This window comes from Bactrocera dorsalis, chromosome 3, assembly GCF_023373825.1.
Source record: "Bactrocera dorsalis isolate Fly_Bdor chromosome 3, ASM2337382v1, whole genome shotgun sequence".
NCBI lineage: Eukaryota > Metazoa > Arthropoda > Insecta > Diptera > Tephritidae > Bactrocera > Bactrocera dorsalis.
This window is the reverse complement of record NC_064305.1, coordinates 85,286,684-85,562,437: the sequence shown is the minus strand read 5'-3', so window position 1 is coordinate 85,562,437 and position 275,754 is coordinate 85,286,684. Positions and strand designations below refer to the sequence as shown.

The following is a 275,754-nucleotide window of genomic DNA, read 5'->3' as shown; positions in this document are numbered from 1 at the left end:
GAGTTTACCTGTATTTCGGACATTTTGAAAAGTTTGAGCCTTACTATGTCAAATTTTTCTATCTAAAAGGTGAATGTGTTGAGAAATATGTCACCATTTTTCCAAAAAAAAATTCAAAATCCCTCGTAACTGTAGATGTCTTCATGCATCATTATGCCATTTATCAAGCGCACTTGGCTTTCCCCTTCCACTCGATGGCACTGTTCTCTTAATTAATATTCCGATGTTTGCTCGATTGCACTCATCGAATCCACTCGACAAAGCACACACACACGTGCATGTCCTTATTAAATCCAATCGATAATCGCCTTAGATGACCACAATCTCCATATTACATGCAAGCACATAAACACACACACGAGTGCAAATACAGGTAATTATTGCTTATGAGATTGAGCTGTGCTTACACAACTACTTAAGTGTGCTTATATGCGCGCAATATGGCTAATTAATGTTGTTGCAGTGGTTTGCATGTTGTGCAGGTCACGTAATACCTATTTCCACACCGCGATAGAAGAATTTATTTATATATGTACATACATATGTACCTGCATGTTTACTAATTGCATATATGACTAGAGATGTACAATACAAGGGTTATCTTCATATTCAAGCGTTGGAGCTAAAGTGTTGGGCAAATTGTCAAAGCTTCATAGGGGAAGGAAAGAAGTAGAAACATCCAGAGACTTGCTTATTGACCTTCAGCTAAGCTCAAGACGAAAGGAGCAGCACTAGAACACAAGAAGACAACTCAGACCCAACTCGTTCCTAAGCCGGTATAATCGGATGAAGTTTGTCCTCTCTTTCGGCCTCATCAGCTTTGCAGTTCCAGCGATTTCATATTTCTATGACCAGTCACCTGGACGAGTCTGATAATAAAGTGGCTTGATGCCATCGATAGTGAGGACAGATACTCCTTAAGTAACTTTAAAAACACTCAAATTAATTTAAGATCAGAATTTTTTTCAAATATTTAAAATAAGTTATGACTAATGCTATTGAAATCTGAAAGCTATTCTTCATTCAATTCAACCATTCTTCATTTACTAGCATTTCAATTTTAATTTAAAAGTTTTCAAGTTTCTTCCTCAAATTCCAGGAGTAACAGCAGTTTAAGGCAAACATGTACACCTAATTAAATGTTGTCGAACGCTGCAAGTCCACAGTCTATTTATTATCCCGATCACATGATTGCGCCATCAATAGAGCTTAAGACTTGTAATAACTCAAAGGGTGAACTAAATGGTTGGATTAATACCAAACAGCTTACTATAAAGCTGCAGAAACAATAGCACAAGTAGAAACTAAAACAACAACAACAAAAAAAAGTAGTGGCAATGCAATGAACAGCAAGCAGCAGCTGTTAAAATATAGTATACAGCCAAAGGAGAGCAATGCAATACAATGCTGATAAAATAAACAAGCAACACATTTGTTTTGCAACAACCAAGACACATAAGCAGCACAACATATTGTACATATACAGCAGGGTGGATTTTTGATTGCAGACAATACTTGTAGTTTAAGTTTCTGATTGTGGACTAAAAAGGATTATTCAACGAAAGTAAAGTTCAATTTTCAATTTACACCCTGTGAAAATCATTTTTCTTTTACCACTAGAAGAAAATATTGTAAGACTTTACTCAAAATTTCTTAATATATAATCATACATTCTAAATTTATTATTCAAAATTTATGTCGCCCCCTCAAAGTAATCCTCTTTAGCCCCAAAACACTTGTGCCAACGTTTTTTTCCATCCTCGAAACCGTTGTTAAAGTCAATTTCTGGAATGGTCCTCAATCGGCGTAGCCACTCATGTTTAATGTCTTCAATTGACTCAAACCGGTTTCCCCGGAGAAGACGTTTGAGTTTTCTGAATAGTCAAAAGTCACACGAAGCTAAAGCAGGCGAATACGGTGATTGCGACATGATATTTGTTGCAAATTTGGTGAAAAAACTCACGAAAAATAAATGCAGTATGCGACGGTGCTTTATCGTGGTGCAGAAACTAAGAGTTGTCGGCTCATAATTCCGATCTCTTTTACGAATAGCTTCGCGCAAACGACGCACAATACTCGAGTAGTATTCGTTGTTGAGAGTTTGGCTTATCAGAAGGAAATCGGAGTGCACGACACCTTGACAATCAAAGAAAACTGTCAACATAAACTTGCTGTCTGGCCCATTTTCCCTCACCTTTGTCACGATATTTGACCGACTGATCGTCTATTTCCGGGTCGTAAGCATACAGGGCACTAGAAGTGTAACCAATTAAAAAAACCATAAGTCCACTTTGGAAAATTATTTTTATTTATTTTAAAGTATAAAATGTGTGAAAATAATCATAAATTCTGGACCTATTCACTTTTACTCGATATGACCACCTTTTGCCTTAACTATGGCCTTGAGACAGTCAAAAAACGAATCGCAAGTTGCCTGAATGTAACTTGCCGGTATTTTGGCCCACTCACGGCCAATGGCTTTCTTCAGCATCTCGAGACTGGTATATTTTTTACTCGGACCTTGCTCTCCGTAATGGCCCAGAGAGCATAATCCATTAGATTCGGTTCTGGTGAATTCGAGAGCCATTGTGTGGTCGTAATGAAGTTCGAAACGCTGTTTACAGCCATTCTTGGTTCACCCGCGCTTTGTGAGACGGTGCTGAATCTTGTTGAAACGTCCATGGCTTGCGACCGAAATTTTTATTTGCCCAAGGCTTCAAAGCAGCCTCCAGAACACTTTCCCGATAATATGTCGCATTTTCTTTGACCCCAGGCTCGATGAAAACAATTGGAGAGCGCCCATCTGCGGTGACAGCGGCCCAAACCATTATTTGTGGCGGGTGCTGCCTCCTGGTGGCCAACTGATGACTTAGATTCTCGTATGAACGGTCGGTCAAGTAAACCCTATCGTTTCGAGAGTTTACGAATTGCTCAATTGGAAAAAAATTTTCGTCAGAAAACACAATGTTCGGAATTTGATCGCTTTCGACCAAGCGAAGCAACTGCTTCCAAAAAAAAATTTCACTTAAAAGCTATATGCAACTAAAACTATACATCAAAAGACCTTAATATTCATGCAAGTGAATTTTATATTTAGTGTTGCTCATACGACATGGTGTCCTGTATGAGTATCATGCAGTACAGTACATTTGATGCATAATCTTAACTGCACATAACTTTTAAGGGAATGGTTTTATGAAAAAAATTATTAAGATCGTTTTTTAGACTAGCATCTTTCGAACTAGAATATCACTTTGTGAAGGTTATAGACCGATTTGTTTAATGCAAAATATGAAAAACTATGAAAAATCCCAGTGCATTTATATGACATATAGGCACGATTTAATATAAAAATAACAAGCTTTATATTAAATAAGGTTTTTGGAGAAAAACCTGAATCTGCGAAGGTGTTTGCCAAAAACAATTTTAATTTTGGGAAACAACACGCAGCCTAATGTACATGTAAACACACACAAACGAATAAAGAAGTGCAGTCGATGCAACATGCCAACTGTGGCGGGTCAGAACGATGCAGGATAACGGAATGTTTATTTTCTAGACACCTATGCATGCATACATGAACTTATGTGTGTGTGTGCGTGTGTGTGTGCGTGTTTATGTGTAGTTATGTATGTATGTATGTAAGTAAGAACAAGTTTGTCGACTGTAACTTTATTTTTACAGTTTCGAAAATTTTCAACACCATAGTGTCAATGTATACATGCACCTTTCAGTGTAAAAATATGTATATATATATGATTTGCTGTGAGTGTGTTGGTGACTTGTTGTTAGCGGCAGACGATGGGAGTTTATGGCAGTTGGCAGCTGCCAGCATGCTCATAAATAACAAGCAACAAACACAACATAACAACAATGTACACTTTATGATACAACAAAAGCAACAGCATAACAACAACAACAATTCGAGTATTTCAACTTTCGATGACATTACACTTAGGTTAACTAGCGTTATAAACAACATTACCTGAACAACTTCTGGCGGATTGTCAATACAGCGTATTTGTAGTTGCACACACGCACACACACACTTATACAAATATGTTATATACACACTCCGTAACTCCTGTGTAGGTATGACCTTTGTTATGCTTGCATCAACGTTGAATTAATTAAAACTGTTTATCCTTAGCACGCACGAACACCTACACAGAAGCACACACATACTCTCATATAGTACTACGTATGTATATAAACGCAAACTGAAGTGTTCCCCTCTGCGCTCTTCGCCGTAAAGTAGCGTTATTGATGTTTATCCTTACAGTTATGCAATTGCAATACGTTGTTGTTGTTTGGTGTAGGTTGTTCTTCAAGCACCATACACACACTTTCACTTGCATACACATATACAAAATTACATGCATATAACCACAAAACCTTATTAACATATGTAAATTCCGGTTTGGGCTCATAAATATTCAACTGTTATTTACATGATAATGAAAACACTGAAATTTTAATTAGAAAATTCGCTCAAATTTTTAACAGCAGTTATGTGAAGGTATATCAAATTTAATTGTCGAAGCTTTGCAGATCCTTATCAGCATCTTTTAGGAGTAAATTGCAGTTATAGTGCAACTTCACTCCCTAATGCTTCAGAGTAACTTAAGGCTCTTTTTACAAAAGTCGCACTGCCGACCATACTAAAAACCTGCTTTTATAAAAAAAAAAAACTTTAGTTTTATGGCTATAGTAGTTACAGGGATTATCAGGAAAGTAATGGGGCTGAGCCGGTTAAAAAATCGTTACAATTCTTTAAAAACTTTCAAAATATGCTCCTTCTGCGTCGATGCAGCGCTGCCAGCCCGATTTCCAAGCATTGAAGGCGTCACGGAAGGTATTCTCCGCTTGCTGAATGGCAGTGAAAGTGTAACGAAAGGAGAATGCGAACCCAATTCCCATTCGATGACGGTGAAAGAAATTCGAATAGCGATTACTCATCTGAAGAACAACAAAGCGGCGAGGCCGAGGTATACAAATACGGCGGCGAAGTACTGATAAGGAGCATGCATCAGCTTCTTTGTAGAATATGGTCGAGCGAAAACATGGCCGACGATTGGAATTTAAGTGGAATGGAATTTAAGTGTGCTCTGCTCAATCCACAAAAAGGGAGACCCCACAATCTGCGTCAACTACCTTGCGATAAGCCTCCTCAACATCTCATATAAGGTTCTATCAACCGTACTGTGTAAAATACTGAAGTCCACGGTCAACAAACCGATTGGACAACATAAGTGTGACTTTGGACATGGAGAATCATTATCGACCAGGTTTTCACCATGCATCAAGTCTTGGTAAAGACACATGAAAGAAAAATCGACATACACCGCGTTTTCGTTGATTATAAATCCGCCTTCGACTGCACGAAAAAACTGCCTCTATTCCGCTATGTCAAAGCGACTGTGTAAGCTGACGTTGAGCAATACGAAAAGCTACGACAGAATCAGGAAGGACCTCAGTCAGTCTTGAAATCCAACGCAGAATCACTCTTGTCAATAGATGCAGCTTTTCGATTTAGGACCCGCCAATGGAATCAGAGGAAGATGAAGATCTCCACTCCTTTGGAGAGATTAGTTGAAGAAGAAACTTGCACTAGGTATCTCGAATTGGCAAAATTCTTTCTTTAAATTCATCGATATATATAATTTCACGAATTCCTCACTCGATTGCTGCATTATTCATAACTGTATATTAAACTTCACTCAGATTTTAAATCATTCATTCATTGAATATTCAATAATGCATAACTTAAAACTGTACTTACCTATTTACATTTATATTTAATGACATATGAAAACAAACTTATATAATGTAAATTGCAAATGCAAATTAATTGAATGATGCACACGAATTATGCCACATTCAGCTGCCTGTAATGCTATTATGTTAACACCTGCACCGAGCGTGGCAATATGGCAACCTTCGCCACTGCAACTGATGCGCTTGACATGCACGGTGTAAAGGTGATTAAGTAACGCGCCGCCAGAGGTCACGTGAGCAACTGCTGCGGCGGCTGTCATCTCGGCTGCCTCCCAGGCACATGCCACAAAATGAACATTGCCGCAAAGGGTAGTGGCAACAATACGCCTGTGGCGTGTATGCCTACCCGCAACATACATGCCCTTTATGACTCCTGGCGACGCACACAAAGCGACGTGCAACATCACATAATATGCATATCCAGTGGGCGACACGGTGCATTAAGCTTTCGTGTATATGTGTGTGTGTTTTAGGGTAATTACTGAGGTTACGCATTGGTTAGTTCAATAGAAATGCTGCAAAGGCAGAGAGCTGTTCAATTTGCATCTTATTAGATCAGCTTTTGAAATATAGAATGCAAATAGATTAATGATATAAGCAGAATACTTGTAGATTAGCTTCATAAATTAGGGGTATATCCATCTAATCTATTATTAGGTATAAATGTCATTAAAAAATTAAAATAGCTGCACCGAAACTATACCACGCTCCGCATCTGCCTTTCTATTAATAAATATATGTAAGATATGATCAAATATGACCCGGACTGTTCTATTTACACTGTGCACTCAAACTGATTCGATAAAGAAAAGGTCGTATATTAATTCCACATTTTTTATGTTTCTGTGCAGTTTGATCTCCATAATCTCTATGTAAGACATGATCAAATTTTACCCAGTCTATTCTATTTAACCTGTGCAGCCAAACTGAATCAATAAAAAACCTTCGTTGCAACATTTTTTATGCTCCCGTGCAGTTTGATATCTCTAAGCTCTATAAGACATGATCAAATTTGACCCGGACTATTCCATTTACACTGCACACTCAAACTGAATGGATACAACATTTTGTTGCAACCGTTTTTATGTTCCCCTGCAGTTTGAGCTCCGTAAGCTCTATGTTTACAAGAAGATTTTTACCATGGGAAAGCAAATTAAGCATCGAATTTGTTTGAAATTTTGCGTCTTCAGGACTACAGAATTTTTGAATCATCAAAATGTTCCAAAAGTATTTTAAGAAGTAATTTTTATCACGAGCACAACGGTGAAGTGGGTTTATAAACATGGCGTCGAAGCCATCCAACAATCCAGTGAATGGCGCACCACACATGAGCTGAGACCGAATAAAACAAAAATCGCTGAATGCACTGAAGGCCATCCCAGCTTACGTTTATGACAAGTGTAGGGGAAAATGGATTAAGCCTAAGCACACTAGCTCAAGCTAAGTTTGAAGGCCCTAATAAAGATATGTATTATATACGTGAAAATGGATAAGTCGACATGACAGTCCGGGTCAAATTTGATCAGCTGGTAAATATAAGCAAAATACAAATAAATGGAACATTTTTAAGGCAATATTTTTTGAAAACTCAATTACACAACCGTTTACAAAGCTATTGATTCCATGAGAGCTGAACAAATTAAATAAAGACACAAACACCAGCACAATTTTAGTAGCCTCTTCCCTACGAGCTCCATCGTGACATGCCTCCTGCGTCTAACAACTTGATATGCATATGTAAAAGCAGTTTCGTGGTTTATTATTTTACCGGTAAAATGGAACACCTGTCATTTGCATATATGTAACCATATGCTTGCCATAAAACCAGAAAATATGTTGAAAATATTCCCGAAATTCTAGCAGAGCGCTAAAAGCTTTTTGAGTGCCCATAAATGCAGTTACCAAGCCTTGAAATAACTAAATTCGTCGCTGTTTCGGCAGTTACATCATAAGCTAATGGCGCGCTATTGTACTTGTTGCCATGTATGTGTACGCGTGTGTGTGAATGTGTAGGCACCCACATTTATATTGTAGGTACACACGTTCTCTAATAGATATTATCCAACGCTAATGACCACAAACCAACTTTGCATGCCACAAAATTCGATTCAAATTAGCGCGCACACACGTACATATGTATGTTCACTAGGGTGGGCCAAAAAGAGTAGGTTTTTACCGCTTCGTGTTCTCCAAAATCGGTTGACAAACGCTTCTAAGAAAGGCTCTCCAAGAGAACAAGTTAAGAGATCATAATAGTAATGGGAAGAGCAGAAGCAATGGTTGTCTATTTTTTCCCTTTTATCAGATAGAAAAAATTGTATCTCGCTTCCAACTAGTTCAAACAGCTGTGCTTTAGCGTTGTCCGAAAACCAATGGTTTCGTTTGCAGCTGTACGTGAGGAGCTTGAAATGTCGTCCTCCAGTTTCCTTATATCGAGTTGTTGATGAGTGCTCTCCGAGAGCAGGAGTTTAAGTCGAATAGCAAATCAGTCGACTGTCTCTTGTGATTGCAACTTTTTAAGGTCAAATCTTACTTGTGTTTGTTAATGGGCGTATCTTCACTGCAACAAGATAGTGGTCCGAGTCAATACTAGGACCTCGGAGCGCACGCACGTCTAAAACACTGGAGATGTCTTACGTCAATCACAACATGATCAAACTGGTTGGTGGCTTTGCGATCCAGAGACAGCCAGGCAGCTTAATGAATTCTCTTATGGTGGAATCTAATACTACCGACAACATTTACCCACCCTGGCGTTAAAGTCGGCAAAAACAATTTGGGCATTGTGGCGGGGACAGCTCCCATAGATGAACTCCATGCGCTTACAGAAGACATCTTAGGTCATATTGACATTCTCTTCCATCGGGACATGGGCGCAAATCAGCGATATGTTGAAGAACTTCGCTTTGATGTGGATTGTGGTTAGACGTTCATCTACCGGGGTGAATGCCAGGACTCGGAGACGGAGTCTTTCTCCCACCACGAATCCCACACCGAATTTTTTTCCTTTATATAGTCACTGTAGTAAATGCCACAATGACCTACTGATCTCAGTTCTTGCCCCGTCATTAACCAGCTGTGTAGCGGCATCTTCCATTTAAGGGACCTGAAATCAAGTATTGCATTTGCAGTGTTCGTCATCAAAAATGAACGGTATTCTGATGGCAAGTTGGGACCTCCTTTTCACTTACTGATTAGCACCAGCTCTTGCTTTTTCTAGGGTTTAGGGAATATATTGGCTTCGAGATAGACAGTATATATCTTCAATAGTTCTGCCGGGCGCAATGCAGTGATTATATTCAGGAATTTTGCTGGGATCATGTCCCGGCCGTGTGATTTGTTCGTCTTGAACTTGCCCGTGGCTAGCTCCAGTTCTTCGAGCGTGAACTGAGGGATTTTTGAAGGTCTTGGAGTCTATTCTGTAACAATGTTCCTTTTTTGTGGGTGGTAAAGGCTGCGTTTACGATGTGATTCATTTTGGCAGTGGTTAAGTCAGGTGGCTTTGCTCGAACACCGAGCACCTACATTACTACCCAATGGCTTTTGTTAACATCCTCGCGCAGTTCCTCTCATTTTTTCCTTTTTCTACAATCAATGGCATTCTTCTGGTCCTTTATTTCTGCTTGGTATTGCTCAACATCTCGGAATGCGGCTTCTCTGCGTCTGGATCTTGTGTAAGATCTACGAAGGCGCAGGCATGTGGGTCTAAGTTGGGTATGTAGGTGTACAACTGATGATTCTTGATAGATTTTACAGCCGAAAAAATATCATAATTTTGTGGCAGCCAGCAAGTGATTGAAGCAAACCACGCCAAATTAACATAATCCCAAATTTATCACACCTTACTACTTTTCAGAAGAAATTCAAAAAAATTCAAAGGAATCAATTATCAATTGCAAAGTTTTTGCTGACTACAAAAATGTCAACTCAATTATGCTGATACAAATAGATACAAATTTTCATGAATACAACTAATTTGTAACATGTAGCAGTCCCACATTTATATTTCCGGCATAACCACATTACTATGAAATCCTTACACATATATACACTCCCTCATACTTATAAATAAATGTATGCATGCATGTGCATATTTGAAATTTCCCAGTACCCTTGTCATCGAAATTAACTTGTGCTTTTAATCTGTCATTAAATGTGAAGCCCACAGTAACTACAATTTGTTATTCGTTTGCTTTGAAAGCAATTGTAGCATATCCTCAGGCGCTTCGCAACTACGCGTCATGTTCAGCAACAATTCGTATTAACAATAATGTTGCCATTTGTTGGATATGTAAATGTACTTTGAGGAGTTTTTGTGATGTCAATAAATATTTAGTGTTGCGCCTGCATGTGTGTGGATGTGTGTGAGTATGTGATAGAAGCCTAGATAGGCATATATGGTACTTAGAATGCGCAGAAATGAATTTCGACACAATATTACCGCATTAGCAGGCTTTGTTATGCAAATGTACTAACATATTGGAATAATAAGCAATAAAATAGTGTGGTGTAAGGCTGCGATGGATTAGGGTCACTTTCAGAAATTAGAAAGCAGACAATTTTGACAGTATACCATATATAACTATGTATATTATATGATTTTTCATTATAATCTACTTTTCTACAAAAATTTACACTATCTTTTATTTAAATAAAAATCGATGGAATTCTTACTTTAAAACTCTGTTCAACTCGACTTTTATAGAATACTGAATGAGTTTTATAGCACTTTTTCCTCAACCGCTCATATAAAATAAAATACTAGACATGCTTACCTTCCATGTATATTAAAAAGCTTCAACTACAAGCACAAATATACTCAAAAGAATAGATAAAGAGCATACATACCATCATACAGCGCTGCCTCGTTTGGAATGTTCACCCCAAAATGCCCTCGAGGGATCGGCTTGTACATGCCATGTAACACCTGTAATTGACATGAGAATGCATTCAAGGTGACAAAGGAGCAGATGAAGTGAATTAGAATACAAACAAGTACGAGTAGTTGCAAGTGGGTATAGCCATTGAATCGATGGCGGTATGTAGCCAGCCAACCAGCCGTTACGAAGGTAGACACTTGTGCTCTTGTAGTGGTGGGTCATAGCGAGACTACCTTGATATGTGCTTGCTGCAAGCATGGTGATTTCAGCACGAACTCGACAAGATGATAAAGTACATTACAGTGACACAGAAGAACCTCAAAGCATCAATGAACAGCAGACGGTGCTTGGGGCATAAAAGGGCCAGACACACGACTTTACATCGAGATAAATATGTGTTCACATTGGTGTATGCGAACTCAGATTGATACATCATAGTATAACCGCTTATAGGTGGCACTAAGTACATAAGATAGTGTATAAAATAACAGTAAATTATTTAAAATTTTACTATTGCAAATTTAACTTAAAAGTACAATCGGAAACTCACAAAATTTAAGGCTCAACTTTTCTATGCTTGTGTATACATATTTGAATGAGGAATACATATATGTATTTTTTATGGCATAAATTCTGTCACACATGAGTACTTTAGCAGATATCTAAGTTACAATTACTGTTGGGAATTAAAAGCTCCTTTTGTTAGCCTCTTCGTTGATAATCCCAAGAGAAATACATATTGTTCGAAAAAGATCAAAAAAGCCACAAACACATGAGAGAAAAGATTGTACAAATGGCATGCAAATATCAAAATGGCAGACAAGCGAAAGGAACTAAATTGACTTGTCCAATGACAGACAGGAAGATGTTCTCTTTTGTGTCACATTTAATTTTCAATGAAGGTTGTGTAACCATTATTCTTGAATTTTATCTTGTGTGTATGTATAAAAAATCCATTGCCACCTGGTTTACACTTTGAATGTAACTATCTTTACTCGGCTATTATGGTATTAGTCTTTCAAGCAAATAAAAATGCAATGTACTCGACTTCCACGCAAATTCAGAAAAAAATATAAAAAATTTTGTAGAAAATTAAAAGACGAGACATAGACTTGTAGAAAAAATAAATTTTATTTTCATGGGAATTTTCTCTATGGAATGTTTCGGCATCATCGGAGTAAGATCAATCTATTTCATTTCCAGTAATATTTTCTGCATGGAATGACTCAACATCAACGGAATTAAAGAAATTATTATCAGAGATAATATTATATCATCTGATCAAATTTGACCCGGACTAAAAAACAATACATTTGATTTTCAATATTATTTACTGTTTGGAATGGCTCAACATCATCGAAGTAAGAGAAGTTACTAACAGAGATAATTTTTAAAATCTGAGCCAATTTGACCCGAACTGACAAACAGTCAATACATTTCATATTTTTGTTTGGAATATCTTAAAAACATCGGAGTATGAGAAGTTATTATCAGTAATAATATTGTACCTACTGATCAAATTTGAACCGGACTGTCAATACATTTCGCTTTCTTTGATATTTTCTGTATTGAATGTCTCCATATCATCGGAGTAAGAGAATTCATTATTAGTGGTATTATCGTAACATCTGATCAAATTTGACCCGGACTGCCAAAAAAATCAAAAGGCTTCATTTTCATTGATATATTCTGTATTATAATCTGAATAAGAAAAGTTATTATCAGTGATTATATTGTACCATCTGATCAAATTTAACCCGGACTTTAACCAATACATTTCGTTTTCTTTGATATTTTCTGTCTCAGCATCATCAGAATAAGAGAAGTTATTATCAGTGATAACTTGACCCGGATTGAAAAATAACAATACATTTCATTTTCATTGATATTTTCTGCATGGAATATCTCAACATCATCGGAATATGGGAAGTTATTATCAATGATAATTTTGTACCATCTGATCAAATTTGATCCGGACTAAAAAAAATCAACAGTTTTACGAGCCTCGAATTTCTTGTAATGGCTTCAGCGGACTCATTTAGTTTTTTCAATTTCGAAAGCCAAATAAAGTGACAGGAAGCCATATCTGGCGAATACAGCGGCTGAAAGATGACTCTCGTTTCATGTTCGACCAAAGAGCCAGTTAGCTAAAAATCGTAGCAGCATGAACAAACAACTGCAAATCCCACACCAATTGCTGCCTGAAGATCAAACTTCACATGCGCATACAAAATATTGTACCAAAATATCAAAACAATTGTTAATCGATTCAGTTATTGCTTGCAGCTTATATGAACTAGTCCGACTCAATTTTGATCACATGCCATAACTAATAAAAAAATAAAGATCAAGTCAATTTGAATATTTAATCCTAATTCATTACTTTATTTATTCAATTTGCTTAAACGCATATTTAATTATTTTCAAACATTTATCCATAACTCCAGCTAAATTTGTTTGTCAGTAGGCAATGTGAAAAATATAACACACCACTCCTACAGCCTAACCAAAATTGCGCACATATGCACAAATGTAACGGAAAATACAACAACAGCCATAATCAGTTATTCATTGCCAAACTTATTTTGCTATAAAATACGAAAAATTTCGCTATCAGCAGCGCCGGAAGTTACATTAAAGTTATGCAGCAACTTTTTTCCTCCCATTCGTTATAGTCATTGTTAGTATGCGTGCATAAACCATATTTAATTGCATTGAAAATACGCCGAATTTAATTTGCATAAATAATGCATAAAATTGAAAAATAGATAAAACTAGCATTTAGAATGAATTCCAAGTTAATTCAATTGTTAATATTTTATTGCGACTCTGAAAGTCACACATGGGTGTAAATACATACATTCAGTGAAGGCTGACATGGCGTATGAGTGATATTTTGGTATGTATGAAAAACGTTTTTATTGGACAAGATATCTGCACGATATTCGTTAGGGATTATACTCGAAGGCAATTATATAATCTGTGAGAAAATTGTTCAGATCGAATAACTGTAGCATATAGCTGTCATATAAACTGCCAGAGTCCTTATATGATAAATTTATTTATTTGCAGAAATATATTCACGAAGTTCGAATTGAATTATTGTCGAAATAAAGGCTACAATCTTTGAAAATATTATTCCGATCGGATCACTAAAGCATATAGCTGTCAAACAAACTGATCGGAATCAATTCTTTATAAGGATAATTTTATTTTAACAAAATATGTTCATGAAATTCGGAAATGATTTTCGTTTTCGGTCTGAGCTGCAGTAATTATGCCTGCATATAATTACTCTTTAACGACTTTATTTCATAATTCAAAGATTTTTAAGTCTTCATAGAAAATTTCAATCTGTGTTCGCCTTTGTTTCGCCGTTAATCAGCCATACAAACCCTAACAAGAACAAGTCACTAATGATAATGGCTAATCAAATGAAGCCTTTCATTCACAGACAAACGTAATGGCCCTCATTTACTCGTATTTTTTCCTTTTATTGAGAAATTTATTTATTTTTTTCAATTTAATTTTTTTTTTTCAATTTAATTTATTTTTTCAATTCAATTTATTTTAAATTTTCAAACGTCTGTGGGAAGCCAAGAAAAAGCGTGCAAACCTAATTGAGTAAATTATAAAGCGCTGAAAAAAATGTGAAGCAACAGCTGATAACTAAATGATGCTCATACTCAAAAAAAAGTCTGCTTTTGTATATTTTATATTAAATTATACTTTAAACGCTAAAAAGCCCTTTTTATGCCCTTTCATTTGAACTTCATTTTGTTTCAAACACATAATGAGATCTTCAGATTTTCACTCGCAAGCGTCGAGGTTAACTTGAAGCACATAAATATGAGTGATTTTTCCTCTTTTTATATTGTACGGGGTATACACCGCTTTAATTAATTTTAATTGCATTTAAAAGCGAAGATGAAAAAATGCAAATCCTTATTTGGGCACGAACTTCAAACATGCTTATGTACATACATACATACATACTTGCACACATACACACATACACACAAACGAACACACATACATGCGAACTAATAAAGAAAACAAGCAAACAAAAAATTCAGCTTTGAATTTAAGTCGACCGTTAACTAGTAGAATGATTGTATAGGCGCTCTTCAACTCCCACTCTCTTCATCGCTTCGTCTCACCACTGAAAGCAGGCTGCTAGTTCTTAATCTCGGTCAGAGCATTAAAAGTTTGCTCGTTTCTTACAAACAAAATGGATGTAAATGCCGTTATTAAAGCTTGCCTGCATTTCCTCGCCAACACACAGGCAGTCCATCAGTCTCACGGTCCGTTAGCGCCAGGCAACTCGTTTTATATAAAGCACACACTACACGACGACTCGCTCATGCCACAGGGCAGTGGATGTGTAGATATGTTTGCGGTGCTTGTTTACCCGCCGTCGGCTATTATTTCGTCGGTTAAAGTAGCGGCGAACAGGCGGAAAAGGTCATAAACATAACAAATTTTGAATATTATGTCTTGTAAAGTTTACATTTTAATGTGTATGCCCATTATCCGAACCGCTGTATGTTTGTGTGGACATCGTTAAAAGGATATTTGTTGGGTAAGTTGCAATTGGTGAGTTGGAGAGCGGTGGGTTACCGGCAAGCAGTAAAGGTTGGGACTCATTTGCTGAAAGTCACTTTGGTAAGTAAATATTTTCAAATATTTTATTCTTTGTTTGTGGAAAGCTACGGGCCGTACTTTGTCTGTTGGTCTTGGCAGCTTTAAAAGTTGTGTTTGCGGCCTTAAAGTAAAGTTGGTCAAGAGATTTATACAATTTGGCGAGGCATTAAAGTTTTTGGCTTCACGGCCTCCATAAAGACTTGCATATAAATCGCCAAGCTCATTAAAATAATTTTGTACTATCCACTTACCTGCATGAATTTTAATTCACATTTTGGGTAGACAAATGCTGCACATTAAAAAGTTTAAAGTAAAACACAGAAAACTTTATCGATGGTAGAGTCAGTGGAACTGAAAGCTGGACATTATCATAAATCTGTTGAGACGGCTAGTTCTGAGTCCAAACCATGTTGCACGCTTGATCGAAGTTATGACACACAAAAGGTTCCATTCTCAATCTGGCAAAAGTTGGATAGTCAAGCAGTGGCGAGACGTTACATTCTCCCTCAGATTTTGATTCCACGCTAGTGAAGGACGATATTCCTTCGATTTATTCATATTCGTTTAGTCTTGTTTGCTGTATGTCATTACTAATGCGCCTAGAGCCAAAGAATGTGTACAAAACTTTTCTCTTCAACTCTTCCAGAAAACCATTACGATTTGATTAGGCCATTCTTTCAGTAGTACTAGTAGTGGCCGAAGATTCAAGAATTGCTTTGGAAATTGGTATTGAATACCAGGGACTTGGACATTGATATAACGTTATGTAACTATGAAAAGTTGGACCACCTAACATAAATCTGTCAATTAAAAGCAAGTCGATTTTCCGTTATCCAATTGCGCTCTAGCGCTGGACCTATTGGTCTCCAGTGGCTGCTCGCTGGTCATCAACCAGAACTTGTGGGACTGAGGGTCCTTCTCCTCGTCTGGTACACACGTAGTACGACTGAAATTTTTGTGGGATGATCTATGTCAAAGTTGTGTGGAGAAAGGCGAGGCGAGAAGGTTTCAAGACCGGATCATACTTTTGTGGAAACCTCAGAGCGAACTAGTGACTGATGCCTAGAGATACTAAAATTATGGAAGAAAAACTTCTCTAGCCTGCTGAATAGCAGTGAAAGTATTACACCAGGAGATGGTGAACTCGATTCCCCAATCGATGATGATGGTGCGGACGTTCCATTGCCCGACCATGAAAAAGTTCGAGTAGCAATTACCCGTCTGAAGAACAACAAAGCGCCGCGGCCTATGGATTGTCGGCCGAGCTATTCAAACACGGCGGCAAAGAACTGATAAGATGGATGCATCAGCTCCTTTGTAGAATGTGATTGGACGAAAGCATGCCCACGATTGGACTTTAAGTGGAATGGAATTTAATGCTCTGCTCAATTCACAAAACTGGAGACTTCACAATCTGCGCCAATTTCAGTGGAATAAGCTTCCTCAACATCATATACAAAGTTCTATTGAGCGAACTGTGACTAAGACTAAAGCCCACCGTCAACACACTGTTTGGACTTTGTCAGTGTGGCTTTAGACCTGAAAAACGAACAAGTGACCAGATATCGCCCATACACTTGTTCGTCGATTTCAAAGCTGCTATTGACAGCACGAAAAAGAGCTTCTGCTGATATGTCTGCATTTGGTATCCCCAAACTAAGCACGGCTCTGTAAACTGACGTTGAGCATTACCAAAAGCACCATTATAATCGTGAGAGACCTTTCCGAACCGTTCGATTCCACATGATGTTTCAGACCAAGCGAATCCCTATCGTTTAGCTTCTTCAACCTACTTTTATATACATAAGTGTACAGTTGCTGGCTCAACAACCGCGCGGTTATTTCTGTTTTCTCCAGACTGGATAAGGATGCAGAGGATTACTGGTTCTGGTAGTAACAAGGACAATATGAAATATCTCCTGTCATTAAACAAACAGTCGTCGCATGCGCGACTTGGCTCGCACGTCAATGTTGACAGTCCTAACGTCAAAGTCGTAGATAATTTCGTCTATCTTGAAACCAGTATCAACACCAACAACAATGTCAGCATTGAAATCCAACACAAACTGAGTGCAATTTAGAAGTATAGGACTCTCTCGACGAACAAAGACCAAATTCTACAAGTCATTCATCATCCCCGTCCTGCAGTATGATGCAGAGGCATGGGCGATGACAACTTCTGATGAGTCGACTTCATGAGGAGAAATACCGCAGTCGATGGGAAGATGAGCTAGAGAGAGAACATGTCGTTCGTATGGATGAAAACACTCCAGCTCTGAGAGTAATGACACAGTACCCGCCTCGAGAAGCAGAGGAAGAGGACGACCTATTCGCCGTTGGATAGACCAGGTGAAGAAGGACCTGACTACACTTGGAATCTCCAACTGGCGCCAAACAGCGAAAAACAGCGAAGAACGACTGATGGAAAATCGGCGATAACCTCGTAGCCGTGTCTACGCCAATAAAAGATAAGAAGAAGTTATATAAAATTGATTCAAGTAGTTAAAAAAACACCAACTGGATTGTTAACATTGATACTTTCGTATATTCTTTATTATATAATATTTTATTTTTGTATTGTTTTTATTTTTCATTTGTATGTATGCAAATATGTGTTGTATAAGTACAGTACTCGTATGTGGCATGGGACATCGAACTAAATACTTATGCTATTGAATATGTGTGGCGCATGTCAATATATATATGTATTTATATATAAATGAAGTATTTCTATTTCAATATTTAGTTTAATTGAGCGCAAATCTCTCATTCAATGGTTTTGCACTACTTGGCGACATTAAATCAATTTGTGAATAAGAAACGCGAGCGACGCAAAGAAATATTTATGATTTGCTTGCTGCGCTTAAATAATTTATTTTTGTTTTAATGTTTTTTATTTCACTTTTACTTCAATTTTCAAGTAAATTTTTGTGTCTTTGCATTTCAAAATATATTTCCTCGTAATTTTAGTTTAGTATGTGTATGTAAACGACATGAAAATATTGCGAAGAAGTCTTTTGTGTTCAATTTTAGATATTTTTTAGTATTAATAAATAGACATTCATACAATTTTTTTAGTTAATTTTTATTTTTATTTTTTTTTTTTGTCTTTGAAAATCTATATATAAATATTTAACTCGAAGTTTTCGTAACGCTGAACCGATTTGATAGACAAACTCATTTTTTACATAGATACATATTTGATAATTTTTTTTTGTTAAATAAAATCAGTGCAGCATAGTTGTAAATATGTATTCGTAGCTATATGTTTTTTGCTAAATGTCACTATAATCGCCTTAACTACTTTTTCGAATTTCGATTTTCGCATTGATTCCGCAACTCCCAGCTAGCTTTTCTCTACGTATTTTCTTGATCGATTTTTATAGTCCATAAGTGTTTTTTTATTTGATATTTAATTAATTCACAATAAATCGTTATAATATTTTCTTTAGTTTTTTGCCTCATTTACCTTTCGCTAATATTGAATAGAAGTAATAATTTTTATATACGTAAATATAAATTTTCAATCTACAAGTACAACATTTATAAAGAGCCTCTCATCGCTAACGCTACGTACATACGCGTACTAAATAGTATCAATAAGTATAATATGACAATATAATAATGCTTTTCATATGCAACTATTTAACTACTTTTGCTTCTCTAATGGGTTAACTTTCAATTTTTATTTAAACTTTAGATTTTATAAGTGAAAAAAATATATATGTATATATATATTACATTAAAAAAGAATAAAAAACTTAAAAAAATAAAAAATAAAATAAAAATATTTAAAAAAAATTTAAAAAAATTAAAAAAATCATAAAAAGTGTATTTTAAAAAAATTATTTGCTTAATATATTGGGTAGTCGAAAAAGTCTTTTCGTATTTTGTCAATAGTTGTCGTTGCAGTCGTATACCTCCAGTGCTATCGATCACATTGTGTCTACCATATAGTGTTGGAAAGGTGAGATTTTAAGCTTCATTTAACCAAGTAGGAAAAAAAGTTACAGCTGTTCAAAAATGAATGAAAGTAATGAAAAATTCGCTATATTTTGAAATTTTTTTTATAAAAAAGGGAAGTTTACGGAAGACGATGCTCTATCAGATCTTATAACACAACAATGGTCCGTTCGCTTCCATTCTGGAAATTTCGAAATTTCGATTTGCACGGATGGAATAATGTCTCTAGCGGAAAAAGGCAAAAAGAAATCGACCAAAATGGTTGAAGCATGGACCATTTTGCTTTATGAACTTCCCAACATTTCATTATCTCCTCAGTGTTATGAGCTTTGCTTAAATTTCATAAACAACTGGATAAAAAAGTATGCTTGTGAGCAGACGCGGCGCCACGGCCAGTTTAAGTTAGACTCTTTACTATACCTTTCGGCGGGAAATTCTAGGATGGTGAACCAGAACGAACTCTGCAGTAATAAAAATTGCAAGACAATTTTCTGGAAGCTTTTTTTTTATTACACGCTTACAAAACAGCGCTTAACCCTTTCAGCCCCGAAGTTGCTTATAAGCAACTTCTACATATGTTTGACATCGTTTAAAAAGTCAAATACACAAAAACTTCTTTAAAATACACATCTTATAGATCAACTTCATGATCATGATTAACCCTTTTAGCCCCAAAGTTGCTTATAAGCATCTTCTATGTATGTTTGACATCGTTTAAAAAGTCCTTTGGGGCTGAAAGGGTTAACTGAAGACTTTTGAGCAATGTCGTGAATATATATTCCTTCTTGTTTTTTGTTTTTGTTAATAACAGCACGTGGCAGGATAAAATCCAGGTCAATTCTGGACTAAAGTCTGAATTTAATTTGTCAAACAATTTCGCTAATCTTGGATAAACAGCCGAGTTTTGTGGGCATTTTAGTAGTTTAACAAGAATGTCTGGTGACTATTTTTTCTTATTTTTTATTAATCAATCTCAGTGGTCTCGGATTTAAAACTAAGTTTTCGCTGCTGTTTTGCAGGAATTTTAGCAGTTTAGCGAGATTTCTTTAGTCGCTCGCTTAAATATATGTTGAATATGATTCTTACTTTTCAAACAATCGCGCCGAAATCGTCTGCAATAGTTTTTCCAGCTTAAAAAGGAACGAAGCTAGTGTAAAAATTTGAATTTAAACAGATACCAATTGCTTACCAAGAGAGGCAAGTACAACATTTATAATGATCTGCGAATGGATCTAGCTCAATAACTGTAGAATGCTTTTTAATTCAATATTTTGTTTTTAATGAGGTGATACTTCTGTATTAAGAACTTTTAGTGTGTTCACAGATCTATTCTGCATAAGTATAACTTGTATAATGATTCAGTTATAAATATTTTCCAAACATTTTCGAAGTAAAATCAATGTTTTTTCAGTAGCGATCTTGAGAACTTTTTGAAAAATCAACAGTTTGTTAAATAATCTTAATACTTTCCGAAAAATTCTGGAGATCTACCAGTGTTGGATTGCCTTCTCATAGATAGTCTCATTCTATGAACATTATTCGTAAAAATTGTTAACCACTGATTATGCGGATTAGCTTTTCGCGGAATTGGAGTTATGATATACATATACATGGCTCTATAAGGGCTTACATAATTTCTACTTTGCTCTTGTCTTACATATACTTATAGCTTCATGTGTTTGGTCTAAATCTTACACCTTTTAATATTTTGCTCATACTAAACATTTCGGGAAGCATTCTAAGAAGTAGCCCACCTTTTTCTTTATGCCTACTTCTTCAAACTAGTAGGAATATAAAAATATCTACAATCAGCTTCTTAGAGATAATAGCGTGATATATGTATTTCATATTTTTAAGGAAAGTAAAACGAAAAAAAAACAAGCTTTTACTAAAAAGGTAGGTCAAAAAAAAAACAAAAAAAAACAGACACACAATTAAAAAATATAAAAAAGAATGAAACACTATTCTAATTATATCATGTAATAAAAATAATAGCATGATAGATTAATAATTTTTTAAGTAAACTAAAAAGTATCAAATTTAAAAAATAGATGGGTAAAAACAATAAATTAAAATAAAAATACAAAAAAAAACAACAAAAATCTTATAAACAGTCGTTTCTATGCATTTACTTACAAAAGTTTCGTCGAAAATGCAGTGAGCGAAAAAATCAATCCAACCAAGTGATGAAAATCAACGCAAATACAGTTATACACATATATGTGTATATAAATAAAACAAAGACAATAATTAGTTTCTTTTAAAAAGAATGAATTTGATTATTTGTTTTAATCATAAGTACTCATAGGCAAATGTCAATTGCTTTTAACAGCATTTTTTCAGCAACTCAGTGCTTACAATAAATTGTTTGCAATTATTGCAATTTATTATTTAAATTGTTTGCATTTTCATTTTTGTATATATAACAAGTATAGTTTCTTTTTTCATATATCAATAAGAATATACAATATATAATGAATCATGAATAATAAACATGAATTAATTAAGGTATGTAGGTGTGTGAGCTTGTGTATTTTGGTGAGCGCATGTATATATGTATGTGCATATACTACATACATATACATACATATATGCACATATCATAAGCTTACGTATTGGTGACATAAATGTGTACATGTGTGTGTATTAAATTGTTTGACAATGCAAACCGAAAAAGAACTACCCGTATATTAGACTAAATGTATGTATGTATGTATGTTTGTATGCATTTGTAATTATGTATATTTGTTTTTATACTCGTATTAATATTTATATATGTTTTTATATGTCTATAACGCTTTTTCAAAGCATTTCGAAAAATTTCTTTACAAATATTTACGCCTACTTACACTGCAACATTTGTGTTTGTGTAACAATATAAGGTGTTGCAACAACAAAATGGCGTGTAAATTATACAAAACTGTTTGGCAATTAATGCGCATAAATATTATGTTTGTTTGTATGCTTGTAGTTATGTCATTCATTTGCATTTTTCATTAGTAAATTGTTGCAAATCCTTTCAATATATGACAAGCGACAGCGCTACATACTACAGTTAGTTATGCAGACATATTCATATATGTTTGTGTTTAATGCTTATTTGCATTTATTGTTTGCCGTAAATAAATTTTTAATGCTTAGATTATTATCATATCATTAGCACAGTTGTTTATATCCTTTATTGTTGTAAAGCAAATATTTTTTTTATAAAAAAAATGCAAGTGAAATGAAAAATTGTCAACTAAAACTATCACAACGATTGAATGGGCGCAACGCAATGTTAATAATAGCCAATAATGCTTATAAAATACATATAATAATTGGTGAAAAAAGTAGTGACTTTAAAAAATTAAAATTTAATTATTTTTTGTGAATAAGTGGAAGTGAAAAATTTTGCATAAAATAGAAGAATAATTACTATATAGAAAAATAATTTTCAGTAAAAAATATTTTTTAAGCTATGAAATATAATTTGTGTATTAAAAATATATGTTTTTAAAGCTATAAGATATATTTTTCAATTAAAAAAAATATTGTTATAAAAGAAATATAATTTTTGAATTAAAAACTGTATCGTTAAAGTTATAAGATATATTTTTTGAGTAAAATATTTTTTGTTAAAGAAAAAATATACAATTCTGCATAAAAAAATTAAAAAAAAAGTATTTTTAAAGCTATTAAATATTATTATTATTAAAGTATATTTTTGAAGTATAAAAAATTATTGTTAAAGCAAAGAGATATAATTTTTGCAGTAAAAAGTTGTATTATCGTAAAAAAAAATATTCAAAACTTACTAAACATTAAAAAAATGCTTTCCTACTACTTTTAGATAAAAAATCGGTAAATAAGTGTCGCAATTTATTTATATATGTATTTAAAACAGCTAAGTGCAATATTTTTGAAAAATTAAATATATAAATAATTAAAAAAAAATTAAAAAAATAATAAATCAATAAAAATAAAAAAAAACAAATAAAAAGATTATAAAATCTAAAAAATGAATCAAAAACTATAATTAAAATTAAAAATATTATTAAATCAAATATAATTTAAAAAAGTAATAAATAAATAAATAAGACAAAATAATAAATAAATAAATAAAATTAAAAAGAAATATAAAAAATATAAAAAGAAAAATAATAATAAAAAAGATATAACAAACTATAAAAAATAAATGTAAAAAAAATTATAAAAAATAAAAAAATAAAAATAAAAAAAATAAAAAAAAAAATAAAAAAATATAACAAAAAATAAATAAATAAATAAATAGAAAACATAAAAGGCTTACAAAAATTATTTGAAAATTGTATATATAAAAAAATAAAGTATAAATGTCATACTTTGTAACTTTTACTAAAAATTTATACAAATACAAGAGTGTAAAGTACTAAAAAATATTAAAAAAATATATGTATATATTCAAAACATTTCAAGAAAAATATTCAAATTATTAAAAAAATATATGTATATGCATATTGAAGTTATTAAAAATAAAAATTCCAATCAGTAAAAAAAAATTATCAAAATTGGTTAAAAACAATATATATTCTAATTATTACAATGACATAAATGATTTTAAAAAATATGGCCGTTTATAAAAAAAAATTGTAAGGCCAAGTAAACAAAAAATATACAAAATAGTAGCCATTTCATAATAAAATTGTTAATTTTAAAACTAGCAATATTTCAAATAGATTTAAAGTCAAAAATATTCGAAAATTATATTTTATTGCTCGAAATAGGACAAATCTTTTTTTATAATAAGATTGATTGGCCTCCATAGTTGGTTTTGTTTTAGATAAAAAAAAATAATTTATTTTTATTATTTTTTTTTTTCAAATTATAACGGTACTTTCAACACACAATTTTTTATAATTTTTATTTTTTTTTTTAATTGCAACGGTACTTCTACCATACAAATTGTGCATAAAAAAATTTAATTAACATTTAATACCAAATTACTTATTCGAAAAAATATTCAAATAAGTAATTAAAACGTAATTTATGTCACAAATATTAAAAAAATATGTTTAATTGATTTTAATAAATCCAACAAGTAAATATGCTTTATTTTCATTCCTTGCATTTTTCCAATGTTGAAAAAATTTAAAATTAAAAATTTAACATTTTATTGCATTTTAATATTTTTAGCGCCTTTTCAATGCTGAAAATTTTTAAACTTTTCTCTGGACACAATAAGGAAACCCACAACTTGGAACGCATCGTAAATTTGTTCTGGAATTACATACAAAAATGAGTGCATAAACTCAATTATTAAAATTCTCAACGCTATCGGTTCGTTATAACTTTATGTGGATTATGTGAAACCCCTAAATAATGTTCAGTAAATGTTGTCAGTGTTTTTTTTGAAAATAAAAGCTGTTATGCTTTCTCTTTTCAAGAAAAAATATGCTTATACATTCTTTTCTTAAACTCACACGTCTTCATAAGTGCAAAATTAGCATTTTATAATTGTCATAGCATGCATGATAATTTTTAAATTACAATTAAATCGAAATATTTTTTCAATAAAATCAATTTCAAGTTTTTTTCTAGTAAATTTTGTTTTTTTATTATATATATGTATATAAATATTGGTTGTACATCAAATAGCGTTTTTTGTTTTCGCAAAAACTTTGCTTTTGCTCAAAACTCAATATTATGCGCTCTTTATCGCCACTTTAACTTTCTCGCTATATAATAATTTTGCATATTTTTAGTGCGCTTACGCTACTAAGCATTTTTATTATAATTTTTTCTTTTGCATTGCTGTATTTTCTTTCTTTTCATTTCTTTCATTCGTATATTCTTTGCTTTTATTATCATTATTTCTTTTTCATTGCGGTATTTTCTTTGCTTTTATTCGTATTTTCTTGCCTTTCCTTTGTGTTTTTTTATCTTCGTTTAGCTTCAAATTGCGCTTCACCACTTAAGAACTAAAAAAGTTTTTTGTGAATTTTATAAAAATTAACACAGTTGGTCACAAGAGCTTAAACAACTAAATAACTGTTTGATGGCTCTGCGTTACATAAGTAAATCGCAATATTTTAATCGCATTTGGTACACAATATATGTAATTAAGTATATATAGAGCTTCTTATAAATGATATGAAAAATAATAAATATATATAATTTGTTTTATTGCTAAAATTAATATAACAATGTGTTTATATAGTAAAATATTTGTTTTTGTGTGTTTGCTTTGTCATGACAATAAATCAATTGAACAATATAAAAATACAATAAAAATAGTAATGAAAAATAACAGTAAATAATGTGTTATATATTTTGTTTTTTCAAATCACTAATTTCTAAAGAAACATCGATAAATTGTAAATCGTCGCGTTAACCAACACTGCACTGCTGCTGTTGTTGCCGAGTGCCTCCGGACTCGCATGTAAGATTAGCAGTGCGTTCGTTGGTGCGCTGTAACGCAAAGCTTTCGTGCTGTAAAACAAAGCTCTCGTGCATTCGTGCTTTAGTTACCGCAAATGCCGAAGCTTTGCGGCTGGTGCGTGCTGCTGCTAGGCCAACCGACTGCAGCTTTAAACAAGTTACTACTCACGGCAAGCGTTGTTGTAAAAAACAAAACAAAATTGCCGCCACAAACAAATTGAGCTTTTTCCGCAAACATCAACAATTGTTGTTGGAAAAAGAGTCATGTGTATCCGCGTAGCTTTCGCCAAAGCGCTTTTCGCCGCTATTACGCCACACACACTTTAAGCAAATGAACGCTTCTGCTTCTTGATAAGCTCCTGCAGCAGACGTGTCTTTGCCTTTTTCTCCTTGTACTGCGCATATGTCTCCTCGATAGTTTTGCGATCGTTCTTCAACATCTTGCGCCCGTTCTGCTCCTCAAAGATCGTCTCATACTCGCGTATGGTACGTTTGAGTATCTTCTTCTCTTCGCGTGTCTTCTCCAAGCATTCCCACAATTGTTCCAGATTTAAGGCGCTAATATTCTCGCTCGCGCTATTCGCCGCTGTCTGCGACGCAGTAGCCGCTGTTGTTGTTGTTGTTGCTGTTGCTGCTGCCTCACCGGTTGTGGCACCCGTTGTTGTGGTGGTCGAGTCATCGGATGAAGCATTCGGTGCGGTCGCCGAGTCGCTGGGCGAATTCGATTCCGTGCTGTTGGCAGATGAGAGTTGGTGGGGTGTAAATTCGAAGACCATTGCTTCGTTTTCGAGTATGGTTGGCAACTCCGGGGCGCCGGCCACAGCGCTGCCCGATTGCATAACACTACGCAACACCATACGCTTGAGCTGACGGTAGCGATCGTAGAGTGGTCGCGCCGCATCGCGTTCATCCTTGGTGCTGGGGCGTCCGTAGAGCGACTCGAAATAGAGTAGCCCGTGTTGTACGGCGCTCTTCTCTTGCACCAGCTGATCGGCGTTGAGTTCATCGAGCGATTCAGAGCGATTGGCGTCCTCACGCTTGTCCGAGAGGTTCTGCAAGGAAAAGAGCGAAAAAGTTTGATAAATAAAAGCTTTGTCTAATAAGAAAAGTTGATTTTAATAATTAAATATTTTTTCTAAAACTATTTTTTTTACGTTCTTTTATGTGTAAATTTGCTACACGTGTGTTGACGGAGCGTTAGGTAAGCTAAAGCGTAAGTTAAAACCTGGAAAGCGCTAATCATTCCGCAATTAACAAATTCTCGCCTGTCTAGTTCGGGCCAACCACCCGCATACGGTTGCAAGTTAAATACAACTTGAAGTAAATATTCAAGCCATTTTATTGTCATTTAGGGATTCTACACAGAAACTCTTACATCATAGTTGGTTTTTAAAGGGATCTGGTAGTCAAAATTTCTCTTTCGAATTTAATTGAAGTTTAAAATTAGTGTTTCACAAGTTCAGTAAAATACTAAATTTAGTATTTCACAAGTTCAGTACGTCCAAAAGTGTTCCATAAGTTCATAGTTCATGTTCAAAGATAAAATTTTTCATATTAGTTATATTATTATAATTTTTTCAATTTTGTTTTTTACTTAACAAACGGACTTTAATTAAGAAGTAAAATAAGATATTTTTAAAAGTTGTGTTCCACAAGTTCAATATAAGTTTTCCAAGCAAGTTTTGACCAGGAAGGCCTTAATATTTATGAAAGATTTAAGCTATAAATATTGTAGCATATTATTTATACAAAAGAGACCACGAATTCGCCTGGCATCTCTCTTTATCGCGAACTTCATTTCGCAAATAATTTCAAATTCTTTCTTCATTTCAATTTTCAAGGCCGAACTAATGGGCAGGCACTTAGCGGCTCACAAATTCCAAAAATTCGAAATTACCTCTAATTTAATAGCAGTAAGATTTCAAGCCAACCGGATAATTTAATCATGACAGAATTTAAAAAATTCAATTTACGCTGATTACCGAACAATTTTAGTGTTAATGCATATTTTTTCCACTAACCGACATTCATTTCTATTTTCATATTCACCTAATTGCCCTTCATCGCTACGTTAACCGTTGATTCCATTGAATATGCAACAACACTAAGCAGATAAATTTGCGACAAATTTTTTGACAATTTTCACAATTTGTTGACATTTGCATTTAGCATTAATCAGGCGAGCAAGCAAAACCACAAGCAGGCTAAGTACGTAAATGAATCTAAATGAATGCAAAAGCGAATCACGAGTAAAAGAAGTGCAAAAAATACAAAAATTGTACATGAAAAAAGGCACAAAAGTTGTCAATCCCCCAAAACGATAAGTGTAACTGTAAAACACAAACTAACAAGCTCGGAGCGCGCCAAAGAAAATTGCGACGCAAATATGAAATGAAATATGATGGCATGAATCGCATGCATTGTTAAATGTCAAAAAACAATATTAATAAATAAGGGCAAAAAGCCGAAACACCGTCCACTATACACCAGCTATCGGCGTGTTATGCTTGAGCTCTGCGCTATTATCAAAAATTTTACTGATGAGAACAACAACAGCAAGCAGGGGAGGTTTTGGTTCATTTAAATGTTATAAGCGCTTGCGTTATTAGCTAGTACTACTACTAGTTGATTATACCAATTTAAGCGATTTATACCAGTTTGTTCGATTCGCTACTTCTTGAGGTATACCGCATACAAAAGAGCTCAAATTATGCAGAACAAAGTCTCCGTAAAATATAGTTAAAGTCATTGTACCAAAGATCAATTGTATCAAAAGATAATAGCATGCAAACAAAACATTTTAGAACAAATACTTTTCAGTAGAAAATTTCTAATATATTGTCTACACCTGCATAATGTGGCAATAACAATAAACTGGCTGGCCTCAAAAGCCCTTTTTGCATGACATTAACTAATGCAATATTAAATGTCACGCCTACACTTCTTTTATAGACTATGAGCGCATCTATATTAAGAATACTTATTTCTTGGTATAATAGCTTCAGACGTCTGGAGATTTAGTGTGCGCTTAAAGTCGACGATTTTTATAGCCACTGCAATAACAATTTTAAAAGGTTGAGCGAACAATAGCTTACTTTATGGACGTAAAGAGCGAATTTGCATTTTCTATAGTTAATTTTTTCGAATTTGGGCATAATTTAGGGTTTTTAGTTTTAGTTAAAAAATAATTATTTTTAATAATAAAAAATATGAATGAAACTCTAAAACTTGTTGTTTATTATACGTTAAAGCGAGTTGGCAGTTTCAAATACTTTTCTTATACATACAAAATATATTTAAAAACAAGAATTATAAAAAATATAGAAAATATAACTATTTCCTTGAACAAACTGCCTCGGACAAGAGCGAGTTAGCGCAAGAGATGACCATTAAATCGTGAAAGTTCAATCATATAAATTTTAACTCGAAATGCAATTATATTGATCAATATGAATTATAATTAATCAATAATATTGTACAATAAATAATCAAACATTGGTACGTTTAATGTTCCTTGAAGATAGTGCCTTGGGCAAAAGCGAGCAAGCGCAAGAGATAAGTATTGAATCATGAGAGTTCGATCACGTAAAATTTTAACTCGAAATGCAATTTTATTGATTAATGTGATATATAATTCTTCAATAATATTGTGCAGTAAATAAAAAATATTGAATACGAATAAAAGAAAAGAAATCGAATAAAATTAAAACAAATATAATTAAATTACAAATTATATGAAATACAATTCTTCAATAATATTGTGCAATAAAGACTCGCAAGCACAAAAAATTAACATTAAGTCATGAGTACGAGCGCATAAATTTTAACTTGAAATGCAGCTTTATTGATCAATATGATATATAGGTTTTCAACAATATTGTGCAATACATAAAAAAAAGTCTTGACTATGAATCAAAAAAAGGAAACGAAAAAATATAATTAAATTATAAATTGTATGAAATATAATTCTTCAATAATATTGCGCAATAAAATATAATGAAATATTGGTATGACAAGCAATGCATTCCATTTGTTTGCTTTATCGTAAGATTAAGCGAAATTTTTCAATATTAAAAAATATTTTTTTTTTGTTTGAAACCAACTGAGGCCACTTTTCAAGATGAATAACAGTCTAACAGATCTTAGAGAACTTAAGGCATCCATAGGCGCTATTTTGCTATGCTTACGAATTTTGCAAAACTGACTAATATACCATAAGTTCCCAAAGAAAATATGAAATGAAAAATGAAAAATAAATAAAAATAAAAATGGCTTACTACCAACTTACTTGGGGAAAATGGCAAGTGAATCAGTCACAAAAATTTACAGGCAGACTACATTTGATTGGTTTCGCAAAATTTTTCCCACTTTTTGCTATTAATAATAATTGTAGGCAAGTGAAACACAAATATCATAAAAGCACAAAGCTCATACGTGCTGTAAAGCCATTGCCAAAATATAACGTCATATGTGCAAAAGTGTTCTGACAAGATCGGACAGCAAAAAGAAATTCTTGTGTTTTTACAATTTTTATTTTTTTGTGTCAAATGTACTCAATAGACGGCCATATAAGTCTAAGTGCTGTCAGAATTTGAATTTGTAGATACATTTATAGAATATATTGAGAATGTATTTTTATATTTTGTGTATACATACAAATATATTTATACAATATACATATTTATACTCTTAAGTACGTATACATTTAACCATTAGCACTGTTACACAACCTAATGTGCTTCTTTACTTTTTAGCAACCCTCTAATGACAAATGCTTTCGCAATTTCGCAGTCTCAGCGTCGCACATTAATTATTATATTGTTGTTGTTGCTTTTTATAAATGTATGACATTTAAATTTAGCAATGTTTAATCGCTTAAAAGTGCGGCGTTTACACGTGACGTAGCGCGCTTGCGTTTTGCTGCAGTTTTTTAATGTTTTTAAATATAGTCGTTAGCGAGTGGGCGTGTAGGTATATGTTGATATATATGTAGGTGTGTGTGTTTTCGGCGGCGTTTCGCTTTCGTTTTGAATTTTACAGTTCGCAGTTTTTAGCTTTTTTCTTTGTTTAACTAAAACATTTGCATGAAATTCTTTATATAAATAAACGTAAAGTATTTCTTCACGCGGAAGAGGTTAGTCAGCGTGTCTGGGTCTGCACTTGTACATGCAAACACAAGCAAGAAAAGAAAACAAGAGAATAATGCAGACGTCATCTGTAATTGTTGTAGAGGTAAACAAGAACTATTTTTGGTGAATAAGGTGTGTATAAATAGACAAGGGTATACTATTTTAACAGCGTAAAGCCGCCCAGGGCACAAAGATGACAGCTAAGAGCGAAATTGGTAGAAAAAACCATTTATAATCTTTTTTTTAAAGAGCGCTTAATAACTAATGAGTGCGTCAAAATCTAAATCATAACTTTTTTTCTATGCCCTCAACTTCATGAGAGACGCTCAAACAAAAAAAAAAACAAAAAAAAAATTTAAAAAAAAAATTAAAAAACTAAAATAAAATAAAAATATTTTTTTTTTTTTAATTTTTAAAATCACAAAAACCAATCTCATCTTACCTGCTCAATCTCCTGCAAGGTGGTCTTCATTTTCTCCAATTTCTTGGCCGAATCCATGCCACCGCTCACCTTCAAGCCCAGCGCGCCCATCGGATCGACCTTCAACTCCTGTCGCTCCTTGCGCAGCTTATTTATCTCAGCCAATATGTTCTTCATGTATTTATCGTTCATGCGTTCCGCCTGCGATGGCCTATAGCCCATACGCATTTCATAAGCCTCTTCTAGCTGCACGAGCTTCTTCTTTAAAGCGGTCAGGCGTTTATTCACTTGCTTAAGACGCTCCTCGGGCGATTGGAAAGACATCATTGCGGGTATGACTTGTTCCATAACATCACGCGAGGTAAAGGCACGGAAAGTGCTGAGCGACTCCATGCAATCCATGTCGTCATCGAAACGCTGCGCTGCGGATTGCTTGTGAAACTGTTGTGGATAGGGCATGACTTTGGAGAGTTTCGCAGCGGTATCGAGATTATCGACGGGATGATGACGCACGGGCGCATAGCGACGGCTTAGCATCGGTGTGGCATCTTCGGGTACGCTGCGCCCCCAAGGCAGCGCCTCTTGTGCCGCTGTCAGCGGTACGCTATTGTAGGCGCTGCTAATGGCGCTCGTGCGTTTTACTGACTGCGCTGTCGGCGTCGCTTTGTTCTCCTTGGGCGCGCTAGTTGCAATGCCATTGACGCTTTTGAGCTGCAATTGTGTGGTGGGCGCCGCAACGGTCTGCGCTTGCGGCTGCGCCGTTGGCGCTGGCTTTTGTGGCTGTTGATGGAAGTCAATTAGATTATTGTCATTGTGGTCGTTGGTGGCGCGCTCATTGCCGCTGCCGTTGCCGCTATTGTTGCTTGTGCTACCGTTAGCGGTGGTGGTGGTGGTGCCTTTCTTGCTAATGAAACCGCGTCGTTCATACTTCAACGTGGACAGATCGTATTTGTAGGCGGAATTCTCATCAAAACGCTTCGATGTGGCCAGATATTTGGCAGCGCTGCTAGCCGCGCTGCTGCTACCACCGCTGGCGCTGCTCTTCTTCACCACACCCACCTTGCGGCCGGGCGGCTGACGTGACTTGCACGAACGCTCGCTGCTGCGGCGACGCTCATGTTCGCATTCACTGTCATCGCTGTCGCGATGCTTGTTGCTGTTGCCGTTAACGCCATTGGTGCGTATGGGCGAGAAGCGCTGCGAACGCGCCGGGCTAGTTTCGTAGCGCGAGCGACGCGTCATATCTTTGGTGGGACCGGTGACCCACGAGTCGCGGTAGACAGGTGCGTGCGCGGTATCTTCTTGTTGCTGTTGTTGCAATTTTTGCCGATTTGCTAGCGCACCGTCATTCTCATCCGCGGCGCTGCGCTGTTGCTGTTGCTGCGACTGGCGCTGCTTTAGATCGGCAGCGCGACACTCGGCCGCTTCGCGCAACTCTTGCTCGTAGATGGCGTATGAGGCGGTCTTCTTGAAATCCTCCGATGAAACGCGTCTTATAACATCCGCGCTCTTGTTCGCCTTCAACGCGTTGCTGCCGGCATTGAGCGCATCGGCGCTGCCTACCGTTGCCGCTTGCTGCTCTTGTGTGAGTAGCTCTTCGCTATTGGAGCGCTGTAGCTTACGATCCTGCGTGACTGATGAAGTGCTGTCAAGGCGCTCTTTACGCTTACGTGATTTTTGCCAATCCAGCGGATTTATCAGTTCGGGTAGATATGTTGAACTAAAACGTGTTGATGTATTTGTTTGTGTACCGTTATTATTAATATTGTTGTTATTATTGTTATGTTGGCTATTAATGCTGCTAATGTTTATGATATTGTTGTTATTCTGTTTGAGTGTGCTGGCGACCAGGGCTAATGTGTTGTTGGTCGTTTTGTCGGGACTGGCGAGCGCGGTGAGTGTGTGGTGTACGCACTCGACGCTGTCGACGCCCTCCTTATGTGCGGGCGTGTTCGCCGCCGACGACGAAGAAGAAGACGATGATGATGAAGAGGAGGATGATGAATTACTGTCACAAGATGCTGTCGATGAGGATGAACCAGTGAGACGACTGAGGTCGTCTTCGCTTAGTCCTGTGGTAGGATGGCGCATGCCGCACTGCAAAGTAGAAGAAAAGAGAAAAATATTAGTACTCTCTATTAAAAATATTACTCATTTATTGTTAATTCTTGCATATGCTTTAATTCTAAAAAATTACTTAGATAAAATCTTAACTAAACTAAGTTTCAAATCATTTTATAGCTTAATAATCATAAGTAGGCTTATCTTATTGTCATTTTCATGACAGTTATCAGCTGTAACGGATATCTTTATTGTAGCAATAATTCTTTACTATTAATTTATTTTATATAATTATTATTACAGCATGAATCGCGCGCAACTGAGCTTTAGTGCGCTTAATATTTCGTGTTAGCGCAATAACTGTAAATTCGCGTGTAACTAAAAAGTTCGCTAATAGCCACTTAATAGCATTTATTTAATCATAATTTCAACGCAAATCACACAAAACCTTTTAATTGTTCTACAATTGCGCTTTATATGAATCTAACGACAGAGCACCGGGGCGTATGAGTAACATTTTAATATTGCGTTGTCATACAAGTCTTTTGGTCTCAGTAGTAAAAAAATATTAATAATGCTGTTGAGGTGCTAAATTAACTAAATTGCACAAAAAAATATTTAATTTATTTGTTTATAATTTTAATTTATTTTTTTTTTAATTTTAATTTTTTTTTAATTTTATTTTGTTTTTTAAATTTTAATTATTTTTTTTTTACTTTTAATATACTCAAATAATTGTTGTTGCTGTATATATTAATCAAGATTTCAACTTGTCATCTAATAGCATTTGCTTAATTGTGTTTATGACGTAATTTTATAGCATTTCAGTTACTTGTAGATGTAGAAAATAAGATAAGTTAAGTCAAGCACCAAAAAAAATAACAAAATTTCTTGTTTTAAATTTCGTCTAAATGAAGCGGCACTTTTCTTAATACATGTATGTATGTTTGTATGTATATACTGTGGTAAATAAGTGCATACATGGTTGAAAAATATCAATCGATCATAAATGCTTTGAGCGTGTCATGACTCATTGCGTATCAGCAATTGCTCGTTCTGTTTTTTAGGAAGTAAAGCCAAAACATGCTTACTGCACTTTAGAACCGTAGAATGTGTGATAAAAAAAATAAAAACTTAAAAATTTTATAAAAAGATAATTTGTGGTCACTTGCTTTTTCTTAATTTCAGAAAAACCACTATTGTAAATGTTTCTAACTAGTTGCAAACTAGGACCTACATACATAAATAAATTCCAATTTTTTTAAGATAAATATTTATTAGAAAATAATTCGGGTTTCCCCCAAAAATTTAAATAAGTGCAATAGTCTGATGATATTGCAATTATTTCTAACTAGTCACAAACTAGTACCTAAATCACCACTTTAGGATGCGTTTGAAAAAAAGCAACTTAAAAAGATAATGATGAAAGTATTATAAAATAATTCGTTTTCTTTCCGAAAAAGTGAAATAAGTGCGATAGCCTGATGATATTAAGACTATTTCATTTATTAAAAAAAATAATTATATAAAAAAAAATTTAATCAATGCGGAAATACTACCGAGCATATATTTTTAAATTATAATCATATTTTTAAACTTGCGCCTATTAATACCCTAAAAGATATTACGACTGTCAGTTGTTAAAGAAACTTTAAAATAACTAAAAACAAAAAATTAAAATATGCATAATTTGGAGAAATTTCATAACCATAACTTGAAATAGTTCACAGCAAAATTGCAAGCATATTTTTAAACCTGCATCAACATAAAACATTTTCGTTAAAATCTCACTTTTGCTTTCTACATACATAAATTTTTTGTATTAGAACCAATATTAAACTGAATAACATGCAAATACTACAAAAAATTGTCACAAACTAGTTCAGAAGTCATGACTTTGGTAGTAGTTACCAACTAGTTTCGAATTCATGACTTTAGGAGCAGTTTAGTAAAGTAAGCGAAATCAGTTATATAAACTTCAAAATTCAAAATGTTTGTAAATTTTAAATATTTAGCCTAATTAATGCTTAATCTAGTCTAATTTTTGGTTATGAACACTCAAAAGATTACATAATCTGAATTATTTATAGCAAAAAAAAAATTGTATAAAAATGTTAAATAAATTATTACCAGTATGTACGTGATGAGTCGCGGTGTCATTTTGTTAAATTTCAAATACTTGTTTTCAAAATACTGTAAAACGTTTCAAGCTTTTTTTGCTTAGATTTTTGTTTGTATTTTCGTTACAATTCTTTTGTAAAGCAATGAATTGCAAATCACTTTATCGCTAATCACCACAAGGTGTTCAATGCGTTATCTTGCAGGGTTGCTTAAGCACCACACACCCGTAAAGTTACGTATTTTGTTTTTATCAAAAACGCTAATCACTGATTGCCTTCAATTGAATTCAATTATTTCGTCGCGCACAATTTGAATGGCAAATGATTCTTTACAACTTTGTTTTATATTCTGTTTTTATTTTTTATTCAAATTGATTTGTTGAAGCAACCTTTCGGCTATGCAAGCTTCTTTCAGCGTTTGTCAAAGTGCCGTTGAGCGCGTTCCCAAGTGGCACTCCAGTTGTAGTTTTGGCGTAGGAAATTATTAACGATTTTTTCCCTGACCATTCGATTAACGTGCATGAGACGTTGCAGTAAATTATTTTCACAATTCTAATATATTTCACAATTTGGTAATATATATTTTTTTAATTTTCCTTCACTGATAGGCTGTTTGTTGAATCACTACAGAAGTTGTTGTTCTCTTTGCGAAATCTGTTTCACTAATAATTTCATTGTCGCGGCGACAGGCCATATTATATATGCGAAAAATTGCCGCCTCCGAAGACACTCCACGCTCTCAGGCCGAAAAAACGTTATATCCACTGCATACACTCTGTAAATATGAGCGCAACGTACAATTACAGCAGTACTCTTGCTCACATTTATCTTTGATATCTTTTGAGCATTGCGCTCAGCGCGCTCCAATTCAAGTGACGTTGGAAGCGAGCGCCAATTGCAATCGCTGGCGATCATTGAGCTGACCGCTCACAAAAATTGAATAAATGTGCTATGCCGGCGTGAGAGCGGTTAAGTTCATTGACAAACATTGCCGATAAGATAAAACTGCATTAGACGAATACAGTAAAGCAAAGCTGCCGACGCAGCTCACCCACACTACATGGGTGTAGTTGTGGCTCGCACAGAGTTTGACTAAATAAATCAGAACGTTGAGTAGACCGGCGTTTGAAGTGCAGGCTAGACGGTTCTACGTCATTCGGTAGCAACGTCGTCATGCTTTGAGAGTGAGAGTGTTACGTAGAAGTGATAAAACTGTATAAGGTTTATCCAACAAGTCGTCAAATATTTTGAGAGCGCAATGAGTGGCATTGTTTTGAGAACTGTGCCGTAATGCAGGCATGCCAGATTAGTTGTATAGAAGCTGAAGTTCCATGCATTATTAACTGTCTGAGCTGACTTTCCTTCTATGGAAAAAATCTGATTTGAATGAAATAATCTGCTCTTTCCGAATCTGATTTGAATGAAATAATATTATCTCTTTGTTCGAAAGCTCATATTTTTTTTTCAAGACATTGAAATCAGCTGATGCTAATTTTTGCCAATGGCATTATTTTTTAAAGGCTTATGATGATGATTTGAATGCAATGAAAATAAATATTTTTAAGAACAAAAGAAAATGGAAGCTGCATGCATTTTTTTCTCTTGGAAACTCAAAATTACTGTCTTCATATTACTAGGAACCCATTGAAAGAGGAAAGCGGACTATTTTGATCTAATATATTTTTAGGTATTAAGAAATAAAAAAATTATTCAAGAAACTGGTTCATTTCATTTTTAACATTTTATTTAATGTTAATACGCAGAACGATCATTAAGTTCCAAAAAAAAAAACACTCTCATAAAGTTTTAATTTGTCAAGTCTGGCAACTCACTTCATACTATATATCTTTCGAGAGATCCTCCGAGCGTTTTTTAGGTAATTCTCACTTTTTGATACTCAAACAGGTGCATAAAAGGCCTCTAGTACGCACTCAATGCGCTCACTGCTCATTTTGCACCCATCTCTCTGCGCAAGCTCATTTGCTCTTTCCAAGTCTGTGCGCCAACGATTGATAAAATAAACACGGCTGTGATTTTGATTTCAACTGCTTGTAATAGTAATATATTGACAAATAAAATTTATGCAAATGCTTGTTAATTTTTCCGAACAAATATTTGTGCCGTATTTTTAACCAAAGTGTTAAAAATGTATTAAAAATAGTTTGTAAATTTCATATGCTCATTTATATAACGTGAAATTTATTGACCCGCACCATAGGTACAAATTTGATTAGCATTAAAAATTATGGTGGTCAATAAAAGCGAAGTTCGCACGACGGCCATTAGAGCAATAAAAATGAAATCAGTAAATATGAATTTCTGCATTAAACTCTAATTGAAAAGGAATTAAAAATTATGGCAGAAAATATGTATGTATCAAGAAATGAAAAAAGTCATGCGATTGTCAGTGAGTCTAATTGCTAAAAATAAAAAATTTAACGCAACATTTTTATAATCAGTAGAAGGCACGTTTCTTCTAAGTACTGAGAACCGTAGACATTTCGGGAACAGTTATAACGGTGTGCAAATAACAGCGCAATTAAATCATAAACCGAGAGTTTGACAATAGACTATTACAGTCATAAAGTGGTATGTTTACTTTTAGTTGCGAGTGTTGGAAAAGGGGCCAATATAAGTAAGTTTTTTTGTAGGAATTAGAAGATTTCTTTAACAATTTTTTTTTGTAAGGAAATGTGAACATATGATAATATTTTTAAATATTTATTTTTTTTATAGAGCTTATTAAGCCACGTCAGGATCAAAGCCTATCGAATAAATAAAGAATATTTAAAGATTCTGCTACTCTTCTTTCTTTAAGGAGAACATCTAGTGCGAGTCTGAAAAGCGGGTTTTTTAGGGAATTTAAAAACAAAACTGTATCAATTGCATTTTAAAAAATTTTGAAGGAATATGAATTTATACATATTTAAGAACATATGTACATTAACATTTTTGAAGACAAAAATAAATATTTTATGAGTTGCAACGGATCTCCGACGTCTAAAAGAAGGTTTATTCAGTGCTTCGGCTTATTCCGTGAAGGTCTCACTTAAACAAAAAACTCTCAATTAGAAGATTTCGTCCGTACAACGGAAAATAGTGTCAAATTATTGATATTGAAAGAAAAAAATGTGTGTTTGTCTCGCTACAAAGCTTAAGGAGTACTTAACCAAAACTTAACGAATACTTAGCCGAAACTTAACGAGTGCTTAACTGAAACGTAACGAGTACTTAACCGAAACTTTGCGAGAACTTAAGCAAAACTTAACGAGTACTTAACCGAGACGTAACCAGTACTTAACCGAAACTTCACGATGACTTAACTATTTTGCTAACTGAAATTTAACCGAAATTTAATTTAAAACTTAAGGAGTACTTAAACGAAACTTAACGAATACTTAGCCGAAACTTAACGAGTGCTTAACTGAAACGTAACGCGTACTTAACCGAAACTTTGCGAGAACTTAACCAAAATTTAACGAGTACTTAACCGAGACTCAACCAGTACTTAACCGAAACTTCACGAGTACTTAACCATTTTGCTAACAGAAATTTAACCGAAATTTAATTTATAACTTACGGAGTACTTAACCGAAACTTAACAAATACTTAACCGAAACTTAACGAGACCTTAAGCAAAGCTTAACGAGTACTTAACCGAAACTTTGCGAGAACTTAACCAAAACTTAACGAGTACTTAACCGAGACTCAACCAGTACTTAACCGAAACTTCACGAGTACTTAACCATTTTGCTAACAGAAATTTAACCGAAATTTAATTTATAACTTAAGGAGTACTTAACCGAAACTTAACGAGTACTTAACCATATTGCTAACTGAAATTTAACCAAACCTTAACGAGTACTTAAACATTTATTGAGTTTTGCTAACTGAATTTTTTGCGTTTTTTCACATTTAACTAAACCAGCGTGAAGTTCTACAATAGAAATTTTCTTTCAACACTTTCGACTGAGTCATAGACGGCATTAACATAATACACACTACATAAGAAAAATTCTTAAATGAGATCTATTTATATAAACACCGACGCAACGAATATAGTACGTCATAACATAAGACGGCAAACAGCACGAGTTTTCGTACAATAAATATTTAAGTGACGCTAATTGAAAATCTAGGCAAATGGCAAAGAACTTCGTACGCGTATATCTCTCGGAACAAATGAGAGCAACCGTCAATCAAATGTGACAAATTTTAGATATGGAAAATTATTATTTCTATTTGAAATGATTTTGTGAATTATTATTAAGAAAAACAAAGCTTATGTATATCAGGTTATGCTAAATATATGAGAAAATAGGGTGCAATAAAAAACGTTGCCTACATTTAAGCGCAAAACATATAGCTGTGGTAAAGTTTAGCGAAGTCACAAACCATCTGAAATTGTAGATCAAAAGAAATGCTAGATGAATCGCATAATATACGTAAAGTGTGTTGGCAGAATCATATGAGAAAGTAGTAGAATAGGTTACAAATATTTTAATGAGGCACCTACTTAATGTCTCATATACAATACAACTGTAAAACCTTATGCTTGCTTTCGTATGTAAATTTATTGACAAAAGGACAGCGCTCAAAGATAACGAACAAAAAAGTGGTGAAATGAAAACGCCTAAGCAAATGAAATTTACTGTTTTTGACCTTCAAGTGATTTACGTAAAATTTCCAACCAATTTCTATCACTAAATTGGGCTATACAATTCAGCGATGATCCTCAATGATTTCTTTAAAGATCTTTAAGCAGATCTGCTATACAAAACTACAAATTTTAATTTGAAAAATCGCCGGCTCAGCAGAAAAATAATAAAGCGTAAATAAATACGCAGAGAATTGCGCACAAACGGCAATTTAACTAATCGCATTATAAAGTGATCATTCGCCGGCTGTGAAGCCTACAAAATGAAACTGGTTACGGCAAGTTGCAAAGCAAACCAGCGTCAAGTTCAAGAGGTGTGCGCCAGTTCACGACTTTGACATTGACATTAAATGCTTAAAGGCGTGCGTACTTTGGCCTATAGAGGGGTGTAAACGATCATACAGTTATAAAGCAAATATTGTAGTAGAGGTAAATTACTGGCTTATTGTGTTGCACGTGGCATATATCCATATGTATGTATATATGTATGTACGCAGCTCAGCAATATCAACTTTAGCCCCTCTTTAAATGTGGCATGTTGGCAATTGATCGTGTGATCGCAAGTGATCGCGTGTGTCAACAAAAATTATACAGTTACTTGTAACATGTGACTACCAGTTGCTCATTTTATGGGCGTAAATTTTGCTGTTCAAATGTTGTTGTAAACTAATTGACACTTTAAAGTATGTGATTGAAAAAAAAATGAAATCAAAAATGTGTATTCTTTTGTTTCAAGCAATCTATGAGATGATATGAGATCAAAGCCGCACTGTTTCCCCCAAAACTGGCATTGTTTTATGTTCGAAAGCGCCATAAATTTGGCTTAAATGCATTTCGGACAAAACAAGCTAATTATAAAAACAAAAAACTTAAATTTTTTTTTCGAAATTCAGTTCACCAAATATATGAATGAGCAGCCAAGCCACTTTTTGTCCAGCGCAAGCTGAACGTTTCCATTCATAAAGCTGTTGAATATTAAAATATGCAAAAACAAATATATAATTCTTAAAATAATTTATACACAAATCATACACATACACACCTACATTGCATGTATGTTTATGCAAATCACATGATCTCCGCCGCTTCAAATTAATTGTCACATAACTAACCGGCGATGGGGTGACCAGCGTTCCCAGTCAACCGACTGGCTGCATAATTAACGAGATCATCACGAAACCCAGTTCTCGCCTCCAACTGAGACATTTCAAATACACCCGTTTTGTTGTTGTTTTTGGATTTGTATATGTGTGTGTGTGTGTGCTTTTAACGAGCAATTCAAACACGAATTTGTGGACTCACGGATGTGGCTTACGAGAGTCACGGGAATCCAATTCAATTTTGCAAATGAAAAAAAGCAGAAGAAACAATTTGCACCAAAATAGATGGGTCGTGTGTCTGCACTAACAGGTTGGCTGCCTGATTGTTCTTTTTAATAAGCATATACGAGACTCCATACATATCTAAATGAGTGATTTGTGCTAAGCCTTGGCTGGTACGCGTGGTACAGAATGGCGCACTTTTGGCTTGACAACCCATTATTGTGCCTGAATGTCGAGAATAATATTTCTATTATGCAGTTTATGATAAATTAGCTTGCATGCTTCTATTTACTACCGAATTTCGTTGATATTAAGAGAATCTTTTGATTTATGGTGTGGTGAGCTCGAACTTAGCATTGCTGCATTTGCAAGTTTTGAAGCTAAAAACAAATCAATTTGTGTGGTCATAAAACTCATTTTCGACTTGATGACGTAAATTTTATTATTTATTTCGAAATGGTTAGTACAACTTGAGCAGACGTTTTTTTTTATATACAACATTAAGCAAGTAAGGAAGAGGTATTTTAAGGAATAAAGCCAGGAAAGTACCTTCAGGTGCATCAGGCCTGTTAGTTTTATGGGGTATAGGGCGAGTTTTTATCCGAATTTATTCATTCTAAGCACAAATATGCACAATTATAAAAAAAACACGCTCTCGCAATTTTATTAGGAGCACTAACATATTGGCCGATATGTGCGGTATAAAGTCACCCGGAAGTTCGAAAATCTTTATATTAGGTGTATCTTTATTTAACCCTTTTGTAGCACTCAGACATACTACTATCAGGAACGGATTCTCTCTGAATTTCAATTATAAATACGGCACATTGACAAATGTTTTCGGTAAAAATTCAAATGGAGTCCAGTCCAAGTATTTGGTGCTTAGGGACTTGAACAGTTTTTGTTGAATTTTGTAAATTTTTGGCCATAAGGTGACATACTCTAATGAAATTATTCATGCAAAGTTGTATCCCGTTATATTAATTGCTTCTTGATTGACATTCGACAGGGTTAATTTTAAAATTGCGTTAAATGGGAAGTAGGCGTGGTCCAATATCGCCCATTTTCACACTGTAACATAAAACTGTGAGAGGAATACCACATACCAAATTTGATTGAAATCGGTCGAGCAGGTCTTGAAATATGTGATTCTACACAAAAGTGGGTGGTGCCACGCCCAAAGTTTAATTTTTACTCCGGCTCCTTTAAGGCCTTACGTAGTTTTTAACAGTATCTTTAATATGCTTATAAAACATTTTTTTTTTAAATCATAAAATTACACTTAATTTTTAACAGAGTTGCAACCTATCAAAAAACGTAATTTTAGTTTAAATCTCTGCCCAAATTAGGCCTAAAGAATGGTATTCTGGAAATTATTGAAAATCATAAAATTACACTTAATTTTTAACAGAGTTGCCATCTACCGTAAAACGTATTTTTTTTTTAATCTCCCCGAAATTTACGCATAAAGAATGGCTATCTGGAAATTATTCAAAATCATTAAATTAGACTTAATTTTTAACAGAGTTGCCACCTATCGTCAAATTTAGGTATAAATTCCCCGAAATTTACGCATAAAGAATAGTTTTCTGGAAATAATTGCAAATCAAAAAAATACACTTAATTTTTAACAGAGATGCCACCTATCAAAAAACGTAAAATTTTTTACTTTCTACCAAATTTAAGCATAAAGAATGGCTTTTTAGAAATTATTGAAAATCATAAAAATTCACTTTACTCTGTTAAAGGAGTTGCCACCTATCGAAAAACGAAAATTTCTTAACTTTCTGTCAAATGTAGTCATAAAGAATGGTTGAGAGGAAATTCTAATTAGGGAAATCTTGAATGTAAGCATATTCCAGAATAGGGTTACCATAAGTCAAAAATAACACAATTGCAAAAATATTGAATCATTGCACCATCAGAGGATCAAAAAAACTTCAGAGAAGACTTCATTGGAAAGCTTCATTGAAAACTTCAAAGTAGAATTCAGGAAAAAATATAAAAAAAAAATTAAGAATACCTTAAAGATAGCTATGAATAGCAGTAGCATTGAATCAGTCATTAGTTTTAGAGATGAATATAACCATATTTGGGGTATTATTACAAAAAAAAGAAAACAATTTTCTTCATAATGTCTAATGTCAATTAGACATGTTATTAGATGAGTGAAAGTTCACCTTATGTGTAAGGAAGAAAAGAAAGAATGGAATTATGTTATTTGCCTCGCCTCAAAAAGCTTTATTTTCTCCTTTTGTCAGAAGAAATCTGTTACTCTAAGTGGACTCACCACTTATTTAGTTCGAATTATGTTTAGAAGCGGTATATACTAAAATAAAAAAAAAATAAAAAATATAAATAACAAAAAAAAATAAAAATAAAAAAAATAAAAAAAAAAAAAAAAAAAACAAAAATAAAAACAAGGAACAAAATTAATATAAAAATAATAAACAAAAATCACGCCACAGCGAAATATTTTGAAACCGTATATCCGCTATTTTATTCGTGAGCAAATATTATTTCTATAATAATTGATTGCGAATTAATAGCCACGAAAATCAAAATTAAATAAACAGACGCAGATACATATATGTATGCAAGTGAAAGGAAAACAAAGCATTCCTGACTTGCTTCCAAAACACGCGAAAGCGCACGCATCAATTTCCAATCGTTCTTTCGAAAATCCGCGCGATTTTGCGAAGCTGCATTGTGACTTGCCTTATAAATTTACGATCCATTTATTTGTGTTTATTTATATTTATAATTCGCTAACTGAAATCATTTGCAAATATTATTGAACGCGAACTTTTTTGTTACATAAAATGTTTACGAAAAAACGGAAATCGCGTCCACGTCACAAACTTCGGCTTAGCAAGGACTTTCCCTGTCAGAACTTTTACTTCAATTGTTATATATTATTTATTAGTTCAGCGTTATGTCTGAAGTAAATAAAAAATATTTACCAGCCAATATTTTTTGGTATTTTTAAGGTGTGGCGTACGTGCTTTGTTATTTAAACACCATAATCAGTTGAATTTACCTCTCCGGTTTTTTTTTTTGGAAAAACATTTACATTTATTTACCAACAAACCTACGACATTGTCACGAGTTTGTGCAAATTATGCAATCGGTGATAGAATTTAGCGAAAAATTAAACAAAAAAGCAAAAAAACTTTGAGATTATTAATGAGGGATTGTTTATACTGGGATTGCTTTAAAAAAAAAAGCACTAATTGTTAAGGGAATTAATTTTTTTTAATATGAAGTATAATCGATACAATTATGTTCTGAATATATTCTAATGGTCTTCAAGAAGTCTTTGCGAGCACTTTTCCACACAATCGAATACTATACCATGAATATACGTACGTAGCACGTTCAAGGTTAACTTCTAAAGCTGGAGGAGAGTCTGGTTTATTGCTAAACTCAAACGCCTTCTTAAATCTGACAAGAAGTAGTCTAATGATGTTAAATAACAACTTCTTGGAGATCATTCGATGTTACATTTTCTTGAAATAAACGAATCTCCACACTATTCGCGCCATAATTCGATTGTTGTAAGTGCTGTGTGGCATGTAGACTAGACTTGTTGGAACCAGATATTGTCAAGATCAACTTCTTTCAATTGCGGCCATAAAAAGTTTATCATCGATCTACATACATATATCGTTCTGCATTGACACTAACGGGGTCTAAATCTTTATTTCGAAAGAAGTACGGACCGATGATTCCACCAAACCAAAAATCACACTAAACTGTCGATTTAGTTGAATGTAATGGTTGTTCATATATAATTTGTAGATTTTCTTGAGTGAGATTTTAAACAGATAGAAATCATATCACCGTTATTGGTTGCTGCTTTTTTCCTGCCCATCAGCGTCAGCACGAGGCGTTTAATTAATGCTCCATAAAACTCAGTATATTTTAAATTCAAGTAAACATTTTCATTTGACATTTACTTTTACTTAAAAGTAATTAATGTTAAGTATGTTAAATACTGCATAAGGTTCTCTTGTTGGGTTCAAAATATGAGGTTAAAATCTAATAAATATTACGGACACACGTGATAGCTAATTAATTTATTGACATAACAAAATCTGACAAAACTTCATAATAAATTCGTGCAAACTTTTATTGCCTTCACGTGGGTGTTGTTGAATAATTTGAAATAAAAAACTTTGAAGCACTTTGACGTAAAGCGAATTTTGAGCATTCCAAAAAAAAGATATTAATACATCTAAGAGCTGAAAGGATTTTGACCATCAAATATCACCAGATCCTAAACATTCTTTAGAATTTGTATGTCATTGGAAATAGATCGAGATCAAGATAATTTAGATCATCTAGAATTAGATATAAAAATCTTTTCTAAATGTATTTAGTTGATTCTGAATAACTAATGGGTTCTTGAGAATAGTTTCAGTGACAGAAAAAAGGTTGGAGGTTGAGAAATTTTCAGCCGGGGGACACATTGCAGAACACATTTCGATTTGAACGGGAAGGAAACAGCTGTAATCATAAACATACAATATATTTTTCTTTGCAGAGTGACAGTGTATGAAAAATGATTTTCAAATTATAGTTTTTTGTGATTTTTATTTACTTCCATTATTACATGATGCCTCTATGCACTATGCTTTCAGTCTTATAACCAATTCTCACAGGAGTTATTTGATCAATTAGCCGACCTTTGCTCGATTAAAGTAGAAATTTACATCGATTTATCATACAAAATAAAATTCTTAATTTACTATATTGAATCATAACCGAATAGAAATCGAGTTCGAACTGATACTCCGCGGGTTGTTGTCCACACTCTAAGTTTGGCTGTGATTAACTCTGCCGGTTGTTGTCCAGACTGTGGGTGTGTTCATTAATAAAATAGAAATCAGCTGAAGAATTTTCATCGTCAGTAAAAATAAGAAATGAAGAACACAAGCAAGTAAAAAGCTGATCGCTAATCGCGCCAGGTAGCGAGCTGTGCAAAAGATCAATACTACATTAATTTGGCTGTGCAAAAAAGCTTTAGTGTTCTTTTGTCAATTTTCAGCTTATTTCACGTTACAAATAAGATTTCCTAGATGAAAATATCATTCACTATATATTTTGAGACTAACTTTACGCTCAACTTTTTTCGGAAGAGACTTGCCACTTTAAAAAAAGTTAATTTGAAATTATTAAAAAATATAAGGTCTCCTAAAAAGCGTTTCAAAAAAACTTTCCCTCTTTAAACCTAAGAATTTTGTAATGATTTACTTCAAGTAAAGTTTTTCTAAAAGAGTTGCCATATTTTATAAATTGAAGCCTGCAATTATTAAAAAAGGTAACTCGTTTTAAAAAGCGTTCACCAAAATTCTGCAGCTATTCTTTATAAATTGCACGAGATGGTGTTGCCAACTGTCTATAAATATATAATCGTGAAACTCCAACAAAAAAGATTTGGCTATAAAAAATTTATAAAATATTTTTACCAATATTTACAATTAAAAGGCATTTTTGAAGGCTTTGCTTAGTAAAAATACATACACCCTGTCAAGAAAGTATCGGGAATTTATTAATAAAACGATGTGTGAGTGGCTGAGTACAATATTATATATATGCATATAATATTTATTATATACAATACTTAAGATCTAAAAACGGTGTTGCACACGCCACTCATCAAATAAAACCACAATTACAGATTGACGTTTATACTCACTTGAAACTAAGCTCTATGGACTTTATTTATAAGTTTCTAATCAAGCAATGAACTCAACAATTAGCTAAAAAGCCACAATACAGGTCACCTCTCTGGAAATAACTAATTAAAGTTTTAATAAAGAAATAAGCAACTTTATTAATATGCGGCAATATTTAATGGCTTTCGACCGGCTTTATTAAATTTAATTACTCGCTAATTCGTAATCCATAAAACCTAGAGGAACACATGAATGCGTCAGCCGGCATCAATAAAAGCGAAGCGGCATGTGTTCGCAGCAATATTATACAATAGTAATTGGCATTTGCGCAGTAAGCAGCTGATTGGCCGCGTTTTCTGACATAATGGGGGGCGCAGTAAGTCTTCAACTGTTCCCAAGACTTGTGTGCACGCTGCAATGAATTTTGTTTTTCACTTTCAGTCAACACTAAATTGTTGTGAGTTTTTTATAGCTGCATATTTTTTTTTTTAATTTTGGTGCAACATTTGATATTTGAACCTGCGAGGTACAGAGGCGTAGTCACGCACTCAACCCACTTGGTTGCGGGAAAAATTTTCTTTTCACTTAAAAAATTTAAATTTATTACACAATATTGTGTATATGTCACATGTGGGAGTGCAGTCAATTAGTGGTGTAGGCATACAGGCAGGGAACTAAATCATGTCAGTAGACAAAGACAAAGCAGATTACAAACAGTAATTGATTACCGCTGTCGTGCTATAAATCTGTATGCAATGTTCATATTTCTTACAAGTACAAACGTAGAACAATTATATTTTATTTACAAAACTAATTTACGGTTGTCGGCTTTCAAATATTTTTGATTTAATTACTTTTTTTTCTCTACGATATGACGTCATGTAATTACTTCGCTCGTCACAGAGACGCAATTAACAGCATTTCTATAAGTTATAGTCACATTATATGAAAATAACATGGCATATAGAAAACCGTTACTTTACACTGACCCAACGCAATGCGCTTATTGTGAAATATTTGTTAACTTAGTCATACAACAACAACATAAACAGTTAAATATGTCAATATTTATGGAGTTCACGCTTTTTATCTTAGAACGAAAAGGTAGCTGAACAGCTCAGACATGGAATGTTCATTCATCATTTAGTAAAGTGAAGAAATGACATTACAAGTGCATTTTATCTACAAACAAGTAAAGCACACGTATGAGCACAAAAAGAGTACCTTTAAGTGGGGGAAGCACTTGCACCTGCAGCTGCGTGAGTAATTCCGGCAGCAGAACATACATACTGGCATAATGCTATTGAGAGTGCAATATAAACATATGTATATACATATCGTCACCTAAAATGCAAAACAGCGTATCATAAAAATAATCGAAAATCGCTACCCGATATAATAACCATTTTATAACCAAAACTCAACCTTGTGTTCAATGGAAGTGTACGGTGACCAATATATAACCAAAACTTTGGTTTCAATGGGAGTCTACGTTAACCAATATATAACCCATATATAACCAATTTATAACTCATATATACCCAATTTATAACTCATATATACCCAATACATAACCCACATATAACCAATATATAACCCATATATAACCATTTTATAACCGAAACTCAAATTGTGTTTCACTTTGAGTGTTTTCTATTAAATCGTTTTACTTTCGCGTGTAAACTTATGAAAAGTGATGTCAAGTTAGTTTGCATTTTAGGTGATATATTCACATAAGCGCATGTATATATTTGTTTATGTAAATCGTTGTATGTCACTTGCTGCTTCGATTAATGATTAATTACACGCCTGGCGGAGCACATTTCTTTTTCATTATCATTGCCCATATGTGGAGCCACAAACAAGCTTACATACCTGTATAAATACATACATACATACATATGTGCAAATACATTAACCGCTATCAATGGTTATTGTGTAAGTCTTAACGAAAGCCTCACGTTTCGTTTATGTAAATACTGTTATCAAGGAGAGGAGACAAGTGAAAGCCGGAATATGGATTCGCAATTAGTCTCGTGTAAATACGGAATTTTAAATTTAAAAACTGAATGGAAAGTGAAGCCTTTGCATGTGACTTGATCACTTCTTTCTTAAGTCCACATTACATAGTATGATGATAAGTGGCATTATATTCCCCAGACTTCATGATAACGGTGGAAAAGCCGTTTGGTTGGGCATTTTATGGTCAATTAGGAAAAAATTTAATGACGTTAGTGAAATGGGTTCTGAGCAAAGCGGAAATAATTTATGGAAATTTTAAGCACAAAAGAAATTAAAAAAAAAAAAAATACAAAAGAAAAAAAAATTAAAAACAAAATAAAATATAAACAAATGTTCTGCGTTTTTTTATTTTTGATATTAATTTTTATTATTTTTTGTACTTGAAATTAAAAGCTGGCAACTCTGCTCAAAAAATGTTTTTAATTAATAGTTTACTTAAATCATTTATGTTTGAAGACTACATATTACATAGTAGCGTAAGGACTAATTTCGAATTGAAATTTTCAAACAGGTGGCAGCCCTATGAATGTTTGTCACCTCAATTTTTTGATTTAAACGCTTTTTAAAAAACTCAAAACAGCTTTTAGTTTGATGCATTGCAAAAAAAAATTTTTTGCTCAGTTATTGAATTTAAAAGGTGGCAACCCGCCACAAAAAATATTTTTAAAACAGTCAGCTATACTTAAACCATTTGAGTTTGAAACCCACATACTGATTTTCTTATGCTATTAGTATCGAGTTGAAATTTTCAAACAGGTGGCAGCGCTCTGAATATTTGTTTTAAAACAACCCTTTATTAAAACTATGAATCAAGAAATATACATACATATGTAAATTGGAAATACTAGCCCTCACAGAGGTAGCACTCTACTTAATATGAGTGTGATGAAATTTCGTGACGTAACACAAAATCGTTGCAATGGAAAATTTTAGCTTTTTACTTTTATGGCTAAAGAGATTTCACTACAAAAAAATATATTCAAAGACACAAAACAAAAAACATTTATCTGAGCCATTAGTAGCACTAAAATCAACAATACTCACACCCAATATAATTTCACCATCTTCAGCTCCTCAGAAATTAACCACCGTAATGATTACGTAAAAATTATTTATGTTCTCCTAAACCATATTATGCAGTTAATAATAAACATAGTTGTTTACCGCTTATGCAAGCTGTGGCCGCTTTGGCCTTCCCTCTTACTTAATTAATACGCCCGTCATTTCCCTTGACCACTGCATCAGCTGGAGAATAAGAACTGAAATGAGTTCGATATTTATAAACAAGTATCGCACGCAGAGCATAAACAAGATGGCAGCCGCGCCATGCGTCACGTACGCAATATATGTATATAACACGGCAACAGCAACAACAAGTTTATAGAAATTTTATTTATTTTTTATCTGAAAAACAAAAACATAAATAATGCAGATGTTGGGAAACGAATGCAAATGCTTCAATGGTGCGAGTTCCAATTGGATGGCCTTATTTACATACATAAATACCTATGTGTGGAAACATACTTTCTGGCTATGTAAATGGGTGGGTTTTTGAGAAATTATATTACAACAAGAAAAACGTTAACAGCGGAAGCTACAATACCCTTTACAGGTGCACTTTGTGCAGTAGAAAAAGGTATAAAAAGATATTTATCTTGATTTCGATCGGCCAGGTTGTATGACAGCTATACACAATAGTGGTCCGACGGGTACGGCAGTTGCGACAAATGAGCAGCTTAGCGAGAAAATGGCTTCTATATCTCAAAACTGAGGAATTAGTTCGCGTATATATAGACAGTAAGACCGATAAACAGCCGGAGATGAGTAAATTAACTGACCTCGTCATGCTAATCAGTTATAGTATATAACTCTACCGTGTCGCTGAAGTTATCTGCTGGGTGTTAGAATAGACTTGAGCTGTAGTGTTGATATTTGTAAAGACTTTTTACAACATTAAATAGAAACATTTAAGAGTGTAATATTTGAAAAAAATTTTTGCACTACCCTAATGTTGATACACTTTTGTCACCAATTTCTAATTGAAATATTATTATATATGCCAATTAGTAATTTATGAACTAATTATATCAATAAGTGCGACCGACCGCAAATTAATTTGTGGCGACAGTGACCATTTGTATAACTACACTAATTGAATTATTTTGGCCAAGCTTACTCACTTTATTGACTTAGCGAATTTTATTCGATGCATAGTACTACCATACTTAATTACTGAAAAACGCAACTTATAAAAACAACTTAAATGAAATCGGCCAGATAGTGGGCCGAACCAACTCTTTGATTCAAAAAGTGATTGGAACGTATAAATCGATGGGCTCCACTGCCTCAAAGCCTCGTTCAGAGCGTCCCTCTAAATTAAGAGCTTTTATATCTTAAACGAGTTACTAGAAACTATCCTTTTTTACTTTAATTTAATGTTTGTTATGTTTTTATTCCTTTGCACTCAAACTTTTTCTAAACCGAATAATCCTTTTTATTTTGTTCTTGTTTTTATCTCTAATTTATTTTCAACACTGTCAAAATATATATTATGTATATTAGACTGAACTCCAATAAGTAAATAAACCAAAAAATTATGTTCGATTTTTATTTCTCGAAGTTTTTTTTTTAATAATTAAGTACTCGTAGTATGTGAAGCTAATATGCAGAGTTTTTCTAACTAGTGTACATCAGATAAACCAACAATTAATTCTGCAGATTTGCTACTTTGTAGGACTTAAGTACAATACTTTTAACCAAAGGTAAATTCATTTGTTTGCCATGCAACAGTCAAACCCTTACAAGTCTAGTGCAAATAAGATCTAAAAGTTGGCACCTAAGATTGTTTACAATCTCTCTTGATTGTACATATCATAACAATAATATAATAATTTTTCCCCTAGATAAGGTTACATTGTAAGCACCGAGATTAATACCTGATCGCTTATTATACATACCGATTTATTTATTATCTTTTTTTCAATAATTATTTATAATGCAAGGGCTCCAAATAAATAAAAAGTCAATATTTATATTCCTGACTAATTCATTGCCACTTAAAATGAAAGTTTTAGAAAACACTTGAGCGCACTCGAGTGTCTGCTGTGGCACCAAGTGTATCATCAGATTGAAGTATTGGGAAGTAAAGGCTTGAAATAATATATTTTTAACCGGAATAGATAAAAAAGGCCCTTATTTATTACAAACAATTCAATTGAATTAGAAAAAAATAAAGTAGTTGGCCTTCAGCAAGTCATATTATTTTTCATTTTTTAAGCATTAAATAAATATTTTTGTTAAGTGTGTATTTATATACAACAATTTATATGAATCCACACTGTAATCCTGTTTGCTAGTAATGCAAATAAAATATCAATCACAGGAGATTTCCAAAACATAAGCTTTCTTTTTGAACTTTTCGACTCCTCATATTTTGATGGCAAAGAAAGTTATTCCAAAAAAAAACTCGAATTTCGCAAATGACAGCAATATCGATCGATTTTTCAAGCATTAAGCAAAGAGTCAATATTGTGATGCTTTTGATTAATAATATAAACAAATAAAATAAATAAAACAACAATAAATCAAAGGAATTTAAGTCAGAGCTTTATGCTGTGTTAGTCTGAGGCTAAAAAGTCTGGCAAATATAAAAATACGTGTATATTCAGTACAATGTTGCATGTATACTTGTATTTATTTACATTGTAAATATTTATTTCACTCACAATACTTGAAAAACGCTTTTTTTCTTTATTTTTTAACAGCACTAAACAACGATTTTACAACAATAAATCAGTGAGGAGGTGTTAGGCACGCGCCATTAAATGGCAAATAGCTGCTACCTATATTTATATGCTGTGTGCTATCAACGAAAACAAGTCTAGTCTAGTCTAGCATAAAGTCTTATCGATGAGAATAGACCTATAAAAAGCAAAACAACCTTCGTTGTCTGACACCAGGGCGCTAAAATCACTTTGAGGAAAATTCTCATTTCTATAGAAAAATGAGGGAGACAGTTGAATAATGAAAAATAGTTCTTCGTTTTTACAGAAGTTACAGACTGTAAATTAAATACATTAATATTTTAAAGAAAGTATTATTACTTTACTATTTAGATTTTGTGGATATTAGAAATATTGAGACAACGCGCTTACATCTGATTGGTGCTCTAGTTAATTAAAATATATTTGATATAAAAGAACGGTACCAAGTCTACCAAATTATTTTGTTTGACTTGAAGATAGAAAAATGTTGCCTCGAAATTTAAATTTTTATTTATAATTCACCATACAAAGTTTTTGGGAGTTAAAAAAATGTGTCCCAAATAATTTGATGAATATGAAGATCGAAAAATGTTGCCCCAAAATATCACCAATAGTACAATTTTGCCGTTGAAAATTTATGTCCCAAATAATTTTGTTTCGAAACACTTTTAACACGCCTTTGGAAACTTTCGTGGTTAAACACAGTTGTCCCAAATAGTTTAATTTGACTTGAAGATCGAAAAATTTTGTATCAAAAAATTTGTAATTCACTATAGGAAGCGTTCGTGGTTTCAAAAATGTGCCTCAGATTATTTAGAGATCGAAAAATGTTGTCACACAATTTTTTAACTCACTAATAGTAAACTTCTGTGGCTGAAGAATTTTGTCACAAATAATAATAAAAATTCTCTATTAACGTAATGAGAAATTATATTGTCTCAAAATATTCACAACCTAGCAAATGTGTCCCAAAATTTTATAAATATAAAAAATTGAATAATATAATAAAAAAATATTTACAAATTAGTGAGCTTTTGTGGTTCCAAAACGTGTCCCAAATAATTTAATGAACCTGAAGTTGTCCCAAAATTTTTTTATCTCACCAATAGTAAAGTTTTGTGATTGGAAAATTGTGTCCCAAATAATTTTGACTTAAATGTCGGAAAATGTTATCACCACCATGTCTAATTTTTGTCCCAAATTGGCTGAAAAGTTTGTAAATGCTTTCTCTATTATAGTAATGTAGTTAAAATGTGAAATTACATTATCCCAAAATATTCACAACACAGCAAATTTGTCCCAAAATTTCAAAGAGACAAAAATGGCTTAATAGAATTAGAATGTTCAGCACGCCACTTCAGCATGCCGTTTGAAATATAAATTCGCATAAGAATACACATTTTCCAAAAATTCGAGATGTCCCAAAAATGTTGATAGTATACGAAACGTTCAAAAGGCCTTATATAAAGCAACTATGCTGTTTGCAGTGCAGTAACATGACAATAACAGCAAAAAAGATTGTCCCAAAAATGTTTATGGCATACGAAATCAGGAAATTGATCTTATACAAAGTGTCTATGCAGTTCAGTTATAACATAATAACATCATAAAATTTTGTAGCAAAAATTTTAGACCTTCTTTTTAGTTCAAGTAAAGGCCTTGAAAGTATTTTGATTTTTATTGTTCAGTGATATGACCACAATATCAAAAAACTCAAAACTTCTCGACCTCTCTGTTTAGGTCAAATTAGGTCTTGAAGCTTTAAATTTTTATATTATGGCGAAATAATACTATAATGAAGTCATAAATGCGTAATAAATATTTAAATGAATGGTAATAAATATGATATAGCCATTATTCTCTTTTCGCTAGTGCGAGAAAGAACTTTTACTGAAGGTTTATTTAACAATAATATTGCATAAATTTGCACTAAAAATTTTTTCCAAATTTTATTTGTTGTAAAGAAGTTTATATTTTCGTAATATACCTGTATTATATATCAGTAATCTCATTATTATGCACATTTCTGAATTAAACAACGCCACAAGGTGCCGCATATTTACAACTTTTCGAACCTCTCGCAGCATTTAATTTTTTAATGGATTTACATTAGCATTTGTTATGGTAAAACGATCATTGATCGTATTTATTCCGTCTCACATTTAACGCTAATTGTATTTGCTGCCTAATACACTTTAAATTCGATGTGAAAGCGGTGCGATATAACAATAAGCGGTCAAAGGTTTTTGGTTTGAGGCAGTTGAAGGCAGTTGCAGCGATGCTGAACCACTTCGAACTGGTTGATGGAGGTGTAATGACAACGTAGGTACTTAGAAGGTGCAAATACAAGCTGTCTACGCAAATGAAGCATGTTTACTTTAAAATAAGATGAATGGAAAATAATTGGATTTTTCATAAGTTTAGCGCAATATTTGCATATTTCACGCGAAGATTGCAGCCGAATGACGCACGTGACGCGCACCTCATAGAGGCGAAAAGACGTAAGATATTTTCAAAAAACCACGTACACATGAGAAGGTTTATCGGCTGAAGAAACCTACCACTGAAAGTGTCTTTAACTGGAACAAACTGGTGCGCCTAAGCTGCACACGTAATACGAAGAGCTTATGACTACGCGCATTCCAATTAAAAGCTTATCAGCGTTAACTGATAAAATGTCTGTTTGTGAATTTTGCATTTGCAAACTTATTTAGGTTATTTTGCTTTTCAAAAACTTGCGTTACGCGCAAAACTTTTCTGAAAAGAGAATTGCGATTTTGGTCTTTTTAAGTTCTTTTTTTAGTTTCTGCTTTGTAATCAAAATAGCGTACGATAATTACAGATTTTTACTTTTTGCCGAATCCAAGCAAAGATAAGCTGCAAAAGCGAACGCCGGCCGAAGCATTCCCCACAGTGTGCGCGCAAATGTGTGAGGTCACTCATACGCCATGTGCGACTATTTATAGACACCTTTTGTGTGATAAACAGATGGTGAACGGCGAGATAGCTTTGAACTGCATTATTTACTTAATCATTTAGCATTAAGCGAACTTTGGCGGACAGCATATTGTTATCAACAATATGTTTGTTTTGCAACAATAACAAATTAGAGCTGCTGTGGGCGTTAACGCTCTGTTAATATATTCACACATGCGATAATAAGTGAATAAACTGCAATGCGAGAAAAAAGTGTAGTGTATTAGAGACTTAAACATATTTAAAGCAAGAAAAAACGTAAACTTTGGTTGCACTGAAGCTGCACTATATAAATAATAAAAGTTTTCTATATAAACACTTGATGTTAATAGTTTAGTTTGTATGGCAGCTATATGCTATAATCGTCCGATCAAGACAATTTTTTCGGAGATTATATTATTGCCTTAAATAATAATCCAGGAAAAATTTCGTGGAAATATCTTCTCAAAATAAAATGTTTTTCATACAAGCACTTGATTTCGATAATTTGGTTTGTATTGCAGCTATATGCTATTATCGTTCGATCTGAACAATTTTTTCGGAGATTGCAGTGTTGCTTCAAACAATAACTGGTGCGAAATTTCATCAAGATATCTCATAAAATAGAAAAGTTTTTCATACAAGCACTTGATTCCGACAATTTTGTTTGTATGGCAGCTATATACTATAGCGACCCGATCTGAACCATTTCTTCGGAGATAGCATCGTTGCTTCAAACAATAACTCGCGCAAAATTTCGTTAAGATATCTCATCAAATAGCGAAGTTTTTAATACAAGCAGTTGATTCCGATAATTCGGTTTCTATGACAGCTATATGCTATAGTGGTCTGATATTAGTCATTCTCACAAATAAGCAGGTTCATAATGAGAAAGGGACGGGTGCACGATTTCAGATCAATATTTCAAAAATTAACTGACTTGTTCGCATATATGTACATAGACAAACGGTTGGACAGACAGACATGGCTAAGTCGTTTCAGTTCTCAGATCTCTGACTTTTCCTTTGGGTATTAGAAACTTTGTGGCAAACTTAATATATTCTGTTAAGGGTATAAACAAGTTTTTATAAACTTTTCATGTAAATTTCGCTGGCTTTAAACCACCCTGATTATTATATCTCACATTTTTTTGTTAGAAATGCAGTGGTGTGACTTCCTTTTTACCTCAAATGAAAAAAATCAGTCAGAAAATACAATATTTTGAAATTACTTCGACAACAGCACCACCTATCTGATAAAGCATGTAAAAAATTTACAAAATAGGAAAATACTTTTTCGACTAACCAATATATTGGTTGTATTTGATAGCGGCAGCTGAAAATGTTATGCTAGATATATGTAACATAATGTAGCGAATCGTAAGCAATGAAAAATTCAATTTCGGTTTTTTATGAAACATTGTTGTGCATTTTAAGTGACTATATGTAGTATCTATACTTTACAAGAGAAAAATTGTTCACCAAGTTTCCACAGAAATTTCTGATCACTTACTCTATCAGACGGGCTGAGTACACCTTTGATATACATATATTAAACTGTCTTCGGTGGAACACAATTAGACTCGAAAAGCTTGTAGTCAAGTTCAAAATGATTAAAATCAGCATTATTTCTTCTTTTCTAAAGCAGAACTAGGGCAGCAAAGTATAAACAGATAACAAATTTGTGCTTAATTTTAATTAAAAATATTGCTGCTATTTTTATATTCCACACATTTCATCATAATCACGCTTATTTTAGAAAGAACACAAATAGATTACTCACAACCATCAACACGTAGCAGTTATCTTGCGAACTGCTAATTAAATTTATTTGATTTCAACGAAAAAATTTTATCTTAAGTCAACTTATGTATTTTTAATTATATTTGGCACTCGACGCGTCACTCAGTAGACAACATTGATTTTGAGGGCTTGTCGGTGATGTCAAAAAATTATCTAATTCCATAATTAGCCAAGCAATTCACTAACCTCAGTGCACAGCAACAAAAAAGTTTGCAAAAAAAATTTAAAATTTTTTATTATCTCACAGGTTGCCATGCCAGAGTAAATAAAATTGGAGGCAAACATATTGCATTTTAAATGCAGTACACACAAACTTTACTATAAATATGTAGCAGACAAAATTAACGCAGCCCTTGAGCTAGAAAGATGTGCATAATAAGGAAATGACAAAAAATGCCATTACAACACAGCAACAATTCCCACGTTGGGCGCGGCAAAAAAGTTCGCGAAATTTGTTTATTGTTATTATTATTATTATTACTGCACGCATACATTCGTAATGCTGATTTTTTTGCAGGCGATGAACTCAAGCACACCACTAGAAACTTCCAAAAAAAAACATAAAAATATATCAAAACACGTCAAAATAAAAAAATAATTGAAAATAATTAAAAAGAAATATATAAAAAAAATATATAAAAAAAATATAAAAAAAATTAAAAGAAAAATATAAAAAAAAAAATTTAAAAAAAGGAAACATGAATTAAAATGTGTGCAATGCTTTATTAACTATAAATAGACCGGTGTGGTGTTTGTTGCCATTAAAATTCAATGCTGTTGCGCATGCGCAAACATACTCAATGCGTTAACACAATTTCAATTGACTTGTCGACAAGTGAATGGCATGCGAATGATAGAAATAATAACAAAAGGTGGCACTCAGTTATTGACGGGTGTTTGGCCAAGCTTTTCTGCATACCCCCGATTAATATCCACAAGCCATGCTAAATGCGCTAAGCCAAGGCAATAAAGTCTTACTGCAGTGTTAAGAAAAACAGTTTTCAATCAAAACTGCATAATTTCGAAGATTTTGCATTTTTAACCTATAGTTTGTTTCGAATTTTGTCACACTTGGGTTTTGAACTCATGAAGCAGCGCATGATAGCCAACACAAAGGAAACTAAAAAAATCAAGCTTGCTTTTGAGCTTGTTACTAACCAAAGTTTTTGAATCTGAAAATAATTAAAAATAAGTGTAAGAGATATAGCGAAAAACTAACATTGTTGTAGTTGCTTTTGAATCGTTATTGCGAATTATGGAGCAAAAAACCTTGGTAGCGTAAAAGCAACAATATGCTACTATGTATTGGTAGTCGAAAAAGTATTTTCGTATTTCTAATCAAACTTCAACTTTTTTATGTTTATAATGAATAATAGTAAGAAAAAAGCTACATTTTGATAGACCACTTTTTGCCATTTTTCCGCTAGAGACTTCAATCAGTATAAACTTGGTAGAACTGGAGTTATGCGACTGCGACGACATCTATTGACAAAATACGAAAAGACTTTTTCGACTACCCAAGATTTAGAAACGCAAGAAATAATAACTTGAATAATAACCGATTACTCACCACCCTGACGTTAACTATTTTTAATGTGAATTTAGGCGCAACCATTACGTACAAGGAATTTAATCAAAGGTTTACGTTTATTTAAATATTATTTTTATTTTTTTTAATATGAGAAATACTAAAATCTTCACCAAAACCACTCAGCTCTCAATGCTCATATTTCTCTAAATAATATACCGAAGTTACCGTAATTCATTTTCACTTGCTCGCGCGACATCCGCTTGGCGATTACTAAACTCATAGTCAAAAAGTAGGCAAACACAAAAAGGACACACAGAATATATAATTTAGCTATAGTATATGAGATGTGCGTGTGTTTGCTAAGGATAATTACAAGTCTGCCTGCCAAATTATCCATGACCTCCAGCAATCAACAGACAACAAACAGTTTTACTAACGCTTCAAGTGTCCTCTTTAGCCGCCCAATTTGTATAATAAAGGGTGATTTTTTAAGAGCTTGATACTTTTTTTTTAAAAAAAACGAAATAAACATTTGCAAAATCTCATCGGTTCTTTTATTTGAAACGTTATATTGGTTCATGACATTTACTTTTTTGAAGATAATTTCATTTAAATGTTGACCGCGGCTGCGTCTTAGGTGGTCCATTCGGAAAGTCCAATTTTGGGCAACTTTTTCGAGCATTTCGAATAGCCCGAATTTCTTCGGAAATGTTGTCTTCCAAAGCTGGAATAGTTGCTGGCTTATTTCTGTAGACTTTAGACTTGACGTAGCCCACAAAAAAAATAGTCCCTAAAGGCGTTAAATCGCATGATCTTGGTGGCCAACTTACGGGTCCATTTCTTGAGAGGAATTGTTGTCCGAAGTTTTTTTCCCTCAAAATGGCCATAGAATCGCGAGCTGTGTGGCATGTAGCGCCATCTTGTTGAAACCACATGTCAACCAAGTTCAGTTCTTCCATTTTTGGGCAACAAAAAGTTGTTAGCATCGAACGATAGCGATCGCCATTCACCGTAACGTTGCGTCCAAACAGCATCTTTGAAAAATACGGTCCAATGATTCCACCAGCGTACAAAACCACACCAAACAGTGCATTTTTCGGGATGCATGGGCATTTTTCTTGAACGGCTTCTGGTTGCTCTTCACCCAAATGCGGCAATTTTGCTTATTTACGTAGCCATTCAACCAGAATGAGCCTCATCGCTGAACAAAACATAAAAAAGCGCGCGCGAAACACATTCGAACCGAACACTGATTTGAAAATCCCACGTAATAAATTCAATGATTTGCAAGCGTTGCTCGTTTAGTAAGTCTATTCATGATGAAATGTCAAAGCCATACTATGAGCATCTTTTCTCTTTGACACCATGTCTGAAATCCCAAACAGGTGATCTGTCAATACTAATGGAAAATTCAATGAAATCCTAACCTCAAAAAAATCACACGTACAATGCACATGTGTATATAGACACCAACGGAAAACCCCAAAAAATAAATAAAACAACGTAAAAAAGAAAGAAAATAAAGAAAACAGAAATAAAACAAAGTAAAAAAGCAACAAAATAATAATAAAACGAAATAAATAGAGTAAAAAGCAACAAGAAAGGTATGAGAAACGATTATCAAGTGACAGTTAGCGGCGCGTGCCACTCACCAATGCTGCAAAGAGTAAAGTTTCGGTAATTACCAAAGGGTTTCACCTTTACTCTGACCACCTGAAATGCGAGTGGAGTTCGTGTTTAACGTTATTTTCGTGTTTGGCGTCGTATTGCTCGCGCAAGAACACACAACACGCCACGAAAAATGCGTAGAAAGAACTAGAGATTTGCGGCGTTGGAGAAGCTGGCTGCTAAAGGTGCGGGAATATGTGTTATTTTCGAAGATACATATATATTTCATAGTTTCGTACTTTAAGGTGCGTGATTTCGAAAAAATAACAGGTGAAAAGTGGTAATTATTGCAGGAATAAGTAAATTTCATATTAGCATCAAAAAATAAGCGGTAAATCAAATTTTCTTGATAGATATAACCGATATATAACCGTTATATACCAAAACTCAAAATTTGTTCCAATGAGTACCATTTGGCTCAGTGTGATTTATTCTTGTTCCCCAAACTGTAATTGCCGCTGCATGGGACCGCTTTTCAGTCGATCGAAGAGATGAAAAAAAAAATCTCTGAAAATGTGTTAGGTTTGATATCTTAGATATCAAAATCCTCAAAACACTCGTTTTGGCATCTGCGATCGTCGGCTAAGTTATTAAAAAAATATCCCTAACACCCAATTTAGAGTTTGGTGATTGAATTTTCGGAGGTTTCGTGGTCCTCGCTATGAAAATTTCGTTCAAATATGTCTGTTATTTTAGAAATCTATACAAAATTAATTTTCTACTAACTGGTCACTGTCTGGTGGCGACACACGCACACATAATGGGGCTGATAGATCGAGAAGACGGCAGGAAATGTCTAAAGCAAGATATCAGGGAAGAATGGAGCATCTCTTGTGCACTAATCCCGCACTGACAAGACTACGCTGTAAGCATCTGGCGTCCACACGATACTATACACTAGAGGAGATATTGATTGTGGGGCCATAGAGTCTGTTAAAATTCATCCTAAAGAATGACTATTCCTCCTGTACCTAGTAACTGAAATCCATCTGGTATTGCAAAGATCTAAAACTGGCCTATGCGGGGCTCATTGGCCTACCAGATTAGCCTAACCTAATTTCTACTTTACAAAAAAAACTTAAGCAAATTCCCTCAATAAATAAAAATTAAACCACAACTCAGCACATATTATTACGAGTATCATGCTCGCCGCATATCTATGTTTATATGCCTATAGATGTGTATACATACTATAGGTACAAACATACGTATATGTTGACTTTTGTAATATTGATTAGATACTCGCTGCTGATTTGCCGCACGCGTGTAATGCTACAGACAAAGCATTCCTTCGACAGTTTTGGCATTTTAACGAGCTTACTGGAGATACACATGACAACAACAATTTGATAATTACAATTTAATTGGGAGTGCGTGTGTTTGGTTGGTGTGACTCTCAGCAAATGGAGCGTAAAAAACAGAGAATCTCTACATTTTGGGCAGTACGTGCTTTGTTATTGTTGCTATTGTACGCATTAAGCAGTTCAATGGAAAATTTTTTGACAAGCAAATGGTATTATCGATTTAATTGGCACTCAGTTGATGTGTTGAATAAGCAAACTCGGCAGGTACTCGTGTTACAAAGCACAGAATAGCTTTATAGAGAGCGCTATGGAGGTATGTAAATATATTTTTGATAGGTTCAATGTGTCATAACGTTAGTTTTGGCAAGCATCGATAAAACTAGCAACTTGTTTCTGCTTCGCCCGCTAATCAAAAGTGGCATATCGCACCGGCACACAAGCCGCACAGACCGCCAAGGCGTGTGGTAGAGTGAGCAAAAATTGCATGTCATTCGGCGATTACGAAGTGAAGGCGATGTGAGGCAACAATAAATGTCTCATTTACATTTCAGCGGAGCAATTACGGTTTATATAGTAACTAAGTAATCGGCTTGCTAGCTTTTGTTTAGTACACTTCATCAGCATATTTGCATTAAATATGTTTTTTAAGCTTAGCGGTAAACGCACATTCATACACACTGTGTAGATATGTATTTTTATATACTTTGTTATCAATCTGCCGCCAATAAACGACAAAACGATGCCAAAAACAATCGGCAACTAATATTTCTGACAAATTAGTGATTACGCGACAGTTTAGCAACAACAAAAAATGCAGAAGTGTTACAGTAGTTTGTATATATGTATGTATGTATGCAATTGGCATAAAATAATATTTATTATGTTTTACTAATTAATTCGCTTTGGCAGCGTACGTGTTCGGGTTTCTAATATAAAGAAATATTGCAGTAATAAATTTTTGGTTTCACGCAAGTTTTTTTTGTGTTTATCATTATCATAATAAATTTGGCGATAGTAAATAAAAAGTATGAAAATATTTAAATAAAAAAAAATAGAAATGTGGTCTGAGACTATAGTAAGGCATTGGATAATAATATTTACCAAATTTCGTGAAGATATCTTGTCAAATAGCAAAGTTTTCCTTACAAGGTCTTGATTTTGATCAATTAGTTTATATGGCAGCTATATGCTATTGTGACCCGTTCTGAATAATTTCTACGGAGCTTATAGCATTGCCTTCGACAATAATTCCTACCGAATTTCGTAAAGATACCTTGTCAATTAAAAAAGTTTTCCATACAAGAACTTGATTTTGATCGATCAAATTGTAGGGCAGCTCTTTGTTAAAGGTGACCGATCTCAGCAATTTATTCAGAGATTATAGCATTGGCTTGGACAAAATTCTATGCCGATTTTCGTAAAGATTACTTTTGAAATAAAAAAGTTTTTCATACAAGTACTTGAATTTGATCGGGCAGTTTATATGGCAGCTGTAAGCAATAGTCGACCGATATCGGCGATTCCGATAAATAAGCAGCTTCTTAGTGAGAGAAAGATGTGTGGTGAATTTCAGATTAATATCTTTAAAACTGAGGGACTAGTTCGCATACATATATGCAGATGGGGCCAAATTAGCTCAACTCCTCACGCTGGTTTCTTCGAAATTTCCTTCTGAGTTTTGCAAACAATATGTTCGGAGACTCGATTCAAACTTCGTTCGACTTAATTGCCGTACACACTAAGGAAGAATGAAACTACTTTCTATGATTTTCCACCCCTTCTCACTCATAGTTAAACTCAAACAAGCTAAGAATAGAAATTCCTCTCTAAATAGCTTGAAAAAATTACCGCATACTCGTTGCATACAATTTCCATTGATAATTCAATTTTTCCATCACATCTACTTATACCAAAACTACATTCAATCCAGACATTTATTTGTTAACTAATTTACCACGACATTTTATCTTGCTTCATTCCCCATTGATGTCATTCCCTCAACACTGACATTTCCATGAGAAATGCTATTATTAAGTTGGCAAATAAGTAATTGCTTACTGTAATGATTCCCGTGGAGAATTGTTGGGCATTTCACGACGCATAGCTCCACTAATTATCGCCTATTAATTCAATTTGAAGATTCACGAAGCCACACAAAGTGGCGCGACATGCAAACAATTTAGACAATATTACAATAAAGTGCAAATGAACAGTAATTAATAAACAATTTATCACATATGTCATTAAATATCTTACTAAATTACGACTAAATGCCCGGCAACACTATGGAAAATTCCCGACACTCAATGAATGCTGGAAGCGAGCGAGTTAAGCGCACCTACGTCGTGTAATTGTTTGCGCAAAAAATTTACAGGAGGATGTGGAAGAAAAGCTATTTTTGAACTGTCACATTTGGGTAGTATTTATGCCCTGATTAAACGGGACATAAGATAATGTATAGAAATGTAAGTGTGTATGTATGTTATAAGCTGCCAAAAGAAAATCACTACGGCATATGTCTGAATATCAAACAAATTGAGTCAATTAATATTATAATGTAGTCAATTAGCGTCTTAGTTGTCTCAGCGATTCCAATCTGCTGGAACATGGTACTACGACATCCCACCGCAGCTAACTTCCAAAAATAACTAACTACTCAATTTGTTATGTCAGATAATACTTTTAAAATAGTAAACAACCGAAACTTAGAACATGACAGTGATAAAAGCAAACAAAATTCGAGACTATTTGTGCGTCTGTCAACTTTTTATAGATAAAGCAAACTTTCCTTAAATGTACGATTGTTTACACATTTTTGGTTTTACCTTGTTCCATTTAGTTTGGGCCAAAATTAAACTGTCTGAACAATACTAACTAACAGAGATAACGAAAAATGACAGCTGACAATATATATGTAGTTATTTAGACCAAAATAACTTAAAGTCTAGCAGCAATAATTGAAATATCAAGATAATCTCAATTTTAGTGGAAAGAAATGTTTGCTTATATGGTTAACGCATAACCTGAGCTACTTGAGATTTATTAAGAGGAATTCCATACAAGGCGAACCAAATTCATAAATGCCACCTGTGAGGTAATAAATTTAGAAATCTATTTTTGGTGATGTGAAATGTAGAAAGCAAGAATAAATTAAAAAATAAATAAAATTATTTTTCAACATTTTTATTCACTCAGTCGGTGGGTCTACTCTAAATTACACTAGCTGGAAAAAAAAGAAATTTCCGGCATTTAAGTAAATAAGTATTTCTTTTGGGTTTCGTGAGCTCATCAAAATTTCAGTCACGCGTCAAACAAATAATGAGCCATTAGTAATTTAATTAGTTGTACTTAACTGACAGTCAATTTTGTAACCACTAATGGAAAACGAATAGACGACAGTTAAGACAAAAAATATGAGCTAACTAATCTAGCCACGCGATATATTTAGTTAGAGATGGACGATATGAAGTAGCGAGTAATCGTTTGTTATCGATGTACATATATTTAATAAATCGTCTTTGAAAGATATACGGTTCAACAAACGAGTCGAAATCATTACAATTTACTAACGAAATTCGGAGTCAGTGGCCTCAACTTAAAGAGCGCTACGTCCAATTTATGGTCGTCATAATCGTCTTGACAGATCAACAATTGAGTGTCTCCTGGAAAAATTTTAATCCACAGGCGCAATACAAAATGTTCCCCAGCCAGTGAGGCAAAGAAGAGCTCGTAGTGTCGAGAATATTGCTGCCGCTAGCGCATCAATTTTGGAAGACCCAAATTAGTCTCTCACATGTCGCTCTCAGGTGTTGGGCGACTCTGTGATATCGTTGTGGCGAATTTTGCAAAAAAAAAATCCGTACAAGATCATATTGAAGTAAGAACTGAAGCCGCTTGACCCACAGAAACGTCGTATGTTCGTGAATTGGGCTGAGCAACAACTTGAAAATGATCCGGATTTTCATCTAAAATTCATCTTCAGTGATGAGGCTCATTTCCGGCTGAATGGCTTCGCCAATAAGCATTATTGGGCACATAGTCGTATTGGGCCGTACCTCTTCAGTGATGATCAAGACCGACACGTGCTGTGAATGGGAATCGCTACCGAATATTTTTGACCCGAAAGGGATGATATGGACTTGGACAGTATTATATTGACTATTTCCATAACCACTAATCATACTGTTCGCTATCGATATACAAAAATTATATCGATAAACCCTGCAAAAGCACATCATCCGTCCGAGACAACAGCAATGCGAGTCAATTCAATTACTGTGTAATGACATTATTGCAAAAGCAAATGCCTTATAATAAAGAATAAGTAGGAATTAGCCGGCCAAAGTATCTATTTTTCACGACACACGCTTCAAGCGCGAATGAAAGTGTCAGCAGCGAAAGTACAAAGTACAAAAAACGCAGCTTAGTAGCGTGCAGCTGAAATTACTAACAAACGGGAAGAGTAGCCTACCAAAGTGCATGGTAATCTAAAGTGTAAAATTTGCTACTCAAATTACATAATCGGTGTTTTAGAATTATAGCGTAACTCAGATGGGGACAAGGGAGGTGTGTGGACTTAAGTAAAAAGCTAAATCCAGGTATGCTAAGCGCTGCAGAGGGGCGGTAAAGAAGGCATAATGGGTGGCGTATATGAGCCTTATGGATTTTTGCTTAAGTTCAAAGGCGTTCTTATGACATACGAGTCCAAGTATGTGTGCATATGTGTATGTATGTACATATATGTATATGTATGCGTGTATGTACGTATGCTTGTATGTATTTGTGTATATATGTATTATACGTATGTGCTTAGGGCCATTAGGGATGGTGGTGACACATTTACTGTCATTGTCGCGTAATTTTTAACTGTTGCGTGCTTTTAGGCGCTGCGCTACTTTCTATAGAAAGCTTACAGGTGTTCAAGTTTACAATGGCTGCCTACTACTGCGCAATACTTTTCACACACACATACATACATAATAAATACAAAGTGGCTTATAAATTATGCAAGCGGTCATAGACAGCGTTGCAGGTCAATCAACGAGCTGCTAGTCTATATAGCATACAAGCATATGTATGTACTATATATCTTACATATGTGTTACAGCGCAGTGTTATCTTCAAATTCGCACCCGCTGGGTGTAGGCAGGTAAGTGCTCTCGCATTATTTATGGATTATCGTGTAAGGCACATGTGTCGACAGGCTGCGTTATAACACTCGGTATGGGCGTCCGTCTATTGACATATTGCGTGGCTTCGATTTGTGTTTGTTTAGACATATTTGCTTGACCTTAATGATGATTGAGGTTGTCAGTTTTGGGTTGACACATGGCGCTCTAGATAATTTTAAGTATTTGCTGTAGCTTTTAGATTACACGCGTGCGATTAGCGGGCTATATTTGGTCAATTAATTAAACTATTTGAACTTTTTATTACAAATTCAGCATGATTTTTAGAAATTATATATGTTTACTCAAATAATATATCTAAAAAACTAATAAAATTGAAGTAACTTATGTATGTATTTAAGAATGAAAGTAATCAATGAAAGCTCAGAAATTGTATGTGATTAGAGTTGCCATATCATCTTAAATGAGAGCTCATAATCAACGAGTTATTTTAAAGTTAAAGTAAAAAAAAAAGAGAAATTTACCAGATGTTTTAATGTTAAATAAATTCTTAATAATTTGTTTTAACAGAGTTGCCACCTATATCAAAACAATACATTGCAATAAAATTAAACAAAGTCAGAAAAACAGGTACGACCAACGATTCAGTACTCTACGTTAAAAAAATATGAATAGGGTTGCCACTAAATATGATAAAAAAACAACAGCATAATCAAGAAAATTTGTTATACTTTTTTGAATATAATTTTTAAGTCAGAGAAATAAGCATCTGAAACGGAATGACTTGCATTTAAACAATAATTTTGAATAGGGTTGCCACAAGTACAAACCGGATATTTCTTTACGATTTGTTAATATTATTTAAAAAAAAAAACTGGCCTAAAAATTTTAAAACGGCACTAGTTGGTGGGTTTCAATTAGCGATTAGCTAACAAGAGAGTTGCCTACGTATTTAAAATACAAACAAAATATATTTCCGGCAATTTTCTATGCATTTGGTATTGAAACAGTATACTATATATGATGTATATTGGATAATATTCGACCGAACGAAAAAAAATATAAAAGAAAATATAGTAGCCGTAGCTCAGAGTCCACACAAAGACCGTGGAGAATAGATTCGGCGCCGTTCGCCACAACTCGGACTGACGTACGGAACGACTTGTCACATTTTGCGTCGAGAACTTGAATTGAAAGTGAAGAAAATAGAGCTTGAGTAAGAACTAAAGCCGCTCGACCTTCCCAAGCGACATCACTTCGCTCTATGGGCTCTTGAAAAGTTCAAAGAAGGTTCGACTTTTTCGAGCCAAATTCTGTTCCGCAATGAGCTCCATATCTGCCCTAATGGCTATATGTAAAAAATAAAAAATTGCCGCATTTGGGACGAAGAGCAACCTGAAAAGATTCAGGAGCTGCCATTTCAACCAGAAAAAATAACGGTTTAATTTGGTTTGTGGATCGGTGGAATCATCGGTCCATATTTCTTCAAAAATTATAGCGGTGAGAACGTAACCGTCAATGGCGACCATTATCGCGCCATTATAACCGAATATTTGATGCCTGAAATTGAAGCTCGTGATCTCGGCGATATTTGGTTTCAACACAACTGCGCCACTTTCCACACATCTCATCAATCAATGAATCTATTGAGAGAACACTTCAGTCAGCAGATAACTTCACTATTTGGACCGGTCGATTGGCCACCGAGATCATATGATATCACACCGTTAAACTGCGGGGATATATAAAGTCTAGAGTATATTTAGGTTTAGGTCTTGGAGCAAAACATCACGTGTGTTATTCGCCAGTTATCTGTCAAAATACTCGAACGAGTCATCAAAAATGGAAATCAACGGATGGACCACCTGAGACGTAGCCGCGACCAACATTTGAAAGAGATAATCTTTAAAAGATAAATGCCAAAGAATATTCTTTCGAATGATAATAAACATTCCCCATTAAATTTGAAGTTTCTGTGTTTTTTCTTTAAAAATGTAGGAAACCTCGAAATGAATCACCTTTTATATTTTATTATAAAAGTATGTATAGAAGAATAACAACACTTGAAATATTTATTTTGTAATTTTATACTATAGACATACATTTTCTGCATATTTTGTCTTCTTCTTTTCACAGAATTCACACATGATTAGAGGTGTATACTCTTCTATGCATTTACAACATTGTTGGTATGTATATGCGATATTTATTTCTCTTTCCATTTGTTTATAAGCGCTGTCGTAAAATTTCCATAAAGTGTTTTTGTCTGCTTTATTTTCTTTTTATATTTCGCGCTACTGTTGCTTAGGTACTCACTCCAAGCACTTAAGTGCTCGTCTACACATTTTTGTAATATGGTCAAGGCAGTGCCGCGCGATATTAAATAAACAATCAAACACGCTGTGTGTGACTAAGTTTAAATGTCATTCCAAGAATGCGATAAAGTGTTTAACTTTAATCTCTACGTATGTACTTATGAGTATATATGTACTTAATTGCATACAATGTAAAGCGATTGTGGCTTTGTAATACTTAATTTGAAATTAAACGTGCAATTTTTCGATATTTTAGAGGGCATTTGGGAGAGAGAGAATCAAACCTTTTGTGTTGGGTATACAATTTTGAAAGCGATTAATAAAAAGTTTGGCAAGATTTTGGGTATTTAAAAAAATATTTTTCAATTTTTTTTTAAATATTTTTTTTTTTAATAATTTTTTTTTTTTAATATTTTTTTTTTAATATTTTTTTTTTTAATTTTTTTTTTAAATAATTTATTTTTTAATATTTTTTTTAATTATTTTTTTTTTTAATATTTTTTTTTTTATTTTTAACATTTTTTTAATATTTTTGTTTTTATTTATTTGTATTTTTTTATTTTATTATTTTTTTTTATTTTTATTAATTTTTTTCGTGAAAAAAGTACCCCACCTCATCTGCTATTTGAACCCACAGAAAGTGTTTTGTCCAATTTTTCAATAAAAATCTGTCAAACTGAAATGCCAATTCAAAACCACAGATTCTTAATGACTTTATTGCCTTAATTATTCAATAATTGTCAATAAAATTTAGTTTAGTTTTCAGTTTTTATATTTCTTTGTGTATATGGCAAATATTGGTTAACCACTTAATTAGTGGAACAAGCCACTTTATTATGGTTGTGTTGTCACATGCTTGCTTTGGATTGAATTCTTTCGTTGCGACACGCCTCTATTTGACTTTGACAAATATAAGTGTTGTTAAGGCAGTCATTTACTGCTTGTCAAACAGTCGTTTACTTGATAACGGTGAAGTTACGTACCATACAGTAAACGAGCTTCGAACAAGTGTATACTGTGATAGGTCAGTTTAGGGTAGGGCTTATCAGTCATACTACAAATATTAATTATTATAATTATTTTGCATGTTTTCTTTTGACGTTGAAGTTCTTTGACAGATAGCAGTCAAAATCAGCTGTGAACATAAACATTTAATTAAAAAAAAAATATTATTAAAAATAATTATTATTTTCATTGCGTTATGAGTCCTTAAAGTAGAAGGGAAAAAGTTCAAGCCACTGTTGCCACGGATTCTTCATTATTTCGAATGTCGCTATGTCAAGATTATCTATACTATCTTATTCTGAAAAAAAATTACCCGTCTTCAGACCCAACATTCATTACTGGATGACATTCCACCGAATAGACCACATCCAGCACCCAGTGAAGCAGCCGTAGCTGAGAGTGTATACGAAGACCGTAGATGGAAACCTATTCGGCGCCGTTTGCAGCAACTCGGACTGACGTGTGGAACGACTTTCTTAGATTGAAAGCGTACAAAATACAGCTTGCGTAAGAACTGAAGCCGCTCGACCTTCCCAAGCGACAGCTCTTTGCTCTATGAGCTCTTGAAAAGTTGCAAGAAGATCCGACGTTATCGAGCTAAATTTGGTTCAGCGGCGAGGCCTCTTTCTGGCTCAATGGGTATGTAAACAAGCAAAACAAAACTTTGACTCAATGAAAGCTTTTGAAATTTCAATGTTTTGGCATTTAGAACGAAGGTTTCTTTGAGAGTGGCATTACCTTCAAAATGGCAACAAATCATCGCATAAAACGATGTATATTTTACCTAATCAAATAGGTCTAAGTATGATAGCTTGATAACTGATAGAAATTATTTGAGTCTTTGGAAGATCACCCTAAAAGTAGGCAATATTTTTAATTAACTTAATTTTTTTTTCAAATCATTTGACATGCTGATTTCTTAATTAGTAGTTATTAGCTTCCTTGCTATGCACTATAAAATATTTAATATTTTTGAACAAAAATATTTGAAATTTGAAAATTTTTTATATAACTGCATCCTAAGTGTATGCTATACAAAAGCAAAATTCATTGATTACATATAACTTAGGAAATAATTACTAAAAACTACAATAAATAAAATGTATACTCACAACGCAAGCCTTAATAGACTTCCAAAAGTTCCTCGCAAATTCTTCAATCTTGCCGCTTTTTCTTTGATTCCTTGCCCTGTTACAGTTTCTCCGTTTGACACAAGCAAACGAATTTAACGGTTCAAATTAATCCTTTATGCTATTTTATATTTACGTTTAAACTCAAAAAACACAGATCTAAATTTCACTACAATTTTTTTATTTTTTTTTTTTAATTTCACAAAATTTTCAACACGTTCAAACTATTGCTCAGGCAACCGTTTCGGCTGGTTTCGGTAAAATACACACTCGACTGAACGAACGATAAATCGATTGTCGGCAACGGATGTAGTTTTTAATCAAACGAAAAATTGACGCTCAACAGTCACATTGCAGAAAATATTTGAGGTTATGTGCACCTAAAAAATTCTGCGTATATTACACTGTGAGGAATTGTGCGCACATATAAAGCGCGTACACGAACTATTATGTTATGTGGCGTTCGGTGATACGTAAATGTTATCGATAACGATTAATTTAACGCTTAAACGTGAAGCGTTGTTAACTTGGTAGCGAAATTACAAAGCGTTTCGTTGCTACAAACCGCAACAACTTAATGACCTTCGTTAATTTTCCGTTATAATTTTCACACACTTAAGCACTCCAAAGTCACACAGCTGCTATGAGCAGTTGAGATAACCGAATTTTATTTCGAATTTTTCGGCGCAAGAATTTAACCAGTTTGCACGTTCTGTCGCCGCTTAGCGTCTTCTCTCTCTCTCGCACTCACACTCTACCGTTGTTCACTGGCTTGCACACTCTAGCGCAGCGCTTACTTTAGCTTGATTTTTTTCTTGACTTTATATTGGCGATTACGTTGATCTATGGCAAAATCATATCGCGATCTCTGCACATTTTCGCTATTCAAATTGTTGTCGTACGTACCGAATAAACGGAAAACTCTTAACGAATACGTTGTGACAAAAGTTACAGGGCCAGTTGAGAAGAAGTCACCACGGCCCCGCGTGTAACCTCTAAAACGATCCGAATGCCAAGTGGGTAGGCGGCTGGCGCTTTTGTTGCTGCTGTTGTTGGCGATTAACAATAGTCTCGCCCGAAGTTTCCCTTTTTGGACCTGTACCAAGCTATACCACAGCTATGATGGCTTTGATGAAACCGTTAGGTAACAACTCAACAATCAACAATGCAAGTAATTAGCGCAAATATAATCTCTTTGTGGCGTGGCTGGGCGTGTACGGCAATAAATCGCCACTAACCGCTTCGAAATCGCAACGATATGGGGTTGTTATCAGCTAAGTGCTGCTAGTCGAAATGTCTAGCTTACCGCTAACGGTATTGCGTTTTATTGATTAAACGACTGTGTGTGTTGCACCCGAACCGTGGGTGTTGTCGTCAGCGTCGTTGATTATGCTCGACGCAGTCAATGACGGCGTAATTCAAGCTGCTTCGTAGCGTTTGCTTATCCGAATAGTCGCGGTATTATCCAGATGTGCAATTCGACAAATGCAATATAAAGCTCGTCCACTATTTGCCGGCGATCGCCAAACGCAACTGGCGAATTTCCACAGAAAAGTGGCACAACTATACGCCCACAGCGTGCTGCTAACGGCGCTTTTGTTTTTTCACTTTTCTATTTTTCTATATCTTCTATAGTCGGCTTTTAGGCTCTCAGGCGTTGTGCCTACTAAACGCTTGAAAACTACGTTGCTACGCTTCTCTCTCACTCTCTCTCTCGTGCTCCCGGCGTGAACGCAGGCGTATTGCTGCAGCTTGCTCCCACTATTCGCTCCCTCATGCACCGCGCTAGTCACGCACACGCACTATCGGGCTCCGCGTACTAGCCTACGACGTGTTCTTCAATGTGTACCAGGTGTATTCGTATGTGTTTGTATGTGTCTATGTGTGTTCGTGTTTGTTGTTGTTCTGCTTGTTCTTTCACTCCGTTATGTATTTGTTGGTGTGTATTGTTGGTGATGCACTCGTTTCGCGTTCGTTGACGCGACTCGGCTGGACTCGTCTCTGCTTGGCTGGCTCGGCGGCGGAAAACAATCTACGGCTGTTTGAGGAAATGTGTCGACACCAGCCGATATCTTAGCATGGGGGGTTTGTTGTGTGCGGTGTGGGGGTGTGTGTGTGTCTGTGTGGGTGTCTCCTGACGTTAGTGGCGTGTATTTACGCTACTTTACAACAGTTTTTTACACACATATTAAAAAGTTTTTCAAATTCTCGGTTTTACACACACAACGCGGCGGCTGCTTAGTAACGTGGCACGAAGTCCACCAAAGGTTGGGTACGATTGTTCAGAGTTTCATGTGCGCGATTTTGGCACTTGATAGTTTTTTTTCTGTTGCTCTTTTGCTCTACTTGAATTAATAGAATATTTTTCTGTCACTTTTTGTTGAGTTTTTAAGCGCAGACTATGCGGCAACAAGCTCAATGACTCTTATTGGCACTTTGTTCGGAAGTTCCGTTATCTGTAAGATTAAAAAGAATGTATGGTTCATAAGTGTTTCTTAAATACATATCTACATATGAATATTTATATTTATTTTATATAACAAAACTAGTTTTATCGCTTGGTCTTAATAATTAATTAAGTCAGCGCGCTGGCAACACGATTTATTTGAAAGCTTAAGTTGGTTAGAAGACTGAGTCTAAAATTAGAAAGTATGTTGGAAGTGTGAAACGAAGAATGATTTAAAAATCCAACTGTTTATAATATTAAAGCGAAGTGGTGTTTTTTGATATTTATCATATCATTACTACGCACAGTGGTACGATTTTCAAGGTTAAGCAAATACCAATTTTTTATACAAGTTATATTTATAGCCTGAATAGAGTACTTTAAGTATTAAGAAGAGTTGGAGGTCCTATTAATTATATATATGTATCTATATATAAAAGATCAGCATGCCGAGCTCGATTTAGCCGCCAGCCCGACTATCTGTATATACTGGTACTAGTCGCTCAAATTTTGAGATAACGATCTGAAATTTTGTATACGTCTTTTCCTCCCCAAGAAGATGCTTATCTGCCCAAATCTTCGATATTGGACTACTATAAAATATATCTGTCATATAAACTGTCTGTTCAAAATCAAATCCTTGTATAAAAAACTGTTTTATTTGAAGAGGTATCTTCATGAAATTTGGCATGCAGTATTATCTGAACCAAGGATACAATGTTCGAAGATATTGTTCAGATCGGAACGCTATAGCATATAGCTACCATACAAACTGAGTGATCGTAATAAAGTGCTTGTATGGAAAGCTTTTTCTTTTGACGAGTTATCTTCAAGAAATTTGGTACGGACTATTACCTAAGGCAATTATGCAATCTCTGATAAAATTTTTCAGATCGGACCACTAGAACATATAGCTGTCATATAAACTGACCGATCAAAATCAATATAAAGGTCTTTTTAGACCCTTTTATGCCATAAAAATACATCTGTTAAGGGTACTATTGCTGCAGTGCAACCTAAGTTAACATTTTTTGTAGTTTTTATTTACTTTTACTAAAACTTTTTCAGCTGATTTCATTACAAATATTTTCTATACTATATAAGTAGTTATATCTATAGTTAAACCAGCATGCGCTTAAAGTAATTTTTTTTTTTTGAAAAGCTATTCGTATCCTAAATAAATTTTATATATTAATCTACTATTAAGTACTCAAATATAAGTAATCACTTTCAAAAATAGTAAAAATCGTCACTTGAAATGCAAAGCTACGTATCATCAAAAAATCGAAATGGAGAATTTTATTGCTCACGATTTACTATATCATATTATATATATGCACTATAAAATATTAACCTTCCGCTGACAAAAATAACTAATATATACCCAATTTATAACCAATATATAAGTAATATATAACCGATGTATAACCATTTTTATAACCAAAACTCTAATTTTGTTTCAAAATGAGTGGTTTCTATTATATCGTTTTCCTTTCGCCTGTAAACGTATGAAAGGTTACGTTATTTTAAATTTTATGTGACGAAATATACTTTTGTTTACAAAATAGTAAAAGATTTCAAATAATATAGTAATGTCCCAAATTAAAAATTCGAAAAAAAAAACATTTTTAAGATAATTTCTCTTAACGATAAATAAATTTTTGATATTTAATGACACGTCTTATTAAAAATCAGCGCTGCAGATTGATGGCAATCCCTACATATGTACATACAATCTTCGAATCTAAGGTTTTGCAATTTTTGAAGACTGATTTCAGATAAGCGCTCAAATATCCCAAAAACAGTTAAGTGCAAAGAGTTGTTCAAACTGAAGCTCTGAACAAATTGTTCATACTGAAAATCTGAGGCTCAGAAATATTTTTTTTGACCACAAATTACTTAAATTTGGATTCAGACTCACACATTGGTGAAGTACAATTATTTTTCTGAACAGAAAATTTTAAAAATGATGATGAAATCTTTGACAGTCGGTTTGGATATCGAAGAAGCTAGAGATTGCGATTGAAGACTTGGAAACTGAATTTTCATATAACAGAATAAAATATTTTTATCATCAATTCACTCTTTTCAGAGTACGAGATATGCGAATCAGACACATATTTTCACAGAAAATGCATGTTAGAGCACTTTCTAAAGATTATATTAAAAAAATTAAAATTTTTAATGGAAAAAAGTCAGATTTAAGGCGCTGTAAATTTATTTTAATTTTTTTTTTCGCTCCAGAACATATCATAATATAATAAGTCAGTATGCAATTTTTGGGGTGTTCACATAAAAAAAAAAAATTTATACTAAAACCAAATTTCTAATCAAAAAACTCCAAAAATGTTTTTCAATAAATTTACGAGTGTTCATTAAACTACATCACACAAAAATCTCAAAATCTGCAATATGATTTACGAAAATAAGTTTTCACATCTTCTCACTACAGTCAAAAATCAATAAACCGCGCTGTGTCCAATGAGAGATTTAGCACACTTTATACGCCGCAAACTTTGCCTGCTGTCTTTTCGTGTTTCACAAAGCATTTCCAGCCGCCAGTTGCAAGTTGCAAGTTTTTGCCAGCACTTTCATTTATAAATATATTGCTAAAACTAAAATTGTTACACTAAAATTAGCAGCTGCCCCCACCCACGCCTTTCAGCACACCAAAGCACTGGTTACACTTATTATCTCTTCTACGCCCCCCACACACTTACCGCGAGATCAAGTTGGCCACATGTATGTATGTATGTCGCAATGCACACGTTAGTCGATATGTGTGTGAGTGTATCTATATGTGTTTGTGTGCACTGCGGCTTTCTGCTTCAATTAGTTAAACCAGAAAAAAGAAACGAACACACAATTGGAAAATATGCTATATTCACTACTAGAGCACTGTTTGTTACACCACGCGTGTAGTCGCCGTCCGATTCACGTTGTGTCATGCGAAAGACGCAATTTCTATCTGCCGCTGACACGAGCAATCGAAAGCAAAGCGAGCGGCAACAGTGGGAGCGCGCCAGCCAATCAACCAAGCAGCGCAGAGACCAAAGTCTCATCAACAAGCAAATTTTTGTTGTAAGAAGAGGTGGCAATGCTGCTCGGCTTGTTGGGCGATGATGGCGGCGGCATGTAAATGCTGTACTATGGCCCTGTGGGGTCGCTTGACTGCACAGCCGGCTGTTAGCGTAGCGCTACTACTCTAGGTTGTTTACTCACGTTTCTCTCACGTTTTGCACGTTGCCATTTTGCGCTCTACTACTCGCATTCGTTGGTGGTTCGTGATTTTCAGCGACATGTGCAGCATGTCACATTGTTGCCGTATTGATGAAAGTCCGAACACACAAGAGTGATTTTTTGCCTCTGGGTTTTAAGGGCCAATTTATGATCTCACCTATTATGCGTTCTCAGTCAATGATATTTCATCAGCTATTTTAGACGGTACATCTCAGTGATTGTGATTTTTACAATGGATAAAAATATCGAACAAAGAATTTGCCTCAAATTTCCTATTTCTTGGCTCACGATAATTCAGTTTTATCAAAAACATAAGTGTGGTACAAAGCCTTCAAAAGTTCTGGACGATCTTCAACCTCTTCAATTCATGAAAATATTAAAAAAGTGAAAGATATGGTGCTTGATAATTGTGAGGCAAGTATAGTTAGAGAGATGGCAAGAGAGCTCGACATCTCTCGCGAGTCCCTTCAAGTGATTTTCGTGGAAATTTTGGGTATGAAACACGTTCTTGCTCGACTCGTGCCGATAAATCTGATTTTTTTCAAAAATAGTACCGCAAACAAGTGTCTTTAGACATGCTTCATCGCGAGAATTCCGATTCCACATTCATGGGAAGCATAATAACTGCCGATGAAATATAGCTTTATGAGTTTGACAAGCAAACAAGTCAACAATCATCGGAATGGAGGGGAAAAACACGAGCCGTAACCAAAAATCCACGCCCAAGTCGCTCAAAAATCAAGGTGATGCTCATTCCTTTTTTTCGATATTCGTGGTTTGGTATATCATGAATTTGTTCCGGAGGGACAGGCGGTCAATAAATAGTTTTATTTGGCTGTATTGAGGCGTTTGCGTGAGAACACCGTCGAAAACGACCAAAATTGTGGAAGAACAATTCAAGAATTTTACACTATGATAATGCACCATCGCATCGAGCTAAGATTGTGACCGAATTGAAAGCCAAACACGCAATGAATACCATCGATATACCACCGTATTCACCAGATTTGGCTCCGTGTGATTTTTTCTTGTTCCCCAAACTAAAATTGCCGCTCCGTGGAACCCGTTTCCAGTCTACCGAAGAGATAAAACATAATTCCCTGAAGGAGCTGAAGGCCATCTCAGAAAATGTTTATGAAAAGATTTTAAACTTCCTGTGTATGTTTTCAGCAAGACGAAACTTCCGTTTTTTGGACCCTCGGAACTAATTTTAAAAGTGTCCAGCACGAATAAACGGATATAAGCTCGGAAGATCTACCAAAAATTAAAGAAGAATGAAAATAAAACTTCTCTCAGCATAATTTCTTGAAGATAACTCGCCAAATATAAAAGTTTCCAATATTAGATTTTGATCGATACTATAGTGGTCCGATATCGATGATTCCGAAAGCTAATTGGGAAGAAAAGCATGTTTGCACAATTTCAGATCGATATCTCAAAGACTAAAAACCATATAAAAGTAAGCCAGTATATACAGTTATTTTATGTGGCAACACCAAACATTAATGCAGTTACTATTGGAGTTTATGCTGCTATGTATGTTTTCTTTTTGTTTTAGCGCGCGTAAAGCGATGAGTAAGCGTGCCATGCTCTCCACTCCACTCACACCACTCCCTCAAAAAAGCAATGGAAAATTTCCAAATAAATTCAAACAGACATAGATACTCATGAGTGGCACATAGTCCATACATACATAGATATGCTATGAATGAGTTGTTGTAGGGATCTCGCCACTTCAGTGAAGTTATGAATGTACAAGCTGTGGCAACAACAAAATCGCTACAAGCAACTACCTACCTACATACATAAATATGTATGCAAATGGGTGTGAGCAGCAACATAACCACCTCCTCGACATGAGCACACTCCCTTTCAGCAAGCATATGCCACATGCAAAAGTAAGCGCTCTTTTATGCTCACTTGTGTCAACTATGCTCTCAGTGGCTTTGCGCGTGCTTTGCTGAGCAATTTTATGCGTGGTCCCGTTATGTTGCAAGGCCGTTTGTTGCTTTTTGTATGGCCATATTACGAGCATACATATTTTTTTTTAAATTGTGCCGCAAATTTCTAGAATGTTCTATGAACGGGGTTATAGTGTCGAAGTCAATTTCGTTACTTACCACGTTGATAGCTTATGCTCTGAAACATGTGCTCTCTAACTCTCGCTGGCGCTCGCGTTGCTTTATGCTGCTCTTACACCGTTATGCCACAAGCTATTGGTAAAGCTGATTGGTCCGTTTGATGGGTGTGTTGCAGGGCCGAAATGCAATGCGAAACTTGCATGAGAAATGCGCGTATTGCCGGCTAGCTGACGCAGCGGATTTGCGATAACCGAAATACTCGCGTTGAGTATACTGGTGACGATTTTTTTTTTTATTTTTTTTTTTTTTTTGTAATAAATCGCTGAAACAATTTTTATGTTATTTCGTTTTCCTGCTTAATCGTTTAATTGTTGATTTCACTAAAAATTTGCTTTATTGGCGTTTTTTGTTCGTCTTTACTTTTTGTTGTGATTTCACAATTTTTATGAGTTTACGGCTTTTTTGATGACGCCTTGCTATATTTTCTTCTACACGTAGCTGCAATAAAATAATAAATAAGGAAAATAAAATTTATTGTTTCGGAAATTTCAAGCAATTCCAATAATTATTTAACAAATAAGGTAAACAAATCAGACTTCGATATATTCTTAATTTTTTATGATTCTTCGGTATTTGCAAATACGTATATACAAATATATATACGAGTATAGAAAATATACAAAGCGTATCGCCAGAACAATTCCACTGTCGGTGAGTTAATAAAACCATCTTTATTTGTGCACTTGTCAGTGTCAATTGCAAGCAATTTATTTATACGACAATATCATATTTCAGATTCGCGTAAAATATAGTGCGCTTATACATATGTCTGCATGTAATATGGGCTTTTATTTGTATAGAAAGCAAAGGAATTTCAATAACTGCTATAAAAAACTATAACAAATAAGTAAGAGCTAAGTTCGGGTACAACCAAACATCATCGCACTTGCAACATGCAGTGATTAAAGGATATGGATTACATTAGGGCGATTTTATTCATTCTATGCACAAAAATGTACCGTTATTAGTAAAACACGCTCTCAAATTAATTAAGATAACTCACATATTAACGGATGTATACGATATAAAGTCCCCTGGAAGTTAAAAAATCTCTATATTAGGTACATATATGAGGGTGAAGGGAAGTATAAACCCGATTCAACCCATTTGTAGCAGACAAATATATTACTATCAGGAAAGGATTCTCTCTGAATTTAAATTATAAATCTGACACATTGATTTTCACAATATTTTCGGTAAAAAGTCAGCTACAGGCTCTGGCGCCCACATATTTGGTATCCAAAGGCTTGAACAGTTTTGGTTCCATTTATACAGTTTTTGGTCATAAGGTGGCATAATTGATGGCTTCATGATTAGTACACATGAAAGTAAAAGAATCAAGTGGAATTTAAAATTGTGTTAAATGGAATATAGGAGTGGTTGTAGTCCGATTTAGCTCATATTCACACAGTTATATTATAGAAAGAATGTCATATACCGAATGTGGTTCAAATTAGAGGGGCGGGTCTCAAGATATGTGTTTCCCATGAAGCCCTCTCATACCAACTCGGATGTAAAATTTAACATCTCTGGCTTTTTTAGTTATTGATTTATTGCGTTTTTATTAGTTTTGAACAGTACCGTTATATGAAGAGAGAGCTGAGTTATCTTGCGATTTCATCTATTTTCACAGTATCGGTAGTAGTTTTTATGACGGCGGGACCACGCCTACTTTTTAAAATATTTTCATCCACAGGTGTCTCTTGCTACTGCGATCTCCTGTGCTTAATTAAAGTTTTATATCATAATTTAGTGCTTAGTTATGGCACTTTAGAGGTTTTCGGTTAATGGTGATTTGTGGGCGTGGCAGTGGTCCCATTACGCCCATCTATGAATCAAACTTTTTTCGTAACTACTAAGGAATCCGCTTACCAACTTTCATATTTCTGTTTATTCAATTTTTACACTTTTAAAATTAGTTCCGGGGGGTGTATGATAGTTACTACAAGCATCGTTTAGTATAATTTTATGAAAAATGTTCTAGGAATAACCCTTAAAGTTTCGCCAGAAGTCTCTAAAGTCGCAGAAGAATGTAAGTTCATTCACCACGAGAAATATACTTAAAAAAGAATTGATGTTTTATAAGTTATTATACATTTTCATTGGATATGGAGTTTTGATCACATAAATCCGCGTTGGACAAAATTTGCATGAATCAGTGGACTATAATGTTATCGATTCTAAATATAACCGAACTAATTTATTGAAAACCTATCTCTAATCCACCCTTCAAGCCAACAAATCACTGCTTAATTCCTAAAGAGACCTACAATAGATTTCTGTAAAAGTTCCTAAAGATTTTAAGGTCCATTGATAAATCTAATCGAAACTTTGAGAGTTGTACGGTGTGTACATTTTCGCCTTCAATCCCCACCACTTCTCATACATTTATGCCAACGATTTTTCCAGCCCTCAAAACTCTTTTATAAGAACTGTTTGGAGAAGGCTTTCAGTTCCTTCAGGGAATTTTGTTTTATCACTTCGGTAGACTGAAAACGGGTTTCGCGGAGCGGCAATTTCAACTTGGGGAACAAGAAAAAATCACACGGAGCCAAATTTGGTGAATACGGTGGTATATATGTGGCAACACCACAAGCTTTAAAATTTATTATTTCATAAATACAACCATGTGCATTTATTTCGTAAATGCAACCATGCGCTTTCTATTCGCTTTTGACTTGCATTCGCTTTAGGTTAGTAAAAGAAAATAAAAACGCCGGTCGGCCCTTTTGCTTTTGGATTCTGAAGAACAAACACGTTTTCTTATTTCGCTCCTAAACCCTATAATTGGTGACCCTTGACGGTAAGTGAGATGTCGCTCAACGATAGCATGGCGGTTACTGCTGGTCCAAGCCACGGGGAATTCAACGTTACAACACCAATTTTTCCACGCATCCCGCTGCCATTGATGTCAGAAGACAACATTGAGGCTTATTTTTACTCGTTGGATTTTTGGTTCGAGGCCTCTGGCGTTACAACCGACTCGGCAAAATTTAATATCGTAGCGGCCAGTATACCACAGGTAAAGTTAATGGAGTTGCGCTCCATAATAGATGCTGCGCCCACGTCTGCGCGATATCAATTCATTCGTACCAAATTGATAGAAATTTTCACTGAGAGCCAGCAACGCCGCCTACAACGTGTATTGCGCGACATGCCGTTGGGCGACCGCCGCCCGAGCGACCTGTTTAACGAAATGAAGCGCGCTGCTGGTTCCGCTCTAAGCGAAAGCATTTTGCATGATTTGTGGGTTAATCGCTTGCCCCCATATGCGCAAGCAGCAATTATAGCAACCAACGTACCTATTGTCGACAAATTAAAAATCGCCGACTCAATAGTGGAGACGATGCAAATGCGTGAAGTTCGTATCCACGAGGTATCCGCATCGAATCATACCACAGACAACGACCTGAGGACCGAAATAGCAGAACTGAAACAGCGTTTTGATAGAGTTACGAGCAGCGAGAAAACACGTGCGCGTTCCAGATCGAAAACACCAGTGCGCCCTCATAACATCAATTCAGGCGAAATGTGCTGGTATCACGCCAAGTTTGGACCAAACGCTAAGAAGTGTCGCCAACCTTGTAAGTTCGCTCAATCTACATCGCCAAATCTCAAACAATAGGGGTGCTCTGCCAGCAGTATCTCAGGGATAGGCAAACGCTCTGAGATGCCTTCGAATTGCCGCCTTCGTATACTCGACACATCAACTAATATAACGTTCCTTATCGACTCCGGCGCTGATGTGTCGGTACTTCCGAAGTGTTCGAAATTGGCACGAGTCAACCCATCGGATATGCAATTGTTTGCCGCTAATAGTACACCGATTACGGTTTTTGGAGAAGTCATACTTCGCCTTAACCTCAACTTACGCAGGGATTTTGTTTGGAGCTTTGTGATTGCAGACGTAACCCAAGCAATCATTGGAGCAGATTTTTTATCACATTACGACCTTTTACCTGACCTTAATGGACGATGTTTGCTCGACCGCAAAACAGCAGTTAAATCATTTTGCACAGTATCGCGAATCAATTTATCAAACATTTCAACCATAAGTTCAGCCCGAGATTTTTTAAACTCGCTGCGAGAATTTAGTGATGTAACGCGACCAGCCGCTCCGGATTCTACAACGAAGTCCACCGTGGTTCACCGGATCATTACAAACGGTCAACCAATTTTTTCTCGGCCAAGACGGCTGTCGCCTGAGAAGCTGACGGCAGCGCGCGCTGAATTCGAGCTGTTGATGAAACTGGGCATATGTCGGCCATCCAGCAGTAATTGGGCCAGCCCATTACATATGGTGCGAAAGGCCGACGGGTCATGGAGACCGTGTGGAGACTACCGCGCGCTTAACGCGGTAACCGTCCCCGACAAATACCCTCTGCCGTTCCTGCACGATTTCAGTAATATTTTTGCTGGAAATTCAATATTTTCAAAAATCGATCTACGGAAGGCCTTTCACCAGATCCCAATCGATCCCAATGACATTTGTAAAACTGCCATCACAACTCCGTTTGGATTGTACGAATTCACGCACATGACCTTTGGGTTGCGCAACGCGGCGCAAACATTCCAAAGAGTCATCAACGAAGTTTTCCGCGGCATAGATAATGTTTTCACCTACCTGGACGACATATGCGTCGCATCACGCTCCCCAGAAGAACATCGCGCACATCTTCGTATAGTCTTTCAACGATTACGCCAACACAACTTAACAATAAACGTAGCCAAATCAGTGCTTGGTGTATCAGAGCTGCATTTCTTAGGGCATTTAATCACGAAGGATGGAATCAAGCCGCTGCCTAGCCGTATTGAAGCGATTCGCTTATTCAAACTTCCTACGATTGCAAAGGATCTTAAACGATTCCTAGCTATGATCAATTTTTATAGATCGCTACTTCCAAATCCACTTTCGCACCAAGCACCTCTTTTCAAAATGTGTTCTGGAAATAAGCGCAACGACAAAACGCCACTGAACTGGACGAATGACAACATAAGGCACTTTGAGGCTTGCAAAGAGGACCTCGCTAATTGCGCGCTTCTGGCGCACCCGCTCCCGAACGCTCCTCTTTCATTATGGGTCGACGCATCTGACTACGCTGCAGGCGCCGCTCTACATCAAATTTCCAATGGATCACTTCAACCTTTAGGCTTTTTCCAGCGCCTTTTTACAAAAGCTGAGCAGCGGTACAGTACCTACGATAGAGAGTTAACTGCGATATTTCTCTCCGTCCGTCATTTTCGCTTCATGCTTGAAGGAAGAAATTGCCACGTTTACACCGACCACAAGCCGCTAATCTATGCTTTTCGGCAGCGACTAGAAAAAGCATCTGATCGTCAGGCACGTCAATTGGATTTTATTGCGCAGATCACGACAGACATTCGTCACGTACCAGGGGTACAAAATGTTACAGCAGATCTGCTGTCTCGAATCCAAGCCATAACAACGGATCCAATAAATTTTGATGACTTGGCTGAAGATCAGAAAAACAACGACGAGTTAAAGTCATACTTAGAAGGTAAAATTAGTCATTCGCTTCTACTAACCAGTATTATTATCCCCTCTAGTACTAAGAAAGTCTATTGCGATACTTCAACTGGTCGACTACGCCCGTTCATAACAAAAAGATTCCGACAGACAGTTCTTTGCGCAACACACAACATATCTCACCCAGGCACGAGGGTAACTGCGAAACTGATGACTGAACGCTTTGTATGGCCCGGAATACAGAAAGATAGCCGGGAATTCGCCAAGCAATGCATCCAGTGCCAACGCAACAAAATCATCCGGCAATTTGAAAGTAAAGTTTTCGATCAACTCATGCAATGCCTAGGGATCAGGCATCTACGGACGACGGCTTATCATCCACAGACGAATGGCATGGTCGAACGATGGCACCGAACACTTAAGTCAGCAATATTGTGCCACAATCACAATCAATGGACCTCGTCGCTGCCACTAATCCTGTTGGGGCTTCGTAGTTCTTTTAAGGCCGACATAGGTGCTTGTCCAGCTGAACTAGTTTACGGGACTACCTTGCGTTTGCCTTCTGAGTTTTTCGTGGATAGTGGAACATCAACTACCGAAGTGGAGACTGTAGCACATTTACGCCGCGTCATGCGAGACTTACGCCCCATAGATACCGCTTGGCATACCAAGCAGAAGTCATTCATACACGCAGACCTTCAAAAATGCGAACAGGTGTTTGTACGAGATTTATCAGTCAAGCCATCATTGTCACCGCCTTATAAAGGCCCGTACAAAGTATTGCATCGCCATTCAAAATATTTTGTCATCGACGTTAATCATCAAGCCATGAATGTTTCGATTGATCGTTTGAAGCCAGCCTATATTGCCGTACCCTCTCTCTAGGAGGGGAGTACTGTGGCAACACCACAAGCTTTAAAATTTATTATTTTGTAAATACAACCATGTGCATTTATTTCGTAAATGCAACCATGCGCTTTCTATTCGCTTTTGACTTGCATTCGCTTTAGGTTAGTAAAAGAAAATAAAAACGCCGGTCGGCCTTTTTGCTTTTGGATTCTGAAGAACAAACACGTTTTCTTATTTCGCTCCTAAACTCTATATATACATATATGGTATTAATTGCGCGTTTGTGTACTTATTGACCGTCTGTCCCTCCGGAACAAATTCATTATGTACCAAACCACGAATATCGAAAAAAAACAATGAACATCATCTTGATTTTTGAGCGGCTTTGACGAGTTTTTTTCGGTCTCCGGTCGTTTCCTGCCCACCGTTCCGATGATTGTTGACTTGTTGGTGGGTCAAACTCATAAACCCATGTCTCATCGGCAGTTGTAATGCTCTCCAAGAATATGGGATCTAATGAGAGCTGTTTACGGTTCTGTTCTTGAGAGAAATTCAGCTTTATCGGGACGAGTTGAGCAAGAACGAGCTTCACACCCAAAATATCCACAAAAATCATTCGAACGGACTCGCGAGATATGTCGAGCTCTCTTGCCATCTCTTTAACACTTGCCTGATGATTTTCAAGTACTACATCCTTTACTTTTTAATATTTTCCTCAGTTGAAGAGGTCGAAGATCGTTTTGAGAGAGGCATGTCTTCAACGATTTTTCGACCGTCTTTGAAGGCTTTTTACCACTCGAAGGGCTGTGTTTTTGATAAAACTGAATCACAGTAAGCTTTTTCCAACCTTCGCAACGATTCCACACACGAAACTTAGTTAGAAATATAATTTTTAAAACAAATTCTTTGTTCGATATTTTTATCCATTGCAAAAACGCAACACACTACTCAGGTGTACCGACTTAAGCAGCGGCTGTAAACAAACTGGTTGACAGATCGCGCTCATATTTGATATAGTAATTAAGGGCAGTCCCACCGACTTCGCAAAAAACATTTTTTTTAATTGAGGTATCTTTGAGCTTGAGATAAGAAAGAAGTTCAGAAGGCTAATAATTGGAGATATATTTAAGTAGGTATCAGTTATCATACTTAGAATATGTTTCTCGAAATAGTTAACGCATTTCAGTGAATTATTATTAAATTTCTTTTAATAGAAATAGTATTATGTTTAGTATAGTTACAAAAATCCCTACAGCAAAATATTTAAATTGTCTAATATTCGTAGGCATATTGATATGTATATTTAAATAACAGATGATTGAATCGATCATATACATAGTATGATGATTCAATTTATTTTTATTGATGATTCAATATATATACATATGTATATATATACAAACAATATAATCAATAAATGCTGTAGATCACGTTAAACTTTATTTTGTTTAAATTCAAAGTTCAAGCTTTTATATATGTATGTTTGTATAACAGCCGAGAACATTCGAGAATCGCACGAGACTATACATATGAAAATAAGGCGAATTGAATTTCGCCTTCAAGTTAATAATATTTCAATTGTAAAGTCACTTGAATGTACACATATATGTATATGTATATTGAATGTGGTTTGGATAAGCAGATGTATGAAAATACTCTCCATTCGCCAGAAAAAGCTTAAGGGTTTTTTTACGCGAGGAAGCCCATAATAATAAAATGGGACCCAAGTTCTCAAGGCGATATCCCCGGAACTATTACGCCTATCAACTTGAAAATTTAAGACAATATTCTAGAGATTTCAATAAGATTCGATTTTTTGAAAACCGTAAACCCATGTAATTCTTTAATAATAAATGCATGTCAATTTATCGCCGGAAAAAGTCATGTGTAAGAAGTTAAAGATGACAAAATTTTCTGAAATTGATTTTTACATCTAAGAAAAATAGCATACTTAGCGTGAAATTAAAAAAAAATCGATTTTTTCATATTTCAATCGGTAACAACTTTAAAAATAACATACTAAAACTTTACATCGATGTCTCAAGCCGTCTTTGAGTTACAGGCTCCTAACTTGTAGCTGCTCAGTTTAATCACTTCCATCAACTTATCTTTAAATTAACAAATTTTATCTATTTAAGTTTAATTAAGCAAACTCTAGTGTCAAAGTAATATATGGAGACTCACACTAGTTCTAAATAATTGTAGAGTATCCATTAGTTGGGGTCTGTTCTGAGATATCGTCTTACCGACAAAGCAGTTGTTTAAAGTGATATTTTATTTATTTATTGCTTACATACTCATCAAGCCATAAAAGGAAAACAACTACACAATTAAAACACAATAAAAATGTGTAACAAAGCGCTGTACTATATACTATAAATATGCCCGGAGCAAAGTATATTCAACCTAATGTGTAACAGGCACGTGAGTTCAACTTGCTGCAAGGCAGCGAAGAAATTGGATACCAACGCTGAGCAAACAACTGCACGAGGAGAGCGTGTGGAGGGGGGGAAATCAAAGCAAAATAAATACGCAATTGAGCAATATGAAGCGAAATGCCGGCAATAAAGGTGCTTGAAATACAAGTCAATCATAGAGCCGCCTATACCGTGAACACACACCACTTACAGGCGCACCTACATTTAGAAACACTTGATGGGCAATGTCCAGCTCAGCTGTCGCTTACTCGGTTACACAACTGGCGGACGTTTATTAACTCGGCTCACTCAGTTCCTCATAATTAATGTCAATTGGCATCAATTTTGCACCATTTTCAAGAGCCGGGCGCTATGTACATACTTACATCGGTACATTTTGTATTTGTGTAATTGTGTTGGTTTGGTTGAACTGAGTTATGGCAGGCAGCATGAGCGAGAATTGGCACACTGACGGTGTGCAAGCGGAGTAATTTTTAACTTTTCACTTTTATTTACTTGCGGCAGTGCAAATATTGAATATAATAATATAAATATAAATAATCAGGTATATAAAGGATTTGTAAGAAATTATGTGCAAAATGAACGAGAACAATAGGCTTGTTTTGGCTAAATGGTCTCTCGGAGCGTAACGTATAATCGAAGGGATTCTAGATGTAATTCGAGATTAAATGGTTTTGAAGTAGAATATTGAAATATTTGTCGGAGAGAGCATGTATCCAGGTCCTTCTCTCCTTGGCCTTTCCAACGGCGTGGAGATCTTCCTCTTCTCTGCTTCCTCCGGCGGGTATTGCGTCGAATACTCTCAGTTTTCATCCATTCGGACGACATGACCTAGCCAACGTAGCCGCTGTATCGTAATTCTCTGAACTAAGTCGTATATCTCGTACAGCTCATCGTTCCATCGACTGCGGTATTCGCGGCTGCCGATACACAAAGAACAATAAATCTTCTGCAGAACCTTTTCTCGAAAACTCGTAACGAAAATTCATCAGATGTGGTCATCGTCCATTCTTCTACACCATATTGCAGGACGAGGATGATGAATGACTTGTAGAGCTTAGTCTTTGTTCGTCAAGAGGGGACTTTACTTTTCAATTGCCTACTCAGTCCGAACTAGCACCAGTTGGAAAGAGATATTCTGCGTTGGATTTCGAGGCTGACGTTTTTGTTAGTGTTAATGCTGGTTCTAAGATATACAAAATTATCAACAACATCGAGTTATGACTGTCAACAGTGACATGGGAGCCAAGTCCCGAATGCGACGACTATTTGTTTGATGACAGGAGATATTTCGTTTTGCCCTCGTTCACTACCAGACCCATTTGCTTCGCTTCTTTAACCAATCTGGAGAGAGCAGAACTAACATCGCGGTCAACAATGATATCAATTTCATCGGCATAAACCAGCAACAAGTCCATGCAGAGTTATTAATTTATTGACGTCCTTAGAGAAATCTTTAAGCCCGAACCAAGGCCAAAGACTTTTCAAAATCAAATGATAGAACCTAATAGATATTGAAATGGAAATTTGATCGATATCGAAATGGAATCCGTTGGAATGCCTCTTTGACTCACTAACCGTGCATTCAAGGCCGGTTAAAGAACCTCTACACTCGTTCTCAATGGCATCGATCCACTGTCATGAGCCAGACTACAGCGGAATCACAGGTAACTGCAAAGTTGACGAGGTGGTATGGAAAGACACACTAGCTCCGCTATCGTGAATGAGACCGGATTTGTGCTCCGCTTCTTTCGTGCGTTCTGCAAGCAGATAGTTGAGCTCTAATATCGGTTCTTGCGCTGTCACAAGTTACTTTGACCAAAGGTCGATCGGAAAAGATTCAGTGAGCTCTGTATCCTCAGTAAGGCATCTCCCTAGGTGTGGCGGTACTATCGGCGCCTACGCTGTAAGGTTAATAACTTTAAAGAATGCTAACTGCAGAAGCTGTGTGGAAGAAGACGAACTGGAAACATTTGAACACGTTTTTCTTGATTGTCCCATGTTTGCGATATCAAGGCTTAAATACTTGAGAGCTCTTTCTCACTTTTAGAATTTCACTAAGCTGTTGGTAACAGAAATAAATTGGTATTGACCGCAAATACTCTTTGTCGTCTTATAAAATCAGATATAGGAGTTATACGTTTTATGATTTTACAGAGAGCTACGCATAGTAGTCGAAGTGTGAACTCCATCTTGAGGATCAACCATCGAAACTAACCTCTGATGAAGTCACAAAAGCAACGCTGTAACTAGGGAGTATTTGATACAGATTCGTGGAATCTCATAACATTATTATGTGGGTTTTTATATGGCATAGTTAATTATTCAAGTTTTGTCAGGTACGACAGGTCTATGGAGTTCCATATTAGATCAAGTTAAGATCACCATTAACTCCTTATGATTATTGCTTTAAAGATTATTTAAAATAATCCTCCCAACTCTTTCATTCAGGGTTGCATGGCTGATAGCGACATTTGTGCGCATAAATACGAACAATGGCCAACAACAATGGCGTACATTTGTGTGGCAGTGAAGAAAATTTCTGTGTCAAAAACAACTGTTGCAGCTGCCAAGCGAGTGTTGACAGAGCGTATGAAACTACTTTAGTGCAAATACACATACATACACACATACTTACATATGTGTATAAATGGCAGCACATGCATAACTATAAACATTCGCTTATAAAGCTGCACCAAGTCTGAAGTGCCAACTGACTCAGCCCCAAGCGCCAAGCAACAACAAAGCGCTACGCTATGAAATTGACGCTTGATTTCCTCTCTAGATCAGCAGTGCAATGTCGAGAAAGGATTCGGTTGCTGTCAACCACACTGACACACTGCACACTAGGAATTGCCAACCACCACCATATTTATGTGTAACACGCCAGTGCTTTCAGTCAGCTTTCACTTGGCTAATTCATTGGCAGCATATGGCGGGTTGGCGAGCGAGTATAAATGAAATTATTGCACCGATTTGTAGAGAAATGGAAATATGGGTATAGGCAAGTGCTGAAGTACGACCACAGCACAACCGACTGCATGCACATTCACAGTTATATGCTAAATGAGAACTGCGCGTCTTGAGCAATGCAACGCAATAAAATCATTTCTGTCATAAATTTTAATAATAAACTGTTATATGACAGTTGCATGTGAAGAATCTAAAAAAAAAACTATTTTAAGGCTTTCAAATATGATATTTAATGCACAACATTCTTGTGTTCAGTACTTTTCCTAATAACAAGTGATGACGGGTGTCTCAAGGTTACGTCGCGGCGTGTGAAAAATCTATTAGAATATTTATTCTGCGACGCATCAGGTGGTCAGTCTACCAGACTGAGCAAGCGTCAAAATAAATGATGTTACATAATGATGAGACGGTTAGCACATGATTTTAAAAATATGTTAAATGATTAATTATTTTCGTTATTTTTTGGCAAATTTTGTTAATATAAGTGGTTTTTAATGTTAAACACTAAAATGATGACTTTTAAACTCGAGTTTATTGTGGAACGCTAACTCAGCTTTTATTTGTGACAAGCTTGGGGTTTATGAGTGGTGTTTAACGTTAAACCCTAAAGAAATGATTAATAAACTCGAGTTTACTATGGAACGATTACTCGGGATCAATAAGTAGTGTTTATTTTTTCACGACAAACTTGGTGTTTAACGCTAAACACTAAAATTACCAATAAACTCGAGTTTATTGTGGAACAATAACTCAGCATTTATAAATAGTGTTTATTTTTTGATGACAAACTTGATGTTTATGGGTGGTGTTTAACGTTAAACTCTAAACTTACCACTAAACTCGAGTTTATTGTGGAACGCTAACTTGGCATTTTTGATATGCGTTTATTTTTTGATGACGAACTTGATGTTTAAGAGTAGCGTTTAATATTAAACACTAAAATGATGACCAATAAACTCGAGTTTATTGTGGAATGCTAACTCAGACAGTTAACTCGAGTTTAACTTTATATACTTTAAGCAGAACTCGAGTTTATTGACAAACATAGGCAAAGTATTTTATGTGAAAAATTAATAAACTCGAGTTTACTGTTAAACACCATAATAAAAGTTTAATTCAGCATTTATGAGTAGTTTTTAATGTTAATCACTAATACTATCAATAAACTCGTGTTTAATGTTAAACATTATAATGACAAAAAATGGGAGTTTGGATATGATAAACAATTATGAATAGTGTTTAATGCTAATCAAAAATAAAACAATAAACTCGAGTTTATCGCTAGCTAGGCGGACTATTTTAAAAGCAAATAGCACAATTGTTTAATAAATAAACATGTATGTATGTTATTAGGTAATATATGCTAAGTACGCTCTTCACATACCATAGAGCTTTGTCCCAATTGACTAGCACATCAGTTATTACCCAATAGTTGAAACTTGACTGCTCCGTTCGGTCATGGCTTATCATAACTATCGATTTACAGACACTCGACTTATAAGTATGGGCTAAAAATATGTGCACAGACAACGGCATTTGTCGACATGCTCAAACTAAGCCTTGTCTTTTTGCTACAATTGCTCGTTCTTTTCGTGTCTCTTCTTTTTACTTTTTTGTTCTAAGAACAATAACACAAACTGCACTTAAGTAGAAACTATGGTACAACCACAGGCAAGAAACAGCGTCGCTGATTGAATTCTTCGTCCTTTTTATGGTTTGTCATAGTCCGCAAAAGTACCGTCATATGACACTGACACAAATTCATACGAATTATGTACAAAAATAGTACAAAAAAATGCAGTAAATGAAGAAATGCCAACAGAAATGCCTTCGCTTCTGCGAAAGTTGTAGTTGCTGCCCTTTTCCTCGTTTAATCTGTGCGAAAAACCGCTTAAAGGCGTCAGCGAAAGCAAGCAACGGTGTATTCTGTAGATCTTTATTACATTGTAGAGTGTGAATATATGTTCATACAACGGACGCTTGCAGTACCATTAGTAACTGCGAATAACAGATGAAATATGTACCACTTTGGTCCACCACTTTTTACCATTTTTCATTCAATTCCATTTTTTTCAACTTCCTCGAATTTAATTTTTTTTGGTTAAAAGTAGCTTAAAATCTCACCTTTCCAATACTATATGGTGTGACACAATGTGATTGGTAGCACTGGAGATATACGACTGCAACGACATCTATTGACAAAATACGAAAAGACTTTTTCGACTACCCAATATATCACACAATGAATTTATTTATGAAGCATGTTTGGATACATTTTTAAGCGACTTTTAACGTTTTGATAACATTTTAGTATTATTTTAAACTTATTCTTAATCTAAATACAGAAATAATTTTCTACACAGAGTTGCCACATTGATGAAACAGTTATCAAAGTGGAAATTATTGTATTATACCTATGTATATGCTAATGTATAGTGAATTATATTTGCAAACAGTATTGTTGCATAATTTTTTTCAGTAGCGTTGCCATATATTTTCATACTTACAATTTCTATGGGAAAATAATGTTTGTACTGAAAAAACAATAATAAAAATTTGGTTTGTATATATTTGCTATATAACAATGCTTTTTGTGAACGAGCGTGATTCAGAAAGTTAACTACAGCGAAAATCTTTTGAAGAGAGTTGCCACCATAATGAAAAACTTAACAACATTTAAAATATTTTATTAGACTTGTATGATAATAATGCAAAATAAAATATATTTGCAAAAAATATTGTTATAGAAATATTTTTGAGTAGTGTTACCATATATTTCGAAAAAAACTGTGTTGGAGAAAAGAAAATTCTGAAATTTGTTTATATTTGCTATATAACAGTCATTTTTGTGAACGACTATCGATTAAGAAATTTAACTACAGCGAAAATTTTTTGAAATTTGTGGCAACTCTACCCTAGTGAAAACATTAACAAAATGTAAAATATTTTAAGTAAACGAATAAATTGTTCAAAATAGAATATATTTGCAAAATAATATATAGAAATGTTTTTGAGTAGTGTTACCATATATGTATGTATTTCTAACAAAAAATGTATTCGATAAAGGAAAAATTTGTTTTATTTATATTTTCTATATAACAATCCTTTTTGCGAACGAACAGTGATTAAGAAACTTAACTACAGCGATTTTTTTCACGACAGAGTTGCCACCCTAGTGAAATAATTAACAAAATTAAAAACATTTTTGTAAATTTATATGATAATAGCGCTAAGTAGAGTATATTTGCAAAAAATATCGTTATAGAAATATTTTTGAGTAGCGTTACCACATATTTGAAAAAAATTTTTTGAAGAAATGAAAAATTTGATTTGATTAATATTTTCTATATAAAAATCCTTTTTGTGAACGAGTAGTGATTAAGAAGGTTAACTACAGCAAAATTTTTTTGAACAGAGTTGCCACCCTGGTAAAAACATTAAACAAAATTTAAAAAAATTTTAAGTACAGTATGAAAATAGTGTACAATGTGTTATATTTGCAAAAAAATTGTTATAGAAATATATTTTAGTAGTGTTGCCATATATTTTAAAATAAAAGAAAATATTGTGGAAAAAATTGGAAAATTAGCTTTGTATAATACAAAGTTGATGGATAATCACGGTTACCATCAACAAATACATAACAATTAAAAAATATTACATCTTCTTCTTTATTGGCGTATACACTCCTTACGCTTAATATTGCATATTTATTTTACAAAATCGTTTATAGTCATTTGCTAAACAAATGATAAGTATAATTGCTTATATAAGATTTAAAAGAGCTGTATATTGTTTTAATAAAATTTTTTTCGTAAAAAAAATTTAATTTGAGTTGCGCTGTAGGCTGATAAGTAAATTGGTTACTCATACGACCGGGTGAACCACGTTGTTTATACCAAAAGCAAATGCAGCACTACCAGAATTACCAAACGAATTACATTTGCAATATTTTAATTTTATGAATTCAACATCGCTGGCTTAGTTGGCCAGAAAAAAAAGAAATAAATTTCAAAAATATATTTTCTATTTCTTTGAGTGTAGCATTTGCGATTTATTAGCACACTCATTACCTCTTCAAGTATTTATTTACATTGTATTGTGAATGATTTTCCATTGTATGAATTTATGCGCATATTCTTAGGAATTTTACAAAGATCAAAGCGAAGACTATATTTATTCCATACATATTCATAACTGAATGCATTTGTGGGCATGTCGGTGCCAAGTCAAGTGTACTTGTTTGAATTAATACATTTGTCACCTGTGCGAAAACCTTGAACGAGAGTGCGGTAAAACCGAAATAGAATAAAGAAATCTACGAGTACAACAGAAGGGACAAATGCATAAATAATAGCAGCGGTATTTCAACTGCCGCAGGGAGAAAGGGAACTAAATGCAATTCACAAGGGAAAATAGTTGAAGAAAAATAGAAAAATAGTTGAAGAAAAATAGAAGAATGTGCAGATAAACCGAGAATCTGCATAGAAGCACGTAAGAACAGGAACTTATAAATAGCTTAGAAGTTGTTCAAGTGTTTTTAAGACTCAAAGTATTCCAATAAAACGGCAAATACACTACGGTCACGATGCGCTGTGGGTGGGGCATTATCACGTTTAAATATTTGTGAAATGCTTTGCTGTTATTGTGAAGATTGTGAATTGGATAAGGAATGCGAACAAATAGGAGTTTGGAATAGTATAGGAATAAGAAGAGTAGAAAATAATATATAATTATTTTGTGAATAATTTATATTCGATTAATACCCTTCACAGGTGCATTTTTTATAGCATTGAAGAGTATAAAAATATCTCTATCTTGATTTTTATCGTAAGTTTATATGGCAGCTATATGCTATACTTGTTCGATCTGCAAAATATGTTCGGAAATTGTAGTGTTGTCTTAGGCAGTAATCCATGCCAAATTTCGTGAAGATGCTTCGTTAAATAAAAAACTTTTCATACAAAGACTCAATTTCTACCGACAAGCTTGTATAGCAGCCATATACTATAGTAGTTCGATATGAGAAATTTCTTCGGAGATTGTAGCGTTGGCTTGGGTAACAATGTGTATCAAATTGCATGAAGATGTCTCTTCAAATAAAAAAGTTTTCCATACAAGGACTTAATTTCGACCGACTAATTTGTATGGCAACTATATGGTATAGTACTTCGATATAAACAAATGAGATTATAGGGTTGGCTTAGATAATAATAATGTGTATCAAATTTCCTTAAAGTAACTCTTCAAGAAAAAAAGTTTTTCATATAAGGTCTTGATTTTCATCAGTCAAATTGTAAGGCAGCTCTATGTTATAGTGGTACGATCTCAACAATTTGTTCAGAGATTTTAGCGTTGGCTTGGACAAAATTCTATGACGATTTTCGCACAGATAACTTCCTAAACAAAAAAGTTTCCCATACAAGAACTTGATTTTTATCGGTTAGTTTGTATGCCAGTTGTACGCAATAGTCGGCGGATATCGGCAGTTCCGACAAATGAGCAGCTTGTTAGAGAGAAAACGTAGTGGGCTTAGTTTCAAATCGATATTTTAAAAACTGAAGAACTAATTCGCCCATATACAATCAGCAAACTTAAATAAAAATATTTTGTATTTCAGCTGAAACTTTTATTCTTCCAAAGCTATTCAGCATACAACCCAAAACAAGGCAAACACCATTTCACCCAGCAAATAGATGTGCAAATTTGATTGCCTCTAAAATGTACACTCACCCGCACAATTTTTTTACCCACATTACAACCTCACATTTTCTACTCTAACACTTAAAATAACAGTAAATTATTCATATTAAACCAACACGTTTTGTTAGAACTCATTAACAAAATTTCAACGAAAAAGTAGAGAAGCCGAAATGTGAAAACTAAAATTTTCATTCAAGCCCCGTCACGCAGGCATACTCGTATACGGTCGCAAGTACGCACTACTCGGTGAAAATTCACTAATTACACGAACAAACTTAAAGTACACCGACTTTTTTTTGGTTTCTTCACACAATTTTAATTGCAAATTCAAGTGCTACTCACCTAGAAAACGCACGCAAGAACGCAAATAAATTAGAGCGTTAGCGCCTTCAATAAGTGCTTGGACGAGCGTTGGAAAGTACTTCGCACTTTGCACTGGCCCGACACTCGGACGGATGGCGTTTGTGTCAGAGTTAGGAGGAGTCGGATAGCCACTAACTGCGCCATACAAGCGACCAACATCAACTGAGAACGAATTGTGAAATGCGCTGCAGCAGCTGCTGTTGCTGTTGCTATTGTTGTTGTTGTTCGTGGTGGTTGCAGCCGATGCCTGAAGGTTGGCTGGGGTTGTGGCGGTGAAGGCGTTCGACTAGCCGCTTGAGGGTTGAGATGACTTAGCACAGTGAATGTGGCGGTAGTGCACTCTCGTTGTTACTGTATTGTAATTGTTGTTGTTTTTGTCTGATGTCTTATTTCAATGCAGAACTACTAGATATGAGTAGAGAAGTGTCTGTTGCTCTGCTCAAGCTCTTGCAGCTGTTGTTGTTGTTGCTGTTGTGTTTAAAGTGCCAACTACAACAACTGCAGCCAAGCTTTGCTGATATGAATGAATTTTTTTTGTATTTCAAGTCCTTTGCGTGCTTTCAGCTGCTCACCAACAATAAGTTGAGCTTATGGTCCGCTGTACTTTACACTCGAAACGTTGCCTGTGAACTGACTGCTACGCAAGGACAACAGTCGATTTTAAAAAGTCAGCAGAAAGGCGAAATTCAGTTGGACAGGAAACGAAGACGGCTTTCGGTTCTCCATTTCTATATGCATTTCGTGAAATTGCGACGTAATTTTCTGGCTAAAATGCAACGCTAGAAGGTTAGGTCAGGATACTGAGCCAAGTGTATGAAGAGAGCGTGAGCACAAAAAGGACTGAGAGAGAATGAGAGTAACTGTACGTTTGAAGGTGTGAATGCAGCTACAATTGTAGTTTGTGAAGGTGAGTGGGTGGGAGGAAGAGCAAAATTCAAATAAATATATATACGTTTAGGCTTGTATGTGTATTTACGCATGTGTGTGTATTCCAGTGAAATATTGTAGCTAAAGTTAAAGCGTCATTTGTGGCATAATTTAACATTAATATATTTAATGTCAACGTAAAGGTTCTGAACTAGTGCTCTTAAGGCCACAGGACGTATGAGTAACATTTGTGTATGCAAGTGTTATGCAGCCGCATACGCACTGACGTCCCAGCAGGTTACAAGTATTCAATTAGATACGCATAAATGCAAATAAAAACTGATAAAATTAGTAGAAAAAAATAGAAAAATTAAAAATATAATAATAATTAAAATTAAAATAAACATTTAAATTAAAATCGGGTTACAATTATTCAATTATGTACGCATAAATACAAATAAAAAAAATATAAAAAAAGAAAAATTTAAAATATAAATATAAATATAATTAAAATCAAATTTAAAATTAAAATTTAATTTAAAATTTAAGAAATTAATGAAAAAAGAGAAAAATTAATATTAAAATTGAAATTAAAATTAATATTAAAATCAAAATCAAAACTAAAATTGAAATTAAAAATAAAATAAAAATTAATATACAAGTTGAAATTAAAATTAATTAATTATAATTATAATTTTAACTTAATTAAACATTTGAAAAATTAATGAAAAAAATTGAAATTAAAATCCAAATTAAAATTAGTAATGGAATTAAAACCATATTTAAAATAAACACTAAATTTTACATTAAAAATAATATTAAAACTAAAATACAAATTGAAGTTAAAATTAAAGTCAATTAATTATAATTTTAATTTAATTTAAAATTTAAAAAATTAATGATGAAAAGAGAAAAGTTAAAATTAAAAGCAAAACTAAAAGTAAAATTAAAAGTACAACACTAAAATTAAAATTAAAATAAAACTATTATAAAAATAAAACTAATATCAAAACTAAAATACAAATTGAAGTTAAAATCAAAGTCAATTAATTATAATTTTAATTTATTTTAAAATTTAAAAAATTAATGATGAAACGAGAAAAATTAAAATTAAAAGCAAGGTTAAAATTAAAAGAAAAATTAAAATTTAAATTTAAACTAAAACTAAAATTAAAATTAAAATTGAAATTAAAACTAAAAAAAATTAAAATACATGTTGAAATTAAAATTAATTATGATTATAATTTTAAATTAATTAAAAAAATTAATGAAAAAAAAAATAAAATTAAAGTTTAAATTAAAATCAAAATTAAAACTGAAATTAAACTTAAAATTATAAATAATATGAATATGAAACTAAAAATAAAAATTATAATCTAAATTAAAACTAAAATCAATTCGAAAAAGCAAAAGCAAAATAAAAATGTATGTATATGTTTATCTAAACTTATTCCTGTTAGTCACAGCCATATTCCCTGGCAGCGCCGCTTCTTTTGCCAGCTGTGGTAACTGCTTTACACATATTAATTTTTATTCAATTCAATTTCAACAAAGTGTGTATATAGTAGATACACGCCGACGCTTCTAAATAACAAATTATACAGCAACAGCTAAATTTGCACAGGCGTGCCAGTCTCCTGGGCGTACAATAGCAGGAAAAGCGCGCAAACAACAACAGCAACATTGTCTAGAACACCCACCGAGCGAGTTTTCATTGAACACAACTACTGCACACATAAAACCGCTGTAATTTGCATACTGCGCTCGTATAAAAAACGAGCGATAAAAAAAAATAATAAAATATATATAAAATACAGATATACATATGTATAAGAAAAAGTCTTCATAGAAAACTAAGCAAAAAATGCATTTCAAGAATTTAATTATTATTAATGAATATAAAACACTTACGCAACATTTTAAAAATTGATGCAATACATACACATACTCTTACAAAAATATACTTAACACACGATCGAAATCTTGCAGGCACATATATGAATACAAAATCTACTCCAGCATATGAAGTGTTGTGAAATTAACTCAATTTCTATGAAACTGCTTTCAACTTTCCATTTTTTAACGAATTTGTTGCGCTTTGAGCCTTTGTCCACCAACAGGACATGCAAATTGTTGTCGAGCATTATACTGACGACTGAGCACACACACGTACACAAATACATTGTGGTTACGCGATGCGCAAATTGTCGATATATAAATAATGGGCACTTCCATAGTTTATTGTTTTAACCCCCTCCCCACACTCCCACACTCGTCTGTCTTCGCTAATTTGATGTGTTGGTGGATGACGTGAGGCCGAAGAAATGCAAATATATATGATTGATGTCATGATTGATGAGGAGTAGATGAATACCTAGCCACAAAGGGGGTTGTGGATGTAAGCAAATATTATGTGCATGTAATCATAGAGTAATTTGGTCATTTTAACGGTATTTCTGTTTGCGATTCAGTGCGGCCTTGAATAAAAATTGCCTTATTTGCAAACTGTGGTAGTTGCGAAATAACGCAAGACATGAAAAAAATTGCAAAATATTTTCTTTTTCGAATTTCTTCATTTTTTTCACTAATTTTCGAGCAGCTGTGACTTTTTTTCAACTTCTCCGAATTTAATTTTTTTTTGGTACAATGAAGCTTAAAATTGCACCTTTCCAACAATATATGGTATGGCACAATGTGATGGAGCACTGGAGATATATGACTGCAACGACATCTATTGACAAAATACGAAAAGACTTTTTCGACTAACCAATATATACTTTAAACTTAATATACATACATTGTTCAATTAAATTCTCATTAATCTAAATCATAAATTCACTAAATCGTTCAAAAACAATGACCTAGCACAACATAATTCAGCTATAAGCACCCGCAAACACAACAGCTAGATTATTAAGCATATTTCATTGGAAAATATAGCCGCTAATCGACGGCAATTTCCAGCACCAGCGGGCGCAACAAATAAGTGGATAAACAACCATGCAGCAATTGGAATAAACAAACGCTTTTTTCTTTTTGGATTCACACACATAAAAATATATTTTTATTTTGGTGCAAGCATTATAGACAGGCAATCTATTTCACCATGGCAGCAAAAGCTGACGTGTACAAAAAGTATTTTCTTTATATAATGAAAAAGAAACCAAAATAAAAGTCGACTAATGAGGCACAGCATCGTATCATATAGTAAAGACATAAACACCAACAGCAGAGGAATTACAGAGTTGCATACGACACACCTCCAACAGAAGATTGTACAGCAACAACTAGCGTAAGCAAATAAGCAACAGTTCTGGATAAACAAAAATTGGGCCAAGAATTCACGTATTCATTCACTTGAGCAAATACATACATATTTATACTTATCATATATGTACTATATATGAACAAGTGTGTGCGTTACAAAGCGCAAAGAGAATGTTGAATGGAATAAGCTGCTTAAGGCAAACTCGGCATAATACAAAAGCATACGTACAGCTGCGGTCAAAATAATAGTAGTGCCCACACATTGAAAAAGAAATGATGAAGAAGTAGAATGTTTTCATTTAAATACTTTCGTTGTTTTTATTTTAAGTAACAATCACTCTTAACAATAAAATCATAAAACAAAACTTAGGAAAAAATTCTTTACAACGTTATAAAAAAATTATTTCATACGACCTTATGCATATGGACGGTCAAAAAAATAGTAGTGTGATTTTATTTAACAAAAATATATTTCAATTAGTTCTTCTTTTCATCTGATTTAAATTGAAAATAATAAGAAAATTAATTATAAAATAATTAGTACTTAGTTGCGTATCCTTTGTTCGATATTACAGCTACACATCGGCGATGCATTGAATTAACGAGATGTTCACATCGTTCCTTTGGTATCGATTTCCATGCCCGCTCTACTGTTTCCCAAAGCTGATTATTATTTGTTGGATTAGCAACAGAAACTGCCTTTTTCACATCGCACCACAAATTCTCTATTGGATTGAGGTCTGGAGACTGTGCAGGCCATTCCATGACCTCAACCCTGTTCCTCTGAAACCACTGCTGCGCCAACTTGCTTGTGTGCTTTGGGTCATTGTCCTGCTGGAAGACCCAAAGTAGTGGCATTTCTTCGCTGGCGAAAGGGAGCATGATTTCCTCCATAATTCGAACATACACAGTACGATCCATGATTTCTTTTATCCAGTATATCGGTCCAACACCATAAAATGAAAAACATGCCCAAATCATAATACTTGACCCTCCATGTTTAATAGTTTTAGTTGTGTATTTCGGGTTGTATTCGGAACTAGCGGGTCGTCTGACATATTGGCGAGATCCTCTTGCACCATGCAGCACGATTTTGGATTCATCTGTCCACAAAATATTTCTCCATTTCTTAAGGGGCCATTCCAAGTGATCGTTCGCAAACTTAAGCCTTTGCGCTACATGCTTCTTAGTCAGTAATGGCACTTTTCTTGGGCTATGAGCTGCTAAGTCCTGTTCCCGCAAACGCCTACGGATAGTTTCCACGCTTGCTTCCAGCTGCAAGTCACTCTTGATATCAGTTGCAGGTGCGAAAGGATTACTTTTCGAGTATCTAACCACACGATTGACTAATTTAGCGGTCATTGCGGGTGGCCGTCCACGTGTTTCAGGTTGGGATTTATATTTTAACGCGTTTGAAATCATTGTCGGTGAACAGCCGATAATTTCTTCAACTTCTTTGTAAGTTTTCCCGTTTGAAATTAGTTTTTTGATAAGGTTGCGCTGTTCAGCGGTGCAGTGCTTTCCTCGTCCCATAGCTGAACGATCTTTATCAGATTATCACAAAAATTTATGAAAATACATCAAAAAATGCATTACTTACCTTTTTGTAAATCTTGGACACAAATAAATATTTTTTATGAATTTTTCAGAAGCTCACTCCTTGCACTACTATTTTTTTGACCGATTCAATAGCCAACACGTTCGAAAGTAAATGAAATAACGACTCCACGTGCTAACGTATACAGATATAACGGCACTTTTTTTATTGAACTCTGTCTATAAAACATTATATTAAGGAGAATAAAGGGCAAAGAAGAAAACGCGAAAAAATAGAAACATTTAACTATGTGCAGTAGTAGCACTACTATTATTTTGACCGCAACTGTATATATAAAAGAGAATCAACACAAAAAGTAAATTACAGAAATGCGTGGAAAAGTATACAAATTTAGAAATAATTGCTTTCGTGGGAAATATTATAAAAGCAAACAATTTAGCTGCAAAAAATTCATGTTTACACACACATTTTTTCTCTCTAAATATATGCTGCCTTTGGCACATCTTAAAAAATTCTTTATAATACACGCTGCTGCCACTGGAGCAGCCAGCTGCAAGCAACTGAACAAACAACTGACCTACCCTCACCACTTCAACCGCATCAGCGCACCGTAATCAGCGCTATGACGTCACTTGTTTTGCAATTCGATGTACTCATTATAATCGCTGGCTTTTTATCTTTCACCTGCAGCTGTTCGAACACAAGAGGCCATTTCAAAACCAGCCAATTTATATATATAAGTATGAAGCTTGTTTTGTTTGAACAAAACAAAACGCATTCTTGGTAAGTGAGACACAATGTATGGTGTAAGGGCTTACAACTGAAAGAGTTCTTGATGTTAACGACTGCTAATGACGCGTCGAGCATCGAAAATAGAATCGAATGAAATTCGAATACTTATTTCCTTGGTACTTTCAGAGATACTTTTTTCAATAACCTTTTTTTGACAGATCAATTCCTCGAACAATTCATGGAAAATTGGACTCAACGGATGGACCATCTGAGACGTGGCCGTTAAAGAAAATAAATGCGAAAGAATGATCTTTAGAATGATAATAAACACTCTCCATTAGATTCGAAGTTTCTGAGTGTTTTCTTTAAAAAAGTAGTGAACCGCGAAATGGATCACCTTTATATACCAAATATTAGGATCACCGTTCTGGCTTATTATGATCAAAATCGGTCCATAACACTATTTTTTAATAAAAATAATAATGGAAATTAAACATTATTTTTGAAAAGAGACGCTTTATTTATCAAAAGCAGTGAGCTCAGAGGATTGTGGAATGACCATTTATCTGAATGTCATAGTGTTTTACCAAAACTGCTGCAAATTGTTCTTCTCGTAGATCAAACTGTAAAGTCACTTTCGAACCAAAAAATTTTCCTACGACCTTTATTAAACACACACATTACTTTTTTTTGAAAACTTTTTGTATAATCACAATGCCATTAGTAAATCCATTATTTTTTAGGTGAAGAACGGCAATTCATCATGAAAATGGCTGCATTAACTTATCAATAGTGGCATAAGTTATTCAAATAAAATACATTTGATGCGTTCTGCCCACATATTAAGCATTCAGAAAGCATTTCGTGCAAAGCTGTAAATCACCGGTCAACCTACGCGCTTAAATGGCAAACAAATGCGCAACAACAAAAAGCCAATAAAATCAAATGTATACGCCGGCATGAATTGAAAACAAATTGCAAATGGATCAATCAAAGCGCCAGCGGTCGCAAAAAGTTTGGCAAAAACAAATGCAATGTTTAATAAAAATTTTCTTGTGACTGATTTGTATGTATTGCTACAATCGATTTATGTTTCATTCGCATTTTTATTCAATATCAAGCTGACGCATTCAATTTTTTGAATACCTTTGTTGAATAGCGGTTTAAATTTCAATATCAACATGCTTCCTGTAATTAAATTTTATTAATTTTTTTTTCTTATGCTGCGAGTTCTGGAATGTTTTTCGAAAATAAAAAATAAAATTCGCAAAATTATCCAACTGGAATGGTCAAAACTTGAAAAATTAAAAAAAAAATTATATATAGTATATAATTCTATGTTTTAAACCTGGTTACTGGTTTTTTTTGCAGTAGGCGCACCTCAGTTGCAGTTTTTGTAAAAAAAAAATATTCAGTTTTAGAAAATTAAATAACTAATTCATTAGCAGATTAAAATTTGTTAAAAATAAGTTGATTCACCATGCTTTTCGACTGCAACGAAATTGCGTGACGCAACAAAATACCATCACGTTCCTAGTACACATCATAAAAACACATCAAATTGAAAACTAAACTGATTTGCCTTATCTTTTTAAAATTTTCGAAATTATATTAAAAAAAAAGGATAGAGAGTTGCCACCCGTTTGAAAATTTAAGAAAAATCTTAATGAAAATAAATGTTTGAAATAAAAATAAACAGATACAATTAACACTTAGGTTTAAAAAATATTTCGAGGGTTGCCACCTGTTTTTAACATTTTATTAAAAATTTAAAAAAAAATGTAATGGACTTAGTTTAAAAAATATTTCGAGGAGGGTTGCCACCTTTTTTTAATATTTTATAAAAATGTTAAAAAAAAACAATTTCAATAGACATCAAAAATAAAATGAGTTTAGGAAAAGATGTGACAAAAATTACGAGTAGGGTTGCCACCTGTTTTCTATATTTTATAACAAAAAAATTAAAAAAACAATTATTGCGATATAAGCATAAAAAATAATATGAGTTTAAGAAATTTTGCTAATAAAGATATTTTTAAAGAGTTGCCAAATTTCAAATTATGATAATGTATCTAATGATTATATTTGCCACCCGTTTGAAAATGAAGAAAAATTTTAATGCAAATAAATGTTTATATTAATACAAATATTATTAAGACTTGCGTTTGAAAATTTTCGAAGAGAGTTGCCACCAGTTTTCAATAGTGTATTTAAAAAACTGGAAAAAACAATTATTACGATATGAGCATCAAAAATAAAATGAGTTTAAGAAAATTTGCTATTAAAAATATTTTTGAAAAGTGTTGCCAAAGCTAAAATAATTTAAAATTATAATAATTGTATCTAATGAAAGACAACGAAAAATTTTTAATTTTAATAATATTTACTAATTTCTAGCGTACACTTAAATATAAGCATAAATTTCTCTTAGTTCCTTTCTAATTTGTGGCTGCCTGCTACTCTTCTAACAAATTGCCGTTAATGCGCCTGTCTATTTCATGGGACAAACTCACAGTTGGGCCATTTTTCTATACAATATGTTTACATCATTTACAAATTGCCTTTGGCGTCAAGCCAAAAAATGTAATTTTTGCACACCCCTCAATCATAGAAATGAAAATGGCTTAGTATACACATTTAATTTTTGCCTTCATTGAGGCGGAACTATTTTTATTAAGTACACAAATAAATATTACGTAAATATTTGCTATACCACCTCACAGGCTAAGCCATCAAAATGTGGGGAATATAATATTTTCTATTAAATATTTGCACATTTTAATTAATGACTAAAATTTGTGATCAAAGTCGTTGCCAAAATGTAAATTTTCCTCTCATATAAGTGAGTAATTTGTAAAATATTTTGCTAAAATTTATATAATTTATATTATGTTGCCGAAGAAGCCTAAATCGCATAGGAATTAGTAATAAAATGCGATAATAAAAAATAAAATTAACCTAATCCGAAAAGACCAACTTATACAAATACATCAATGTCATCTAAAAACACTTTAAATTTTTTAAATTTTCCACTTCCTTTACGTCAAATGTCCGTCAAATCAAACCTAATCGATTACGTCATTTACAGCTGTCAAAGCTACCAACTGGCAACTGCCAAGTGTCAGTTTGTCAACTGCTAACTGCTACCTTTTTACCGTTTTGCGCACATCGTTCGCATTTCAAAAGTGCGAAAGTTTTCCACTTTCATTTCCATGGCTTCCAATATGAATTTATTATGTAAACAAAACAAAGGGTTAAATGCCAGCACAGCCAATAGAGTTTAAAGTGAAATAATCATAATGCCAGAAGTGTTACACATTTTCCATAAAGTATTACGTGAATCGTTTGTACTAGTATAAAGTTTTTTATTCCGTCATATTTCGTAATTTGAAGCAATTTCGTTTGCAAAACAGCTATTATTTTATTTATGAACGCTAAACTCGACTGATCGTTACAGCTGACTAGTCCCCGAAATATAATATGAATATTTAGTATAATTGCCAATTTTAAACTGTAATACATATGTGACGGCTGACAGCTGACAAGCGAATATGAAAAACTTACAGAATATAAATTTATTATTTAATGGCAAATAACCAAGTTTAAAATATGATAGAAGTTCTCAAGCGTAGGTAGCTGTACGAAGATATATATTTTTGCCGAAATTCCATAAACTTTATAATCAAATTATTTTTATTAAAAAAAAAAACACAACCAGCTTTCAGAATTTCGCTTTATTGAGAAAACATAAAAAGTCAGCTAGGAGGGTCTAAATTGATAAAGAGAATTTTAAATTAAATCACTAAATCAGGCGTAGCATTTGCGAAGCCTCCGGTCTGACATATAGATGGCGGAACTATAATTAAATCCATATAATTTTTAGTTCGCCCTAACCTTCAAAAGGCGCATGTATAAATTTGATATCTGTCGGATCGTTAGTTTGTGAATTATGTCATTTTGAGTGAAGACACTTTTTTTTATTGTAAAAAAAATGGATAAACGAAATTTCGCGTTTTGATAAAATTCTGAAGGGAAAAAGAACAGTTGAAGTAAGAACTTGACTTTATGACGAGTTTCCGGATATTACCTCAGGAAAATCAACCATCAAGGATTGGTATGCTAAGGTTAGACGTTACGAAATGAGCACCGAATGCGATGAACGCAGTGGACGCCCAAAAAAGATTGTTACCAAAAAAAACATCGAACAAATCCACAAAATAATTTTGAATAACCGTAAAGAGAAGTTGTTCGAGATAGTAGGCACTCGAAGATGTTAACTGAACCTTATATCACTTACGAAAATTTGGGTATGAGAAAGCTCTCTGCAAAGTGGGCACCAGTTGATGATTCGAAGATATTATGTTTGGAGATATTCAGCCATAATAAACCAGACTTTTTTTTCAGCGATATGAGACAATGAAGGAAACATGATTCCATCATTTCACTCCGAAGTCAAATCGAGAGTCATTCGAGTGCACAGCACACAACGAACCTGCTCCCAATTGTGTAAAAACGCAACAGTCGACAGGCAAGATCATGGCGTCTGTATTTTGGGATGAGCGTGGAATATTTTTTTATTTATTACCGTGCAAAAGAAAGAACCATTAACAACGACTCTTAGAAGTCAACCAGTGAAGTCAAAAGTGAAAACGATGGTCAAGATCCATAAATTGGGCTTCGAATTGATTCTGCATCCACCATATTATCCAGATCTGGCCCACAGCGACGATTTCCTATTTCCATATTTATAGCCTTTCGCAAAGGAGTTAATTGATCAATTAACCGGCCTTTTCCATACCAAAATCTTATTTTACTACACTGATTCTTAATCGAATTGAAATCGAGTTGGGACTGGAATGCGGGTTGTTGTGCACACTATAAATTTAATTGTGTTTAACTCTGCTGGTTGTTGTCCAGACTATAAATCTGGTTGAGTGCATTGTTAAAATAGAAATCAGCTGATGAATTTTAATCATTAGAAAATATACAAAATGAAGAATAGAATAGTATAACTGCTGATAGTTAATCGAGTCCATCGTTAATAGAGTAGGGAAAGCCAAAAATTGGTTTCTCAATTATAATCTTAATGTACTAAATTAACTCAGCTGTGCGAATAGGCTATTATCACTTAGAGAAAAATACTTAATTTAAGGAACTATAACCGTACTTTAAACTCTTCAACGAATTCACAATTAAAATGCATTACAATTTGAGGACATTAAAGCAAGGGAAGAAGAAAAATTAGAATATATAATAAAAACGTAGGAGTCTGCTACTTGTAAACAAAAATTGCTAAAGTCCAAAGACAAAATTTAGGAAATCATATATTTCAATCGCAATATACTATATATTTAAATAAACATGAATGGGTTTATGTTTATAAATTTGTATCACCATTGTGAAAAGCTTTAATGACCCTGTACTTGTACTAATAAAAACACACAGACACGCAAAAACACGGCATCAATGGATGATTATTAAGTAAATATGTACGGAAAATAAAATAAAAGGACGAGAGTAAAAACACAGGAAGGAAAAGTACGCAATGTAGAAGGAAATTTACGACGCAAATATTTTTGTTTACTTTTCTTCTTTTATTTGCCGCAAACTTTTTTACGACGCTTGTTGAACTTCCGCCTACACACCTACACGCTTAGCAGGTTGGCCGGCCAACTTTTTCGCACCTTTCACTCATTTCGGCAATGGCAACAACAATAGCGAATATAAACATTTAGGGTGAGCTCGAAAAATATCAACAAATTTAACCATGAATATTAGATGAATCACACGCACACACATACAAACATACAACTTAGACGTTGTAAATTTCATATTTGTTGTTGCTGCGCGACATTTAATCAATTTTACCGAAAGTTGAGGGGGGCAAGCGTTAGGTAGACAATTGTAATTTAATATCAGAAGTACTTATTAATTAGCGAGCGCAATTCGCCGAATTTTGAGTGGGAAGAGCGCACGAACTTTGCCGGTGTTCACTAGAATTTTATTCCACAGAGTATTTGGTGGCTTATGGTGAGGTTAGATTAGGGATCCCAAGGGCGCACACCGGAGTGCGGCAAATGAGGTTAGTTGATTAGATGGCGAGCATGAAAAGCGGTTAAGGAAGGTCAGCGAGAGTGAGAGATTGGGAGAGCGTGAAAGTTGACAAATTAAATTGGCAGTTGACATTTCGTATTTATTAAAGTTAATAGACGGTTAATCCCACTTTGACGCAAATTAAAGCGACAAGCTTTTTAACTTTTTTACAAGCTTGATTAGAGGGCACAGATGTGAATTGTGGCTTATCAATTTTTATTTAATGTCGAGGGGAGCCGGCCCATTTTAACTCAGAAATTCAGCCCATAGGCTATAATATAAAAATATGTCAACCTATGAATAATATTTTTCCGGTAGTTAAAGAACAATTAAAGGTATGGCGGTCTTCAAATCCATAAACGGTAGTTGACATACATAGATTATGGCTTGGTCTTAAACCATATTTATCATTTCCATGCTGTGAAGACCGGTAACTAACCCTTAAGAAGTTACATGGGTTTACCGTTTCAAAAATTCTAATTTTATGGTCTGATTAAATTCTACAATATCTCTAGAGTATTGTCCTATAATTTTCAAGTAGATACGAGTAATAATTTCGCATATACAGCCTTGAGAACTAGTACTCCAGACTAGCTAGGCTAAGTGCGCCGTCTTTAAATCCGTTTTTCTCGAAAAGTTTTTGAAGTCGGGTGGCAAGACTTCTCGAGAACTACGGAACCGATTTTCACGAAATTTTACACAGGTCTTTGATATACTATTTTTAAAGACTTGGTCGACCGAGCAAAGGAATTCTTTCTTCGAGCGACAATCTTTAGATTATGATGTTACTAGAGGTATTTTTCATATTCAACGCTACTTTGCTAAGAAGATTTTGAAACTGCTTACTGGAAGAAATATCTGTCGCCACTTAATGTAAGTACCTAGAATACATAACTACCTCCTCTTGAACCCTTTTCGAAACCGTTGGTCTTGATTCCATGGGAATTGTAACTATTATAAGAATTTAGCTCTTATAAAGAAAAATCACTGCCGTTCCAGGATCGGGAAGAGTTTGGATGTAGTTTATGACTATACTATCTGATCAAATTTGACCCGGACAATATGGTGATATATAAAGAAAAAGCACTGCAGTTCCCAGGGTCGGGAAGAGTTTGAATGTAGTTTATGAGTATACTATCTGATCAAATTTGACCCGGATCGATACATTTAAACTGCGCGAACAGACCGGATCAATCTTTTTTTTTAGGTTCTTGTGAAGTTTAATAGAATGTGTTATTCTGTTTACGACGCCAAAAGTTTTTCCGGCAATTTTTACCATGGAAAAAAATAAAAAGAGTGCATTCTGGGAATTTATTTTTTCTCCTGAAAATCGTCGTGTTGGCAATGGAGAAATAGCAGAGGATCTTAACAACTCTTATGGAACGATTCAACATATTTTGGTTAAAGTTTTGGGTATGAAGAGGGTTAAAGTTAGACTCGTAAAAAAATACCTGAACCTTTTAAAAAAGAGATGCTTGACAAGGTAGCTGAGGACCCTAAATTCATTCATCAAACGCATGATTACTGGTGACGAGACATGTGTTTATGGATATGACGAGGAAACTGTCTTAAGATAATATTGGATGGCGCTCTGAACATGACCCGAAACCGAGGCTTATAATAAGTATATGGAAAATTATAGATTGACATGCTTATATTTACTCAGGAGCCTATTTTGAAGTCGATAATAAAGATTTATATAAAAATTGGTAAAAGTGTAGTTAGTCCGAGTCAAATTTGATCAGATGGTTTGGGTTATAATTCAGCCGAATAATGCGAAAATAAAGCTTATGTCGGCTTTAGAGGTAGTTGAACTCTTCGAATCATGTATTAGCTAACTATGGTAGTTTAAGTAAAGTAAACCCACGACTTGGGAGTCTAAAAAACGCGAAGCTGTAGATTTTTATATTTTTCACTTTGAATAATCCCCCGTTAATTTTTCAATCAGCACACCATGATTTCTCATTCTCAACATAATGATTGAATTATGTGCCTCGGCACCGCTAGTATCAGAACACAACAACCGTTATCGTCATTGAAAAAGTTCGAAAACCACTTGGAAGCAGAAGGTAGAACGCGTGCCGTCCATAAAGGGACGAAAGCCAATAAAAACGAAGCGCCAGCGTCGCCTAATATTTTTAAAATTGAGGTCAAATTGATTTTTTGCTTGCTTTCTCTGCTGTCGCCTAAAGCCAAATGTAAGAGATAATAAAAGTTGAAATGAAAATGACAAAGGAATAAATTTGTGGGACAACAACAACAACAACCAGCACGTTATGGGTGTGAATGTGGCGTGAAGTAACTCAGCTGCGAGAAATTTATGGCGTATAAAGGAAATAGAGTGGCGAACACATACAAACACGTTGATGTACATAGAAATAAGACAAATTATTACAAGCGCAGCGCCGACAAGGATGCTGCAAGTCTAACAGCTGCGGCAGAGAGCAAATGCAACCGCATATTTCAATTATGTAGAGAAAATGACACCGCTCTCCCGGGTTGTGTCGCTCTCCATGCGTTAATTCGTGAATGGCGCCAAAAATCGACAGTGTAAAGCTACGCGCATTGTTCGGCACGCATTTCGGCGCATGCGCCATTTTATCGATTTCCACGCGAAGCACATATTTCGTCAAATTCACATTTCCTGCGTGCTGCGCAATAATTTTCTTGTGGTGTGGTAAGGTGCAACGGCAAGCGGTCGGTATGTATGCGTGTGTCTCTGGTGTGTGGAAGTGGGGGGCGGCTATGCGTTTTTATAACGGTACGTTGGCATTCGCCTGCCATGGGCGGCAAAGTAGCGACAAGCGCAGATATTCGCCAAAGCACTCAGTGCCCTCGTGGCAACAGCCAAAGCCGCGTACGTGATGTGCGGCATGCCTGTGATAAAGCAACGAAGGGAGGGGTGGCAACCGCCACATGCTATGTCATGTTGATAAAAGTCATGCTGCCACCGCGAACCACTTTAAGTTGAGGCCAAATTATGAGTAGAGCGGCTTTAATGTGGACAGAAAGTTGTTGCTTTTGCACTTTTTTTTGGGTTTCCTCTTCGCTTTTGGCTCGCCAATGAATGAAATTGGCTATTTTTGACGTCCTTGCGGCATTTTTTTGCTGTAAATGTAGATGAGCATAAACTTTTTGGCATGTGGCTGGGTGGAGAAGACTATAGGTAGACTTCGCAACGCGTCTGCACGCTTCGAGTTCTATTATCACCCAGTAAAAAGTTCGTAAAATGTATGAAAATCAATGAGCGCGCATATTTGGCTTACCGACAGACAAACACTTTTGAAATGTATGTGCCTCAGCTGATATACTTACTTACAGCGCAAGTTCGAGCAAGTTTTTGCAGCGAAAGCTATAGCCTTGGCATGAATAGAGTGCATTGCCTGAGAGAAAAGTTAATGTGTAGGTTTTTTACAATTTGCACCGACTGTATGCAGGGAGATACACATGACCAGCAGTTAAATCGAAAACCATATGTGTGTGGAAAGACTTGTATTGTATTTCTTTAAGTCGAAATTGTGTCTTAAAAGTCGAATGAGGTTGTTGTTGTTGTGGTTCGAAACCACAGTCTATCTATAATCATAAGTATACGAACTGTTTGTTATGACAAAACAGCCTATTTACACCGCCGAACTACAAAGGATCCGACGGCATGGAATCAAGTATTGTAGTTGCTGAAAGCTCGACGGTCTTGAACCCAAAGGGTGAATGACAATACACGAAACCATCAAAAAATGTATAAAAAGAAATTGGATAACGGTAAAAACAGGTTGATCCAGAAGCAGACATCCTGCGGATATCGAGGATATCGAATGTAAGACATGTCGCTCATATATGTTGAATAACGGTAAAGAAAGTTGATCCAGAAAGCTGACACTCTGAGAATATCGAAGGGAGGACATTTTTAAAATGTTCTAAAACTGATGGCGTACAACGTAAGCTGGCAATCATGGATTCGCTTCCTCTTTCCATCTGATCAAATTTAACCCGGACTGGTCCATACAAACTGGTAGTATAACCAAAATCGGTAAAATATTTTTTCTAGTTTGGTACCACCTTTTTATATTCGAGTGAAGTTTTAGCTCCCTATCTCAATTAGTGTGTGTTTTACAGTAATTCCTTTACATCGAGAAGGGTTTGGCAGACGATTTTAGGGTTGAAAAAAAATGTTACGAGTTTGCTTGATATATTGTGTTTCCATTTTAATCACGGCTACGAAACCGTTGAAGATGTTGCATAAGTTTTTTGGAAAGTCTATTTTATCACGAACAAAATTATTTTGCGATGCTCAAAGCATTCAATGAAGGTCGTGAAGTCATCGAATTTTGCCTTCAGTTAAAGGAGCAATTCTCGGAAATCGTCGCGTTGGCATCAAAGCGAAAGCAGAGGATCTCATCATCTCTTATGGATTGTCTTAACACATTTTGGTTAATATTTTGGGTATATGTTTGAATCGGAGGATCCCTCCTCAGGGTTGTGCGTTGGGTTAGGAGAATAATATTCTCACTCTACATATTTTCAGTTTAGCCCATAACTTCCTTTCCAACATAGGCAATATTCTTACCTCTATCTTCCTATCTTTTCAAAACTCTCTTCAACGAATCGATACCTTTGGCAAAGATATAATCATAAATGCCTTGAGTCAGGAAAAATTTTACATTATCGATAAATAAACATATTGCTGCACTTTCTGCTTCCACCCACAGTCTATTTAGTTAAGACCCACTCGTTGTTAGTATGTCAATGACTCAAGTCTTACGTGCATATGTTTATATTTACTTAATTTATTTACTTCGGAGAAAATATGGCATTATAATAAGAGCTCATTTGCATTCTTCCAGTTCATATTCCCGACATATCAAACCCATCAGCTACCACACATACATTTTGACAAGACGTTGAAATCTCCTTTGGACAGAGACAGACACCAATGCAGCCACTTCCATTCATACTTTTGTGCATTCCCTTCCACTTAGGCGTGTGACGTACATTGCATTGCAATCTGTTCTTTATTGTGCGCTTCGCGTAGGCGAAAATATTTCAAGCGAAATTGCGGCTTTCAATGGCTAACGCCGCATAATCGCTGCGCCAGCAACAGGGGAGAAGGGGGAGCAAGAAAAATGAAAATCCGTTTGCAATATTGTCTGCGTTTTCAAGGCTTACACAGGCACAATTACATACGTATGTACCTTCACTTTTGTATTGCAAGTTGAAATTTTGTCATTTTGAGTCTTATTGCCGAGAAGACAGGAAAGCTTTACAAAATAGTTCACCGTTGCATAAAGCAATTGATGTACATAGTTTTCTTTCTGGCAGCAAACAAAGCATCTGACACTAAGAATAATGTTTGTGTCCTTGAGAGTTATGTCAAGGTTTTCGAGATGAATTGGATTTGCTTGTAAAGAAAATTTTACTAATTCTACTGAATTCGTTTAATGGTTGGGTGCTGATTGTGGAAAGGGTAGGATAAAGTTTTATTGTTACTTAATATAACCTGTAAAATATATACATATATACAATTTGCCATGAAGTTTGAAAACCTCAGAAGGAAACTTCAACCCAATAAAATACATAAATGTCGATTTTATCTTGTCGGTCTTTTTAACTGCATAGAGACGCATAAGTCCCTCAGTTTTCGGGATATGGTTCTGAACGTCTACACGCATCGTTTTCTCCCAAAGAAGCTGCTCATTTGTCGAAATCACCAATATCGGACTACTATTTGAATTAGCTGTCATACAAACTGACTGATCAAAATCAAGCTCGTGTATGAAAAACTTTTTTAGTTTACAAGATATCGTAACGAAATTCGGCAGACATTTTTGTCGAAGGCAATGCTATAAGCTCGGAAGAAATTGTTCAGATCGGACCACTATAACATATAGCTGCCATACAAACCTCACGATTAAAATTAAATCTTTGTATGGAAAACTATTTTGTTTGACAAGGTTTCTTCATGAAATTTGGCATAAATCATTTTTTCAGGGCAACGGTACAATCTCTGAATATAGTTGTCAGATCGGCTAAATATAGCATATAGCTGCCATATAAACTGATCGCTCAAAATCAAGTTCTTGTATGAAAATTTTTTTTTTGTGAAGGATATTAGAGCTTTGGTTATTATTGTGTTAATTGCAGTTATTCTGCATTCTACAAAAAGTTACTAAACATTTTTATTCGTACCTTATAACTCAAATATGAGTTCAAATTTACCTCTTTACTTACAAAAAAAATACAAGTTGAAGTAGAAACTGTATCAAATTCAATGGATTCTTGGCCTCAAGAGCTTTTTAAGTCGCGTACAGGTGCTTTTTATCTTTATTCGATACTCTTTTTTCCTAAAATGGACGCCATATATGGTTTGAAGAACTTCAATATGCTACATGCTTCAAGAGATCTCTCACTCATATTCTTATTCTAGGAGAAAAGACGCATTCTGCAAAAAGAAAAAAAAAGAGCCAAAGATTTGCTCATGAATCTCGTTAATCTCCCATATCCGAGCTATAATCTTCAATCATCATTAAACCCTCATCAAAAATCATTTTTTTTAACAAAAAAATTCGCCAGACATTGAAAAAAAATCAGAAATCAAAAACCATTTAAAGCAATTTCAGATATTTGCATATCTATCTATAAGCGTTCAATAATGCATCAATTACAATAAAAAAGTGCAAATCAAATTAAAAAGTAATAAGCGAGAAAAGCACACAACGCCACACACTTCCATTCGCTCGGCCACTGTCAATCGCACTCGTGTGCATGTTACAACACTCGTTGATATGCAAATTACTTATCCGCATTCACTTTTCATATTAGCAAACGGCAACAAAAACCAAATGGAAAAACACTCTCCCATTTGCTATGTGTCTCATGCGCGAGGTCAATAAACCTGGCCGGCGGCGGCGGCGCGACGTTGCGGTTGTGTCAGAATCGCCGCGCCGAGCGTTTGATAAATCACGCAAATTGCACGGATTCCGCAACGCGGTCGACCGACATTGTCATAGCTACTTAAACGGCGCTACAACAAGCCGACAGACAGACAGACTACACCTCTGGCAATCGCGCCTATGCAGGCATTATGTGGGGTGTGTGTGTAGGCTTACAAGCGGCGAACGGCTTGATCCAAAATAGGCAATCGAATGGTAAGCGCTTGCAAATGCTGTTCTCCGATATAAAGTGTGTATGTTTGTATGTATGTATATAATTGTAAGACACTCAGAATTTAAGCCCGAACAATATCAAACATGTAGACCTAGCATAGAACAAGAAGAAACGTTAACTTCAGCTTTACCGAAGGTGGAATACCCTTCACAGGTGTATTTTTTTTAGTAATTAAAGGGTGATCCAACTAGAGGTACTTTTTTCAATAGCCTTTTTTATAGACCACGTCCAGCACGCCGTGAAGAAAATATAGCAGACGTAACTGAAAGTGTACACGAAAACCGTGGAGAGTCAATTCGGCGTCGTTCGCAGCAACTCGAACTGACGACTTCACTTCGGGATCTTAAATTGAAACGGCTTGTACAAGAACTAAAGCCACTCGACCTTTCCAAGCGACATCGCTTCGCTCTGCGAGATACATTTTGTTCAGAGATGAGACCCTTTTTCAAAATGTTTTCCTTACAAGAACTTGATTTTGATCGTACTATATATAGTATATACTATAGTAGTACGATATCTCAAAAACTGAGCGACAATTTATGTATTTATATAATTTCAGAGTCGCCCACATATCTCTCTGGGTGTTCTTCGTGACAAACTTAATTTTTCTTCCATATTCAGGGTATAAGGAATGCCCTCTAAATCATTTGAGCTTCTAAATAAAGACATTGTATGCTTGTATGTAACTATAAAATCTTGTATGTATGTATATACATATGTAGATATGCAAATTACAATCGCCACTATCGTGAGAGGCAACTGTGCTAATGCTCGTATAATTTACAGCTATAATGTCAGCAATTGCAACCTCAATGCATTTTTCATTGCCCACCACCACCCAATGATCCAATATTCATTGCACTCAAGCATTTAAATTGCTTTAGTAGACGGAGGGGAAATACTCAACAACAACTTACGTTTAGGACGGCTTTAGCTGAGGTTGCAGAGTGTTGAGATTTTACAAGTAGGAAAGAAATTAAAAAACGACTTTTTGTTGCATTTTTATCTATGAATAGATCAAGTAAAAGCGTGGTCTCTGCTAATATCGACCAAAATTAGTTGTTTTTTCCTAAACCTACCCATATTCTATTTGCTTGCTTTTGGTTCAACTCCATCGAATCTGCTCGAGTTGAGTCCCCAAATGCTAACTGAAACAACTATAGCTCCAAAAAGGTACAAAAAAATCTCGAAGAAGTTGTAGGGTAGTTGATAAGGCAATCTTTTTGTACATTTTTCTTGCTTCAATTTTATATTTGAACTTTTTTGTTTTTTTTTTATTTTTTTTATTTTTTTTATATTTTTTCTTTTAATTTTTTTATATTTTTTATATATTTTTTTATATATTTTTTTATATATTTTTTTATATTTTTTTATATTTTTTTTTATTTTTTTATATATTTTTTGTTTTTTTTTCCTTTTACATAATTCTGTGGCAGCATTTGAACCGCTTAAACCAAACAGCTGAGTCATAAAAGCTATTAAAGCCTTTTTTGGGTGAAGCCGAATATTTATCGCCAAAAAGTGTACAACATTTAGCGAATATTACAACCTACATACATACACACGCGCATACATAAAGAAAAATCCGAATTTTCAGCTCTACTTTTGCACTTTTTTGCGTTGTGTGTTGCCTACCGCAAGGCGCCCATGCAAGTTTGGTAGCAAACCGCACACACAATGACATGCACACATACAGAACTAATTGCATTTTAGCCTTTGTGGCACTATTTGTTATTGGCTTTTATTGCATTTGTGCGCCAATGTTGTTATTGGCTTTGGCTGTGGCACCCTTGTTTGTTGCATTCGTTTTTCCTTTGTTCGCGCTCGTTGCATTCACTACCAGTCACTTATGCTTTAGGTGCAACAAACGTCCTTGCGCTGATTTTCAGTGGCATTACGAGTTAGCTGTGCTTTATTGTTGTTGTTGTTCTCATGTTTTAACTATTTGTAAATGTACGGCGATTAAATTACTTTGGCGTGACAGTGTTGGCAATAAAAATGGAAGACGTTCAGGTGTGTAATTTGGATTGAGGATTTCGACAGCGGTTTGAAGTAATAATTTTTGTAAAGAGGTTAAGTAGAAATTAAATTTATTGTTATGTATATCCATTACTCCGATCAACCCTCAATCTAACAATCTTCTGACTACGAATTAAAGTCGGAACGACTCGTTTTGTCGAACTCTGACCAGCTGACTTCGATGACAATTATTAACATTTGACAGGGTTTATGAATCCGCTACAACAATAACAGCAACCGAACGAACGTCTTCCGTTCCTACGACCGTCGGTTCCATGTGTTACGATCGGATTCGAATTATTATCTAATCAATAACTGTTAAATCGAAAGCATTCCGTAACTTGATAATGCTTTCTGCTGATTTTATTCTAAGATTTTTGATCAGTCCGGGTCATATTTGATCATATGGTATTATCATATTATGTATTTTTCGGACAGAAAATTTATAAAAAGAGAAAAGAATATTGGAATAATCGTTTTTAAGAAAATATGGAGATTTTTGTCCAGTCCGGGTCAAATTTGATCATATGGTGTTAACAGATTATGCATTTTCGGGCAGAATAACTTTAAACGGCTAACATCCTCGCAGACCCAAGGTGACAATTTTTGCTAAAATCATTATTGACCGTTAACCATAGTATAAACAAGTAAGCTATAGTGGTCTCAAAATTGGTCAAATATCATGGCGAGGCACTATTCAAGTGCAATGCAATGCTGTTATGAAAAATAGATACGTAACATACATATATTCGACTAGTTTCTCAAGTTATACTTACTACGTAACCACGGCCTTCTATTGGAACTTAGAAGAGCGCCCCGACCTTTATTAGACTAACATATTTTTTATTAGGTCTTCTTTGATGCACAATATTTTAGCGTTCACACTCAAATATACATACATACATATATTCGTAGCGTTCACCGATCGCCTATGTAACTAAAGCGCCTTGCTGCTTGCTGTCTCACCATAAACATCTAGAAACAAACCTAAATGCAGCAAACTGGTTTCCTAATATCGTCCAATCAGCTGTGTAAATTTAATTTTTAAACGAATGACGAGCTTTATTCTATGCCTCCACCACAAGGCACGTTCAACCCAGCACTACAGCTGTTTTATATTTACTTTTATTGTTTGTTTTGTTCCACTTTTGCAGCGACTCAGTGCCGCCGCACTATTAACACCGCTCAGCCGCTAATCGTGGGCGTTAAATGGCATAAATAAATAAAACACGATTATCTTTGCAATGGAATGGCGTGCGAGTTGTAATGCAGCGCCAAATAGCTTTGGCCACAAAATGCGGCAACGCTGCAACACAGCACAGGTCAATGCACGGGAATCGCCTTAGACGAAATGCCAAGGCAAGCCCGCGGCGAATTGTTGGCTAGCGCTGTCACATGATCTATTAGCGAACAAAAACAAAAAAATACAACTAAAGAAGTAAATAAGCAACAAAAAATAAGACAAAGAAATATAATTTATTGCAATTATGCGCCTTTATATACGTACATAGTGTGTGTGGTTTTATGTTGGCATTTCAGCTTCGTCGGCGCTGGCACGTAGTCACTTTTGTTTCACTCAAGCGCAGCCGCCGCTTTTGGGCTTATAGCCGACTGTGCGGCTGGCTAATGAGGCAGCTAGACAAAGTGGCACACTCGCAGCTCTTTTATGTTTGCCCGTTAATTAACTTCCAACAAACAAACCAAACAGAAATGGAAGTGAAACACGTCGCACGGAGTTGTTTGGCAAGATAAGAGATTTCTGAAATTTAGCTGTCATGTGATCGCTTGCATATGCCAAGAGCCTGTTTTTTATGGGCTAATTTTATGTTCAGCCATTCACTGAAACGTCGCCAGCTCGCTTAGTCAGTCGCTAGCTTATCGGCGCTGCGGGTCCGGGTTTGCTAGACGACGGAATGAATGGGGAAACCAACAAATGGCGCCACTAATTTAGACATGCGTACATATTTGAGGTTAAAAAATTTAATTGGAATTTTAAAAAAATTCTATATATTTTTTTAATATTTTTTAATATTTATAACATAATAATATAATCGAAGGATTTTTATAATTTATGCATATTTATTCAAAAAAGTATTTTTTTTTTTATCGGAGCATTTCGACTTAATATCGCTTATTTTTACTTACATATCTAATTTTCACACGAAAATTCTTAGAACGAAATATCTTTTTTTAAAGCTCCGGCAGGCCTTTTCTATGTTGAAATCTCTACTTTCTGATGTACATATTAAGCAAATTATGTTAAAACTTTTCTCCAGTTTACCACACTAACCTCTTCAAAGGTCTTTGCACTTTTAAACACTTTCGAAGGCTTGCCTGCATAGTTTTATATTTAGACATTTCATTTCGGAAAAATTTTGACATATTTATATTTTTTTATTATATTATTTTATTTCTTTCATTCATTAAAACGTTTGTTCGCCGCTCACATGATATCTGGTGATGAGCCATTCATCATCCATCCGCTCATCACCATCTCAATTACTGAAGAAACCAGTTAATTTGTATAAAAAAGTGAAATATCATTCAACGCGTTGTGCACTTCTTCAGCCAGAAACTTCCTCAACAAGTGCAGCGAGCACCGTGTTTGTGTGCATGTCAAGGACAAGAAATAATTATCTGCTCATGTGATGCGATCACTTGTTGCTGAGAGCCACTAATGAAGGTTGCGCTCACTTGTGTTTGCCAATGTACAAACAAGTGGTCTGTTACTGACCCGAGCAATAACAGAAAGCAGTAAAAGCAAATAGCATTAAGAGTGTGGCGTAAATAGTTAGCACCTGTCCTCTGAAGGAAGCGCACTGAAGATCACAGTAATGGTGCTTTTATTTTTATTATTTATGTGTTTATTTATTGTATTTTTGCTGCATATGTAGGCTATACTATATTCGGAAAAGCGAAAACCTGCGCCTAACACGCTCAAACTAATGAGCTTTTGTCTAGTAAGATAAGTTTACAAAATATTTTTTTAGTTTACGTAGCTTCACAATACAACAAAGGTAACTCATGTTGGAAATTTTGCTTTTTGTGGATCTGGTTGTTATTGATAAAGCTATTTTTGAGCTATAGAAAAATTTTTAAATTGTTACTTGCTTTGTTTTACGCGGTGTGCGCTAATTAGAGTTAGTATTGTTAGAAAATTTGCATAAGTTTAGATATTTACATATTGAATTTCACAATTCATTTATTGGTATATAAACGAAGAGCAAATTACGAAATTTCACTAGTAGCTCTTCCTTAAAGTGTTTAAAAAATCCACTAAAGAAATGAAGATAGGCAATTTATACAAAGAAATCCAAGGACAACGCAATCAAGAGAATCTACCTAAAACGTTCTTATACGTTTTTATTCTCTTATTACTTAAATTGACCTTGTGTTTTACTTCTATTTGAGAGAAGCAACCTTGATCCCTGGACAAGCAATATATACATACATACATGCATCTGCATATATGTACATACATATGTATATTAGGAACAACCCTATACTGTTGCGCAACACAAACACATGCTAACGTTCTTGCATCAAGAATCGCAATCACTCTTGTTCTTGCACATAAGTATGTACATACATACATACAATATTAGCATATGGTGTCATCGGTGTGGAATGCAGTTTCAGAAAACTGATGAAATATGTCAAGGTTACTTATTTGAAGAGCACATCTCACCTTTTCAGTAATATGCTATTGTACATGATTCTATCAAATTTCATGGATATTGTCGAAATTAACTGCACAATAGGAAACAGCATGATTGTACTAGAATCTTCCACATAGCGATTTCACCGTATTGCACAATTAATTTAGCTTTGCATTACTTACCTAAAAACTGTGCAGTTGATTCGTTTTTTCGTGGTTTAATTGGGTTGGGTTTAGTTTAGTATATCATTTTCACTGCTTATCCCTCGTAAATGCGTGCACGGATTTTTTTAAATTTATATAGCACGGATAGCCAATGAATTAAACTTTTGTTTAAATGTAATTTTATTGTTAAATGTTAATTTGTTTTTCAGATATCAGTAAGCAAAAAACGCACATTTTCACATTTGCTCAAAAAATGGCTCTCTTCTTTTGAAGTTTTTGTTGCACTGCTTGCGAAAAATTTAACCAATTTAACACACACACATTCTTTGAAATATATTTAATTGAATTAATGATAAATTATGAATTTTAAGTTGCAATTTTATGTACAATTTAATAAATAAAACAGCTTTCAATTACGTCTTATACTGTTCCTTGAAATGTAAGCAAAATTACTGAATATGAACTGTCAAACGACGAAGAAAATAAGCACAAAAGGAAGATAGTAATAACCCAACGAATCAAAATGGTAGGCCTTATATACTGCGGCGGTTGTTTCAATGTAATATATTATACTGAAAATATAACGAAAATTTGGAATAAAAAATCGCGCGATTTTTTATTCCAAATTTTCGCCTGCGGCGCTTGTTTCGATGTAATATACTGAAAATATAATGAAAATTTGGAATAAAAAATCGCGCGATTTTTTATTCCAAATTTTCGCCTGCGGCGCTTGTTTCAATGTAGTATATTATGCTGAAAATATATTCAAAATTTGAAAAAAAAAAGATCGCGCGATGAAAACCCAATTTTATTATTTAGGGAGTCTTGTATAAATGGTTGGTTGGGTTATCTCGGTACTTCAACTACTTGTATGCATTATTACCGATGCATATACAATTTTTAATTTTCAGTGTTTTTATTATTTAAATAAAGTGGATTTCCATTTTAATTCTTTGAAATTATAAAAATAATAAACATAGAGTCACTCTATGCGTAAAAATACACAAATTTTATAATAATTAGTGAAAATTGTATGGAAAAACTACGATTTTACGCCATTTTCAGGAGGCTGCCCTAGAGCCCCCCGGGGTCCTAGGGGGGGAAGGGTGGTATTATTCAAAAGTTCCATTCATTACCTTTCAAATGAGGGGGGTACCAAGCCCCCCGCCCCCTCCCCCTTTGCGCAAAACCTCTTCAAAATGGTATACTAAACTAAACATTCCCCGTTTAATTTGCTAAACGAAATGCAAAAAGAGTCTGCAAAACGTGTAAGAAATTATTAAAAACTTTGGGTTTAATACGCTCACTGCGGCTTTGCAGCTATAGAAAGAGCCGCTGCCGAACAGTTTATTTCGTGTACCCGGTTCAACTATATTCAATGATTCAGTAGTATTTTAAATCATTGACCGCGATTCCGCTTCTAAATTTGTACATTATTTAATTTATGCACTTGTAAAGGCTAAAACATTTATTTTATATTTTTTCATAGAATACACATATACTGGCACTTGTAACATGCACATAGATATTGAAATTGTACCGAATGGATATAAACAGAAATGCATTGCAAACAGAGTTGCCGCTACAAGTTTTTATGCAAATTTGATAGAGCTTTTTGCTTTATACATAAATTATTGACACATATATTTTAAATTGCAAGTACTAAATTTACTTGTAACTGTAAATATATATTTCTTAAATTTACATGGAAATTAATTTAATTTAAATTTTCTTCGAGTAAAATTCAAAATCATTAGATTAAGTTTTAATAATATTTTTCAGGCATATTTAGGGTCATAATGCACGTTCGGCATGGCAATACTGGGTGTATGGTCAAAGAAGAATTACAAAAAATATACAAAAACTGCATGTTTGTTTTATCTTGACATTCCATGTGTACGGTGGAAGAGATTATAAAAGAAATCTTATTGGATTACATCGAGACTAATTAATTGTAGGGAACAAATCTGGTTTAAGGAAAGATATTTTTATTTGTTTAATATTATATATTTTCAAAGCATATAAAATACTTAAAAAATAAAACTATTTTTAAATATAGAGCGTAAACATTTTTATAATTGCTTTTTAGAAATGTTTTAGGCGCTGAATATTCTAAAAGTACTTCCATAAATGAATTTCCAACTGGGCCTACGAGATAAAACTTGAACATAAACAACAAATTCCACACAGGGTTGCACGTGTTGAGCACTTTTAAAATAATAAATTAATTTTAGCTACTGCTATTCTTATTGTAAATTTTAATTTTCTTTTTTTTTAATTTATTATAATAATATTTAATATTCCCAAATTAAAATGCTACAACAAAATAATGTTATTTATTTTCAATGTGAAATTAAGTAATGCGTTTAAAAAATCTGAACAAGAGCAGAGAAGGTATAAAAGTTCTCTGAATGGCATTCCATCGCATAGATGTCGCCCAAGCCACTTAGAGCATTGCAAGGCAAACAATTTTTTCAAACTGCAAATAAAATAACTACAGCACAGAAAATTATGGAAATTATTAAATTAAACTAAATTATAAAAAAATGTGGAAGGTGTATTTGTTGTTTTAATTGAAAAGTAAAGCATTTCGAAAATGGCGTTTTTGTGTCCCGTGCGCATGCGGCGCGATAAAAAGAAAGGTAGCCTCTCTTAACACTATCAATCCGACTTTAACAAGAAACGTAAACAAAACTTAAGAAAAAGTTGAAAAAGCAACTTACATATAAATTAATAATTAAAATTTGTTAAGCATTAATAATTAAAAAAAAATAATTTACTTTCTACAAACAGTTCAAGAATATTTGTCTATGGTTAAAACAAAAGACTTAAGTTGCATACTTGTTTTGTTTTTGTTTTATTTCTCCGCAAAATTGTTTTTGTGCTAGTAATTATTTTAATTTTTAATTCGTTTAAGCCACCAACGCCAACATAGAACGCGATTTACCCATTCCTGGTGTTGGCTTAGGACGCATAACCGGTTCGTCCAGCATCGAAACATTAGTACGCGTCGGCATTGAGAAGGAGCACGGTCTCAGTCCAGACTCAAAAATGGTTGTTCTGCACGACTTTACTCCCTGTGTGGATGATGAACTTGAAGTGAAGCGCGGCCAAATAGTCAACATTTTATATCGTGAGAACGACTGGGTCTACGTAATTGGTCAGGATACGCGTCAAGAAGGCTTCATACCATACTCATACTGTGCGCCGTACAACACACAACTGGCCGATCTTGCTATAAAGAAAAAACTACCACGCGATCAAAATGTCAACGTTCAAGAGCATAATCAGGAGAATATGCCACTTTTGAGCGCCGAAAGTAAGATGGAATTAATTGACGATGTAAGTGCTGTCAACGCCGTCGTAAATGGTAGTAATGGTGGTGGTGGTGGGGGTGGGGTTGGTGTTGTGCCTAGCTGTGGTGGCACCAACGCTAATGCCGGAACTATTGGTGCACCACCAAAAAATTCCGAAGTAAATCTGTTGCTAGAACCGGAGTGCACACCATTCCATAAAGAACCCAGCGGCCGTTATATTGTGCTCTACACATTCATAGCACGCGATGAAAATGATTTATCTGTGGAACGTGGCGAATTTGTTACAGTTTTGAATCGTGAAGATCCCGATTGGTTTTGGATTGTGCGAAGTGATGGCCAGGAGGGTTTCATACCATCAGCTTTTGTCTTCCCAGCGGAAAGTGTGCTGCAAACACAACAAAAAATGTTGAATGTCTGCGGCACAGTACAAGATACGGCTGCTTTGATTGGTGGCGCCAACAACAACAACAGTGCCGTACACAAATCACAAACGCAATTAAATTTAGAGCTTACTGCGGCCAATTTGAACAGCAATTTAACATCGTTGGGTCAGACGCTAACCACATCGGCAGCCCAGTTGGATGCAACATGCATTAGCAACTTGCAACAACAAAATGCAGCACAGCATCAGCAGCAGCAACAGCAAATTGGTGGCATTAGCGCAGATGATCTGCGTTACCACGGCACTGAGCTGGTGATGCTTTACGATTATAAGGTAAAAGTTTTACGAATAGCTATAAACTGGAAGTGTATAATCATTTTTACATATGTATGTGTATTTGTAGGCGCAAGCGCCAGATGATTTGAATGTGCGCCGAGGCGATTGGATTTATGCAGATCTAAATAATCAAACGGTGGATGGCTGGTTGTGGGCCTACGCTCCCAAAACGAGGAAATATGGTTTTATACCGAAGGCCTACGCACGACCACCGGCCATGACCAGCCTTTAAAATTATCCAAAATTTGTCAATTACTGTCTTCCGCTTGCCTGCAATAAACGCCTTAAAACTAGCATAAATAAATAGAAGCAAACACGCGACTTTCTGCGGTTTAGTTATTATTTTATTGTTTCTAAGTATCTTTATAAGGAAAGCAAGTGTATTTTAATTGAAAACATTATTATTGCATTTAACATTTATAGCTCTTTAGCAAAATTACGCTAATAAACTATGTTAACTTAAAGAAAATAATTGAATATATATGCTATTTTAACTATACATTACACACATTGCATTTTGTTTTCTTTGAAAAATCTGTTGTTTAAAAATATTGTGTACTTTACTATAATATCGATTTTAAAACTAAAGCACTTCCTGTTTCACAAGACAAAATGTAGACTAAACTATTAAAAATACCACACAGTTCGAGAACGGAAATAGTTAAGCGTTATTGGAACGCAAATTGCATTTTGAGTTACGTCTGATTTTATACAAATGAAAATAATTAAATTAAATTTAATTGTTACGAAATTCGAACTTTGCCCGAAGTTTTATTTTGCAATTATTGCAGCAGAATATCTTCTCTTTCAATTGTGAAATGTTTTCCTAATTGTCGGCAGCTATGCTTCGCATAACACAGACAATCAATTAAACTTAATATCTTACGTGGTAATTATTTGTGTGAGATGTATTGTACCTGTTTTAGGGAGCGCTCTGCTCCCCAGCAGCGCACTGCGCGCAATTGGTGGATGCGTCTCTGCAAAAGTAGTGCAATTTTAGCATTTTGTTAAATAACTTGTATAAGATAAATATATCATTACTTGATTGCATTTTTTAGCTGCTCTTTTTCCGCAATTTCGTCCCTTAGCTTTTGCTGTAAACTTAATATCAATTCGTTTTTGCTATTTATTTGCACTTTTAAATGTGCTATCGTTTCTTCTTGTGCTTCAAAAATTGCCTAAAATTAAAAATTACTTTTAAAAGGTAAACAGTACACTTGTCAATTATATTTAACTTACCCTACACTCCTCCATAGATTCAGAGTATGACGGCGGTTCATCTAGACAAAAGAATTCGCGCACCAATTTACATTTTCTTAACTCCTCCTTGGCCATTATGGAATTGACAAATATTTGTAGACCCTGCACACGATTATCCAGGAAGACGGCATTGAAATTGTCACCAAATATTTTTTTGCGTGGCAATAACAGCACAACATTTGGAAACAGCTGTTTAAGTTTCGTATTCAAACGCACGAAATCTGTGTAGCGTCGCAGCACTAACCAACAATCATTGGTCATTGGGTTTTCTACACGCAATTTGTACACAGTAAAACGCGCACGTTCCTCCATTACCTCATAACCGATTATGGGCACACGCATCACTGTGTTCGGCTCATTTGTGGCAGGGTTATTTGATGAAAGTGTTAACACACTGCTGGACATTGCACTGGTGCGTTGCGAAAAGTTCGTACTCGAATTTAAACTACATTCGCTCATACGTCGGCTTGTTGGTGAAAGTGTGATGTCATACGTGCCGGTATTGGCGGCGTAAGCTGACTGTGAGAGGTCACGATGTGAGCGCGCACCGGACAACATATTGCCAGTGGTATTGGTTGTTGGATGATGTAGCGAACCAATAGGTTTAATAATATTTGTACGCAATGTTGTAGGTGGTGTTGGAGTTGTATCACTTGATATAGATGTGGTTTGACTTCCGTCTTGGTAGCTATGCGAAGAAATGGATTCTAAGCACACCTCTGATTTAGCACCAATTAAGCCACGACCAGTAGTGTCTGCTGCATTACCCGTACAACTTTTCAGCAATGCACGCAAATCGCCATCTGATTTGGTGCGTACTACATGCGCGAGGCTTTCAACCGTATCGTTGTCTGCACTTTGCGGATGACGTAGCTCCGGACTGGAGTGTACGGCGCGATCGAGTAAGGTGTGTTGGTTCTGTAGATTGCGTAGTGAATGTAGACTACTTGATTGTTTAAAAATGGCAGTATTATTAGGCTTCAAGATATTGTTACTGTTGTTAGCACCACTTGCCGTTAATAGCGGCTTGCGTTGTTGTGGAGATGTATTGGATTTCTTAAAGAGCGTTTGGCGTGCGCCAGTTGACGAAGTTTGCTGATTTTCACGTTTCTTAATTGCACGTAGAGACATCGCAGTTGGTTGACGTTTTTTGTGCTGGAATGTGTTTGAACAGGGAGGTAGTGCGTTGGGAATATAGACAAATATTTGCCATTTGCGAAAACATTACAAAGATTCTGCTTTGCAAACAGCGTGAGAACAAAATATATTAAACTCTTTTTATTAAACTATCACAATAAAGATCACGTACAAAAAGTATACGTTTAGTACAAACAAATCAACAAAGGAAAACTTGGAAAACAACGGCAATGTACTCCACAAATTCCGTCAGCAAAATTTTGTGTTCTGTTATTTCTGCTTTGATGGGCTATCCTACATTAAGGCGTGTGCTGTGTTTGCATATTTGATAAAACGAATGGAGACACAGGGCAGAGAGAGATAATACGCGAAAAGCAGAGGAGTGGTGAAAATTCATCATTCTCTGTGACAAATATAACATGATCTATAATATTCAGAATATTCTTAGGAGCAGGCAATGAAAGTGTACTCTATATTTGTGTGAAAATAAGACATGGAAGCAAAAATAACTTAATCTGAAAATTTAATAAAAATGTAAAAGAGACCTTTCTCATGCAACCCTGAGTTAAGCAATACGAATGAGTTCAAAAAGCGCAATAAGAAGAAAATTTTTGTGATAACGCCAAGTAACGTTAATTGACTTGCATTTGAAATTTATTTGAATAGGCTAGGAAAACTCGTTTATTACAAGTGCAGCGTGTAGAATATCAAACTCATATTGCACTTAACAGATAAGCCGCTTGCGACAAGTTGGATTGTGTCTGTCAGCAGCAATTGGGTTATTTGTCTTGTCGAAGGTTAGTAAGCGCAGTTCTGCTGGTGCATCTTGCAGTGAGCGGTAGCACAAATGCTATTCGGATGTAAGTATGACCAATCCGAAAATAAAAAAATCAAATAAAAAATCTAGCGAGGCTATTGTAAATGTGCAACATCAACAAAATAATGCTGAAAATAATGAACTGCTAAATGTGCTTAATGACTCTGATGATGGTGTAGAATTGAATTTAGACGGTAAGTAAAAACATGCTTTGTAAGCTATGTATATATTTTTTTGTTAATATGTATTTATTTATGTGACTTGGTTTAGATTACTCCTTTGGAGCTTCATCTAATTCTGAAGGCTTAGGGGAAGAGGAAGATGAAGCTAATTCCTGCTCATCCTTCAGCTTACAGGAATGCATAAATGAATTTCGTGCGAGGCGTATACGTCGGTTATCCACGCAAAGCCGTGAAGTAACTCAAGTCGACGAATTAGCGAGTGGATTTGTAACAGAAAAAAATGAAACGAAAACTTTCCCCGATCCAGCCGATGCCGATTTGATAAATCAGAACCGTTCTAACAAAGAACATGAGCGCAAGTGTAAACCCTGCCGTGATGGTTTCTGTTACTGTTTTACAAGTGACAGTGGCGAAGGGGGTGGTATGTGCAATGCTGCATCAGCGAGCACACGTGCCGCACACGTGCGACATGCAAGACGGCACAGACGTTCAGATTGTCAAGAGGTGTGTAAACGCATGGTTTTATTACTTTATTTAATTGCTAACTTTATCTTTTGTTTTGTATATAGCCCGGTACATTAATGCCACGGTCCAACACCAAACCAGTGGACAATGGGAATGGTGGTCCAGTTAGCTTCAAGATGCCTACTGAAAAAGAGTCTCAAGCCTTGCCAAAAAATCCCCCTAAGCAAGAAAGAACAAAACGGAACTTCACTGCTGAAGCTACTTCTAATGCAAAAGAACTTACGGCGATCAGTCGGTTAGAGACCAGTGCGCCAGACGCCCCATTAATACATATCATCCAAGAGTTGCATAACAACTGTGTAATATCTGAAGTACGCGTTAACAAACACAAACTGCAAGCTAGTCGACAACAAAGTCAAAGTTTAAATATTCCCCAAATAACCAAATCGTCGCCAGAGAAAGTTACACGCACACAAATGACTCGAAATATGTGTGAGCCTACTGCACCACCTTTAGATAGTTGGAATACGGCGAATAAACCAGTTAAAATGAAAAGAGAAACGTTTGCTGGTCCAGTTCTAGATAAAATAAGTGAATTTGATTCCATGTCTGATGCATTCGCATATTCAACACCACTCACAAGCAGTTCAAAACATACTGATAACGGTCGACGTAGGCACAAAGGCGGAGGTCGTTTGCTGCAAAAGCGGTTAAGCCTATCATCAGTGCATTATAGACCACGTCGATCACTGCATGCACCGCCACCTAAGCCGCCCCGCACTTACTTTTGCTTAGAGGAAAAATCCACTGTGTCATCCCTATCTTCCACTTCGCCTTCGTTACGTGAAGCTGAACGCATACTCGATGAGTTCTTGATAAGAAAAGGTGCAATGGTAAGAGATGCTGAGAAACAAATTGAAAAGCGCAATGGAAAAGTGGACAAAGCTTCTCAGGTGGAAATGGAGAAGGTGTTGTATGCGTCAGATAGGAGACGACAGCAACGAAAATCTTGCCCAACGAGTAAGTTTTATTAAAACTCGTAAACAAATAGTAAAACAAGTAGTGCAATAACGGTTTTTGGTTTTAGTTGTGTAGTTAAATAATAGTTACATTTTTGGGATTGTTATGGTCATTAACTGTTTAATAGAATAAAGTGCCTTGGCCTTATTTACAGACGTAATCATATACATATTTGTAGTTTTATTGATTGGAAAATTAGAACGAAGATCTCCTTTTTAGAATAGTGTTTGGTATTTTTCTCTTGCCTTCTTTTCTATCTTGTAATGATTTGAAATGTTTTTACATTGCTTTATTTTGTCTACTAAAATCTAGATAACCTACTTTTCTTAAACTGCCTGCTCAATTGGGTTACTTGGTCATACCGTATATTGTTTTGCAATGCCTATGAATAAAAGTCTTTGTTTTCCATTGCATAATTTATGATTTTTTTTTGTTTTCGTTGTTCTCTTGCATAGGCTTGACCGAAATAACGCCGCGTCGATTGCCGATCTTACCATCTTGCCCCTCTCTCAGCGATCTCGAACGGTCCGCTATGGATTCCACTAAGAAATATTCTAATTATGAAAAAAATATACGACAAATCGTTGAAAAGCCCATAAAAGAACTCACATTCGGTTGGAAAGAGCCTAAGATTACTGAAATGCTCAATTGTGACACTAACGTTAAGAAGCGACAATTTAGATCACAAGCAGTGCAGGCTGAACCACAACAAACGATTGGTTGGCAAATACCACCAAAGGTGGATCTCGACACCGTCGATGGTGTATGTTCAAATTTGGCTGCGAATATTGCCACTAAAGACACACCTGTCAAATCACCGCCCATTTCTACGCCAAAGAGGGCACGCGAATCACAAAAGTTTGTTTGGCGCGAACAATGGCGTAATCTCTCACCTTGGTGTAATAAAAAATCCAAAGGTGGTGATCGAACCTTAAAAAGTAGCTTGAAATCATCATCACGCGGACTTTTGAACAGTTCGAAGAAGAAAATTTTACGTTTGGTTACGCCCAAACGTGATAATTTGCAGCCACGTAGGAACTATTCATCTCACAGTGTGGGCATTCAAACGTCTGCAGATGAGCTGCAGGCCTATGAACCCAGTGTTACCCCACAATCGCCACCAGGCAGCTATCATTCTGCTGTTCAAACCTCAACGCAGACTACAACTCCTACCTGCTCACAGAATACCAATGAAACCGAACCACAGAGTTTCGATTTCTCTCGCAAAGTTCAAGCGCCTCCTAAAAAAGCTCCACGAGCAACTACGTCACGTAAATTGAATTTCCCACTTGGTGGCTGTACGGAAGGAAACTGCACTTCTTGCGACGGTGGCACACTTAGTACGTCTATGAAGACGAAAACTTATCGTTCGTATCATGGCGATTTGGATCAGGACGTGACGCTTTCCAAGTTGGGTTACATACTTGGGAATATACGTGCAAAGTTGGAGGCCAGTGATGAACATGCGGTGCGAACTTTTGAGGTGAGTTTTGGTAGTTCTTATGCTTATTTTGAGGATTAGTTTTCACCAGTGGACATTTTGTATTGAAGTTTCATTTTAAAAAGCGCACCTTTAGTTTATACATTTTATGTGGTAATTTATTTATTTTGCAACAATGTGAAATCCAGTGCTAAAATACTGAGAATTTTATGCCTAACGAGTAATGGTCCGAACCTAGGTACTTGTTGGGTATAGCACCCGTACGTACGCAGTCATTAATATTTGGTAGCGAGTAGACAGATCGTATTTGAATTTTCTTCCGATTCTTATCAACAGATTGGAGTACGTAGTCAACCGTTATCCATTTGTCCTGAAACGTTGAAGCAGTTTGCATACCAAAATCTAGTGGCATCATTTGCAGTCTATTTGCATCTTTGTCTGGTGCTTTTAAATAATATTCTCTGCTAGTTTGTTGCTGGCTGTCACCAGCAACCTCAGATTCAGACAATTTTTGAGCGGCTGGTGTAGATTTACACGGTTCAGATAACAGTTGATGTGGCCTGGTTTTGGGTTCAAAATTAAAATCGCCTGTTAAAATTACCGGTAGGAATGCACTATTTTCTCCCTCCGTTTCCGCAGAGTACTGCTGAATAGCACCCATTAGTTTTTCCACTTGTGCGATGCGTACATCTTGCCTTTTTGGATTGTAAAGTAAGTGCGTTGTGGCTATAATAAATTTCTTTTGTGGTTCCTTCCTAACCGCAAATTTTGCTAGTAACGCAATATTGTCGCGATTGAGAACGGCATCACCAGGGGTATAATACTCTACAGGCCGCTCTGACAGTAGTCTAAATTTACTTCTATCGTAGATAATTGCACAACCATCGGTTCTGTGTCCAGTCTTCTTTTTGAACACATATTCTAGTTCTCTTTTAAAGCTAATATGTTTGACCAAACTTTTTACGTGATTAAATTGCATTTCTTGTAAACAGAGTATATCAGGTTTTATGTACTGAATCTCTTCCGTCAAACGTAAAAGCCTATGATCCCAGCGCAACATTGATGGCTCAACGCCTATGTAAAGGTACAGATGTTCCGTTAATAAATCTTGTGCAAGTATATTATATGACAACAAAGTATAAGTTTTGCTGTTTCCAATTGCCTTCTCCGTTTCACTCTTCACTCGCTCCCACCTGCGCCCCATTTTGTTTGTTAATTGCCACCTGCTTATCGTTTGTGTCTGGAAATGCCACACTTGCTCAAAGATGTTTCCAAAGGGTTTTGTCGCGTTAAATAGTTGAATCGAATTTAAAACGCGAATAAGAATTTTGGACATCTCCCACAAATGTTAACCGAATCCAAGCAGGCTGGATTTTGGCGCGTTCAAGCGTTGAGTGAAGTTATTTGGCTTATTTTGCCAATTGGATAAAATTTTCCTTGTACGGCTGTGTAATATTTTCGTTATTCTGAAAGTTTAATCAGCTGTTTTTGATGGATAAAGGAAACAAAAAAAATATTTCGCTCATACTTCATTCTACTCATATTCGTATGTGCTAATGCAGGTATGTTATACATGTGTACGTCAAATTTGAATTTAAAAACGGAAAGCGTATGTAATAATATAAAACTTCCTGTACTTAGGAATATATTCGAAAAGGTTTTCTATAATGTTTATAGGATTTGTAAAAAACAAAAATTATTAAATCATTACATATGTAGGCATATTAAATAAACTATTATGTACTAAAGGAAATTGGAAGGCGTGAACAGCGCGCTGTTGGGTTCGACTGCACAGATGGGCACCATCGTCACCAGAAAACGAGTTCAGCGGCAAGACAGCGACAAGAGAAGCGCAATATTTACCAACAGGAGCCGATTTATTCCGAAATTGAAGAAGACAGCATACACATAACAGGCACTCCGCAATATGACAATACAACCAGTGCCAAAGAACTGCCAGTTAAACCGGATGTAGAAGTGCTATATGCCAGAGTTAACAAGGCTAACAAAAAGCCAAAATCTCAGTCACCGCAAACAACACCTATCGCCTTGGGAAAGCTTTTACATGATTCCCTGCGCAATTTAAACACTACTTCGCGTGCCAACCAATTGCCAACGCTGCAGGAATTGTCAGCCAGCGACACTTCGTACATGTCGCCGCCGCAACCACATGTCAGCGCTTCAGACACTTCGATGACGCTATCGCATTGTCAGTCGCTTAACAATGTGCGCATGCAGGAGCATCATTCACCACCAAAACGAGATCGGAATTTGAGTAAATCGGATCTGTCATTACATCGTAGTGAAATATTTTTAGACAATCTTTGTCGGAGTGAACTGATAGCGGATCACGAAAACGGCGAGCGTACTGAAAAGATAAATAATGTGAGTATAAAAGAATTTAGTAACTACCACTAATACTTGTATTTATCGGAAATTTTATTGTAAATTTTATCTAATCTTTTTTATCTTTTTATTTTAAATTTTTTTTAGAGTGTTCTCAACAAATCTGGCAGTTCCTTGCGTTCTGATTCGATGAGCCACATAAATACTTATCGCCATTTCTCAACTTCTACTCCAACTCCAAATGATTCCATCTCCTATGACACGCCAAATGATGCGGATTTTGATAACGTTTCTCAGGCCGCAGTTAGTCAATTAGAGTTAAGCTTGGCTAGCGAGTCGATGACTTCGGTTGCACAGAACACACCTAACAAGCAATTTGCTCCCAAATTTACGACTAAGGTAGAAATTTTCATTGACTCTTATTAGGTATAAAGAGTTTACATTTTAGACACGCTTAAATATTAGGCTAAATAGTTTTTCTCTATTTCCAATACCTGTAAATATCTTCTATTTGTTACTAACCTTTTCAATGTTCGCATTATGCGTTTAACAATAATTGTTAAAATATTATTGCCAACTCACATTCCTTTATTACTAAAAAAATGGAAACAAAAAACATATCTGATGCAATTTTTATTTAATTTGGTTGACGGCGCATTACAAGTAAGATTTTTCTAGCACCACATATTACTCCTTCAATCTATCTTTTTTAACTAAATTCCTTTATTTTAAATACATTTTTATACATGGAATACATTTCTTGGAATTTCCAATCCTTTCAATTCACGACATATTAATTTCCGTTCTGCGAATTTCAGTCAAATTTAAGCACTCAGCGCTCGTCCAGCTGCAACCCTTCCAGCGATATTGCCTTTACATCGCCTTCAACTAGACATCAGCAGAGCAGTAGCTGCCCTGCAACACCAAGAAAAGTGCAATCAGACTTGCAGACACAACTACCACACACCTCTAGTCTCAAAGAAATCCATCAAATACTGGAAGAAGATCAACAAAGCGTTGTGGGAGAACAACGAAAGTATTCCACACCAAACACCAGCACTTATGGTGACATACCACCAACCAACCACGCACAAAGCTGCATCGAAACACCCTCCAGTAGCAATAATTTTGCACGTTATCAACGTTTAAAGAACGCCTTGCGAAAATCCTTTAAGCGCAGCACAAAATTTGTCAAAAAAGAAACACAACGTCTGTCCAGCTCCTTCAGTTTTCCCACGCCAAATATTGCCTTAACGAAAAGCATAAATGCGCACAACCAAACCGATCCACAGCTACAAAGCACCACTTCCACATACGACCTAGACACTTTGTTCGCATTGGATGAGCAAGCGCCAGTGGTGGAGCAATTGGCGCAAGCAGTAACTATATGCCGACAACTGCCGGAGGTTGAGATTTCACCCGAAATGGTGGAAGCTGAACGTTTGTTACTTTTCTCACGCCTCCGGCGCGATGTGTGGCCACAGCGGCCGCTGGCAGCGGCAATGAAAGCAGCGACGCGCGCTGCTGAGCAACACACGCATCGCTTCTACATAGACGGCATGCGTTTGCCGGTCAAAGTGGATGTCAATCAGGACTTCTTTTTCAATTACTTTTATATAGTGACTTTTGAATGTGGTGGTGTCATAAAATCCACACAATCCGTAGAGTGTCACAATGGCCAGGCGATATTTAGTGAATGTGGCATTGAATTCGCCAGTGGTTTGTCGGAAGAGGATGCTGTTGTGCGCTGCGATGTTTTTATGTTGCGCTTACGCAAAGTGTCGACACTATCACTCGAGCCGAAGCGCGCCGTAGTGGTGAGTTAAAACCTTACTCCAATGCATAGTTTTTATGTAACTAATTGTTCTTTATATTTATTTTAGAAACTCCCCACCGCACGCACTCCCGGCACAGCGTCATCCTCTTCGTCTGCAGATGAAATCGTCTCGCGTTTCCGTCTGCACGCCAGTTTCACTGTGAACGCTCGCAATTTTGTGCCTTATGAATATGTGGCCTGTGAAACGAAGCACACAAATAAACTTTGTTTGCGTGCCAGCACTCAAAATTGCCTGCTACCTTTGACACCGCGCACAAAATCTACAAATCTCTGCGCGGAAATTCAATTATGCGGCCGTGCCGAGATACGTTTCCCCAAACACACCTACAGCGGCTTCCTGAACGTGCAAGATCCACATACCCAACATAATTGGAATCGCCGCTGGTGCAGCCTAGACGGCTTACATTTGAGCGTGTGGTCGGATGAAAATCAAATGGATGACAAACTACTGCTTACGCTGGATATGCGTACGAATGTGCAGACCATGCCACTGCAGGCGGCTTCGCGTGAGCTGTGTGCACGCGCTCGCTCCTTCTGTTTGCAGTGCGCGCTGCAGAAAGCTGGTGAAGCGGTGGATACCGCGACTGTCTTTTTCGCTGCGGACACGCAAGATGAGCTGGACGTGTGGTTGGCGCAGTTAAACGAAGTGCTGGCATTTGTGCATAAGTGGCTACGTGGGGTTGACGACATTAGCGGTTAAAGCAGGCCGTGTTGCATAGCTGGTGCAAATGTTTGCATGAATTATATTTGTTAGTTGATTCTTTTGCTATAACTGCGTATAAATCATTTATTGTGGTGTTTAGTGTAGGCTTATAAAATTTTAGTAGCTGTATGTTCAAGCATATTGAAGCCTGCTACATGGAAATATAGTTTTTATATGGGTTTTTTATGAAGGGTTTTTATAAATTTTACGAAGGGTTTTTTTATATTATATGCTTCAAGGGTGATGAGGTGAATTTGTAGTAGTTTCGCTTAATTTTTTTTTTTTTTATAAATATTATGTCATATATTTTGCATATTGTTGGTTGCAGGAGTGTTGTTTTCATTTTATGTATTATTTTTTTATTTTATATTCTTTTTTTAATTTTTTTTTTTGTTATTTTATAATTATTTCTTTATTTTATATTTATTTATTTTTATTTTATAATTATTATTAAATTTTTTATTTATTAATTTTTTATTATTTTTTTAATTAATTTGTTTCTTTTTTTAAATAATTTATTATTTTGTTTTTAATTAATTTTTTTATTTTTTTTAATTAATTTATTGTTTTCCTTTTTTTAATTAATTTTTTATTTTTTTTTCTGAATTTCCATTCAGGGAAAATGAAACTCACCACAGCTCTATGGGGTAGACGACAATTTTATTTATTTATTAGTTTTTGTTGATATAAGTTGTTTATAGGTTACTTTAACTTTAGGTACAGGGTTTACAGGATTCACAAATAAATTTACAATATTTTTTTGCATAAGCTTTCACTTATGTATAAATTACAAATTATAAATAAAAAAAATCCAAAGCCACCGAAGCGCAGACGAAGTGGAAAGAAACTTGTGTCTAGGAATGTTAGTGCAATTTGCTTGCCACGACGGAGCAGAGACCATATGCCATTTAGGCTAGAGCATATATTGTTGATTATAGTACTAGGGTGCGGCTGACCGATGGTTTGCTTTAATTTTAGTAACTAAAATTAGTTTGTTCGCCAATGCCATTTTTACTTATGTGTTTGCTTTATTCCTACATACATGCTATTTATATTTCATACATTTCGCATTTTGTTGATTTAAGTGTTGTATTTCCAACTAACGGTATTGTGCTTTCCTATATAACTTTAATATTTAGTTTATTGTATTTATTTTATGTATTCAAGATATTGTTACTAGTGTCTTTAGGTTATAGTGAAATTCTTTTCGGTTATGGTTTACATATACATACACACACCTAAGTATGTAATAAGTACAGCTACTTGTGGTTACTTGCAAATATATTTAATGGAAGTTTTTGCGAAATTGCTATCAAATAATGTGTTGTTTGTTGTTATATTTGCTATTTCCTCTACGAGATATGACTTGAGTTGTTCCTTTGTTGTTTTTGCTTTATGTTGCAGCAATATAATTTGCATAATTTGTTTGTGTGTGTGTTATTTACGAGGTAAAAATGTTTTACTTTAGGTTACATTTCCTGGTGCGAATGATACGTTATTACCGTTATTTAGTTACTACATTTAATTTCGATTAAATTCATTGCAAGTTTGATATTTTGTTTTTGTTATATAACTTTGCGTGTACACTGAATTATTGTTGCTGTGGTTGATTTAAAAATAACAATTATTTTGTTTTGCTCGTTCTCTCTCTTCAAACTTTCACACACCCTCACACGACCTTGCCGCATCTACACCAACACCACTTAAACCAAAACATATTTCCATACTTTGTTGGTCTGATGATTTGTACCGATCTCGGTCACATACAACGCCGAGCCGTTGACACACACCGCTATTGAGTGCGGATTCTTGAATTCACCCCAGTGACCGATGATGGTCTCGGAGCGTGGATCGATGGTGAAACCGCGCACCGGCAACATCGATGTCGGCCCGTTTACAGCATAAACAATGTCACCGTAAGCGGCTACGCCGAAAACGCGACCCAAATCGGGCTCTTGTATGGTGGCAGCGGGCTGACCCTCACCCTGAGACGATTTCAAGCCGGCTCTAAGTTGGAAAGTGCAATTGATTTACAAGTTAATAATTATTATTGCACACAAAAACTCACTTTGGACAAACGACGCGCATATTTTCACGATCGGCAATGCACAAGAGATCAAGGTGCTCCAGCAGAGTGATGCCATGCGGCACTTGTAGTGAGAGGAATTCTAAAATAGTTAAAAAAAATAAAATAAAATATATTAAATACATATATTTAATTAATATAAAAGTTAGTCAAAATCATTATATATCTTTTGCTCTCCGCTTGCTTGCTCACCCGGTGGTTGTGGTATGGTGCGTAGAATGTGTCCAGCAGCGTTGAATTTCAATATGCGACTATTGCAGTAGCCGTCGGCGATAAAGAACTAAAACGAATGTGCAAAAAATTAGCGAAATTTTTGTTGTTTTAATATTAAATAGTTGTTTCCAAAAATAGTTTTAAATAATCTATATGAAGTATGCATTTTTCCATGCTTCCTAATCCAGTCAGCCAGTGCGTATGCGTAACATTTGTTTAACTATGTATGTTTAATGCTCGAAAAGTTTTGTTTTGTGTGCAGTTTATAATATAACAGTTATTTTATTATTTTTTTTTTTTAATTTTTTTATATTTTTTTTTTATAATTTTTTTATATTTTTTTTTTTATAATTTTTTTTATATTTTTTTTATAATTTATTTATATTTTTTTTTTATAATTTTTTATATTTTTTTTAATAATTTTTTATATTTTTTTTAATAATTTTTTTATATTTCTTTTATAATTTTTTTTATAATTTTTTTATATTTTTTTTATAATTTTTTTTTTTAATAATTTTTTTTATAATATTATTTTTTAATATTTTTTTTATAATTTTTTTTATAATATTATTTTTTTTATAATATTTTTTTATAATATTTTTTCATAATATTTTTTTATAATATTTTTTTATAATATTTTTCATCTCAATACCTACCTCGCCTGTTGTTGCCACTGCAATGGAAGTGGGCTTGCAGAGATGGTTGAGGGAGGAGCCGGGCTTGAAGCGTTTTCCTATGGTGAGCAGCGGTTGGTTGTCAAATGGCTTGAACTGAAAAGAGTGGAAAATAGAAATGAGCTTCTTCTTCTTTTAGTTACATTTTTAATGTTTATTTTTTCACGATTTTCACATGGCTTGAACTGAAAAGAGTGGAAAATAGAAATGAGCTTCTTCTTCTTTTAGTTACTTTTTTAATGTTTATTTTTTCACGATTTTCACAGCCTAAAAGTAAGCAATTTGTGGTATTTATTTGTTTTTAATTCTCCTTTTACTATATTCTTTTTAGGTTTTGCTTACTTACTATTGTGTTGTCTGATTAAATTTTTTATTTTTTTTATATTATTTTTATAATTGTTTCATAATTAATAAAAAAAATTTCCGTTTTTATTTTTTGGGTTTTTTGTTAATTTTTTATTTATTTGTTTTATTATCTGTCACAGCTTTTAACCGTTCTTTAATTAAAATTAAAATTTTTTGAATTTATTAATTATTTTTTTTAATTAATTCAATTTACATTTAATTAGAAAATTAATAAAAATTTTATTTTAATTAAATAAAAAAATTTATTTTAATTGTTTTAATTATATAATTTATTTCTAAATTAATTAAATTTTTTATATGGTTCTTTAAGTTATTTTATTTGTTTCTTTAATTTTTTAAATTTTTTAAAATTAATTTTAGGTCTTTGTATATTATTTTAATTAGTTAATTTTCTTTATTCGTTTCTTAAATTTATTGTTCGGTTATTAATTAACTTAAATTTATTTTATAATATACATATTATTAGTTTTTTCTAAATATATTTTTATTGTTATTTTTATTTTTTTTTATTTAAATATATTTTTCTGCTAATTTTTGTTGTAAATGATTATTCCGCTTTTTTTTTTATTTCCGTTTTTAAGCATTTTTTCGGATTTTTTTTTTATTTCTTTTTTAATTCTAGTTTTTTTAAATTTTATTTAACTTAATTTTATTTTTATTTTTCAATTTAATAATTTCCAATTTTTTTCTACGTCACGTTTTTTGTTTCAATTTTATTTCTTTTTTATTAATTAAAAAATGTATTTATTTTTGTTTTATTTTACTGGTTTTTTATTTTAGTTTTGTATATAAGTTTTTTCGTTTTTATTATATATTTTTTTATTCTCTTTAATTTTATTTTTTTCACTCAATTTTTATTTTTTTAATTTCATAATTTTTATTAATTTTTTTAATCTAATTTGATTTTATTTTTTAATTTAATTTAATATTTTTTAATTTAAGTTTATTTAGTTTAGTTTTGTTTCATTTATTTATTTTTTTAGTTTAGTTTTTTTCATTTATTTATTTTTTTTTATTTTATTTTATTATTTATTTTTATTTTATTGTTTGCTTGTAATTATATTTTTTGGTTTTTATCGCATATTTTTTATTTTATTTTTCTTTATTTTTTTCATTTTTTTATTTAATTAAATTTAATTTTAATTTTCTTTTTTTTTATTAAATTTTATGACCAACGCACCTTGAATGCCTGATGCATTGCCACGTCCGTTATCCAGTAGTTGCCATGCACATCTATAGTCAAACCATGTGGCATGTAGAACATGTCCTCACCCCAACCGGACTTTATAGCACCGGTTTTGGGATCCAGCACATAGATGGTCTTCTCCTTAATCGGCCCATATTCGATCAAATAGAATATATTGCTGTCGTTAAAAGTGCTACAACAACAAAACAAAAAAGTCACACATTAGAAAATGTTTAGGAACCACTGCACAAACACACACTACTACTAACACTACTATAAAACACCAAAAAAAAAATAGATATTGTAACAGCTGTTGACCTACTTAGCATCCCAATATCTGTCGGCGCGATGGAAGATGACCGGATTGCCTTGCGGATCTATGGACACGGCTGTAACCTGTCCGAAGGAGTGGCTCTCGGTGGGCCAGTTCTCCACCAGCACGGGTGTTGGCACCAACGGTGGTGGCGTTACAACACTCCTACTAGCGCTGTCCTCTCCGCCCGCGCCATCACTGCTGCGTTCATAATTAGCTGCAAACTCATTACTGTTACTGCCGCTGCCACCTCCGCCGACGCCGACGCCATTTTCATTGTCCATATGCAGCTCTTGCAACTGTGATGCGAATAATTACGGATTAAAAATAAGCCGTTAGTTAAAGAATCTTCCGCTTACCGCGGCATTTTCCTTGATGCGCCGCTTTATCAGCGCTCGCACGTCGTTGAAGAACCGTTCGTTCAGCGTCAACGCATCCTCGGGATAATCGATGCGATGAGTTGGCAAGTGGCTGCACGCGCTCCTGTCGAAAGCCAACGCGACCAAAATGAAAGCCAAACCGCACAACTTCTCCATGCTCGACATCTTGTTGTTGCTCATCCTGTTGCTGTGGAGTGAATGCGTTTAATTTGCGAATGGTTCAAGTGTATTTACTCGGACTCCATATGTACATAGATTGTACATATGTGTGTAGTTATATTTAGTTTCTATGTCTATTTCGCTTAGAGCGTGTTGTCAATTCGCACTTACAGCTGGTTAAATGAGTTTTTCGTGCAAAAAGTCCCTAACCGACCATAGCCGTTGACTTGTAAATCTGCGTTGCAGTAAATTCGTGCGACAGTTTTCCTCTTGTTTCTGTTTTTGATTACTTAGTAGTCGTATAGCTACTACTTTGTGTCTTAATGTTGTCGTAGATTAAGGTATAGTAGACCTAGGCAGCGGGAGTGCGCAAGCGCTTCAAAGTTCGTCGACAGTGGTGCTTTATTGGAAAATGTGTGACCTGAAAATTGGTTAGAAATGTTATATGAGTTCAACCGGAGGACGAGGATGTCAATGTATAAATTTATTGTGAAGGGTTCTCCAAATTTGATCGTATATTAGTATTGTCCATTCGAAGCTAAACATGTTCCTATCTTCTGTGTAATTTATGGATTCCAACTCCAAAGAATCCAAACCAACTTTTGATATTCTGTTCTGAAGTTATTTGTATTCTAGTGATGGCATCCTGCATTAACCAGACCAACATCTCTTGGCTTCTATTCATATGGTACCCAATTTTCAATAAAAATCAAGTTACGCCAAGTCTTGGCAAACCGCACGAATATAGTTATAGACCCAATCAAATAAAGTTAAATCTTTCCAAAGAGTACTTCTCTTATAAAATGCTTCGTAAACTCTTAAGATCCGCTCTCCACACTAAGAACACCCTTGCTTTATCAAACTTATGATCTAAACCAGATCTATTACGGACTAGCTGAGATTTTTCGGTTTAGATTTCCGATAAAGTGACAAGATTGGAAAAAAATTAACGGGAAATTTCGTTCCGAACACTTTTTTATTATGTTTATTTTGTGTAGATCTGTAAACTATGTTTACGTTCAGATACAATATGTGCCATAGAACAAGGATGTGGCTGAGGTAAATAAAGGGATATATTCAGATGTTCTTTTTATACCATATGTAATTTGTTTTTAAATATATTTTATTAGGTTAACTTATGTTATGTTAAGTTAAGTTAAGTTAAGTTAGGTTATGCTATGTTATGTTACGTTAAGTCATGTTATGTTATGTTGCATTAAGCTAAGGTAGGTGAAGTTATGTTAAGTTACATTATGTTACGCTAAGTTAAGTTAAGTTAAGTTCTTTTGGAATGTGATGTATTGAGATGTGCTTTTTATATGTATAATATGCAAATTATTTTTAAATAAATTTTATAAGGTTAATTCATGTTATGTTACGTTAAGTTATGTTATGTTGCATTAAGTTAAGTTACGTTAAGTTAGGTTAAGTTCATTTGGAATGCCGCCATTATAAATAACCTGTTTTTGTTTTTGAGTTTCAGCATTTTTAAACTGCATAATCATCCTTAACACATACCTCACGTACTTTTTTTCGGAGTTCTTCCTTGGAATCGAGAACTGTTTATTTATTTATTTGAAAAAATGCCTTTCCAAAAAAAATAAAAATAAAAAATATTTTCCGACTCACAAATGGTTATTTCCATTTGATATCAAAATTCCCACTTGTTGACCTTGTTCGGCCCACTGTGCGTTATCAGCAATTGTTGCAGGGCTATTGATTTTCCAATATTTTGCTGACGTCGGCAGGTCGATGCAGTGAATACACAAGAAAAACATACCCCAACACACATACACGCACGCACACCTTCAAAGCTTTACAAAGTGCTAACAATAATGAACTTATGTGAGTGTGGGTGTGTGTGTGTAGGCGGCTGTATTTGTGAGCTATAAAAAGACAACAATAACGCTGGCCATTTCTAATCACAGTTAGCTTATCATATGTGTTCACTTGGCAATATCTAAGTATATCCTCATTATTATTAGCTCAGCTATCCGGTTGAAAGCGGAATAAATTAAATTGTCACTTCCACATGTATGTTTGTATGTAATTGTATTATATATTTGCGTGTTTTCAAATTGGCAGATTTATTAATATGTCATTTAATAAAACGTCATCAACAATATCATACTTAACGTAGCATTTGTATATATATTATATATAATTAGCATAACGCTGACATGTGTGATATGTAGTAATAACAATATATTTTGTAACCATTTGCTTAACCACAACTGTGCTGTGCATACTACGTATATGTATGTATGTATGTATGCATATTTCGATTGTGTTTGTTTGTGTTTGGCTTCGCCCACTAAACGGTATGACGTTGCAGCAATAAGTCTTTAGGGTTAACAAGGTAAAACGTTTTGTGGATATGATCAATTTCGCATTTGCGTTGTGTTTTTCGACTGTTTGCATATATATACAAGTATATACGTGTATGTATGTATATATATATTTATATCATATGCCATTATGCATATATCAGTATGTATGTTTAGGGTATATATAAATAATGTACTCTCATTCTAATAATGTATAAGGTTCACTAATTTGGAAGCATAGTTGATTGGTCGTTCATGAAAGCTTTCAAGGATTTGGTGTGAGTATGTATTTGTGACGATATACATATGTATGTATTTACATATATGTGGAATTCTATGTTGTACTATGTGAGATATTTTTCTATATTTTGTGAGGTTGGTGTTGAAGTGTAGTTCATAAATAAGGTTAGGTTAGGTTATTGCTTTTTAAAACCCATATCCTCACAAAATCAAAGAATACGAAGTGAATTTTGCTACCGAAACATTGAGGTCTTAAATATTAAATTAAAGAATACATGTCTTTCAAAAAACCGATTTTTTTTATTGTATTCTTAAACTCTACAACACCTCCTAAATTTTCAAGTTGTTTCAAGCAATAGTTTCGGAGATACAGCCTTGAGAACTTGTGCGCTCGAGGCCAGCTAGGCTAAGTGCGCCGTCTTTAAACACGTTTTTCTCGAAACTGTCGAAGTCAGCTGGTAAGATTTCTCGAGAACTACTCAATCAATCTTCATGAAATTTTACACAGGTCTTTGAGATACAACTCTTAAAAACTTGGACGAAGGATTTATTGAAACAAAAATGTCGGGAAATTTTCACTAAAATTTAAATTTTTTGTAAAAGTTTCTGCCAAAAATCCATTTTTCAGTTTTTTTCTTTCCTTTGTCCAAGTTCTAAGTTACGGTCTTAACTAAAACACGTATTTTTTCACTTTAGATGATCATGTAAGGAGTTATTTCGCCAACGCGGTTCCATCTTCTTTCCGAGGGGTCACCGGAAATGGCGTCGCAATGGCCGAGTTTAAAATATGTTTTTCCAAACATTTCACAATTTCTCTGTTAATAACCCCTTAAACAATCTTAGGACACATTCTCAAGACATACGGGTCTACGTAACCGGAACGATCCCAATTCAATGTCAACTTGTCAGCATTTTTTTGAAATATTTGTGGAATGTTTTTTTGCCTTTACAACAACAGAAACAACAGTAGAGTGTGTAACACTAAATTTTTTTTTTTATAAAATCTTGACGTAAACTACCTCATTTTTGGGTATTTATTAATATTATTTCTTAATAAAGCTTTACGAGGGATTTTTTTGTACCCTAGAAGGGTAAAGAACACATCTAGTGAGACTACTATGTTGACTATGTTGAGGTTCATTTATAGTCTGGTTAATATGTATATACGGGATTTGGACTTGGTAAATAACTGAGCTCAGAATACAAGACTGTACAAACAAGCTTGTTGTTGGATATTTATGAACATTATTTCGTAGTAAAGCTCTGCAAGAGACTTTTCTGACCCCAAAAGGGTCTATAGTACATCTGATAAGTCCACTGCTATGTTGAAATTCTTTTATAGTATGGTTAATGTGGATCTAAGGGATTTGTACTGGAAAAATAACTGAGCTCAGAAGTCAAGATTTTATGGTATATTTCCCATATTTTGAAATTTTACCCCGAGTGGTTCATGAAACTAAACCACACGCGTAAACCAAATCTATGAAGTTTTTCTTGTTAAATGTTTTTTTTTTTGATCGTTCAATATTGTGTGTTTGGTGGAGTCCACTTTATCACGAATACCAGTATTTGAGCGACACAAAGCATTTATTGAAGGTCGTAAAGTAATCGAGAGTTTGCCTTAATCGGGTCGTCCGTCCAACTCTGTTAATAACACCGAAAAATATTAGAAATAGTATTTCCAAATTGTCGTGTTGGCATCAGAGTTATAGCAGAGGTTCTCAGTATTTCTTATGGATCAACTCAACATATTTTGTTTAATGTTTTGGGTATAAAGCGGGTCATTACTGGACTCATACCAAAAGTTCTGTATTTTTTGCAAAAACGACGTCAAGCGGTTGAGAAAGAGATGCTTAATAACGTTGCTGAGGACCCTATATTCATCAAGGGCGTCAGGACTAGTGACGAGACGTAAGTTTATGAATATGTCATCGGAACTAGCCAACAATCTAGCGAATGGCGTTACAAGAATGACTCGAAATAGAAAAAAAAACAAATCTCCCTGAAGGATAAACCAGCCGAAGCTTATAAAAAGTGTATAGAAAGTTGGATTGAGTATTGGCATTCTTGTTTTGGCTCAGGAGCTAAAATACATGAAAATGTAGTTTTTGCCAGTCCGGTTCAAATCTGATCAGATGAAGTATGTAGTTGTAACAACCATTCCTACGTCAGTCGGGTCTACTTCGGAATGGACCGAAGTTTTTTATACGGCCAAGTACTGCCAACTCGTCAGAACTCTGCCACAACAACAACATAGTGGTATTAACCATATATGAAAAGTAGCTTAAGCGTGGGTTCAAGGTTCTAAGCGATCCTACATACATAAACTATTTTTGTGAATAACGGTACAATTATAATTCGTTGTATATGTTTGTGAATGTATTTTTTTTGTTTGTGTAAAATGCATTTTTTTTTTGAATGTGTCTTTTAAAGCACCGTTAGTATGTCAGTGCTAATAATAAACACTTTCTGTGCCAAGAGTAGCTTTAATATACATATATATATTTATATGTATGTATGTATGTAAGACTATACTATATACTAAATATGTATATTTTTACGACTTTTCATTGTTTTTTGTTGCTTTTGAATATTTTCTATCCTAACTATAGGCATATGTGGGTGCATAAGTATAAGTATGTGATTTATATGTGTATGTGTTGGTGTGTGTTAAGCACTTAAATATATGTAGGCAGTAGACCGGCGATGGCAGCATTCAAGGCACCCAGTCCCATGTTGGCTGCGTCCATATGTAGCCCGTGTCGGTCATTGAACAATACGCATTGTAGTAGCGTCCTGGTGAGCTGTTGCACATTGTGGCATACACACACAGCCACATGTGCGCGAGCAAATTATGTAAGAGAAAACAAAATAAAATGAATTTTTGTTTTTTTTTTTCAATAGTTGTGACAGTTAACTACCGGCAGTATGAGAATTGTGGACACTTGCAGCGGAAGAGATTCTGAAATTCCTCCTTGCACACCTCGTTCCACCAGCATGTGCGCTGCGGGTGTTACATTTGTATGCAAAAAACGTAGGCATTAGTTCATTATATACATACAAATGTGTATCTGTGTGTGAGTGTGGGTGTGTCTGTGTGTTGAGCACTCACCTCCGTCTGGTAGCCGTGCACGCTTTGATCGGAGTAGCTGCGCTTCACAAGGCGTCCCGCCAGCGCTGTCGTCTGCCACAGCAGCAAAGTGCTGGCCAACAAAGCCACGGGTAGCTTAAAGTACAAAGAAATTTCGGTTCATTTTAGACACATTTCGTATACAATTGATTTTTGCGCATAACCTGCGGCGCCACTAATTCATTTATTTGATTTCCTAGAACATTTTTTTATTTCTTTTTATTGGCGCAAAACACACATACGCACCTTTTTCATTGCGGCTTACACCGCGTCCACTTGGCACTCGCGCTTTGTTGTCTTCCGGTCGCCTTGCTCGAGTGCTTGACTGCCAGGAAGTCCTTACGCGTCACGTTTCAGGCGGGCGCCTGTGGACCCTCTTCAATTTCAATTGATTTTTGTGTCCGCCTTCAGCTTAACTTTTCTGTTTTGTTTGCTGCTTTCTAGCCACACTATGTGTTATTGTTGTTGTAGCTCGCTTTTTATTGATTCCTGTTGCTCCTTTCGTTGGCCGCTGTTTTCGGCAGCAGCTGCTGCTCGGTTAGGCTCCTCAATTTTATACAATAGAATTCGTCCGCAAAATATCCTTTATTGTCTTGTTTGTTTTTGTTAACTGTTTTCCACTTCCTTCACACTTTGCTGCTTTTTACTCGTTTTGCATATTATTTGATTTCCTCTTTTGTTCGCATTTGCGGTGCCACCTCCGCTTTGTCTCTTTTGTGCTCCGTGGCCTGCATTCACAAACGCGTGGTGTGTTGCTGTTGTTGTTTTGTGTGCTTTTTGTTATTTATTTGTGCTGTTGTTTTGGCAAGCCGTCACGTCACTTGAACTCTTCAACTTTGATTGGCGATGCTGCACTCTGCGTGTCAAAATGTCAAGTGTAATGTGTTTTTGTCGTTTGACCCGTCGGCAGTCGAGTGCATGGCGGTGTTGTTGTGACGCAATGCAGCCCTACTCACAATCAGCTGTCACTTCGCATAGCCTTGAGTTGTCACAGGCGCTCTGCTCTGTATCTCTCTCTCTCGCTCTCTTGGACACGCTGTTTTCGGTAAGTGAGAGTGCAAAAGTGCGACATGCAGTTTTTAGCAAGGAAAAATGCATTATTTCTAAGAAAAAATAATAATGTTTGGAATATTTAAAGTACTGATGCTAAAACATCACAAATAAAACGTACGCAATGATAGATTTTTCTCCATATTAACATCAATTTCACAAATTTAGTAGCGCCTGGAAGCTACCTCTCAAGATTTCATCTTGTTGTTGATGTTATAACGGCATTAAATACATATTTTAGAAGTAGTTTTGAGAAATGTTGGTGAGTTGACTGACTTTAGGAGTAATCGGAATACGGAGATAGACCTGCTTGCAATGGAAATAGTTTTTTCAGTTTGGTTTGGTTCGGTGTGGTTTCTGGGTCGGTGGAATCATCACACCTTGGTATGTGAGGTGGGCGTTTTTATTATCCGATTTCTTCCATTTTTAAACTGTATATGGAAATACCTGAAGGAAATGACTCTGTGGAGTTTGGTTGACATAGCTATAGTAGTTTCCGAGATATATACAAAAAACTTACTAGGGGGCGTGGCCACGCCCACTTTTCCAAAAAAATTACGTCCAAATATGCCCCTCCCTAATGCGATCCCTTGCGCCAAATTTCACTTTAATATCTTTATTTATGGCTTAGTTATGATACTTTATTGGTTTTCGGTTTTCGCCATTTTGTAGGCGTGGCAGTAGGCTGATTTTGCCCATCTTCGAACTTAACCTTCTTATGGAGCCAAGAAATACGTTTCATTTTGATATCTCAATTTTTACTCAAGTTACAGCTTGCACGGACGGACGGACGGGCAGACGGACGGGCGGACAGACAGACATCCGGATTTCAACTCTACTCGTCATCCTGATCACTTTGGTATATATAACCCTATATCTGACTCTTTTAGTTTTAGGACTTACAAACAACCGTTATGTGAACAAAACTATAATACTCTCCTTAGCAACTTTGTTGCGAGAGTATAAAAATGCATTAATCTAAATAAATATCGAAATGTCTGGAACTAAGGAAAAATTTGAACAATTTAAAATTGGAGATATGTCTAGTTGCAGAATAAATATATTCCCATTCAATTTATTTTTTAATTCACAAATGCATATAACTTGTTAATATTTTCAGCTCTATGATTGTAACAGTAAAATAACGACAATGAAGAAGAATTACAAACTAAAAGACATATGCCTTCACTTTGCTGCCGTATAGTATTGAAGAAAGCGGAAGCAACGATATTTCATATTATTTATATTTGACATCAGCTTTTACACTTTTATAAAATACTATGCTTGAACAGTTTAGTGCAGCTGCTCAGATTTTTTCATTCAGAAATAGAGAAAAAAGTTCCATGAGAGAGAGTTTTCCTAGTTGAAGCCTCGTTAATAATCATAAAGCTTAAGGTAACTCTTACCTATTTCGTCAGAGTTTTTCTTGTGCGATTTATCATTTTACACAGTTTACTATGTTTAAAACATCTTTTCTTCTTCTTTATTTAATGCTTACTACTAATTAATATTATAAATGGCAATGGACCACATGTCGTATACGCAACATTTTAGTAAAATCTCATAACTCATTGGAAACTATTTTTTCTTATAATAATATACAGTTTTGTTAGAAACAAAAGGTAATAAATCATAATATTCATGGATTCGTTAATCTTTCTTTAAGAAATTTGCTTAAAAAATATTTTGGAGAAATACAATTGAAGTATCCACTGTAATCGAAAACTGACTGCAAGCAAGGCGTGTGCTTTTGTTGGGCAGGTTTTGGCACCTAAATCATAAGCAACTTATGGCATAGGAAGCTTGTTAGGAAATATTTCGACTTGTAGATCGAATACTTGTATTGACAGTTGGTATCCGCTCAACAGCATCCGTCATGTTGCCGCAAGTTAATTATATTGCCTTTCTAAGAGGTATTTAGGACAGATTTCTAAATTAATCATATTTCAAGCAGTAGCACGTACAAATAACTGCATATAGGTGTTGACAGTTCTTGGTTCATTGTGTCCTTATTTAAAAAGCTTACCGCGTAGTGCTTATTCACTCACCCTTACTTTTAGTTTCCTTACATGAGAAAGTTTCCTTCCCAAACCACACAAATGTTTAAAGTATTAATATTTCAGCTTAATAGTACTGAGTTTGAAATCTGTAACCTCTGTGTCCTAATTATATACTATTATCATTTACACATGTATATTGAATAGTAGTTAACAAAATGGCTAGATTTTTGAAAAATGATAGAAATAGTGTAATCTTTGAAGAAAGACACGCCTTTAGCAATGAAAGTTCAAGAAAATTATTCTAAAAATATCAATATACATATTTATATAATATATGTATGTTAGAACAGAAATTCCCAATTCTGGCTATTAATCTCTGGACTGCCGCCAACGTTGATTTTCAAATTAAAAGTTGCTGCTGCAAAAATACAAAGTTGTGCGTCAGATAGTAGCTAATAGTTACAATTGCAAACAAATGCACGGTGTTTAGGTTTTTATTTCCAAATTGCAAATTCCACATCAAATGCATGTTTATCTTTCATTCGCACCTACTAACACATGCGCCACACAATACCGGAAAGTATACACAAGCGAATAAATAAACATATGCAATTATATAGGAATGCCTTTCTCAGTCGTGGCGCTTCTGGAAAGGCCAAGTACATATGTATATATTTGTGCTCATATATGTACATACATATATGTAACGGGTGATTTTTTTGAGGTTAGGATTTTCATGCATTAGTATTTGACAGATCACGTGGGATTTCAGACATGGTGTCAAAGAGAAAGATGCTCAGTATGCTTTGACATTTCATCATGAATAGACTTACTAACGAGCAACGCTTGCAAATCATTGAATTTTATTACCAAAATCAGTGTTCGGTTCGAAATGTGTTTATCGACAAATTTTGTTCAGCGATGAGGCTCATTTCTGGTTGAATGGCTACGTAAATAAGCAAAATTGCCGCATTTGGGGTGAAGAGCAACCAGAAGCCGTTCAAGAACTGCCCATGCATCCCGAAAAATGCACTGTTTGGTGTGGTTTGTACGCTGGTGGAATCATTGGACCGTATTTTTTCAAAGATGCTGTTGGACGCAACGTTACGGTGAATGGCGATCGCTATCGTTCGATGCTAACAAACTTTTTGTTGCCAAAAATGGAAGAACTGAACTTGGTTGACATGTGGTTTCAACAAGATGGCGCTACATGCCACACAGCTCGCGATTCTATGGCCATTTTGAGGGAAAACTTCGGACAACAATTCATCTCAAGAAATGGACCCGTAAGTTGGCCACCAAGATCATGCGATTTAACGCCTTTAGACTATTTTTTGTGGGGCTACGTCAAGTCTAAAGTCTACAGAAATAAGCCAGCAACTATTCCAGCTTTGGAAGACAACATTTCCGAAGAAATTCGGGCTATTCCGGCCGAAATGCTCGAAAAAGTTGCCCAAAATTGGACTTTCCGAATGGACCACCTAAGACGCAGCCGCGGTCAACATTTAAATGAAATTATCTTCAAAAAGTAAATGTCATGAACCAATCTAACGTTTCAAATAAAGAACCGATGAGATTTTGCAAATTTTATGCGTTTTTTTTTAAAAAAAAGTTATCAAGCTCTTAAAAAATCACCCTTTATTTCATTTGCCGCCCATAAAAATTGTTCCGCACATTTTACAAGAATTTTATTTCGATTAGCCATAAAATGGGAATTATTTTCCCACAGCGAAGACAACAAGCAGCTGCTGAATTAAAATCAAAAGCCGAGTGATATTTTCAGTTATGAATAGCTTGTTTACTCATATATGAAATGTATGTTTGTATATGATTTATATTGTAGATATCGCTCATTTGCTGCAAGACCGGCATAAGTCAAAAAAATCGATTCTCCAGAAAACGCGTTTAAAGTTTTCAACTGACTACAACCTTACACGGTGACTCCAACCTTACACCTCTTCTAAAGCGGAGCATATAAGAGGTATTCATATGAATTTTTCACTCAACATGAAGTATGATATAACGAACAATTCTGCAGCATTAACTCAAAAATCACGTTTTTTGATCTATGCCGGTCTTGCAGCAAATGAGCGATATGTTTATAGTAAGTATATCCATATACCCGCAAAGGTGAAAATTTGAAAAATTATGAAGCGAAAGAGCAAGCAACGGAATTATTTTGTTTTGTATAAAAACGAAAATTTGTCTACTAATTTGAAAAAAGAAAATTCAATAAAATCAAAACACAAATAAATAAAATCTAAAATTAAAATAAAACAAAAAGACAAATATTTTTATCTTCGCAACGTCATGCTGGCAAGTGACTCAGCATTCGATGGCGACATGCTTATAATTTAAATACATAGATTGAGAGTTTTTCCGTTATTGGGTAGGCACAAATACTCATGCTTGAAAACTACACTATGAGTTAAGACTGTTTCAAGAGGATAAGACGATTTTTTTGGTTTTATATCATTTACGATTGGTGTAAATACTTTCTATTGCCTCCATATTCTTCATATTTGATTATACCAATTTAGGTGAGTTATACCAGTTGTTTGTTCGATTCGCTTTACTACTATTCGCTATTCTACTTCAGCAATGTTTTTTCCAATTTCAAAAAAGTTGTTAAAATGAATTTCCAGCAAAGCTTTCAATGTAAAGACATTGGTGACAGTCATACCAACCTAGAAAAAAATATTTGGACGAATGGGTTTTCACGCGAAATTCAAATGAAAAGTCTTACTATTTTTTGCCCAAGGTAATATATTATTTAAGATTGGTATAAATGCTTACTTTTCTACCCTTACTTAATTATACTGAAATTTTTAACATTTGAGACTCGTGTAAACGCTTGCTATTGATATAAGATTATATCAATTTAGGTGAATTATACCAGTTGTTTGTTCGATTCGCTGTAATACAAGTTATGCCAAATTTTTTAACAGATAATTCCTTTTCCATACCATACATCAAAAAATGAAAATAAATAAATATATAAGGATACACACCCTGTATATCTATGAGTTGCTCTATTTGACACATCTGTTTAGCATTTTATTGGCTCATCTCTTAATTTATGTTTATGCCTGCCAATTGGTCTGCTTAAGCAGCACTTTTCGAAAAGTGTAGAAAAAACATTGCAATATTTCTTTTTCTATTTTCAGCAACGCTTGTTTATATTTTATTTTTACTTCGCCTACCTTTGCGAATTGCTCACGTTGTGAACTCATTGTTGTGCTCACAAGTTAATTGTTTCGTTGTTAGTCATTTTGACGTGAAATTTTTGTAAAATGGCTCAAAAATATTCTAGAAATGTTGCAACAAAAACAATCATATTTGCACACGACATACATAGACATGTGTGGGTATGTAGGTATATCAAGAGATTTTGTATAAGTTATTGCTATGCTTGTTCGCCTAATATCTAAATGGAATTTAAAGGTGGGTTGTTTCGGGTCGGAAGTAAGATATTATTGAATATCTAAAAATGTGGGCAGATATTTATATTTGTGTGTTTTACTTCTTCTTTGTATAAGCTTTCGCTAAAATGAATTCATTTCTGGAAAACCAAAAATATATATTTTACTAGGCGGTAGTAAAATTTTCAGCAAATATTTCTTAGCCTCTTATCCGCTTCTAGTTCATTCCAAATGATTCAGTATTTATAAATGTATGTATGTATGTTTGTAAGCGACACTTGTTCATTATATACATACGTATGTGGGTGTCACGATAAACTCAAATTACCTTATTAAAAAGCACAATTGTTTACTTGCGGAAAATTTATCTAAAATATTATACGTTTTTTGAAGCATGTGCCTGTTTGTAAACAAATACTAATATTAAAGCAATAATAAGTGAATAATTTTTTATATGACAAACAATGCCAAATTTGTAAGGCATATTTCTTATTTAACTCTTACCGAAAGAAAATAAATAATACTTGTAAAAAAAAGCCCCAGAGGAAAATATTCAAGATTTTTGAGAATTTCACACACAATGGGTTCAAAAACCTTATTTTAAGGATAGATACTTATGATACTTTACAATAAATTTGCTTACCTTTAGTGAAAAGAAGAGAGTATGAGTTAAAAACCATCGAAAGTTTTTTTTATTCCGTTAATAATTATTCGAATTTGGGAACCAGCCTTAAAAAATTAGGTAATATCAAAAGATCTCTTCCTTTTATGACCAATAATATGGTCTTTATATAAATATATCAAGGTCTTAACCTTAGTATTATATTAAACCGTATCCTTCTCATCGCATATTTTTTTTCTAATATTCCCCCAAACCGATTTCAGTTTTCAGATATTTTTTTTATAGAGCAGCCAATGAGCCGAGTTTAAAACAGCGTGCTAGTCGTCATTCCTTTTGACTGTTTTTCGCAAATTGGAAATCCCAAGTGTAGCCAAGTCCTTCTCCACCTGGTCTTTCCAATGGAGTGCTGGTATTTCTTTTCCTCTGCTTTCCCCTACAGATACTGTGTCGAATGCTCTCAGAGCTGAAATATTTTCATCGAGGTTTTCGAGGCCGACGTTGTTGTTGGTGTTAATACTGGTTCCAAGATAGACGAAATTATATACGTCTTCGAAGTTATGACTGTCAATAGTGACGTGAGAGCCTAGTCGCGAATGCGACGACTATTTGGTATATTTCGTCTTGCTCTCATTCACTACCAGACTCATTTCCTTCGTTTTTTTGTCCAACCTGGAGAAAGCAGAACTAAAACCGCGGTTGTTATGGCCAATGATATCGATATCATCGGCATACGCTAGACATTGTACAGTCTTATGGGAGATTGTACCTTCTCCATTCAGGTCTGCAGCTCGAATTATTTTCTCCAGCAGCTGGTTGAAGAAGTCGCTCGATAGGGAGTCGCCTTGTCTGGAACCTCGTTTGGTATCAAACGGCTCGAGGAGAACCTTAATAATGACGGAACTTTTGGTATTACTCAATTTCAGTATAGACAGCCGCATTAGTTTTGCGGTGATCCCAAATTAAGACATACCGGCATAAAGGTAGCTCCTTATATATACTAAGTTTAGAGTAGTAGAATGGGCACCGAAGACGGTGAATGCAGTGGATTCACAAAAGAGGTTGTTGGCGACGAAAATATAAAAAAGCCCACAAAATAATTTAGAATGACCGTAAAGTTAAGTTTATCGAGATAGCAAGCCCTCTAAAGTTATCAAAACTATGATCTAAAGTGGTCCGAGCTCACTTTTGTCCAAAAACAACGACGAGTTGATGATTCGGCGCAGTGTTTGAAGATATTCAAGATATTTTTGTGTCGATATATGACAATGGATGAAACATGGCTCCATCATTGGACTTCACACGATGAACCTGCTCCCAATAGTGGAAAAAGGCAACAGTCATAGCGGCTGTTTTACCAAGACAATTCAACATGTCACAAGTCAGTGGAAATAATGGCAAAAATCCCTGGCCAGGGTTCTAGAATCTCCCACGTTTCATTCTGGATCTTACAAACTTCGTTGCGAAGTTAATATATCCGGTTCAGGGTATAGGAGGTATCGAATGGATTAATTTGTTTTCGAGATCCAAATTTTGCTTCAAAAGCTCTACCAAAACAATGAAAGTTGTTCAAAATTTACCAATTGACACAAAATTCATAGACTCCTTAACCTTAGAACTTTATAAATGTTATCGACTTCATTATAAATACATGCAAGCATCATTTCCAATCAATTAAAAGCAGAAAAGTTGATACACCTCTTGACCCACGCACGCCGTTAATTTCTCAAACAACCACATCCATTCGGATTGGCATGAAAAGCCAACAACATGAAATGACGCTTCGCTAAAAATAGTCACAAAATCGTTCATATAATATTTTTGAACGAAAATCATCTTGAAAATCGTCTAAAAAGATCGAAAACACAAACAAATCCGCCGGCATATAAAATGAACGAGCGCCGAAACTGTTCAGTTCAAAAACGCAGCGAACGCGTAGCAGTAAAGACGAGCACGAGCGGAAAATCGCGAAAAAGTGCGGAAATACAAAAAGAAAATTGTGAAATTTTATTATCTTCATTAAGTGCAAATAAAAGGTGAATCACTGTGGAAATTTACTGAAAATTATTAAAAAAAAAATAACAACAAAATTTAATTTTATATAAATTGTGCTTATTTTCGGCTTGAATTCATAAATAATAATGAATTTTTCGTGGTGATTTTATTAATTACCATTAGTGTTCTTCTCTACTTTCCATTTCACTGCCAATTGTGACCTTGTGACCTTGTAACCTTGTGTAACGGTACACCACAAATTTCGGATTTCGCTGTTGAACCGTAGATGTCAGTAGTGCCCCTAATGTTCCGTGACTGGTGGGATGATTTAGAATTTCCAACGCGCACTTCGCGCCTCTTGGACCAACACTTCGGCACAGGACTAAGGTAGTAAAATTACAAAAAGATTAATGGAGTCCTTCCTCTAAGATGTAACAAGTTTTAAATCCATTTCGTAATTCTTTGTAGACGCGATGACCTGCTGTCATCCGTTTGGAACTCCCGCCCAACAATGTTGCGTTCCGGCTACCTGCGCCCATGGCAGCGCTCGCCTACCAGCTTGCAGAAGCAAGAATCCGGTTCCACATTGAATATTGACAACGAGAAATTCGAAGTCATTTTGGATGTACAGCAATTCACACCCAATGAGATCACCGTTAAGGTGACCGATAAATTTGTGCTCGTTGAGGGTAAACACGAGGAGCGCCAGGATGAGCACGGTTTTGTGTCCAGACAGTTCTCCAGACGTTATATGCTGCCAAGTAAGTTCAAAAGTTTTAGCTTTATTTTATATTAGAAATATTTATTTTATTTATTTTCATTATGTTTCTACATTTTTTAGGTGACGTGAATCCCGACAACGTGACCTCATCCCTGTCTTCAGACGGTCTGCTCACCATCACCGCCCCCATGAAGAAGCTGCCTCCTCCTGCCACTGAACGTGTGGTGCCCATCTCGCAAACCGGCCCATCCTCGAAGGAAGACAATGCCAAGAAAATTGAGACCACCACCGCCTAAGTCCCTTGTATGACTTCGGTTGAAACAGACTGTTTTCCATTTTCTAATACTCATGCCAATGTCGCAAATGGCTCATCATTGTTAGTCATGCATTGAAAATGCATTTTCAGTTATTTAGCATTAATAATAATCATTTACAATTTTATAATTTATTTTTTTTATACTAAAGAAAAAAGCAAAAAATAACGAAAAACTAATGCGACTTTTTATATTTGTAGATTATATAGCATTGGGTTATGTAGAGTCTATTTGGTAGAGCGGTATACCTTGAAAGTTTTCGTGATTCAGAATCTGCTAATGCATCATCCTCTTGATAAAATTGATCTTCCAACTTTCGATACAATCTCGTAATGCGATTGAGGCTTTGCTTCGAAAGTCTTGGCAATTTTTTGGCAGCAAGCATTTTCTTAAAGTTTGAGTAAAATAATAAGTCAGTTCTGAGAATACGGTAGATTTCTAAGTAATTAAAAACTCAATTCATACAATTTCATAAAACGATTTCATTACACAGTGAACTGAACGATTGTGAGCTTAGCAAAAAATCAAGTTATTGTATGGAAAACGAGATTTGAAAGATAATCTATACAATATTTGGTATGAATTATTTTCAAAACCAACGCTTTAATCTCTAAAAATTCTTCAAATCGCTCAAAATCAAAACAAAGACCACTTTATACTCTTTTATGAACTTGTGAATCTTATTATGGCTTCAGTGCAGTTGAAGTGAACTTTTCTCTTGTTTCAAAGCATAGAACAGTATTTAGCAAAAAAGCATAGCAAAGGGTTTGTCCGGAAAGTTAAAGGACTGATTTACTTCCGCCGCGACTGTATTTCGGAGCGCACCAATAGGATTCGGTGGAGGGAGTTCCTAGCAAACGAACGAGCGGCTGGTCGGTTGTTTCCGAGCACCTGTAGGTAAGAACAAACATTTTCGCCCTACGTGTTTCTGTGTTTTTTTCATATCAAAGGAATCAACCACCATGAATTTGATTCTCCTGGACAAACCGTCAACGCCAAGTATTACGTGGAAGTCCTCATGAGACTCAAACGACGGGTCAATCGGGTCCGACAAGACATCACACGTTTCCGCAGTCGCTCTACAGCCCAGATGTGGCCCCCCGTCCTTTTTTGTTTCCTTGCGTGATAAGGCCGATGAAAGGTAGGCATTTTGAGATGACAGAGGGGAACCAAGCAGCATGCACCTGGGCTCTCAGGGCTATTCCGGAGAATGCCTTCAGTGATGCCTTCAATGCTTGGAAACCGTGCTGGCAGCGCTGCATCGATGAAGAAGGAGCCTACTTTGAAAGTTTCCAAGAACGAAAATTACCGAAAAGAAAAAAATTGTATGATAGAGTATTCGCATTTTTTCGGAGTTAGTGTTTTTGACAGCCGCTACTTGATTTATGCTCAGTTTAGTGTAACACTTTATAATGACAAGACTGCTAGACTTACTCCTGAAACTGGTACATTTATTACCAAAAAAAAAAAAAATAATAATAATGGTTTGGTTCGCCCGAGGCATCTGGCTCTGCGTCTTAATCTAGGTAATTTGGGCAACAATGGATTGGTTTCAAACCGCGTCTGCTCTAGTGGGTATTGCGAATCCTTAGAGACAACGTAGAATGCGCACCGAGATGTTATTGCTGCTGTGGAGTATAATATCGAAGAAGAGTTGAATAAGTCCATCCACCTTCACGCTCAACAATTGGAGCTGTCCGAAATTTTTTTATGGAAGATTTTGGCGAAGGATTTTGGTTTGCGGGGTTAAAAAATCTCATGCGTGCAAGAATTGAAGCCGAACGACCAACAACGCTCGTTCGTTAAATGAGCTCAAAACGCGATGGCTACCGATTACGATTGTTATAAGACCTTTATTAAGCAAAGTTTCCGCTTTTGGAGTAATAATGATGCACAAGCCATTATTGACACACCGCTACATTCTCCAAAAGTCACTGTTTGTTGTGCTTTGTGGATAAGTGTTATCTTTGGTCCACATTTCTTCAAAAATGAAGCCGGCCATAATGGTACAGTCAATGGGGAACGCTTAAAAGTCATGATTAATGGCTTTTTCGTGTCTGCAATAGAGGATGTTGATCTGATCGGCCTTTGGTTCCAACAAGACGCCATAAAGCCAAAGTAACAATCAAATAATTGAAAGATGAGCGCATTATCCAACGATCGAAAGATCGTACGATTTAATACCGCTGTACTATTTTTTGTGAGGTTATGTTAACGCGCTTGTTCCCGCAGTTTAGCCTGATTGACTGACGCCTTGAAAGAGAATATACGCCGCTAATTGCTGCAAAAAGTGGTAACTTGTCCAAAATCTTTTTTCAAACATAGTAGCAAACCCTAAGCTTAATAAATTGTTGATCATAACATTAAATTATGTCCATTTTTTCTTGAAAACCAAATGTCTGAATGTTTATTTGTAAAATCTGTTAAGCGAAAACTGTTAAAAGCTAAAAGCTCTATTAGCAAAAGCTTTTTAACAGCAAAAAATAAAAGCTCTGTTTCATAGAAATATTTTTGTACAGAGAATGTTAATATAACATAACATTAACATGCTCTGGTTTTATTTACTATGATTACATTAAGAAATGTAACGAAGGCCTTTAGAAAGCATAAGTTGCTTTTAAAGAAAAGAACGTGACTGACCTTACTCATTACAATCTATATTTTACGTGACACACAGATATAATTATTTTTCAAATAATTGGCAATTACATTTTAACATGTTAAAAGTGATTAAATAATTCCAAAAATATTATAAAAGTTAGTAAATTTGAGTCAACCCTAAAATGTTATTAAATGAAACAAAAAATACTATTAAAATACAAAAAAGTTAAGCGAAACATTTGAAAATGATCCCACGACAGTCGGGTCTCCGTAAGCTAATTGGACCCAGATTTTTATCCGATGAAGGGCTATCAACTCGGCGGAATTCTGCTGCTTTAACAACAACAGAATACGACGAATGAATTTCCAGTAAACGGTTCAGCAGTTTCGAGATCGTAGAATATGTTCTGTCATCCATGGATCTGTAATCCATTAAAAAAATTGCTATATTTCAGTTCCACAAAACATGAATTCATCAGAGGTATAGTCAAAACATACATAGGAAAGACCTCTAATGATGGGTTTTTTTCATAGTAGAAATCCATTTGTAGGCTTACTACTTCTGTCGAAGATCGCTCTTAGGTGATAGTCGTAAGAGCAGTTACGAACATTGATGATTGTCCTGGAAGATCTTCAGATTTCAAAAGTTCGTCAAAAGTTTTATTGAAGAACACCAAAAAGCCTTGATTATATTAAATTTTATTACAATTATAAAAAGGTATTTACAAAATACATATAAAAAATTATAAAACTTAAATGTGAGTTGAAAACAGTTAGTACTTGGAATAGTTTATAAAATCATCCATAGTCAGTTGATAGTCCTTCAAGTTATCCTCCGTCCAGTCGTCGAATTCTTGTATAGCTGTTTGCGGCATTTCATCCTTATGGCTACCAACTATGCCGCGGCGTACAAATCTGCTTTAAAATGTCAAAAAATTACCGTTATTATTGTTTGTCTATTAAATAGCTTAAGTTCTTTTACCTAAATTCTTCGACTTCCCTACCAGCTGCCGCCTTCATACTCTCAAACTCTTTGACATGATTGCACGCGGGATTATCCTTCATTTTGTCGAAAGAAAGATGATCCACGAGCTGTGTCAGCTGCTCCGGCTCAACTTCACGCTCCAAGAATTTGCATACATCCTTGATGACACCGCCCAAGTCACGCTTCATGCGCTCATAGCTGGTGAAGAAGATTTGCGGTTCATCACGCAGCTGCCAGAAATCGAGCACATGTGGCCAGAATGGGTTGAAGTTGACGTGACCGTCAATGTAGGAATGCATGAAGTCCTCTTTCGTACCCTTATAGCCGACCATGCCGCGCCAATGATGGAAGTACGAGATAGCCGCGTCTTTCGGATTGCGGAACACATAGATGATCTAAAAAGTCGAAGATTTTCTTTAATAAATTTCTCCTTTCTTTGACATATGCGCACCTTTGGTTTCTTAGTCCACACTTGTTTCGGCAGCAGCCAAGCGGGCAGGTGAGATTTAATCAAACGCGGTGACGGCAATTTATTTAAGGCCTCAATTGTGTCATGTGGCACATTTGGCACAACGCCGTTGAATCTGAAATATTTCATTTAATTAGATTTGTTTTGTTGTTTAGATTTTAACTGCTTCTAACTCACTCCAAAAATGGCGAACGTATGGTGAGATCGTCTGTTTTGGCCTTCTCAAAATCGAAGTTGTTCAAAATCAGCCAAGTCATTTCCTGCGTCCATGTTGTGCCACATTTGGTGCTCGTCACAATCCAAACATCGTCTTCACGCACCTCGAAATTATGCACCCGATCCAAGACGGGTTGAAAGGTGTCCGCAAGGGAGCAATAGCGGTGCTGCCAGTCGCCGACAATATCAACGCTGGGCTTTTCCGCTGCATAAATCGCGGAGTAACCGCCGCTAATGGCGAGCTTTTCGATTTGATCGAATGGTAGGCTTTCGGCGCAGAATGTGGCACTCGGCATCTAGATTGGGGGTAGAAAAGAAGGGTTGTTATTATTTTCTCTAGGTGGAAATTTTTCAAGTATTACTTAAGTATCGACTTTTTATATTCATACTGTCGAGTTCTTTTTACTCTGTTGGTTGCTGACAATATACAGCATTAAATTTAACGGTAAAGAATAATATTTGGACATAAAAAAATATTTCCAACAGCACTAACGTAGTTTTTGCAAAAAAAAAACAAAGTTACTTAGGGCACGATCCAATAAATGACGACTGAGCGAGACGAGCTGAGTCGATTTAACCATGCTTGTCTGTCTTTCTGTCCATCTGTCTGTACATATGCGCACTAATCCTTCAATTTTCGAGATATCAATTTGAAATTTTGCACGCGTTCTTTTCCCCCCAAAAAAACCAGCTAAATTGTTCGAATCGTCGATATTATTCAACTATAGGATATGGCCGCCATGCAAACTTATCGCTCGAAACGAAGTCAACAATAGGAATACATTTTTATTTGACAAGATACCTTCACGTAAAAATAACTTACTTTAATTTTTAAAGAGAGATTCACAATACAACTTTGGAAACGTAATATTATAACAATTAGATATATGTATACATAACAACAATTGAGTGAATAACATGAACCGGCCACAATGTGATTCACTTGTTCCATAGCAACTTAATGACTGACCTACTTTCGTTTCGCATAAAAAGAAAATAACACAAAATGTATGATAAGCGATCAAAACATTGCAGCACTATTCAGAATGCACAAGAAGTTCATTGGCACGCTTTGGGAATTTCGTTCACTCTCCCTTTCTTTCCCCTCTAAAATATATATACACATATGAGTGCTTACATTTGATTTATTGAGGAATTTCACTCAGCGTGAAAATTTTAAACAATTTAAATAAAATAGCGAATAATTAAATTTTAGTTTTGCTATGGTGTTTATGTGGCTGCAGGTCTCCGTTGCGATCGAACCGCACGCGACGACTGAAAATACAAACTGAATACGAAGTTTTGTCCGAAGCGCAGCAGCACTCGCTCACTCGAGTGACCAACGGTGAGCATAAGCTGTTGCTAACAAACAAAAGCAGAAGATTTAAGAAAAAAATAAATAAAAGTAATAAATAGTGAACATAAATCTGATGTTAAGGCATACAAAGCTATGCCAGCGAATATACAATATTATACCTATAGATGGTTCTTGATGGATGCCAGAACTGACCTTTCGATGTCGATGTTATATTGAATAGGAAATAAATTAGGCCCTATAGTCGGCCTTCTTGCTGCAGTCATTTCAAAATGTATTTAGTTGATCCTTGGAAAGTGAGGAGTGTGTCTGACAACTATCATCTTTTACCACTACGAGTAAAAAATGGTAAGACTTTGTTTATGACTAAACCAATAGTTGTTGGCCCATAATTCCGACCTCTTTTTACGAGAAGCTTCACGCAAACGAGGCATAGCACCAAAATAGTATTCCTTGTTGACAGTTTGGTCGGTCTTTGCCGGAATGTTTCGTTTGTCTATGCTATTGAAAGTACATTATGATCAGATGATATAACTATATAGGCTTTGTATGAATAAAGATATATTGTGGTGTACAAAAATAGTTTCCTGGTCTCAATAATCGTTTGTGTTGAGATCGAGACTGCTTCTAAGCGGATCGTAGTTTTAAATTCGGAGAGTGATAACATCTAAAATATAGTAAAACATTTGAAATTATACTTAATCTCCACTAAACTTATGAAAATTAACATTCCTAACTCATAATGACCAATAATTAACCAGACTGTGAGTAACCAAAAGTTAGAACAATATACCGCATTCATACCATATTCAAGGTACTTAATTTCATACTGAGGAACACATAACTTACACACGTCTTTCAGAATTGATATTGGCAATTTGCCAAAGTAGAGTATATTTGTATTTTTCGAAAAAGCATTAAAAATATACAAATTGGGAATATATTAGACATACGCATATACTTTCGTACCCAATTGGATCTCAATGAATAATAACATATAATTTTAATGACTCGTCTTTAGTTATATTTAATTAAACTTCATAATTTTAAAGAAAATCCTGTTGGTGAAATCTATTTTTAAAACTAATTCTCATTTTTTATAACTAAACAGGTGTCTTCAACTTGCGCGATTCATCGCAATATGCAAATTGTTTAACTCTTTCTATTTTACAGCATCATTATTATTGCCTTATTGCATAACTCTTGAATATTCATAAAGTTCAAATAACAGCAATAAAGACGTAATACCTTTAACACCTCTTCATTCAGTTTATACGCATTTCTTTAATTTTTTGTTTTGTTTTGTTTATTTAACACGTTTTGGTATCAATAATCTTGGGTCAATAAAAATGAAAGTTTCTCTCGCTGCCGCTTTCGACAGTCTCTCCGTGTATGACAAAAGGCTTTTTGTTTGGTTACTTTGCTTTTTCTTTGCTTTTTGTGTTTTTTTTTCGTCGAATTTTTGTTTATTATGCGTATTTATTTTATTTATTGGGAGCGCTGTGTTGAAGAAGACTTTCTTTTCCAGCTTTTTATTTGCCAACTGAAGAGATGGGCGCCAGTCTTGAACTTGTCAAACAACATTTAGCGGTCTCTGCTTTTGTGGAAACTATGCTTCATACACACTTCATAACAATTTGAGTAATTCGCTTAGCTAATGATGAAGCTCAGCTTTGAAGATAGTTTTTGCGCATTTTAATGAACATAAAAACACCCTATAGTCGGTGCCTGTTTATATAAAATTCATCTCAGCATTCGATAGCTGAAAAGACGGTAGTTGAGAATAGTGATAATCGAGTTCAGGTTTGTTTATGAAAAATCATGAGATTGTGGAAACAAATCTAGACAAATTCGATAAGTGGGCAAAACCGGGGCTGTGGGTTTATCAAAGCCCTGAAAGAGACAATCGTTTCTAAGTTACAAGACTGTATGCTTAACATTGCAGTATTAGAACAAAGTAAAAATGAAGCCGATTGTAGGCTTCGAGAAAGTATCATATCATTTCTTATATCAGTTTTTGTCTGCAATCTGTCTAGATATGCGATTTATGTCAAAATAATCATTGCTAGTTTTAGTTTAGTCAGAGATCAATTAAAAAGGTATGGAGGAGGAAGAAGAGTGAAGAAAGCAGACTTTATGAAGTCAATACAGTTTATTCCAATTTACAAAATATCAGAAACAGACTTTGGAGCGAAGTATACGAGTATATACATACATACTTTACTTTATACTTAACAAAAGAAAGCTGTAACCTTCATTTCAGGCGATGACTCCGAAAGCAACTTTAATAAATAACCGTTTCATCTGATCGGCGGAAAAATGACTTACCGTTAGTAAACAAATATTTGTAAGTGTGTATGTCGACATAAATTATGGTTTTTGCTTGAAGGCGATAATTTTTTTTGCAATTAGTGATATTATTTTACGAGATAAGCCGTGTCATTATATAGGCGATAATGATGGTAATTACAACTCAATAGTTACTTGGTATGTCATTAGCTTTCTTTTAATATTATTGAATTATATATATTACTTAATTATTTTAAATGTTTGAGCCGCTTGAAACAGGTTTTAACGGCCTTTGTGCAGCACTATTTAATATATTTTTTAAATTTAATATTAATTCCCTTTCCGAGCTGGCGAATATTAGGATCCTCGTGATTAAATGCTTTCAAATCTGAGAAGATACTGTGTTGCTTATGAAAACTTATTTTTTTTAGACATTTGTTAATAAAAAGGACCTTTGACCGTGGAGAGTCGATTCGGTGGGGTTTGCAGCAACTTGGACTGATGTATGGAACGACTTGGGGCATTTTACGTCGAGATCTTAAATTGAAAGCGTACAAAGTACATCTTCTGCAAGAACTGAAGCTGCTCAACAATCCCAAGCGACAGCGTTTCGCTCTATAGGTCTTGAAAAGTTCCAAGAAAATCCGACGTTTTGAGCCAAATATGGTTCAGCGATGAATCCCATTTCTGGCTCAACGGGTATGTAGACAAACAAAATTCCGCATGTGGGACGAAGAGTAACATATCTTCAAAAAATAAATGCCAAAGAATGTTCTTTCGAATGATAATAAATATTCCTCATTAAATATGAAGTTTCTGGGGGTTTTCTTTAAAAAAGTAGAGAACCTCGAAATGGATAACCTTTTAATGCTAAAAAGAAGTTGCTTTTTAGATATTTCCTATTTTAGTCAGGTTCAAAACCAATCTACATTGTTCTTAGCGGTGCACATACATGTCATTTAAACAAAAATTTTAAAGAAATAAAAACTAGTTTCTTCATTTTAAACATATTTTTATTTTGTAGATTTGTCGGTATGTAGTAACACTTAGTACACACAACTATATTATGCATTTTACATTCAATGTAACATTCTATAGAAGATTTATTTTCTCTTTTTCAATGTATAATTTAAGAAATCCATTATTACATAATATAATACAATATTTTAATTATATATTAATTTATATAATTTGATCAGTGTTATATATTATAGTAATATCCGTATGCATAACACAATAAATAGATTTCATACTTTTCAGAGCAAAATGCCAATATATACCTACTTATTGATTTGTCTATATAACAAAGTATATGGTATGTATGTGTGTATGTATGTATAGGAGTACGCGTACCATGACCAGCATAGTCACTAGTTTAGTATTCAGAGGTTTTATACAATATCTAATATTAATAAATTATTACAAATCTTGCTAATACATCGATAGAAAAGGGTTATATACTTACAAATACATATAAACCGTTAGTTGCTTTGATTTACATTTATAAATAATTTGATCTTACTTAGTAAATATTTGCAAGATTTTAAGGATATTTCAGTTACTTGTTCGACATTGGTTTTAAATGCACATCATACAGTGGGTCTTTACGGGTGTTTCTAATGGTCAAATTAGGATGAATATATGTATTTACATTTGTGTAATAAGTTTGCCAAAAATAGTTGTGGGTTTCATACTGATTGTTTCATATATTTTTGTTTTTTTGTTTTCTTATCAAAAATATTTTTTTTTCCATAAACAAATTTTATATAAATTAAGCCAAATTTTAAATGATATGGAACCATTTTTAATTACAAAGCTCTACCAAAAAATTTTGTTTTCTTGTTGCCCTGAATATTTAACGTTATCAGATGTCAAGATCACCGATTTATTCATGAAAGTATTGAATGTCCTCTTCCTTTTATGTTTATTGCATACATTTATTTATCGGCTTATTAGTAACAAAATTTTTTCCAGTCATGATAAGGATTTTTTCCCACCTTTTTCAGCGCATGCAAACCTTACATAAATTAAATTCTCAGGCTCTTTATCGAAAATATAGAAATTGTTATATAGAAGGTTTTAAGGTTTAAAAAAATATCAGAAGTGAAGATACCTACTATTACAGTTTAAAATATGTCTTGTTTTACTCAATGAATATATAAATTTTCTCTTAATAAGTAATTCCCATAAGCTTAGAAACAATAAAGGAAACTTCCCAGAAATCAGAAAGATCAGAAAGATCAACCAGTAGAGGTGAATGGAAGTTTGAAACATTTATGCGAAAGTAATTTTCTCAAAATCAATTCAGTGATTTGATACGCGATTATGTAAGGAATGATAAAGCAATCTTTCAAAGCGATTGAAGTGGAAAGTTGTAGTTTGAATTATATTTACATATACAAAATTTTCGAAGTTTAATATGGAAATTTGAAAGTTGAAATATTTGATGATCTTCATATTCGGCAATGAAAGAAAGAGATTTTATCAAGGTTAGAGAAATTTTGTCCTGATAGTCAAACATTTCCTAGACAACCCCTAAGTAACAAATTGTGAAGAAATTGCGCAAACTATGCTGACAAACTATTTAACTCCAGGAGCAAATTCTATTTTATGTCAGACTACCTCCATTATAATCTGGATAAGTTGACTGACAGATAGAGCGGTCTTACCAACACCGCTCGACCTTCCAAAGCGATATCATTTCGCTCTATGGGATCTTGAAAAGTTCCAAAACGACTCGACATTTTCGAGCCATTTTCGCGGTTATATTTGGTTTCAACAAGACGTCATTTCCCACACATCGTATTAATAAATGGATTTATTGAGAGAACACTTCGATGAGCTGATAAATTTACGTTTTGGGTCGGTCGATTGTCCACCAAGATTGTGAACCATTGAACTTTTTTCTTTGGGGATATGTAAAGTCTAAAGTCTTGCGGACAATCCCGCTTCGAATCAGGCCTTGGAGCAAAACATCACGCGTGTCATTCGCCAGTTACCAGTCGAAATGCTTGAAAATTGGACTCAGCAGATGGATCACCTGAGACGTAGCTGCGGCCAACATTTGAAAGGGATAATCTTCAAAAAATAAATGCCAAGGTTTGTTCTTTTTAATGACATAAACAATGTCCATTAAATTTGAAGTATTTGTGTTTTTTCTTTGAAAAAGTAGGGAACTTCTAAACCATTTATAATGGTGTGGCTTTTATGAAGGAAAAAATCCAATATGTTAAATTTGCTCGATAGTGAATTTATAGAATTTGCAGGGCAATTATACGAGGACAATTGGATTTTATGGCAAGGCAATGCCCCGATCCATAGTACAACTCTTAAAAAATTTTTCGACCTCAGAAAAATACCACTTTTGGAGTGGCTAACAAAAAGTGTGGACTAAAATCTTATCGGGAATCTGTAGGGAATATTAACTGCTAGAGAATGGATGCCAGTTTACTACAGCAAAAAAGTTAAAAATGGCAGTACAGAAAAGTCAACGCTAAAATCTTTGGTGGAATCGATGTGATTTCGTATTTATTGATTTATTTCACAGAAACATTATTAGACATACAGAGGTAACTCAAAAGTTGTAGAATTTGCCATTTGTAAATTACCGAGGCACAAAATATGAGGAGGACCATAATCCAGGATCTATGCAGGTTTCAGAACATGAGCGAAACTTGTGGGAGGCTGCTTAAAATACATTTTTCGACTTGTTTGAAATCACACACGAAAAGGTTGAAACAAAAAAGTTAAAAGGTTGTCAGACGTTTGTATATTTGTATTGAAAAGATGTTTAAATCAACAATGATGATGAAATATTTTTGAACAGGGTTCCCAACTGTTTCAAAATTTTTATGCAAACAATTCATAAGATAAATAAATTTCGAGAATATGTATTTCAACTAAAAAAATATTTTTGAGTGTGAAAGTTGAACCAATTATTAGCATGAGTGTTACTTTCAAAAATATATTTCAAGAGTTGCTACCTTTTTATCGAAATTATTTAAGAATGTAAATTGAATTATACAATATGGGTATCAAATTAAACAGTTATAAGGCGATTTTTGCAGGAAATACATATATTTAAGAAGAGTTGTCATCTATTTGAAACATTTTTGAATGTAAATTTATGAAATTAACAATAATAAGATTTGTAAACAAGAATTAACACATTTTTGAGATTTTTGGTATATAAAGAAGTGTTTTCAATAGGATGACTGAAACAACCAAACATAGCATTTTTCGAAAATGATAAACGAAAGATTGCATAAAATCTATTTTCGGAATAGAAGAAGATAAATTGACAGTAACTGCAAATAATCATCTATAGAAGTCAGCAGGAAATGAAAAAATACAGTAAACATTTAACACAATAATTAAATAAAAATAAAAATATAAAACAAAAAATTGTTTTTGTAGTTTCTTTTATTTCTTATAATAAAATTCACTAAAGCTTAACGTACATTTTCTTTTTATCCTTAACCTGCAAGGAGCAAACAAATATTTTAGTTTATTACTTATTTGTTTTGTGTTCTTCTCATTTCTCATCTTTCACTTGTTTTTTGTTATGATTTTTAGTACAATGAAACTTAAATTTTAAAAAGAAGTTTTAGTTAAAAATTTAGCTTTTTTGTATTCACCTAAGTTACTAAGCTAAATTTACAATTTTTGCAACGAAATTTCTTAACTAATTTGTTTTGTTATCAACGGCGCTTGATAAGTTTGCCGCGCACATGCATACATACTAAATTGCCAAGAGACTCTGCACAAAACGCCGAGCGTTTTGCAAATTTCAGTCACGTTGTTTGGTTTTTGAAAATTTTGGTGCACCACAAGGAGGGAAAGAACCTAGAATTTTGGCACCAGCAAACAAGTTTCTAAATCCGTTAGATTTTCTTAATTTTCTTTTAAGCTAAATTTTAATTAAATTAATCAGTTAATTATACGATTCTTTATAGCTAGTTGTTTAGTCATTTTCACACCAATTAGAAAATTTGCATAGCTTAAAAATTAATATTTGATTTAATTTCGTTTTGTTATTGTTGATTTAACTAATTTGTAAATTTTATTTGATTTTATGCGAAATATTTGTTATGTTTTGTTTAATATTGAAAGTTTTCGAAACTTATTGTTTAAAATAAATTTTCTTTAATGTTGCTAGATTTTAATTTTTTTAATTTCTTTGTTGGATAGACTTTTTATATAGTTTGCTTCGGTATTTTACATATATTTTACTAAAAAGTTGTTCAAAAAAGACTTCAAAAACATTCAGTTTTATTGGATGCTGCAGTTTTGTTTCATTTTCTGTAGTTAGATCAGTCATTTAGGTTAAAAATGGTTCAAGAATAACATTTGTATAGTTACAGTTATATTATATAATTACTATATATTAGTTAGCAGCCTAAATTACTTTGTGTTTTTGTTGTTGTTGCTGACATTTATGGCTTGCGTTATTACAATAAACTACTTTGGAAAATAAATTTGGAAAAATATTAAAAAAATTAAAAAGAATTGGAAAGCATGTTTTGAAAAAAATTAAATAGAAAACAATTTTAAAATTGAAATTGGATAATTTTGAAAAAAAAAACGAAATAAATTAATGTATGAAATATTAGACAAAAAAACATTTATTGAATAATTTTGAAAAAAAAGAAATAGAAAAAAATAGCTTAAAAATATTAGAAAAAAATTAATATTTACAAAAATTAATATTTATTTTTTAAATTTATTTTTCCAATATTTTTTTAATTAATTTATTTTTTCTAGTTTTTCAAAATTATTTACTTTTTATTTTAAAGCATTTCTCTTTTAATTTTTTCTAATATTTTTTGAATCCAATTATTTTTTAATTCTTGTTTTTTAAAATTATTCAATTATCATTCGAAAACATTTCTTTTTAATTTTTTAAATATTTTTTAAATTAATTTATTTTTTAATTAATTTTTTTTAAATTATTCAATTTCTAATTAAATTTTTTTTTATTTTTTTAAGAAATAAATGTTAAGTAAATTTTAAAAAATTGGGAAAAAATTAAAAAAAAAATATTAAGAGAATTTGTGAATTTTAAAATCTAAATTGAAACTTGCAAATTTAATTTTTTTTTCCAAATTATTTAATTTTTAATAAAAAAAAAATATTTTTAAATTTTTTAGGAAAAAAATGTTAAATAAATTTTTTTGTAAGATTTTGAAATTAATTTTAAAAAAGTTTTGGGAATTTTTGAATTTTAAAATTTACATAAATAAAAATTTTGAAATTATTTTTCACGTAAAATTTTTTGTAAAGTTTTGGAAAAAATTATCAAAAAATTTGGAAAACAGAAAAAATTTAAATGTATATTTGAAATTGAAAATTGAAAATAAAAATTTGAAACTGTTTTTTAAATAATTTTTTCTTTGTAAATATTAGCAAACATGTTTGTAAAGTTTTGGAAAAAATTAAAAAGAAAACGATGTGAAAATATACAATTTTGAAATTCAATTTAAATTTTAAATTAAAAAAAATGAATTAAAGAAAAATGAATTAAAAAAACTAAAAAAAAAAATTAAAAAAAGTTTTTATTAATTTTTTATAAAAAAAATTAGGAAAAAAATTTTAGGAAAAAAGGTTCTATGGAAAAAAATTTTCGAAAAAAAAATTATTAAATTTTTTCAAAAACATTTGCCTGAACGTGCTTGTTGTCCAGTGAAAAAAGGAACAATTTGCTAAAAAGTCTTCGAATTTCGCTTAAAACCGTTCAATTCATAACGTTCAACAACATTTATTACAATATAATTATTATATTTAACAATAACTTTTTTATTTATAATTTCAAGAAATCTTCTTAAAATATTTTTTTTTGCGTGTTAAAAGTGTAGAAAACATCTTTTTTTGTATACATTTTTTTCTTTTGGTCATTTTGTGATTTTTTTTGCTTGTTTTGTGAAAATTTTCAATTTTGAGTCCAGCCCAAGAAAAATGAACATTTAGTATTATACATGTATTGTATTATTGTATGTATGTGTTTGTGTGTGTGCTGTACAGCCGGTGCAGGCCACAATCGGCGCGAGTTGCCGCCAATGCTTGAGAGACTTATAGCAAGTGTTGAGTTTTCATGTTTATATATACCACTACGTGGGTAATTTACAGAGTTTTTCACATTTTCCAACACGCGACTGTTGGGATCTTCAGATCTTCACACAGCTGAGCAAATCAATTGCGTTTTGTTTTAATTTTTTATCTAAAAAACGTGGTAACGACAACGTTTCATTGTGCAGAAATCACAAGCTTCAAGCCCGTCTGTCAGTCGCTGCTGTAGAAAACAATTAAGCCACTTTTGCCACTTCATACAACACATAACCTCAACTATGCGCTTTTCAAAAAACCCCTTACATACATAAAAACCTTGCATGCATTTCCTTGTGTTCCAGCGTTAGCTGTTTTATGTCGCTCTCTCAAATTGTATGTGGACTTTGCCGCATCATTTTCCTTCAACTCCTCGTATACTTTCCGTTTCTTCTCTGTTATCTCAATAGCCTCACGTTTCTGTCTCTCTGTATTTATTTTTGCAAGCAATATTCCATTTCATTTTCGCCAATTGTCAACGCACATGGAGGCTGGACCGGCTGTGGCTTTAATAGCCCTGAGAACAACCTCTTAAATGCCAAATGCTATTTGGCACTCTTCTTCACACTCAAACTATGTTGTTTGCTCTTGACATCTGCCAGTGTGTGTACACCCTGCTCTTCGAATTTCTTCCACTGTGAGTAGTTGATCTGCATGTAGGTGACCAGTTGCGGCATGTCGATGAAACCTTAAAAGTAAAGTTTTATTTTAGTATTTAATTTTTTTTTATGTTCAGGACACATGCTCCAGAATTTTTTGAAAACTAATAACTTAAACTTGGTTCGAATCGTCCAACGTCTAAAGCTGTTCCAATTTTAAACTAAATATTTTTCCTAACCTCAAAACGAAGATAATTATTTTCTCGGAACAAAGGCACGAATATGGAAAACCAACTCAGGTTTCGAAAACTCGGGTACCTTCTTCGACTTATTCGAGAATTTTTCGAAAATTAGTAACTTATCCTTGGTTCGAATCGTCCAGCCTCTAAAGTCGCTCCAATTTTAAACTGAATATATTTTCCAACCTCAAAATGAAGCAATTTTTTTCACGATACAAGGGGGCCAATATGGAAAACCAAGTCAGGTTTCGAAAACTCGGATACCCTTAGAAAAAGTATCTTCGGTATATTCAAAAATATTTCGAAAATTAGTAACTTAAGCTTGTTTATAATGGTGCAGTGTCTAAAGTTATTCTAATTTCGCACCAAATCGTTTTTTTAACCTCAAAACAAGGATGATTAATTTCACGATACCAGAGAGCGGGTAGTTTCCATGCCCGACTAATAGTGAAAATTAGTATTTAAAACCGGAATTTAAAGCTATGAGCACTTAGAGGAAGCTAAAATACTGACTATTTGAAAAGACGGGTAGTGAAACCTCGAAGATTTTGGCAAGATTGATTTCGTAAGGATGTTCGGGTGTGGAAAATAATTTTTTCTAAATAATACTACTATAGAAGAGACTTGATATCAGGTACTGAAGCCTCGAAGATTGATTTCTTAATGATGTTCTTGGTCTCAGAAATAATCTTTTATAAATAATACTACAATAGAAGAAACTTGATATCATATCAGCACTTGGAGGAAGAAAAAATACCAGCTATCTGAAATACAGATAGTGAAGTCTCGAAGTCTTTGGCAAGGTTGTTTGATCCACGTTAACTTAAAACGACATTACAGTGTTCGAAATAGTTTTTAAGGAAGCTCAGGTCTCGGAAAGGATATTTACAGAATAATATTTCAATGGAAGGCTTTTGACATCACAGCGCAGTAAGAACTCTGATTAGCCATTAGATCATTAGATTAGATGCTACTTACTATCCCACGCATGCATCATGTCCTGTATAATGTACTCAATGAAACCGATTTGACTCTTAGGTATGCTGCACGTATTCCTATCGAACATTGGCATAACAATGGGTAAAGTTTTAGCCTTTTCCTCGTCAGTTTGTGTGAAGTACTCCTCAGCAATGCGTCGTGCCCATTCGATACAGTAGGAAGGCTGGCGCGAAGGATTGCTCACATCAGCCACTTTGATCATCATACGACGGATAAGTATCGAACTCTCCTCCTCCGACTGTACGATCTGTAAGAGAGAGCAAAACGTTTGAGCGTGAGAATGGCGCAATGAGAAGAGAAAAAAATGCATAAACTAACATCCTTGGGTTCCTCATCCGACCCGAAGATGCTGACAAACTTGGCCAAATGCTCGAAATGCCGCGTCATTTCTGTGGCTAAAATCATATCGATCACCACACTGCGTACCGATTTGTAACTCTCAGTATCTAAATTCTTGAAGATGTTGACTTTATCATCACCTAGTTTTGTATTGCGAGAGTGTTTTTAGAGTTAGTTCATATACAAGATAAGCATTTGTGGGTTGGCTACTTACTTAAAGTAAGTCTAAAGGTAATTGAAGCATGATGCGACTCCAAGACGCACAGATCATTATAGAGCAGCGCCAGTGTATTGCGCGAGTTGCAGAGAAAGGCGGAGGAGCGTCCCGGATGGTCGACATCGTGTGCGGCGGCCGCAATCAGCGCGATGGCCTCATCCGTGTGGTCCATGCCCATATCCTTGGCTGCGAGCTGAGTTAGGAAACAGCCCGTGGCCTGTTGTCATAGAAAGACATTTGTATATTTTTACTTCTATGAATAACGGTTGGTGTAACAGTAATATACCTGCATGACGTCAGCAGCATGTGTGCTATTGTGATATGAATTATTCGCATGATAATTCGCCTCGATGACGGCCAGCCAGCTCTTGCAGACATTCTCATCGATATTCAGCGTTGCGAAGACATTGAAACGTCGGAACATTTCCATGCCCAAATAGAGCAGCGGTCGCTTTTCGGTGATTTCTTCCAGTTTGAAAATATCAAATTCCCAACTTAGAGATTCTTCCAGTAATTCCATAATGTGTGGCGTGGCCTAAGGCGGATAAAAGATAGAACGCTTAGAGAAGTGTCTGAATGGAGCTAAGTCAGCAGCTTTACCTTCATTTTGGCGGGCATGCAAGTGGATTGGCGACCACCCACGCGTATAATAGAGTCATTTGAGCTGCGGCGTGACGAATATAGACTTGGTCCCTAAACAATGGTCACAAAAAAATAAAATGTGTTATAAATATCCAAAACTATTTCACTTCGTAGAACTTACCGTTAATAGTGCGCCAATCAAATCGGTCGCTATGGGATCATCTGTGCGTATTTCCTTCATTTGTGGACTATAAAGTCCCTCACGCTTCAAGAACTCCATCACCTTATCTATTAGCCGTGCCTCGTCCGGCGAACAATTCTCCTGTACTTGGGAGAGTAAATTGATTATCTAAATAGCGAGCGTAGTTGTTTGATTGATTGATTGATTTGGTTGGTGGTTGGTTGGTTGATTGATTGATTGATTGTTTGTTTGGTTGGTTCATTTGGTTGATTTGATTTGGTTGTGAGAGCATTTAACGAAAAAACGAAACCAAACGAAAACAAAACGAACGAACGAACGAGCGAGCGAGCGAGCAGCGAGAGAGCAAAACAGTTGTTCGGTTCATATGTATGAATGTAATCATATTGATATATATTTTTTTCAAACATAAAACCAAGAAAAACACATATAACGGTAAAAATGTAATAAAAAGAGAGAAAAAGAGAAAAAACAAAGTTTTAGAGTGCATTAGAAATTATTAATTGGCAAACACAGTTTCTTTAAGTTAGTTCATTCTATTTGAAATATTCGCTACATACACTGAGAAAAATTTGGAATATTTTTTTAAAGTTTGTAGGTGTGTGAGCCCGATTTAGGAAACCAACTTTTTGTACAAATTTATAATTTTGAAGTTTGAGTGTTTATTTTTCTCAGTGTATTTAAGTGTGTAATCTAAAGCTGTTTAATTTTTCAAAATACAGTTACTACTATAATGGCTGGGTTAGCTCTCAAGAAAATTTGCTCATCAGTGGCCTTAAATGAAATTCTACACTGTCAGAAATTTCTTCTGCCAAAATATTTGATGGGAGTTTTTGGAAATTTTGAATTTTTGGCCGAAAACTTAAAATTTTTTGGTAGAAAATTTCGAATTGAAATCCAAAATTTTGATTTTTTCTGAAAATTTTGAATTTTTTCTGAAAAATTTTGAGTTTTTTTTTAAACCAATTTTGTTTTTTTTTTTCTTGAGAACTAAGATGATTGAATTTTTTCTGGTGTTAAAATCTAAAAACCTGACAAAATTGTATGTGTTTCGTGTATTTGAAAATTTTTTTGTAGTAACTAGTCTAAAAATTTATTATTAATGGCGGGAGTGGCAGATCTGTAGTGTATACTTTTTGATAAAAATTGTTTATTAAAGCAGTGTTCGGTTTTTATGAGAAATAAGCATAGAAACCGTCGAAAACCAATGATTTTAGGAGCTCATCCAGATTACATAACTATTTTTGCCTATTGATTACAAATTTTTTTTCTCAGTGTAATAAAAATTCTCCACATTTATGTTTCTAAATCCCAAAATATATTCCTTAACGCTTGTGCATTTTGTAGGAAAGGTAAAAATGGTAGGAAAGTTTGGAAAGGACAAGGTGATTCTACCTTATTTACAGCTACTTTTCGCCGCAATGAAACTCTAAGCAGTAATTCTTTGTCGAAAATGATGTTCACTTTTAAATAAAGTTTAAGAAAGTGTTGTAGACAAAAATGTAATTTTGGCCATTTTTGTAAAATGTAATTTTGGAAATTTGTTTTCTCTAAAAAGTTGTAAAATGACTGGTCAAAGTAAATAGTCTATAGTTTTTTAGACACTGTATTATTTTTTTTGAATATACAAAAAGCTTGTTCCGTTTTTGAGATATCGAACTGAAATTATGTACCCGTCTTTTTCTCCCCAAAAAGCTGCTAATTTCTCAGAACTGCCGACATCGGACCGTTGTGTCATATAGCTGTCATATAAATGGACTGATCGAAATCGAGTTTTTGTATAGGGATCCCTTTTATATGACGTGATATCTTCACGAAATTTGGTGCAGATTATTTTCTAAAACAGTGCTACAATCTCCGAAAATATTGTTTTGATCCGACGACTATAGCATACAGCTGCCATACAAACTGATCGGTACAAATCAGGTTCTTATAAGGAAAACTTTTTTATTTTTAAGTATAACTTCCAGAAATTTGGCACGAATAATTTTTTAAGGCAACGGTACCTTCTCTTTCAGTCTTTGTGCAAAAATATTTTCACAAAATAATTTTTTCCAGTGTATTGCTATGCTTGCATTTGCTGCGCATCCTCAACTTTTTGAAGCATATTTATGTGCGACTGCTGTTGTCTGTTTGTGTGTGTATGTGTAGCTGCATGCCTGTAGAGCAATATGCTCACTATGAGCTAAATGGTTAGTTCAATTTTAGTAATATTAATCACAGCGCCCTTCCGAGCAGCTGCAAGCACTCTTTAAGCCAAAATCCAATTCACTTTAAAATCACACGCAAAAGGCAAAAGTGCAAATTTCATTAAACACTTGCAAGTCACAGAAGCATACACACGCACACATACACAGACACTAAACTGAAACGTTGGCGGGCGTTCGGATGGGTTTTTGGTATGAGACAGCACAACAAAATCTACTACTGGGTTAGTTTACTACGCTTAAATACTACAGTTAGCTTTTGACTTGTGCACTGCTTTGTTATTGCATTTTTGCTACTTTTTGCTATATGGTTCTTATTGTTTTTGTTAGTAATAAATCCTACTTTTGTAATGGGCGCCTCCAATGGCAGTGATGTCAACTTGGCCAGACTGGTGCGCCGCAGGCCATCCGAGGCCACCGAGCGCACGTCGACGCTACCGCGGCGTATGGAGTGCTGCGAGCCGCGCGGTGCCTCTCTGGCTTGTGGTAGTGTGGCGACGAAGTCACCATGTGATCCAGGTACATCGAGATTGAAGACATAATGTGTGGGCGTGCTGTGGAGTGCGGGAATTAGAAATTTAGCATTAAAGTTTTAAGATAATGAATTATTTTGTTATTTTTTAGGATTTACATTAAATACTGGTAAATGAAGAATTTTTTTTAATTGTCACTTACCGGCCTATGCAGGCGACTGGTATGACGCGTACATGCATTGCTACATCTTCCTGCCCCTTGCGCCGCACCGTTAAGATCTCATCGAATTCCTTATTCTTGCGGCCATGTATCATAATTGTCGAGACGTCCGAAATAAATATGTCCGCCAACGGTTTGCTAATTATTTCATCCTAATTGGAGGAGAGAGAAATATTTTGATATAAATAAATGGTATTCGGATATCAGAAAAATATTTTCTTTGAATTTCAGTAATAAATCCTACAGATTGACCGATATTTTCGGGAAAAAGTCAGAGGCACTGAGATCAATATACTCGGTATTTGAGAGCTTGAAAAGTTATTGTTCGATTTTGGCAATTTTTAGTCTTTCGATACATTAAATGTATGGCTGAGCTCAGGCTACTACCAGGGTCACAGCTGGCGAATGCTGAGTTTGTTAGCTGCCAAACTGGAAACCCGTAACGAATTAGCTTGACAAAGGACTGGTGGCAGTATTCTATCACTTCAGTAAGTAAGACTGACATCTTACCGAAATGGCTGGCAGGTTAATACTGTTCTCACCTCCGTCTCGTTAAAACCCTGGCAGGTCTTCAAGTACATTCAATGCACGTCACCATAATTTTTTGGTTCAGTTGAGACGAGCTCCTGATTCGTGCTCGAACCCGGCTCTGAACATAAGATTCCATAAGGACTTGTGTCAACTCTCGTGTAGCCTCCCTGCTTGCGTAGATAACCACGGGATTTACAAAGGGAAACTGTTAAAACGTGCGGAGATAGCGGCTTGAAGCGGAGATCCATTAGAATAAAAATGAATACACAAACAAAATAAAGATACAAAGACGAAGAATACGGGACCATCTTTCGTAGAAGCAGTAGGATGCTTAGAGACCCTACACTCATCATTACTCCTAAAAACCCGAGAAAACTAGAGAGGACAGTCTCAAAGGAAGATCTGGCCAAAGAAGCACTACCATCAGAACAAAGAGAAGGGAAGAGTACCCCTGTTTCCACCATAGAAGGCTAGGTCATGTCGTCCGAATGGATGAAACACTCAGCTCTGAGAGTACTCGACGAAGTATTCTCCGGGGGAGAAGGCAGCAGGAAGAGGAAGACCTCCAGGAGTCAGAGGAGGTGCCGAAAGGATTTGTCCTCAGTAAACCTAGTTGCCTCAGTTTGATAGTTTGGGATATGTGTACGTTAAATCTATAAGGCGATTCGTTCTATCAAAGTCGGCTGTTTTGTATCTAATTGTGGAGTTTAGTGATCACATTTTATATATTTTCGATTGATGATATTTTGTGGGCGTGACAATAGTCCCATTTCGCGAATACTAATCTTAACTAGACTAAAATCTGATTCCTATGCTGATTAGTTTGATAGCCATAGTCGCGTTGATAAATAATCGATTGATTGTGGGTAGGTGACTTGGCTAAAGCGAGATCACAAAATACTTTTATGAAAATTTAACCTAACCTAAAACCATTACCAACGACCATTTTCTAATAAGGGTTTATAAGTAAATTTCAGCATTTAACATTTTTTCTAACTACATTAGCATTAAAGCAAATACTTACCAAACGCATGTTGAGCAAACGTTCAGCCGCCCGATTGGCATATTGAATGCGCAGGTGGTTGTCTGTGATAAGGATGACTTCCTTTAGCCGATGCAACGCTGTGTAGAGGGCCTGCAGAATGAAAAATAGTTTTAATTTTCTTTAAACTAGACTTTGTTAAATTTAGAAAAGATGCAGTAGAATATTAACTGTTCTACACTACACTTTGATAAATTTAATTTTGATGTTCATGCTTCCTCTTATTCTTGTTCTTACTCACTTGCTGCGTTGACATAACATTGTGTGGTCGCACAATTGAATGCAGGATTTGCTTTAGCTCAATGTTGCACATCGAAAGATTTGTGGTCTCGGGAACGCACTACACGAGCACAACAACAACAAAGCAACCACAATCACATCCGTATCCGCAACAGCATCAACAACAACATCGGCAGGCGCAGCGGCAACAGGTCGTAGGTGTGAGCATGTTGTGTTGTGGGTGTGTGTCGATGAATTGAATTTTGTGGTTAAAGTTGTAGCGAGATGCAGCGAAGCGAGCGTCCAGCAGGTTGTGGATATTTTCAAACAACACAAAGCAACGTGTGTGCCAGACGAATGTGTGTGTGAATGGGAAAAGAAAGAAAAAAGTCAATTAACATTTTGAAATGTTGCCAGCGCACACATACACAGGCTCCGTTGCATAAACCGCAACACATGTCAAACGTGGTCAACAACAACAATGGACCAAACCGTATGTGATTGCTTGCTCTCGGTTGTAGCATTGCAACTACAACAAAAGTGTTCTTTTGACTTGCGACTTACCCTATTAACGCCAGCGTCTAATAGTGCGATTAGTACATCATCCTTTTCAAAGAAACTGCAATGAGAATGTGAGAGTGGAGAGCATGAATCAGAGAGAGTTGATGCATTTTATACTGTTGTAAAACTATATAATATTCATATAGGAAAAAAATACAATAATTAAAAAAATTAAATTTTATACTTCTTTTATTGTTTTCTTAAAAAAAAATAAATTACATTGTTTAAAAATTTATAATTTTATTTAATTTAGTTGTTAATTGTTACGGGTTATAAAACAATATAATAAAGGGTGTATTTTAATAAGGGTGTATTTTATGAAATGTGTGGTTTTCGATACAGCTATGCAAATAGTTTTTAGTTATAACTATAATTAAAATAAACTTTTTCCTTTATTATGGTCTATTTTTTTTTTTAATTTAATTAATTAAATTATTTAAAATTAATTTAATTTTTTAAATTAGGTTTAATTAAGATACTTTTTCTGAAAACTTAATAACATTTTTTGAATTGAAGTAATATTTCTGAATTAATTAACTTTGTTTTTCAATCATTTAAAATTAATTAAATTGAAGTTTTTCTATTTGAATAAAAAGCTTATTATGGTTTTATTGTTTTTAAATTTTCAGTTTAATTAATTAAATTAGTTAAAATTAAATAAATTTTTAATTAAGTAAATTAAAGTTAATTAAATTTTTTTAAATTATGTAAATTTTTTAATTTAATTAATTTTCTTGTTTTTAATTATTTAAAATTAATTAAATTAAATTATTTTTTAAAAAGGTTATTATGGTTTAATTTTTTTAATTTTAAGTTTAATTAATTTAATTTTTTCAAATTAATTTTATTTTTTTTTTGATGAAGTAATTTAAAATCAATAAATTTTTTTAGAAAAGTTAAGTGTTTTAATTAATTAATTATTGTTTTTAATTTAATTAAGTAAATTAAAGTTAATTACATTTTTTTTTAAATTATGTAAAATTTTTTAATTTGATTAATTTTGTTGTTTTTGTTAATTTAAAATTAATTAAACTAAATTATTTTTTAAAAAGGTTATTATGTTTAGTTTTTTTAATTTTAAATTTAATTAATTTAATTTTCTCAAACTTATTTTATTTTTTTTTGATTAAGTAAATTAAAATCAATATTTTTTTTTTTAATAAAGTTAGGTTTTTTAATTAAATAATTTTTTTTTTTAATTTAATAAGTCTATATAATATTTTATTTTTGTTTTTCAATTTATGACTTTTGACTCTTAACAAAAACTATTTAGTGTCGGTTTTTGAAACTGCAATTGATATTGTTTTGTTCTAAAAATTAAAATATTTTTTTTTTTTATAAAGTTTGTATACCAAAATAATTTTTAATTAATTTGAATAATTAATTTTTTGTGTATAAAAAAATATTATTTTAATAAATATCTACTATTATTTTTTTTATTAATTTAGAAAAAATTGCTATAATTAAAACTTTTAATTTTAATTAAATTATTATTATTTTTTAATTTAGTAACTATTTTTTTATTTTTAAAACCGAAATCAAACGGAAAAGAAAAAATGTATACAGGTACATATACATATACAATTCGAATTTTAATTTTTTTGTTGTAATTTTAATTTTTATTTATTTATACTATAATTTTTTTAATTGTTTAACGCTTTTTAGAATTTCACAAATAATTGTTAAGCCTGTTTAATATTTTACTTTGCTTTCAATTTACAAGTTTTTTCTCTTATATAAAAAATTATTTGGTGTTGAAACTGAAAATAAAATATATTTTTTTATAAAATAATTTTTTTTATTAAAATTTTTAATTTTAATTAAATTATTTTTCATTTGAGATTTAATTGCAATTTTTTATGTTTTGAAACTTCTTGATTGCACTTTAAATGCAAAAGGATAATTATTCATAATTTTAATTTCAAATTATAATTTCTTTGGTTATACCTTTAATTTTCATTATTTTGGTTACATAGTATTTTTTTTTTAAATTTGTTTAACGTTTTTTGACTTTTTTTATTTATGTATGTATATGTAGTTATTTTTTTAAGTTGTTTAAATTAAGATTTTTTTATCATATGGCAACTGCTCTACATTTTGTTTTAGTTTTCGAACTTAAAATTTCCTTACAACTCACAAAGCGCCGTAAAATTCAGCTGAAAACTTTACGTAAATCATTTGCTTTAATGACCATTCTGCTGCGTTTTGCACTTACACTTACTTCAATTTATTCATACATACATATTTCACACATACAAATGCAGCAAACAACATTTTAAGTAAGAAAGTGTGTATTTTGTGGCAACTTGGCCGTTAAAGTTTTACGATTTTCCACTTTCCATTCAACAATCTATATGGATGGCAGAAGGTTTTACAGATTACAGCGCGTAAATTTTCTGTGCGCACTAATACACTCATGTAAATACAAATATATATATACCATAAATACAATATACTTGTACATATATTTGTATTATATATATATTGCTACTATAAATTGGCTTTTGGTTTTAAGAATAATATAATTTTTTTTGGTTGAAATCATACATGGCATTTTTGCCCACAATAATCACTCATACCGTGACATATAGTATATGCTTACATTATCGTCGTTATTGAAGGTTATAAGATCCTGCTTTTACTAAGTTGAATAAATTTCATGTTTCGACATATCCAAATCATGTATTTATTTGTCAAAGAAGGATACTCCTCATATGTGCATATTTCTGAACTGATCATAATGACCAATATCACGGTATGGATAGGACTAATTTGAGGCTTGTACTGCGGCCAAATGTTAATTTTGCCCTTTTAAAGACAATATCATGCTTCATATATGCAAATCCAGCTTTTTCTACTACCACTTATTAGGGTCACCCCTTAAAATCCATTCGCTTTGTGCAAAACCATCAGCTTATGTATTTACTTCCTTCATCATCTTAATTACAAATCGCCCCCTAAAATGAGTATTAACCAAAGTGACTGTCCCCTATCAACAAAACCGGATACTCTTTCTATTGCAGCGTAATTGGTCGGACTGCAAGGACAGCTAGCTCGATGGCAAACAAAGGTTGTGTGTTTTCTCTTGTGTACTACGTTTCCGTTACAAGTTGTGTTGGAAATTAATTTCAATGCTTCGATGGACTCGCTTATTGTACCGAAAAAGCTTAAGAGTTCCACAGCGCACACAGAAGACCAAAGCGGATGGGTGGAAACGAACTGAATGTAGTTGCTGGCTAACAAGGAGCAGAAGTTTAAAATTGTCATATCAGGATGTAGTTTTCGTTGCAAGAGATTTAATTAAAGGTGTCGCATTACAGTTGAGCAAAATGCTATTTCAAAGTGGGGTAGAAATAAGCTTACAGTAAAGTTAGGGTGAAATGAGTGGATTAAATGTTTTAGATGTGCAAGGGAGTTGATATTTTGAAACGCTTTAGAGTATGCCGATATATACAAGTATATATATATATCATCACACTTGGGTAAGGTTAAAATATCGATTCCAAAACGGCTTCCATTTGAACAGCAGAGTTTTTAAGTCTTGACCTGCCAAACACGAGACATTCAAGAAGAAAGTGTTGTGTTGTTTACACCTTATCTTCTTCCGAACAGCTTTTGCAAACGGCGTCTGATAAGATGCCCCACAAGAGAGGCTACCCTTGCTGAGGGCAAAGAGGTCACTAGATCTCCTACGATCAATCTTACGCCAAAAGGCTTTTACGACGGCGCAAGTACCGGCTGTAATCCAGCTATGTAGTAGTACCCATCCCAGTCCTGAAAGCCGGTAGAGCAGAAAGAACGTGCAGTGCCACAGGAGCTAGTAGTTGACCTTTTTGGTAATCTTACACACGGTCCGGAGTCATAGAGCTTGAACACAAGAGAGCAACGGAGTCCCAACTCTTCCTCAATCCGATATATCAGATGAGCCTGGCAACAAATTAGCTTGATGCTATCGATAGTAAGGACATTCCTCCTTGACTATTTTTGAGCGGACAGTGAATCAACTCAAAGCTAGTATTACCGCTCTGCTGTCGGTTTGAAGCCTCATCTCACTGAAAGAAACTTCCCTTCGGAGCAATACATCTAATGTTATCTTAAGGGTAGCTACAACTGTCAGCGTTGCAGTAATCTGATCTGAACTAAATCACGTTGAAAATCACCCATTTCTCTTCTCTATTCTTATTTTTAATTGCCCACTATCCTTTAATTTCCGGTATAATCGCTATTTTCACTACCTCGAAATCCCTTCCATCAACAATAAGTGCGATTAACTTGCGCTGAGCATCGACAAGTTGCCAGCCACAAATTAGCGCACGATCAATGGAGTGCTCTCCACTTATTAGCTTCCACGCTGAATAAGTTATTCACTCGCTTAACGATGTGCAATAAAGAATTAATCTCCAACTCGCTTGTTTAGCGCACTTTTATTTATTTCAACTTTTTCCTTGAAATCTTCACTCATCCCTGCCAGCGATTATCTTGCATTGCCGTAAAAAGGCAGCCCCTCAAAGCGCAGCTGAGCGCGTGTAAGTAAGCATTAACAAGGAGCGCTGCTGCCGATAGGAAATCGCTTATTGCATTACTTTATTAATTAAGCCGGCGTTAATACCTCCGAGCGTTAGCTGGCTATGTAACTCGCTTCAGGTATTTTTAATGTTTTTATTTCTTTACTTTTGTATTTGGCGCCCGCGGCTTCAGCAGCTTGTTGCCACTGGCAACCAGTGTGATTTGCTGTTCATTTCAGTGCAACTTGATTAAAAGTTTTAATGAAAACGTCTTAAAGTGATATGTCTTCGACTTGTTGAGCGTGTGTGTATGTTTGAAAGTGTTTTTGTAACGCGTGTAGTTGTGTAAGGGCGCAGACATAATATGTCTATGTGCATGTGGCTAGCACACGTTGCCAGGTAGTAGTTTATCCAACTCACATAGAGTAAATCAAAACTTTTAATTTGTTAAGCCAAGTTGCGGAAATAATCTTATTTTTCTTTCACTTTCTTTCACTTTCAGCTCATACAGGTGTTAGGTAAATATTAGAAATAAATAAAAGTTAAAGAAGTACCTGTTGATTGAAGCGCTGTTATGTGCTAAGAGGTGATTGTGGCAAGTTGCGGGAAAAAATTGTATTATTATGAATATTAGGGTGGTTCATAAATATTTGCAGAAAATTTTAAATTTTATTTTTATGCCTTCAACAAGATATATCATGTTTGCCGAAAATTGTAATACGCAGGGAGAAACGCCGAAGACCCTATACTGTATATAGCTACATATGCATGGGAATTAGTCCCTCAGTTTTGGAGATATGTTTCTGAAATTTTGTCTACGGCCTTTTCTCGCCAAAGACCTGCACATTTGTCGAAAAAGTCGATATGGGGCCATTATGGGATACAGCTGCCATACATCCTGTAGATCAAAATTAAGTCCCTGTATGGAAAACTTTGTTATTTGAGGAGATATCTTCACGAAATTTGGCATGGATTATTTTCTAAAGCAACGGTACAATCAACGAAGAAATTGTTTAGATCGAGCTAATATAGCATATAGCAGTCATACCAACTTGTATATCAGAATCACGAGAAAGATCTTTTTATGCTGGAAAATGCACATTCGAGGGGTATTATTGCTTAAACCTTAACTGGTAGCACGAGCCCAATTCATATGAAAATTTATACATTTTAACCTCGTTTGGGGAAGATTACAATTTCTCAATAAAAAATATTTTACTCTTCATAAGGAAATCTCTTCTTCGACGCTTAAGTGACATGCTCTGTCATTCAACGGAGTTAAAATGTATTTTTTATATTTTTGTTTTAACTATAGCTCCGATTTAGAGGAAGAAATTAAAAAATATATATAGTTAACTTTTAAGGATCACCCTAATACCAAAATTTATTCTTCATATTTTTATTTATTTTCTTATTTTTTTTTGAAATAGCTCCGACTTAGTGGAAGAATTTAAAAAAGATATACTGGACCGTTTAAAGACCACCCTAATACTAAAATTTATTTTTAGTATTTTTAATATTTTCATATTTTTATTTAATTTTAATCATAGCTCCGATTAAGTGGAAGAAATTAAAAAAAAAGAAATATTTCATTTTAAAGATCACCCTAATACAAAAATATACATAATTTTATATAAAAATAATTTTTCCACTAAGATGATTCGTTTTAAGATTTGTGTGAAATATTATTTAAGCACCAACCTAATAATGAAATGGAAACACACTTAAGCATAGGAAAGGACCGCCCTAATAATGAAATGTACACTCACTTATGTATTTGTAATGATATATAATATTTGGACAAACATGATTATTTTCAAGTTATTGCAGGCCAATATTACATATTGTGCAACCCTGTATTGATGTAACTTATTTTTCTAAATTTTTTTCTTAACGTAAAATTTTGAACCGTCCTAAAAGAGTTCAATAACTGCAATAACTAAAAATAAATGTTTCCCAAATAAAGGAAAAATTCTCTGCTTAAATAGTTGGCAACGCTGAAAAGTTACTCACCTCTTTTTAACCACAGCAATTATTGTCGTAAAATGATGGCCATTTGTGTGACGAATTGATCTAAAGAAATGGAAGAACCGATAAGTCAGCATTAATCAAGTGAAATAGAAAGGAAAACGAAATCGAAGTCCACTCAGCGCACAATGGCCGAGGCAAGAAACAAGCCAAGGTTGCTTAAGCTAAAGACGGCATTTTGCATGAGAGCGCAAGCAGCGCTGTCGGAGCGTCAACTATTAACAGTTGTGAGCTATTTTATATAATATAATATTCTAGGTATGAGTAAGCAACCTTGTCACTATTAACCGCCCATCATTTATCACCCACCTGGCTATATATTCAGCATCCAAGTGCTTTGTCGAGCGTGCATCAATTATAATCAAATGATAGAACTCCTCATTGGTATTGGTCAGGGTGTCGAGGGCGCCCTCTTTGGTGCGCGCCACCGTCACATCGAGCTGCTGTCGATGGCATGCCTCCGTTACCACTTCGCAGATGTTGTCCGACTTGTGGAAAACCAATAAAGCCTGTAAAAATGGTTAATATATTATTCACTTGCATATAGTTTGTGGTAATAAGGCGACAAATAGTTTTGAGAAATTTTGCATACGATCTCGCACTAACCTTGAGTTGGGGATTCGGTGGTAATACGGTTGGAAATTTCACGTCCATGAGAGATCGCTGCAAAGATAGTGACGGAAAGAGAAAAAATATTATTTTTTAGCAAAAAATTTTTGATAAAAAGATATTTTCAATTATTTCGCTTGGCAAATTATGCTTTCTTATTAAGTAAGGGGATATTTGTCGCACACACACACACACATGCCCACTGTTTGCATGGCTTCAGCGCGTGCTTTGTCAGCAAAATGCCACACAAATTGAATTTGGTAGCCTGGCAGATCCATTTAGTACTCAATGTTCGTAGCTTAAGTTACGCATTAAAATGCTTTTAGCATTGTGAGCAAAGTGAGACATTACGACTACATTATACGTGTGTGTGTGTGTTATGTTTATAGGAAAGGGATATACTTTCTGCTAGTCAGCGCATAAATTATTGTTTTTGTTGTCGTGCTGACATTTTATACGAAGATAAATTATAAGTTCAGCAAGCAGTTTAGCGCTGCTGGGGTATGGTCACTGAGTGGTGACTAAGTGATTTAAAATTGCTCAAAAGCATAAAATGTGTTAAAGTATTGTTGCTTAGTACTTGGAGGGGTTTTAAGAATTATGAGAAATCTTGTTTAGTCTACATATTTAAAATAATCGAAGTATAAATAGCTCTATACGTAGGCATACATGCCCAAAATTATGAAAATTTTAAATTAAAAATAAAAAAAAAGTAAGCAATGAAATGAAATGCTTTGGCGAAAACTTTCACTCAGTCCCTTAAATCTATGGTATTTCAACTTTCGTTAAAAGCAACGGCAATAAGTAACTTGCGTTTCGTGACGTGAAAGTTATAAAAAGTCGATTATAGCATATTTTCGCTTATTTTAAGACTTCACAGAGATTCGAGCCTTTTTAGCATAACAGTTTTCACATATTTAGGTTCGGAAGCTGAAGTTCAATGTTTTTAGAATTTTTGTCGGTAGCTCAGACACTTTTTTAAAGAGTGTCAAATTATCGGAAATGAGCAAAAAAAAAGTTTAAATGATTATAAATTACTTTTTTTTTAGGTTTGCCTAACTTTTGAGTACTTTTCGGGTTCTCAACTAAATATACCTTTGTTCACTTGAGTATACATATATGCATTTTCATTCATATCAGTAGTACATTAGCTCACATAACTTGCAACACCTGCTAGGAAGTCGTTTTAATACTTAATTCATATCATTCCTTTCTTTTGTTATTAAATATTATATGTTTATTTAGGATGCTGGTGCGTATGAGTAACTTAAACAGGGGTAAGAGTGATGTCACACGTGGCGTATGAGCAACCTAGGTAAGTATTGTGTGGGAAAGTGGTTCAATGGGGATATATTTAACATATAAGAAACCATTCTAGCATGTAACTTTTTACTCTACACTCTACTCCTCTACTCTATACTTTAACAGAACTAATTGCCTTATTTAGAGTTGCCGGTTCGACCAAGTTGTGCTTAGCATATAAATAAAAAGCGTCAAAATATTAGATAAGAAAGGTAAACACCAAAATATTGAACAAGAAAGTGGAAATTAGTAAGTTGATTCAATAGTGTAAATATTTTTTCTTGTGAATTCGAAGCTTTAAAGGCACCTCATGTGGACAAAGATGAAATCTGCGTCCAATGCCAACAAAACATGAAATAATTTTCATATATGTATTTATTAGAATATTTTTTATTGTGAATTACATTTTAAACATAAACTGCAGTGTCATTTTCTGCACTTTTTGTTTTATAGATTTTATTCTGAAAGTGTAAATATTATCAAAACCGTAAAATACTTATATTTTTGTAATCCTTACACTTGCAGAATAAAATCTGCCACTAAATTCCCTTAAAGATTTTATTATTTTTATTACATTTGCTTGTGTGATAATAAAACAGCTTAAAGTTCTATTAATCTCATACACTGCTTTCATATTTCTGCACATGAAAAATGAACAGAGACGCTCTTGAGAAAATCCCAACAAAAGCAGCCAATTGCAATTCAACCGAAAAAGTGAAATTTTAAGGCTTCAATTTCGGTGAGTTTAGTGCGCATTTCCAATTTCGTGTTAATACTTTTACGACTTCATCTTGGAGCATTAAAGTAAATACGTATTTACAGATGAAATATATATAATATCATATCATATATACTATATATATATATATGTAGACAGGACGGAGAGTATATGTCAATAAGCTTATGTTATGGGTATTAAGGCAGGTTAAATTGAATTTGGGGTAATATAAGCTGATGAAGATTATGATACTAAAATTTAAAATTGAGAAGACAAACTAAGAGCTTTCTTTGAATTGATTTTTACAAATTTAAATCAGCCAAAATTTGCATGGAATCGTTTTGAAGCTCTGATTAGTAATAAAAAAAAAAAATTACAAAAAAATTGTGCTACTTCAGAAAAAGCCAAAAATATCTAGATTTGCTTCAAAGTAATATTAGAATTAAGGTAAAAAAAAAAAAATTTAATTGTTAGAAAAAACCGAAATGTGTCCACTTGAGGTGCCTTAAAAACATCTTTTTTGTGAACTTCTTTTATATCCGATATCTTCCATTAAACAAATTTCTTATTATAAAAGTAAAATGTGCCAACTTAATGTAAGGTAAGTCAAAACCCCAAATCCCATTACAACAAATTATTACGCGCCCAATAGTATGCAATATCGCTTGCAGGCGCAGCTTATAAGCTTTAAGCTTGCACGTTTGTACGCTTATAATAACCCAGTGAAGAAATTTGACAAACATTCGCAGGCTAAAGTTGGTATTCTATATGAATACTGAATATAGAACAAGTCGAGGAGGTAGAAGGACCGATGCGGCAATCGTTTAAATACAGAAATTAATAACAAATACATTTGATTAGTTCTTCAAACCGCTTTATCGATAATATTGTACTCAAGTTGAAACCCAATTTCTTTCCACATACAAGTATAATAATCCACGAGAGACTTAAACATTTGAAAGTAACATGCCTTTTCCTAAAACAAAACAAAAAACCAAAAAACTAACCAAGCATTATGTTTGCTGGGTTATCTTTATTGTATAAATCTGCCTCCATATTTTAAACAATAAAATTTCACCTTTTGAATGTTTCGCCTTCCAAAGGCTTCGCATTATGCTCACCCTTTAGCCCTATACAACACTGGTGCGCTGTTTTCTTTTGTGACCCCATTTACTTTTGACTTAAGCGCGTCGAATTTCAAGGAAATGGTATGATTAAAGGATTTCATTATTTCAGTTTATTTGCGCTTTTCGCTACAATTCGAGGCTTTGTATTGTCAAACAAAAGGACTGCAAGAGAAAGGTGTAGCAGAACATTTTCATTTGAATGCCCTCAAAGCCCGTACAATGACAAGGTAAGAAGACGTCAAACAAAGCCGCTGTTAAGAATAAGAAGCGCATTTTAGCTATAAGAAAATTCGAAAATATTAAATTCTTACAATTAAAGTATTGACTTGGTTTTGTAGTTCATTATAAAAGCAAGTTAAAACGTTAATTTCAACTGCACAAAAGATATAATATACTCCACAGATGTATTGCTTGTGGTAGCTATATGCTGTAGTGGTTCGATTTGAACAACTCCATCTGAGATTGTAGAGATGTCTTGAACAACTATTCATGCCAAGTTTCGTGAAGATATCTTGTGAAATAAAAAAGTTTTCCATACAAGAACTTGACTTTGATCATTCACTTTGTATGGCAGCTATATGTTATAGTGGTTCGATCTGAACAATTTTTTTGGAGAATGTAGTGCTGATTTGGATAATAATCCATGACAAGTTTTGTGAAAGTATCGTGTCATATAAAAAAGTTTTCCATATGATAACCGAATCTGGGTCTATCAGTTTGTATGACAGCTATATGCTATAGTACTCCGATCTGAACAATATTTCCAGAGATTGTAGCATTGTTTTAGAAAATAATCTGTGTCAAGTTTTGTGAACTTACCTCGTCATTTAAAATGACTTTCTATACAGAAACTTGGTTTTGATCGGTCAGTTTGTAAAGACAACCTACGTATATGCATTTTTTAGGCCTCAGACACTTCTTTCTGAGTGTTACAGAGGTTGTGCGATTATAATAGAATTTGAAACTCATCAGAGTTACAACAAATCTAGTATATCATTTAAATCCTTATCAAATCAATTTTCTACACTCAAATTCCTATAATTTCACAATTGCAAACTCCCTCACAAATTAAATGCCAGTAATGACAACTGCAAACAATGTCATTTGACATAAGTGCTAAAAAAACAGTTACACGCACATATATATGCCATGAGCAGTAAATTGACGCCATACTTTTGTTTCGAGGGCGTGATTTCCCAGCGTCAAGTCAGCGCTTATAAATAGAACGCAGCGCATTTGAATACAACTTTGCGTACGTTTTTCGTTAACAAGCCGAAATTCATTTCACTTAAAAGTGTGCGGATTATAAGTGGCTGACCAAAAGCATAAAAAGTGCTTTAAATTTTAATATTTGCAAAATCAAGTATTCGAAATTCCGGTAATTACTTGCGTGTTTACCCATGGCTTGTATGCTCCAGTGGCGAGTGCGGCGACAGCGTACGATTTCTGTTTACGCAATTACGAATGTTTGTTTACATTTATTGAGCGCTTATTTCGCAATATTTTACTTTTTATACAGAAATTATTGAATGTACACGCTTGAGGGCCCTTTTTGGCATGCGGTGAATTTTGATTTCTATTTCTAAGCGAATGGTTTTTTTTTGGAAAACATGTGTTTGCGAAATTTTTTAAGTGCTAATTTAATAATTTTTAGTTGGAATTGGATGTGAAGCCATTAGGCAAAATTTATTGTTGCACAAGTCGATAGAATTGTTTGAGTTGTTAAAAGATTTGGGCGTTTTGGGAATTATAAATGAGAGCGGAATTTCGATTATTAACTTTTACTGCAAAAAACTGGTATGTGAAAACTGAAATTCCATTCCAGTTAAACCTCATGCTGAAGACAGTAAAATTTTTCAACGTAAAGTAACGTAAAACCTTTTCAAAAGCTTACTCTGATCAAACCAATTACATTAGGAAGTGCTTACAGGTAAATATCAATATGGTTTTAGGCTTTGATCAGATTAGCAATCGGAGGTTTACATAGTACAATAACCGTCCTGAAGTTATCTAGCTAAGACACACACCAAAAACCACTGAAGTAACTCAGCTAAGTGATAGACGATTTCATCCACTATTAAATTTGTTATGGTGAAGGGTTTATTTTTCTTCCCACTGTATATTTGAGCCTATATCTTAAAAAGGCGAGAAAATAAAGAATACAATATAATGTTGAGATGGTTTATCTCGTCTTCTACTAAGCAGCTTGTACCAGCGGGATCCAGTAAGATAGTGGAAGACTAACTTTACTCAGGGCGAAGAGCTCACTAGAAAACTTGCGATCTACTTTTGGTCAATAGAGTCTTATGACAGCGGAAGAACTAATTATTGCACAGCGATGGACAGCTTCATACTTCAGCAATGTAGTTTTATAAGTCGATAAAGCGCCTGAGTGAGTAAGCTTAGAGATATTTGAGCCTTGATCTTGAAAATACGAGAAAATCAAGAAGGTGTTGAGATGTTTTGTTTCGTCTTCTACTAAACAGCTTCTACAAGTAGGAACCAGTAAGGTAGTGAAAGGCTAACTTTACTGAGGTCTTGAGATGTTTTGTTTCGTCTTCTACTAAACAGCTTCTACAAGTAGGAACCAGTAAGGTAGTGAAAGGCTAACTTTTCCGAGGTCTTAAATCAATAGGATATTGCGACAGCAAAAGAACTAATGATAACAGAGCGATGGACATCCTCCTATGAATTCCAAGGATCCAGTAGTGGAAGACGCGAAGAAGGTGGCACTCAGATTGATAGCATTAGAGATATTATTAGAGTACGAGACTGTACATCTAACCTACAATACCTTCTCTATACTTCAAAAGATAGTTAATAATATATATGTACGAGTTTATCTTCGAAGGGAAAATTTTTAAGAAATTAATATTGTCTCCCCTAGCAAAGTAACCATAATAGAATATAGAAAAATGTTCAAAATAAAACTTTCTGAAAAATACAAATTATATAACCCTCATTCCCACCATTCCTACCTCTCCACTGCCTTCGTCGCGATTATCGCTCTGTTGCGATCGCACCAACAACTTCAATTTCGGACACTCCGGCTGGCGGCGCTCGTAGAGGCACGTAGAAATGGTCACCTTCTCACCGTCGGGATAGTCGACAAATTTACGACGCAAAATCACCTCCACATGTTCATCATCCGAGTCGCAAGTGGATTCACCCATACCGCCAACCTCACCTTGCATTTGCTGCGTTGCGCCGACAGCGGACGCCTGCAACACGATGCGGTTTTCCATCGCTAAACGCAACGGATTCAAGGCACTGCGCGAACCAGAGGAACGACGCAACGAATTGTGCTGTTGTTGTTGGGCGGTGTGGGCATGATGATTTTGATGATGTGGATGATGCACTTGCTTATCCTTATCTGGTTGTTGCGGTTGGTCGAAGCGACGCATCAGCTCAATCTTCTCCTCAACAGTCATATTGTTGATGCGCAAAGTATTTGCATCCAAATTGCGTATCATCTCAGCGATATCGGAGGCGAGCGGACGCGCCGTGGTCAGCGATTTGCGGCCCGAAGAGAAAGTGAGATTGTTTGGCAATGGTGTCATTACGTCGGCACTCTCTGCCGCCATATTGGCCTCATATTCGATCTCCTCCGGCGTTTTGGGTGTTTCGTTGCGATACTTCGTTAGGTCGATGCGCGCATCGGTTGAGTGTACGCGTGAGTGGCGTTCGCTTGTTTTGCGATTAAGCGCTTGCTCGAAATTGAAGGCTTCCGTTTCGGGGAATGGCGTGCCAATTAAATTTGGCTTTTCATCCTCAACAAAGGACTTATACTCGGAAATGTAGCTGCGTTCATCGTGCGACTTGGTTGTTTTGTTATTCGCAACGCCTGCGGCACCCTTGGCGTCTACTCTTGACTCGGTCACAGCGTCCACACTTCCGTTAGGGTGATAACGATGTGTGGCATCATCTGCGGCAGCAGCATTGTCGCCCTTAGAGTTGGTATAGGTGTGAGTGTTGCTTTTATTACCCGCACTTTTCTCATCCGGTCTGTCCAGCAGTCGCGCTTTTACAGCCGTTGTGTTGCTTGAAGTTTTACTGTCTTTCGACAATGCTCTTAACTCATCCTCATCGAACCCCAGCTGCTGCTGCTCCATCACCGCCAGCGGCGCTTTCTCCTCCCGCGCGCTATATCTTTCCCGCCCCTTCATATCGCCATGCTTTTCCTGTTTATTTTCTTTATTTCTTTCCATCTCAGCTTCGCTCCCACCATCCTGGTCCCTTTTCTTCTTCTTGCTACTACCCAAAAATAGCCTAAAAATACCACTGTTCCGTCCACTGCTCCGCGCACTGCTGCGTCCACTGTTTCTATTATCGCCCATACCTCCGCACTCGTGACTGCTCCTGTAGACCGCAATATCACCCATATCGCTGGTGCTCAACAGCGCCGCGTTTCCAGCGCACGTGTTCTTCTCTGGCTGGCTTTGCTCCCCCAGACTCGGCGACGTTGCGCTGCGCATGAAATACTTGGACTTATCTTTCTTTTTCTTCTTTTCCAACACCTTCGCGCGCTCCCCAGCCGCCACCGCACGACCAGCGTACACTTCATTGACGTTACCATCGATGCGCGTTGCTTTCGCAATCGCATTTGTGGATTTTGTCGTGGTGTTGGCGCTGTCGGTGGCCTTATCGACACTATCAACGCTCTTATCATTGCACTCCTTAAGCTTATCACTCGCTAGATTATTGGTGCGCTTGGCTGTGACGGCCGCTGTTCGTGCGCTGGTTTTGTCGTTGTTGGCGGTGCTCGCCTCCCACACTTTGCCGCGCCTGGCGCTCTCATCGTCCTCATACGCGTTGCTGTGACGCACATACCCCTCCACTGCCGGCGCGTCGTTGTAGTGTTCACCCTCTGGTGTTGCATACGCGGGTTTGTGGCGAAAGGCATTCGAGATTTTCACAAAACACTTTCGCATTTTCATAAGGAAATCCTACACAGTGCTGGATTTAAGGAATTTTATGCTTGTTGTCACTTAACTTTTGCACTAAGAATAATTTTTGTGTGAAGTTTTTAGAAAAGCTCACTTTGAAGTTTCGATTTTTGGTTTTTTCAAGTTAGTCACATATTAGTATTTATTGGTTATTTAGATTTCTGAATAAAATTTGCTGCTTTTTGAGTAAATCGGTACATGAAAATTTTCATTTTTGTTATGATTATATTTTTTGGAATAATTTTTAATGTCACAAAATCATTTTCACAATTTCACTTCACTTTTTTGTATTGTAGCAATTTTGCCACTCACTCTTTCTTCTTACCAATAACTGGCTTTTCGAATTCACGAATTCACCTTTGCTCATTATTTCAACGGCTCTCGCACATGTTCCGTTCGCAACGCTTTTGAAATGGTAACTAACGAACAGCTTAAAACGGTAAGAAAAAACTATTCCACGAGTTCTCAAATACGCAATCGCTTGCCAAACAATAATTTATTAATTTAAATAGCTTGTAAACACAATCAAGAACAAGCCTTCAATCAGCAAAATGTCCACAAACTGTTAACAATGTATGCGTGGTTAAAAATGACCCTGTAGGGCAGAGGTGTGAAAAAATTTTAAGAAATTTTGAAACTTACGAGATCTTGGATTAGTCAAGAGGAAAAAACTATAAACCCTTAGTAACCCTGGTTCTTGAAGTAAAATTTTCATTTCGTCTAAAAGCATTGTGGTCTATAGTAGAGATTAGTATCATAAACCGCGGCACTATTATTCAAACCAAATACCAAAAGCAAGCTTCATAAAACTTTTTGTAGAAAAAATATCAAACATAAATTATGGAGCAGTATTTTCATGTATTGTTCGTAAATTTTAAAGAAACATTTTCATAAAAAAAATAGTTCTTAAAGCACATGATAGTCTATAGTTGTAAGGATTTAATATTTGAACGAGCTAGTATGGCAGTTATATGGTCAAATGACAAAGAGTTATGCTCCAGATCTTGACTTTTGTTTATTATGATTGCCTTTAAGTTGGTGTTTCCAATAGACTTATTAACATAAATCCAGTAAAAATGTCAGGTTTTGGAAATATCACTAGAACGAAATAAATGAAAATAATTATATGACTTTCTTCGAGCCTTCTGTGAGATCTGAGAGACCATAATTTTTTAACGTTGATAACATGAACTAAGGAAAAGTTTTATTCAAGAGCTTTCGTTCGACTCGAACACATATGAATCGATGGTTTGGCTCGCCGAATGTCTGGTGCCAAAATATGAAAATATTGTGGACAGAGAAGTGTAGTAAAAGTCGTTAAAGAGATGCTTGTCTATGAAACCCAAAGAAACCAAAATGTTCAGCCAATTTATTCAACAAATTTGGCGACCCAAAATTTTTACTAATACCATACTTTTACCAATTGAAGCCATAAAATTAAATGCACTGAAGGTGTTGACCGTGCCACCTAAAAAGGTATATGGAAAATGAGGTTGCCATTGGCATTGCTTATACTCTATTGAATGGAGCCTCACAAATGGAAGATCATAAGAAAAAAATGAATACCGAAAATAAAAAGAAATTATATTTTTTTTTAAAGCCACCAAAATTATGGCTTTGAAAAGGGATACTGGTGGTTGAATGAATATTTATGACAACGTGATAATTCTAGTTAAAATATGTTCTTAGAATAAGTAAATATGGTTAAAAAGAGCACAAGAACTTTAGATGAAATCTTGCTTCGATAAAGCATAATCTTGGATCATTTTAGAATCCTCCTTATTTGAACTCAACAGCAAAGGATTAATAAACAGACGTATGCTTGACAGATTATTTATAGAATTCGAAAATTCGACAGTATGTGGAGCCTACGCCAGTGGTGTATCCGTAACTTGAATGGACCCGAATTTTTATGCTGCCAAGTACTGTCAACTCAGCAACATTCTTACAAATCACTTGAGGGATATTTCTTAACGCTACAACAACAACATATATTTTGTTCCAAGGAAAATAATATAGGTACCTAAATTCTAAGGCTTCTTAAATTATTCGATGAACCTTATACCCTATTATACGAATATCCGATTTGTAACCGGTTGTTAACCGATTAATACTCTACTTTGAGGATTTCAATAAATGAAAATTGTTTGAAATTCAAGCAGCCTTTCATATTGAAACAAAATTTGAGTTTTGGTTATGAAGTGGTTATGAAATGGTTAAATATTGGTTATATTTCGGTTATATCTTAAGCTGAAAATTTTGTGCTACATATATGTATGTAGAAAAAATTTGTAGAATTGGAACGCTTACTATTCGAATAGTTGACAACGAACGGTTAACCGGATAGTTGAAAATATGGATGCTGCTTACCGAATACAATTTTTTGAATAATACGCTAACCAATTAGCTGTTTAGTCGAATGCCAAGAGCTCTATTAGATACCATATCAGTTTAAATTGTTGGGTATTATGATTACATATATAATATCAAAATCAGCGTTAATCAAAAGTAGAACTTCAATAGTTCATTTCCTCACGGGTGTGTCTAAGCAATCAGCTCAAATCGCTTTAAATTATTGGCGTAAACGTATTTATAGGCTTTATCGCTGGAACAGTTATAAAAAACTTGACACACACACATGCATTCGTAGCGGGAAATACATATGTTGGTACAAGCGCTTTTGACTGTAAATTGTTGCTGCTTTTGCCTATTCACCACTGTTTGTATTGTATTTGTATTTGCCTGTTTGCACATTTCTTTGATCGATTGATGTTTTTACTTTTATTTGTGGTTACTTGTCAGTTACGCATATTTCTAATTTTAACGCTGAAATTCATAACAAAACAATTACAGCTATGAGCATTATCAATCAATCTAATTAAATGTTACGCGCTGGTATAATGAGCGCACTTCCCGCTGTTGCACATTTCAAGAACACAAACACATGTGAGTGCGCGTTCGTGTGTTTATATGTATATGTGTGTGTTTATATGTATTTGTGTGCCTTTTTCGCTTTTAAAAAACGCTTGAAATGCTTGCGGAAAATAAACTATTAAGAGCAATTAAATTATATTGGCCAATTGGTGGAAGAGTTGCAAGTGGCAGCGCTTGCGTCATGCTTTTTCTTAGCAACAACACACGCATACACTCATGCAAATACGAATATAAATATATAAACATATGATATGCAGATTCGAAGAAATGTTCTCTTCCTCTCAGGTTCTCAGGTAATTTGTGGGTGAGGATGTGATAAGCATGCTAAAGAGCTCGCCGGTGAGTAATGTGCAGCTATGCTGAACGGAACGTGAAATTTTTAATGCAATTAATGGTTCAAGAATGATTAACAAAATTTTATTTTATGCAGAACATGTCGGCCATATTAGATAAAGTGGGTTTATTATGCAAAAATAACACCGGATATTATGACACATACAACTGATCAAATTTGAGTCGGACTAACGCAAAAAAAATAACTTTTTTATGTAATCACACAGCTGTTAAACACAACTAATTGATATATAGCGTTGAAATTTAGCACCAAAATAAAAAAAAATATCAATTTAAGGCACAATTTTTTTTTTTTACATGGAGCATCCAGCTCATGCAGATTTTATAGTATTTTGTTCCTTACTCATGGCTTCAGTGTATTTTTTGCATGTATAAGCCAGAAATTATCATTATTATGCTCTCAAAAATAAGTATTGCTTTCGAAGTTCAGTCACACTAACAAAAATAAGTTACATTGCTTGAAAACAACCTTGCGATTTATTATTTATTAGCGGCTAATAAAATATAATCACGAATATATGACCAGACTGAGCCAAATTATAAATTATAAAATAAATATTGACTGAGGTAAAAGCACTTGTGGCTGTCAAAAGCTATAAACAAGCACGTTATTGGTGGCGAAATCTTTGAAATAATAAATTAATTAAAAAAAAAATTAAATTTTAAGTCATTTCATGCAGTGATTTTCCTTTGAATTTTGTACTGAGACATTACCGTCTGAAATCTTATTTTTTCTTGTCTTAAAAACTATACAATTTTTGTCAGTAAATGTCTACTAAAACGACATTCTCCTCAAATACATCAAATGTACCGTTATTGTGTTTGTTTTGCTAAATATTTTTATATATTTTTGTTTTTTCACAACAAATGTTCATTTTTAAGCATTCTTAAGTCTTTTATGACTAACTATTTATTTTGGGAAATCCACTAAAAATGAAAATATTTTATCTCATTATTCCCACGAGTGAGCAGTCTACACATACTAATTCTTATATATTGTATGTATATGCAAGTGCAAATCCAGTTAATCCGCTACACAACTAAAGCGCTTAGAATCATTTCAGCGTTTATCTCACGGAAAGGGTGCTTATTGGGCGCGAATTATTTGTTGTTTAAACACCGTTTCACGTCACAACATTTTTATGGCTTACAAATAAGCATAAAAATATAAAATGACTATAAATACCTAAAAACGAAAACAAAGTGCATGAAAATGAATTAATTGCTGTTAACCGAAATCTGTTTTTCAGTAACAATTATGCACAGTGGGAGGCTTTACCGTTACGGTGACAAATAGCGAGATTTAAATCTATTTGTGTGGTTGGCAGACAGGCGGCGGATTTCGTATAAGACTGAGAGAGATGCAGAAAAATAAGAAAAATTTAAATAAAAAACGAAAAAAATAAAATCTATAGTAAATATAAAAAACTAGAAAAGCCATGAAAAAAATTGCAGAAAAAAATCAGAAAAATCAAGAAAAAAAAATAACAGAACAGAAACGAAGAAACACTAAAAGTGAAGACTCTGACATTATAAATGACACAACTAAGCAAAACAAAAAATTAAATAAAAAACAACAACAAAAAAAAATAAATAAATAAGTAAAAAAAAATGAAAATAAAAACAAAAGAAAAGGGATATTGGAAATTTTTAGCAAAAGAGGAAATGAAAAAAGGCAAAATCTTTTCCTGCTTGTACTTAAGTGGATACATGGGTTTACGGGTTTATAAAAATCGACTTTTTTATTATCTTGTTAAATGTTACAGCATCTTTGGTATATTGTCTTAAATATTTAAGTTGATTCTTGTAATAGTTTCGGAGATACAACCTTGAGAACTTACTCTCTCGAGGCTAGTTAGGCTAAGTGCGCCATCTTTAACCACGTTTTTCTTCAAACTGTGTTTTTAAACTCTGCTGGGAAAATTTATCGAGAACTACTCAACCGCCCTTTACAGGTACACAGATATTTGAAACATAATTTTTAAAGACTTGGACGAAGGATTGAAAAAATAAATGTCACGAAATTTTCTTTATTTTTACCAAAAATCCAATTTTCGGTTTTTTCTTCGTTGAAGTTCCAAGTTAAGGTTTTAACTAAAACACGTATTTTTTGACTTTAGATGATCCTGCAAAGAGTTTTCCTGCCAGCGCGGGCGCATCATTATTCTGAGAACGAAAATGGCGTCGCAAAAGCCGAGTTTAAAATATTTTTTTCAAAAAATTTCAGAATTTCTTTGCTAATAGTGTATGTTTGTAATAATAAAAAGCTTTAATAAAATATTTCATTTTTTATATGGGAAAAAAATTTTTGAAAACAGACTTTTACCCGAGGAAACCCATGTAATCCTTTAAGATTAGCAATTAAAAGTAAAAAATTGTTTTTTAACCAAAAAAATTACTAAATAAATTAAAGGTAAGTTCAAAAATAATTTTTAAATTAAATTATAATGCAATGAACAATTTATATTAAAACTCAACGGATTAAAAAACTAAAAACATATAGCAAATTTTCTTGCTTGACCTTAAATACAAACAATAAATAAGCTTTCTAGCCATATTTTTATACAAATAACAACATATTTGAATGAATTAGAGAAATTGTTGCAATAAAAAAAGTTTTAATAAAAAAATAAGGAAATAATAAAGGGTAATAAAAAATAGAAAAATAAATTGTTTGAATATGTAAAAATCACAGGAAAAATATTAAAAAGGAAATAATGGGCAGAAGCACTGAAAATTTATTGCAAAATTATTGTTATCCCAAAAGAGCAATCTAATGACATTCAAACGATGTGTTCGTATTTAAAAAATAATAAAAAAAATTGAGATAATAAAAAAACAGGAAAAGACTATAACTTCCGGAATTCTTCTCACTAATAAAAAATGTACCTTACAAGAACTTGATATTGAACGGTCAGCTTGTATGACATAAAGTTGCTAGTAACTCGATCTGAACAGTATCCACGCTAAGATATCTCAACAATAAGCCAGGTGAAGATGTATTGTCAAATAGGAAAAGCTTTACATACAAAGACCTGATTCCGATCGTTCAGCTTGTAGTGTAGCTCTATACTTAAGTGGACCGTTATCGGCGGTTCAGACTATACACAGATATATATACAGACCGACAGTCGATCATATGGATGGACAAGACTAAATCGACTCAGCTCGTCATGCTGATCATGCATTGTATATATATACAGGGTCTCTGAAGATTGTGTGTTATCGTGACAAATACTAAAGCCCACTTAAACATGAACAACTCAATTAAAAAATATTAATAAGCAAATAATGGGCTACAGCACTAGTAATTTTTTTGATAAATATTTTTATACCGAAATGACACCTAAATTAGTTTTTACTTAAAAAAAAAATAAAAAAAATAAATAAAATATAAAAAAAAACATGCAATAATATTAACACAAAATCGATAGAACAAAGAAAAAGAATCAATAAAAATAATATTAAGAAAAATTAAAAGAAAATTATTGAGAAATTATTGAGTAAAGCAATTGTAATTATCAAAAACACATTGTTAACATACAAGTATTTCAACAAAAAAAAGTTATATTGAAAATTAATTTTCCAAAAAAAATATTATGGTTTAAAAAAAAAGTTAAGCAAATTTTAATTACCAAAAAAAATTGGCGGTTCCAAAAAAAATTTACAAAAAAATGTTTAAATTAATTAAAAAAAAATTGGCGATGCATTTTGTTAAAGAAATCACTAAAAAATGAAGAATTTTCGTCTTACGGACAGTGAATTACACTGAAAAGTAAATAAAGCAGCGAAATCACATATTTGTGTGCCACATTTGGCAAGCATGAAGTAATGTAAACACAAAAAAAACAATAAAAATAAATTGCACAGTTTTCACGCTTATCACGCTGTAACATTATTTACTTGGTACACTTTACAACGCTTTCACTTTTCTTGCGCAGCCTTGGAACGGAATATGCGAAATTTTCCAATTAAAAGTGAGCAAAAGTGAGTTTCAAAATATTTTATATAATTTTATTTATAAAAAAATATATTCATAAATAAAAAAATATATTTATTTTTTTATTATTTATTTATTAAAATAAATATTATTTATTTATTAAAATAAAATAAATGTATTTTTATTTATAATATTATTGAATTGATTATATATTGTATATTTAATACGCAGTATTATTTAATTAAAAATGAGCAAAGATTACGTTTTTTTTCATTATTTTTCATTAATTTTTTTTTGTTTGAAATTTTTATGTATTTTTTTTTAATTGTTTTTATTTTTATTTTATTACATTATTTAAAAAAAATGTACTTTATTAACGTTTTTTCATGTAATTTTTTTTTTTTTAATTTTTTTCCTTCACTTTCTTTTTCACTTTTCCTTATTGCACCCACAATCACTGGCGTGACTGTGATGAACTCACTAAAACAAACAGCAAATTGACTTGCATTATTTTTAACTGTTTAGCAGCGCATTATATTCGCCTTCACGTTTCACACAATTTTCTGTGGATTTTAGAATAAAATTACTTTTGAATCGCTTTCAGCAGATCCGCAAATAAAACTAACGCCTTGTTGATCCTTATCACTTAAAGAACACACACACACACATAGAAACACATTGAAATCGCTTCACTTTTTCACTTTTGCTTTAATTATGTATTAGTTATTAATGTACAACAACAATGGCAATGTCATCGCCATGGACACTTGGGATTTTCATTGCTTCACACTTTTCGTATTGTTTTCGCGTTGTTCACACGATCTTAGCCACCATCTCTCTGCTATCAGCGCGAGCAGCACTTCTTGACTGAAATTTCAACTTTCGCAGCTTTGCTACGGCACAGACCTGCGGCGAGTTGCGCGGCGTATTATAGCGGTTTGCCGTCGCCGCTCTAATTGTTATGCCAATTGATTTAAGCGACTTGGCATTGTAGGTGTGCGCGCTTGTGCCTGTGCCTGTGAGTGTGTGCGTGTCGGTGATTTCTGAATTTTGTGTTGGTATTGACATAGACACATCTGTGTAAATATGTATGTTCGCTTGTTTCCATGTTGTGAGGTGTGGTTGTTGCGCCCTATTGTTCTTCCTATTGTTGTTGGCACGTTGCGAAAACATTTTTTGAAAATAATTTCACGTTGCAATTTACAATGAATTACTCTCAGCGCTACTCTTTACTCGCGGCAAGTGTTTTCACCAAAATTTCTATAGATTTTCTGCTTACATTTCGATTGTTTTTGTTTTTGTTATTGCTATTTATTTGTATGTTCTTTGATAGAGTTTGATTGACATTGTCAAGACTTGTTATCATCGCAGCTACATGTGTTTGTTGGCAAGCGGTGTATTTGTATTGCTTGAAAAAACTTGCTTTAAAGTGTCAACACAAGCACAAAGGTCTACGCATTAGAGCGGGTCAATTTTTTACTATTAGGTTTACAACTTTGCTTCCGCCGTTTTTTTGTAAATTTAAGGTTTTATTGTATAAAAACGGTCCAAAAGTGTTTCCCTTATTCCCTCAAAAGCAGATATTTTGGCAGCAGAAATCTCTTACATGCCTTAGGATGGAGCCATGTGTAGAAGTTACTCAAGTGAGGAAAGTCCTCTGAGTGCCATTCGCTTGGGAGTGGCCAGAAACGATTATTACATATGGCTGAAGCAGCTCACGACTTTCAGTCTTAGACCAAGTATCCTCTGGATAGCCAAAAAACAAAGGATTGAAGGCGAGCTAAAGTAAGAAGTCACCCCCGAGAGTTGTGCGCTGGGTTTGGTAAACACCATGTAAAAAAACACCGCCCTGAAAAGAACAAAATTTCATCGGATGGAGGGTCTCTCATGATGACGACTATTTATTTAATTCACTTCCAGGATCTTCCTCAACCTATAACTTACTCTTCACCTATTTCTTTCATATTACTTATGTGCGTTTTTAGTGGCTTTAAGTAGCCACTACTAATATCAGAATCATGCTATACAAAATTTAGGCTCTGTGGTGTCTCAGAGACCTTCAGTTAGATATATGCATTTCCTTCGCTTACTCCTTTCATATCTTTTATACTTTTCTCATAAGTTAAATTTTTTTCATATTTTAGTATTTTTTCATACTTTTATTTCATATTTCGTTTGTCTCGGTAGCAACTAATAAAATCAGCAGCACACTCACAGCTGCTAAACCAACAACGATTACTTGGCGTTACTCGAAATTTCGTTTGCGCGAGTATGATTTCTAAGTGAGTGTGAAGCATGCCTACTATATATACTAGACTCATTAGACAGTATTTATTAATAATGACTGTAATAAAAGTGTTTGCAGCGATTTTAAAATTCTACACAATTAAAAGTGGACCGATTAAGTAGACGCTGGAAGCAAAGCGTCGGCGTATTTGTTTAATTTAATGTTTTCAGTCTTCCTGTTTTATTGCTGCGTCGCTAGTTTTGAGCGCTGAGTAAGAGTAATGAATTGAGGACAGTAATAATATTAATAAAACTAAAAATGGAAGAATATATTTTTTGGACTAAACAGGAATTGTAGGCGGTTTGATATAATTTGACCTCTAGCAGAAGAAATTGAAAGAAAAAAGTTATATTCACTTGTAAAGGGTTTTCCAATAAGAGTGATATGGGTTAAAAAACATTAGAACACACAAGAACGAGTTCGATGAATCCAATTCTAAAGTAGTTTTTGCACTCAAACAGAGTCAGGCTTATTGCTACCTACCAATGACTTCAAATAACTCCACAAGTAGAAGTCTAATAGTGTTAAATCACAACTTCTTGGAGACTATTCAATGTCACAACATCTTGAAATAATCGATTCTTCAAACTTTTCTCGCAATGTTATTATATGTGCTGTGTGGCACGTATAGTGTTTGTCCGGAAAGTAATTGGACGAGGATCGATTTAAAAAAATTTATTGAACCAATCGTTACAAGTCTATAAAAAATTTGAAAATAGGCCTTCTGCATTGATGCAGCGCTGCCACATTTCGAAACATTGAAGGCGTCACGGAAGGCATTCTTCGGAATAGCCTTGAGAGCCGAGGTACATGCTGCTTGAATCATATCTGTCGTCACAAAATGCTTGCCTTTCATCGACCTTTTCAGGCAAGAAAACAAAAAAAGTCCGGGGGCCACATCTGGGCTGTAGGGCGGCTACTGAAACGTTGGGATGCTGGCCTTTGCTAAGTAGTTGTTCACAAGAAAGTGAGTGTAAGCCAGACCGTTGCATTGGTCATTGTCAGACCCGATTGACCCTTCGTTTGAGTCTCATGAGCGCTTCCACGTAATACATGGCATTGACGGTTTGTTCAAGAGGAAAAAATTCATGGTGGACGGTGCCATTGCCATTGTTTTCACTTTGGATATTCAAATTTTCTTGGCACACTTCCACTCGCCGCATGTTTTGAGTTTCACACAGAATACCTCTGCTCTAACGCACGCTGCATTTTCGGTTTTCACCACGCACAGAAACACGTTGCGCGAAAATGTTTGTCCTGATTCCCCAGGTGCTCGGAGACAACTAACAAGCCACTCTTTCGTTAGCTAGGAACACATTCTACCGAATCCAGTCGTTTTTGTTTTCAAGTTGTTCGAAGGCAAACTCGGCGAATTCACGACGTTTACGGTAGTACAACGGCTTCAGTTCTTGAGCAAGAACAATTTCATGCAGATGCATGCCCAAATCCTTTCTCAAAATCAATAGGTTGTATTGTAATCATTAAAAAATGGCAGATCATGACATATTGTATTAAAAATGGTCGAAATGACACTTAGAAATCATATCATCCCTATTGGGAAACCAGGTATATTAAGTAAAATCGAAAAAATTGGCAAAATTTTTTTTCGCAGTAAAAATGTTTTGCTTTTTTGTCGTGAGCTATATTATATAGATTTAATTACTATAATATTTTGTGTTTACCGTTAAATTGAATAACTGTTATTTTTTAACATTAAAAAATTGAGATTTAAAATTATTTCCTATTAGGGACGTCTCAAAACTCATTCATGAGATATATTACATTGAACTTTTATTCATTACTTTACAGCTAAAAACTGTGTTGGTTCTTGCAGTGAATGTAGCATACCTTTAGGCTGCTGGCTGACTGAGAATCTAGTTACTAGCGCACTAATGCGCAATATGGAGAATTAATTTCAAAGGCTTAAATGTGAAGAGTGACAAATAACATAATTTATAGTAATATTTAATTATTAAATAATAATTTTTATTTTTATTTGTATGTTTTTTTATAAATACTGCCTCAAATAAATTTATGAAAAATATACGAGTTTCTACTATTTGAGCACCCTTTCAAAAAGTTGTTAAAAATTCGTTAAACAATTAAATAAATATTTTTCTTTTTATTTTTATCATCGATATCTTTAGTAGCATATATCAGTCACTAGAAATACATACATACATACATACACTTACTACAAAGTCGCACTAATACCACGCTACTCAGCAAAGGATTTATTTCGTTGCTCGAAAGCAGCACTTTGACGTCAGTCGTGTCGTGTGACTCTCGTCTTGCACTTACTACAAATACATGTGTTTCTAATTGATATCTACAATACAAATTAGTTGTTGTATTATCAGCAATAAGTTGGCGATAAAGAAAAGCTTTCATGGTCAACGCTTATCTAAGTATTTACAGGCCTTTGTTGCTATAGAAAATTTAGACGCTACAATGACTCAGAGCGAAAAACTTCAGTTGATATATATATTATATATATATATACTAAGTATGCATGTGTTGTATATATACGCGTATAGTTGTAAGCCACCTCGGTGCCTTCAAGGCAGACAAACAGCTGTCGCTGAACTGTTGCAGCCGCTTTTGGAGACCTCCAATGGACGCGTAGTTTTCTTAATTGCCGTAGGTTATGGTGTGAATGATTTGGAAATGTTTTCACACACTCATTTAAACATATGTACATATATGTATAATATGTATGCGTGTGCGAGTGCCAGCAGCTCATTGCACTGTGCTTTTGGCATATTTTATTGCTGAATTTTGTTGTTGTTACTGTCCGTACACTCGTTCTGTGGGGCTGAAATGTCTTAACTACAAAGTCGTTTTCGTTTTTATTGTGGGTGGCTGCCAGTGTTTATTAGTTATCGCGTTAATGTCGTTTTCGTGACAAAGGCGCAATAAAATTGACGAATCTGCAAGTGTGTGAGTGTGTGTGTTCTTTTGCGGTGAAACAAAGCAGGTGAGTACACTTGGCAATAAAAATAAAAGAGACACTTGCGTGTAAGTGTAAATATAGATGTTTAATAATATTGTGCCACACTTGTAATCTTACATAAACATTTCTAGATTTGTGTGTTTGATTGTGTACTTATGTGCATTTGCAAGGCAGTTATCATATCGTGGTTAGCATGGAAATGTACTATGATATGGGACCTTCATAAATCTATATGTGTGTTAATAAAATTGAAATTCTGTTAGGCTATTAAAATTGTGAATTTTAATCAACTGTGGAAATTTAAAACTTAGGCAGACACATGTGAAATATATTTTCAATAACTTTATAAAATTTTATATATAATTATTTTTAATTGTTATAGAAAATAAAAATAATAAATTATAAGTTTTCATTCAACTTAAAAAATTAATTAATTAATAAAAAAAAATAATTTTAATTTTAGTTATAAATATTAAATTTTAATATAGTTTTTTTTAGAAAATATTATAAAAAAATAAATTTTAAATTTTAGTTAATTTAGTTTTTTTTTAATTCTTGATTTTAATTTTTTTTTATTTTATAATAAGTTTTGTATTTTTTTATAAATATTTTTTTTTATTTTATAAAAAACTTTTTAACTTATATTATATGTATAAAAAATTTATTATATTACTTTGGCTTTAAAGAAAAAATTATTGTTTCTCTACTTAGTTTTATAAAACGTTTAAAAAATATACATATTATTTTAACTTTTGAAGAAATAAAAAAAAACGAAATTTTATACTTTCTAAAAAATTGTGAATTCTGAATTTATTTCTCAGACGTAATTATTTTTGAAACTTGTTTTAATTTTTTTTTATTTAAAATATAATGTCTTAACTATAATAAAGGCTTATATAAGTTTTTGATAGTTATAAAAAATATTACGTTCACTTTCATAAAAAAATTAAATTAATTTTTTTTAATTTGAATAAAACTTTTTTTTACTTTTATAAATAAAAAATAATACTAAGTAACTAATTTAAATTTTTTTTAATATTAATTTTGTATGTGTTTTTAACTGCTACAAAACATTATAATTTTTAATAAATTGTTTAATATTGTTTTTAAATTTTATAAATATTTTTTTAATTTTTCTTTAAATTTTATAAAAAAATGTTAAAATATTCATATTTTTTGCTACTTTCATATTCTTTTCATATATAATTATTTTCGTTTATTATATTCTTTGTGTAAAATTATTATTTTTTTTTTACACTTTTATAAATATTTTTAATATTTTATACAGAAATCGGATTCTTGAATTATTTCGTTGTTCTTTTATAAATAATTTATTTAATGTTCTCGAAAAATTTTAAAAATATTTTTTTTTTAACTTTTATAAAAAAAATGTTTTAAATATTATATATATTTTTATTTTTTTATTTACAAAATGTGTTAGCTTTTTTAGAAAATATCTTTTTGTAAGTTATATAAAAATAAATATTTTTTTAAATTAAAAAAAAAAATGTATCTTTCATAAAAAATTTTAAATTATTGTCCTTTTAGTTTTCTTATAAAATTTTAAAAATTTTTTGTGTCTAACTTTTATAAATGTTTTCAACATTTTATACAGAATTTTGATTCTTAAATTATTTCGTTTTATTTTTGTAAATAATTTATGAAAATTTTTTTAATATTTATTTTATATAAAAAATATTTAATTATGATTTTTTTTATTTTATTAAAGGTTTTGTGTTGATTTTTATAAAAAATAATTTTTAATTTTATTTCAACTTTTATCAATATATTTTTTTTTTTCATTTTTAAACAAAATTTTTTTAACTTTTATAAAAATATATAAATTATTTTGTTTGAATTTTCATGTAAAGTTTTGAAATTATTTAGTTTTTGACTTTTTTTACATTTCTTACAGAATTTGTGTGCCTTCCTTTGTTTTCAATTTTATTATTTTTTGAAAAAATTTAAGTTCTCACGTTTTTTTCAGTGTACGATTTAAGCTTACACCAATTTGAAGCGCTGAGAGGAAAAGAATCACATGCCGACAATCATTTTAGTAGCTACAGGCACACACTAGTTTATTATTGTGATAAATTGAAGCACCCTTTAAATGGGAACACACACATATGTAACTACATTCAGAATTACATAAAAGCCACGTTTGTCAAGCACGTTTTTCATTGCTGTCATATTTCGAATATATACAAATATGCAATTTAAAATTACACACACGTGCTTTTGCATACAAATAAAGTATTTGCAAATTTTACCGGCATTACAAATACTGGCAAAAATTTCAAAACAATGTTTTTTTTATGTAATGTTTTTGAGCAGAGCCATATTCAAATTCGATACTAGCACTGGCTGGTTGTGACTTGACTAAAGGTAGGAAAACTCTCTAATTTGCTCAAAATTCCGATTAAAAGAAATTATCGCGCTTTTGAGATATTAATTTCAATAAAATATGGTTTTATTTTGTATACTATTTGTCAGCTGGTAACCGTTTTCGATTAAATATGTTATAAAATGCGCGGCATAACAGTAAACTTTAGAGTCTGATAACCTCCATTATATTGTTGCCCGCTATAAAGCTGTTATATCACTTTTTTATTAGTTGGCAACGCTATGTTTTTTTTCAAATAGCTAGAATTTTTTTTACGTTGACATACACAGTTATTCATTAAAGCGTTGGCACTTCATACGAGATCAAGCCATTTTTATCAAAAATAAAAATTTTATTTGCAACTCTAGACAAAAATAAAAATTGGTGCCGGTTTTCAGAATTTGGTTGCCGTTGCCAGCTGTTTTATATTTATTGCCTGCCACTTTATGATATTTTGTTTATTTATTTGCTCCAATAGAAAACTACTTTGTTGTAAGTTGTTTAATTTTTGCTCTTTTCCCCCAAACTTACGCGCTTGAAAGCTCTTGGATATCTCGAGAAAATTCGACGCAGCATTTTCACTTTTATCTACTTCAATATTATTATTAGCAGTTGTTTTTTTGTTAATAATACTTCCGGAAAACTGTTATAATTGTCTTTTGAAAAAATTATAGTCTAAATTCACACGCAAGACTTTCACGCGCCGCGAACTTCTACACAACCTATCGCCATACAAGCTTAAACAAGAAAGTGTCAAGCTCATGAATTTGCCGGCAACCGATTCAAGCCTTCAACAAGCTCCTCCGTCCTCAGCCCTCAGCCGTTTGCGACCAGAATAATTCTGCCAGTCATGGATTGCGGAGAGGGGTGTGGTGCGGCGTGTTTGTGTTGGGTGTTGCACGGAATGTGTCGTGGAATCAAATGTCATAATAATGCGCTAACAAATTAATCGCCGTGAAGTGCTTGAGTCAATAAAAATATTAGAATGAGATTTTTGCTCTTTATATGGGGGCCATTTGTCTGAATAATGATAGATTTACATGTGTATGTGGGAGTCAGCGGTATTGCGGGTAGCTACATTGTATGCGAAAAGTATTCGTATACGTATTATACATACGTACATGTGTATATTCTACTGTTATTAATGTCACACTCCAATTAGGCTTGGTTTTGGCTTTTGGCACTGCTGATTTTCCACTACACGCTGGTTTGGAAAATTTCTATGGAATTTGACGGAATTTGGTTAAAGGTGTGAAGATTTTTTACGCGCCAGTTTTTATTTATAGAAAATTTCGTATGTGTGTGGTCAAGCGGAATTAATTTACACATTTGTATGTGGTGACAGTTATGCCAATGTGCCCTATAGGAAATAAGGAGCATATTGAGAGTATAGAGTTTTGAGTGTGGTCATGTATTTCAGATTAAGCGAAGCTGGGTTAAGCTAATTAAATTTAAATTAATTTAATTAATAAAAAATGGATTTTTTATATTTTGATAGGTCATATTTTTAAAACTAACAAGTAAAATTTTCAATCGATATCTCAAACAGTTTTCAGTTACAGTCTTCAAAAGTGGCACTAATCAGTACAGTCGGCTCTCAGTTCTTCTTTAAACTGATTTTTCTCGAAAAAAAAATTTGCTTCAGTGGTTCATCGGAAACAAATGAGCTGATCAGCTTTCTGCTTGTTCTTCATATACCTAGTCCAGATCTAAAAACTTAGGAAAATAAATTTTTTCGAAATATCATTTTCCGGGAATTTAATTACTATTTCTGTAAAAATTCCGATGTTTTTTATTTTTTTTAATATTTTTTTTGACTGTTGGCCATTGGTTACTATTTATTACAGATATTTTTTTTTTAGGTTTTATCCAGAAAATATCAAATATTTAGAAACATATTTCTAAAAAAAAAGAAATTTTGTAAAGATTAAGAAATGTAAGCCTACATATACATAGATCGTTTAAAATTTCCTGCAGGGATGCTTATTTTGTCTTATTACACGTTGGTATTTGCTAATTTAATTAATTAACCTGATCAGCGCAAAATAAATTTTTGCTTAATTTTGTTTAGGAATTTTCTGACAACTTTCAAAATAATTTGATTTAATTACAGTTTCTCACGATAATCTTAAAGACTGGTTTTTTATGAAAAAAAGTATAAAAAGAAAACTGTGATTTGAGATTCGGAAGTCATATCATACACCAGAGATATCTCAAGACTTCAGAGGTTATACGAGTACGTGATAAAGTCTAAGTTAATGTAAAGCATACATGGGAATATATACGTTTATTAAGAAGAGATGACTTTGAACACAAAACTATTCGCAAAAATGTACAATGCGGGTTTAAAAGAAGGGACATTCCTTGACCCGTGGGACTTTCCAGTGATTGGTTCTACTTCCGAATCGAAAAAAGCCTTCGGAGGAAATTTCATCGTACCGACCTCTGTGCATGCTTGACACAATTGGCAGATTGTACAAAATCATACTAAGAAACAATCCAACCTTACGGATTATCAGAAAGGTACTACAGCTTTATGAAAAAGATGTCTACCATTGACGCAGTAAACAATGTCGTTGCGCGCGTTCACGCTGCATGTGAAGAATGCCTTCAACTCAGTAAAGTGGGTAAACATAATCAAGGCTCTGTATGGCATACGCACTCTTTAATATCTTATGAGAACTACTTGTATTATGAGTTATTTTCAGGCAACTATTATTCGATACTGACGAAATCCCTAAGAGTTATTCTATTTCGGGTGGAGGACCGCAAAACTCGGCTCTATATATTGTATATATCTCATCATAGAGAGTAATATCTGGGACTAATAATATACTCAAGGATAAAATTTAAGGATTACTTAGAATACATTGCAGGTAAAGCGAATAAAACTCTAAACGGCCTATCAAGAATGATGACAAATAAAGGCTGCGTGCGTTCCAGCCGGCTATTTTTACTCGCAAAGGTAACGAGATCGGTTGTATTATATGCGGCTCCAAAATGGATTCATGCGCTAGGCCATAAAGCATATGCCAGACAAATAAACAGAGTGCACAGGCTGTCGACACTAAAAGTTATCAGTGCTTTTCGAACAATATCAAGCGATGCTGCTGAAGTAATAGCCAGCATGATGCCAGGGTGCTGAATAGCGGGTATACAAGTTATTAGAGACATCTATATTAGCCAAAAGAGAAAAACGAGTCGAAAGCTTAACAATATGGCAGCAGCGGTGGCTAACCTCACTCAAAAGACTTTGGACCCACAGACTCTTGTTTTCCGTGTTTCCAAGCTAACAGGTGTAACGAACGATCAGGTGATTTTCTTTTCTGGTAATCGTGTTTTGAACTCTAATTCATAAATTGATATTCTGATCTTTAAATAAATAAAGTCAATGTGTTATGAATTGAAGCCAAGGAACGTTGAAATACGATTTTGCTCGTTAGAAATGCTGCTTGAACGCTAGAAACCAAAGTTTTTGCATTGGATTGTAACTGGTGATGAAATATGTATCTAGTACGACAATCCTCAACGCAAAAAATAATATGTTAAACTTAGCCAATCAGTCAAATTAACAGCAAGGGCGAATACTCATGGCGCGAGGTAAAATTAGGTGTAATCAAGAATGGAGGAGCGGTTGTCAACCAAAAAAATAAACGCCAAGAATTAGCGACTTGAAATGAGGTAATTCAATACAAGGTCTCGAAGGATGAAGTCATGTGTAGAAGTTCAGATAAGTGAAAGGAAGAAAAAGAACGCTAGGTCTCAAAAGCTATTTGAAAAATTGCTGCTAAGAAGTATTACCTCACGCCATGTAACTCGAACCTTCCACTTCTGACTTCTACTTGCTCCGGTCGATGGAGAACGACCTCACTAGAATATGGTGCACATCAGAACCGGGTATCAAAAATTAGTTTGATTGATTCTTAGCCGCTAAGCCACTGTAGATATTTTGGGATGGAATCCATTAATTGCCAAAAGACGGAAAATTGTTGTAGCTTTAGATGGGTAAATCTTTGAGATTTCGTAAATGAACGATCAACACATATTAATTATAGCTATAGATCTGGTAGTTTTATGAAACTAATTTCATCAGTCAGTATTGGCTTTATCACATAAACATTTTCTGAAGTCTTTCTTTATTTTTATATAGGATTTTGGATATGTCTGCTATCACTTTTATAGATATACAGTAAAACCAAAAAAATTCTTTATTTTAAAGTGGCCAGCTGTTACACAATTGACAGATGTGTGACAAATTTCAAATTCTATACAATTCAAATTCTAAAAAGCTAAATGTTTAAAAAGTCTTAATTAAGGCTTGCACTGAATGCTATTTCCATGTGTCCAGCAGTCGATTTTTGGGGTGTAAATCACCTTCAAATTAAACAAGAGCATAATTGCGAAAAACCACTCGATTAACTGTGAAAAAATGCACACAAATTAATTAATTAACTAAGCTAAATACAGCTAAACTAGTACCAAATGAACTTAAACGCTAGAGAATAGCGCCAGTTAGAAGCAAACTCACACTTAACTCTGTTAGAATACATCAAATTCATACAAAAAATATAAAAAACAGAGCTCAAAGTCTTCTCGTTAATGTTGGATAATTTACAAAATAGCTACAAAATTAATAAAAAAATTAAAAATAAAAAAAAATAAAAGAGTAAAAAATTAAAAAAATAAAAAAAGTTAAATAAATGCACAGAATTGGCGAAGTAGTAGGCAATTTTGCCTTAAGTAGTTACAGCAAATAAAAAGAAAAATACTGTAAAATAAAAAAACACATAAAGCAGAGGAAAAAATCTATCGAAAATAGTATTTGAGCAAGAAAATCGCTGCCAACTCCGTCGTTGCGCTGCCAAAAATGGCCATTCGGAATTGTGTCAACATGTACTCGTCTAATATTTATTCGGCTTGAAACTGGTCAGCCGTGCTGTCAGCCTGTCAGGTAGTTAAACAGTGAGGCAAACAAGCCACTGCTCACTGCGCACTGCTCGTTCGAGTTCAATGAGTTTTAAATTTTCATTTTATTTGATTTCATTTTGTTTTTCATACCTGTTACGCCACATAAATACAACTGATATATAAAAATCTCGCATGTGTACATATGTACATACATATATAATTTAGTATCAGCTTTTGTAGTACTGCATTTTATCTCTTTGGCTGTGTGAAAGCCATAACAACTGGCAGTGTTGAAAAATCAGAAGTTATGTGGAGCAATTGATGAATCACCCACTCAATCACGTTTTAGCAAATATTATCAACCGTCATATGGGTATTTTTTTTAATTTTTAATAACTATTTATTTACATTTCATGTAGGAGAGAGTTACATGTACAAGTATATTTGTTATTTAGAATTTATGTATTGGAAATGTAAAGCAATGCGTATAACGATATTAGGGAAGATTAATAATTTTAATAAAATTATTAAATATTAATACAAATTAAATAAGAGAGTTGCATATGCTTCTCAAATAGTGTTATTTAATACAATAATCTGATGATACAAAAATAATTTTTAGTTGAGTTGCCACATAATTAAAAATTTAAATGAATTCAAATTGAAACGTTTTTCTTAACTAAAAAAATTAAATTAAAATATATATGAAGATTAAAAAAAAATCATTATTATAGCTTTTTGTGCATGAAGAGTTACCATCTGTTTTTTTTTCAACAGAAATGGTTATAAAAAAATATGTTATTATATTTTATGAATATCTAAAATCGAATGGAATATTTCTGGGAGAGTTGCCAGGTAATTAAAAATTTAAACAAGGCTTTTGTTAACTAAAAGATTGAAAAAAAACACAAAACTAAAATTTATTTTTGAAAATTTAGTACAAAAAAAAAAATTGGTAGAGTTACCACATAATTAAAAATTTATACGAAGGTTTTGAAACTGGAAAAAAAATAAATTTACAATTAATTACTGAAAATTAAAAAAAAAATCATATTTATAGTTTTTATGCTTAAGCACTGGCTTAAGAGTTGCCATCTTTTTTAGCAGCAATTATTATCAAAAAAATGTCGATATATTGTGAAGATTTAAAATGGAATGCAAATTTGTTAATGTAACTCAGTACCGATAAATGCACTTAACAAGGTTGCCACTTAATTTTTAGAAATTTATTAATTAAGATTTATGTTCATACAACTTTTCAAATTATACGCTTACTTACACACGCATTTTTTTATAATATTTATTATTTTGGTTTTGAACTCACCTCTATTGATTCATCTTCAGGTGTCAATGCAATGGATGATTTTCTTTTCTCTGGCTTGGAAGCACCACCCGATGATGTCGTGCCCGATGTACCAGTGCCTGGAAGCAAAAAGGGAAACAAATTAATATTTACAAATAATTATTATTTATAGAGCCAAGAAAGTGGCAGGATCTGAATAACCCTTCAAAAACGGTATGAAATTTAATTATCCTTTCACTTGCACTTGCATGACTTGCAAAAAATTTAAAATTAATATTATATATATATTTATTTTTATACGTGATAGTTTTCCTCAACTCTTTTCTGTTTTAATTACGTTGATTTGCAGTAATATTTCCCATTAATCAATACCACATTGATCAACCATTTTAATATATGCATACATTTATATAAATTTGTGGCACCAGAATATATAAATACAGTCAAATATGCGCACAAACACTTATTTATGGCCACACATTATCAACATGTCGAAATCACTCAACTTTTACGCTCAATAAAGCAACACCGCATATAAATGAGCGCCTAAAAGCGCGCCGTACTTTAGCGCAACAACGCTTTTCCCCACTCTCGCACTCACTCACAACATGCCACTGCCAAAATAGACACACACACACGCGCACAAAACTGTTCCCCACCAAGCGCACTCAAGCTGCCGGCGATGCTTTTCCATTTCTCTACACTCACTGCTATTGACGGACACAACAAAAGACACACGCAAAGAGCGCGCATATGTGCCGTTGATTTTACCTATGATTTGACTACCGGTTATGCCGTGATAGCTGGAATTGAAGCTTCTGCTTTGCTGGTATAATATATGGGAGAAAGAAGATTCTCGTGATGACGACACGGGTTCCGTTACTTCGGGATATGTTGGCGATACAAGACTGATCGCATCAATATCAATATGGATTAAGTGGGGATCGGGTTGTGGGCGTGGTTGGTAACGCCACCGGTCGATCGTACTGCGTATGGCACGATCATTGTACGATGAGAGCCGCTCAATGGCCGCTGATAATCTGGCTTTGCATTTTATCGGCGCAATTGAGCCTTTGAACGGAACACTGGAACGCACTGAGCCCAAGCCATCGCTGTCACGCAGTCGCTGTATCCGAACGAGATGTTCCGACGGGCGCTTATCGTCCGAGTCTGTTGAGGCGAGCGATACACGCCCAGTTTCGACGCTATCGGTTCTGCTAATCGGTTGATTTTTCACCACTGGTGCACTTTGTTTCACATTTTTGCTGGCACTTTGCACTACGTTGCCGCGTTCACTTCTCTGCAAGCTTTTTCTGACATTATATTCGCTCATAATTGTCATTTTGACTTTAGTTCCTTACAAATTGTCTGCGATTTCTTTTCGTAATAATTTTATTTTTGATTATTTGTGTTTTTCATTTTTCTCTCATTTTGACGAGTATGAAGCGAACATATGGTTGCCGATTACAGAATATTTTTATATGAAGTTTTTAAGAGTGTTCGAGTGGGGAGGAGAATTATTGAAAAAGGTAGTAGATTGTTTAAGTGAAATATATATAGGAGTTTTGTGAGACAATTGCAAGGTCACCGGCCTGACAACTAGATGGCGCCACTAGAACGACATCCATATGATTTTTAGTTAGCTCTAATTACAAAAATGGTATCGAAAAGTCTATTAAGGTGACTATGTTAATTAAAAAATGCAATAAAATTTTGACGTCGGCATATCCAAATCATCAAATAAAGAATAGGCGCAGTCGATCCATAAGAGGAGTTCCGAAATTTTTTGTTCTATGTGTTAAGACTGAATCCGAATCTTTTCCTTCGAATTGTCAAACTGTCATACTTGTAAGAAGTGTTTTTTATACCATGTTCTCTAAGAGAGGCGAGAGAAAAAGTTTTCTTGTATTGGATAAGATTTTTTCGAAAATCTTCAAATTTCTTTTGTGGCGGACGTAAATCATATCCCACTCACTAGTAGTAACCTATTTATGACAGAGATCTTAACATTTTCTCTCTGCTACCGAACTTGGCTCCGAAATTACACTCTTGAGGTTTAGCTTAGAACAAGAAATTTCCACTTAAATAAGCTAGTTTTCCAGAACAATTCTGAATGTCCGAAATTAGTAGAATTTATCACTTATTTTGTAAACAACGGCTCATAAATATCAGCATATTACACAATATTGTTGGAAGGTACTTTTTGTTGTACATAAAAACGCTTACAAGATAACAGCATGTGTTTATCAGCACCCCAGTCGTTGTAATCTAAACACGAAAAAAATCAATAACTTATTTAGATAAAAACTAAATATTTTATCAAAAAATCAGGTAAAGTCGCGCAAATATGTATATCTATCCACATACTACGCACAAATATTATTAGAAATTAAATAAAAAACAAAAAAAAAAATATATTTAAAGCAACTGCTTTGAGCTGCAATTACAAAGAGAACAGAGGAGCGCACAAGCGCCGCTTGTCAGTTGCAATCTTCTTGCAATCAAGTGAGCACTCGAGCTAATTGAAAGCGAAAGAATCAAATCAGAAACTTGTAAGGAATCAGCTTTACTTACTATTGCGTCGGCAGCAGAGCTTATTGTGCCGTTTCAAGTACATTTTAGAGCGCCTCTACAGTCCACGGACAATGCGTTGATCTACTTTGCTCACTCAAGGATGGCAAGTAATAATGCCGCGCGTTGCTTATTATGTGGAATAATTGCTGTTAATTCTTATGACGTAAGTGTTTCTTAAGGCTCTGATACATGTTTAGCGCTGCTTTACTTTTTCGTGAAATTATTTTTTATATTTCTTTGTATTTTTATTTTTTTATATTTATTTATTTTTTAATATTAAACACTATAGTTTTTGTCTGTCATCATGAAACTAGTAAACTGTTTTGTTATTAAGTTTTTATTTTATTTTAATTTTTTGGTAATTTTGGTCTTTTCACTTGTCATTATCTTGATCCATAAAGCTCTTTGAGTCATATTTTTATGATGTGGCTGAATTTTTAATCTTTATTATAATTTTTAGTTCCAGTATTTTGTGGTTATTGACTTTAACTCTGCATAAATTATTGTGCAATATCGTTTCTAATGGTTGAAAGTATTTTTTGCTTTCGAATTATTTCCGTTAAGAACTAGGTATATTTTTTCATATCAACAGTTGGAACTTTATCGATAATATTTCACATAATTGGTATTTAATTTGAACCTCTTCATAATCAATATCATTATTTCTTTAAGATCGATTACCGCCGATGTATACTTTTCTAGTGAATTTCATTTTACTGACATCTCAATAAAAATCTAGTGTCTTTAACATTTATGAGAGAATTTTGAGATAATTTTTGGACTCCTTTCGATGACCTTTATAATACGATATTTCAAAAACAAGTATTTTTATATTATAAATTGATTAGACTTTCCTTAATTGCTATGCCAAAGATGAGCGCGATCTGTCAACCAGTTTGTTTACAGCAGCTGCTTTACTCGGTATACGTCAGTAATGCGTTGCGATTTTTACAATGGATAAATATAGAATACAGAATTTGTCTCAAATTTTATATTTCTAACCAAATATTTTTTGCAGAATCGTTGCGAAAATTGGAAAAGGCTTACGGTGATTCTGTTTTATCAAAAACACGAGCCAACGGGTGGTACAAAGCCTACATAGACGTTCGGGAGATCGTTGAAGGGATGACTTGTCCTTGACGATCTTCGACCTCTTCGACCTCTTCAACTGATCAAAATATTAAAAATATAAAGAATAAGTATGATGCTTGAAAATCATCAGGCAAGTGCTAAAGAGATGGAAAGAGAGCTCGACATCTCTCGCGAATCTGTTCGAATGATTTTGGGTATGAAACTTGTTCTTGCTCGACTCTTCCAGATAAAGCTGTTTTTTTTTCAAAGAGAGTACCGTAAATAGGTATCTTTGGACATGTTTGATCGTGAGAATTCCGATCCCACTTTCATGGAGAGCATTATAACTATCGATGGGACATGGGTTTATGAGTTTGACTTGCAAACAAGTTAACAATCATCGGAATGCAGAAAAAACGATCCGAAACCCAAAAAAACCGCCAAAGCTGCTCAAATATCAAAGTGATGCTGACTTCATTTGACCAAATGTGACCAAATTGAAAATGAATACCATCGATCAGTCACTGTTTACACCAGATTTGGCTTCGTGTGATTTTTTCTTGGTATCCAAACTGAAATTGCCGCTCCATAGAACCTGTCGATCGAAGACATAAAACAAAATTCACTGAAGGAGTTGAAGGAATTGAAGGCCAACCCTTATGTTTTGAGGACTGGGAAAACTGTTGGCATAAGTGTATCACATTTTTTGGGGATTGCTGTGTAGGCAACAAAAAAATATTGATGAAGAAATATGCATTTTGCGTTTTTTTATAATTTATGGGTACTTTTTTGGCACAATTTATATCTCAGGCTTGTGAACAATGTTCCGGCATATGTCCAGTACTTGAAAAATTTCAAAGAATTCCAAGCATAAACGTCCAGCACGTGTCTTTACTTTGACAACTTAGTAGCTTTGGCCATCTCTGTTCATCTGTAGTCTTATTTTGCGCTCATTTTAAATATTCATCTTGTTCACACAGGAATTTTTTTTTTTTTACAAATCAATTATGCCTTATCACCATAGGTGCCATATGTTAAGTAATAACAGTAAAAAAAAGCGCAACGTGACTGTGTCAGCTACCATAAAATACATGTTAAATTTATTTTGTTTATAAATTTTCTTATTATTGTTATAATTACTAGTTATAGCATTAATTAATTCACAATAAATTAAAATGTAAGCGCTTAAACGGAAGGAATTCAGTTGTGCCGTGCCGCGCGTAGTATTGGCCACGTTTTTGTAAACTGAATATGAAAAAAATACTCTGCAGCCGTTTACCCTGTGTCTGTGCGCTCTTCTAGTTTTCGAGATAAAAATTAGCGCGCTTATTTCGCAGCTGCTGACAGAGCTGCTGAGGGGTGTAAATGGGTATAAAAATGCCAGCTGAATGGAGTCGCACGGATTCTCGAAAAGCGCAACGCCGCGCCACATAAATAACGGCAAATATTGAACAGTATAGATAGCAGGCAGCAGTAATAAATAAAAGGACGCAATATGTAAGGAGATAGCGGTTAGTGAGAATAATGACAATGACAAAAATAAAACGAAAAAAAAAAAATATTGGAACATTAGTGCATATTAGGGTGGCAGTGAAGAGAGTCAGAAAATATTTTTTTTTTTTTAATATTTTTTTTTTAAAAGAAAACGGGAGATTTATTATTATTTTTTAATTTTTTTTTTTAATTTTGTTATAAATTTTTTTTCATTTTTTTTTATTTTTATTTCATGATTTTAATTTTTTTTATAGATTCTAATGCTGAAATGCAGTAAAAGTTTTTACTTGAGTTTCATTAAATATTTTAGACCTCATAATTGTCAATAAATATTAGTAATATATGGTATATATTTTTGTCTAATTAGGTCTGTTTCACACAATAGTGTTAAAATTTTTTGTTTGTTTTGTAATTTAATTGCCGTTTAGCACAGATATTTGAAATGATGTAAAAAGAATATTTACGATTAATATTTAAAAATTGTTTCCAAATAAGTTTTTAGCGTAAACTATTATTATCACACACATTTGCATTATTATCACACACATGCAACTCTGGCTAGTCTGAACTTAGCTTAATTTAAAGCTGATTCCGAATTCATATATGTATGTATACTCAAATTTAGTTGTATTATAGAGAAATACTTACAGAAAATTAAATATTTGCTCAGTGTGAACATAGCTTTATATGAATATAGTGAGATGTGACTAAGTAAATTTTTTTACCATAAGTTAAGTATAAAAAAAATTATGCAAATTCGAGGGGAACTGAATAATATTTCAAAGCAACTGCAAAAATTCAAAAAACTAAAAAAAAAATGTGAACCGAAACTATAATACCCTTCACAGGTGCTTAATAGATTTTTGTCATAATTTGGTCGACAGCTTATGCTGTAGTTTTCCAATGTAAACAATTCCAACAGGAATTAAAGTTTTACTTTGTCGAATTTCGAAAAGTTACCTTGTAAAAAAAAGGTTTTCATTTAAGGGCTTGACTACTGTCAGTTCTTATGGTAGCTGTAAGCTATGGTAGTCCACTATCGGCAGTTCCGACAACTGAGCACCTTTTTGGTGAGACAAGTACGGGTGCAAAATTTCAGGTCGATTTCTCAAACATGGTGGAAATAATGGACTTACGTGGGAACTTGCCGTTGACGGCCCAGCATTACGGTGCTTAAAAATATTTAAATTAAAACAATTCGTTGATCAGCGCCTCAAATAATATATACTTTTTGCAGGTATTATTTAGCTCCAATTGGTCTGGTGTAAGGGACACTTTTCCCTCCTTAGTCGGGTTCGAAACCTTTGCGTACTGTGGATCCGGCACCCGTCTGCAGTGCGACTTCAAACTGAATTTTGAATTCTACCTGCCTTTAGCTTAAACGAAGCTTCTATGAAGGCCAAACCCAATGAGCAAATTGAAGCGGACTCCAAGGGCTAATGCTCGCCGTGGTACCAGATTTAAGTTTCCGGTTAGGGCTTGTAGCTACTACGAGTAGAGCTCTACTCTATAACTGTTCACATTTGTCACTTGAACTGTAAATGTCTTTTCATTAGAAGGAATCTCATTCAAAGTCGATAATATCAGTTCAAGCTGAGTACTATAGTACTATTTCTAACAAGACTATGCTGAAATTTTGAGACATGCTAAAAAACAGACATAATGCATATTGCATTTTACTCGGCTCTTAAGACAGGCATACCTTACTGCGGGCAAATTCTACAGACGGACACTGCTAATCGACTTAATTCGTCAGGCTGATCATTTATAGGATCTTATTAGCGGAAAAAATAAAGGTATAGGGTATAGAACAGCATTTGATGTATATACTCATAACAGCATTGCAAATTAGGCTGGGTACACAGTGGCGTAAATCAGCTGTGAAATCAAAAATATACATAAATGAATGAAGAGTTTGAAGCCTAAGTATACATATTATATAATTTTCCCCCTTCTTTCCGTCTTCACTGCTACTTGCACTCTTCACTTCACCAAGTCTATCACAATATATTACAAATATGTTTAGCTTGCGTATTGTATTCACAATTTCACTTTCCTACAGGGCCACACACACACACCCACACCGTTGCTTTATGCCGCGCACGTTTGTCTATACTCGTATTTTCCATGAAAGCGTGTGTTTTCGGCCGTGTGAGAACCAATTAACATCTGATAAGATAACATCCGTGTCGTTCGCCGTTTTTAGATGTTAGTATATTTTCGTGTAACTTCTATCTGCGTGTTTGCTGATATTTTACTATCTTTTCAGAGATATTTTGTTCTCGCTTTGTATCATATTATGGCACATTTTTTCATGTTCACTTTTATTCGCCGAAGGTTATCACTGTCTTTTGTTGTTGTTTTTCTGTTTACTGTGCAATTACATTTTTTGTGAAATGCGATAAATAGTAAAAAAGAGTGGGGCGTTGCTCAAAAAGCTGGTTAATGGTGCAAATATTGTGTTTGAGTATAAAGAGTTATTAGTTTTCGAATATTTTGTAAGAAAAATAATTTTAGTTTTTTTATTCTTATATAAGTAGTTACGATATGCTTACGAAATTTAGGCATTTTAATAAAAAAAATTTAATTTTTAATAAAATAATTTTTTGAACAGATTTTAAAAACTGTTTTATATATTAGAGTGGCACATAAATAAGTGAAAAAGTTTATCTTTGACGAGCTGAGTTGTGTTGTCATGTTCGTCTGTCTGTCTGCATATAAAAAAATATTTTTTTAAAACTGTTTTATATATTAGGGTGGTTCATAAGTGAGTGAAAAACCTTTGACGAGTTGAGTTGTGTTGCTATGTTCGTCTGTCTGTCTGCATATAACAAAATATTTTTTTGAAAACTGCTTCATATTTCTTATATTAGGGTGGTTCATAAATGAGTGATAAAGTTGATCTTGAGTTGATGTAGTAATTTTCGTCTGTATATCTGCTTACAATAAAATATGTTTTTGAAAACAGTTTTAAATATTAGGGTGGTTCATAAGTGAGTGAAAATTTTAATATTTGACGAGCTGAGTTTATATAGCCATGTTCGTCTGTTTATCTGCATTATGAAAATTAATTTTTGAAAACAACTTTATACATATATTAGGGTGGTTCATAAATAAGTGATCTTTGACTAGCTGGGTTGATGTAATCATGGCTGTCTGTCTGTCTATCTGCATATAACAAAATAATTTTTTGATAACGCCTTATATATTAGGGTGGTTCATAAATGGCAGACAAACTTTAATTTTATTTTAGCCGATCCGGGTTGATATAGCCATGTTCGGATATATGTATGTATATATGTTTTTGTCTAAGGATCTGCTTATTTGTCGGAACCGCTGATATCCTTGTATGGAAAAATGTTTTATTTGATTAGACAGCTCCTTCAAATTTAGCATGAATTATTGTAGAAGATAAGGCAATAATTTGCGAAAAAATTGTTTTGATCGGATAACAATACCATATAGCTACCATACAAACTGAATGATCAAAAGCATGTCCTTGTAAGGAAAACTTTTTTATTTTTAGAGATATCTTCACAAAATTTGACGTGGACTATTGACTTAGGCAGCGCTATAAATTGTGAACAAATTGTTCAGATCGGACCACTGTAGTCTATAGCTGTCATACAAACTGAACGGTCAAAACCAAGTGCTTGTATGGAAAACTTTTTTATTAGACAAGATATCTGGACGAAATTTGGCATGAATAATTGTCCAAGGTATCGCTATAAGCCGTGAACAAAGTGTTCAGATCGGATCACTCTAACATACATATAGTTGCCTTATAAACTCAATCATCAAAGATCAAAATCAATAAAATTTCTTTGTATGCCATATTACGCTATAAAAGATGCATCTCTGAAGGATATCATAGCTTCGGTGCTGTTAACGTTTTTTTCGTATTTTTTTATTTATATAATAAATAAAATTCAATGTTTATATCAACCTCTTTACCTCACTACCGACAACTTTTTATGACAACCAACTTACATTAAATCCTTTCGCGTATAATTCACTGAATTTGTCACTAAAATTATTGCAATGAATGCACTTGTTACTATGCGCTGCCGCCAAAGGCAACAACTGAAGTGGTAGCATTACCTGTAATGACAGCATTGTGCAGTCAAACCGTAGCAGTGCTGCCATAACAAAGCAGCAGACAAGATAACACACGCCGCAAGCCGCACACGAATAAAAGCCGTTTGAAGGCATACAAACACAGCGCAAGTCAGCAAGACTGCGGTGGAAAGCATGCCTCGCTGCCGGCTGCGCATGCCCAACTGACACAATTGACAGCTGTCAAATCCATTCGTACAGCCGCAGTCGTTAGCGATTTTTCCAAATATTTACGCAGCAAAATGGAAAATATTTTGCTCTAAAGAAAAAACCGCTGAATCGAATTTGATTGGTTGCATACAAATGTTGCAACAAGCGCAGCGGCGCACTTCAATTTGCGGCGAGTAAAGAGTTCACAAATCAGATAATTTGATTGAATCGCGTGTTACGTATACGCCCCGGTGCACAGCGTACTAAGTACATTTAGTTTTTATGGCAGTATAACTGTAAAGCCACGTTCATACGAACGGTAGCGCTGTTGCATGTCGCCTACTTGCCACAACAATCCTCTACGCACTCTTCCCCTCTGCACTATTTTTTAGTCGCTTGCGATTTCAACGAATTCGTGATTTTCAATTGGAAATCAATTTTATTGCCACTTGAGCGCGAGTTGGTGCGCCAGCTTTCCATAATGCAATTGCTGGCGCTGCGACAGGCACGAGCGACCGCCCAGTGAGCAAAATATTTGCAATTGGTGATAAGAAGTGGACATATAAGTTTAAGAGGTGGATTTATCAGCAGAAATATAAAAGATCTGTGAGCCAAAATTTTTGTTTAGAAAATTATATAATAATGAATTAAAATTAATAAATATATATATTTGTATCCAGAATAGGGTATATTAAGTTTGCCACGAAATTTGTAATACCCAGTAGAAAATGTTGGAGAGTCATGTAAAGTACATATCGTCACCTAAAATGCAAAGAACGTATCACCCTTTATAACTTTACAGGTGAAGGAAAAACGGCAAAATAGAAACCAGCCATATTGAAACAAAATTTTAAGTTATGGTTATAAAGTGGTTATATATTGGTTACATCGGATAGTGGAAGCTTAAAATTTTATAAATTACTATATATAATAGGATGTAGTAAATCGTAAGCAAGAAACAAAATTTAGATTTTTGGTTATAAAGTGGTTATACATTGGTTATATATTGGTTATATTGGATAGCGGGAGCTTAAAACTTTGTAAATACATACATACATGTATATCGTAAGATGCAGTGAATCGAAAGCAAGAAAAACTCAATGTGGATTTTTTGATGTTTGTTATTTTAGGTGACGATATGTATGTATATAAACGATCAGCGTGACGAGCGGAGTCGATTTTTCCATGTCCCTCCGTTGCCTCAGTTTTCGAGATACCGATCTGAAATTTTGTGCACGATTTTTGCTCTCAAATATGCTGTTGATTTGGTAGAATCATCGATATCGGACCACTATAGCATATAGCTGCCATACAAACTGACCGATCCAAGTGAGGTCCTTGTATGGAAAACTTTTTTATTTTACGAGATGTGTTCACGAAATTTTCAACAGATTGTTGTTGATAGTAGGGCTATAATCTGTGGAGATTTTGCTTAGATCGGCCAACTGTAGCGTATAGCTGTCATACAAACTGACCGACCCAAACCAGGCCATTGTATGGAAAACTTTTTTATTTGATAAGATGTCTTCATGAAATTTGGTACAAGTTATAGCACAAAGCAGTGCTATAATATCCAAAGATATCGTTCAGATCGAACCCCTATAACATATAGCTGCCATATCAACTGACCGCTAAAAATCAGGTGCCTGGCATTTTGGTTGACTGGGTAGTGTTTTATCTGCATTTAATATGCGCTGCAGTGCAAATGTTTTTAGTTGCGCAATTTAACGCAACTTAACATGCGAAGCCACGCCGCACTGCTGTTGACGTTGGCGTTAGTGTTGGCGTCAGCGGCGACCGCGATGCAGTGATAATGCAAATTTGTTTAATGACGCTTATTGAATCGTTGGAAAAGTGCGGTTTATCTGCCGCTCCTACCGCCAACACCCACACACACATACACATACTAACTTACACATATAAACCACAAGCGGAGCGAACCGAAGCGCAGGTATGCACGTGCTGCACGCTACACTTATCACTGTTGTTGTTTTCATTGTTGTTGTTATTTCTGTACAACGGTACATGCTTTCCAACGGCATTTTTTCTAGTTGTCTGTTGATTGCAACACAGCCATTGCTTTTGTTGTTGTTAGCTCGCTCGCTTACTCACTTTGTTACGTGCGCACGGTGCATATGTTTGCTATTCTCGTTGTTGTTGTTGTTATTGTTTGCTTATTGCATTTGCTAATATGCCGCATAATTTTGTTTGCGTTGCACAGCCAAATATGGCTCAATTAAATTTGCATATCTTTCTCAGCGATCGCAACGTCAGCATGCAGCCTGGCGCTGCACTCGCCTGTGTGTGTGTGTAACTTATGTATGTGGCTGTGTGCTTTTGCGCAAATTTTGCACAATTTATAGAAAAGTTTTGCGCAATTATGCAAATTTATTTTATTCAATTATCTTGGCATAACTCAAACAACAGCAACAACAACAAGCACACCTAAAACTATCTGGTGTCTTAATCGATGGCTTCAAAGCGCCTGGCAAGCGCTGTGATTTATGTTTGCTTCGCAGGTAAGCGATGGCTGTCGAGATAAAAACTGTATACTTTTAGCATGCAGGCTGACGAAGAAAATTATTGGAAATATTGAAAATGTAAATTTTATGCGAATGCAATCAGAGCCGAGCGGTGGTAGAAGGCCATACGGTAATTTATCGGTGGTCAACAACTGACATAAATGTTTGAAAAATTATCTACATTTACTCAGAACATCATAATACAGTTATGGGTAGAATAATAAGACCAAAATAGGAGGGCGTAGAGTTCTTGTGAAGAGCTCCGCCAATGAGATTCTAAGAATTTATTTTTCTGATACTAAAGGTACTTACAAATTATTCAGAAATAGTTGTTTCTTAAGAAGTAAAATTAATTCAAATGGAATTGGATTCATAAAATCATATAATTATATAATTTAGCCTAACTAAATAAATCTCTATATTCATCAATTTACATATACGAGTTTACGGTCTAAAAGAAGAGCTCGTATGTTGTCGATTCTCTGACAGAGAGCCTGAAACTCCAGAACAGCTGAAATTGTTCCCATACCTCAACATTTGCTACTGATGATAGTTCAAAAGAAGCTGAAATCTAAAATGAAATGAATATATGGAAATTAAGAACTCTCAAAGTAGACGAAAGGCCAATACCTGTTTATTTGATGACAAGGCAAATTTCATCATTTCTCCCATAATTTTTGCAAAATTAATTAATTTCTGTTGCTAAGTTACATTCTCATTAATTTTTTGAGCACTAAAAATTAATATCAAATATGTCTATGCTTTTTAATTCTACTTTCTAGCTAAAATGCCAACTACAAAGTCCAAAATATAGTGAACAAAATCTTCGTTGAATTTTCAATGCTGTGCCTCCACAAATAAGTACGCGCTCACTGTTTGCGCACAAATCAAAAAAATTTAGTACAATATTTGATATCAACAAATCCCCAAGGTAAGCAATCACATTTATTTTATTAATAACAATCTTTTTTTGTTCTATTCTGTTTATTAAGCAACCGTAGATACGAAAAAAATAAGTGCTAGATACGCATGCCACCCTGTAGGAAATATATGTCATAACTAAATGTTCTCAAAAGAGTGGAAGTGAAACTGCAGCCATGTGTAGAAGTTCAAGCAAGTGTGGAAATTTCTCTGAGCGTCATGCAATTGGGGGTGGCAAGAAACGTTTCTTTTACATATGACTCAAGCAGCTCAAGACTTCCGGCCGTAGACCAAATATCCTCTGGGGAGCCAAAAAATATCCAAGGCAAGCTAAAGTGAAATGCGCTGGGTTTGGTACCCGCCACGTAAAAGACGTCCCAATGAAAAGGAAACAACAGTCCTTGCATTGTTGTAAATTCGGCAATAACCGCGTAAGACTTGACAATGAAGGAGAAGAAAAAGTTTACTTTTGTATGTATATTTTATATGTATATCTTTCATAATTCTTTAATCTGTGCCTTTGAATCATTTGAAAAATTTAATTTGAATTTTGCCATTATTTTAGTCGAGATACGCACCAGTATGACGCTATAATGAACTGATTTTAGTGAATACACACACCAAAAATGTCTGTAGGTGTAATTTGGTTTGAGTTATTCAGCGAAGAAGCGGGAATGTTCACTCTTTGTTTTAGATATCTTAAAGGCACCTCAGTGATTTTCAGTCTTCACAGATGGGAAAACGTCGTGAAGTTACTGAACACTTCACTTCGTTCAACCACCTCTATTAAAAGACTGTAACATCGCAAAAGTTAAAGAAACAGTGCTTGAAAATTATCACATTGACATTAGAGAAATACCAGAAGATCTCAACATCCCTTGTGGATCGACTGACACATTTCGGTTAAAGTTTTGGGTTTTAATCGTGTCAGACTCCTAAGTGACCTGAATATTTCGCGAAACCGACGTCGAGAGGATATTAAAGAGAAGTTTAATGATGAGGGTTTATGAATGTGACATTGAAACTGTTCAAAAATTTAGTGAATGGCGCTCCAAAAATCAACGCAAACCGAAGTAATTTAAATTTGCTTAAAGCCAAATTGGACTTTTATTCGCTTAAGAGCCTATTTTCAAGTATATAATAAAGAATTGTCTTAAAATATTTGAAAATTTAATTTTTCTCTGTCCGGGTCAAAATTGATCAGCTATATACTGTCATATTTTAAGCTTAAAAATTTCCACTTGGGTTTCAACTACCAACGTGCATATTTTCGAAAATTTATTTTTGCAGTCCGGGTCAAATTTGATCAGCTGTATGCTGTCACATTTTCAACTTTCCAATTGGGTCTCAACTACCAAAGTGCACACTTTTGTACGTAGCCATAGGTCACTAATTGTACAATATCCACACAAACGCACATAAACCTTCGTACTCACATTAAGCAATGTATGTGTGTATCTGTGTGTACATATATATGTGTATATATATCACAGCATGCGTTTATGTGCGTTTAATTGACGTCATCTCATTTCAAATTGTGTTCACATAAATAAACTAAAATAAATAAACATACAAGCACACACACATACACAGTCATATGAATAAGTGTGTGTGCGAGTATGTGATAAATTTGTGATATTTAAGTAACTGTAGGTAAATGTATATTATTTATACAGTTTATTCATGTTTATTAACATGCGAGCGTTCGGATTTTCAGCCAGCGCTCCCAGTTCCACATATGTACAAGTATGTGTGCTTGTGTGCCGCTGCCAAGTATGCAAAACGCTCAAATTGCTGGTGCGTTCGTTCAGCGCAGACGGCTGTGTAGGCAGTTTCGTTCAGAGATTGCGGCGCCAATAATGACAATGACAATAACAACAACAATATTAATAATAATAATCAAGCTATCTGTAGCAGTTAATAAATGTGTAAGCGAATGTGATATTAATGCGTCTGTATGTAGCTATTAGCGTAGTGGGATGAAATAATTATAGGTTAAATTCCTTAGTAGGCCAACTGAAGGCGTGTGCAAGGATGTGCGTGTGTGTGTGGGTATGCAAAGTGCGGTTGTGGTGAGCGCTTTGAAGTGGCATTTGAAAGGTTGTAAATATTTAAAAAGCCTCAATGGCAAATTGCTGAGCTACCAAATTGCTCAAATTACAAGATATTCTAAATCACACATACAAACATATACATATGTACATATGTATCATTTGAATATTACTACATGCGTAACATACTCAAACTTGAATATGATAGTCAATTTGAATTTGAGCTTACTAATTTCTATACTATTTATTTTTAGTTGAAAAATCGTTACAGTTCACATTTGAGTACCCTTGCTTAGGCCTAAAGTAGAATTTAGCAACATTTCAAAACAAATTAGAAGAAACAAATTATGACTTTGATCTTATATACTTGTGTGGGCCAAAAATAGTAAGCCTTTTCAATTTGAATTTCGCGCAAAAAACCCTCTTTAGTAAACGTAGTTTATTGAGGGTGATCGACTTCGCCGAAGCCCGATATATTCCTCAGCATCCAACTGATCTATCTGCATCTATATCTTTAGTACTAGATTCCAGCACAGGAAAATTCATCAAGCTACCTGGCTGTCTCCGGATCGAAAATGTTGTTGACGAAAGACATGTGCCCAGTGTGCCTGGGGTCCTAACAACAGCCAAGATTTGCGCCCGCCTATGTGCAGCAAAAAATCCACGTCATTAAACACAAAGCAAGGTTCGGCGTTGCGAAACTGCAATCACAACAACAGCGAAATGATTTTCTACTTGACTTGCGCTCCTGCTCTCTGAGAACACTGTTCAGCAACTCGTTATAAGGGAACTGTGGGACGGCATTTCATGCTTCTTATGTATAGCTGCAAATGAAAACATTGGTTTTCGGAAAATGCAAGAGAACAGCTGGTACGTGTCGCAGTGGAGCGAAAACAGAATGCCTACCTCGTAACGTTACAATCCACCGGTGCGGTATACGATAAATACCGAGAGTTGAAGAGGGAAGCGAGATGCATTTGCAAAAAAAAAGGGGAGGCCGAATTGCGTCAGTACGAAGAGCTTGACAAACTGGCCGACAGGGTTGATGCTCGAAAATTCTACCAAAAGATGCGACGACTAACAGAAGGTTATTCTTAGAGACTTCGAGATCTATTGACTGACGCTCAGAACATACTGAAATCGAAAAATTCTTCGGTGATAATTTTATGTCACGAGCAAGGGTTTTTGATTGATATAAATTATTCAGAGACGGCCATCAACATCTACTGATGAATAACACGCCAGTAAAATAGAAAAATGGGTGCTTGAGAATCGACGATTAACAATCAGAGATCTTACTGGCATCTTTGGAATATCGAAAGAATCTGAGAAATCCATTTTGAAAGATCATTTGGGCTTAAGAAAAGTGAAAGCACGATTGATTAAAAAATCACTAAATTTTTTCGAAAAACAGCGTTGCGTTAACATCTGTGAAACAATATTTTCCGACTACCAAGATGTGGATCTATGCTTACCACCCGGCCATATTTTCAAGCAATATCTTGCAGCAAACTTCTGACTTCTGGCTATTGAGGAAAATCAAACGACCATTCCCATGAAACTGAAAATTGACTTTAACAACTGTTTCTAGAATTGGAAAAATCGTGAACTAAGTGAATTGCCTCCAAGGGGAATTACTTTGAGGGAGACGACATAGAGTTTGAAGAATAAATTAAGAATTTTAATAATATAAACAAAGTCGTGATATTTTTTGAGCATTGTAGTATATTTATATAATTTTGTTCCACTAAACTTTTCCATTATGTTTTTCCCGACCACTTTTTAATGTATATTTTATTAGCCGAATCCATTTCAGTACGTGGCAACAACAACAAATAATTTGGAGCACACAATTCTGTAGCGAATTTCAATTATTCAACTCGCGTTTAATTAACAGTAACATATAAAAACACATGGAAATTATTTAGCAGCAAATTCCAAAGTGAAAACTCCAAAATGCACAAATACACACACGCGGACACATATACAGAGACAAAAGGCAATTCTAAAGCGCGGAGGTAGTTCGGACAAAAATGCAACTGTAATTAGCATATAGTTAATTATTTGCGAAAGTTAATTAGTGAATTTTTGTGCAAGTAAATAGCAAAAACAAATGACGACCACAACAACAACAGGAGTAACAAAATACTCATATGTGGTTGCGTGGCTATACATCATATGTGTGGCTTGTTCTAGTGCATGTGCGGCTTTTTTCGGTGTATATGTGCATATACCCTTGTGTGTGTTTATGAGTGTATTTGTTTGTATTATAACATCAACAACGTCAGCAACAAATTAGCTTTGGACTTTTAACATTATTACACCTGTCAACTAATAACTGTCGACGCGGCGGCGTTTAACCCACAAAACCAGCAAAGTGCGGTCCAAACTGGTTGATGTCCCGTGGCAAATGTTTGGTCTTCCAGTTTGTTGGTTTTATTGTAGTACTTTTTTCGCATGAAATTTGTAATGAATGAAGATGGAACTATACTTAATTTGAATTCAAATTTTCGCATTTATCAAACTGTAATTAGAGTTGTTGTTTCGGCATCGTGATTTAGTATGAAAAAATAATTGATTGTAGTCTTAGAGGAAAATTGATAGTTTCAAAATTAATGAAAGTTAAAAAAAACTGTTGGAATTTTACTAGAGATCTTCTTTCTCATCACTAAAACTGATTTAATATAAACGTTTATTTTTCTTCAATTTTCAGGGGTTGAAAGCAAAGTAACTTGTGAGCTGTATAGAAATGCCTTGCCGTAACTAAAGCCCAGAAGATGAATTCTACCTAACGTTCATCAAAAAATAGCAGATAAGATCGATGATATTAAAGATAAACTCACAAAAATATATTAAAAAAATATTTGACATAAAATGTTAAGCATATTATTATTCTTACCAGAATTTTTCTGTATTCGTCTCTAGCTACAAGTCTTATTACACATACGGATCCCTCCTAACTCTAAAGTGACTTGCATAATAAAAAAAAGCCTCAAATCTCTTAATTACCAGCTAATGTGTGAGCCTAAGAGGCTAAATCCATTATACATATGACTTAAAAAGTTAAGCCACAAACTATAAAACTAAAAAGCACATAACGATATTAGTGAAGATCTTTTTTTTTTATTGTTAAAAATCGCTTAAGTCAGAATTTGTTATTTTCTTGACAATTACTTAGTTCGTAGCTATCCTCTTTAAATTACATTGGAGAGAAAAGTATGAAGACGAATAACGAAGCATATAGATCCTGCTATTTAAGTCTGCTCTACTGCTTCACAATATGAAAAGTAGGGTTCCAAAACCAAGAATTTTCGTCAAAAATCAATATTAAACCATTTATACTACAAACTTCGACACGTCTCCTAATTACTGACAAATTTTGAAATCAAAACTGTAACAAAAACAAAATCAGCTCATACATAAATATGTATTTCTCTTTATAAACATTCCGATCCACCTTAATACCTCTGTACATACAAATATACATATATGTCTACATGCAATTAACTGGAAGTTAACCCCAAAAATGCCACAACTAATGGAATATTTTTTTAAATTGTCGTCTAGAGCCGCTAAATGCCTATGGAAAAAATGAGAAAATAAAATCAGTAAAAAATTGCTGCCAAATAAAGAGTAAAAAGTAACCGAGTGAATGCATTTAAAGTCGCCTAATCGAATTGGCCATAAAAGGTGTTAAGTGATTTTCGACCGTGATTGCAGCGCATGATAAGCCAAATAGCTGCGGTGTGTGTGTGAAAATGTGTAAATGCATAATAAATAGAATAAATCTATGTGGGGTTGACAGGGATTTGGTGCTTACCACCATCAGATGTTGATTGTGCAATACGAGTACATTTGACAGCTTTGTAAGCCTTTTTAGTCTTATCAATGTAAAGTGTTACAGTTAAATTGGTAATATATTAAGTGCAAGTATTTAGCACTCGAAAATTTTTGGAAAATTAAAAAAAAATGTAAAAACATAGTGGTAATTATATGCAAGTGTATTTAGCGTAGATTTTCAAAATAAAATTATTGATAGCGCAGATTTTTAGAATATTTTATTGACAGTTTTCTTCCAGCTCCGGAAGACCAATTGTGAAAAATATCGTTAAAACACAGGAAAACGCACGGCTTCGATCGGCCATAAGCTATACATATAACAGAAAACCATTTCAATGAGGTTAAGCTGGTTATAAAAAGAATCTTGGTGAATGGAAGTCACCTCATGAAGCGAGTTTCCATTAATGAATCGTTTCGAAAGTGGATGCCCACTAGTGATAAAAGGTAGGTCTCTAACGTCTACGCCAATAGGAAACAGTCGACTGGTTGTCTGGAAGCATTTGCCCTATAATTGGTAATGGGATTGTCAAGGTATCATCTGCTATATACCCTAATACTACTAAAAGAAGATCGGGAATATTTCTTTGGATGTTTTTATCCATCCACTTTATTGCTGCGACCTGCCACCAAAAGATTGCTACCTGTTCCTGTCTATGAAGAATGATTTTGCAGCTGAAAAATTTGCTTCAAGAGAGGTTGATTGAAATCAACTAGCTTGCTACTAGGTACGAGGATCTTTATCAGAGTGGCATTGTGACAACTTTCAAAATCCTAGAAGTTATATAACAAAACGATATATAACGAAGTTTCGAAAAGTGCTGACCTATTAGTGCGAAATGGAATGCCTTAAATACATGAGGCTCGTTAAGATGGTGAGCAAGAACCCCTTCGGAAAACTCGCTTGCTTCTTACTTCCACGGTCTCGATAGGCTGCCTGAAGGGTGTTGGCCTCTTGGTCACAACCTACTGGCATCAAATGCGAGACGGATGGGCACAAGTGTTGACAATACATGCAGAAAGTGCAAAGAAGTTGATAAGAGAGAAACGCTGGAATAGTTTCTTATCTAGAACTCGTCTCAAATAGATAGGAGCTTCAGAGTTCAACGGACTAAACGAAGAATTAAACGTAGATATCAAGTCGCTCTTAAAGTTCGCAAAATACGTTGACGTCCTGTGTGATGAATAATTCAGCTTAAACTAGACTGAACCTTCTCTTAAGTTATCGAATATAACGGTGAATATTGGACTAAAAATGGATCATTGTAACCATGCTTAATAATACCATGAATTTAAAACAAAAGTAATGGATTTATTTTTACTAGATCTGGCCTTCAAAGACGGTCGAGAGGGCATCCGGACGAACTTCGACCTCTTTAACTGATGAAAATATTAAAAGAGTGAAGGATAAGATGCTTGAAAATCGTTAAGAAAGTGTTAGAGAGGTGACAAGAAAGCTTGACATCTCTCGCGATCTCTTTTGGTGGATATTTTGGGTATGAAATGCGTTCTTGCTCGACTCGTCTCGATAAAGTTGAATTTTTTTCGCATCGAGCCACGATTGTGACTAATATATGTACATATATTGTATATGTATGTAAATGTTTTGATAGTCAAACGATTATATCGCAAGTCATTTATTTTGAATAAAAAACACGTCTTTCGAAGTGTTAACCACTAGTTTAGTGCCAAAACTTTACACAAAATAGTAAATAAAAAAATATATATATAATATATAGTATAATGTATACGGAATTTGCTTGAATGGCACTTGAGAGGTGCGAAGTAGATGTCGTGATCATTCCAATGCCAGCCCCCAGGCAGCCGTCATAATGTTTTGACGCTTCGAAGAACCCACAGCCCACGTAGCGGAGCGAACCAGCGATGCCCAACCGGTTAATAGTGAAATAATAAAAAACTGTAAAAAATAACAACAATAAATAATTTAAGCCCAGTAGCTGAATATTAAACAAAAGTCACATTTTTTGTGAAGCACAACAAGAACAACAAAAAATAAGAGAGAGGAGAGTAAGAGTGAGAGGAGAGTTAAGAGGCGCGTGGGTGTAATGAAATACCGACAATGCGGTAGTGACTGCTGCCCACAATCAATCATATTACAATACAATATTATTTATTACAGTATTAATTAATCGCTTGAGATTATTTAATATTTCATTAATTTTATGCGATTTCGTTGTAATTAAAATTTTCAGATTTTTTAAATTTTTTTCAACTTTTTTTTAATAATTATTTTTATTTTTTTTACAAATTCTTCTTTTTTGAATTTCTAATTGCTTTGAATTATTCACAATCACTGCTAATAAGTAAAGCAAATTAACGGACCGTATAAAAGCGCGAAAAGCAAAAGCACAATAATCACATTTTGCTCATTGACTTCATTGCTGGCTTATCATTCCTTTTACGCTTACGTTTACGTAGCGCCTAATCCCCCCTAATTGTGTTGAATTTTCACTGCCATTTTAATTTTAATTTTAATTTCCATTTCAATTTCATTTGCTACGCGCTTAATGAAATTTAGTACGAGCTTTTATGTAAAAGCAATACAATCAAAACCGCAACAACAACGAAAAGCAGAAAAAATGTTGTAATCATTAAATGCGCACGAGATAAGGGCTTGCACATGACAATGCGATGGCGATTAGCTGCCCACTTCGGGCCTTTTTGTTCGGTATTCACAGATAAAAAAATTAAAAAAAAAAGAAAAATTTAAAATGAAACTACTAAATACATACGGAACCCTCGTGGGCGCTAATCAAAAACGTTGCCCTAAGAGTTTGTCACATTGACTTTGTATATATGTACCACAAATGTATATAAGCGCGTATATATTTATAATATTTGTTAATATATAACGGGTAATCCAATTAGAGGTTTTCCAATAGCCTTTTTTGACAGATCCCGCAAGCAAAATTTTCGCATTTGGGACGAAGAGCAACCTGAAGAGATTCAAGAGCTACTATTTTAGACTTTTTCTTTTGGGGATATGTATAGTATATAAAGTCTAAAGTCTATTTGGACAATCCCGCTTTGATTCAGGCCTTGAAGCAAAACAAAACGCATGTGATTCGCCAGTTATCAGTCGAAATGCTCGAACGAGTCAGGGACCATCTGAGACGTAGCCGCGGCAACAGTTGAAAGAAATAATCTTCAAAAAATAATTCCTTCTTTTAAATGATAAATAAATATTCGAAATTAAATTTAACGTTTCTGTGTTTTTTTCTTTGAAAAAGTAGGGAACCTTTAAATGGATCACCCTTTAAATGTGAATGTTTTGTTCGCCTCTTGAACACTGGTCGGTTATCTCCTCCAACGAATTTGGGTGATAACCACTGCTATTCTGGTTGATTTTTTTGTGATGCTTCATTGTGATTTCGGAAACTTCTTTAGAAATGATAGTTTGATTTTTGAAGTATTGGAAGAGTTTGTAATTAAGATTACTTTTTTGATTACACTAACTGATAGAGATTATGGAACGAAAGCTTACTAGTGTTGTTTTACCTTTATTTTATTAATTTAAGGGTTACATACAGTTACAATTTTCAAAAAATCAATTTTTTTTATATTTTTTCTTAATGATGATTAGACATATTTAAAAGTACACACAGAAAATTTCATATCGTTCCGCTGAATATTTTCGAAGTTACACGCAAATTTGAAAAGGCATTTCAGAGTGCTTGAAAGTACAAGCCGACTTTAAACGCGATTTTTTCAAAATGATGTTTTCAGAGTCGATGACCAACACGGCTCGGTTCGAAAACGGCTAAACCGATTAGTCTCAAATTTTAACACGAACTTCTTGAATTTAATTTTTTAGCAATTAATCGAGGATTTTTTCTCACCGATAAATATTATTTTTATAAACATTTTGATGAGGATTATTGTCAAACACTAGAAGATGTCGAAGAATCTTTGAGAATCACCCAAGCAGTCATTCCGAAACATTCAAAAGCAAGGAAAGGGAAATTGGGTATCATATGATTTAAAGCTAGAAGATTTTGAGTGTCAAGCTGCTCAAACGCTACGAAAAGCAGTCGTTTTTGCAACACATTGTAACTAGTGATGAAAAATAGATTCATTACGGTAATTCTTAACCAAAAATTTGATATAGAAAACCTAGCCAACCAGACTTGGTGAGATTAGAAAGATAATGCCCTTCTAAAACTAGGTGAAACCATTACTGAAGAACGCCTTCGACCAAAACTCATCAAATTGAAGCAAGCGATGGCTGAAAATGCATAAACAGGAATCAATAATTTTTCATCAAGACAATTATGTTATGAGACTGGTAAAAACCTCTTTTGAAAACAATAGCTGTGAAGTTTTGCTTTATCTGCCTTATAACTCAGACATTGCCTCTTCTGATTACACACTTCCGGTGGTTACAGCACATCCTCACTATATACGGTTCACATAAGAGCAGAGTTTTGATACGGGCTTTATTCATTCTTGATTCAGTTCTTTTGGTATACTTTGACTATTTTACAAAAAACACCGAATATTGTTATAGACCTAATAATATTTGCGATAACCTGCATTCGATATTGCCGGCAAGTTTTCAAAATATTATTTCTCCGCTTTACGAGTAGATATATGAATTTGAGGTTAGGATACCCTTCCAAATACGTTGGCAACTATTAAGCGTAAAAACTACACTGTCACGCAAGTGAAACTCCTTCACAAAGTGCGCTGGCTATCAAGATAGAGAATTTAATATTTTTTTTTTTATATATTTACATACTTTAATTTATAGCTCCGTTGAGGTGATTGATCGTTGTAATCAGAAGTTCGATGCATCAAATATTATAATATATTTATTGTTGTTTAATTTTTAGCTCTTAATTACTCAAAATAGTTAATTATTTGCATAGCTGTGTAACTGTAATTATGATTAATGCCACTTGCGATCAAGCGATAAAATTCATTGACATAAAATTTGAACGGTGTGAATAGCGCTCCAAAAATTAATGGATGAGAGGGTATTATGAAACATTTTTATTATTTTTTTCTATAAGCGTGGCAATATTGTTTTAATATTTATGAGAATTATTACTATAGTATTTATAGGAATTTTTTATATAATACAGTTTTTTTTTATTTATTTGGAGTGAGAAAGTCATACTTGATCAAAATTTATTTTTTCAATAATTAACTGCCTTAAATTTAGTTAATTAATTTTAAGCTCGTTAATTGACTCAAATAAGCGATTATCTGTAAAGAAAACTTTCCTGTAATGGGAAATACTTATGCTTCTTCCCTTCATACCATCTTCTTAGTCCTATGTTTTTAGCGAAGTCAAACTTACTGCAAGAGATATAGAATATTCAGCTTTCAAAAAATATCCTCATATAGGGTCAAAATACATATAACATTTTACCATTATTTGAAAATTTCCAATATTTGAAAAATAAATTGTATGCAGTTATTCCATATATGTAAGTACATATTTGAATACTAATTTCTTTTCTTTGAGTGAAAAATTCGATTCTGCTTCAAACTTATAAACAAATTAAGTAACTAATGTAGTCAATTAGCTATATGTCTTGAAGAAAGCGTTAATTGACTCAATTAAGCATTTGTCTGTAAAGCCAACTTCCCTGTCATGGAAAATGTGTTTTCTTTTTCCTTTCTCCCATTTCCTTAGTACTCAAACTGATACGAAAGTCAAGCTAAACTCAAATGCCAGCGCAAACTCAGCATTCCAACAAGATTGTTATATCGGATCGAGGTAAAATACTGATACTGCATGACTAAATTATTATTTTATTGGATCGAGACATAGTACTGACTTTACATAACTAAACATTAGAAGAAAGGAAATAGCAAATAATTTTTTTTATTTCTATGGTCTCTAGTATTTTGTTCTCCGAAACAACATTAGCAAAAAATATTCTCCCAACCCGCGCATTTTGAATATTTTCGATGACATAACATTTGGAATTTTTTTTTTTCATCACTTCCATAGTTTCTTTATTTTTAATTTACGTAGAATATATGTATGTACATGTCGTCGGCATTATCTCGTCTCAGTAACACCGTCATATGCATTCTTTGTTGTGACACTTTGATAATACGCTCGCTCACTTTGACAAATAGTTGATAACGAAATTGGTGTGTTTGCTGTGCTTCCGAGGCACTTTGAATTACTTTAGTTAATAATAACTTATTTGTATTACTATATTTTACCCATTCGCTTAAGGCTATATGTACAAATCTAATATGGGCTTAACCTTGACGGATTTAGGCAAAGTGTCTCGACAAATAGTTTATTTGATTTGCCTTATTCGGTTTAAGTACAAGTATTTTTCCTACAAAATAAGCAGCAAAACAAATTCCTTGAACTTAAGTGATACAGTGTTATTGACAGATTCGGACGAATAAATTCGAAAGTAACTATGTAGATTGTTGTGAACAGAGTGAGAAATTGCTTTTTCGAAAATGGTTGGAATTTGAACTAATACAAATAAAAAATAAAAAAAAATGTGAATTCTTCTCAGAAAACATTTCTAAAATTTTTTTCGAAGTTTTACATTTTCGAATATCTTCGAAAAATTCGAAAAACCGAAAATTTTTCGTTTAAAATTTGATTATTTTTAAAGTAAATGGCTACTTCGGCTGAGTGTTGACAAGTTCTTTTTACCGAAAGGATATCTTATATGCTTTTTTCTTTACTAGGGTCCACTTTATTCCTATCATCCGGCTTCATGTATTGGTGTTATACAGCGGTAGTCAAGATGATGTGGTGGACCGCTATGAACAAAATTTCATACGGGAATCTGATGGATCGGGTATAGGGACTCACTGTTCTCTGCATAACGGGAGCGTTAAGAACCAGTCCAATGGCGACAAAATCAGCTGCACGATTCGCGGCATTAGGGGAGTTCTCTCCAAGGATCTTCGGACATAGCTCATTAAGCTGGTGGATAATTAGACCACATATTAATACGCTTTATTTGGGAAAGAAGGTCCAAGTCACATTGAAGGAAGATGGAAAGCTACCGAACAAGTGCAGGATATACAAAGAAATTTCTGAAAAAGCCGACAGGCGGATAAGGGAAAGATGGAATGCCTTAAGTACATGCAGGGTCGCGAAGATCATGTGAAAGAGCTCCTTTGCAAAACTCGCTTGCTTCTTACTCACACGGTATCTATAGAACTTCCGGACGGCTGTTGGCCACTTGACAGAGCACAACCTACTGGCATCACATGCGAGCCGGATGGGCATAAGTGTTGACGACACATGCAGAAAATGCAGAGAAGTTGACATGAAAGACCCGATGGAACACCTCCTCTGCCTGTCTCCAGTACTATCTAGAACTTGTCTCAAGTATCTAGGAGCTTTGAAGTTGAAGGGACTGAATAAATTATCAAACCTAGACCTCAAGTCACTCATAAAATTCGCTTAAAACGTTGACGTCCTGTGTCGTGAATTCTTCGCCACAAATTATATTGAAAATCCATCTGGCATTACAAATGACAAGCAGGTCTATATATGGCGTTATAGCCTGCCAGTTCGCCTGCCTTACCTCGTTTGAAAAAAAATTTGTTACAAATTATACATTACATAAAATTAGATGGCTAAGCAAAATGGCATTTTATAAGAGACACGCTTAACCACCCGCAATAAAGTAGTACGCCAAGAAAAAGACGAAGAATTCAGTTTTTCAGTATTTACCTTTTATGCCAAGAGGAACGCCAATTGTGGTTTCACGCCGCCGCCAAACAATCGCTTCACGCTTAGCACGCCGGAATGCGTCCAAATCTTCCAAATTAAGTATATATATTCGTATAAGGATAGACCTTGCAGGCGCTGATGCCGCTTGCAGCACGCGATCGGACCGAAAACCACAGAAAAAACTACTTTTTAGCGGCAAACACAATCAATTCTTGCACAATGCAGCAATTTGGAATAAAAGCGCGCTATCTGGAGCAACGCCGCCGCAACGCGCGCACTTTCGTAATCACGCGCACACTTCAATTACTTCTTATTCGCCATAAGCGGCTGTGTGCATGTATGTGTATGCGCGGCTTTAATTCACAAATTCTTGAAATTTATTTAAAACATATGCTTATTTGTATGTTTGGTTGTTTGACTGAAGCGATGCTGACTGCACAAAAACACAGCGCACAAGGCCACACAGCGCGAACGCGGATTTGACAGCGACTTCACACCTTCGCACAAGCGCGTTCGCGGAGCAATAAGAATTAATAATAATTCTTGAATTTTTTATTTTTATCAAATAAATGTGCTTACGTTCTACGTCACCATGCATGTGCACATGTATTATTAGACACAAGAATTCTTTTTTTTTTTCTCAACTTCTTTTTTATATGAAAATCAAGCTCCGCTCGCCGTCGCACTGTGCGCGTTCAATCAACCGTGAGCCAAACTACTCGAGCAAATACGCGCACACCTTTTACACCAAACACTGCAGCAACAACGCGCCAACACCATTAGCACCGGCGGCCACAACAATAACACGAACAGCAGCAAAAGAAGCGCCCAACTATAAGTACAAAGCGCATTTGAAGCGGAGACACACAAAAAGCGCAGACAGGCGCAGGCACTTAGGTATGAATGAATGACGAAGTAAAACGAGTAAACGAGAAGCACAGCAGCAAAAAGAGTGCTGAAGTACGGAACAATAATAATAACACGAGCGCACAAGACTAACGTCGCACTGACAGATTGTATGACTGACAAAACCTGGAGCAGCCGTCACAGGGAAAATTTATTCAAAAAAGTAGCGTGCGTATATACACTTGTGTGTATGTATATTGATGTGTGTGTCGGTGCGCTTTTATGCACAAATAATATAATTTTTATTACTTAGGTACGAATCGCAAAGAAACACCGGCAAACAAGCGCCACAAAGCAGCAACCGCCAACTATGCTAGACACAACGTAACTGATCGCGCACAGCAGCTGCGACAATGGCACAAGCCCCTGTGAGTTAGTTAGTGCGCGGCGTAAGAAGCTCTGCTAACAAAAAGCTCCGACTCTGACGAGTAGAGATTTGAAACGATGAATGTTAGGCACAGTGGTGTGGGAGCCTTCAAAAATATATAATAAATTTATGGTTGCATTAAATTGGGGATTTTTATACAACAATTATTAAAATGAGAAAAAATAGCTTTGGCTGCACAGAGGCAGTAATATCCTACAGAGGTGCATTTCTTATAGCAGCGGTATAAGAAACAAGCGTATAAAAAGATGTTTATCTTGATTGTGACTGATCAGTTTGTATGGCAGCTGAGTGTGTGTTAGTAGTGTTAGTCCAATCTGAGAAATTTCCATGCCAAATTTTGTGAAGCTATCTTGACAAATAAAAAAGTTTTGCATAATAGGAAAGCTTCCCTGACACTTCTTCAGATTTTCTTAAGATAGCCAGTAACTATACTATATTCAAGGAATATCGGGATAAACACAAGATGAGCACATGATTTTATCTTTCGAAAAAGGTCTATCTCTTCTGCTAATCTATACTTTTTCCAAAGAAGATATTAATTTGAGCCGCTTATCTCATCTTAAAGCTTCCAGATCAAAATGAGATCATTAAATAGTTTGAAATATTACAGAAATATATTTGTAAGTGCTAAAACTTCAACTCGCCAAATCAAAATATATAATACCTGGTGATCCAAATAGGGGAACTCTTTTCAATAACCTTTTTTTGACAGATGACGAGTGAGTCATGTCAAGCTGTCATGTTATTTTTGTTCAGTATTGTATTTGGAATTTCATTATGAAAAGGCTTACGCATCAAGATCCTTTACAAATCGCACTTTTCTCAACTTATGGTCAACCTAATCGGCCTACAAAATGTATTATTCGCAATACCATCACCCATCTTGAGACCCAACATTCGTAATTGGATAATATTCGGTCGAATAGACAGCGTCCAGCACCCAGTGAATGAAATATAGCAACGGCAGCTGAGAGTGTACACGAAGACCGTCGAGAGTAGACTCGTCGCCGTTCACAGCAACTCGGACTGACATATGAAACGACTTGACGTATTTTACGTCGAAATCGGAGACAGTTATCGCGCCATGATAACCAACTACTTGATGCCTGAAATTCAAGCTCGTCATCTCAGCGACATTTGGTTTCAGCAAGACGGTGCCACTTCCCACACATTTACATCGCATTTTATTAAGAGAAGTCATCGGAGAGAAAACAATTTCACATTTTGTTCCGGTCGATTGGCCACCACGATCGAGAGATATCACACCGTTAGTATTTTTTCTGAGGGGATATAAAAAGTCTAAAGTCTATGCAAAACATCACGCCTGTCATCCAGTTACCAATGGAAATGCTCGAACAAGTCGCCGAACATTGGAGTCAAAGTAGCGGAGGCCAAGACTTAAAAGAGATAATCTTCAAAAACTAAATACCAAGGAAGGTTCTTTCAAATGCATTTTCTTTTAAGAGTAGAGAGTTTCTTAAAACAGCAAGCCACTGCGTACAATTACTGTCATGAAAAACCAAATCCTTGTTAAATTAGCCTTATTAGCCCTACTTGGGTTCGGCTTGATGTAATAATGCTTTCCAGGTACCTTCTCCATCTTCCGTACTAAGTTTCGACTCTGATTTTGCAATTTGTTTACTCCACCTCAACCATAGTACATCTCTACCTCTCTTACTACCGATTCTCGTATCGAAAGCTTTTTTCGCTGGAGCGCGGTAGACCCTTCCTTCGTTCAGTCCAAACGCCAGCTTTTTACTTTCTGACATTAATGCATAGCATCCGGCTGGTAGCGAGCTAGTTTTGTTACAGTGCTGTCCGACCCCCTGGCTATTCAATTTGGATTGTGGTTTGGGGTTTGCTACACAAAACAAAAATCACAACCCAATGATAGATTACAAAAACACCATATTACTCGTCATTGAAAAAAAAATGAGTTCCCTAAAAAATATAATATAATATACGAGTGCATATGTATGTATAATTTTTTTGAATTTCCGTAAACAACTTTACATTGTTTTTTATGCCTACAGAAGCCAATTTCCGACCACTGTGGCTCAGACACCGAATCCCTCCACTCCGGCGCTACTGGTTCGCTATCTCAAGTTGCAGTCGCTATCAGCTTAATCTCCGGCCACTGAAGGCCGTTAGACGCGGGGCGAAGCGCAGCACGGAAGCCGCCAAAGCGCTGTGAGTAAAGCTCTCCGAAATGAGAGCACAGATGCGACGATCAGTGGCAACAAATCGAAGCCACAACCGCTTTGTTTCGTGTTTTTACTTTTATTGCCGGAGAAGCTTCACACACACACACACGAACACACATGCAAGCGTTTGAACTTGTTTTGCCAGCCAGTTTTGTGCTTTAATATTTCGTTTCATTGCATTTGATTTTTATTGAATGTTTATTTTTACTTGTCGCTTATTATACGTACATGTTAGGTGAGCCCTAATCAGCGTTATTGGAGCGTGTTGAAGAGAGTGAGCAGCTGTTGTTGTTATTGTTATTGTTATATTTCACTAATTATGTGTTTTACATGTTGCTGTTCTGTTCGCTTGTTGATGACTTGTGTTTCACTTGTTGTTGTTAACATATTTTTGTTGGTTGTTGTTGTTATTATTATTGCCGGCATCATTTTCATTGCACCGATAACAGCTGTTGCCAATGGCTGGCCTGGCAAGTTACTCACTTTTATTGCTATTGTTGTTGTTGTGACCTTTTGTTGTTGTTATTGTATTTGATTTTTCTTGTGGTTTTTGTTTTTGTTATTATTTCAGTTTTTTTTGCAGACATTTGTTCCTAAATATTAGCATCTGCTCCATGCTATCCATTAACGCCCTTCGTCCTACACCGTACCCCCTCTCTACCCGATTGACTTGCGGAGCGGCTCTTTTGCATTTATGTTTATGATTCTCCATTCGTTTAGCTGCAGGGTTCTGGTTACGGTTCCGCATAAGCGCGCTGTGTGTCCAGTTAAATGAAATCTGACTTGGGCTCTGAGTCATCAAGTTCGTCCAGGAAGTGTCCAATAAATAACAAAGCAGTGTATATACATATATATAAATATATATGTTGTATGTATGTATGTTGTCGCATATGAGTGAACAATTTTTGTCACAGGCAGCTTTTTCAGATCCAAAAAATACATACACACATACTTATACACAGAGTTCAGTTGCCTTTTGTCCATATCTTGCTTTACCCGCTAGTCCAGTGCTGGCTCGTAGACACCATATCCAGTATATGTATACAAGCAAGCCTGCCCCTAGTAGAGCTGCTGTCTTGTGTTTCCAGTTCCTTGGAATGCAGGCAGCAGCTGTTTCCTGAATTTTCGCTTGGCGTTGTTTGCATTCCGCTTTTGCGGCAAAAAAACAGTTGCGCGCCAATATGCTTGGATGCAAGATGCGTTTCATTGCAAAGTTATAGTCCTCCAACAACATAAATAAGCTTGCATTGCAGGTCAGAGAGTTCACGAAATAAAAGGGTTGTTGGAAGCAGGTCGAATTTCATACAAAATAGGAAACAGCTGTTGATCCAATACAATAACAAATATTATGCGAACGGTTCATTAACCTTCGAAAAGTTTTTTAGGCAGCTGACAATAAAATACAAGGGTTGTTAAAAGCTGCCGAAATTTTTGCTGTAGTAAAGGTGTATTCGCATGTAATATATTTGCTTTCTAATACTGCTTCTTATCCAATGCTTCAACTTACTGTGAAACTGCGTTAGAGAAAGATCAAATATTTTACCATATCCACTGAGTTGCTAGATAACGCTTAACTAGTTTTCACTCGGGAGTACATTAAGTCCAAATGATGGCCTAAATGTGACCTTTCTTTTCAACCAACCAACAGTTGATTGCCTTGGTTAACTCCATTCATCTTTTCAAATTGGTAGATTATTTAGAAAGCGCTAAAAGTGTGTTACTCGAATGGAATTATCAAACTACCACAGCTGTCCATGTAGCTTGCCCGCCATCAGTATTACTTTTAGGCCAAGCTTTTAATCGAGCAAACATGAAGGCATAGATAGATAGCAAATAGTTGAGGCTTTGCACTGCGACTTCTAGTCTATTGTGCCCTCACCTATGTCACATATGGTTACAAAGGTCCAGCACTCTGAACAATTCTAGGAGCTTGCTTGGCGAATGAGTATGATGTGATCCCTGTCTATGAAGATGAAACTGGGCTTTGGGCCTGCTTCTACAAATTGCTGGGCAATCTGAAATCAGGTGTTCTGGAGTTTCCTGTTCCATGTCGCAAAACCAGCAGTTTACGAAAAAGGCTATGCCAATATTGGACAAGTGCTTCCATTGCCTGGAGTGTCAAGGAGACGGAATTTGTCTTGTGGGAGATTGATCATATCTCTAAACCTTGCAAAGTTGAACCCTCCCAGTAGTAGCTTGGCATGGCGTATTCGTGAATCCTGCTGTCAGTGTCGTTCTCTCCCCACTCTCTTCTCCGTCCAGAGCAAGTACTTTATGATGTGGGCCCCACCGAATCCTCCTGGGCGCTGCCGCATAGAGCTAGTTTGTCGGCCAGCTTATTTCCGGCTACCCCTTTATGCTCCGGCACTCAGATCAGCATACGCGGTTGCAAACTGATAGGCGATTCACCCTTTCTATACACCCCTCCACTAAAAGCGATTTGAACTCATAAGCTAATATCGCTCTTGACTATCGCTGAGTATAGCCATAGACTGATTGCGATAGTTACGATGAAGATTGATTTCTGCACACTGACTTATAACAAAGACTTCTGCTCGAAAAATGCTCAGAAAACGCCCCATTGGTATGGAGATTTTGGTATGCGGTCCCGCAATGACTACTCCAATGCCGTCTTGTGTTTTCGGGACGTCAGTGTACCATTGGATAGTGCTGCCCCTCAGTAGTAGGTCGAGCGTAGAATCACTTCATCCCGCCTTACTGCCGAGAGTAACTCTAAACATATTTGTAAAGTTTACCCTCTTTGTAAAACCGTCCCTTGGGAGGAGGGTCAGTGGCGAGTCTTCCCCGAAGGTCTTTATCTCTTTCTTCCCTTCAAATCAAATTGAGCAACAAAAACAGCAAAAATGTGCTCGAAAAAACAACAAACTCAAAGGATCAAACTCTTTCTGGTCTCTTTTAAAAACATTACTACTCTCACTCTCAGCCTAAAGAGCAAATACCATTTATAGCCTTTTTCTTAATTTATTAAGTTACGAGCTCAAATTGTTTTTGTTATTCGTTAACGAAGTTGAAAAATAATTAAATTTTCTCTGTTGTGTGATAGTTTTTTCAGCAACCGAATTGAGTTCTCAATAACTCTTGAAAGTACTAAAGTGAACGTAAAATGCAACACACTCAATCGGAACAGTAAATTTCAATTTAACGGCACTTACAAAATGTTGCGCACTCAAACAACCTGCATAAGTGGTATAAATTTAAAATTGAGTTTCAGCCATAAAGTGAATTTATAGATCGGCAAATAATGGAAAATATATATGTATGTACTCACTGCCTGTGGCACGCCGCACCACCGTGTGCGTGAAGTTGCCCAATGCCGCAACGGTGACGATGGAATCCTTTTTGCCGCTGCATATCTGCAATTAGATGAAGGAGTTTAGTTGCATTAAAGTCGTTAATGAAATTTGCATGTGTGAGGGAAATAACTGTATAAAATGTGCTTGTGTATATGTGTGGATGAAATGTGTATTAGGGTGGAACTTTTTTTTTTAGTTTAAGGGGATATTCTTGTTTAAAAAAACATTGTTGCTACAGAGTATAATAGTTTTGTTCTTCTAAGGATTGTATGTATCGAACATCGGGGTGACTTTAAGGTAGTAGTCTGGTAACTTATGCCCATTTTCATGACTTCTTTGGAGGGTAGTTTTTTATAGGAAAACAAAAATGAATTATCTTGAATCTTTCAGACATGGAATCTTGTCAATAATTACTCAGATACAATTTTTAATTATTAAATATTTCTTAATACTTCCAAATTTTCTGTGACTACTTTCTGTAATAAATTTAAGTCCTAAAATTTCAATTTTTTTTGCAAAACACGGCACTCCACCTTAATACACGTGCCACATACATGTAGGGATACACTTATTTATAGAACAATTTACTCGTGCAAACAGGTCTATATGCGTAAACAACGTTTGTAGCAGTTTAGGGGGAGTGAAAAACACTGCTTCGTATACATATACATACATACGTACAAATGCATATTTTGTTACGTTCTTCTTCTTCTTTACTGGCGTAGACACCGCTTACGCGATTATAGCCGAGTCAACAACAGCGCGCCAGTCGTTTCTTCTCTTCGCTACGTGGCGCCAATTGGATATTCCAAGCGAGGCCAGGTCCTTCTCCACTTGGTCCTTCCACCGGAGTGGAGGTCTTCCTCTTCCTCTGCTTCCCGCGGCGGGTACTGCGTCGAATACTTTCAGAGCTGGAGTGTTTTCATCCATCCGGACAACATGACCTAGCCAGCGTAGCCGCTGTCTTTTAATTCGCTGAACTATGTCAAGGTCGTCGTATATCTCGTACAGCTCATCGTTCCATCGAATGCGATATTCGCCGTGGCCAACGCGCAAAGGACCATAAATCTTTCGCAGAACTTTTCTCTCGAAAACTCGCAACGTCGACTCATCGGTTGTTGTCATCGTCCAAGCCTCTGCACCATATAGCAGGACGGGAATTATGAGCGTCTTATAGAGTTTGGTTTTTGTTCGTCGAGAGAGGACTTTACTTTTCAATTGCCTACTCAGTCCGAAGTAGCACCTGTTGGCAAGAGTTATCCTGCGTTGGATTTCAAGGCTGACATTGTTGGTGGTGTTAACGCTGGTTCCTAAATAGACGAAATTATCTACAACTTCAAAGTTATGACTGTCAACAGTGACGTGGGGGCCAAGTCGCGAGTGCGACGACTGTTTGTTTGATGACAGGAGATATTTCGTCTTGCCCTCGTTCACTGCCAGACCCATTTGCGTTGCTTCCTTGTTCAGTCTGGAGAAAGCAGAACTAACGGCGCGGGTGTTGAGACCGATGATATCAATATCATCGGCATACGCCAGCAGCTGTACACTCTTATAAAAGATTGTACCTGCTCGGTTCAGTTCTGCAGCTCTAATAATTTTCTCCAGCAGCAGATTGAAAAAGTCGCACGATAGGGAGTCGCCTTGTCTGAAACCTCGTTTGGTATCGAACGGCTCGGAGAGGTCCTTCCCGAACCTGACGGAGCTTTTCGTGTTGCTCAACGTCAGTTTACACAGCCGTATTAGTTTTGCGGGGATACCAAATTCAGACATCGCGGCATAAAGGCAGCTCCTTTTCGTGCTGTCGAAAGCAGCTTTGAAATCGACGAATAGGTGGTGAGTGTCGATTCTGCTTTCACGGGTCTTTTCCAAGATTTGGCGCATGGTGAATATCTGGTCGGTTGTTGATTTACCAGGTCTGAAGCCACACTGATAAGGTCCAATCAGTTTGTTGACGGTGGGCTTTAATCTTTCACACAATACGCTCGATAGAACCTTGTATGCGATGTTGAGGAGGCTTATCCCACGGTAGTTGGCGCAGATTGTGGGGTCTCCTTTTTTATGGATTGGGCATAGCACACTTAAATTCCAATCGTTGGGCATGCTTTCATCCGACCATATTTTGCAAAGAAGCTGATGCATGCTCCTTATCAGTTCTTCGCCGCCGTGTTTGAATAGCTCGGCCGGCAATCCGTCGGCCCCTGCCGCTTTGTTGTTTTTCAGGCGGGCAACTGCTATTCGAACTTCTTCATGGTCGGGCAATGGAACGTCTGCTCCATCGTCATCGATTGGGGAATCGGGTTCGTCTTCTCCTGGTGTTGTGCTTTCACTGCCATTCAGCAGGCTGGAGAAGTGTTCCCTCCATAATCTAAGTATGCTCTGGGCATCGGTGGCTAGATCACCTTTGGGGGTTCTACAGGAGTATGCTCCGGTCTTGAAACCTTCTGTAAGCCGCCGCATTTTCTCGTAGAATTTTCGAGCATTACCCCTGTCGGCCAGCTTATCAAGCTGTTCGTACTCACGCATTTCGGCCTCTTTTTTCTTCTGTCTGCAAATGCGTCTCGCTTCCCTCTTCAACTCTCGGTATCTGTCCCATCCCGCACGTGTTGTGGTCGATCGTAACGTTGCGAGGTAGGCAGCCTGTTTTCTCTCCGCTGCGACACGGCACTCCTCGTCGTACCAGCTGTTCTTTTGCACCTTCCGAAAACCAATGGTTTCGGTTGCAGCTGTACGTAAGGAGTTTGAAATGCCATCCCACAGTTCCCTTATACCAAGTTGTTGACGAGTGCTCTCAGAGAGCAGGAGTGCAAGCCGAGTAGAAAATCGTTCGGCTGTCTGTTGTGATTGCAGCTTCTCGACGTCGAACCTTCCTTGTGTTTGTTGGCGTGCGTTTTTTGCTGCACAGAGGCGGGTGCGAATTTTGGCTGCAACAATATAGTGGTCCGAGTCAATGTTAGGTCCTCGGAGCGCACGCACATCTAAAACACTGGAGACGTGTCTTCCGTCTATCACAACATGATCGATCTGGTTGGTGGTTTTTCGATCCGGAGACAGCCAGGTAGCTTGATGTATCTTCTTATGCTGGAATCTAGTACTACAGATAACCATATTTCGGGCCCCGGCGAAGTCGATCAGCCTCAACCCATTTGGGGATGTTTCCTCGTGGAGGCTGAATTTACCGACCGTAGTGCCAAAGATACCTTCTTTGCCCACCCTGGCGTTGAAGTCGCCAAGCACGATTTTGACATCGTGGCGGGGGCATCTCTCATAAGTGCGCTCCAAGCACTCATAAAAAGCATCTTTGGTCACATCGTCCTTCTCTTCCGTCGGGGCGTGGGCGCAAATCAGCGATATGTTGAAGAACCTCGCTTTGATGCGGATTGTGGCTAGACGTTCATTCTCCGGAGTGAATGATAGTACTCGGCGACGGAGTCTCTCTCCCACCACGAATCCAACACCAAACTTGCGCTCCTTTATATGGCCACTGTAGTAAATGTCACAAGGACCTACTCGTTTCTGTCCTTGTCCCGTCCATCGCATTTCTTGGACGGCGGTGATGTCAGCCTTTATCTTTCCGAGGACATCTACCAGCTGGGCAGCGGCACCTTCCCAATTAAGGGACCGGACATTCCAGGTGCATGCCCTCAAATCATAGTCCTTATTTCGTTTGCCATGGTCGTCATCAAAAGGGGGGTCTCTCATCCGAGGCTGTGTGTTGTTTTTCATTGGGGGAGGTTTTTACGTGGCGGGTCCCAAACCCAGCGCACAACCCTATGCAGGGGATTTTTCGCCTTCTCACGTTAGCTCGCCTTCAAACGGATGTTCTTAGGCTACCCAGAGGATACTTGGTCAAAGACCGGAAGTCGTGAGCTGCTTGAGTCATATGTGAAAGAATCGTTTCTGGCCACTCCCAAGTGAATGGCGATCAGAGAACTTTCCTCACTTGCGTGAACTTCTACACATGACTCCATCCTCCCTACACATGACTCCATCCTCCATTTGTTACGTTCACATATAGTATATACCATATACATACCATATGCATATACATATGTATGTATATAACGTTTTAAACCTTAAAACGTCGAATTAAAACGAATTATACGCATTAACCATTGAAAAAATGAAAAGGGGAACTCGCACTCTAAAGCTTAGCGATTCTAGGCAGTTGCAATATACAAGATTAAATCAAATACACATACATACAATCATATCGACATTAAAATAACTACACATTAATATTCAAACTTGTTTGGGTAAAGTGTAAAACTAGATTTTTTAAACCCACATCTAATCAAATTTCACCCGGATTGGTTAATTTTTTTCTAGAATTGTATAGCCGTTCACCATCAACCATCTGCGGGTTTATCTCCATATTTCAATTAGAGCATGTTTCATAACTTTTTGCTTACGACGAGAAAAGTTTATGTGCCGATTTTTGCCATCGAACAACGAGTTTGCTTGACATTTTTTGTTTTCAATGTATCCACGGCTACAGAATCGTTGAAAATGTTCCTGAAGTGTTTTGATAGTCTATTTTATCATGAATACAAGTATTTGGGAGACACAGATTATAGAGTTCATGCTGGAAAGTCATCCATAAACTACCACCAACGATTCGTCTATTCACATTTAATAATGATGATGACATTGGCATAGTTATAGAAACAGTGCTTCAAAGTCTTCTTGTTCGTTCAGAGAGATAAGGAAGCATCTCAACATTTCATTGGATTGACTCAATGAAGTTTGTTTAATTTTTTTGGGTATTAAGCGTTTCTTTGCTAGACTAGCAGCAAAAGACCTGCATCTTTTACAAAAACGACGACGAGTAGAGGTGGGAAAAGAGATGCTTGACGACGTAGCTGAGGACCATGCATTCAATAAAAGCTTCATTATTGCTGATGAGAAGTGGATTTATGAATATGACGTCGAAACACTCCACCAATTCACTAGAAAATACAGAAAAAGAGACGAAAAAGAAATAAACAAAAAGTCGTCGAAGGCACTGACGACCAACCAAGGCTTATAATAAGTGTGGGGAAAATAAGTTGAAGTGTATTGCCTCTGGTACCCACTTTAAAGATGATAACAAAAATTTGCATTAAAATTCGTGAACAATTTTTTTTTGTCAGTCCGGCTAAATATTGATCAAATGGTGTTGCCAAGTTGGAAACCTCTGCTAGTTCATATTCAGATCCCTTGCAGTTAAATACTTGTTATATACCCAACTGTTGTGGAAAAGATCATTTTATATATCAGATAGGTGGTACCAGCTCTCTGCTCAAGGAGAGGAAACTATTGAACTCGTGCAAACGTACTGAATCACTGATGATTGGTGCAATAAAAATATTTCTTCTGCTTTTTTCCGTTCTAAATGGATTTCGATTTGTGTTAAATGAATATAAAAATCAGTTAAAAAAAGAGCACATTTTCAAATACCAATACTCATTTATCTTTATTTTAATTGGAATCTCTATTCTTCATGAGAACACCATTTTCCTGAGCTCAACAGTGGACACTTATTTTCCAACATAATCGAAATTCTGCTTGTTTTACGGCCCCATCACATTACCTGGAATAAATGTAGATCAGGTTAAAGTGTATTCTCGTGCAAATTTTGCGTCCAGCTGCAGAAACACAAACACACATATAAACAAACATCCAAGCATAAAAATAACAAGTGCACGAATACGGCTCCCAGCTCCCTACTCAAGGAGAGGAAACTAATAAACTCGTGTTCCTTTACTTTTAGGGTCTTTCCCGTTTCAGCGCTGTGGGCAGCCAAGATTTACGAGCCGAAAGTGTGTGTGTATGGGTTTTGAATATCTGCCAAGGTGATTGGACATTTTTATGCGTAAGCGTGTGAGTAACCTTGAGGTAAAGTAGCATTTGATGTTTACGACGCAAACGCAAACACAACGTAATGAGAAAATAATAAACTCTAAAGCAGCCATGCGAACACACACATGGACACATACACAAGTACGAGTACAAGCGAATTACTGCTAACGTACACAACCGAGTAAAAGTGAATATAAACATGCGAGTATGAAAGGAACATTTATATTTGTTTTCTCAAGCTGCAATAGTAATTGTAAATGTGTGGTGAAAGGTGTTGGTACTAAGGTAGCCTGATCGGTAAAACTCTTTTTTTGAAAACTAACACTTTTAATATCGACCGATTCTCAATTCTCTGAACTATTTTTGCTGGTATAGTCGCCAAAAATGATAACGAGGAGTTAGGTTTGGAGACGTAGATTTTGGGAAGGAGTAATTGATAACTGGAAATTGGTAACAGCGTTGAAAATTGTTAATATTCTTGTGGTTACCTGGATAGATCTAGTGGAGTTACAAGTCAGAAATATTTATGACTAACTGTTGTATTAAAATTAATTATATATAATATTTCAGGAATTTTATAATTTGCTTCACAAATTTGAGGTAAAGAAGTGGAAAATCAAAGTCGAGAAAAAGTTTCTTCGAAGCACATTCAATAACAGTCCTTAGACCAAAGCTCAGAAAGCTGAAGTTAAAATAGAATACATTTTTTTTTTCGGAAATGGGTAATATTTCATTGAAACTTTTTGGCGTCGAGTCATTCTTTGGATGACCTGAATATTCAGGTGCAGTAGTTCTTAAGGTTTCCCTCTAACCTTTCAAACCAGCATCGTCTATCGATATATTGTAAATAATTGTATAATATACCCCGGTTTTGGGGGTAAATATAAATATTACAGTCTTGACGCGGTTACACCTATTTTCAGGGCAAATGTAATTTTATCGTTAAACAATGATAGGATATTACAACAGTTTCGATTTTCTCTACGGTTGTTTAGATGGCTGTCATGCCAACCATTGAATTTACTGGCAGATGTCAAAAAGTATATATATAATTGGTTACAAAGCTGAAGGCCATCCCATATGTAAAAGAAAGGTACTTTTTACCACAATTGAACAAATTGTCAGGCAACCTTGATGAGAGTTGATTGTTAAGAAGTTCTTCAATTATACAATCATACCTTATAAAATTACAAGAAATATCTGTTATTGAAAAAAGACTCTTTTTAAGGTGCAATTCAGCTCTACGGTGCAGTGGACAGGCGTACGGAAATCTACTTACCGAAAGGTATCTAATGAATCAGGAGCTCCAACAACAACTCCAACGGTGGCTCTTGAAATGGTTCTTTTCGCTGAAAACTGCGCACCAAAATCGGCGAAAGGACTACTGACTGCAGGAGAATTTATGTCTTAGAAGAAAGGGCAAATTCTCTTCAACTGAGTGACAGGCCACAAAGGCATCGAGGGCGATGAAATAGTGAATGAGATTGCCAAGAATGGTGCCGAAAACGTGATCAACATTGGGAAACCCATACATTGTCTATATGTACGACGATCTCGACAGAAGCATTGGAGAGAAAATCGGAATCCCATGAGCTACTGCAAAAGTCATGTGTAACGGTAGATCGGAAGTACACAAAATTCCTATTGGCAATCGATAGAAGAGACTGTAGGTACATGATGGGAGTAAGTACTCACTGGTCACTGTTTGGTGCCGACACCCGTCCGCAGAAAGAGGCTGACAGATCGAGAAGACTGCAGGACAAAAGTGGAGCATCTCTTGTACACTTATCCCGCATTGACAAGACTATGCTGTAAGCTGGAGCAGATATCGATTGTGAGGCCACAGAGACTGTTAAGGGATGACTACTCCTCATGGACCCAGTAAATGAACTCCATCTTTCATCGCAAAGGACCAAAACTGGTCTATGCGTGGCTTATTGATCTACCAGATTAACCTAACTTACCATAAGGAACAATTTAGTACTAATGAAGAACAACGGTTTCTTGATTAGTTGATTAATGGAGAATTGACTTCCGTGTTTTTTTTACTTTTTTGGATATGACATTTTGATAAAATATGTAAAGCTGGTAGTAATATTTGGCAAAATGCATAAATCTACGCGATGGTTTATTAGTTATCACTTTTCATTGCAAAAGGAAACATAGTCTACCTATAGGATATCATTTCAAAACTTTGTTTGAAGGGGTTTATAACACAAGCCAATAAAAAACACTACAAAGTGCCACTTATTCCAATTTGGGTTCAGGAACGGTCCCCGAAGTGTACTACAGCAGTTCCTTTCGATAAGTACACAAAAATCTCACGGAAGGTTTAAGTCAGGTACAATTTAAATATAACTGATCCATGTCGCTCCAACAAAAAAATTTTTCTCACATTCAACACAGTAACACAGTGTGCTTAAAACAATTTATCCCATTTTTTGTCTGCATCTATTGTTGCAACGTATCCCCGAGGCAGCAGCATACGCGAAACTTTCTGTGTAAGTCCCTGTGCGCAGTGAGTGAAGACAATGGATGTCAAAGATAAGCACAAACTGAAAGTGCAATTGACTGCATTATGCATGATACATGAGCATATGAACGCTGAAGTTACACCAGCAACAATAACAACAGCTAACTCTACCACATATGTATAATGGCAGCTTAGCATATGATCATCAAACTTTGCATACACACAGGCGCTTAATGGGTAAAGTTGTGACATTGACATTGCGAGCACAAATGGATGTTTAACTTTTGTGGCAGACTTGGAAAGGTATATGTGTGCATGAATTGTAATGAGGGCAGCAGTTTTTCTAGAATTTGAATGCTTAAGAGCACCGTGTGGGAAAAAAATATTTATTTGTGTATTTAACAATAAAGGAGACAAAATATATTTGAACTTTGTATCGTTTGTATTGTGTTCGATAAAATGAGTAGAATTAAGATGGTAGCGTGATAAGAAAAGTTCGAATATTTAGTAAAATTTTCAAATGTTGAACCTTCATATACCCATCACACTAAGAGTTAGGTGGCAAAATATAGAAAAACCGTTTCAGCTCTCTATAAGCGACTTACTCCTACCCCCAAACATCAAGAAGTTGCTTACTGGTAGGAAAAAAAATGTGATAATAAAGTGGTGAATGCTAATATCGCTTTAAATACCATAAAGACAACGGAAAAAAATAAATAGCATACTTTACCAAACGATAATGTCCTTGCAATGACCTACGGTCGAAAAAGAAATCCAAAACTGACAAAGTGGGAAAAATAGAAATTATTTAATTCCACACTAGGTCCATCGCCGCTGCAAATGGGAGACATCCGTCTACAACCGGCGGGAACAGGAAAATTTCTAGGGCTCATTCTGGATAGGAAGCTTTCATGGAAGTCGAATATCACAGAGAGAGCAAAAAAGCCATCATTTGCCTCATACTGCTGTAGAAGAGCCATTGGCAAAAGGTGGGATCTCTCACCAAAAGCGGTCCTCTGGCTCTATGACACCATACTCAAGCCCATTATGTGGAATCTTTATGTGGTGGAGGGATCTAGAAAAGATCACACCTGCAAAGAAACTCGAAAGCGTCCACTCCAACAATGGCACTTAACGCCATCTTGCAAATAGTGCCCGTAGACATTGTCGGTAGGTGTATGACTGCGAAAGTTGCTATAAGACTCAGAGGATCTGGTTTCCTAAAAGAACACGTGCCTAAATACTCGCAAATCCGCACACACTTTGACTTCATACCGGTTCACTTGGATCATGGTGTCGCCAAACCGAGCTCTAGAGGCTCCTTCTGTGCCCATATATCCGCGAGGGAGTTTTGGGTGGGAGGAAGCCGTTGAAAAAGAGGGGCAGTGAGCTGCTTTACGGATGGGTCTAAGCATAGAGGGAAAGTTGGTGGAGGAGTTTATTATCAGGAGTTCTCTATCAACTCCAGCTTCAGACTTCCTGACTATTGCAGTGTTTTCAAAGTCGAGGTTGCAGCTATTAAAGTTAAGCGGTAGATTTCGGAGCTAACATCGATTCAAGCGCTGTGGCCGCAAAGATCTTTTTGATAAGGTTAGCCTCTCCCTAGTTGTGGGGGTTTTAACACTCTATGGCTTCAAAAAAGACTACATGTAACCTAACCTAATCTAATCTGTGGTCCATAATCCACGTAAAAATGATGTCCACTCGCCTTGTATATTTCCATAATATTTATTAATTCCCTCTCTATCGAAAGCCACTTAAACTTCTTCATCTCTTGATAATATGCGTAAATTTCTATACCCGTAGTGAGCAAATTCCATATGGCATCACTAACACAAATTCCTTTTAGTGAATTCCTCTTTCATATTTGGAGTGCGTCAACAACATGTGTTCTTATGCGTTCCTCTGTTGTGTATAGTATGTGTACAACTATGTCACAACAAGGCTAACGGATTGATCAAAGAAACGGAGCCCGACGCCATAATGACTTGCAGTGATAGTCATATCCGTTGCAGAGTAGCTTTCAATGCCAATGAAGAGCAAAAAACAATAGCCAAGTTAAGTGGCATTATATGAAACCACTATGCTGCTAGCAATACATATACACATATAGCATATTACACACTCATATATTTATATGTACTAGTATATATTTGAAGGAAAGATGTTTGTTTGTGTGCAGAAATAGTGTGACATTTTTGCAAGCCATGTGGGAAGCCCTGTGTTAGTGTCTTAGTAAGTGGTTGCTGTGTTGTTGTGCAAGGACATTCAAGCTACGCAACCACAGATGACTAAGCATTGTCATAAAGTTAAGTCGCACCATGTTAAAGGAGGAGTGGAAGAGAAATAATCTCCATTTTGCTGTAAAAAAGCAAAGAAAAATGGAAGTAGAGTTTAGGTAATATTTCTGGAATATCAACTTTAGTGAACTCACTGGATCTTATTGTGAAGATAGTTCGGATAAATTAAAGAGAAAATGTTTGAAACCAACAAGGACACAGAGTTTATGATATTGACAAAAAATTAAAGCTTTCGCTACGGGAGATATGCTAGTCGTTACATCGTCTTACAGAAAAATTGAGAAACCTGTGAAATTTCATTCATATTCCCCAATCACTTGGAAAAAAGTAATGGCAGCTGTTCCCAGCAGCTGATTGGCATTCAATATTCCACAGCTAAACTTCAAGTAAATATACTAAGTCACACTTGCAGCAATAATGATCGAAATAAGCTTCGACATACAATTTTCAATGGCTTTTGGGCTATTGGGATACTGATTTTGTGGCACTGGACTCCAAAATATCTATTTTGGGTAAGTTAGAAGCCAGAATTCGTTGTAACGGGTGATTTTTTTGAGGTTAGGATTTTCATGCATTAGTATTTGACAGATCACGTGGGATTTCAGACATGGTGTCAAAGAGAAAGATGCTCAGTATGCTTTGACATTTCATCATGAATAGACTTACTAACGAGCAACGCTTGCAAATCATTGAATTTTATTACCAAAATCAGTGTTCGGTTCGAAATGTGAAAATCCGCTTTTTTATCGACAAATTTTGTTGAGCGATGAGGCTCATTTCTGGTTGAATGGCTACGTAAATAAGCAAAATTGCCGCATTTGGGGTGAAGAGCAACCAGAAGCCGTTCAAGAACTGCCCATGCATCCCGAAAAATGCACTGTTTGGTGTGGTTTGTACGCTGGTGGAATCATTGGACCGTATTTTTTCAAAGATGCTGTTGGAAGCAACGTTACGGTGAATGGCGATCGCTATCGTTCGATGCTAACAAACTTTTTGTTGCCAAAAATGGAAGAACTGAACTTGGTTGACATGTGGTTTCAACAAGATGGCGCTACATGCCACACAGCTCGCGATTCTATGGCCATTTTGAGGGAAAACTTCGGACAACAATTCATCTCAAGGAATGGACCCGTAAGTTGGCCACCAAGATCATGCGATTTAACGCCTTTAGACTATTTTTTGTGGGGCTACGTCAAGTCTAAAGTCTACAGAAATAAGCCAGCAACTATTCCAGGTTTGGAAGACAACATTTCCGAAGAAATTCGGGCTATTCCGGCCGAAATGCTCGAAAAAGTTGCCCAAAATTGGACTTTCCGAATGGACCACCTAAGACGCAGCCGCGGTCAACATTTAAATGAAATTATCTTCAAAAAGTAAATGTCATGAACCAATCTAACGTTTCAAATAAAGAACCGATGAGATTTTGCAAATTTTATGCGTTTTTTTTTTAAAAAAAGTTATCAAGCTCTTAAAAAATCACCCTTTATAAATGCGTAGACCATAGTTAAGTATTGCCTATAGGTTTGTGTAGTGTTAAACCCTAAATAACCAGTCTTCAATGCTACAGTTATTTGTGTGCAAACTAGAAACGAATTATCACTGAAACCTTTATATTAGCCATGCAATATAACATCTGATCAAATTTGATTCGGACAGAGAAATAAATACATGTAGTGGCCTGAGCTAATACCATCGTGCTAATGCTTAGTCCATTTTTCTACAAACTGTTTATAAGCCCCGACTGGATGGCTTTCAATCAGTACCATTAGCCAATTTTGGTTTTGGCTGCTTTTGGAACGACATTCGCTAGATTGTTCTATAGTTTCGACATCATATTCATAAGCCTACGTTTCGTCACCAGTAATTATGCGTTTTATGAATATTTGCTCCTCAACTCCTTTGTCAAGTTAAGTGTTCGATGACTTTACGACCTTTACTGAGTGTTAAAGAATGCCACTCAAATAAATATATGAACGAGATACAGTAGATACCACAAAACACTTTTACAACATTTTTAAGGAAACCGTAGCCATGCTGCTATAAGTAATACAAAATTTTCGCCCAAAAACTCTACGAAGCTTGTAACGTGAAATCCTGAAATCTTTGACAGTTATTAACCATGTTAATAGCCTTTATCACTTTATGAAAAGTTCAACCTCTACTTGTAACATTTTTTACAATGAAAGTGGAATTACAGATATGCTACCAAATAAACAAATTCGGGGGGGAGAAAGGTGTCATCATAGACTAGCTTCAACTGTGTTTGTAAAAAAGTACTGCCCTTTAGTAAGCCAAATTGGCAGTTAAAGCTTTTTACAGAACTTCTGTGCTGTCACTATCATTTCCTTTATAGGCACTGCCTTGCCTATTTCAACATTTGACTATTGATACCCATCATCGGTGTTAGCACAATACGAAGAAACATACAAAATGTCACTACACCGCTTTCAACGCTTTATTTGTACACTGACAATGCAACACTGTGCTATTTAAATTTGTTTTATTCAGCTTTGTAGCCACTCTGCTACATTTCAAGTGTATTATTTGTGTCAATCCACTTCAGTGGCTTCGCCTCCTCCGTCGTATGGCATGTCAGTCCGTCAGTCACTCTTATTGAAGTTGAGTTAATTGAATATTTGGAATCAATGCTCAGCCACAAAAGCGCCGAAGTGATATGTGTCAAAGTTTCTTGCGTGTATTTGTTCGAGTTATTTGCATTGAAAGTGTTGACTACTTTGACTATGTGGTATAACGGCATTTTATTTCATAACGACACCACTTGATTGGCAGCACATAAGCGGGATATGTTGCAACGGAATCTTTGTGTTTTACTTAGAGCAAAGTTTTGTACTTCGGGACTGAGGAAGATTTCAGTTATTCATAGTTGTGGTTTTAACAATGAAATTATACATTTTTGCCCTTTGTTTGGTACAGGTTTTCAAGGTTTTCAAGCGCCTAGAAGCTAAAAGTGAAAGTACTGAGCTTTGTGCTTAAATAATATCCGGTTGAACTATATATTCGGGAAGCTATTGCTACATGAGCAGAAGTATAAACAGCTGGTGAGCGCTCCAGCCGTCTACTTCTAATGGCAAAAGGGATTAGCTCAGTAATACAATATGCTGCTCCATTATGGATACTGGAACTAGACATAAAAAACTATACCAGTCCAACTAGAGTCACAAGTGCTTTCCGAACTATATCCGGCAAAGCAGCTGAAGTACCAGCTAGTATGCAGCCCATAGACATTCAGGGAGACAATTTCACGAGATTATGTGATCAACTATCAGCGCCAATTACAGAAATCGAAAAGAGAGAGAAGAGAAGAATTATATGGCAGCAACGGTGGCAAACCTCGACCAAAAGACTGGGGCTCCCACAATATGATGAACTGGAGGAGGTATCGATTAACCTAACCTAATCTTCTGCTGTACCGATGCTCTATCTACATTTTGATCGGTCCGTCTATATGACACCTATATGCTATGGTAAAATGATCTGAACAATATGTTTAGAGCTTATTGCGATGTCTGAGTTTATGCCAAATTTCGGAATGGTATGTATATTGTCAACTAGAAAGGTGTTTCTTACAAGTTTATCTTACAAGGACTCGAGTTGGATCGGCCAGTTTGTCTGACAGCTACACGCTTAAAGTGTCCAATATCATCGGTTGCGACAAATAAACAGCTTCTTAGTGAGAAAAGGATGTGTGAAAATGTTCAGCTCAAAATCTCAAAAGTTGAGTAACTAGTTCGCGTATATACAAAGGGACAGTCAGACTTAACTCAACCCACCTCAACTCAACTGACAATGCTGTTCTTAGTTATACTGGAGTCAGTCCATTCAGCACGCGCAATAAATATGTTAGCTTCCTAAAATACCAAGCATTTATGTGTGATCTTGGCCTTTAAGCATTTTCTGGCAAACCCTAAAGGTAGGCAACGTTTTTATTTCATTAATAATACTGCCACTAAACGTGGCCTACAATTAGGTTAAAAATCCATTTAATGAAAATAAAAACCAAAAAAGCATATTTTCGAAATATGTTAAATATATGCATAAGCCTTATATTTTTTAACGGTAAATATAAATTTCAAAGATCTTATAGCTCACAGCTATTTAACACCATTTTATAGTAAATAGGTACATCAGTTCAACTCACCTTATCATAATCCGCTTCGTTCTTGGTCTGCGCCGGATTGAGTAATGCCTGATTACACATGTTGCCATGTCCGAGCAGGTCATCGCCATTGATGGCGCTACCGGTGCCGCCGCTGCCCGCACTGCCATCGCCACCGCCATTTTGCTGGCTACAACGACGTAGCGGACGCGAGCGCCGCAACTTTATGCAGAAAAAGAGACTACTCTCCTTCTCACCGCCACCACCACCAGACGCAGCCAGCGCAGTGCCTGCACCGCTGAGCTGCGTGTCGGTCGCATGATGCGCATCATCCCCATCGGGATTATTGTGCGACAGTAACGTGCTCGGTGAGCAGCCCATTTTCCCGCCGGTGATGCTGCGTATCTAAAGTCAAGCGAGGCGGCGACTCTCGGCTGCACTTGCCTTCTATGCAACTAATTTGGTAATTTTAATGTGTGTGTGTGTTTATTTGTGTTTGTATGTGTGCTTCTTGTGTGACATTTATATCTCTGCATGTGTTAGTTAAATGCAATTTTCCATGTGTTTGTATGTGTGCTCATTTTTTGGAAATTTTTCTCTTTGATGTGCTTCTGTGCGCTGCTTTTTTGTTCTCGCTTTGTTTTGCTTACAAATTAATCAGTCAAATGAGTTGCATTATTTTCGGTCTCCGCTCTGCAGTTGCTGGAAGTTGCTGTTATGCTTGTAGCAGTTTTTTAACGTGAAAAATCGCATTCAATTTGCAAGCGTATCACATCCTTGAGTTTTCTTATGAATGCATTTTAGTATTTCCGTTATGCTATTATTCTGTTCTTATTTTTATCACCTTTTTCCACTATTTTTGTATTTTTCTAATTTTTTTCTTTTTCTAAAACTTTTTTTGTGGTTCTACTACTTTTTTTATTTTTCTACTTCTTTTTATTCTTCTACTACCTTTTCACTTTTCTACTACTTTTTTATTTTTCTACTACTTTTTCCTTTTCCACTACTCTTTTTACTTCATTACTTTTCTTTATGCTTTCATACACATTTTTTTATTCATCTACTCCTCTTTCTTTTTTCCACTACTTTTTGTTAGTTAGTGCTACTTTTTGAGCACTACGTTTTTGGAATATGCCGTTTTGCTTTTAGTTTTTTTTATCTAGTCCTTTTTTCCTTTCTACTACTTTTTGTTAGTTAGTGCTACTTTTTTGCGCTCCCCGTTTTTCATATACGCCTTTTTCCTCCACCAGCGCTTGTTTGCATTTTCAATTTAACTTTCGCTCGTCCTCCATTTGTTCAATTTTGTATGCTCTGCTGTAGTTATTCCACTTCATGCTCTTTGCGCTTTTGATTTGCACCAAACTGTCCGTCGCTGTCGCTGCTGTGCTGCAATAAAATGGAAAAAATAGGAAAATCCCATTATTATGCGAAATTGTCATTGCGGAAATGTAAAATGATTGCGGTTTATTGTTTGCTCTCGTGCGGCTGACTGGCGGTTGGACGCACGCCACAGCGCCCTCTTAAACTGAGAGTGTGGTGACGACATAAGCTTGTAAAGGCCAAAAGGACAATAAGTTAAATGAGGCTTATGGGAATATTATGCAAATAGTACTTTGTAAAAAATACACATTTATTCTGATATGCGCTTTTTGAAGCCAGCCAAGGATGGCTTTTTCGCAAATATAGAAGAATGGGTTTAATTTTGAAAATATATGAATATGTGTTTCTGTGGACTATTAAAGCTAGAGTTGGGCTCCTATAGGGCTCTACATAAATATTGAAAGAATATTTGCGTCTTTATATTCTTAATGGTTAGGTAATTGTTTAGTACCGAAAATTGAAAAATAATCTTGTTGTTTTCAAGCGATTGGTAATAAGTTGCTCTGAGGATAGCTAACAGTAACGAGTTGGACCGCGTTGGCTAGAAAAATTCTCAGGATTTTCTTCTCAACCTATAACTATGTACCTTTCCAGTACAATCAGCTTGTTCCAACATTTTTCTCTCGTTTTTTATGCAAATTATCCTAAAGGTAGGCTATACTTATGGACAATCAACTGGTTATTTTGCGTGAAAAAACTGGCCTTCAAGAGGTTATATCCACGTGAAAATCTGAAAAATTTTGAATTTGAAAATTACTTCCCCGAAACGTTGTCTTCAGAGATATTTCTCCGAATCGGCTGTACCTATCGGCTTTAAACGTTTTCTCGACTTTCCTACAATAAGATTTTTGATAATAATTAACTTTCTTAAAGAGACTTTGAAATACTCCTCATTTCAGTGTTATACTATAATATATATGTATGTACATTGTATGTATATGATTTATTTTTTTATTTTTTATCACAAATAATTTAATAATAATAATTTATATTATTCTTAGTAATATTTTTCTATTTCCTCTTTAGGAACACTTCCATAAATTAACCGCTGTTAATTCCACACATTTGTCTACAATTTAATCATACACATTACACCCAATTACTGCTTCAAATGAGCAACATAGTTGTATTTAGATATGTACAACCTGCAATTACTGTAATTATTTTGATGTCTGCAACACTTCTATACACACATACATAAATACACAGTTACAGTTGTAACTGGCAAATGCAATTTATGCATATTGTACATGCTTTTAATTAAATAACAAACATGAACAAGCAAGCATTTCGATCTAATAACAGCATGTAGACGGGGCGTATACGTAACATTTAATTATGAATAACTGCTTGAAAATGCATAAAGTGATAATTGATTTGTTAATGTGCAAAGCAAATAAAATAATGTGAAACTAATAGAGATGTTGTGCTTAAATACAGTTATTTGTAGGAAAACGGTTATTCAATGCAAATCGCATGACTTCCAGTTGGAAGGAAAGATATCAGTTTGGATCGGAAAAATAAGATGACTGCATGGAAGTTCGGGTGGTGTCTGCTAAAAATTATAGAAATACGCCAAAATTTTCTTCGTAAATGCAGAAAAACCGCTTTTTATTTTAAATTTGAAATTTAGTTAGACTGTTCACTGTTGAATGTGCCAGCCGCAAGCTAAGTATTCAACAAAAACTCACTCCACTTCGAAAACGGCTGCATGTGGAAGTCGCATACTCCCTCCATATGTACGAAAATATTCTGTGAGCCTGTGCGCCTAACTTATATTATCTTGTCTTCTCTCGCTCTAAACTACTCTTTCCTATTTGATTAACTTACTCAACCTACTGGGAAACGTGACAATTTTATAAATCAAACATAATATGGAAAGGAAGGCTTTAAAGAATGAAAGAATAAAGTCTAAGCCAGTCAATAAACAACCAAACAACAACAAACATATACGTGCTATATTGGAAGACAGTAAACGTTGTGAGACGCGAAGTCTGCATGTAGTTACCCAAAAAGCAGGACTAAATTGAACATATTGTAATGGGCGGTGCCACAAATTCATGGGTCAGTGGAAGAGTAGCGAATAAAGGAAAACTGAAAAGACTAGCGTTGCACGGAAAATAGAAACACATGTTAGGCTCAAATGGGCAGATATAACGGAGAAGCACACAAAATTAGTAAATAAGTAAATAAAGGCACAAAAAATAAGTAAATAAAGATAAAAATGTTTATACGGGCTCATGGACGGTGAATAAGAAAATTCTCTATAATATAAAGGTCAACAAAAGCACAAACATAGTCGCATATACATATAATTTGTATTTATGTATGTAAGTTTGATGCATTCATATGCAAAATGTCCCTTTTAAAGCAATTTTCAAAATCGAAATCTCAGTTATTTCTGTTTGAATTGTTTGTGCACTTCAAGAGATACAAAAATAAATTGAAGTTGAAGAAAAGTTACATTTCTTAAGATATGAGTAAAACTAATGAAGAAATTCGCTATATTTTGAAACTTTTGTACAAAAGGAAAGAATGCCACGCGAGCCACCAATGATTTTTGTAAAGTTAACGGAGATAATGCTGTGACAGTTGGTGCAGCACAACTCGCTTCCATTCTGGAAAATTCGATGTGAAAGATGCACCACGCTCTGGTCGACCTATCGTTGAAAAAGTCAATGAAATTATGGAAAAGATTGACCAGAACCGTCACATAAGCAGCCATGACATCGCTAGGGAACTTAACATTCATCATCAAACGGTTTTGATAAATGGTTCAAAAAAGGCTGGCTACAAAAAGACTCGATGCTTGGGTACCACATGAATTGTCTATAAAAATTTATTGAACCGAATTAACATCTGCGATTCTTTGCTGAAACGAAATTTCCGAAGCGAATAGTAACAAGAGATGAAAAGTGAATCAAATACCAAGCGTGGTGAAGCTCAACAAATACCAAATGCTCGCAAGGCCAGGATCGACGGCTCGAAAGGTTATGCTGAGTGCTTGCTGGGATTGAAAAGGAATCATTCACTATGAGCTGCTCCAGCCTGATCGAAGGATTGATTCTACATTTAACTGAAGCAAGCAATCGAAACAAACGGCCAGAACTGATCAACCGAAAGGCACCACACACATCTTTGATGACTCGGCAAAAGCTGGCAGAGCTTGGCTGGGAAGTTTTGATGCCTTCACCATATAATCCTGACCTCCTGATAATGGACTACTATTTTTTTCGATACCTTAATGGAGTAAAGTTGGCTTCAACAGAAGCCTGTGAAAATTACATCTCGCAGTTTGATTAAAGATTGGCAATGACGGATGGAATGTTTAAGATTAAAGACTAAAAACTAAAATTAAATGTTAAATATCAGATTTTAAATTTAATATTCTTAATCATTTAAATTGAGTATCTTATCTTAAATACTTTAAGCTTAGTGTAATGCTTGAATCGATTAAATTTATATTTTTTTTTTTAAATAATTTAACCTTTGACCTTATCGTTTTTCATTCAATATTTAGTTTAAAATATATAAATTTTATTAATTAATTTTTAATCTGTATTCATTAGTCTTTTAATTCTAATATTTGGACTTGAAATAGGATACGATCAATTTATATTTGAATCTTTTAATCCTTAGTTCAATTATTTTAGTTTGATATGTTGCCACATATTAATTTCTACTGATAATTCTCTTTGTATGAACTAATTTGCATACTGTTGCCGTAAAAAAATTTAGAATTTGTAAAAACAAACGAATCGTTTGTCAAAAGCTTGCAAATCCAAATCTAAAACTATACACAAGCCTTTCATAACAAAGTTTTTTACAAATTGCAGCATAAAAGCTTACACACGCGCTTATGTAAATTTATTAAAAACTGCTTTAGGGAGACAAAGTGCCAATTAAGCTGAGTTATGCTGACCCATGCAAAGCACTACTGGAAAATTTATGTAGAATTCTAAATTGAAAAATGTCCTCTATGTTCAAAAGTTAAACAAAAGAGGTATAACTTTATTTTAGCATATAGAGAATATCTTTTTTTTTTATTTGTAGGAAAAAAAGATGCTCGACAAAAACCGTTTCGATTGAAAAGAGTAAAAGGATCCATAACGAATGCATTCACTTTCACCTTGATTTTGCAGGATTTATGAATGCACGCATAACCATTATGCTTTTGTTTCATTCGAGAGGTGAATAAGTGGGTGTGTATATATATAAGGATTGGTATGTATATATGTATGTGTGCTTGCTTACTCATAGTGCCGTGTAGTGCAGACTTTGTGGACATTTATTATACGTAAGTGTCTCCAGCAAACAACCATAAAGCTTCATAAATCTCAAGATCGCTCTATTGCTGCTGCTGCTCAAATGGACAAAAGGGGCCACTTGATGAATAATATGAATCATGTAAGAGCAAGGTAGACAAGGTAAACAAATTAAGTGACAAAGTTAATGGGCTACAAAAGGTTTTAGTGGCAAAATAAGAGCTAAACATACAAACAAGACACACAAGAAGAAGACATAAGTGGTGCAGCAACAGGTGGTTTTGAGCGCTATATATGGATATAGTTGTGAAACATGTGTGCTCTAGAAGTAGCAGGTTTAGGTATTTACATATAGATGGCGCTATACGTCAACATGTGTGAAAAATGCTTGTGAGCGCTACAGTCTACAGGCAAATAAATGTGTGTATAAATTTATAAATTTCTCTCTACACAAACACACAAAAAACACAACTTATTTGTAAATAATTTACATCATTTTGCCTTTCTGTCATAAAAACCTCATTGTAGACAAAAATTATTGCATACGTTAGGGCGCACAACGTCATAGCGCGCTTAATGAAAAGCAATTTGCGAGTGTTCAATTAATTAACTGTAAATATATTGCGATGAAAATAAATAGCGAAAGTTACTCAGAGTTTGGCGCTGCAATCAAACTGTCAATAAGCGACTTTTATGGCCAAAAGAATTGGTCATCAATTTTGTAGCTGTTTATTAAGCGCGCTGTCTTCGAAGCGGTCGTTAAATGGCAACGTATCAAGCGTTGCTGCTGTTGAACAATATCAAATAATTAATTAAATGAAAGCAAAAGTATTGTCAATTAACGATTTCGTATGTGATCGGTGCAAAATTAATTGAATGTGGCGCAATTAAAGATGATTGAGAGTAAGAAAATGAGCACAAAAGCTCAGCGATCGGTTCCAAAGTAAAATTTGTCATATAAATAGTGGAAAAGCTCATAAATTCAATCCAAAGAACAGAACTGCTCCAATTTTGTTGCCCTTTAAATGAGGTTAACTCATCATCTAACTCTATCTATCTATTGAGGAGTTTCTGCTGAGCTCAAATACTGATTTTGTACACACAAAAGATTTAAATTTTCAGTTTCAGCTCTCTTCTGGACTAGTTTTTCAAATAAGCTTACGCAAGTTAAAATTCATGCTCAACCTAACCTATGTACAGAGATGGATTTCAATTCTTGCGCATGCAAATGAACTGCTTTCCAAATAAAAACTGTCATATTGAGCATAAAAATTCTCCATAAATAACAGACTTAATAAATATTTTTAATGCACTTTGCGCGCATTTATTATGGCACTTCACTTCTGCTCCACAATTCAATAACAAAATAATAAAATTTTACTGCAAGCACTTTAAGCGACACAGCGAATTTCACCGGCGGCAAGCACTAGCAGCAGTGACTGCAATTAATTGCATTAAAACGACTTTTATGACTTTATTTAAAAGTGAAAATACAATCAGTAGTGAATACAGGGTATAAAAATAGCCCATAAATAGTTTTCAATCAAACTATAGTCGAGTTGAATAAACAAAGCATAAAGTATTAATTATTTTAGTAACTGCTGAGAGTGTCAAAGAAATGAAAAAGATAGTGTGAGTTGAAAGTGAAAGTTTATGGTTATAGTTAAATATAAGTTATTTATTACAACTGATTGGAGCGTGAATTCTTTAAAGCATTCTTGGGTCAAAATTTATAAGATTTTATTACTATAAAGTATATATTTATAAAGAACAGCTCTTGGTGATTTCGACCCGATAAATATTACGATATAAAATTTACTTCCAAAAATTTTATATGAATTTATATTTTCAAGAAACTTTCAAAAATAAATCAATTAATTTCAAGTAATATTCAAATATTTAAGAACATTTTTCGATAGATTGTAATATTATATATAGATATTTACTACTGCGATCAAATTGAAAGGTGAATTTTGGCGAGCTGACGACTTAGCCATGCCAGTCTGTCTCTTTATATAACTAGTTTTGAGATTTCAATATGAAATTATCTACACGTCTCTATTGTGTAATCAAAATATAGTTATAAAGAGGCAGAAGAAGAGGTGATTGTGAAGTATATTCTGCACGAATTCCAGGCTCTATGCAAGAAACGAATTGGAACTATCGGTCGAGGGTTTCTTAACATCGTCTCAGAGGTTGGATAAATAAGACTTCTTTACTGAGGAACTTCCTCAGAAGAACAGGGTGATTCAGAGACGAGGTAATAGAGCAAGGGAATATTAATCCCGGTGGCGAATACTTGCACAATTGTTTATTTCAAATAGCAAACAGAAGAGCATAACTTTTTTTTAATTTGTTGTACTTAATATATATAATAATTCATAAATTGTTAAAAAAATAAGGGTATGTATATTATTTGAATAGTATATATATTGAGCTTATGCCTGTACTCCCCTGCGACAAAAACCCTTCAAAAAATTTTAATATAATTTTGCAACAAAGTAATAAGGGACTTTACAAAGTAATGGACAGCCCCCAGTATATTTATATACTGCACCCTTTCCTTGAAATTTATCACCCATATATGCAAGCATACTTTTCGGCGCACACTTGTAAGCTGAGTTCATTATTCCTCTATTTTATTTAACACACTCTCCACAAGCGCACTCAAGTGCTACACAAAAAGTGTCGAAAAACACTTAACAGCATTGAAAAAATTGCACATTTGCACACATACACACATGTGTGTGAAAGAAAATGGCATCATATATATTTATGGAGCGAGCAAAACTTTTTGCCGCGCTTATGACACACACACACTGTAGCCTGCAGCCCACTCCTAACCGCTTTGCGGCCTCTCATTAAATTTTGTTATTGTACCAACTGACAATGGACGCTCTTTATGCCCTTCTCAGCTGTTCGAGACAGTTGTGGCTTGTTGGGTGCGGGGTGAAACTGTTCGACAAACTATTTGACCGCATCCGACAGTTCGGAAACTTTTCAGAAATATGTGTAAAATAGCTAAAACATTGAATTGGAGGAAATTGGTGGCAGAAGTGGTTTGTTTGTGTCATGTTATAAAAGTTTATTTTTCACAGAAAGAAAAGAGAAAATCAACTAGCACTTGAAGATGAAAACGGTTAAAATTTGAGCACACTTTC

The 275,754-nt window shown here is 34.8% G+C and overlaps 11 protein-coding genes across 21 annotated transcripts; 4 read left to right on the top strand and 7 right to left on the bottom strand.

Annotated features, from left to right (window-relative positions):
* Positions 1 to 25,112: 25,112 nt before the first annotated feature.
* LOC105227726 (protein FAM13A) lies at positions 25,113 to 97,765 on the bottom strand. 3 transcript variants are annotated; one of them, XM_049452783.1, is made up of 5 exons: positions 97,301 to 97,765; positions 79,487 to 79,945; positions 71,663 to 74,136; positions 31,236 to 33,311; positions 25,113 to 26,716 (listed from the first exon to the last, which is right to left on the bottom strand). In XM_049452783.1, the coding sequence occupies exons 4-5, from the start codon at positions 33,303 to 33,305 to the stop codon at positions 25,988 to 25,990; spliced, it is 2,799 nt and encodes a 932-aa protein (XP_049308740.1). In that variant the 5' UTR covers positions 33,306 to 33,311; positions 71,663 to 74,136; positions 79,487 to 79,945; positions 97,301 to 97,765; the 3' UTR covers positions 25,113 to 25,987. The 3 variants fall into 3 exon arrangements, with proteins under 3 accessions (XP_049308740.1, XP_049308741.1, XP_011205519.2); XM_049452784.1 differs by lacking the exons at positions 79,487 to 79,945; positions 97,301 to 97,765 and adding an exon at positions 76,847 to 77,094; XM_011207217.4 differs by lacking the exons at positions 71,663 to 74,136; positions 79,487 to 79,945; positions 97,301 to 97,765 and adding an exon at positions 35,406 to 36,074.
* Positions 82,320 to 83,132, top strand: LOC125777665 (uncharacterized). Its single transcript, XM_049452762.1, has one exon. It carries the CDS (start codon positions 82,320 to 82,322, stop codon positions 83,130 to 83,132), a length of 813 nt encoding a protein of 270 aa, XP_049308719.1.
* A 27,440-nt stretch (positions 97,766 to 125,205) lies between the features above and the next one.
* Positions 125,206 to 127,380, top strand: LOC105227729 (SH3 domain-containing protein Dlish). Its single transcript, XM_011207222.4, has 3 exons — positions 125,206 to 125,483; positions 125,759 to 126,873; positions 126,944 to 127,380. Exons 1-3 carry the CDS (start codon positions 125,438 to 125,440, stop codon positions 127,106 to 127,108), a joined length of 1,326 nt encoding a protein of 441 aa, XP_011205524.1. The 5' UTR covers positions 125,206 to 125,437; the 3' UTR covers positions 127,109 to 127,380.
* Positions 127,357 to 129,574, bottom strand: LOC105227728 (sorting nexin-16). 2 transcript variants are annotated; one of them, XM_049452803.1, is made up of 4 exons: positions 129,446 to 129,567; positions 128,116 to 129,371; positions 127,918 to 128,054; positions 127,357 to 127,853 (listed from the first exon to the last, which is right to left on the bottom strand). In XM_049452803.1, the coding sequence occupies exons 2-4, from the start codon at positions 129,265 to 129,267 to the stop codon at positions 127,799 to 127,801; spliced, it is 1,344 nt and encodes a 447-aa protein (XP_049308760.1). In that variant the 5' UTR covers positions 129,268 to 129,371; positions 129,446 to 129,567; the 3' UTR covers positions 127,357 to 127,798. The 2 variants fall into 2 exon arrangements, with proteins under 2 accessions (XP_049308760.1, XP_011205522.1); XM_011207220.4 differs by having other exon boundaries at positions 128,116 to 129,574.
* Positions 129,556 to 138,260, top strand: LOC105227731 (uncharacterized). Its single transcript, XM_011207225.4, has 8 exons — positions 129,556 to 130,284; positions 130,361 to 130,776; positions 130,842 to 131,757; positions 132,213 to 133,240; positions 134,948 to 135,583; positions 135,692 to 135,943; positions 136,363 to 137,361; positions 137,428 to 138,260. The coding sequence occupies exons 1-8, from the start codon at positions 130,140 to 130,142 to the stop codon at positions 138,079 to 138,081; spliced, it is 5,046 nt and encodes a 1,681-aa protein (XP_011205527.2). The 5' UTR covers positions 129,556 to 130,139; the 3' UTR covers positions 138,082 to 138,260.
* On the bottom strand, positions 133,330 to 134,683 carry LOC105227730 (protein angel). The gene has a single exon (XM_011207224.3). It carries the CDS (start codon positions 134,532 to 134,534, stop codon positions 133,389 to 133,391), a length of 1,146 nt encoding a protein of 381 aa, XP_011205526.2. The 5' UTR covers positions 134,535 to 134,683; the 3' UTR covers positions 133,330 to 133,388.
* A 463-nt stretch (positions 138,261 to 138,723) lies between the features above and the next one.
* Positions 138,724 to 143,792, bottom strand: LOC105227732 (peptidyl-alpha-hydroxyglycine alpha-amidating lyase 2). Its single transcript, XM_011207226.4, has 8 exons — positions 143,633 to 143,792; positions 143,282 to 143,489; positions 142,932 to 143,221; positions 142,604 to 142,802; positions 141,040 to 141,153; positions 140,363 to 140,450; positions 140,153 to 140,252; positions 138,724 to 140,091 (listed from the first exon to the last, which is right to left on the bottom strand). The coding sequence occupies exons 2-8, from the start codon at positions 143,480 to 143,482 to the stop codon at positions 139,788 to 139,790; spliced, it is 1,296 nt and encodes a 431-aa protein (XP_011205528.2). The 5' UTR covers positions 143,483 to 143,489; positions 143,633 to 143,792; the 3' UTR covers positions 138,724 to 139,787.
* A 1,925-nt stretch (positions 143,793 to 145,717) lies between these two features.
* Positions 145,718 to 150,074, bottom strand: LOC125777680 (uncharacterized). Its single transcript, XM_049452816.1, has 4 exons — positions 149,405 to 150,074; positions 149,141 to 149,254; positions 148,950 to 149,032; positions 145,718 to 148,832 (listed from the first exon to the last, which is right to left on the bottom strand). Exons 1-4 carry the CDS (start codon positions 149,411 to 149,413, stop codon positions 148,745 to 148,747), a joined length of 294 nt encoding a protein of 97 aa, XP_049308773.1. The 5' UTR covers positions 149,414 to 150,074; the 3' UTR covers positions 145,718 to 148,744.
* An 8,051-nt stretch (positions 150,075 to 158,125) lies between these two features.
* Positions 158,126 to 159,461, top strand: LOC105227733 (protein lethal(2)essential for life). 2 transcript variants are annotated; one of them, XM_011207227.4, is made up of 4 exons: positions 158,126 to 158,285; positions 158,531 to 158,631; positions 158,713 to 159,005; positions 159,086 to 159,461. In XM_011207227.4, the coding sequence occupies exons 2-4, from the start codon at positions 158,531 to 158,533 to the stop codon at positions 159,259 to 159,261; spliced, it is 570 nt and encodes a 189-aa protein (XP_011205529.1). In that variant the 5' UTR covers positions 158,126 to 158,285; the 3' UTR covers positions 159,262 to 159,461. The 2 variants fall into 2 exon arrangements, with proteins under 2 accessions (XP_011205529.1, XP_011205530.1); XM_011207228.4 differs by having other exon boundaries at positions 158,128 to 158,285; positions 158,428 to 158,631.
* Positions 159,462 to 162,562: 3,101 nt separating this feature from the next.
* On the bottom strand, positions 162,563 to 164,847 carry LOC105231452 (sulfotransferase 1 family member D1). 4 transcript variants are annotated; one of them, XM_049452806.1, is made up of 5 exons: positions 164,689 to 164,847; positions 163,512 to 163,846; positions 163,317 to 163,449; positions 162,863 to 163,260; positions 162,563 to 162,798 (listed from the first exon to the last, which is right to left on the bottom strand). In XM_049452806.1, exons 2-5 carry the CDS (start codon positions 163,844 to 163,846, stop codon positions 162,654 to 162,656), a joined length of 1,011 nt encoding a protein of 336 aa, XP_049308763.1. In that variant the 5' UTR covers positions 164,689 to 164,847; the 3' UTR covers positions 162,563 to 162,653. The 4 variants fall into 4 exon arrangements, with proteins under 4 accessions (XP_049308763.1, XP_049308764.1, XP_049308761.1 ...); XM_049452807.1 differs by having other exon boundaries at positions 162,563 to 162,795; XM_049452804.1 differs by lacking the exon at positions 164,689 to 164,847 and adding an exon at positions 164,374 to 164,459.
* Positions 164,848 to 174,388: 9,541 nt separating this feature from the next.
* On the bottom strand, positions 174,389 to 267,795 carry LOC105227734 (high affinity cAMP-specific and IBMX-insensitive 3',5'-cyclic phosphodiesterase 8). 4 transcript variants are annotated; one of them, XM_049452781.1, is made up of 19 exons: positions 266,991 to 267,795; positions 252,196 to 252,280; positions 219,001 to 219,098; positions 190,911 to 190,919; positions 189,822 to 189,878; positions 189,525 to 189,724; positions 189,201 to 189,260; positions 182,686 to 182,740; positions 182,144 to 182,242; positions 181,885 to 181,995; positions 180,312 to 180,481; positions 179,980 to 180,190; positions 177,412 to 177,552; positions 177,249 to 177,341; positions 176,935 to 177,183; positions 176,646 to 176,865; positions 176,411 to 176,571; positions 176,072 to 176,339; positions 174,389 to 174,943 (listed from the first exon to the last, which is right to left on the bottom strand). In XM_049452781.1, exons 1-19 carry the CDS (start codon positions 267,327 to 267,329, stop codon positions 174,801 to 174,803), a joined length of 2,769 nt encoding a protein of 922 aa, XP_049308738.1. In that variant the 5' UTR covers positions 267,330 to 267,795; the 3' UTR covers positions 174,389 to 174,800. The 4 variants fall into 4 exon arrangements, with proteins under 4 accessions (XP_049308738.1, XP_049308737.1, XP_029406744.2 ...); XM_049452780.1 differs by lacking the exons at positions 190,911 to 190,919; positions 252,196 to 252,280; positions 266,991 to 267,795 and adding an exon at positions 245,409 to 246,771 and having other exon boundaries at positions 177,412 to 177,579; XM_029550884.2 differs by lacking the exons at positions 190,911 to 190,919; positions 219,001 to 219,098; positions 252,196 to 252,280; positions 266,991 to 267,795 and adding an exon at positions 195,950 to 198,125.
* Between the last annotated feature and the right edge of the window lie 7,959 nt (positions 267,796 to 275,754).

Excerpts from the sequence above, each read along its gene's own strand:
- LOC105227726 (XM_011207217.4), bottom strand. The coding sequence starts at position 35,435 with ATGACACCGCGACTCATCACGTACATACTG. Across the intron at positions 33,312-35,405 it reads GACTCATCACGTACATACTG|TGCGGCATGCGCCATCCTAC; the intron begins GTAATAATTTAT and ends TCTACTTTGCAG. Across the intron at positions 26,717-31,235 it reads CCTTGCAGGAGATTGAGCAG|AACCTCTCGGACAAGCGTGA; the intron begins GTAAGATGAGAT and ends TTTTCCTTGCAG.
- LOC125777665 (XM_049452762.1), top strand. The coding sequence starts at position 82,320 with ATGTCGCTCAACGATAGCATGGCGGTTACTGCTGGTCCAAGCCACGGG.
- LOC105227729 (XM_011207222.4), top strand. The coding sequence starts at position 125,438 with ATGGCGTTTTTGTGTCCCGTGCGCATGCGGCGCGATAAAAAGAAAG. Across the intron at positions 125,484-125,758 it reads GCGGCGCGATAAAAAGAAAG|CCACCAACGCCAACATAGAA; the intron begins GTAGCCTCTCTT and ends AATTCGTTTAAG. Across the intron at positions 126,874-126,943 it reads TGATGCTTTACGATTATAAG|GCGCAAGCGCCAGATGATTT; the intron begins GTAAAAGTTTTA and ends GTGTATTTGTAG.
- LOC105227728 (XM_011207220.4), bottom strand. The coding sequence starts at position 129,267 with ATGTCTCTACGTGCAATTAAGAAACGTGAAAATCAGCAAACTTCGTCA. Across the intron at positions 128,055-128,115 it reads AATCTATGGAGGAGTGTAGG|GCAATTTTTGAAGCACAAGA; the intron begins GTAAGTTAAATA and ends TTTTAATTTTAG. Across the intron at positions 127,854-127,917 it reads CAGCTAAAAAATGCAATCAA|AGACGCATCCACCAATTGCG; the intron begins GTAATGATATAT and ends CTACTTTTGCAG.
- LOC105227731 (XM_011207225.4), top strand. The coding sequence starts at position 130,140 with ATGACCAATCCGAAAATAAAAAAATCAAATAAAAAATCTAGCGAGGCT. Across the intron at positions 130,285-130,360 it reads TGTAGAATTGAATTTAGACG|ATTACTCCTTTGGAGCTTCA; the intron begins GTAAGTAAAAAC and ends GACTTGGTTTAG. Across the intron at positions 130,777-130,841 it reads GACGTTCAGATTGTCAAGAG|CCCGGTACATTAATGCCACG; the intron begins GTGTGTAAACGC and ends TTTTGTATATAG.
- LOC105227730 (XM_011207224.3), bottom strand. The coding sequence starts at position 134,534 with ATGTCCAAAATTCTTATTCGCGTTTTAAATTCGATTCAACTATTTAAC.
- LOC105227732 (XM_011207226.4), bottom strand. The coding sequence starts at position 143,482 with ATGAGCAACAACAAGATGTCGAGCATGGAGAAGTTGTGCGGTTTGGCT. Across the intron at positions 143,222-143,281 it reads GCATCAAGGAAAATGCCGCG|TTGCAAGAGCTGCATATGGA; the intron begins GTAAGCGGAAGA and ends TTCGCATCACAG. Across the intron at positions 140,451-141,039 it reads CAGTGGCAACAACAGGCGAG|TTCTTTATCGCCGACGGCTA; the intron begins GTAGGTATTGAG and ends CATTCGTTTTAG.
- LOC125777680 (XM_049452816.1), bottom strand. Across the intron at positions 149,033-149,140 it reads TGCACGGCTACCAGACGGAG|CGCACATGCTGGTGGAACGA; the intron begins GTGAGTGCTCAA and ends TAACACCCGCAG. Across the intron at positions 148,833-148,949 it reads CCACAATTCTCATACTGCCG|CTCACCAGGACGCTACTACA; the intron begins GTAGTTAACTGT and ends AATGTGCAACAG.
- LOC105227733 (XM_011207227.4), top strand. The coding sequence starts at position 158,531 with ATGTCAGTAGTGCCCCTAATGTTCCGTGACTGGTGGGATGATTTAGAA. Across the intron at positions 158,632-158,712 it reads CACTTCGGCACAGGACTAAG|ACGCGATGACCTGCTGTCAT; the intron begins GTAGTAAAATTA and ends AATTCTTTGTAG. Across the intron at positions 159,006-159,085 it reads CAGACGTTATATGCTGCCAA|GTGACGTGAATCCCGACAAC; the intron begins GTAAGTTCAAAA and ends TACATTTTTTAG.
- LOC105231452 (XM_049452806.1), bottom strand. The coding sequence starts at position 163,846 with ATGCCGAGTGCCACATTCTGCGCCGAAAGCCTACCATTCGATCAAATC. Across the intron at positions 163,450-163,511 it reads ATACGTTCGCCATTTTTGGA|ATTCAACGGCGTTGTGCCAA; the intron begins GTGAGTTAGAAG and ends GAAATATTTCAG. Across the intron at positions 163,261-163,316 it reads TGTGGACTAAGAAACCAAAG|ATCATCTATGTGTTCCGCAA; the intron begins GTGCGCATATGT and ends TCGACTTTTTAG.
- LOC105227734 (XM_011207229.4), bottom strand. The coding sequence starts at position 197,908 with ATGAAAATGCGAAAGTGTTTTGTGAAAATCTCGAATGCCTTTCGCCAC. Across the intron at positions 180,482-181,884 it reads GTTTGCTCAACATGCGTTTG|GATGAAATAATTAGCAAACC; the intron begins GTAAGTATTTGC and ends TCCTCCAATTAG. Across the intron at positions 176,340-176,410 it reads CGGATGAGGAACCCAAGGAT|ATCGTACAGTCGGAGGAGGA; the intron begins GTTAGTTTATGC and ends TCTCTCTTACAG.